Source organism: Apodemus sylvaticus, chromosome 23 (genome assembly GCF_947179515.1).
Source record: "Apodemus sylvaticus chromosome 23, mApoSyl1.1, whole genome shotgun sequence".
Taxonomy (NCBI): domain Eukaryota; kingdom Metazoa; phylum Chordata; class Mammalia; order Rodentia; family Muridae; genus Apodemus; species Apodemus sylvaticus.
This window is the reverse complement of record NC_067494.1, coordinates 2,477,937-2,724,048: the sequence shown is the minus strand read 5'-3', so window position 1 is coordinate 2,724,048 and position 246,112 is coordinate 2,477,937. Positions and strand designations below refer to the sequence as shown.

At 40.1% G+C, this 246,112-nt stretch overlaps 2 protein-coding genes and 1 non-coding gene across 4 annotated transcripts; 2 read left to right on the top strand and 1 right to left on the bottom strand.

Moving 5' to 3' along the window:
- The first annotated feature begins 11,087 nt into the window (after positions 1-11,087).
- On the top strand, positions 11,088-11,229 carry LOC127674306 (small nucleolar RNA SNORA48). Its single transcript, XR_007975350.1, has one exon. It is a non-coding gene; the product is annotated as a small nucleolar RNA SNORA48 (small nucleolar RNA).
- Positions 11,230-82,521: 71,292 nt separating this feature from the next.
- Positions 82,522-102,606, top strand: Hddc2 (HD domain containing 2). The gene is made up of 6 exons (XM_052169829.1): positions 82,522-82,662; positions 83,716-83,837; positions 85,951-86,053; positions 89,940-90,008; positions 98,844-98,982; positions 102,292-102,606. Exons 1-6 carry the CDS (start codon positions 82,594-82,596, stop codon positions 102,387-102,389), a joined length of 600 nt encoding a protein of 199 aa, XP_052025789.1. The 5' UTR covers positions 82,522-82,593; the 3' UTR covers positions 102,390-102,606.
- A 5,682-nt stretch (positions 102,607-108,288) lies between these two features.
- On the bottom strand, positions 108,289-215,822 carry Tpd52l1 (TPD52 like 1). Of its 2 annotated transcripts, XM_052169863.1 has the most exons (7): positions 215,720-215,822; positions 148,305-148,420; positions 135,886-136,034; positions 123,310-123,411; positions 117,909-117,947; positions 115,054-115,114; positions 108,289-108,553 (listed from the first exon to the last, which is right to left on the bottom strand). In XM_052169863.1, the coding sequence occupies exons 1-7, from the start codon at positions 215,736-215,738 to the stop codon at positions 108,425-108,427; spliced, it is 615 nt and encodes a 204-aa protein (XP_052025823.1). In that variant the 5' UTR covers positions 215,739-215,822; the 3' UTR covers positions 108,289-108,424. The 2 variants fall into 2 exon arrangements, with proteins under 2 accessions (XP_052025823.1, XP_052025824.1); XM_052169864.1 differs by lacking the exon at positions 117,909-117,947.
- Positions 215,823-246,112: the final 30,290 nt, after the last annotated feature.

The following is a 246,112-nucleotide window of genomic DNA, read 5'->3' as shown; positions in this document are numbered from 1 at the left end:
CTAATTCAAGTTTACTGCCAAATGATGCATGATGCAGCAAGATAGTAGATGCCTTCAAGGCTCTCGAAGGACAGAGCTTATTCCCCACACAGTGATGCCAACCAGAGGATACTTAGACGCTTCAAGTTTCCAAAGTAAAAGGCTGAATTATATGGCCATCTCTAATCTTGGGTCATAAAATCACATCACCTGGTCTCCCAAATTCTACATGGTTTAACATTTATATTTCAAAGATGGATTTTCTCAGATCATCACCAACTAAAATAACAGGAAGAAGGCAAGAGGTGAAAGATAAGCGACATTTCTGGGATTTGTGTCTTCAGAATTAAACCATCACCGGGGGCCTTTCCTTTTTTTTTTTTTTTATGGATTTTCTGCCATCTTTGCATTCATCTAATAACCTTTTGTCATTTCTTTCTTTCTTTTTTTATCGCATATATTCTTTATTTACATTTGGAATGTCATTCCCTTTTCCGGTTTCCCCTTCTGCCAGAAAACCCCTAGCCCATCCTTCCTCCCCCTGCTTCTATGAGGATGTTCTTCCACCCAACCAACTCCGACCTACCCTCCCTCAATTTCCCTACAGTGGGGCATCTATGAGACTTCATAGGCCCAAGGACCGCTCCTCCCATTGACGCCTGACAAGGCATTCCCCTGCTACAAATGCAGATGGAGCCATGTATACTCGTTGGCTAATGGCTTAGTCCCTGGGAGCTCTTGGGGGGGGGGGCTGGTTGGTTGATATTGTTGTTCTTCCTATGTTCTTCCTATGAAGTTGCGCAACCCTTCAGCTCCTTTAGTCCTTTCTCTAATTTCCACATTGGGGACCCTGTGCTCAGTCCAATGGTTGGCTGCTAGCATCTGCCTCTGTATTTGCAAGGCTCTGGCAGAGCCTCTCAGGAGACAACCATATCAGGCTCTTTTCAGCATGTATTTCTTGGCATCTACAATAGTGTTGGGGTTTGGGGACTGTTTATAGGATGAATCCCCAGGTAGGACAGTCTCTGAATGGCCTTTCCTTCAGTCTCTGCTCTACACTTGATGTCCATAATTGGTCATGTCTACAATGAAAAAATAAATGTAAAACTTAAAAATGTTACCATAGAGATCATTTTCATATTGTGATTGTCTGCTGTTTTATGGCCGGTGTCCTTTAATAATCAAACTAGCACAGAAAGTAGTCCTGGGAAATGTCTATTACAATGCCAGTTGGAAATATCTTTTAGTTCTGCGTTTCCATCTTTAAGAATTGACCCTAAGTATATTTATTTGTTAGCAAAATGTGAGACCCTTACCTTTACTTATACTTGAGTACTAGTTACTGCGCATGTTCTGCTGTATCTATTCAGAGCAACCACATACAGCAGTGAAGACAGCTCCTTAAGATATATTGGCAATTAAAACAATCAGAGGACTGAGCAATAGATACAATAATTTTTAAAATATTAAATTAAAAACTTAAATACTGAATTTAAAATATTTCAGGTGGCACACACCTTTAATCCCAGCACTTGGGAAGCGAGGCAGGTGGATTTCTGAGTTCGAGGCCAGTCTGGTCCACAGAGTGAGTTCCAGGAGAGCCAGGGCTACACAGAGAAACCCTGTCTCAAAAAAAAAAACCAAAAGAAAAAAATATTTCAAATACTAAATACTAAATTTAAACTGCCAGTTTTAAAATAAAAGGAAGAGAGAGAAGAAAAACAGAAAGATAAAGGAAGGAAAAGGAAGTTAAACAAAGAGAGGAAGACCAGTCAAATGAAGAAAAAAAGAATCAAGGAAGCCTGATGCTTTCAGTAAAATATGGTTTGTTCCTTCCCCCTCCTCATCTTGCTCCTCCTCCTTCTCTTCCTTCTTCTCCCTCAACTTTTATTTAGGTCTGATACTTAAATACCCCTAATGGTGATGGTAATGAAGGTCTAAAAGTCTCTACAGAGACTCTTGAAGCCAAGGCATGAATGTAGTTTGAAGATCTTTTACTCTCTGGTAGGTTTTGCAGCTTTGGAAGATGTTTAGGTAAAGCTACTGAGGCCTAGGCAGTTGACTGTAGGGAGCATCGCCTGCACTCAGATCCATGTACAAGTGACTGCATAAAATCAGTGCTGTGCTGTGTTAGCTGTCCACATGATTTCCTGCACTGTGAATCCCAGAGGACAGGACCTCCACTCTAGGCACTTGTGGATATCAGCATCTAGCTCAGTGCCTGATGCATGCTGGGTGATGGAGTAGCAAGTATTAGCTGCACGTTTATTTTCAAAAAAGGATGTCATGGCTTGTAAAATGGAGACAACATAGTAAGTGGCCAACTAAATCCCTTTTACCAAGTCAGCCACACATTTCTTGGAAATAAAAATGTTATCTAAATCTATAGGTTTATTTTTGGTTATTTATAGGTTGTCTAAACCTGTAGGTTATTTATAGGTTAAATATATAGCAAGGTTTATTTATGCACTTGGAAGGCAAGTGCATTATGTAATGCAGTTTCTGTGTAAATGGCTTTAACATGAACAAGTAGAAAAACAGTAAATTTTCTTGATTCCCCCTGCTCTAAATTCCAGGAATATTAACATGAATACACTACCACTGATTTGTCGAATATGCTACCATTGATTTGTTGCTAACACTACTATATACGTTACCTGACACGCATCAAGTGATTGAATGACAGGAGACTGACACAGGATTGCAAGTAATAATACTCTTTGCTCAATGGAGTCCATGTTTTAGATATTATTAATCTAAATTTAACTCGAAACAACTGAATATTCTTTCTGATCAGCTTAAATTTAGATCTAAAAGAAGAAAACATGAAAAATAAACTATAAAAATAATCCAAACTTTCGTTTTGCTTATTTGGTTAATCTAAAAGATAAATTAGCACTTGGAGCTTAATTAAATAAACAAATATCTTTCTTCTTGGGCTGGTGAGATGGTGCAGAGGTTAAGAGCACAACCTGCTCTTCCAGAGGTCATGAGTTCAATTCCCAGCAACAACATGGTGGCTCCCAACCATCTATAGGGGGATATGATGCCCTCTTCAGACAAGTGTATGTATATACAGCAGGCTCATACGTAGTAAAGTTTTTAAAAAATGTCTTTCTTGATTAGCAAAGGTTACTCAGTCTAAAAGTTTTGGGTTTCAAATTAAAATTTTTAACTGATTTAGAAATGCAAAACAAAAATAAAACCTTAAAATCAGGAGCACTTGTTTGACCATGGACCCCTCTACCATTTTTTTTCTCTTTCTTTTTTAAATGAAGTAGTTTTAATGGTCCTTTATTAGATTTTTATAGCTATTGATTTACACATAATCAGTGTACTTGAATACAGATTGATGAACTCAACTACAGGCAGAGGACTTACAATTAAGTCAGAAACTTAAATGTATGTCCTAGAAGGATCTATAGACTGACAGAGATCAAGAATGTGGCAGGCGGGAATGGTTTCCAGCTTGTGTTTCACAGCTGCTCTATGTAGGTCCCTCTGGACAAATTTCTCAACCTATATAATCTTAGTTTGGAAGTATTAAATAAAAGAAACACTGTATATCTTCGATTCTAAGGCAGTCTCCTTTATAAAATATACCACTAATTTATATCCAACTTAAAGGCATAATTTGATGACATGGCATGGTCTGTTAGATGCCTCCTAATTTTGGGAAGATTTAGGATGAGCGTGAGGAGGGGCATCATACCTGAAACACAGTATAGATCCATGCATTATTAAGGTTACAAAGACTAATAACTGAGTAACTGTAAACGACTAACATGTTGTGGAATGCAAGTACTTGATGACGATGAGCTATTTTTTGTTTGTTGGTTGGTTGGTTGGCTGGCTGGTTGGTTGGTTGGTTGGTTGGTTCGTTCGTTCGTTGGTTTTTGAGACAGAGTAGCCCTGGCTATCCTGAACCTCATTATGGGCAGATTGGCTTCAGACTCACAAAGATTTATTTGCATCTGCCTCAAAAATGCTGGGTTTAAAGGTAGCACCATCGTACCTGGCTTACTATAAACTATTTTGTTCTTATGAACATTACTTGAGGAAAGACTACCACTTGAAATGGAGTTGAAATGCACTAAAAGTAATTTGTCCTGTTGACCAAGGGCGGAGTATAAGTCTGAGCAAGTCACAGCGAATAGAGACTGGCTATCTCTGGTCTCTGAGTTTCTCTGCAGCCACACACACATCTAGTTATTGATGGTTATAGCAAAAATAATAGGTTAACTGTAAGGTAGTCCTTACACTAAAGGCACACCAGTGTGGATGCTTTTCTCCCTCCTCCTTTTCCTCTTCCTCCTTCTCTTCTTTCTTCTCCCCCCTCCTCTTCCTCTTCCTCCTTCTCTTCTTTTTTCTCCCTCCTCCTCTTCCTCTTCCTCTTTCTCTTCTTTCTTCTCCCTCCTCCTCTTCCTCTTCCTCTTTCTCTTCTTTCTTCTCCCTCCTCCTCTTCCTCTTCCTCCTTCTCTTCTTTCTTCTCCCTCCTCCTCTTCCTCTTCCTCCTTCTCTTCTTTCTTCTCCCTCAACTTTTATTTAAGTCTGATATTTAAATACCCCTAATGATTAGAGTAATCAAGTTCTAAAAGTTTCTGTGACATCTACATAGACTCAAATTTATTCAGGAGTAAAACCATGAATAAAATATTAAAATTAGGGCTACTCAGAGAAACTTTGTCTCGGAAAAAACCACAAATTTTGAAATTAATCTAGGTAAAAGAATTATAACTGGATAATCACAAGAGAAAATAAAACAAACTCCATATTCCCACCCCTCCACAATTATATATTTAGATAAAATAGAATTAGACTCTGAATGAATATAGCTAGTTTTCTTGCATAATCTGCTCTTATTCATTAAAAAGAAAACACTATAGCATCCAAGGTATATATTAATAAGTAGGAATGCACTATAGTTTTTTCATTTTAACTAAAGATAAAATACTAGATATTACCTTGTATGGAGCAATTAAAAAAAACATATATCCATAACATCCTGAGTTTGACTGCTTGGTTGCATTATTTAATTCTTTTGAGTTTTGTTTCTTACACAGAGTCTCTAATGTACTGAAAATTCACAAGAGTATAAAATGAGAAAGAATTTATTTATCTGAATAACTGACTCAAGGCCACATTTATAGAAGTGCTCCTGTCATGGTTATACCCCAAAACATTCTCACACTTTAAAATTCTGTTTTATCAGGAAAGTGTATTCCAAAGAAGAGGGGTCTCCTTAGCGTATTCAGTGTTGAGGGTGGTGTGTATCTAGGACTGTGAGAGACCTAGCTCCAGTAGGGAGATCACACAGCGTTCTTTACATTGGGATTTTTGAAATGGCATTTCTATTAGAGAATACCATCAAAGGCCACACAGGGCCATTTTATTCTTAAGGTCACAGAGGATTCAGGCAGGGAAGACTTTTGGAAAGCCCCTGGGACTTACCTGTACCACCAGAGTGAAACATCTATACTCATTACTCCTGCTTCTGCAAGTGGGCTCTTGCAACTGCAGACAGTGTCTGCTCCACTGGCCCTCACAACAATCTCTGGCACCCACCACATCTGACATGGGCCTTTCCACACGTACCAGAGAGGGTCTGGCCTAGAGAGCCCTTATCATTCTGCAGATTGCTGGAGAGTGCTACAAGCTGTGGTGTGATCCTGTCATGCACAGAGGCTGGCCATGCTTCTCCAGCAGCAGGAGTCAGGCACACCTGGATGCTCACACTCACCAAATTAAAAAAAAAATCTGGGTTGTGCCATGAAAACTAGATACAAATACACTGATCTGTGAGGTAAACATTCTGACAGGAGCACACAGATGGTGTGTTCTAGGCCAAATAAAAAACACGTATGGAGTTTTTGATTCACCATAAGTTCTGTGGGTAATTTAGCTAAGTGTAGAAACTTAGTACAAAGTTTCATAAAACTGTTTTTAGTCTGTTTTAGTTCTTTCCATATCTTATAAAACTTCAATGTTCAACAACCTAAATATTCATTTTGACAGAAAAGAAATTGTTTAAGTAGAAACACAATAAAATAACCTTTTTTTTAAATTTGTTGTGGTACAGATTCTTAAAGCCAGTACCATACATACAGAAGACATAGCCCTGCCACTGACCTATATATTTCCAGATCTAAAATAGAAATTTTAAATGGCCTTTTTCTGTTCTAATTTTTTTCTTTTTTCTTTTCTTATTTTTTTTTAAGTTCTTTGGAGCAGAGATGCACTTAACATGTGGTAAAAATTAGATATTCAAACTGTCACTCACAAATTTGCTTGGGGCTTCCTCCTTTTATATCCTGGTCGTTTTGAAAACTTATAGATTATGGTCATCTGAATCTCCTTAGATTTAAATGAGGAAAATACCATCGCTTCATGCAAAGCAGACACGCTCCTCCCTTCCACAGTGCATATGGATTTAGAAAGAAAGCATGCATGCAGGTCTTCTAAGAACTCTTGGATATTATTTGGATACACTTTCAAAAATTCTTTGAAATATTTCTATTTTTGAACTGACTTTCCCTCTTACTGCCACACAATGAACTATCTACTACTTACAAGTACACAGAATGTCAAACCTGCGAATGTTGCCCGACGAGCTGAGCCGCACTCCAGGACGCCTGGGTTTTCTTTTTGGACCCTCAGTCATCTCTGTATTCTCTGATTTGTATGACTTCCTTGTTTACATGGTGCTTTTCTGACTCTACCATTTGTCACTAGGAATGCTAATGGTGTCGGTCTACCTCCTAGGCCTTTGTGATGAGCGCTCTTTACACACTAGTACAGTAGCTCTCAATTAAATGTAAAGAAATCCCATAGGCTTGGTGCAATCCTGGCACTTCTGAACCCTTCCTTATCCGTGCTGTCTTTCTATTTACCATCACTCGGTAGTTTTAAGTTTTATATTTTCTCAGAATTCCTGTTTACCTTCGGTCTTCTTAATATTTACTAAGCTTCACTCTCTCTGAAATACAAGCTTATTTATATATCAGTTCCTTCAAGGTAAATTTCTGGGTGTCTTTCTATGTCTAAACTGCCTCCTGGGCTGCTCCACTCCTTTCCCCTTAATTTTAAGAAGAATCTTGGTCACTCTCTTATCCAGTGGAGGCGAATCACCCATCTCATCCTGTGCTTGCTCCTGATTCAGATGGGAGCAGCTACAACTCTAAACTTCCTGTAAACTGGAGCTCTGAACTATGATCTTCCCGTTATCTGTGAGGAAAAGGTGTTAAGATGCTTTGCAAACTTGTCTACCTTAAGTCTCCCAATAAATCAAACTCTTATCAATGTCATATACCTCACTATGTAAAACTAAAAATGAACTCGTGTTTATGACCACATACGTGCAGGTAAGAGTGACAAAGGAATAGAAAAAGAAAGAAACATGTAAGCAAGACCTTCCTGTTCTTGGTAGGCATACTTCCTGCCTGCAGTATTTTTGTAAATGAATGTGTGGTAGATGGATGTCTTTTATCACCTGAGCTTAGTAACTGCTATCTGTAACAATGTCTCTGTGTTCTGATGCAGTTTTTTAGGACAATAAAGTCTTGTTATAGCATTGAAGATGCTTTTGTCCAAAAACCAAACGACACTGCAAACAATTTACTTGGCTGTTTTTAAAGGTTATTCAATGCCCTGAAATGCCAGCTGACAGGACTGTTATTATTATATTATTATTAATCCTTTTAGATTCTCATATAATGTGTTTTAGTCATATTCACCCACCACTCCAATAACATCTTCCAGATCTGCTTCTATCTTCCCAACCCTTCCCAACCTCATGTCTTCTCCTTTTCCTCCTCCTGCCCCTTCCCCTTCTCTGCCTCCTCCTTCTCTTCCTTATTTTCCTCCTGTTCCTTCTTCTTCATAACCATTTCAGTCCAGTTTGGATTGTCTACATGCCCATCAATACGGGGCTATCCACTGGAACATCCACCTACCAGACACCTTATCCCTAATGAAAACTGCCCCCGGCCCCCAGAAGCCATTGACTGCAATAGTTCTTCAGTAATAGTTAGGGTTTGTGAGAGTCCCCCCTCACATGTTTTCCCAGTCACCTGGTGTTGGTGTGGAGATTGTCACCATGATTCTTAAAACACTTCAGGTAATTAAGAGCACAAACACTCCATGACACGTCCAATGTTAAAGGAGTTGGCAAAACTGACTGAACAAATTCTACTGCAATTCAAACCACCACGCTCTTCCCTCTGAGCACAGAGGTTATAGTAGATTCTAAATCAGGATTTCTATTATTATTTTTACTTGAAATTTTTATTTCATATAATATATTCTTATCCTATTTATCCCCTCCCTCGACTCTTCCCAGATCTTTCCCATCTCCATACCCATACATCTTTAAGTTCTCACTCTCTTTCCAAAATAAAAGCATAAAAACAAAAATTAAAACAAATAGGCAAGGGCTAGAGAGATAGCTCAGTGGTTAAGAGCACTGACTGCTCTTCAGAAGGACCTGAGTTCAAATCCCAGCAACCACATGGTGCCTCACAACCATCTGTAATGAGATCTGACGCCCTCTTCTGGTGTCTGAAGACAGCTACAATGTACTTACATATAATAAATAAATAAATAAATAAATAAATAAATAAATAAATAAATAAATAAATAAATCTTTAAAAAAAAAAACCAAAAAGTTAAAAAGAAAGAAGCCAAAACACATTAAAATTAAAAAAAAAAGTTCACACACAAACAACAAAAGCATAGAGTTCATTTTGTGTTGCTACACCAGCCACTTCCAGCATGGAGCCTTTCCTGGGTATGGTTAATATACACCATGACACGCCATTGCAGCAAATGGATTTTCCCTTTGCCAGCAGGTATCAATCACAAACAGCTTCTTGCTTAGGAACGGACTTTGTGTCCACTCTGTTTAACTAACTAGTTATTCTCCCTTTGGAGGAACTTGCAACTCTGTTTCCTTCACTTTTCTGTTTATAGACTTAGTAAGAGTTTCTCATGAGATCTCTGGTCTCTTTGGCCTTAAACATCTCAGGTCTAATTTCATCAGTGATCTAGATACAAAACAATAACATTTGTCACCTGGCCCCAGTGATTCTTTGCCCATTTGTGACTCAGAGTTAACTCATATCACAGGCTCCGTTTCATTCTGCCAAGAATGTGTGATGAGGTTTACTTACACACAGACTCAATGAATACCTGCTACCTGAGAGGATGTGTCAGTCACTAAGACTAAATGTCTGGAGCACAATTCTTCCCTCAAATAGAGACAATTTTGCAGGTATGCAGGTATGCATCACCACAGCCTGTCTACCTGAATGACCTCCCCCCCCTCACCCACACACCCTGATTTGATGAATTTTGCATTTCTTAATTCTGCCCTCCTGTCCTGCAGCTTGACAGAGTCCTTCCACTTTACCCTAAAGCACAGCCCTTCTTGGCACCACAGACTCTCCACTAATGCTTCTCTTTATTCTCGCCCCTCCTTCACATTCTCTTATCACCCCTACATCAGGATGCCCTCTTTATTCATTTGGTACCTCACAGTTTTTAAGATTCTGAGCTTGCTTTGCCAAGCAGTTTTCTATGCCTATGCAATAAGTATCTGTCCTGAGCCCTAACTAAATAGAGAGTTTCCAGACATGGCTGAGAAAAAGAGCATCTATGCCACCATAATCCAGTCCCTCTTTGTCATCTGTCTGCTTTGGCAGTATGAAGAATGACAAGTTTCAAGTCAGAATGAGCACTCCCCCACAGAAAATGTACCACAGAGATTCAAGTTCTGAGAAGTTGAACTCATGTCTCTTTGTTCCATCCTGAATAGTGGGGGGATAACTTTATACCCTTCACATAATGTTTGAGCATCCTCAATGTGATTTAGCTCAAATAAACTACTATGTGTAGAAAGGTATTGTGAGACAAAACTATAAACGTCAGTTTCTGAGAGCAGCATGGAGTGCTAGATGCCTAGAAGATGGGGAAATAAAAATGTGGGGAGCTAGAATCAAAAAGGAAGGAAGCAGAGCCTTTTCTGTATCCTCTAAAGTCTTTTTTTCACACACACACACACACACCCCCACCTGATGTTGCCGATAGAGCTTCTAAAAGCCTGGGTTAAGAAAGCCTAACCCACTGAAAGGTCTCAAAGCTCCAAGTTCAGGTAGAGCTCTACAGGGGGAGTTGTGGCAGAAGCCGCTTATTCAGGCTCACCAGAGTACCATGCCCTCTGCACCTGTGCCTAGGTTCTAATTCCAGCTTTTCTCTAGTAAAAGCAAAATAGGGGGAAGAGGAAATAGCTCTACATCATATGTTCTGTCATGTTGCTCCTTAACACATCATCCAGAGGAAATGCCAACGTGGATCATTCTGCCCACAGTTTCCTTCCTCCCCACTGTCCTCCTTCGATTCCCATCGCTCATGTTTCCAGTGGTCATCCTGGAGAATTTTCTGTGTTCTTTCTTTTATCACAATCATTATTTCTAGTTCTCCACACTGACTTTTCCACTCCTAACAAAATGATATGAACTTTAGTAACTATTCTTTTCTTAACAAAGTCCTTCTTTTGTGTCTGTGGAAATTTGATAGGTTTACAATCTCCACTCCAAAAACAGTTTTGACAAAACACATTTTCTCATTCTTTGTTTCCATAATTTCACTTGAGCTTTGATCCTTTGACTATCAAATCCCCTTCCTCCTGATCCTCCTCTAGCTCCTGGAAATCCCCGTTCTATTCTTTGCAGTGGTGTATTTGTGTTCTTTCAAGTCCTTACATAAAAGACATCATATTGTGCTCATCTTTTTCTGGCTGGGTTTTTTCACTTAACATAGTACATCACAGTTCATCTACAAAATCTCCTCTGATACATGTCTCATTCATGGTTATCCTGTCCTGACCAAATCCACCCAAAATCCACTAGTCTGATTGAAATTTTGTAACATTCGTTTAGCCTTCTCTGACTCTAATGTCTAACTAGTCTGTGAACTCAGAACATTTTTATCTATGACCCATTTATAATAATAGAAATATGAAATCAAACCAGAAGTTCTCATTCTTTTCCAGAATTTTTCCCTGAACCTATCTCTATCATGCTTTTCTTGAAAGTTGCCTTGACCCCTCCCCATGCCCGAAAATGGGCAAAGAGGCAGCTTGTTGGTGGTATTATTCTTATATCTGTCAGAGGCAGAGTAGATGGCATTCCTTTGCTTATCTTAGCTTGATACCTGGCCTGGCGGCCAAAGCTGTTTTATGCCTAGGACTCCTAAAAATCAAATTAAATCAAATCTAGACAGTGCAGCATAGAAGGAGTAAAAGAGATCCACAGAATCCCATGTCACTGCAGACCTGCCCTCCAGTTCATGGCACAGGCAGGCCATAGACACACTCGCCTATACACCACACTGTAAAAGTAACTTCTATTCACTTGAGGTAACTGTTGTCTCTGAGGCTTACTGTTTCCATCTGTTGAGGTTGACCTAGTCCTGGAAGCTTCTAGCCTCTGAACAATCAACTTCTGAGACTTGCTGCTGAATAAGCTCACCCTGTTTTGTTCTTTTTGCTCTCTGGCTGCCTGGTTCAACTCAGCTCTTCTGACTCAAACTCCTCTCCAAGTTTACTAATTCAATCTGACTTCTCTCAGTTTCATACTGAATTGTTCTGTATTCCAGCCTTGACAATTTGTCCTAAATTTTTGGCTCCTTTTCATCCTCTGGCATGTTCTATTTTCTCCTGTGTCTAGCTTGTTCTCTCTTCACCCTGTCTCTGTAAAACTCTCTCAGTAAAACTGTCTCCTTTTCCCCCCTCAGCACTGCTCTCTTAAGTAGCTTCCCTTTCCTCTCTCTCTCTGCTTATCAGAGTTGGGCATATCCTATTCTGTCAAATCTTTCTCTAATTCATCACTCTGTCTGCCATTCAATTAGACATCATTTCTAATGAGTACTTCCTTCTACAAACTAAATTTACCACCTTTGTCTGGGATTAAAGGAATGAACTAAGGGCCTAAGGGTGTGTCTGTACTCTAGCCAGGATTAAAGCTGAGCTAAAGCTGAACCACACCACAACTAGAAATAGATTTTCCAGGAAATAACACAATCTTAGGGTTCACACTCTGATCAAATATCCTGCAACCCCATACAGTTTGGATGGAGGGTATCACCCAGGAGACAGCCAGCCACGTGGCCAGACTGTAGCTGGAGACACTACAATGTGTGAGTGTGTAGTGGACAGATGGGAGAGAAGTGGAGCTTCATGAACATCGTGAAGAGAGATGGCACTGGAGACTTGAGGGTAGAGGGGAATAGCCTTTTATGAGTGGCCAGCCCTACCACCTGGAGAAATGGTAAGGCCCCAGCCTAACTGTTGCTGAATTCCATGTCTGACTCTGTAACTACACAATGGCAGAGGTCAGTGTCGATGTCCATGCCTCATATTACCGCCAGAGGACACAAAGAGGTCCCGAGTTGGAGCAGCTTCTAGGGCTGTCCAGAACTGTCCCAGCTCCTCACTGGATGCAGCACTTTGGGAGACCTGGCCCCATCTCTCACTGCTGGAAGCACACCTGAGAGAGAAGGTCCTGTACCTCACCCGGGCACTACAATGATGGATGAAGATTTTTATGTGCTCTTGGATTTGGTTTTCAAGAATTTTATTGAATATTTTTGCATCGATATTCATAAGTGAAATTGGTCTGAAGTTCTTTTTTTTTTTTTGTTGTGTTCTTGTGTGGTTTAGGTATCAAAGTAATTGTGGCTTTATAGAATGAATTAGGTAATGTTCCTTTTGTTTCTACTTTATGGAATAGTTTGAGGAATATTGGTATTAGCTCTTCTTTGAAGGTCTGGTCAAATTCTGCACTAAATCCATCTGGCCCTTAGCTTTTTTGGTTGGGTTTTTTTTAATGACTCCTTCTATTTCCTTAAAGGATATGGGCCTCTTTAGATAGTTTACCTGCTCTTGATTTAATTTTGGTACCTGGTATCTGTCTAGAAAATCACCCATTTCATCTAGATTTTCCAGTGTTGTTGAGTATAGGCTTTTGTAGGTAGATATGATGATTTTTTAAAATTTCCTCAGTTTCTTTTGTTATGTCTCCCTTTTCACTTCTGATTTTGTTGATTTGGATACTGTCTCTGGTCTCTTTAGTTAGTTTCACTAGAGGTTTATCTATCTTACTGATTTTCTCAAACAAACAGCTTTATTACTTTCCTGACAAATAACCAAGTTATTGAGTAGAGAGTTGCTCAGTTTCCATGGCTATGTGGGTTTTCTGTTTTGTTTTGTTTTGTTTTGTTGTTATTGAAGACCAACCTTAATCTGTGGTGATCTGATAGGATGCATGATATTATGCCAATCTTCTTATACTGGTTGAAGCTTGTTTTGTGACCGATTCATAAGGTGATGAGAAGAAGGTACAGTCTTTTGATTTACGATGAAATGTTCTATAGACATTAAATCTGTTAAATCCATTTGATTCATAACTTCTGTTTCATTGTGTCTCTATTTAGTTTCTGTTTCCATGATCTGTCCATTGCTGAAAGTGGGGTTTTAAAGTTTCCCATTTATTGTGTGGGGTTCAATATGTGCTTTGAGCTTTAGTAAATATTCTTTTATGAATGGGGGGCATTTGCATTTGGGCCATAGATGTTCAGAATTGAGACTTTCTTTTGGTGTATTTTTCCTTTTATTAATATTAAGTGTCCTTCTTCATCTCCCTTGATAACTTTTGGTTGAAAGTTCATTTTAGTGAATATTAGGATGGCAACTTCAGCTTGTGACCATTTGCTTGACAGATTTTTTTCCAGCCTTTTACTCTGAGATAGTGTTTGTCTTTTTTATTGAGGTGTGTTTTTTATATATATAGCAAACTGCTGGATCCTGTTCATGTAACCAGTCTGTTACCTTATTTTTTATAGGAGAATTGAGCCCATTGATATTGAGAGATATTAAAAACAGATGATTATTAGTTCCTGTTATGCTTGTTGTTGTAGGTGCCATTATGTGCTTGTGATTTTCTCCTTGTGGCTTTGTTGTTAGATGGTTAATATCTTGTTTTTTCTTTGGTGTCGGTAACCTCTTTGTGTTGGAGTTTTTCTTCTAGAATCCTCTGTAGGGCTGGATTGGTAGATAGATACTACTTGAATTTGGTTTTGTCCTGGAACATTTTGGTTTCTTCATCTATGTTCATTAAGAGTTTTGTTGGATAGAGTACCTTGGGTTGGCATTTGTGTTCTCTTAGGGTCTGCATGACCTCTGTTCAGGTTCTTCTGCCTTTTAGTGTCTCTTTTGAGAAGTTTGATGTAATTCTGATAGGTCTACCTTTATATGTGACTTGACCTTTTTCCCTTGCAGTTTTTAATATTCTCTTTGTTCTGCACATTTAGTGTTTTGATTATTATGTGATGAGAGGATTTTTTTCTGGTCCAATCTATTTGGTGTTCTATAGGATTCTTATATGTTTTTGGCCATCTCTTTCTTTAGTTTGGGAAATTTTTCTTCTATAATTTTGTTGAAGACATTTTTGGGTCCTTTGAGCTGGGAATCTTCTCTCTATTCCTATTATTTTTAGATTTGGTCTTTTCATTGTATCCTGGATTCCCTGGATATTTTGAGTTAGGACTTTTCTATATCTTGAATTTTCTTTGACAGTTGTGTCAATATCTTCTAATGTATCTTCTATACCTGAGATTCTCTCTTTTATCTCTTTTATTCTGTTGGTGATGATTAAATCTGTAATTCCTGACCTCTCTCCTATGTTTTCCATTTCAAGGGTTGCCTCCATTTGTATTTTCTTTATTGTTTCTACTTCCACTTTTAGTTCTTAGACCACATTGTTCATTTCCTTCACCTGTTTGCATTTTCCTGTACTTCTTTAAGGGACTCTTTTCTTTCCTCTTTAAGGGCTTCTACTTGTTTACCCATGTTTTCCTGTATTTCTTTCAGTGATTCATTTATATCCTATTTGAAGAACTCTATTATCTTCATGAGATAGGATTTTAGGTCAAATTCCTGATTTTCAGGTGTTTTGTTATATCCAGGTCTTGTTGTGCTGAGAGAACCAGGTTCTGTTCTTATGGTCTTGCGTTTGCCTCTCACCATCTGGTTATCCCTGGTGTTAACTAGTCTGGTTGTCTATGTCCAGTGCCTGCCTCTTGTGTCCCTGAGTTGCTGCCAGTATACTGGTAGGGCTGTGGGCCTGACTGTAGCAGACCTCCTGTGAGACCTTCAGACTGTGGGGCTCTTCAGATGGACAGACAAGCTGCTGATTTGTTGCCCTGGCTGCAGCAGATCTCCTGAGATACCTTCCAACTGTTAGGTCTTCAGAGGCAGTCAAGCAGTTGCCCTACATGTAGCTGTTCTCCTTGGAGACCTTCAGACTGTAGGGTCTGTTGACCAACTGGAGGCCTTGGGACTGTGGTGTCTTCAAGGGAGCAGACAAGCTGGTGCTCTGCCCTGTCAGAAGGCACCTGCCGGAAGGGGTATATTACTTAATTTTTATTCTAGCCTCACTTCGCTTTATGAGTAATGGGGTTTCTTTTACCCTTTGGAACACTACATATGTATTTTCAGCTCTTTATTCATGTCACTTCCTCAGTCTTAGAGCAATCAACTTACTCAGCTGCAGCAGTGACTCAAACCCCATTGTGTGCACACACAATTCCCAGTGCCCTATTGCACACTCAGTTCCAGTGTCCAGACTGTGTAGGAATGAAAGATAAAAGGGGGTTTTCCTTTCAGAATATGTTATAACCAAGGTCTGGGAAGATAGTGATTTCCTCAAAGTGCCAATTTCACAGGCAGGATGTCCTGAGTTTACATCTCCAGAACTCAATTTAAAAAAAAGGACAGAGATAACAATGTGTTCCAGCAACCCCAGTGGAAGGAAAAATGGGTAGGTGGATCTCTGAATCACATTGGTTACCTTGTTCAACAAAATCTATGAACTTCAGGTTCAATGAGAGATAAGGTCTTTAAAATTATACAGCTGGAGAGAGATGGAGAAAAGACTGTCAGTGTTGACCTTGGGCCTCCACATGCACCTGTATGTGTGTGCATAGCACCACCATATATACTACCACATGAACACACACAAGAAAAAGAAATGTGTGCCTGAGCTGCGGCTTTGGATCAAGAATAAGTTGATAATGTCCTGAGTTCTGAGCTGCAAAAGCAGACTGCAGGAAATAATTCACTCCACCTCTAGATTGATTTTAAGAGGTCCTGGAAGCTTTGCTTCCAAGTAACCAAATCGCTACCACCCCAGGAACAGAGGATTTTTTGAGACTAACTTGGATTCAAGAGAATTGAACTGTACCCTGGGTGTTGTAAACCAAATAAAGAGGAATCTGGGTCAGACAGACAAGATTTTAAAGACCAGTTAATCTTAAAACTACCACTACAAGAATTGTCCATGATTGATTTAAGTATGGGTTTTATTTATTAATTTTACCAGATCCTGAAGGAACGTCTACTGTTTAATCAGGGGTTGATACATGAATTGTGAAATAACTAACCAAATATATTCTTAAGTGCACATGTATTTGCTGAAAGCAATTATCAAGATTTTTTCCTTTAAAATGGATTGTTCAGTAACATGGGCAGGAGAAGAGCAGTCGTTAAAAATGTTTGCTACATGGTCCTGACTTGTGTCCCAGAGACCAATACAGTATTAATGAAAGGGGAACATTGAGGGCCATCAAAGGGGAATGTCTGAAGCTGGAGAAGAAAGTAGGACTCAAGCCAGAAATAGCCTACAGCAGGATTCCTGAGTGATAATCCCTCTGGGTGACCTCCAGGCAGGATTTCTACAGCCTGGAAAGGTCATCAGCACCCCTGAGGTCCATCCTTCCTTTTGAAAGAGGTTCTACAGACATCAGGATAAACATAGGGCTACCAAGGCCTGGAGGCTGCCACTGCACCATCTGGCTACCCATATAAGGGTGCTCTTGGTGGCTGGCTTTCTTCCAAATGCAGTGGAAGGTCCACTGGAAGCAAGGCTGGGTAGTTGCAACAAACATGTGCCTCCCTTTCAGCCCTTACAGCCCTTACAATTCACTGGCTGGCAGCAGAATTGTTGCCACAAACTGGGTCACAACCGGAAGGAGTGTCTTACCCAGCAACCTTCTCCATACACACTTTTTTAATGCTGCACCCCAAACTGAGTGTCTCAGCAGAGGCACAACAAGGAGAGGCTCAGTTTGACTTTTTAACAACTCCTAGAAGAGTGTGGGGTGTCAACCATACATGCATGAATGTATGAAGTGGCTGGTCACCTATGCACTAGGCTTTGATAGATAATGCTTTGGGGTGAGGGAGGGAGCCTGGACGGGTCCCTTGGGACAGCAATACTACTACAATTATTGCTGGAGTGAGAAGCAGCAGCAAATGCATTGCATATAAGGCAGAGTGTAGGTAATTATCAAACTTGGAGGTGCTGGGCTTGCCCTTTTTCTCAAACCTTAGCATTATGCAAAGACAACTGCATAATGCTGCTAAGTGCCTGCTAAAATGTCCCCTTCCTCTGCTCAAGTAAAATAAGACATGGCAAAACCTAAAGTTAATATGTCCTCTTTTCCCACTGGGTTTGTTGTTCAGTTTGTCTCCTGGTTCTCTACTCCCAGTACTGAAACTCCCTTACCTTTGCCCTCCACACTGCCTGGCACAGTAGACAGAGATTGTCAAGCTACAGCTTGACAAGAAAGATAGGGTAGGCTGACTTGGCTGTTTCAAGAATCTCAGGAATCAGTCACCTGTGCCTGCCTCCTCAGAGCTGAGATACACTTGTTACTATCTCTAGCTTTTAAACATGGGTTTGGGGATTTAACATAGGTCTTCATGCTTCCTTACTGAGCTATGTCTCTGGCCTCTAAAACAACTGTTTTAATATGAAGTTGGCTGTGCACCTTCACATCACTTTATCTAGAAAGAGTTAAATGATGTGGAGAAGAAATAACCATGGTAGCCCAGTGAGTAAAGTTTATGACTGTGTATCATCTGCTGCGTAAATGTTCTTTGTAGAGGTGGGGCTATCAGCCAGCTTTGCAGGTAAGTTTTGAGCAAAAGAAATTGAGATCTCTGCTTAGAAGTTGTATCAGATAGGTTTTTATGGCTAAAAAAGAGTGCACAGCCTTAGGTGTAGGAAGAGTTAAAGAAATTGGATAGAATCAATAAAAGTCATTGTATATACATTTTGGGTAACAGACAGTACTAAAGATTGAAGCAATGATTACCTAATTGTTATAATTTCACTGAAACTATAAGGAACATTGCTTTCTTATGCAGTTGTAATTAGGCAGTAATATCTTCTGAGAAAAGACATTACTGCCTAATCTTGTTCAACCATAGCTCAGAACCCATTCATTGACAATCATTAACAAAAGTATCTGAAGAAATTGATTAATTAAATTGATTTGCCAAGGTCTGGATGATCCCACAGGTAAAAGAAAAATTAGGCATAGGGAATTTTAGGGAATTTTTCCTTTAATTTATAGACCACTGTTTACGATGAGTTAGATCTTTACTTGGAAGCCATTTTTTATCATTTTCTAGATGATATTTAGGCCATGTTCAGGTGCAGAAAAAGATCAAAACTCTCTTCCTAAGTGCCTAACTTGTTCCAATTGTTCAGGATACAAATCAGTAGAGGACATAAAGAATTTTGTCTCCATCTTTAAGCTAAAAACAAGACTTAGAAGACCAATGGAGAATCTTACTCAGGTCTCAGCCCAGTATTTAGAGAATGACTCATAGCCAATCGAAGGGGTGGACAGATTAATCCAAACCTCTGGGACTGGTTAACAGTGTGAGACTTTAAAATAGATTTTATGAATATGTTCAAGTACCTCTAATAAGAAATTAATGGCTCCATTAACAAAATCTATGAAGACAAAACAAACTAGAATGAAATGAAGGAAACAGTTCAAGATATAAAAGAAGAGATAGAATCACTAAAGAAAACCCAAACTAAGAGTAAACTGGTGAAGTCAGACAAAAACATCAGGGTTAAGCTGCTTCAACAACAAAGCAAAAGTGATGAAAAAGAGAATCTCAAACATTGAAGAAAACAGACAAAGTGGATACCTCAGTCAAAGAAAATGTTAAATCTAAAGTAATGCAGACACAAAACATTCAGGATATATAGGATATATAGGCCAAATCTACAAATAATAGGAATAAATGAAAAAATAGAATTGATGTCAAAAACCCTGAAAATATTTTCAACAAAACCGTAGAAGAAAAATTTTCTATAAAAGGAGAAGCCAAACAAGGTACAAAAAAATACACAGAACACCAAATAGACTGAACCAGAAAAGAAATTCCCCATGACACCTAATAATAAAAACACTAAATATACAGGACAAAGAAAAAGTAATAAGGTTTCAGGGGAAAAAAGATTAAGTGAAATGAAAGCAGAGATATTAGAATAACACCTGACTTCTTAATAGAGACTCAAAAATCTAGAAGGGTCTGAATGAACTACAAACTTTAAGAGATGACAGATGTCTGTCCTGACTATTATACTCAGAAAAACTGCCAACCATAATAAATGGAGAAGAATAACATCCTATGATAAAACCAAATTTAAGCAGCATCTATCTACAAATCTAGTTCTACAAAAGGCATGGGAAGAAAACTGACCTGAAGAAGTTAACCATGAGCACAAATATCAAAGAATTAAGTAATTTCAGATCAGCAAATAAAGGGGTGGAATCCTACCCCACAAAAACAAAGTGCCAGAACAACAAACACTGCTTTCTGATAGCAATCTCAATAGCCTGAATTCCCCAATAAAAAGAAACAGACAAATTAGATTTAAAACAGGATCAATCCTTCTGCCACACCTAAAAAACACATCTTAACATCAACGATAGATACCATCAGAGGGTAAAAGAAGGAATTTCAATTGTACAGCAAACAAAAGAGCACCCAAGTTCATTAAAAAACAAAACAATATTATAGCTAACATCACATACTGACCCTCATAGAGTAATAGTGGGTAACTTCAGTGCCATACTTTTGCCAATAGACAAAAAAGAAAAAGAAAACACTAGAGCTAAATGGTGTCATAAAACAAATGGAATTGATATTTATAGAACATTTCAGCCAAGACAAAAAGGATAAACTTTCTTCTTAGAAGCTCAAGAAACTTTCTCCAAAATTGACTACATATTAGACATAGACTAAGTCTCAATAGATATAAGAAAATTTAAATAATTCCTTGCATCCTATGTGACTACTATGGATTAAAAAGGATTTCAACAACAGAGAGTGTACAAACACATGGAAACTGGACAGCTCACTAGTGAATGAAAAATGAGTCAAGACAGAAATTCAGGAAAAAACTTTTAGAACTGAATTAAATAAAAACACAACGTAACCAAACTTATGGGACACACTGAAGGTGATTCTAAGAGGCAAGTTAATAGCACTAAGTACCTACATAAAAAAAAAATCAAAGAGAGCTCATATTAGTAACTTAACAGGACACCTAAACACTCTAGAACAAAAAGAAGATATCACATACAAAATTATATGGCCCAAAATAATCAAACTTATGACTAAAACATCATAATTAAAAGAGGAAATCAATAAAACATAGTTAGTTCTTAAACATTTATTTCAATTAATTAATGTTCAGCCAACCACATCCAAATTAGTAAAGTTAAATAAAGGGAGTAGTGCATAACAACAGACATTGAAGAAATCCAAAGTATCCATAGTCTAAATTATCCAGAGATATCTATAAGAACATACTTTAAAAAAATTAGAAAAGTCTAAAAGAAATGGATAATTTTTTTCAGTAATTTCATGGGCTTATCCACAACGGACTGTACATACCACTTCAAAGACATTTGCTCAAACATCTTCACTGCTACTCTACTTATAAGAGCCAGAAACTGGAAACAACCTAGATGGATCCATCAAATTGCTGGATAAATTGATGAAGAAAATGTGGTATGTTTATACAATGGAATATTACTCAGCTAGAAAAAAAAAAACAATTGACATCATGAAAGTTGCAAGCAAATGGATGGAACTAGAAAAGATCATCCTAAATGAGGTAGCTGAGACCCAGAAAGACAAATATGGTATATACTAAAAAACTACAGCCCTGGCAGGCCCTGTGCCTAAGTGTTAACTGCTAAGTAAAGAACAATCTTGGAACAGACCACTGACCCAGAAAGGCTAGTAACAAGGAGGACTCAAGAGGTGATGTGTGGATCTTCCTGGGAAAGGGAAAAATGAATAGATTTTGCAGGCAAACTGGAGGTGGGTAGAAATGGGGACAGGAGGGATCAGACAGGGAGTGGAAGAGATAGGGAACTGAGAAAGTCGATTGGAATTTGGGGACATTTGGGGAGTGATATGGAAACCAATGCAGTGGAAACTCCCTGGAATCTATGACAGTGACCCTAGAGAAGACTCCTAGCCTGGGGGTGGGACGGTGGGTGGAGGGTGGGGGTGGAGGATACAGAGCTCAAATTGAGCATCTTCTTTTCTTCTCAAGGCAAAACCCCTTTTATTGAGGCTAATCAAGGAAACCCAGTAGGAGGAAACAGTCCCAAGAGCAGACAAAGGGGTCAGAGAGGTGCCTGCCCCTGTTGAGGAAAATGATCAGGAAGGTGATTCTCCCAGGTGAAGTTTATCCACTGCACTCTTTCTTGCTAAGGCACACAGGCTCCTTTCACCACGACCCTGCCTATCTCAGCATGTGGCTTTCTTCCCATAGTTCAGCGTGGCTGCTAAGGCTGTGGGCACTGTGTGGGCACCTCAACCAATATGTGCAAGCAGGGGAAAAAAGAGCACAGTACCTCTCCTAAATTCATATGCAATACTCCTATTTGTATCCAGTTATCCAAGTCTCAATCTGTAGGATGTAATTAACTGCAAAAACCCAGAAAGCAAACATTTAATTTAGGCAACTAGAATTGCATCTGGAGATGGTGAGTCCTGGTGAACATAAAAAAAAAAAAAGAGAGAGAGAGAGAGAGAGAGAGAATATGGGGAATATTGATGTTTTGTCACATCCAGTAGCTACAATTGCGGCATTTTGCACATGATGTTTAGGCTTCTACTTTTCTAGAACTTTCCAAAAAAGGCCGAACTTGCTCTGCCATATGTTCTCCAGTATAACGCTGCCAAGAATCATTCTGTACCTGTATATTGTCAACATCAGCTTGTGCCAATGGAATCCTGAATTCATAACCAGAGGAACTCCAATTATGTCTTCTCTAGAAAATTATGATGTGACTTATCTGGAGTCATTTTAATCTCACTGTCATCAATATATTTGGAAAAGGAAATGAAAGCACGGAATTTAATACACATAAAACAGAATTCTCCTTGATAATCCTCATTCTCTCTGTATTTGTTTTCTTTTTTGTATATGCTCCTTTCTTTTTTTATTTTTTTATTATATTCAACACAATATATATTTTATACCAATCATAGAAATGATGGACATGTTATTAAAGAACATAAAAAGATAAAGTCTTTTTGTTTGTTTGTTTTGTTTTTAGTAGAGCTTAAAATCTTGGCTCTTACTGTGGTACAAACCCAAAATAAGAACAATTTTTAGACATTGGAGTTCATTGTAATAAGGGTGCACTTCAGTGTCCCTCACAAGTAGCTAAGCTAAGAGTTGACAGTTCTGCTACACCAAGAAATGAATTGTAGGCACAATTATTTGGATACAGATTTCCTGTTATGATCAAAGCTATTTGTCTTGAGTGATTGTCATCGTTCTCAGCTCACAAGATCAGGGTATATTCATTTAAGAAATGGTGCATATATTAAGATGCTCTATCCAGGAAGTCATTCATCAACTGTTTCAATGAACAATGGTTTTGCTTGGAAGGTGGCACAGACATTACGTGAGGATAAGATTCTGGTTCATTGGCTGTGATGATTTTGAAAAGCATTCATCTCAGAAAAAGAGTACCTTATAAGGTCATCTTCTCTAAAATTATAAATATCAAGCAAAACATTTTCTCACTCTTTGTTATTCTCTTATGAGCCACCTCCCAAATTAATGGTCTACATTTCTTTTGGCTGTATAAATAATTTTGAAATATGTAAGCTGTTCTGAATGCCGTAGTATAGGACAAAAAATCAAATAATCTGAATTATAGAGAGGCTGAGATAGGAGAAGCATGATTTCACGAACATTATGTAGTATACAGCAACACACTGTCATGTACAAACAAGCAGAAAGTGTGTATGGATTGTACAATATTGGACATGTTTTCCAATTACCAAATTAGAGAGACCACTGTATAATAGACAATAAATTTCTAATTCCTCATATTTTTGATTTCAATCGATTAGGATATGTTGGTAATATTAATTTTCATATTAAGACATATTAAGGAAAAGTGAATGTTACTGTTATTTTTGTTCTTAGAGGTGGAATTTTGTTTTTGTGGGTTTGTTGAAAGATTACCTTTTTGCTTTTTCTGGGGTGTAGTTTGCCTCCCTGTGTTGGTGTTTTCCATCTATTATCCTTTGTAGAGCTAGATTTGTGGAAGGATATTGTATAAATTTGCTTTTGTCATGGAATATCTTCTTTTCTCTGTCTATGGTAATTCAGAGTTTTTGCTGGCTATAGTAGCCTGGGCTGGCATGTGTGTTCTTTTAGGGTCTGTATGACATATGCCCAGGATCTTCTATCTTTCATAGTCTCTTTTGAGAAGTCTGGTATAATTCTGATAGGCCTGCCTTTATATGTTACCTGACTCTTTTCCCTTACTGCTTTTAATATTCTTTCTTTGTTTAATGTATTTGGTGTTTTGATTATTATGTGACAGGAGGAATTTCTTTTCTGGTCCAGTCTATTTAGAGTTCTATAGATGTCTTGTACATTCATGGGCATCTCTTTCTTTGGATTAGGGAAGTTTTCTTCTATAATTTTGTTGAAGATATTTACTGGTCCTTTAAGTTGGGAACCTTCACTCTTCTATACCTATTATGCTTAGGTTTGGTCTTCTCGTTGTGTCCTGGAATTCCTGGATGTTTTGGGTTAGGAGCGTTTTGCTTTTTGCATTTTCTTTGACTGTTGTGTCAATGTTTTCTATGATATCTTCTGTACCTTAGATTCTCTCTTCTATCTCTTGTAGTCTGTTGTTGATGCTTGTATCTATGACTCCTGATCTCTTTCTGAGGTTTTCTATCTCCAGGGTTGTCTCCCTTTGTGATTTCTTTATTGTTTCTAGTTCCATTTTTAGATCGTGGATGGTTTTGTTCATTTCCTTCACCCTGTTTGATGTGCTTTCCTATTGTTGTTTAATGAATTTTTGTGTTTTCTTTTTAAGGGCTTCTAGCTGTTTACCTGTTCTCCTGTATTTCTTTAAGGGAGTCCTTCTTAAAGTCCTCCATCATCATCATTAGAAATGATTTTAAATCCGAATCTTGCTTTTACCGTGTGATGGTGTATCCAGGACTTACTACAGTGGAAGAATGGGGTTCTAATAATGCCAAGTTACCTTGGTTTCTGTTGCTTATGTTCGTATGCTTGCCTCTCAACATATGGTTATCTCTAATGCTACCTGCCCTTGCTATATCTAAGAGAAACCTCTCCTTTCTGTGATCCTGGTTGTGTCAGATCTTCTCAAAGTCAACCAGTCTCTGTGAACCTGGGATTCTGGGATTCTATGATCCTGAGATCCTGGGTATGTCTCAGCTCCTGGGAGTCAAGCTGCCTCTGTGATCCTGTTGTGCCCAAGCTCCTGGAGTCCTGGGATCCTGGGATCCTCTGATCCTGGTCTTGTAAAAGTGCCTGGGAGTAGATCTTCCTTTCAGTGTTGTGAGACTGGCTGTGGAGTTTGAGCTCAAGGTTTGTCCAGGGTACTGGCCCAGACAGCAAACTGAGCATGTTCTATAACCAGCCAAGGGTCCTAGCAGTAGGACTGAGAAACCATACTCAGAAACCATAATACTAAGGAAAAAACCTGTAGGGTACGGAGGAAAAAAAGAAAGGTAAAGTTAAAAAAAAAAATCCAGACAAAGCATTATAAGACAAAAACAAACAAACAAAGAAAACAAACAACCTCCAAAAAATGCCATTGATCTTGCTTTGTGTTGGCCTTCTGCTGGGTGTGGGGTCTGGCCTTAAGAGTGGTTTGTGTATGCAATGATAATCCATTAGAGAAAACTAAATTTTTATTTCTGAGTACTTATCAAATAAAGATAGCTTCTGCTGGATGGTGGTGGCGCATGCCTTTAATTCCAGCACTTGGGAGGCAGAGGCAGGCAGATTTCTGAGTTCAAGGCCAGTCTGATCTACAGAGTGAGTTCCAGGACTGCCAGGGCTACACAGAAAAACCCTGTCTTGAAAAACCAAAAGAATAAAAAAGAAAGATAGCTTCTGAGTTAGGGGAGGAGACTTGTGCCCACCTTTCCTTTAGCTTCAGGACAGAATCTGGCTTAGAGCTGTGTCAGGCTCTGTACATGCTGCCACCATTTCTGTGAGTTCACGTGTATTGGTTCTACTGTATTTGGAAAGCCTTGTTTCCTAGGTGTCCTCTGTCCTCTGTGGCCCTTACCATCTTTCTCCCTTCTCATCTACAGTTCCCTGAGCCGTGATGGCAGAGAATTGATGGAGAAATCTCATTTAAGTTCCAAGGTCTCTCTCACTCTCTGCACCTTATCCAGCTATGCTCTCTGTATCTATTTCAATCTTCTCCAAGAACAAGCTTCTCCAAACAAGGCACTGATGTGTTTGTCTAGCAGAACAACTTTAGAAATCATTTACTGCTGTGCTTCTTCAGCAGAACAGTAGTGTTTCATTTTCCCCTAGGTCTGCAGCCCAGCTAGTCTCAGGTTCTTAGCAACCAGGGCAGTATCAGAAAAGAAACTGGGGAAGACCCTTGAGGACATGGGCACAGGGGAAAAGTTCCTGAACAGATCACCAATAGCTTATGCTCTAAGATCAAGAATTGACAAATGGGACCTCATAAAATTACAAAGTTTCTGCAAAGCAAAGGACACTGTTAAAAGGACAAAATGGCAACCATCAAATTGGGAAAGGATATTCACCAACCCCACATCTGATAGAGGGCTAATATCCAATATATACAAAGAACTCAAGAAGTTAGACCCCAGGGAAACAAATAACCCTATTAAAAAATGGGGTACAGATCTAAACAAAGAATTTTCACCTGAAGAAATTCGGATGGCTGAGAGGCACCTTAAGAAGTACTCAACATCATTAGTCATTAGGGAAATGCAAATCAAAACAACCCTGAGATTTCACCTTACACCAGTCAGAATGGCTAAGGTCAAAAACTCAGGAGACAGCAGGTGTTGGCAAGGATGTGGAGAAAGAGGAACACTCCTCCACTGCTGGTGGGGCTGTAAGATGGTACAACCACTGTGGAAATCCATCTGGAGGTTCCTCAGAAAACTGGACATGAGACTTCCAGAGGACCCTGCTATACCTCTCCTGGGCATATACCCAAAGGATTCCCGGGCATGCAATAAAGACACATGTTCCATTATGTTCATAGCAGCCTTATTTATAATAGCCAGAAGCTGGAAAGAACCCAGATGCCCCTCAAAGGAGGAATGGATACAGAAAATGTGGTATATTTACACAATGGAATACTACTCAGCAATTAGAAACAATGAATTCACAAAATTTTTAGGCAAATGGTTTGATCTGGAAAATATCATCCTAAGTGAGGTAACCCAATCACAAAAGATTACACATGGAATGCAATCTCTGATAAGTGGATATTAATTAGCCCAGAAGCCCTGAATACCCAAGGCACAAACTGCATAACAAATGACTCCCATGAAGAAGTATGGAGAGGGTCCTGATCCTGGAAAGGATTGATCTAGCATTGGAAAGGAATATAAGGGCAGAGAAAAAGGAGGGAGGTAATTGGAGAAGGGATGGAGAGAAGAAGGTTTATGGAACATATGGGGAGGGGGAATCCGGGGAAGGGGAAATCATTTGGAATGTAAACAATGTAAATAAAAAATATATCGAATAAAAAAATAAAAAAAAGAATATAGAAAATAAAAATATTAAAAAAAAACAAAAAAAACCAAGCAAAACCAAAAAAAATGTTCTACTATGTTCATAGCAGCCCTATTTATAATTGCCAGATGCTGGAAAGAACCCAGGTATCCCTCAACAGAAGAGTGGATGCAAAAAATGTGGTATATCTACACAATGGAGTACTATTCAGCCATTAGAAACAATGAATTCATGAAATTCTTAGGCAAATGGATGGAGCTAGAGAACATCATACTAAGTGAGGTAACCCAGACTCAAAAGGTGAATCATGGTATGCACTCACTAATAAGTGGTTATTAACCTAGAAAACTGGAATACCCAAAACATAATCCACACATCAAATGAGATACAAGAAGAAAGGAGGAGTGGCCCCTGGTTCTGGAAAGACTCAGTGAAACAGTATTCGGCAAAACCAGAACGGGGAAGTGGGAAGGGGTGGGAGGGAGGACAGGGGAAGAGAAGGGGGCTTATGGGACTTTCGGGGAGTGGGGGGACTAGAAAAGGGGAAATCATGTGAAATGTAAATAAATTATATCGAATAAAAAAATTTAAAAAAAAACCAAGCAAAACCAAAAAAAAGAAAATAAAAGAAAAAAGTGGGTGGGGAGGGGAGAAATAGTCACATAAAGACTTGTGTACAGTAGCTGATACCTATCCTATTCAAACTAGTGGAAAAGTAGACTTAATTCAAATGTCAGTTAATTGAAGACTGCATCAACAAAACATTTTAAGTCCCTTCAAAGGAACACTATTCGACAATAAATATAAATATAATCACAACCTGGAAGAAACTTAAAAAAAATATATACTAAGCAAAAGAAGCCAAAACACACACAAATCCAAAAAAAAAGTAAAAAAGAAAAATCCATTCCTATGGAATGCCCAGTGAAGGCAAATTCATAGAAATGAGAATATATTCACATTTACCTGGCATTGGTAAAGAGCAGTGATAAATATCAGGACTTCTTTAGAGGTGAGAAAAAGTGTTCCTAGACACAAATGTGCTGACAGTTGTACAATGCTCTAAACATTAAGATGATTGAAGTGTCTGTGTAAGACAACTGAACCCATATGCAAATTATGACAGAGATAGATAGGAGGGAGGAAAAGGAGAAGGGACTGAATAAGAAAAAGAAAAAAAAGAAAGAAAAGGAAGACTATAAAGTGGCTTCCGGGAAACAGTTCTGAAGACACAGGGCTTAGCCAGGAATCACTGTGCATAATCCAATGCACTCCACAACAACACAGACCACACCACTAGACTCTCCTATTTTTGGAAAAATGAACAAGTTATGCACCAAGCTAAGGAAGTTCACAAGCTGCAAAGGGTGGAAAAAACAATCCTTCCTTTCATCTATTTTTGTAAAAGTAGCAGAAGCTATAAACATCTCCTTTTTCCTGGATTCGTAATTTTATCCCTCATGACCTGTCTTTAGCCCCAGAGAAGGAAGTCATTTAGTTTGAGCTGTGGAGACTGAGTAGTACTCTCATATTCTCCCTTTCACCAAGCACCCTCCTCTGTTCTCACATCTTCTCTCACCTGCCCCTAGCATTTATCTTGCCTAACACTGGCAAGAGAGGACAGGAGAATTAGTTGTTGGAGCAATGACCTGACACAGTCGGCTGACCTAGAGGTCTGGAAGCCCGTTTATTCGTTTGGTAACACTTCCTCAGAGCTGACAGCCCTTCATTCTGAAATTGTTCTCAGGCCACCAGTGTACTCTAACACAGCATGGACACTGCTGGGATGAGGCCAGACTTGTCCCACACACACATATGCATGCTGTCCCAGGGACAAACCAAGGGCTGTGTGGGTGCTTTGCTTCCTGGGAGGGCGAAACTTGCAGATTGCTGCCAAGATGCTCCTGTGTCTGCAGCACACAATGCAAACAAGAGGTCAGGACAAGCCCATTCTGGTGCTAATAAACCAGTAAGAAATGATGTGCAAATAACATTGTTGTCTGTGAAGTTAAAAATGCACACACTACTTAACATCAGATGCATTATAGGAAAACAATAGAGGAGTTCCTTTTCTACTATGGAACTTGTATAGTTAGACATGTTTGTAGATGACATTGTCTGTAGATGCACAGTGAGAAGGTAATAGTGATGCCACCATTTATAGAAGTAATGTCATTACCAAGTATCTTTACATTATCCAAAGCAAGGTATGGATAACATACCATTATGAAAAAAGAAGGGAAATTGATGGCTACTCTTAGCTGTTAGCTTGACCACATATGAAATGATTTAAAACCCAAGTGGCTAGTTACATCTGTGTGATTTTTTTTGATTGAATCATTTGAGGCGGGAAATCTGGGTCACAACCTTTCATGAGAGCCTGTATATAGGATATAGAAGAAGGAAGTGCTTGCTCTTTGCCTGCTTGCCTTACTTCTTCAGGATTCTAGCATATACTGAAGACCAGGTGATACATCTAGACTCAGGACTGAACAGCTATTGGGTTTTGAGACTTTCTGTTGGCCAAAATTGCCATTGTTAGAATATTCAGAGCATAACTTCTAAGCCACTATAATAAATCCCATTTTTGTATATACATAGATTCATTATATCCCTTCTGTTTCTCTAGAGAACACTGACTAATCTAGTGGTAAATATGGGTATTTGCTTCTGTTGGTATAGAACACCTCTATAAAATACAGAAGGAATAAATGGTCTCCATGGTGGGGACCTGGATATTGCAGACTGGAGAAAGGAGTTCACATTATGTCTTCTCATCCTCCATCTCTGCCTTTGTGGACACTAACAGCTATTTCTCAAGTCCCTAGCTGTTTTCAGTGGCCCCTAACCTGTTTCTCAAAACTGATTTCTGCTTCATAGAAAATAAAGAAACCACCTCGAGACACAGTTCTTTTGCCTTATGGCTGCTTCATTCTGAATCATTTGACTTGGAACTGGGTTTTACATTCTTTTCTGCTATCTGAGAGAAAAACACATCTGCCCCTTTTTTTCTGGGAAATGTTGAAATATCCTTCTATTTTCCATGTCCCTAAAAGAAACCTCACCTCATCCTAGATGTCTTTGGCTGTCATTTCTCTTCTCTTTATCCTTTATAGTCACTTATTCAAGTGACCTCCATTTTCCCTCTCTGATTCATTATTCACTATTAATATTCTACCCTGTTGAACTCTATTCTCTTTAACAGTACCTAATTTCCACCAGTAGATCCTTTATTAATAAACATCAATGAGCATTTTTCCATAATTACCTTATTTGACCTCCATCTAATATATCAGGAGAGGTACCCTTTTCAACGCCTTTTCTTTCATCTTCCTGAAGCCTTCCTCACACCCATTCTGTCTGAGTGGCAGTTTAGGCTAGCTGTTATTATAGAAATGTATGTGTGCCTCTGTTACATAATCATTTATATAGGCATGAGCAAGACAATTTTTCCATTCAACATTAATAGGGTACTAACTCAGACACTGTAGTATTCAGTGAGAGAGATAAAGTTTTGACCAATAAACTTTGGATAACTGAATGATCAATGAGACAAAAATTTATAATCTTGGGTTTCAATACCATCCATGCAGGAAGTGTGCATGTCTCTATTACCCCATTATTTCCTTTCCCCTTGCAACAGAACTTGAAATTAGTTAGAAAACTGCATTTCCCAGTCTCAATGGTGTGGCCATGCAATGATGCTCAGGGCAACTTGACAAAGGGAAACTATCATGTGGAACTGACAGAATACTTTTGGGGATGGTGGATACAACACCATCCTGTTGTCCCCTCTACTATAAAGTAAATAGCTGCAGTAGCAGCAACCCATCGTGACTATGTCATCATCCCCTCATGACTGTGACATTACTCTCTCGTGACTGTGAGGACAGACAACAGGACAGGGAGGAAGGTGGGGCATTTGTAGGGTTCTGTAGCTATAATTCTTGTACCTCCCAGATTCACATTGAAATGACCTTGTCATCCTAACAGAACTAACAAGTAGGGCCTTCAGTCTCTCACCTATAGCACGTGGGAGAACAGGTTGTATACCTCTCTGGGCAGCACAGTAGAGATAGCTCTGCTGGTATGGGTGTGGTTGGCTGGCTGACTACCTCAGATACTTCCCAGGCCCAGACCCAGGACTTTGATTTTTCCAACCCTATCCAATGACCACATGATGGGCCTGGTCCTACAATGCCAAAACTACAAGATCTCCATGACAAGGGGGAAACAAAAGGATATTGGAGAGAAGTCCCAGAGAGAATCCAGTATTGATAGTATAGCAGAAACCAGAGGCCTCAAATCAGACCCAATGACACTTCAATGACTATTTGCCAGCAAAGGAGTGTGGACAAAAATGTTTACCGTAGGACACACTGTGACCCACTACAGCTTCCATAAATAATGATTTTTTTCTTTTGTGAAGGTTATAAGGGCAGAGGTCTGGTATGAGGGAACAGAGAGATGAGTGGGATTGAGGTGCATGATGTAAAATTCAAAAAGAACCAATAAAAAGTTAAGAAAAGAAGGAGGAGGAGGAGGAGAAGGAGGAAGACAAAGAAGAGGAGGAAAAGAAGAGGAGGAGGGGGAAGAGGAAGAAGAAGAAGGGCCTTTAAGAGGGGATCAGTTATCAGTCCTGAGGGCTCTCTCTGTTCTCTTAAGTGAACTTGTGCTATTATGAAGGATGATAACTCATCAGAAAAACGGGTTCCCAGTCAAAAAGTGAGTTCATCCATCTTTGTACCCTCTCTTTGCTGTTCTGACTAGGATAGTCCAACAAGAAGACCCTGGCCAGATGCCACCTCTTCAATCCTGGACTCCCGAACTTCCATAATGAGAGCCTACACATTTCTTCTGATCATTATAAATTACCCACTCTGTGGTATTCTGTTATAGGAGCATAAAGCATATGACTGTTTAAGGTTACCACACCAGCCTACAGCAAATCTTTCTGGCTTCCTAAAATGTGAAGCTGTGGCCCCTGAAGCAGCTTATGTCACTTTGAATGGATATCTCTCACTAATGCTGAGCTTTATCCTAACTTACAGACATCTTAATTCAGAGACAACATAGCTTGGATGAAGTAAGTGAAACTTCAGTTCTTCAATTCCTTTATACCACAGAGATGATGGATATCTGTCTAAATTGGGGGAAATAACAGAGGCAGAATGATTAATAGCATGTCTCACACTCATGGCCTGCTTTCTGACTTTTATTGTTAGAAATGTGAGACTTTAAAGGATAAAGACATATGACTATTTTCAGGAGCTTCCAGCCCCCCCTTTTTTTTGAGAAAGAAATCTATTTAAGCTTACTTAAACATGATGGGATTAATCAGTTCAGGCTTTTAAATTAGATCATAAATTGAAATTTTTGCAAACTGTTAATTCTAGGAGCAAATGGAATTTAATCATATAACCAGATATTTCAACACCATCGGAGCCTGTTTCTAGCAAGTTAGCTCTCATTTCAGAAGCTGGGAGAAAGCATCCGGGCTCTAACAGGCACACCCTAATAGGGAAGTACAAGTTTGAGTAGTAATGATTATTTTAATTTCTTTGAAAAGCCTGAGATTGATTTATCTTCAGCAGCATGCAAACTACTTTGCAGCCATAATCTTAACTGATGTTTTGAGTTTGAGGACCTGATGCTTGCGAAGGAGACCAGACTCCTGTCTTCACACTGCAATGTTTGAGGAGCCACGGTTTTTCCCATATAGGCATGCAATTGATTTAACTATTAGCTTGACCCACAGAGTTCCCCTGCAAACTGACAACCCTGAGAAAGCCCACGCCTGGAGTGAGGCACTCCTCCTGTAAAGGGAGCAGGCGCCTTGCCCTTTCTCACAGCCCTCTTGGCTGCTGGAAAACAAGAATGCTCTTTGTCAGGGTGAAGCCAGGAAGAGCACTTTGGAGCTCATTTTTTCTCATGGTGAATTCAAATCACAAGGAATGAAGATAATTTAATTTGAAATATGCCCTTGTGTTTCTTGTACTACCCCTGTGCTCCAGCATGTTTCTGAAGCAAATGAGATGGTAAGAAACCAAATGTAAAGAAACTCATCTGGATGCCTTACTTTTTAAAAATGTCCATTTATGGAGCTTACATTGGCTTTCCTTTTATTCCTTCTTTCTAAAATAAAGTGGCTCATAACTTGGTCTCCTACGTTAAACACAAAGACAATGTAGTTCAGTGTATAAGGGAGTAGTTACTTTTGTGTATGTGTGTGTGTGTGTGTGTGTGTGTGTGAGTGTGTGTGTGCGTGTGTTTTCCTCTGGGTGCTATTGTATGTGGAGAGAAGAAACCAAGGTCAGGGGTCTTCCTCAGTTGCCATCTACTCTGCTCTTTTGAGACAAGGATTCTCTCTGATCCTGGAGATCACTGATTCAGCTAGACTGGCCACCAGGCCCTGGGGATTCTCTGTCTTTACCTGCCTATGTAGGGATTACAGCCCTACCATGTTCAGATTTTATGCTGAAGTTCAAATTTAGACCCTCATATTACATGGTAAACACTCACCAATGCTTTTCCCCAAACTCTCAAATAGCAGGATATGTACATGCCATGGTGTATGTGAGGGTGGAGGTGGGTGTAGATCAACTTGGTTCTCTCCTTTTACCACATAGATCTTAGGGAACAAATTCAGCTCTTTATGTGTAATAGTAAGTACCTTCACCAAATGCACCAACTCCCTGGTCCTTAGTTCCTTCTTAATTAAACATTTAATAGTAAGTAATCTAAAATGAAGTAGATTTTTGGTTCATTTTTACTTTGTGTTTGAATAATCTGTTCACACATTCACTGGTTAGGGCTGTGCAACCATCATTAGCTTACTACTAATGACTAGATACTTATATTGATTGAACCAAATTAATGAATTTGTGTGTGGTAAAGTTACCATACTAGAACTCAAATTAGTTCTGTGCATGCTAAGGAAGCACTCCACTGCTGAGCTGTATCCTAGACCTAAATACTAACTTTAAATGCACACAGGAAGTATTTTAAAGTTCTACAATTTTCACACGTTGTGGGGAGAATTGAAGGAACAGGCCCAAGCCTAGATTCTCATAACTTGTATGATCAGGGAAATTTTCTCTGGGGCAGGATAGAAGGACATGGAGTCAAGGGGACATGGGAAGAGAAGGAAGCTCTTCATCCTGGGACCTGGTTTACATTTTGTGTTGGCTGCCAGTCAAGAACTTCAGTAAAACTGAGAAAACCACAATAGCTGTAACACTGCCAGCACCGAATCTATATTTTTTCTTTCTTCTGAGGGAAGGGATATCTCAAGCAAGAGTTAGAATAGCAGTCTGTCCACAGTAACACTCTCCTCTCACCATAAACCAGTAACCATGTTGCAATTTCATTTACAAAAGGGACATTTTATAAGAAAAGAAGTAAGTAAGCCCACTCATTTGAAACTTAATTTTTAAGCTTTACATACTCTTTAAATCTGGCTGTATATAACTATAGATGACTTCAAAAGCCACAGTCATACATATAGCTATTGTTAACACACTCATGCTGAAATCTGAAGTGTTTACTATTATTGGCTTACATACAATTCAGTTAGGCTCCACCCAGCAGCTACCTAGAAATAGCTTTTGTCATCACCCACCACCATTAATCCATGCTGCTCAGCTTGCGGACCCCAGTCTCTTCCTCTCTTCCTCTTCCTCTCTTCCTCTTCCTCTTCTCTTCTTTTTCTCTTCTTTCCTTCTGTTCTTCTTCCTCTTCTTCCTCTTCCTTTTACTTATTACTTCCTCCTCCTTTCTTCCTCCTGCTCCTCCCTTCTTCCTCTGATTCTTCCTCCTTCCTCCCTTCCTCCTCCTCCTCCTCTCTCTGTCCCCACATGTTCACACCAGCCTCTGTTCCTCTCTTATTGTCCTTCTCTGTCCTCCCATCACTGCCTCTACCCCTTTTCTAGATCCATGATTCCCTCCCTTTACACAATAAACTTTCTCTATACTCAGCCTGACTCATGACATTCTGCAAGGGGACACCTTGGCATGGCCCAGTCAGGTTCTCCCTTATTCTTGCGTCATTTTACTGCCGATATATGTTTCATAGCAACTATCTCTTAAATCCTAACAAGTCCTAGCTCTATTCCATACTGACTTGGGTCAAAATTGTTTCCTGTGGCCTATGTCAAGATCCCAGCATCATCTGAGTGAGTGGAGATGTGACAGGGGAGAACTCAGTCCAAAACTGGAACATGTTTCATCTCCCACTGTTTGTGACTTTATCTCATGGGACTCTTTCCCTTTTTGTGATAAATGGGATGAAAGCAATTGTAACTCTTCTGAGAAGCATCAAGTACTGAATAACTTGGATTGTGTACAGTGGAAGGCATCAGATACAGAGCAGAAATGCAATTGAAGATCCCAATATCCTTGAGGAAAGGAAGGGGAGAGCTTCTGTACCTCACACACTGTACACACCACTGTGTTCACAGTGAGCTGCAAGAAAGATAAGCTAATTTTTTACTTCTTCCCATTCCCCACTCCACATCACACAAAAAATCTGTCTCTCCCTGTCACTGGGAAGGATAAACTGTGCTAATTTCACTGGAGACAAAATAAAGAAGGAACCATGGCTCACAGGCATGCAGCTGCCTGAGAGGACTCTCTGCTGGGTTTACAAGAAATACAATTTTGTTGACACTCTGAAAAAAAAACAACAAAAATGACAAAACAGCCTAACACCATCTGGTCCTATGTAAATAGTGTTGACTATACTATGTAAATTGCAATAGAAAAAAAACAAGTTGAAACTGAAAGGGTCAGCTCAGGAACTTTGGAAAGGCCATGGAACACTGGCCCCTCCCAGAAGGGAGAGACTAAATTACATTCCTCAGACCATAGGGGCTAGGGGAGGCCCAGAGTCATTCTGAGACCCTGGGCTACCTACTTCATTCCCTAAAAACCAATTAGTTTAAAGGTAACACTGTTCTGCCAATCACATTGTGCCTAATGGCCACTGCCCTGAGGACTGTATAAAGGCCCACTGTGTGGACTGCATGTGGTCGTTCATTCCCCATGTGTGGGGCGACCCCAGCATGATGGATTAAATAAAATTCCTCTTATTTTTTGCATTGGTTCCTGTCTCCATGTTATTCACTCAGGGGTCTCCAGTAAGTTAAGGGGTCCACAGAGTCTTACAAAACTTTAACCCCCTACCTTCTAAATGAATTTCTACAGATAAACCATAAAGTCATCTTGGGAATCAAACAAACAAAATAAACAAACAAAACAAACACACAAACAAAGCACTTCAGTAACATTTAACTATAACAACAATTCAAATGCTAAATTCAACTCTGCAGAGTGAATGACTACACCAAAAACTCCATGACACAAGACTTGGACAACTAGCTGCCCTCAGTGTTCTCTGATAAATGACAGTCAGTGCTGACTTTGCCTGCCCTCTTTGTTCTAACTGTAATTTTCCCACTTGTAAATATAAAAGCTCTTCCCCTTGCTTAATTCCATTTTCAAATATAATTTTACTTTTTTGAAGAAAACGCTTGAATATAAACATTTCTCAAACATAAAAAGACATTTTTCTATTCCAAGACATTTCCACACAATCACTGGAAACACAAACATTGGAGAAAGCTACATTTATAAAATAGCTGGGTAATATGCATGAACAGAATAAAGGGGAAAATAGAGGGCAGCAACAATGGTGACTTCCACGGTGAATAAGTTGCCTAGAATACTAGAATATTTGGAGACCATTCTCCTATGTTTGTGTCCTAGCCAGGGGTCCAGGCTGCAAGCTTCCTTTGGTCGTCTGTGGTCCACACTTGAGCAACAGACAGGTCTGATAGCCCCCTTGTATATTCTCTGGTCACTCTCAGATTTTGCTTCTTCCCAAGTCTTTAAGATGTGAAATGAAACCCCATGGGACACATTAACGGGGGCCAAAAGCATGCACAACCGAAGCCAGCAGCCATCTCCCAGTGCCCTGGATTCCCATGAGAAATTCTGCAACCAGTTTATCTACGTCACCGAGTCTGCAAACAGGCGGCTGTAAGAGTTTAAAAATACTCAGACTGTTTTGAGATTTCCCTAGCCATATTTAGTTCCCTGTCTGAGAGTCATAGGAGAGACACTAAGACAGAGAAAGGAGGCTGTGCATGTGCTTAGGTTTCCCCCCACACCACTGCCCTTCACAGCCCACCTGCAGCTTGTCCCTGCTCTAGGAAAGCTGCAGCCCCAGGTACTGCTCTGCCATCCCTGGACATCTGCTCAGTTTGTCTATTTTCTGCTACAGGCAGAGGACAGGAAGGAAGGGTTTGTTTCCTGTAAACAGAGGGAGAGAAAATTACAGCTATTATTGTTTTGACAACGGAAGTCCTAGCTGAAACTGGTAGCAAGGTTCATTCCTGACAGGCAGCCGGTCTGAGTATAGCTCTTGGCAAAAATTCCTCCCAAGGGGTTTTAGAGGAAAGCAGGATACCTTGATAGTTTTGCATCAGATGTCTAATGGCTGGGGGTGGAGGAGGTGGAGGGGGCGAGGGGGGTATCATTCTGAGCCATCCTGATCCTAGGCTGCTGAAATGGAATGTAGCCTGTATTTTGATGAGTGTTTTCATACAAATCTTTGCAACCCCAAATGAACATGACAGATGTTGACCTTCACACACATGCTCAGTTTTACACAAACATATACAACATATACTTCACAATGGCGTTGATATAGCAATTCGATTATATCTATCTGTTAACAATTCCCTGTTGTTCCCAGTACTATCAAACAAACTTTGTTTTATACTCTCCCTTACTTTTTAGACTAGCGAGAGAGAGAGAGACAGACAGACAGACAGAGACAGACAGAGGCTGTATATTCAATGGAAAACTGTGAAATTATCAACTACATGGTAGGATCCTGCATCTTATTTTCAATTTCATGCACACGAACCACTGTACATGTAAGCAGGTGTATAACAAGATAAGATTCACTTTCAAAAAAAAGTCTTCAACACTGCAACATGATGAAGAGGCTGGGGTAGTGCAAAAGGACCACCATCCATCTTGCTGTTGGGGAGCTGGAGAAATAAAAATAAACAAAAAACAACAAAAAAACCAGATCCTACTACAAAAGACTACTCAACAAAACAGGAAAATCTGAATGAAATGGGACAATTTTCTAGACAGATACCAGGTACTAAATTAAATCAGGATCAGATAAACCATCTAAACATATATTAACATATATTCAGTGTGTCTACATATTGCTAGGACTCTTTTGATTCCTTAGATCTGTTTTTGTTATTTGAAGATGTTTTTAATTCATTTTTTATCTGGTCAGTCTTTGACATCTTCGAAAAAAATGGAGTCTAGGAGATTCTAGATTGGGCTGGGCATCAGGAGAAAGTCAAGTATATTCACCTACTAATGGCAATGGAATTTGTTATTCAAAGAGAGTTATGGGAACAATAAACTTTATTTTTGTATTTGAGCAGGGTGTATGCTCTGTCAAGCACTTGTAAAACATTGCTTAGATTTCTTTGATGATTTTGCAACACCAGTAGATGAGTGTGGGCAGAAGTTAGTCTGTGGGATTATTTCCATTCTTGTCTGTCTTACCATCACACTTGACTGTCTTTCTGACTCTCGCTATGCTTCCAAATGACAAGGTATCTAATAGCTCAGTCTTGGTCTCCATCCTATTCTATCAAGGCTTATGGTTTCAATTTCTTTTTTTTTATTTCTTTTTTTTTCTTTTTTTGGATTTGGTTTTTTTCAAGACAGGGTTTCTCTGTGTAGCCCTGGCCATCCTGGAACTCACTCTGTAGACCAGACTGGCCTTGAACTCAGAAATCCACCTGCCTCTGCCTCCCAGAGTGCAGGGATTACAGGCGTGCACCACCACCGCCCGGCATGGTTTCAATTATATCTATGTGTTTGCCTACTTGGGACTCCAGCCACCAACAATACGGCATGCCAGATTCTTAGAAGTCACAGTCTACCTGACACAGCCACTTGGGTATCTGAAATACTTCTTGCACGCCCCTCAGATAGGAAACACACCCATCTGAAACCTGCTGTCTCTCTGCTCTCCATCTCAGTCACTGCTGCCATCATTAACTTGGCTGTTTAATTGGAAAGTTACTCCTTATTTTGTTTTGTATTCCACTGTGGATCTTGCAGCAATCTCTTTTATTTTTACTTATCTCCTACCTCTATCATCTCTCTGCATTCCTGGACACAGCATATGACTTCAAACCACCTTCTCTTTCACCCAGTCTTCTGCAGTAGCACTCACTTGAAAACTGTATTCAGATGTTTATCCTTGAACTTGTGAAATTCTAAATCATTTAAGCCCATCACTTCACAATTAAACTTCTCTAGGAAATGCCTATTGTATTCAATAATAAAATCTATACATCTTATCTTGAAATGTTCAGTTATCTCTTCTACACACTCTCAAACCCCCCCCCCCCACACACACACACACACTACTTCTGCACTGTAATCACCTTTGTCTTTCTTGGAGAACTCCCTTCCTCACTAAAGTTTCCAAGTGAATTCCCTTACCATATGTTGTATTTCCTACCCCACGCTCCATATTGATTCTCAGGTCTGAGAGTAGCTGTAACCTTTCACAGACACCAGAGCTCTCTCTTGAGTCTTTCTGTCATTGGAATTATTGGCAACTAGTGATTACTTGTTTGCTTATTTATATGTTATATTGCCCCTCCAAAGAAGCTATTTATTCTTTCAGAAAGCTATGTAGGCAGAGGCCTTATCTTCAAGTCCAGTAATTCATTCAAATGTTCCTGACAGAAAGTGATGCTCAAAAGTTGCAAAATGCATTAGGGAATTATGCAAGCAAGGAGCCCCATCTATTCCTGCATATCAGGAAACTTTTTCTTAATCAAATATTGGATAAGCAATTAAGGGGCTCATCCCTGAGAAATAATAATTCCTTATGTGATACCAAGTGGTTAGTTCTGAAATTATATACACAAAAGCAAACCTAAATGGGCTCAGCACATAGTATTTATATATTTATGTAGTGTGTGTGTGTGTGTGTGTGTGTGTGTGTGTGTGTAAAACAATTTTATCCAAAGAAAAAGAGGCTATTGATATGGGAGACAATGATATGGCAATGGAAGGAGTTGGAGGGAAGAGATATCTGTGGGATTTGAGAGGAAAAGGAAGGGAGAAATAATGTAATTATATTTTAATTAAAATAAAAAACATTGTGCTGAGAAAAATAATTGTTTTGGAATAGGATACTGAATTGTGGATCTTAATTAAGTAAAAAAAGTAGGTGAAATGGAAGAGGGGGGAGAGAAGTCAGGAGAAAGTAGAGGAAGAGAAAGAAGAGAGAGAGAGGGAGAAGTGGACAGAGGAAAGGAAAGAGGGAAGGGAGGGAGGGAAGGGAAGCTGACTTGCAGAACGATGTACAAGTTTTGGAGTACAAGAGAAGAAGATGTACAGTCTTTTGGAGCTCAAGAGAAGAAGAAGGGAGGGGAAGAAAGGAAGGAAGAAAAGGAAGAGGAGGAGTTGAAGGAGGTAGTTGAGAGAGAATCTAAAGCTTAGAGAAGTTATAAGGGCTTTCAGACTAAGTTAAGAACCACTGTACAGTCAGAACTGTATATGCTATGAGCCCTGTTATGACTCAGGGTTGACTCAGACTGTGAGAATTCAGCTGCAAGGGTTTTGTTACTATGGTTAAGAATCCTCTCTCTATTTAAATACTCTAGTTTTATTCATATATATATATGTGTCTACCTGTATGGGTGTATGCCATCAATATTCAAGTGTCTATGAAGAGGGCATTGGATTCCCTAGAACTACTGTGTTGTGAAATGACTTACCAGGGTACTAGGCACTGAACTTAGGTACTCGGGAAAAGCACCAAGTGGTGATCACGACATTGATTGTCTTTGTTTTTTACTAGTGGAGAAGAATATTAAGCAGCTCAGGAACTAATAAAAATCAAAGATTAGACTTCAAGTTTAAATAACTCTACATATTTTATTCTAAAGAAAATCTTGTTAGGAAATGCAAATTGTTTGAAAGCAGTGTTTACATTCTTCTTAACAATAGATATGTATACATTGTCTTGAATGCTGCTGAAAGTGTCAAAGAATGGTAATTAAAATAGAATAGAACTGCATCCACCCAATATTATAGGAAAGGAACAATTTGTATATGGTAGCATTTTATTTTCACCTTGATTGAAGGATAGGTAGTGCAAATATTGGTTATTTAAAACACATACAGAGAGAGAGAGAGGGAGAGGGAGAGAGAGAGAGAGAGAGAGAGAGAGAGAGAGAGAGAGAGAGAGAGAGAGAGAGAGAAATATGCTATCATTTTAATCCCAGCTGTGAGATATGGGGCTGCTTCAGATTGTCCACAGCAACTAACTAGAATTTGCCTCTTTATATAGCAGGGCCATGATTTTTACAGTGGCAGATAATTTCTGCAATTTTTTGACATTTATAATTCTGGGGACTTTTCAGAGGGTATATAAATCCTAGGGACACAAGAAGCAGGGTACATTATCTTTGGAGATAGCTGTTGGTAGCTGTTGGTCATAGTTTGTTAAGTAGTCATGCTCAAAAAAAAAAAAAAACAAGAAGAATAACATATTCTGAAGGTAAAGATCAAACTTGCCCCAAGGAACTCAACACTCCTGATCAGCGGGGAGTAGTCTAACAGTAACATTTCTCCCTTTTCCTTTTCTTTCCTATGTAGAGTTAGAAGTTTGAAAGGGTGGAGAAGAGTGGAAGGAAGAAGAGTCTACAAAGTATCCAACATCTGGCTTCAATACAGAAATATGGTTAGTTAGATGCATAGGGAGTTCCTTTAGTAGGATGTATAAAAGTATCTAAATAGCTCAGAAAAAAATATGTCATTTTGGTTCTCACTTTGTTGCTCTTGTATTGTGTACCTTCTTCAAGGATGATGTCAAGTATAATTTCATGTTCGATGTTCCTACAGTGTTCAGTACAAAGATCACGAGCTAGAAGAAATAGTTATAACTTCTTTAATTTTTGTTTACAACACTTGATTACACTTAGAATATAACCCTGGACATTTCTGAATTGCATTGTGTGTTTTCTGTATAAAAAATAATGAAAATGACAAGAAAAAAAAGAACCACTGTACCTGTAAGCAGGTACATGACAAGATAAGATTCACTTTCAAATGCAGCCTTCAACACTGCAATATGATGAAGAGGCTGGGGTAGGGCAAAAGTACAACCAGCCATCTTGCTGTTGGGGAGCTGAAGAAATTAAAAAAGAAAACAGAACCTACTACAAAATACTGTACTCAACAAAACAGGAAAATCTGAATAAAATGGACAGTTTTTTAGACAGATACCAGGTACTAAATTAAATCAGGATCAGATAAACCATCTAAACAGTCCCAAAACTCTAAAGAAATAAAAATCATTAAAAATCTCCAAATCAAAAACATAAATACATAAAAAAGCCCAGGACCAGATAGATTTAGTGCAGAATTCTACCAGATGTTCAAAGAAGACCAATACTCTTCAAACTATTCCACAAAATAGAAACAGAAGGAACACTACGAAGCCATACATGAGCTGATATCAAAGTCACACAAAGACCCAACAAAAAAAGAGAACTTCAAGTTCCCTTATGAATATCAATGCAAAAGCACTCAATAAAATTCTCACAAACAAGATCCAAGAACACATCAAAATGACCATACACCATGATCAAGTAGGCTTTCATCTCAGGAATGCAGGAATGGTTCAATATACAGAAATTCATCAACATGATCCACTACATAAACTCAAAGAAAAAACACATGATCATTTCATTAGATGCCGAAAAGACATTTGACAAAATTCAACACCCCTTCCTGGTAAAAGTCTTGGAAAGATCAGGAATTCAAGGCCCATAAATAAACACAGTAAAAGCAATATACAGCAAACCAGTAGCCAATATTAAACTAAATGAAGAGAAACTTGAAGCAATCCCACTAAAATCAGGAACTAGATAAGACTGTCTTCTCTCTCTCTCTCTCTCTCTCTCTCTCTCTCTCTCTCTCTCTCTCTCTCTCTCTCTCTCTCTCTTCAATATAGTACTTCTAGCTAGAAAAATTAGACAACAAAAGGAGGTCAAAGGGATACAAATTAGAAAGGAAGAAGTCAAACTATCATTATTTGTGGATGATATGATAGTATATGTAAATAACTCCAAAAATTCCACCAGATAACTCCTTAACCTGATAAGCAACTTCAGCAAAGTGGTTGTATATGAAATGAACTCAAACAATCAGTAGCCTTCCTATACTCAAAGGATAAATGGACTGAGAAAAATTAGGGAAACAACACCCTTCACATTAGTCACAAACAATATATAATATCTTGGTGTGATGACTCTAACCAAATAAGTGAAAGACCTGTATGACAAGAACTTCAAGTCTCTGAAGAAAGAAACTGAAGAAGATCTCAGAAGATGGAAATATTTCCTATGCGCATGGATTGGTAGGATTAATATAGCAAAAATGGCCATCTTGCCAAAAGCAATCTACAGATTCAATGCACTCCCCATCAAATTTCCAACTCTACTCTTCATAGAGTTAGAAAGAGCAATTCTCAAATTTATTTGGAATAACAAAAAAAAAACCCAGGATAGAAAAAAAAAAACACAAAAACAAAAAACAAAAAAAAAAAAAAAAACAAAAAAAAAAAAAACAAAACAAAAGACCAAAAAAAAAAAAAAAAACCAAAAAACAAAAACAAAAACAAACAAAAAAAAAACTATTCTCAGCAATAAAAGAACATCTAGGGGAATCACTATACCTGACAGAGCAATAGTGATAAAAAGTGTATGGTACTGGTACAGCGACAGGCAGATAAATCAGTGGAATAGAATTGAAGAACCAGAAATGAACCTACACTCCTATGGTCACTTGATCTTTGACCAAGAAGCTAAAACCATCCAGTGGAAAAAAGACAGCATTTTCAACAAATGGTGTTGGTTCCACTAGAAGTCCACATAAAGAAGAATGAAAACTGATCCATTCTTATCTCCCTGTACAACCATATGAAAGAGTGAACTCTGAGCTGATGAGATGGATTACTCAGTTAATTGCCTTCCAGACAAGAATGAAAAGTTGCTCATGAACTGGCAGAATTAATATAGGAAAGATGGCCATCATGCCAGTATTCCCTTCCCCAGTTTCCCCTCTGCAAAGCCCCTATTCTATTCCCCCTTACTCTGCGTCTGAAGGTCCTCCCCCATCCACCTACCCACTCCCACCTCACTGCCTTAGCATTCCTCTACACTTGGGCATCAAGCCTTCATAGGACCAAGGGCCTCCTCTTCCAATGATGACATATAAGACCCCTTCAGCTCCTTTAGTCCTTCCCCTAACTCCTCCATTGAGGTTCCTCTGCTCAGTCTGATGGTTGCCTGCAAGTGTCCACATCTATATTGGTCAGGATCTGGCAGAGCCTCTCAGGAGACAGCCATCAGCAAGCACTTCTTGGAGCAATAGTGTCTGGGTTTGATGTCTGCATATGGGATGGTTCTGCAGGTGGGGGTAGTCTCTGAATGGCCTTTCCTTCAGTCTCTAATCCACTTGTTGTCCCTGTATTTCCTTTAGACAGGAACAATTCTGGGTTAAAATTTTGGAGATGGTTAGGTGGCCCTATCCCTCAAACAGGGGACCATGCCTAACCTCTGGATATGGTTTTAACAGGTTCTCCCTACCCTTTGTGGGTTATATCAGCAAATGTCATCCCTGTGGGTTCCTGGGAGGCTCCTGCTTTCCTGTCATCTGGGACTTTCTGTTTGCTACACTCAGTTCCCCATCCCACAATGCTACACACCTCCACTCAATTTCCTGACCCTCTGTACATCTCCTCCTATACCTGATTCTTCCCCTATTTTCTTCTCTCCCTCTTCTTTTCTTTCCAAGTCACCCCACCCTCTACTTTCCTTGATTATTTCGTTCTGTTCCTTCTTCTAAGTAGGACTGAAGCATCCACTCTTTAGTTTTCCTCTTGAGATTTCATGTGGCCCATGAGTTGTATCATGGGTATTCCATGCTCTTTGCCTAATACCCATCTATCAGTGAGTACATACCATGTGTGATCTTTTATGACTGAATCACCTCACTCAGGATGATATTTTCTAATTCCTCCCATTTGCCTGAAAATTTCATGAAGTGATTGTTTTTAATAGTTGATTAGTATTCCATTGTGTAAATGTATCACATCTTCTGCATCCCTTCCTCTGTTGAGGAACATCTGGGTTCTTTCCAGGTTGTGGCTATTATAAACATGGCTGCTATGAGCATAGTGGAACATGTGTCCTTATTACATGTTGGAGCGTCTTCTGGGTATATGACCAGGAGTGGTATAGCTGAGTCCTCGGGTAATTATATGTCCAATTTTCTGAGGAACCACCAGACTAATTTCCAGAGTAATTGTACCAACTTGCAATTCTACCAGCAATGGAGGATTGTTCCTCTTTCTCCGCATCCTTGCCAGTAACTGCTCTTACCTGAGTTTTTTATTTTAGCCATTCTGACTGGTGTGAGGTGGAATTTCAGAGTTGTTTTGATTTGCATTTCCCTGATAACTAAGGATGTTGAACATTTCTCTAGGTGCTTCTCGACTATTTGATATTTCACACTTGAAAATTCTTTGTTTAGCTCTGTGCCCCATTTTTAATAGAGTTATTTGACTCTCCGGAGTCTAACTTCTTGAGTTTTTTATATATATTGAATATTATCCATATATCAGATGTAAGATTGGTAAATATCTTTTCCCAATCTGTTGGTTGCTGTTTTGTCCTATTGACAGTGTCCTTTGCCTTACAGAAGGCAGTTTTATGAGGTCCCATTTGTCGATTCTTGATCCTAGAGCATAAGCCATTGGTGTTCTGTTCAAGAAATTTTCCACTGTATCCATGTGTTGGAGGCTTTCCCCAAGTTTCTCTTCTATTAGATTCAATATATCTGGTTTTATGTGGAGGCTCTTGATCCACTTGGACTTGCGCTTTGTACAAGGAGGTAAGAATGGATCGATTTTTATTCTTCTATATGTTGACTTCTGCCAGCACCATTTGTTGAAAATGCTGTCTTTTTTCCACTGGATGGTTTTAGCTTCTTTGTCAAAGATCAAGTGACCATAGGAGTGTGGGTTCATTTCTGGGTCTTCAATTCTATTCCACTGATTTATCTGCCTGTGCAGTTTTTATCACTATTGCTCTGTAGTACTGCTTGAGGTCATGGATGGTGATTCCCCTAGATGTTCTTTTATTGCTGAGAATAGTTTTTTGCTATCCTGGGTTTTTTGTTATTCCAAATGAATTTGAGAATTGCTCTATGAAGAGTAGAGTTGGAAATTTGATGGGGATTGCATTGAATCTGCAGATTGCTTTTGGAAAGATGGCCATTTTTACTATATTAATCCTAACAATCCATGAGCACGTCCTCATTCTTGCCTGGCAGTCACTTAAATGACTGAGCCATCTCCTCAGCTCAGGATATCTCTCTTTCATACAGCTGAACAGTATTTCTGTGCATGCACCATGGTTTTTTCATTCAAAATATCCAAAACAAAGACCAGTGCTATAGTTCTAATATAATAGTTTTGTAGGTCAAAGAATTACACACACACATGAGCACATGCACAGGTGCACACACACATACATACACACACACACACACACACACACACACAAATGCACACACATGCTCGTGAACGGACATACACAGGCATGCACCAATGGGTTCACTTCCTCTGCTTCCAAAACAGTGCATGCAATATTAGTCCCTCATCTCACGATTCTTCATCTTTTTTTTTAATCCCACTCACAATGACAGACATTAAACTGTTTGATTTAAGATGCATCAGCTCCTGTGTTGATCTTTTAATTGTTTGAAGCAATGTATCACCTTGAATATAGGACAGGAGAAGTTCATTTGAAAGAGTGAAGTGTCCACTCACCCGATGTGAGCTCTATTCAGTTCCATGGGCTGCCATATAAAATGCTAAAATCTGAGTGGGTTAAAGTTTCATAAGCTTTTTATGTCACAGTGAAGGGGCTAGAAATCCAAAATCAAGATATTAGCAGGGTTATATTCTCTTCAAAATGCTCTAGGAGAGTATCAATTTTTTTGTCTCTGAGTCCTTTGATTCCTAGAGTCGCATCTCTAGCTTCCCTCAGTATATAGATATCTCTTTCATGATGGGACACTTTCCTCCTTTTGTCTCCATTTTCCTTAAAGGAAATCAGTCACATTAGATTAGAGTCTACCTTAATGAAGGATAATCTCATCTACCTCACTTTCAATGACCCATTTTAAAAACCACTTTGAATCCACAAGTACTGAAAACTCAAACTTCAACATCTCTTTCCTTGTAGTGTGTACAATTCAACCTATCACACAAACCATGAATGCTACTAGAAATTTGTGTGCACTTACAAGTGCAGCCACAGGACAATAAGGGGTGTGTGTGTGTGTGTGTGTATGTATGTGTGTGTGTGTGTGTGTGTGTGTGTGTGTGTGTGTATGTGTAAGTTTTCCTGTATGTGTATATGTAATGAAGAACGCCAACTAAGTACCATTCCTTGATCTCTATTCTGCTACCTAGTTTACATTCTCAGTGGTTGTTTGGACAGCCTTTAAGCTGTACCATAAGTCCAAACACAATGAGTAACGGACCATTTCTTGCCTCTCACTCCCACTTTTAATGAACACCAACACTAATTAACCAACAGTAACATGTAGCTGTTCTTGGTTATACTCATCCCTCACTGAGGTTATAGGGGTGTCAGTAATGTAATTTATTACCAAGTAAGGCATGTTCTAAGACTCTCATGTTGAGGACCGCTTTTGCAAGTGCCAAAGCCCTGCAAGGCAGGCTTCTGTTGGTAAGGTAACATGCTCCATAATTCCCAGTCTTGGCTTAATGACACATCAAAGTCACAATGATTCCATTGGAATGTTGCAAAGATTTCCCAAACACACTACCATCTGCTGGGAGGGACAGAGGGCCACTGTCTGAAGAACTACTGCTTCAAGCTAAGAAGCCACATTGAGACCCCCTGAGAGATCAGAACAGCATAGCATGCTGATGTTCAGTATTTGCCATAAATTCTTTCTTCAACTGGCAAACCATACCTCAAGATGAAAAAAAAAAACCCACTAAAAAGGGCAGTATCAAAGATCTCTGTTTAGGAGAATGGCAGGCACCCAAGCCATTGTGTGCCCTGCAGTGAGGTCCACCCAGGCAGCCTGCTTTAAGACACAACTCTGCACTCCCTGTGAACTCTACCAAATTAGCTTTACATGATGAAGCCGTCTTGCTTCTCTAGAGGATCAAAGTAGCTGGACTGAGTCCCAGTGCTCTGTAGATAACCAGTCACAGGATATGTTTGCACCCTGCTGTGCCCCAGTACATCATGCTGCGGATTCCTCTGTATTTCTCAGTTTATTTCCATAGAGGGAACTTGGGTTCACATATTTCCCTGTATTATCTGCACTAATCTGTACACTCCACTCCCCTTACAGTGCCTCTGGAACTGTGTAACATTGTTTTTCTCATGTATGGAGCTACTGTTCCCGACGGAGTCCTTTTATCCTTCCTATAATAACCTTTGTAATAGTAACAGCACCTCCTTGTAACACTTAAAATGCTTTCCTCACAAGGACAGCGTGACAAGGGAATGTATGTCAATATATTCTTAAATGACATTGGAATTGTGAGAAGTCACAAGACTGCTTAAGCAAAATAAGTAACAGAGTGAAATGATGTATTAACATAGAAATGAAAGAGAATAATGCAAACTAGAATGAATTTGAACTCTGTAGTCATGAGACACATTATTGATATTTCTTTTCCCCCCCTTTTCAATTCATATAAAGCCACTAGAATGTCTCTCTCCACACATTACCATAAGTACAAATACATAGTAAATATGACCATAAAAGATAGAAATCGACTATATACATACACATGCATATATATGCTGAATATGTGAGTGTGAGAGAGAATTGTGTATATGTGTATGTGTGCGCATGTGTGTGTGTGTGTGTGTGTGTGTGTGTGTGTGTGCCTGAGTGTAACTATGTGTACCACATGAGTTCAGAAGCCTGCAATAGGCAGATTAGGTTATTAGACCCTCTTAGACCTGGTGAATGGGTATGAGCTCCCATGAGGGTGTTAACTCTTGGACCTGGGTCCTGTGAAAGAGCAGAAAGCCATCTCTCTACCCCCTGACTCTAAACTAGTACCTTCAATTCTGTAAGAGTGTACTTATTACTTAGTAAATGCTGTTACTAGTCTTTAAAAGCCTTGTGAAATTGCTTCCTTGGATATCTTTGACTTTCATTTGTGAGAGTTAAAACACAAACAAAACAGGCTAATTGCTTTGTACTTGAACCTTAAATTTGTCATCCAAGTGTTTAATCACCTCAGGTGCTCATTGTATTCAATTTATACCAAATGAAGTAATTTTGTTTCTACAAATTGAGGCAGCTCTCTCTGATCATGCACTATCATATTTTAAAATTTTATTAGATATTCCTAGTTATAAAAATGGTATGTGTTTATTACAAATAAAATTAAGAGTTCTACAAGGAAGAAATAATATCCATCTAGTTGCATCCTTCCAATCTCATCTCATGAGTAAATGAAAGGCCTACACTGAAGAACAGTAAATAGCCATATAAACTAGTTGGAGGACTACCCATGATGTGTTTTAAAGCAGAAGGGCAAATACAACATTTTATCTTTACATACATGCATATATAATATAGCTATACTGAATTTTGTCTGACCGCTGCCCTATACATGCACATCAAAAATATTTGCAGTTTGTTGATATTATAAGAAATGTTTAAAGAGCTTTTTCTATTAACCAGACATGGTATCTAAGTGTCTTTATTTCTGTTCAAGATATTCCCCAAAGTAGAAGTGTATCATCTCTCATCTATCATCTATCATACTTATCATTACTAATAAGAAAATTAAAGGCCATAAAATTAGTAAAGTTTTATATTAAATTAATAGAATAACTACAACCCCATTTCTGTGTTACCCTGTTTTCATGACCAAGGAATGCTAGCCAGAATTTCCTATTGTGAGACTGTGTTCACATTGTATAAGGATTCCCCAGTAGTCATGATTAGCTGTGCTCTTCAAGTTGTGGCTGCATTACTTATCACTCCTTAAGTGTTTACACCATCTTGCAAAAGGAAAATAACAATACAGGCAAAAGAAGAGCTACTACCAGTTCAATATTAGGTACATCCCAACAAAAATTATGCAGAAGATCATATGGGAACCTGACCATCCTGCTTAAAGATTACAGTGTTTACAACACTCAAGGTCTCCTTTAATTATCACTATAAATGTTGCCAATAAAAATAAATGGTTTCATATATTTTTTGATTTTCTTTATAATCATTCAACAAACAACAGAGCAATTTCTGTCTTTCTTTGTTGTGTTATTGTTGCTATCACCTTCCTAATGTCGGCACAAGAACTTGAACATGCTGCCTGTCAGTTTTTAAAGAGTATTTTGTATAAAGACCATTAAATGAATCCACAAATCATCATGGAATCTTTCCTTTTGTCTCAGTACTCTTATTATAACATTGTGTTTCCAAATTTTCAGAAGAGAAGGAATATTCATCACACTTAATAATGAGAAACAAGCCAGACGGTGGTCGTGAACGCCTTTAATCCCAGCAACTTGGGAGGCAGAGGCCGGCGGATTTCTGAGTTCGAGGCCAGCCTGGTCTACAGAGTGAGATCCGGGACAGCCAGGGCTACACAGAGAAACCCTGTCTCGAAAAAAATATAATATAATATAATATAATATAATATAATATAATATAATATAATATAATATAATATAATATAATAATAATAATGAGAAACAAAGTCATTATTACAGAAAAATTCAATTTTCTCTGAATTGTAAATTTTACTTCATTTGATCCATATTTATTATTTCTTCCCCACTGGATCAATCTTAGGTGTGAGAGGAGCCATAATGCATATGTGTCAGTAACTGAAAAATGGCTATTGGAGCAATGCTCAGCAGTTACTTTCCCAAATAATATATAACAAATAGAAACAAATAATTTAAGAACCTAACTGAACTGGGATATATCAACCAAAAGAAACACTCAGGGTATTATAAAAGACTCACAGATGTGTCTGCAGGTTTTTATGTTTAGATGATTATGTCTATTAAAAATGCTGGCAAACAGCATTGTCATGACCCAAACCAGCCATTTCCAGCATCCAGTGAAGGTGTCCTCAAGGTTTTCACAGCTGGAAGAAACAGCTAAGAAATGTTTGCAACAAACTGCATATGGTGGATTATTTCTGTAGTCTCAGTCCTGGAGAAGTAGAAGGGGGATTATCTGAAGTTCAAGGTCATTTTGACCACATATCAGGGTTAACACAAGGTTAGGATGGGGGTGACAGAGGAGAACCTGTGTCAAAAATATTAAAATAAATAAAGAGGGGGAGGGGAAATGAGAAAGAAGAGGAGGGAGGAGGAAGAGAAAGAAGGAGAAAGAGGATGACAAAAGAGGGGAGGAAGAAGAGGAGGAAGAGTAGGGAAAAGAGGAAAAAGAGGAGGGGGAAGAAGAGGAGGAAGAGGGAGAAGAGGAGGGAGAGGAGGAGGGAGAGAAGAAAGAAATAGATGAATTTGTTTATAGCTTGGTCCTTCCCTGAACTTAGGAAGGAGTAAATTTCACAATACTAACTTCAAACAAGTAATAATCAAGTAACAACTTCAAAGTTTTATTTCTCCTCTTTTTAACTGAATAACTGAATTGTGAGTTTGTAATAAATGAGTTATGAATATGTAATAAACAGATTTATAACATGTATACAAGAGGACTTCGTGTTTTGTGTATCTGCTTATTTTATTACCCGATTCCCAACATAAAGGATTCAAAGTGGTTTACAAGGATTATGGGAATATGACAGCTCATCCCTAAATGAGTACCACAATCTTCCTTTCAAGGTGCAGAGATCCACAGGGAGGAGGGAACAGAACGGCTGCAAGAGCTGGAGGTAGTAGATGAGTTCAAAAAACCATCATTTTCTCGACAGAACAGAGTAGCTGTATACATGAATCAACAGTCTGTGGCAGCATGTACAAGACCTGCACAAGCTCAAGCCAGACGAAATCCCAGCACAGAGGAAGGGGAGTAGGCAAAAGGTGCCCCCTCTACCCAGGATTATGTTCAAAACTTATAGCTACTAGGAGAGGGAAATCAGTTTTCTTCACTGGAGTGACACTCAGTTTGCCAACCATACTCCAGGAAAACCCTACGCTCAGGAGTAGTTGGGTAGCACAAAATGAACTCTATGTTATTGTTTTCTGGATGAATTTTTGGGGGAGAGAGGAGCAGGGTAGTGTCTTGCTTGTATGTTTTGTTTATTATTTGATTACTTTCAAGAGTAAAGAAAGAACAGGAAGTCAGAGGGGAAGGATCTGGGAAGAGCTGAGGGAGGGGAGACAATCAATGATCAAAATATATTGTTCTGACAGTCTCAAAAGCTAAATAAAAGCAGTAAGCTTATAACCTGGGAATGGTGATACAAACTTGGGGGATCGAAGTGGAAGTGTTTTGAGTTGGAGACTAGACCTGGAAACCTTGTCTTATAAACAATCAGAGCTGGGTGAGTCAAAAGGAGTGCACATCCTTAAACTGGCAAGCGTAAGCAGAAGAGAGCAAGCACACATGCATCCCAAAGCTGATGATTTCATTAGGATAAGAAGTATTTTCTCAAACAGCTCCTATTTTAAACATTTGGTCTCTAGCCAGCAGCATTCCTTTGAGAGATACTTTAGGAGGTGGGGTCTTACTTGAAGTGGTCATAAGGGATAAGTTCTTGCAGTGCTCTCTGATTAGCTCCTCTTTGACCCCCAGGAGATGAAGAAAGTCCTCTGCCATGTGCTGCTGCCTCTATGATATCCTGCCAAGCACACCCACTCTGGGCCAAGCAACTACACAATGAACCCTCAGAAATCTTAAGTTGTCTGTGTCTGGTATTGTATTCACAGTGACAAAAAAAAAATGGTAACCAATACACCCAATCGAGGATATTTATGAGAAAAACTCAGCACAATGTAACCTAAGTTTCTCATGAAACGGGAGAGCTTATTTTCTCTCATTACTTCTCTCCAGCATTGTAGTAAAAGACATAACTAAGGCAATTAGGTGGGGAAATAAGTTTAAAAGCATCCATCTTGCCCATGAATAGGTAAAATAATTTGCAGAAAATCCCTAATAACTAGATCATGAGCACAGGTAGGTGGTGGACAACTGTAACAGGCAGGAAAAAGAAGAAATTAAGAGTTCAAAGGAAATGTAAACTATCTTTTAAGCAATCCATATGTATTTTGAATCAAGCTGTTAAATACACACACAAACACACAAGCACACACACAAACACACACAAACACATACACACACACACAAATATACACATACTCACTCACAGACACACCATATAGCAGTTTACAAATTGTAAACAATGAAGTTTTGGGAATAAGAGATTGTTAGTTACTCATAGACACAAGAACATTATAGTCACATGTTTGAAAAGAGCCCTATCTTTTGGAGACATCCTGAAATATTTACAACTCATACAATGTCTGAAATTTGTTTCACAGTAATGAAGGGAGGAATGGAAGGATCAAGGGTAGATTTGGGTTGAAATCACTGAAGCTTGGCACATGCAGGGTGCTTATCATATTCTCTCTACACTTGTGCCTGTTTTCAATTTGGAATAATAACGGTTTTGTAAACAAAAAGACTATGAAAACAAAGAAATGTGTTAAATAATAAAAATGTTTGCAGAGATATATAAAATGACGGGGTAGCAGAATAAAAAATTAGACAAGTGAGAATAAAACAAATAAACAAACAAAAAACTAAAATTAACATCTCCTAACGATCTACAACAGACTATTGGTGAGTTGTGAATTTGCCAAGAGCATCCTCTCATTTAATATAAAAAGTGCAGTGTTTCACTCATAGGAGTTATGATGAAATCATTTCACAAAAGATGTCTATGTGGTATTTTACCTACTTTTATTCCTGGGACTCTTCTGGGACTTCTCTGCATGAAGTGGTTGCTGTGTAGTCACCCACTCATGCATTCATTCATTCATTCATTCATTGATTCTGCTCTTGTAGCAATACATTTAAGCACATCTCATCAGCAGGCTCTCAGTCAGAGAGTTGAGGGAAAACAATGGAGTTCAATGCAGTTCAATAGCAGAAAAAGATGATCCCAGAGTAATTAAGATAGAGTCATAATGGAGAATAGTCAGCGATGATACCCAGTCCAGGCTCAGAATGAAGGAAGGCTTGCCTGATGAAAAAAAAGATGGGTTTCCTTGATATGCGAGTTGAGAGTGTAGAAACTAGCCTGAGAGTGGAGTCAATGGGAAGCAGTTCTTTGACAGCAGAGGAAGCTGACTACAAGGACAGAATCATCAAGGAGAACATGGGTGACAGAGAAGTCTGTATCAAGTCTAGTGTATCTAAAGCTCAACCTAAGTGCTGTCTTCAGAACCTGCTCTCTTCCCATCTTCTCCCTTCTGGAAAGACAACCCCTTCCTGTTAGTTGGCTGCTAGAGCTATCCATCATGAGGCTGTTTGGTAGCTGTTTTTACTGTTTTGTTTTGATGGGTTGGTTGGTATTTGTTTCTTTTTTTCACCATCATCAAGTCCTGCAACAAAACATGGTTTAAAACACACACAGAATCCAACTCTTTATCATCCATTTCCGCTTCTGCTGTGATTATGTATCTGAGTTTTTTGTGTTAACCCCCTCTTTGCTTCTATTCTTTTTATTTATATTTATTGTTTTACTCTCTCTCTCTCTCTCTCTCTCTCTCTCTCTCTCTCTCTCTCTGTGTGTGTGTGTGTGTGTGTGTGTGTGACAGCAGGCATGTATATGTGTGGAGATCAGAGGACAGTTTGCTGGAGTCAATTCTGGCCTTCTACCATGTGTGTTCCACAGATCAAATCCATGTCATTACACTTGTTGACAAGCACTTTTATCCACTGAAACCATCTCTGCCACCTATCCTTGACATCTATCCTTGACTGTCTGTTCTGCTCTCCCAGCACCAGTGGCTAGAAGGATAAACATATATAACCAAATATGGAATGACACCATCATTTTAATCAAAGATCCACAGCTACCTCCCTCACCCTGGATAAAATCACAAGTGCTTATGCTGTCCTTGAATCCCTCATGCTGTCTGGCCCTCTCTGGTACCCTGTCCTCTCAATTCCCAAGCCTAATGGAAGTCTCCTTGTTCTTCCTTTCGAGTGTCCATGAATCCATTCATTAGTCATAGAATTTGCTGGTTATTCAGTGTGGAATGCTGTTCCTCCAGGTTTTCTTTTTGTTTCATCAGTTAATGTCCTACATGTTACTTTGTATTTTTCCAATTATTGCATATTCAGAAGTAATGGCTCTCTGCTTGAGAGATTGTTTGGTGGTTAACAAAATTGGCTACTCTTCTAGAGGACGAGGGCTCAAGTCCCGTCATTCACATGGCTGCTCATAGCCCACTGTAACTCCAATCCCAGGACATCTAGCACCCTATTCATGCATAGGCACTGCATGAACTTGGTACACAGGCATACATTCAGGCAAACACTCATAGACAAGAAATAAAAATAATAATCTCAAAAACATTCCTTTAGTAGCAATGGTTCTCTCCAGGATTTTTCCACATAAAACATACATTAAGTAAAGTTATTAACTTACTTCTAAAATAACTTTCAAATTTTAGTAGCTCAATGAAACAAAATGTATTTCTTATTCCTGCAAAAAAACCCAAAAGGGTCCTCTTGATTGGACAGCATTTCCTTAAACCATCTTTCATTAGCAATCCATCAGGGCTCTTCAGTTCACTTGAATCACTGGAGTTCATGGCTAGTCCCTACCGCACCTGCTGTCAGATAGAAGGGAGACAACAAAAAGCAATACTAGATTTGATTTTATGAGCCTAATTTAGGAGTGGTACACAGCCCTTCAGTTCATTATCTGCTACCTATAGCCACAGGGCTGTCCTTAACCAGAGGAAACCAGAACATATAGAACAGCTGTGTGTCCAAGGCAAAAGAAGAAACAATGTAATAAGCAGTGGACACCAAATACCTACCTCACTCACTCTCTGAAATTATGATAACAGTAACCATTCCCCAGTGAGAATTGCCCACGAATTAAAGCTCAGTATTTCTAAGTAATACAAAGGTCTCTGTGCCTGGCTATGTAGCCTATAATCTCAGTGACAATTATCTAATACTAACCAGTATTAAATATTAGGCAGGAATAGGATAGCTACAGTAAAGACTCCCATTTGGAAAAGGCAAAACCTGACCCTTCCAAGTTCCTGGTCAAACCTCTTCAATCATGCTGAGCGTATTATAAAGTCTGTCTTCTCCGACATCTCTGTTCCTCAGAGCAGTGGATGAGTTCTTTCTCTATTGCTCACTATAACACCTGGATCTTCCTCCTGATGTATTTATGTGTCTTTTGTTTTCACAGTCACATCTGGAAATGGAAACTATGGCCTCACTGGGAAAAGAGGAGTCAAAAACCACTTGCTAGTTGGGCACTATGGAGCTCAAAAGACATCTTGAGACCTAGACGGTGAAAGGTTTGGGTTTTTGATCTAGGATTAGCCTCCCTTTGGTTATTTAATTTTCACAAGAACTAAGGAAATTATTGGTCCATTTGCTGCTAATCAGTTCCATGTGCAAAGACACAAACTCATAGTTCCTTCCTAGCAGGGCTCTCAAGCTTGATTTACTACCAAGCTTTGTCCAGGTGACTCTGTCTTCCATAGACTCACTGTTCTTGAAGGTAATCCACAAGAGGGGAAACCATATTTTAATTTAATTTGACCTTTGCCCTAGTCCAGGTCATTTTGTTTAATCAAAACATTTTACTGGTTCTTTATCCCTCAGAGATGTTACTCCTATGTTTCAATGTTTATTTATTTAGCAGCAATTGAATTTTCTGATATTCTGATGCCTCAAAATTGGACCTAATAGTTTCCTTTTCAATTCTATTGTTGAACATGTCCCTTTCTGATTTCGTTTCTGTTGAGAGGAAGCCAGTGGTAAGTGGTACACCCCACCAAGTTTTTTCAAATTGGTTTAGCTAGACATGCCACTCTAACAGGCACGAGAATTGACTTGCAAGTTATCACAGGTGAGAGAGAGTCTGTTTACAAGGAAGAGATGATCAAAAGTTCTATCATTTCAACCCGCTCTTGTGGTTACTTTTCATTGTTAACATCATTGGATTTAACACTTCGGAAAGAAATCTCCAGTTATGTTTGTGAGAGTATTTCCATGAGTTTTACCTGAGGAAGGAAGACCTCCATCCTGAATGTGAGAAGCAACAGTGCAGGGGCAGAGTCCTGGAGTAGCACCTGGGGCACCTGCAGCCATGTCTCTGTTTCCTGACTGTGGTGTGATGTGACCAGATGCCTGACATTGCAGTAGCCGGAGCTGTTCTCACTGTAGTCCACCCCACAACCAGAAGCCAAAATAAGCCCTTCTTGCCATATGTTGCTCTTGTTGGGTATTTTGTAACAGTAATTAAACATATAAGAAGTACACCTTCAAATCTTACCACTATACTGAAGAGTGTTAAGTGATCTGAGTATCAAAGTTCAGAAACAGGAGAACAAGCAGGCTTGGAATGGACTTCAGAGTGTCTCCTATAGACTGCCATTCACAGTGTTTCTTATAGCCTGACATTACAGTGTCTCCTGTAGCCTGACATGCACAGTGTCTCTTATAGCCTGACACCCAAACACTGTCTCTTGTAGCCTGACACCCAGTGTCTTCTGTGGCCTGATATTACAGTGCCTCCTGTATCCTGACATACTGCTGTTTCTCAATTAGTTCAGTAAAGCAAAGTCCATAAATTTCAAGTAAAAATTAATCGTATCTCCAGATTAATTTTGGCTTCAATGAAGGTTAAATTCATCATGCAAATTTCCCTATATAATCAAACATACATCATAGATTGACTTACTTGTTTTAAGAAGAGTATATATTTAATCTTGTCCTGACTAGTCTTATGTCAACTTGACCCAAGCTAAAGTCATCTGAAAGGAGAGGAGAGAATCTGGATTAAGGAAATGTCTCCATAAGACCTGGCTGTAGAGCATTCTCTAATCAGTGATTGATGAAGGAGAGCTCAGTCCATTGTAGGTGGTGTAGTCCTAGGTTTATAAGAAAGAAGCCTGAGTGCTAGGCACTGGTGGTGTGGCTTTAATCCAAGCACTTGGGAAGCAGAGGTAGGTGGACCTCTGAGTTCAAGGTCAGCTTAGTCTATAGGTCAAGTTTCAGGGCAACAAAGGCTAAACTGAGATAACCAGTCTCAGAGAGAGGAAGAGGGAAGGAGGAGGGGGAGGGGGGAATGGAGGAGAGGAGGAGGGGGGGAGGGAAAGGGGAAAGAGTGAGGGAGAAGGGGGAGGGAGAGGGAGAGATTGGGCAAATCCATGACAAGCAAGCCAATAGCACCACTCCATGGTCTCTGCATCATCTCTTGCCTCCAGATTCCTGCCCTCGCTTCCTTCAGTGATGGACTACAATGGAGAAATATAAACCAAATAAATCCTTTCCTGCCCATCATGGTGTTTTATCGCAGCTTTTCATGGATATAAAAGCAAATTACATGGCTTTCTTAATTTAAAAATAATAGTTTATATTCATTAAGTATTTTTGTTCTAAGGCATGTTAAATATTTTACTCACTTTACAGTAATCAGCATAGTAGCAGCAAATGTAATGGTAATGAGAAGCCATTATTACCTTCAGTTTGCTGATGAGAAAATTTAGGCATTAATGTGTTTCAAATTTTAAGAATCTGGGCCCACAACACAGAGCTAGTAAACAAACCTTCCATGTTCAGATGTTGGACTGATTCTAGTGTGTGTTTTTCCTCATAGCAAATCTCTCTTCTGTGCTGGACTTTTCTTGCTGTGACAAAATACCCAACAGAAATTAAAGATGAAGAATTTCTTTGGGTTCCTGGTTTCAGTTTGACTCCATTGCTTCTGGGTTCATGCATAGTAAGATAGAATATCATGGTGGGCCCATATGACTTGTCTCATGGCAGATAAGAGAAGACACAGAGACAAAGGATCTGGGGATAGTATGTGCCTTCAAAGGCCCACCCTCAGTGATTAACGTTCTCCAACCAGGCTCCAACTCTTTATAAACCATTCAGCTATTCACTCACCAGTGGATATAAACCATTGATGAGATTAGCACCACCATGATTCAATCGCCTTTCAGCAATCAGCTGTGGAACAGGTCTAACATGAGGGCTTCAGGGGTACATTTCACATCCAAACCTCAGCAACTTTGGGATTCACTTTTCTGATGTTTGTGTAAGTCTCACTTAGGCACAGTTTTGCTCAGGTTTTCTCCATCAAATTATCTTTTGGTAGTTTTAACTAGATCATAATCCACTGGTTATTTAACTGAACAAATAATGAACTAATTTAGTTGGAATCCTCCATTCTTGTTGTTTAAGTGCAAAGCCAATTGAACATTTAGTGTGTGAAATGGTTCAGTCTGCTGGAGGAATTAGAAGCAGGGATTTCATTTCATGTCCCTAATTCATGGAAAGCAAAGCATCCCAAACCATATGGGATCATCATGCAGAAGACCACGAGACTCTCATCACATCAGGGGCTTAATTCTGCAATCTCTGCATCCAGTTTGTAGAAAGGGCTATGCCTATCACATAATGATGGCAGTAACTGCATGGAAATTTAATGTCCCATATCCCCTCTATTCTCTCAAAGGCAGTAAATAATGGACAAAGCTATGGCTGAATAGACACAAACCAAGAATTAAATGTTTTTGGTGCTTTCCTAGACTGAATCAAATAAACTCTCAATTTGTCATAAAATTTTTCAAGTACTTCCATTCCCAAACAATTATTTGGCCCCAGACAACCCACATAATTGTCCTTCTAACTTGTCTTTAGCTGTTGATATTTAGAATTATATGACATTTCTAGACAAAAAGATTTTTTTTATTTTGTTTTGTCAGACAGGGTGCTGGACAGGTAGAGCTTAAGGAATGTAGCAGTACACAATGACAGATCCTTCTAATCATGCACAATGTGACAGCGGTGGTCCTTCACAATGCTTCTTACATTAAATTCTGGTGGCTTTTATACAGGCAGGCAATGGCATTGTAAATATATTCACCCTGTTACCCTCTCTTATTCCCTTCAGTCTTGTAGAAGCCCTTCTTCATCTCAAATACCTCCATCCTACTTTCTTGTCTTTTGTAGGGTTGGGGCATAGCTGCTGTGTGCCGATGACTACATCAACCATGTCACATCCAGAAGGCATAGGACTCTTCTCTATTGTCTAGCTCTTACAATCTTTACACCTTAGTTTTTGCACTATTCCCTGGATCTTAGATTGATATAGATATCTCAATAGGACTGAATCTTCAAAAGTCATTCATTCTCAGCATTTTGACCAGTTATAAATATCTATATTAACTGGTATTCGCTGCAAAAATAACTTACTCTAGTCAACGCTAACAGAGGCACAAGTGAAAAAGTATAAATATAAGTATTTAAAAGACAGTTTGATAACATGCTTATTTTATAAGTAGTAAGCTCTACCCCAGAATCTATGACTTTCCCAACCACAGGTTTTATTGGTTTTTGTTTATTTGTTTGGGATTTCTTTTTTTGGTTCACAGAGGATTGTTTGTTTTGCCAAAGTTTATGTTACCAGATTTGTATTGGTTTCCTTGGAGCAGGCCTCAGATTTAATCAAAGTGGAGGTTGGTTACCTCCAAAACAAAGATTTTATTACATTTTTCTATTACACTAATAGGGATATCTTATCTAGAAAGTGAACATTGTATACTCACAATTCACAGCTGAATAGAACCGTTGATACTTTCCTTCCCTTACATCCTACACTGCACCTTCTGACACTATGAACGCTAATCATCCCAAGTGCATGATGTCATTGGAAATAGAACCTTATCATCTAGTTTTGATGGACAACCTAGAGCAATGACAATAGCCTCCATTGTTTTGGGAGTTTCCTAGGACTCCCTGGCCCACAACTTACAAAGAAATATCCCATATTCAATGCTGAGGTTTTGTTTAAAGGACTATAGCTTACAGGGATACCATTGTCCTTTCATGAAGAGTACCTCAATTCAAACCTTTCCTTACTTAAATCTTTTGGTTACCTTTGTAGGTTTTTGTATGTTTTTCCACACATCTTAAGTTTTGTTTGACCCACCACCCCCATCCACATCTTTCACACCCCAAAGCTCTTTAAACCTTTCCAGACTTAGCATCTACTTTCATATCATATGTGTCCTTCTTCCCAAGTCCTTCTCCCTCTCCCAGCCACTTCTGTTTTCTTTCCTGGCTTCTGTAGATACTTTGCTCCAACTTAAACATAAGGCTCAAAGCTATGATCTACATCTAAGAGAGAAAGTGTATTGTTTGTCTTTCTATACCTAGGTCACTTCACCTTTGTTTCCCAATTCTAACCATTGTCCTGCAAATTTCATTTTCTCTAGTATGGAATAGAGTTTCATCTGTATTTACCATACTTCCATTACCTATTCATCAGTTGACAAACATCTTCCTTCCATATTGTGACTAAAACAGCCATGAGCTTAGATATGTGTGTATCTCTGTTACAGGGTTTAGGGTCCTCTGGGTATATGCCAAGGAGTGGCTTACCTGTATTCTGTATCCTAAATCTAGCTTTGTGTGAAATCTCTGCAATGATTTCCACACTGGCTGGACCAGTCTGTATCCCACCAACAGTGAGTGACCATTCCCTTTCCCCACATCCATATCAGTCTTTGTTATTTATTTTCTTGATGATAGTTCTTCTGACTGGCCTGAGATGGAATTTTAGTAGTTTCTATTGGCATTTGCAAAACTAGTTTGGATTTTTGAGAAGAGACAAAGAATTTGAAAGTAAGGTTTTAGGTCAGTAGCACTTTCCCTTGCTACCACCCCCACCCCACAGGATGCCTTTCCCAATGCTCCAGAACTTCTCTAATAGGGGCCAGCTATTCCTCCAACCATGCTGTAACATTAATATCAGTTCCCTTCTAAGCATTTACCAGCATCATTTAGCTACTTCCACAATTCCAAGGGATGCAGACACAAGAAAATAAATGTAAACTCACAAACAATACAAAAAATGGGGTTTCAGACCCCAATAGAGCTGAACCCAGAAAAACAGAAATAATGAATTCTCAGTTCCCTGAATGTTCATCTACCCTGATTTATCATAAAAATCAATCACATCTCTAAAGTTTTCCAGATGAGCATGAAGTACTTGGTAACCCACTTCACAAAGCCTCAGGTCTGATGGCTTTTAAAAAGTCAAGAGGCTGAAGGGAGTGACTTGTTTGGGAAGCAAGGACTGTCAGCCCAAGCAATTATTTTTAAAATGCTTCTTAAGAAGTTTCCAGGACAATGTATTATGTGCTATTGCTCCAGTTAATAGGGAGTCCATCATTATTCAAATGCATCACTGGATTAAATCTTCCTCTAACAGTTCCTAAAGTAGCCCTCAAATCCCTCACACAGAGAAGTTTACTATGGATTAAAATGCAACTTTTTTTGCATGTGCAGTAGAACACAAAAGCTATTTTGTCTCACAAGTATAACATGTTGATTTTTTATGGGGGAAGTGAAGAATAATGTATCCAGTGGGGGAGGAATATAATTAGCTTGAATACAGAGCACTGGAATTTGGCCAGGACAACAGCACAGTCTTGGGGTGGGGGGGTGGGAGAAAGGACTCCATTATAAATTATCCTGAAAATTAAAATAAAAGTAGTTTGCCCTAGAAGCTTGAATTCTCATGGTTATTGTTTTTCTTTCTCAAGTAGAAAAATGCCATGTAATAACATACAGAGAGAATGGACTAGCAGGAGCTTTGGACCAGCACTCACTGTGTGTTAGGTACTACGCTGAGCCCATAATACTTCCCTGTTGAGCTGTACAAGCAAGCCCCTTCTGAATCCCTAATAAGATACCTTCTCTGAACCCTTCCTGCCCCTCCTGAGCCTGTTGTGCAATGCAATTTCAGAGAGACCCTGGAAGTCAGGAATAACACTGGACCATTTGGGAGAGAACTCCATGATCTCAGGTACCTGGACTACAATATAAAAGGCAAGTATGCATTGAGAACATAGCTCCAGGTGCCTATATATAATTTGATTCTAGGCCTAGAAGTCATATGGGGATCTCTAAAATGTGAAGACTTGTAAGGGTCCCCAGGCTCCTCAGCTAATGCTACTACTATATGTCAAAATCCATAGTTCTTGCTCTTATCTCTATCCTAGATGAGTTCTATTGAGAGCTGAAGAGAGTCGGGAGAGGCACCAGTGAGTAAGGGAGACAGAAATGAAGCAGCTCCTCCTTCAAAGTTCAGAAGGAAAACTCTTGTAAGTTAGGTTAATTAAAACTGGAAACTATTTTGAGCCAAAGGAAGAAGAGGGCTGACGGTACCAGTTCCCACACCTGTGCCTGATGGGCGGCTTGTCCATGAAGAACACCCGTAGCTTAGCTATTCAATAGCATGGGTCACAGTGCAAGGCTCCAGATGCTGAGTGAACTCTGTCTCCATCTCTCACCCACTCAGTCCTGCTGCAGCCCCAGAGACACAGGACACACAAAAGCAGCAGCAGGCCGGCCGGGTGGGTGGATGGAGAAGAAAGGAAGGGAACTAAAGTCAGTTAGTGACTGACCCAGACTCAGTAAGAGAGCTAGTCCTCCAGAAAAAAGTAGAGGTCTCCAATAGTCAAAGTCAGCTTATGTCCTCCAAATACTCACAAACAGATCACACACACACACACACACACACACACACACACACCATAAAGCTTTTAAGCGAAAGTTCAATTTTTCTTTGATAATTATAAAAGTGGCACATTCTCTTTGGGAATAAGTTTGGGAATCACCCAAAATTTTATGTCGTCAAATCTCCTTGAGTCCTACACGATGTAAAGTTAGCTTTAATTCCCCTGACTGACTATTGCTTTCATACACCAAACTCACTCATTACTTCCCACCTGAGTATAACCTCTCCTTCCACCTAATGCTTGATCACATTATTAAGAATCTTTGGGAAACTTCTACATGATATCCCTTCATGGAGATTTGCAATGAGAGTGTGATTGACAAGTCTCTTAACTATTGTCCCATTCTACTGGGTCTTTGTGGTTTTGTGATATTGCGCTATGTTGTTATCATACTATTATGCTAATCTTATTTCTAATGAAACATTACATATAAAACATGTATATGCATAAACTGTACTTTAAGAATTAGAGTAACTCAGTCTAAGAGACAGATTATTGAGATTTTTGTCGAGTTGCTTTTTAAAACACTGGATCTAATTTAAACATCACATTCCCACATTAGCCCTCTCCAGCCACATGGAATACTATTACGTGGCAACTCCCTTTTAATAAATAGGTAAGTCTGATATCCTGTCCATGTGATTTGTATGAAAAGCAGTGAATGCATGAATTATCACCTCATGCTCCTCAATTGAATGTGTTAAGCGTTGCCTGACTTACCAGCAATGATGAATACCTCAGACTTTATGCCTGACATTTTGCCAGCTTATTGCTATTTTTAAATTAGCATTTGAGATGTCACTGTCTCCTTCCAGAAAGGAAACCTTCAAGTCACATGTGGAAATTTTTAAATTGTGTTTAAGCAACCCCACTTAATGACAAAGGAGTCTGTATTTAGAAGTTAAGGTTCAAACTCTTCATCCTTGCAGCTAGCTGGAATGACTGTATCATCTCTTCAGACCTTAACTTTACAGATTCACTGCAACTCATTTTTATGAAACCTCCACTTTCCCAAAGTACTGCTTGCCATATGCTTATTTTTAAAGGACAAATCTAACCTGGTAGCTTTCGATGAGAAGTACTACCTAAGGTAATTGTACTTGAGAGAGAGAGAAAGAGAGAGAGAGACAGACAGACAGAGACAGAGACAGAGACAGACAGAGACAGACAGAGACAGACAGAGAGGTATCAGCTTTACCAGTCTGAGGGAACCCGCTTACAAGGAGAGCACCCAGACAGAGTTCATCAGGATATGGGATTCGTGCCATTGATGTGTTTCCATTCATAGTCTCACTTGTGAACAACAGACGTGCAGCGCTCTGGTTGGTGGTCTGCCCCTGTCCAGTCATTGCTGGGAAAACCGTCAAGATTACAATCGCCCTTTGTTAGCTCACTTGGCAGTGATGCAGGAGCTGAATGGATCACAGAGACTCAACCAGTTAGGGGCATGTTTGGTTCTCGGAAACAGACAGAAACCCTCCCCACCTCAGAGCCTGCCCACCCTGACATAAAAACATGAAGGTAGAGCTTCTTCAACTCTCTGAACCATATGCTGCACCAAACTGGGTGATGGAGAATTTGGCCTGTCAAAGACCACTCAAGTTCAGAGAAAGCATCAGTTGCAACATAATTTGAATAAGAGCCCAGAAGAAAGATAGAAAGTGTGGCATATGGGTGTGCTAACCCATCTCACAGACATTTTGCTTATTTATTGGCTAAATAGCAGAGAGAAGTGAGGAAAATATTTTATAGGTAAAAATCGGAAATAAAATAGAAGACACTCCCAAGTAATGATATTCATGGATAAGCAGTCCAAACTCTGCCAGGGCCAAGGCAGGTCAGAAAGCATTTATGTGTTAATCACATCAAATCTTGCAGAGTCCAAATTCGAGAACTTCGATGCAGACACTACTGGCAGAGAGCAAGCAGGGTACTGAGCACACCGAAACAGGTAGAACCAAAAAGGAAACAAAGAAAAGAATAAAAATAAGAATCAGTAACCAAAAAAAACTGAGTTGCTGTCTCTTCTAGCATTCTCTTCTAACCCAGACTCCTGGTTTTATTTAAAAAAGCCCACTGCCTTTGAAAGTATACTGGGTCTTTTCAATAGCAGAAGATCAAATGATGCTAATCAGGCCGTGGGGCCTAATCCTTTAATGCAACTGTCTCTTTGCATTATAAGCATTCCAGTTCTTGCCCTCCCCCCCCCAATGATTTTTATCTCAGCTTTTCTTTTCTTCTTCCTTTCTCTGCCTTTCTTTAAATCTTGAGTTTCCACAATCAGTACAGAAAGTCCTCTTTTCTATGTTCTTAGCGACTTCCTCAATGAACAACTTATTGCCCTGTCTTGTAGTGAAAAAAAAAAAAATGACAGGAAGGGCAGTCTACCCTCTCTCCCCTCTCTTTTCCACCTACCTCATGCTTTTGCTCGATCATCTTAGCCCATGTTTTAATGGGGAAACCACACCCTTTTTTAGCTTAGGGTTCTTGGGGCTCTCTCCTCTGGCTGTCTCAGCAATGGGTTCTACTTGACAGACTCAATTCCACTAAACCACAAATGCTTTTCCAGGTGCCATCAATAGCTCTTCAGGAGGCCATCTTTTATTCAGGAATAGAGAAGTCCAAGTTTGCATTCTGTGGCACATTTATAAAATCCAAAGAGGCATAGATTGTGGTGGGAAGGTTTTTCCAAATGGGTCTTCAGATATTTGCCGTGCATCCTGCTGAAACCATACTTGGCTTCTCTTGGAATTTAGAGACATGAGGGACATGTCGATTAAATACATGGTGGTTAAGTTGTCAGTGAACGTCTTGTCAGGGTTGCAGTTCCTCTCTCTGCTGAAGTGCTAATAGGCCCGCAGTAGAACACCAGTGGTTGGTAGAGAAAAGCTTATTTCTTAGAGAAGGATGGAAATAACTGAGCAGTCTATAGAATTAGATTGTAAGTTCCACAAAGTTGGCCAAACTCCATATAATTTCTTGACCTTCTTATTCCTAGCATGTGAGCAGGTTTACCAAATGGCAAATGCTCCAAAGTTCTTGAAGTCCTGTTTTGTTCACAAGTTTTTTGTTGTTGTTGATTTGCTTTTTAATTCAGGAAAAAGATGTAGGGAAACAAATTTTATTTCACCATAATTAGAACAATGTAATAAGAACATAGTCAGGTGCAGGCCTGGGCTGACATGACAGATGTAAGCACTAGGATGCTGTGTCAACCCCTGGAGAGAAGTCCAGACTCTGAGTCTATGGAAAATTGCAGTGCTGTCTAGTTCATTACCGTGAAGAGGCTCCTTTCCTTTTTTGTTTTGTTTTTTTATTTTAAAGATTTATTTATTTATTTATTTTGTAAGTATACTATAGCTGTTTTCAGACACCAGAAGAGGGCATCAGATCTTTAGGGATGGTTGTGAGCTACCATGTGGGTGCTGGGATTTGAACTTGAGACCTTTGGCAAAGCATCTCTCCAGTCCCTGAGGCTCCTTTCCTTAGCTCATGGTCTCCACTGATGCATTCCACTGCATCACTTTCGGGAAAAGAATCCTCATACTCTGCTCTCTTCCAGAGTATCAAAGTTGAACTATAGCTCCCGAGGGCCCAAAGTTGCATTTTGTACTCTGCTTTGGGTTTTGTTATTGAGATTGGTTCCTGTGCCTTGGAAGCTCTCTGAGAGCATGAAGCACTACAGGAATGCAGGTATTTACTGCCCCAGGGCTGTGGTTCTTAGGCCCTTGAGAGTGAGTTCCTTCTGCCTAAAGACACCACCTTGCTTTAATCCTTACTTGACAACAATTTAGAATCTAAATTACAAAGTCCACTAAACTAAGGTACATAAGAGAATTACAGAATTTCTCAAAACTGCTGGGAATCTTTCTTTTTAATATTTTTATTTTCTATATTCTTTGTTTACATTCCAAATGATTTCCCCTTTCCCGGATCCCCCCTCCCCATATGTCCCATAAACCTTCTTCTCTCCATCCCTTCTCCAATCACCTCCCTCCTTTTTCTCTTTTAAGAGTCCTCGGTCTCCTCCATTTTATTTCTAAATTGACTTTGTCACCCAAATGGATATTTTGTGGCTTAATTTATTTACATTCATGAACATGTATGTATGTAAGCCACCTCTTAAAAAGAAGTAATAAAATAGTGCAGGAAGAATCCAGGGCCCACCAGAAAGTTGGTCACTCAGCTTGGGTATAATGATCTTTTGGTCAAGGGTGCCATCTCCTGGCAAGACATTGATGTTGCCTCCCGGAGCCAGTGAGGGCAGAAACCACCTACAAATACTTCCTTCCCTGTAGCATACTAGAGACACTCCTGAGGCTCTACAGCATAGATTTTAATGAAGTCCCCCAAATGTGGCTATCTCTTGGAATTGAAAAACATAAGCCTGAGTTTTCTATATTTTCACCTTTGATGAAAACCAACTTTAAAAACAATAATTGACAAGGCTACTTTTTAGTCTGGATCAATAATGACTTTTTTGTTTTGTTTTTTTTGTTGTTGTTGTTTGGGTTTTTGTTTTGTTTTGTTTTGTTTTTAGATGCTATAGAACAAGTTTCCAAACTTGATTCAGGCTATGAAGAATTACTGGTTGTTTTAAAGATTTTAGAATTCTGCTAGGCCTCGCTTATTTAGAGCAAGGAATCTGGGCTTCACAGTTGACATCACAGTCACTTCACAGTGACTCCATGTAGCTCCCCCACTCACATCCCAGCAATTGACTTCCACCATGGGGCCACTGGGTGAATGAAATTTCTTCCCAACATGGGTTTTCTGTGTTTTACAACTTAGAGGTTACCAGAATAAAAGTGTGGCTATTTGAAGACTTAATTGTGATGTCTTTGTCTGTATCCAAATAGGATTTTTATCTTTATTATATGCAGTATCATATAGGTACCGATTTCTTGTAAACATAAATCACCATGAAAGCCTCTTCAGCCCTGTAAGCTTCTTGAAAGGACCATTTGTAAGGATGTTAAGATGATGTAGAATACACTTCCTGGCATGCTAGGCACTCATATACTTTTTCTAAATATAATCACATGAGAGTGTTGTTACTATTACAGGTGAAAGGTAAGAAGAATGATGGGAAGGTGACGAAGGAAAAACGACAGAAGCAGAAATAGTGAGAGTATAAATATTTACTCAATCCAGTTGGGAAACAGGACACTTAATGTAATCCATGCTCAGAACTGAGAGGCAATGGTGATGACATAGCGCCACCTGGTGGTTAACTCTCAAACCTACAGGTGGTTTCTTAGTGATGCCCTGAAAATTGTCAGACTCCTAGTTCCTCCAGTACATGACTTCTTCCCAATCCTTCTCCTTCTCCCCAGCTTGAGGGGAACCGTGGACAGCAATCACAATACATTCATCAACATTGGTTCACAACCTTCCTAATGCTGCGAGCCTTTACAAAACAGTTCTTTATGTTGTGGTGAGCCCAAACCATAAAATTATTTTGTTCCTACTTCATAACTGTAATTTTGCTACTGTTATGAATCATAATATAAATAATATAAATCATAATATAAATCTCTAATATGCAGGATATCTGATATGTGACCCATCTTGGGGGTGTGCCTAGGACCCACAGGATGAAAACTGCTGACCTATAGCTTTCCTATTACCTTTATTGGTAGATCATCTCTATGCATACTTGTTGGTGACTAGTCAGCAATTGATTAATGTATTAATCAACCTCAATGTAACAAAATAATGATATTCTTTTGAAATTTTGCAAATTTAAACAATCTGAAAGGAGAAGCATTGTTACAGAAGCTTAAGGAGGAACTATTAATCTAATGGTGAGTCTTTCTGCTACCTAAGGACAACTGTGACCTTTCAAGCTCAATGTTCTTATGGAAGGAACATATAAGTGGTTTACCAGTGGATGAGGAAGTGGGTAGATTCAGTTATCCCTATAGCATTCATTCACAGATCTGTAATGGAATCCATAAAGATAAACTGTGTATAGCAGGAGGAGGAAAAGCCTGTGGGGAGCAGTGTGGTCTTCCAATGTGAGGACATTCTCTTGCAAGGTTAGACTTCAAGAGTTGAAAGGTACTTTTCATATTAGATGGTCTGGCTCCTTTCACAGGTTAGAAATACCTCTATCTTTATCTCTCTTGTGTTTCTGTGACTTTGTGTTTTAACCTTTAATCCCTTTGTTTGGTTTTGTTGCAAGAGAGGTCTGGATCTATTAACAAGTCAGGTTGTAAAACACCTTCTACAATGTGTCATTTATTGGGGGGAGAGCAGGCCTGGGAGAGAATTAGAAACGGCTGAAAACATGTAAAGGCTCATTGACTCCTGTTTTAAAGGAAATGTTAAAGCCCCAGTGGAAAGAGAGAACTCAAGGCAATGCAAAAAGTTAAGAACAGATGTTGCTCAGCTGTGGTATTAGCTGAGATGGGGCGTGGCCTTGGATATAAGGGAGGGCCAATATGGAAGTCTGGCATGCTTTGTCTCATCCTCAGTATCACAATGGATAGGAAAAGAGAACTATAGTGTCGGCATCCTGCGTAACTATGACACGCAGAAACCCAGCACCTCTATTTTTAGAGAAAGGGTCGGTTTTATTCATTACATTTGTGTCTTTGAGCTCCTTATTTGGGCCACTCTGAAAATGCTAATGGCTTGGCCTTTGGCCGAGATGATTCTCTCCCTCAAATGAATTTCCTTTCTACGTCTAACCCACCACTTTTTTTCTCAATGTTTGTAGAGGACTGTTCCCTTAAATTCTAGATCCTGGGAGTATAAGACAGCTCCAGCAATGTCTTCCACCAATACATTGTATGTGTCATATCAACATGATAAAACTTCTCAAGAAACACTTCAGGCATTTAGAAATACTCTTCCAGAAACATTGGAGAAATTTTCTGTGACTTCATAGTTAGACTTCATAGTTTCCTAAGTTTTGGGGATGATTCATACTTTGAAAGGTTAGGAGTTTCTGTCAAAGAGGGAACAGACTTGACTTGATAGCACTTACGAACTTAAAGATTTGTCTTTGTAACTATAATGGACCAAATATTCATGACACAGTTATGTCTTCATATTCCTAAGAAAGTTCAAGCCACAATCCTCCAACATAGCCTTTTCGTACAAGGGATTGATGCAGGAGGCTCTCTGGCAATTCATGGTATACATTTTGTGATAAACATTTTTTATTCATAGAAGAAACTTGAACGATAAAGCACACAGCAGTATGCTAAATCTACAATCCAGTAACATAGTGATTTGTTGGCCTCATCTAGTGGTCCAGGTCATACATCTTTACACTGAAATTCTTGCATGATTGCCTGTGCTGCAGATGTGTGTACACCAGCATTGCAACAAACATTTATGTAATGCATTACACAATGATCTACTGTGGTAGCCTTGATTGTAGAATTTCCATTTCTGGGAAGGGATTTTAATAAGGAATCTTCTATAAAGCTATCCTCTGGGCATGGCAGTGAGGGAATCTATCTATCTATCTATCCATCTATCTATCTATCTATCTATCTATCTATCTATCTATCTATCTATCTACAATTATATCATTTCCCCCATGCCTTTTCTCCCTCCAAACTCTCCCATATACCGCCCCCTTTGCTTTCTTTCAAAGTTATTATGCCCCCTTTTTCTTTAACTGCTGCTGCTGATATTGATGATGATGATGGGGATGGTGTGTGTGTGCGTGTGTGTGTGTGTGTGTGTGTGTGTGTGTATTCCTAAAAATATACATACAACCTGCTCAATCTGTATAATGTTACATGTATATATATATATATATATATATATATATATATATATATATATATATATATATATATATATACTTTCAAGGCTGACTATTTGGTGTTGAATGTCAAGTTGGAGTGCCCTTCCCTGGGGAAGACTGTTTCTCCAGATCTCAGCATTCCTTACTTGCCTGTAGTTCTTTGTCTAGGGTTGAGGTATATTTACACAATGGAATACTACTCAGCTATTAAAAACAATGAATTCATGAAATTCTCAGGCAAATGGATGGAAATTAGAAGATATCATCCTAAGTGAGGTAACCCAATCACAAAAGAACACTCATGGTATACGCCCGTTGATAAGTGGATATTAGCCCAGAACCTCAGAATACCCAAGATACAATTCACAGACCACATGAAGCTCAAGAAGAAGGAATACCAAAGTGTAAATACTTTGGTTCTTCTTAGAAGGGGAATCAAAATACCCATGGCTCAAAGTCAACCAATGAGCACAGGGTCCCCAATGGAGGAGCTAGAGAAAGAACCCAAGGAGCTGAAGAGGTTTGCAACCCCATAAGAGGAACAATACTATGTACCAACCAGTACTCCCAGAGCTCCCAGCGACTGAACCACCAACCAAAGAGTACACATGGGGCACCCATGGCTCCAGCTACATAGGTAGCAGAGGATGGCCTTTTCAGACATCAATAAGAGGAGGGGCCGTTGGTCCTGTGAAGGATTGATGCCCCAGTGTAGGGGAATGCCAGGCCAGGAAAGTGGGAGGAGGGTGATAAGTAGGGGGAGGGGGAGGGGATACATTTGAAATATAAATAGAGCAAATATCAAATAAAAAATAAAAACTGAAATAAAATAAAAATAAAAGATGTTAATGTGGACACCAAACCAGAAGAGCTGAAAGTGCCAAGTATCTTATCAGGCCAAATCCAATTAGCATTTTGCTTTGATGATTTTGCAAGCTGGAAGCTCCAAATTTATATTCCCCTTGGTTTTCCTGTCTTAAGCTTTTTCTACTTTTTAATACTGTAAGTTCCTCACCGTTCCAAATCCGTGAAGTCCCTGGGATTTTGGATTCTGATATAACTAAGGTTTGCTACAAAACTTTGCTCACAGATCTATTCTTTATCAAAGGTCTGCCCTTTAGTCCCTGAGAGATAACCAAAAATAGCAACAATCACTGCATCTCCTTTACTTGGAGGCAAGGCAGAAACACTACAAATTATTGAAGGGCAAATGTTATCCTGAAAGTTTTCTTATTTGATATAAAGTATTCTACATATGACAGTTGTCCCCCTACACCTGCAGGTTTGGCATCTACAGATTCACTCAACTGAGAATCAGACATACTTAAAAGGGGGGTAGGGAGATGGTTCAATGCATTGAGCCACGGGGTGCTCCCCATGAAAGCATGGGGAGAGGGTCTAGAGCCCATGTAAAAGCCAGATAGGCGTGGTGGTTATCTTTAATCCTAACACATGGAAGGAAAGGACAGAAGTGTAGACCGCCAGCGGCCACATGCGAACCGGGTTACCTGGAAGAAAATTCTGAGGTTAACGGGAAGGGGGCGAAAGAGAAGTGAGTCAAGAGGACAGTTGCCCATAGAGACCGACTTTACTATCAATAAGCCAATATTTATAATCTTAGGAAAAACCACCCTGCCCCCCAAAAGGCCGAGAGTTCATGGATCTTCTTCTCGGCGGATTGTCTGCTTAGTCACGCAGTTTTCTCTTGGTCTCCAGGTGGAGCTGCGCTGAGGTGAAATCGGCTGTATTGTTATCTTGAATAGGCTGGAGATAACGCCAGGGGAAGGGTGGAGGCTGTAGGCCAGGAATGCCACAGCTTGAATAGGCCGGAGGTAGCCCATCGGAAGAGTGGGGATTGCCAGCCAGCTTAATGTTGTGGGGGAAGAGACACAGAAGGACTCTTGGAAAATCTGGATAGCTAAACTAAACAGAGGGTGATCTCTGAGTTCAATTGAGAGAGCTCAGCTATCCAGAAAGACAGTCGAGACCACTGCACACTGAATATATATACACATTCATATATACCACACACTGTATAGCCCAGCTATACAGACATACCCTGTCCTGGGACTCACTATGTAGAACAGGCTAGTCTTGAACTCATGGAGATCTGTCTGTCTCTGCCTCCCAAATGCTGGGATTAAAGATATGAGTCACTATGCCTGGTATAGAATCTGTCTTATAAAAACAAAACAAAAAAGTCTAAACAGAAGCATTGCACCTTCATTAAACATGTTTAGAGTTTTTCTTGTTGAAAATCAGCTGTGATTAACAAGATACCAGAACTTAAACTTTTAAATTACTGGGACAATTGATGCTGGTTAGCTAGAACTAAAGAATTAATGACAATTAAGAAAAGACCAGCATCACTGAGGTGAGATTTTCTGGGAAGTGTTTTCTGGGAGCCCAGAGGCAGTCTGTGCTAGCAGCCAGACTTGGTAATGTATAAGAGTCACCCAGGTGGTATTGGTTCTGAACATGAAGGGGTAGCAGCTGATGCTTGGCGCTGTGAGAGGCCAGGAGAGGACATTGGTGAAGATGCAGCCTCAGTGGCAGTTAAAAGCTCAGGACTGAGGTCATGCAGAGAAGGTGGGGCTTAGCCTCATGGAGAGAGCCTAAGAGGGGCTATTGGTCAAAGTGCAAACCCGTGGCAACAGAAGACTGACCTCATCATTGTGTAGATGCCAGCACCATAGGACGATATCAAGAATAGCAGTAGCCGTGGAGTGGAGCCAGACAGAGCCAAGAAGAGTGATCCAAGCCCTTTGGAAGAGCCGAGAAGATCATGAGTGAATCCCAGATAATTAAACATGGCCTACTTATGTGCCTGGGGTTTGATTTTGCTTAGTTCAGATTGTGTCTGTGCCCTGATTCTTCTCTCTTGAAGGTATTTGATTTAATTTTGATTTTTTTCAGGTGCCCACAACTGAAAGAACTTGAAAGTAACCATTTGAATTATCTATATTTGTACCAAAAAAGACACAGGAGGTGTAAGCTGAGAGAAAAACCTGCTAGTTCAGTAAGGTAACTTTATTTTCTTAACTATATGAAAAAATACCTTTTCCCTATGGGTAGCTTGAAGCCACCAAGCTGACTTTGCCTCAGGTCATAGAACAAAGAACACAATACCTCTCTCAACCAACTTGCCTTAAAACAGGCTGAAACTTTTCATTCTTTAGCATCTTATCTATGGAGGCTGTGAGAGGCACACCCAAACTGCTTCTCTTCAGTACATCTGACAACTGCTTTGTCTACATAAGCTTTTATATTTGCCAACATTAGATTGTTTATGTAATTGTTTATGTAACTATCCTGTAACACTTGAGCTTTTTAAAGTGATTTTAGATATTTAGAGGGATTGGATATTTTAAAGAGATTAAAATTTTAATATGTTTTCATTTGTACAGATTGGGATTTTAAAATTATGTTTTTAATGTGAGACCTTGGGAATAAATAAGAAAGGAAGGGTTGTGGCCTAATAGTGATGTGTTTGTGTGTCAAGTTGTGAATGGGGTCAGTTGTACTTTCTAGTTTTGTGTGTCAACCTGACACAGCTAGAGTCATCAGAGAAGCAGGAGCCTTGGCTGAGGAAATGTCTCCATGAGGTCCAGCTGTAAGGCATTTTCTCACGTAAGACCCTGACCCTCGGTCAGTGGTACTTACTTCAAGATGCCCCCACCCCACCCCCACCCCCATCCCCACCCCCAGTGAAACACCAAGTGAAGACTGATGCAATGCAAGAGGTTTATTTCCTGGCTTTGGGGTCAACCTTCAATCAGTCCCTCTTAAGTGAGTGAGGAGAAAGTTACCCCAAATGGCTATCACATGAAGTTTTGGGGGCACAGGTTACATCAGCAAAGTTACAGTTCAAACTTATTGGCTAAGCATATTGACCTTTAAATCTATTGGCTAGCAAGCAGGACACACATTTGAACTCTACCTGGGACTTTCCAGAGGGTCAGGTGACTACCAGTACATTCTGAGAACTTCAGAAAGTTCCTGTGGATGGAGAATAGAACTTGGCCTAGCCTTGACCCCAGGTGGGAGGGGGAAGCTCTAAGGAGGGTGTAGGGCTGGAAAACTCCTTAGGGTCACGCACTCACTTAGTGATCAGTGTGGGAGGGCTCAGCTATCTCCAGATGGTGGTCCTGGGTCCTATAAGAAAGCAAGCTGAGCAAGGCATGGAAAGCAATCCAGTAAGCAGCCCCCCTCCAGGGTCTTTGCTTCAACTTTCACCTCCAGGGTCCAGCCTTGCCTGAGCTTCTATCCTGACTTCCTCCCATAGTGGATTATGATCTGAAAGTGTGAGCTGAATAAGCCCTTTTCTCCCTACTTTGCTCTTTGGTCATGGTGTTTCACCATAGCAATAGAAACCCTAAGACAAGGTCCAGCCGTCCCATGCTGAGTTTAAGGAATGAAGACAGTGTTCTCACCATGACCTGTTTCTTCCACCTACACTTTGTTCCCTGGCTGCTCCGTTTAGCAAGCAGCCAGCCTTGACACTTTCTTTTCTGAATTGCACAGGCTAGCCTGGAGCTCATCATGCAGTGGAAGATGACATTAACTCTGCCTCCTGAGTGCAGGGATTATAGGTACATGTTACCTTACCTGTGCTATCAATCCCAGGGCTCCCTGGGTGCCAGGCAAGCACTCTACCAACTGACCTACATGTTAGGATAGCCACTCCTGCCGTTGGTCTTTAGTTAATGGCTGGACTCATGGGGGAGATGCATGCATCCTTTGAGTTCTTATGCTGAATTGCAGTGCTTTACCACAAGCAAAAAAAGTCTAAAAACAGAAGCCAAATCTCTCTCATCTCTCTCCCTGGAACAAACACTGCTTTTGTAATGGTCCTTCCTTCCCAGGCTCCACTGGCCTACATCTATCCTCTTTATATGAGTTGTGTTTCTCTAACCTAGTTGCATAAATGATCAAAGTGGTCTTGTAACTCCCTTCATCTTCACAGAATCTCTGTCAGGGGAAAGAGCCTTTCCATACTACTTCAAAGGGCATTGTCACACAGAATTTGTTTATTTCTTTGTTCATTTGAAATATACACAGGACATCAGTTTTCTGCTGAGTGCCTCATCAACTATATAAAGGATGCAAATTCAAGAACTTTTTGAATATACAAAATGCAGTTTCTTCATCTCAGACCTCTTGGTATGTTATACCTAGTAATTCTTGTTATAGGAGGCATTTTTGTGCACTGGATCCCACTTTGTGAAAAACAAGAATGTCTTCAAGCATTGCCAGTTGTCTCTATGGGATAAAAATTACTTTAGGGTAAGGACAACTGATATATAACTGTATTATGGTTGATTTTAATACTTAACAGGACAAGACTCAGGGAGAAACACACCTTTGGGCATGTTTGTGTGGTTTGGGTTAATGGAGTCCAAAAGACCCACCTTAAATGTGGCTGAGTGACAGACGCCTTCAATGCCCTCTGCTTCCATTGAGTGTGACCAGTTCACAATCTTGCCACTCTGCCTTCCCTGCCATGAGGGGTTGGACCCTCAAACTAAGTAAAACAAACTCTTCCTTAAGTTGTCACTGATGGGCATTGCATCACGGCAAAGGCAAAACTCATAAATATAATCAGATATTATTTCTTTTATTTAGAAAAATCTTGCTCACAGGAGCAATATCTCTCTTGAATATATTGGAAGACAAGAATGAACCTGGTTTTCACTCTTTTCTCAGTTCCTAAATTATATTCAATGAATGTTTTCTGGGATAATTTTCTCAGAGTGATCTATTACTATGTAGCCTCTTGCCTGATTCTTCACATAAGCAACAGGAAAATCTCCAAAGGCAACAAAGTTTTGGCAGGATTTCAGTTTATTCCCACTCCCCAAGCTTACACCTGAGTTCAAGGAAATAATCCCTCTAACGAGGGCCTTCTCCTTTCAGACTCCCAGAAGTGCCATTGGCTAATGACTAAGTCTTTGCTTTGTGGGCCTTCAGGGCATATTTCTAATCCAAACCATAACAGGTGCAATTTCCGTGAAGTCTAGGTCAAGGCTGTGTGAATAAGGAAAGGATCAAAGGAAGTCAAATCTCTGTAAGCAGAAGAGAACACGGCTGCCAGGAAGGAGCATTACAAGGTTCACCGTGGTCTCAGCATACAGCTTGGCACCCCATGGCTTCACACTGCCCATCTCCAGACTGCTATTCCAATACCCTGCAAATCAAAAATCCTAATCTTTGTTACCCTCAACTTTCATTTGTCTTTTTTTTCCAGCAGACCCAACAACTCTGCCTCTGATTCTTGTTTTTGCTATGACTACAAGCCACATGATGGATCCTCACCTCCTAATCACATTCACTTTGGTACTTACTGGATTCTTAATCATATTTAATCTCATTACTGTAACACTCTCTAAAACAACCATTTCATGCCTTCTTTCCCCTTAATCCTCCAGTATCTCCTACCCCTCCTTGCACAAGATTTCTGACTTCCTGCCTGTGAGAAAATTGTATTTCATGGGACCTTTGGGAAATTAGTTGCAGCGGTACATATCTCACCAATCATGAGTGAGAAAAGTCATACAGTGTTCTAAAGAACAGTTTTAAAGACCCAGATGCACTCCTTCCCCTGAGTGTTGGCAAGAGAGAAAGGAAGCACAGAGTCCTTGAGATGAGATGAGATTCTAATGTGTATATTGCATGGACACACCATCCCCCATGCAAAATAGTGTTGCAGTAGGCGATATATCCCAAGAAATTCTATTCAAATTGTGGCAGTGGCAGTGGAGGTTCCTTGATACCCACCCCAATGTTCTGGGTCTGAATAAAAATGAAAGACACACACATAAACACACACACACACACACACACAGAGAGAGAGAGAGAGAGAGAGAGAGAGAGAGAGAGACTTATATTTTAATATGCCTTAAACAGCTCAATGGCTGGGCCACTCCCAAACCTCCATGTAGCTAACACTCTCCCCTCTGATACTCCCAACTCATCACTTACTAAAATCTATATTCCATCTCGCTTGACCTAGATCCAGTTGGGGCTCCCGGGGGCTACTCTTTCCTGGCTCTTACATGATTACTGTCTCTCTATCCTGTATTTCTCAGACTTGTTTTTTCTCCTTTCCTGACACGGTGATTCTAAATTCTTCTTCCTCCCCTCGTCCCCTTGCCCTCAAATCCTAAAGTCCCACCTCCATCTCCATGCCCAGCCACTGGCCACCAGCAACTTTATTTACTAATCAAAACCAACTGGGGGCAGGGACCCTCAGCATCTTACATTGCAATTTTGGGAACCCAATTAACATAAAAGTGTTACACCACATCCACAACAAAAGAGAAAAGAAAGGGGAGGAGAGGAAGCAGACTAGCAGGAGAGATATAAACCTTTGCTGTTACAGGAGATGAGGTTACATCCCACTACTACAGCACTTCTTGCCTTAAACTGGCCTGCCTACTTAGATAAGAAAATGGAAGTAGTTGCAAGTGGACAGTTACAACAGCCCATGACCACATCTGCCACCAATTAACCATTACCTCCTGTGTCTTCTCCTTTATCATGGGGGAATGCTCCCCCTCCGAAGGCCAGCCTTTCATTTGGTGCACTGTTGTTTGAGCAGAACCCCCTCCAGCTAACTGCTTATATTTAACTTCTGTTAAACTGCTTGTTTCTGCATGGCACCCCTGATTCTGAAGCTGCTGATCCATATCCCAGCATGTGCTTTTGCTTTCAATACCCTGTGCCCTGGACACTCTACGCAGGTTCCAGAATGTGAAGGAATAGTCCTAGACAGCTAGATTAAAGACGTCCAATTGGCTATAAACTGTGTCTGAGTGCTCATCTCTGGTGGACTCCTCATAATACTTTTTCCTGCTACTACCGAACATTAAACACGCCTCTGGCCCTAATAATTTCCCATCTTTCCTCAGTCACTCCCATCAGTTAATGAATACTCAGGAAAATCATCTATCTTCAAAACTATTCTTTTCTCCTTGTACCCACATACCCACTTCATTTTGAATCAGTTGTGCTACACACTGCCATTATCTCCAGACCCATCTCATTAGAGTTTCTGATTGCTGCTCTATCAAACTGAAAGCTTGCTTTTGTCAAAGTTGATGGAACACATGAAGTCTGGTAGTTAAAGCTGGATTTTTATCTGATACAACATTGACTTGGTTGATCATATTCCTTCCTATTTGAAATATTCTGACACCCTGTTGTCTTTGGATCCTCTTTCTATCTCACTGTATACTCCTTTGGTCTCCAAAGGTCTAAATATTGGGCTGATCCATGGCTCAGTTATTGGATATCTCCTCAACCATCAAGAGGTCTCATCTAGTTTTGTGGTTTTATTGATGTGCCTTGTTCTATCTGATCTTTGTTCTGGCTCTTACCTCTCCCTTGACTTTCAAATTCACCTCTGTGTTAGAACCTCTGACTGAAGTCTCAACCTCAACAAAAGGAAATGTCTAGTTTCCACCCACCCCACAAGCTATGCTTGCAGATTCTTTCCCTTACTCAGCAAATATTCTGTTCTAGTTATCAAGCAAAACATATTAGAATCATGCTTATTCCTCCCTTTCTTTTATACCTCATGCTTCTTGTGTCACAGATCCTATTAGCCTTCTTCAAATCCCAAATCCTGACTCAGTTGTTTACATGGATATTGGAAATAAGCAAGACAAACTTATTCTAAGTACTACAATTTCATTTTCAGACTCCGATTTAGTTCTCCATAGGGAGAAACTAAATTCAATGTTTCAGGCAAGCTGGGACCTTCCCTATAGCTGAAAAGCTTGTTTTAATCAAACAGTTGCCTGAATCCAGACATCTCAGGGACAACTTGTAACAAGACAGTTGTCTGAGTCCAGACAGTTCAAGGACAACTTCTTAATCTTCCTAGCAGAGTCAAACTAAGTTCATGTTCCCAGACCCAGAAACCTGGTGAAAACGGCTTTGCCGCTTTTCAACCCCTTATGTAAAAATATGATTTGATAGTGCTAGAGCCCATCCTGTTCCCCTTTGCTTTATGGTTTCATTCTTTAAATCTGCTGCAGACCTGATAGATCAGTACCAGCATGATTACAATAAACTTTTGTCATCTGCATTGACCTATCGTCTAATTTATGTTAGATTTAAGTGGACCCCACAACAATACTATTCCAGTATCACTTTAGAATAAGAATTTGTCAGAGTGCCTCATATACTTTACAATTCATACTTTAGCTATTTTATTCTGTTTGCTCCTTGGTCAGTCATCACCATCTGTGTTAGTCAGCTTTCTTGTCATTGGGCCAAAATGACTAATAACACAATTTAAGGAAGGCAAGGTTTATTTTGGCTCACACTGAAAGGGTTTCTAATTCACCATGGTGGAAAGTGTATATCACAGCAGTGTGGGCCCACTATCAGAAAATAGAGGGAGGAAGGAAGGAAGAAAGGGGGAAGAAAATGAGAAAGGGAGCTTCTCAATCCAGAATTGTTCTCGGAATGTGTTTTTGTGCTCTTCCCAGGGAGAGTGGATAGGAGTTGAATTTATTTCAGCTGATATTATTCATGCACATCCATGGAAAAACAAGTCTCTGCCACATGTAGCCTGTCTTTGTCATTAAATACTTTGTTCTCTGGGGGTTAAGAAGATTCACCTGTGAGTAAATTGCCTGAAGATCTGAAGTTCATGCTGTCAAACTAGGGCGGTAAGCAAGGTGCTACTTAAGATAATCTACTTCCATAAAATCCTATTTATGATGTCCAGAATGTTTTACGCTCTAAAGAGGCATTTTCACGGGCGTTTTTACTGCAATAACATCTGATTCAAACACTCTAGATTGTCTAACAGTATGAATTATAGGGAGAAAACAGATACAGAATATAAATAAAAACAGGAATAGGGCCCTCTACACTTGGGAAATTAGCAAGGCTGCCTGGTGGTGCTGGTTTTAGACGCTTGTGTTTTTATTTTATAGATAACACAAAGTGATAAATTACTCACCTACCCTCAGTGCTGGAGATCACTTGGGACCTCATGCATACAAATGCTCCATTATTATGCCATACCGCCAACTTTTAATTTCTTCTGTAGAGCTGACTTTATAATCCTGGATACTGCTCCTTGGATGTTGCCTCAGGGTTCTGTAGATCACTGAGCCACATTCTATATCAACTTTACGCTATGATTACTATACATTTTCTAGTATAGCTTCTGGTACAGTATTCTGGCTCATATGGAAAACGTGATAGGTGTATTAAGTAATAAGAAATAAGAACAATGGTTCATCAGAACCACTAGCAAAAGCTGGTGGTTTAGGGCCTGATATATAAATAAGCCTGCTTTGTTACAAATAAAATTGGAATTCCTTTTTATTTCCCTATCTTCTTGAATCTTATCCATATCCTTGAGTCTCTTTCCTTGAATTTTGTCCATATCCATTAACTGCCTTTAAAAGTTTGTACCATTACATTGTCAATGGACGATGCTGATCAGTTTCTAGCAGAATGGATGCTCCTGGTTTCACCATGGGCTTGCTCTTACTAGCCCATTTCCTGCTTCCTCCAAAGTTTTCTGGTATGTCTGCCAAGCATTTCCTCCCTTCACAGGCTAGCCTGGTGCCTTTGTTAAACTGGTTATGGATATTTGACCTTTAAGTGGAGCTCCTTATAGCTAGCTCCTCCTGCCAATCAGACACTGGGCTTCTAAGAGGCAAGATTTGCAGGCATTATCCGGCTTCATCCTCCTCGGGCCTTTCAAGCTGCAATCCATGTGAAAGCTGATAATGGTGACTTGAACAGAGACCATCCAAAGTCTGAGCACAGATCTTAGGTAGAGAGAAGGTGGTCCACCGAAGCAGGAAGTGGGGAGGAGCCAAAGGGCGGGGTCGTCTGTAGGACGATGGGGAGGAGCTGACGGATTGCGGGGAGGAGCTGAAGGAGAGTGTGGCGGGGCTTGAGGGTGACACCAGCGGGCGCTTGTGCACTTCCACATGGCTTCGGCCTCATCCGGCTGCGGGGCCGGGTTGTTGCGCTTTCTGCGTCTAGTCGGGCAGCTCAAGGTGAGCAAGTGGGCTCGGCCTGACCAGGAGGTGGTGCGGCCCAGCTCAGGCTCCGACCTCACACAGCCTCCCATGCTCAGCCCCGCCTTGCGCGGCCTGGATAGAAGGAGCCATGGGTTTGCAGCCGAGGCTGCACCGGGACCTGCTTGCGCACGCTCGGTGCCCGGCACGGCCACAGCCCAGGCCCTGGGCGATGCTACGGAGCTGCAGTGGAAGGCAGGAGTTGGGGCCCCTGCACGTGAGCAGTGGAGACCTTCCTCTGCTGCTGTGACTTCCGGAAGTGACGGTTTCAGTAATTCGGTTTCAGCTTGCACCAGCTCTTGCTTGGCAGAGCTGTGTTCCAAGATGAGCTGTTCCCTGACTCTGTGACTACTGTCTGTGAAATTCTTTCGAAGCATAGAAAATGCAGGGAAAAATGCAGACTTATATCATCACATCATGGTCTGAATAAAAGGCTCGACTGCGGCGGAAACTCCTCCAAGCTTTCTGAGTTAGAACTGGGGAGTCTGACATATGTTATAGGTATAAAATATTCTATTATTGTATGAAGTGAGTTTTTGGACGGCAAAAACCTACTACTCTCATAGTTAGGAAAAATACTAGGGCTTTGCTTAGCATTTTTCCTAACTACAACACAGTTCTGAGACGAGATAAACAACATAGATTGGCAGCCTGGAACTCTGATCTTCACCTGCTGAGTTCTCAGATTCCGGGCATGCACCACCAGGCTTACCACCGGTTTTGCTTTTATATCTAAAAACTTCTTGTGTATTTATCCCATAGTTATACTTCACTAGCACAGAGAAAAGACTATTGGACTTTTGTATACTTGTATATTTTTGTATATTTGTGAATCGCCCACTAGTTATTTTGGAGTTTGATCGCTATGATTAGTTTAAATAAAACATTTTTTAAAACTAGGTTTGAAACCATGACTCAGCTGACATGTGGTTCTGTGGCCATTCTCTGGCATTTTCTTGAACAGCACCTGTTGTTTTTGTTGTTTCCAGTGATGGATATTGTGTTTGTTTAATTCCTTATTTTATTTGTTAGAGAGTCCCACGGACCGGTTGGGTATACAGAAATGTCGAAAAGCCAGAAAGCGTGTCAGATCACATGTACCGGATGGCAATTATGGCTATGGTGACCAAAGATGACAGTCTTAACAAGGATAGGTAAGTTATTTGAACATTGGTGCGAGTGAAGTTTTCTGGACTCTGTGTGAGGATTACTTCAGTTGTGAGGATTACCTCACTGAGTTTTCTGTTACAGTGTGTGTTGGTCTCAGTGGAGACAAGTGTGAAGTTACTGCCTTGAAGGGCGAATATGTGTGAATTGCATCTTTGCATTAGTATTTATTTTGCTTTTAACTAGCTGCTTTTCTGAATAGCGATAACCATTTGTGAGGCCACATTGTTGAAGTAGTGTTTTAATAACTAAATAGAAACAATAAAGAGGTAGCATCTCTTTAAATAATCAAGTTTTGGGTTTTTTGTTTTTTTTTTTTTAATGCTAGGGAACCATAAGACAAGAGTTTACATGGAAGGCAGCAAATGAATTAATTGCACAGGCCTGATGTGGCTTCAGTAAAAATCACAAAATAAGTTAGGGTACAAAATTATCCAGTTATTCCAGTAGCGGGGATGATCTCATGTTCTTGGTTGGACTTCACGGGTCAGATGACATCTGAGCTGAGTGACACAGGTTGAGAAGTAGTGAAAGGCTTTGCATCCAGAAACAAAACCTTTGTGGTGGGAAGGCAATGGAGTAATTTTGGGGGACAAAAGGAAGTAAGGTTGACTACAGCAAAGTTCTTGGGGAGCCCAGTGAGTCCTACTGCTCTTCAGGTAGTGTGGAACGTAGGGGATTTTTGGAAAACAAAGAAACAAAAAACACAAGACAAGAAAGAAAATCAGTTGGAAATATGAATGAACTTGGTCAGAGGTTTTGAGCTGGACCAGGAAAAACAAAAACCAAAACAACAACAACAAAAACAAAACAAAAAACTGGAGGCAGGAAATCTAGGAGGCTTTGAGACCTTTTGTTGAATATTAAGACAAGAAATGCCAGGCCCTCTGGGACACCTGCCTCATTATTTGCACCTGCTTCATTATTCTGATTATTATTCTCATAGCCATGAGTTAAATGATCAGTATGGAATGAGAACATTATTTAATGTAATTTTCATGTCTCCCCTATGAAGTACTTCCCCCAATCCCCTTTTAGTGGTTCTGGGCATCACACTCAGGGCCTTGTGCATGGTAGGCCAAAACACTACAAGCTGTAACTCCCCAGTCCCATCTTATATGGACACAATGTAGGGTGATAAAAGGAAGCATTTGAGTTAACTAATTTGGTGATCTTCTGTAGCTAGTAAGGTCAGTAGCCTTACTTTATAAATTTAAAGCCCTAGCAGTTCTGCCTCATCTATTACCCTATATATTGATCATTTTGGCAATAGGACATTGGAGGTTCTAATTTTTCTTTAAACTTTTAAGATTTATTTACTTATTTTATGTATATGAGTACATTGTAGTTGTACAGATGGTTGTGAGCCATCATGTGGTTGCTGGGAATTGAACTCAGGACCTCTGTTCGCTCCTGCACAAAGATTTATTTATTATTATACAGTGTAATGTAAGTACATTGTAGCTGTCTTAAAACACACCAGAAGAGGGTGTCAGATCTCATTATGGATGATTGTAAACCACCATGTGGTTGCTGGGATTTGAACTCAGGACATTTGGAAGAGCAGTCAGTGCTTTTAACAACTGATCCTTCTCTCCAGCCCTAAATTTTGTATAAGTAAAACATCTCCTGACTTTGTGGAACCTTCTAAAATAAGTATTTGTAAAATCAACCATTTTTTTAAAAGTCAGTTTATCCTACACTCTCCGTTAGTCCATATAGATAGATAGTATTGTGTTAAGTTTTTATAAGCAATTCTGATTCAGTACTAATACAGGCTGGAAGAGTATAACTAGTTTTAAAAGTATTGTATTAAAATAGTCTATGGGGGAGAAAGAAAAATATATTATTAAGCTTAAAAATAGTATAGAGGGCTGGAGAGATGGCTTAGTATTTAAAAGCACTGACTGCTCTTCCTGAGGTCTGAGTTCAATTCCTAGTACTCACATAGTGGCTCACAACCATCTGTAATGGGAACAGATAGCCTCTTACGGTGTCTGAAGACAGTGGCAGTTTGTTCACATACATATAAAAACACAATGTAGAAATAACACTTGAATGTAATTTTATGTAATTATTCAACGTTTCTATCTTGATCAGATGTATACGCCTAGCCCTGGTTCACGATATGGCAGAATGCATCGTTGGGGACATAGCACCCGCAGATAACATCCCTAAAGAAGAAAAGCACAGAAGAGAGGAGGTCAGTGCTAGTAATTGACTCTGCAAAAGATCTCAAGGAGAACCTGTCACCTAATCGAATGAATTCACTAGCCCTGTTGCAGTGAAGGAGGACACTACCTAGCCAGTCTCAGGAGGGGAAGGCTGGAGAGGATGTGCTTAGAGTTTTAGGGCCTAAGTGTTCAGATGGAGCTCAACTGATGACAGTCAACTAGCTGAGTCTGTATCGAGTTCAGTAGACAAGTAGCTAAGTCTGTATAGAGTTTGTAAACAACTAGTTGAGTTTGTATAGTTTGTAGATAACTAGTTGAGTTTGTGTAGTTTGTAGACAACTAGCTGAGTCTGTATAGAGTTTATAGACAACAATCTGAGTCTATATAGAATTTGTAGACAACAAGCTGAGTCTATATAGAATTTGTAGACAACTGAGTATGTATAGAGTTTAGTAGGCAACTAGTTGAGTCTGTATAGAGTTTGTAGACAATTAACTGAGTATGTATAGAGTTTAGTACTTAATAGCTTAGACTTTGTGGAAATAATGACCAAAGGTTTTCAAGAAAGTCTTGGAGTAGGTTGTCCATATTGACTGGTTTTTGAAAGTTTATGGTCTTCTCTAAGCAAGGGTTTCTTGACCAGAGAATTGGTTTTGGCTTAACCCACACCCATTGTTTAATATAAGAATAGGATTACATGCCTGTTCCTGCCCTGTTTGACTCAGGAACAGATAGTCATGTTGGTTTTCTTTTTTCTTTTGGTTCTTTAAGACACACTTTCTCTGTGTAACCCCAGCTGTCCTGAAACTCACTCTGTAGACCAGTCTGGCCCTCAACTCAGAATTTCTGCTCTCTCTGTCTCCCAAGTGCTCAGATTAAAGGTGTGTACCACCAACACCTGGCTTTTAAGTCTACAGCACCTCATATTTCCAGGCAGTCTCCCATCCAAGTACTAGCCAGGCCTACCTGGGTTCAGAAAACAGACAAAATTGGGTGCGTTCAGGATCATATGATAGTAGACCCTGTCTACCTCAGTCTTGTTAGTATGTATAGATAAATGGCATAGCTTTCATTAGAATAGAAGAAATAGCTGGAACTTAACTCAACTTGTGGAAATTATCTTCCCCCATCACATGTAATCTATTTGGAGAGAAATTCTTTAAATTGTAAATATATTCATTATTATAATTACTATTTAGTAAATTTTAAGTTAGTCCTGTAGAGGCCAGAAACTTAAAAAGTACAAAAAAAAATTACATTCACAGAAATAAATGGCTTTCATAAGATACTAAATTAGGGTCCTTGGAAGCTACAAACTCTGAGGCCAGGCCTGAAAAGAGACATTTTTGAGAGAGAGGCAGAAAAACACAGAAAGAAAGCTCCCTTTATTCCTTCTTCCTCCACCTCTTATCTTTCATCCTTAAGCTGAAGAAGGGCTGGAATCCTGTGTAGCCATTATTGCAAATGACTTGTCTCATGGGCCTTTGAGGTTTGTCTTAAGTCATTTAGTAAGGAAGCTATTATTGAGATGGTTTAATAGAGAAGGTAGGTTTAAGAAGCTATTGTCAGAGCTGATGGAGACTAGAGCTGAAGTCCCCAAGAAGAAAGAAGATCCCATAAAGAATTTAGGTTCAATCTACCCTAAGCTACCTTGGGAAAGTTTTAAAACTGGGTTGTCTGTCCATCTTCCTTCCAAAGGACAGGTTAAAACTATAGCCTATGCATCATGAGAGAAGGAAATATTTCTCAGTATAGGTCTAGACTGTTGTGAAAAAGAATTCTTTGGTTGTTTGACAGAATTCATAAAGAAAGAAAGCAATCTGTTGTAGTTCTCAGTTATAGAAAGGAATTGGCACTTGAACCAGAGGATGATGGGTAAGGAAGTGTGATCTAGAGAAGAGAATGGAGAAGAAACTCCTGGCTGGTGAAGCTCATTGGAGAACATTGGTTTCATTTCTGTATAAATTCGAACATTAGAGTGAAAAGTCGTGCTGAAGATTGCTGTGGACAGAAGAGCTGGCATGGGGAAATGTGCCAGGAAAGTCCCTCTGGAAGGACATGAGGGTTTTCTCCACAGGAGAGCATGTCAAAAACTTCTTAAGAGGAATTGCAGACATGGAAGCACTGCTACCAGAGGTGGAAAAAACCAATGACTCCTCACAGGATGGGTCCTGGTTAGTGTCGCCTAATCAAGGATCCCAAGGTTCTGAACAGCCATGGTGTTTGCTGCTCTCTTCTGGAGTGCCACATTCTGGGTAGGAGAAAACCCTTTCTGGTCCCCATCATTCTTGCTGCTGCCTACTCCTGCTGATTCACAGAGGAATGGCTGTCATAGGCAGAAGAACCAAGCAAGCCTCTTAGAGAACATCAAGTTCTTGGCTGAGAAACCCAGGGTCTGGAGAGTGCTGGCGAGTCATTATCTCTTCAGGCTACTGGTCTAGGTTCAAGAATAGGAAGGTTGGGATTCTTTTTACAGATGGTGTTTATGCACAAGATTTGGCTTTCTGAGACATGCATTAAGATAATTAAATGAAGGCTCCTTGCCCTCAGGAGAGATGTGCATAATGTGAACCACAAGCATCATTTGCCCAGAAATTTCTTGCCTGGCTAGGCAGGATTTTTCAAAGAGCATAATAATTTTTATCAGTAAGAAGCTTTTTAATAGGTCAGTATTTGAATGGTGTGGTCTTCAAAATGCTGATTTAGGCTTTGGGATGTGCTCATAAGAATAAAGTTTCTGGCATGAGGGAGTCAGGGCTACATTTTTTTTCTGCCATGTTCAGTGCTGGGCCAGTGAGCTAAGAAGAGGCAAACTAATAATTTCCTGTTCAAAGCAAAATGTTTAAGCATATTCCAAGTAGATTGGACTTTAATATACCTATACTCCAATGTCTTTTGAGGACTTCTGAAAAATAAAACAAGAAATAATGTATGGCTGGAATAGTATGGTAAAATGCAATGCTTATGGAGACAATATATAAAAATATATTTTCTCAAGTTCATTGCAGAGAGTTGCAATAAAGAAACAAGAAGAATGAAAGTATAAAATACAATTCCTGCCACTCAAGGTGGTGTGATCCTGTAATTATGTGACTGAGCAAGCCACTCAGAACGGTGCAGCCACCCATAAGAGCAGATTGCTGGTACTGGTAATGCTGCTTGCTCTAGATGCAGTTGTAAGCTACAGGGCACTTTTCCTTCCATTGTTTTATAAATATGCATACAAATATCCATTCTTATCCTCCAATTCATAGTTTTATTTTATATGAGACCTTGCTCTTATTGAAGTTGATGTTTGACAGCTTATTCTTTTCCAAGAGTTTAGCCTCTGGTTAACATCAGGATAGAGTAAGAGATAAACAGGATGAGATGTTGAAAGAATTTAAGGCTATTTGAAGCCAGTTGCCCTTTAAAAGATGTGATGTTTCGGTGAATGGTAGAATGGTCAGAGGGAAGGAAGAGGCTGGACTGTGGATACTACGTGGGACATCCTGGGAAGGCCCCAGAGTGGCCAGCATTGAGTTGCAAGAGCATCCCCTCAAGCAGTTGCTGGGGACACAGTCATTCAACCCCGCTGGTTATAGTCCTGCTGTTTGACACTGTGGACCACCAGATTATAGGAGAGTGCTTTCAGATGGGCAGCCACTTGAGATGGTAAGTTCCTTTGGTGCAGTGCATTCTGGGAAACAGTGTAACTTCTGTCAATGAAGATAACTGCCTCTCTGTGTGACGCTTTTAGGTTCTGCAATAATGGAAGTAATAGAAAATGAATATAATTATTTTTAAATGGAACCAGTAAAGGCCAGTTTACTAGGAGTTATTCAAAAGAATCTAAGTCCCTCGTTTGACTTTTGTATACTAGATACTGACTTAGATGAAGGTGAATGTAATGGATGTAATGGTTTCCTATTTCAGGAGGCTATGAAACAGATAACCCAGCTGCTGCCAGAGGACCTCAGGAAGGAGCTATATGAACTCTGGGAAGTGAGTATACATTCTGGGCTCATTTTATATTTATTGTTATTGAATTTTATATGGCTTGCCTGTGTTTTAGTTGCTCAGATTATATTACTAGTGTCTAGTCTGCTGTGGTTTTGAAATTTCTCTGTGCTTATAGAAGTTTTTCTTTTTTTTCTTTTTTCTCTTTTCTTTTCTTTTTCTTTTTCTTTTTCTTTTTCTTTTCTTTTCCTTTTCCTTTTCCTTTCCTTTTCCTTTCCTTTCCGTTCCTTTTCTTTCCTTTCCTTGCTTTGCTTTGCTTTGCTTTGCTTTGCGTTTCTTTTCTTTTCTTTTCTTTTTCCAGTTTTTAGAGACAGGGTTTCTCTATGTAGCCCTGGCTGTCCTGGAACTCACTCTGGAGACCAGGCTGGCCTCAAACTCAGAAATCTGCCTGCCTCTGCCTCCCAAGTGCTGGGATTAAAGGCATGCACCACCACTGCCAGCTTCGAAGTTTCTCTTTGTCATTGTTTGTACTTCTCTTCATGCACAGTGCTTGTATTTCTGGCTGCTTTATCCACACCCATGTACCCATACCTGATTCTTTTATTTGTGTGTATAGGTGAGTGTGCAGACCAGAGGTCAACTTCAGCTGTTGTTCCTTTGGTATCATTTACCTAATGACAAGGTCTCTCACTGCCACAGAACCTTCAGGATTACAGCATGCTAGTTTCCACTTTGGTTCTGGGGATTGAGTTTAAGCCCTCTTGTTTGCAAGATAAGCTCTTTTACTGACTGAGCCATCCACCCAGCCCCCATTTCTAATTCTTAAAACATGGGAATGACACACTTAAAACAAGGTGGGAGACACCGGAGGAGTGGCAGCTGAAACTGTCCTCTGGGCTCCACATGGTGTTGGGGTAGTTCAGAACTGACCTTTAATCCCACCTTGCCAAGACATTGTCCTGTGATCTTGGGCGCTACCCTTGTACTGAGTCTGTTATCCATCTATAAATGAGCGGGGTGAAAGGCATAGAATGGGCCATGAAATGCAGGGCGTTCCTGTGCTTGCTCCTCGCAGTGGGAGATGAGGCTGAAAGGACTGGGCAGGAAGAGCAGAAAGGCAAGAGTCAATGTTTTCTGTCAGTCTTTCTTTTTCCTAGTGTTTTCTTGTCCAGAGCACAAAGGTTGTCCTTGATTGAGCCTCGACCTGCTCTCTTTCCTGCTTTTGGACAGCTCAATCAACCCCCTAAACATACACCCCCCCATCGATCTCACACTCCCTTCTAATACCTTCATTCCCATCCAATAGCTCTCCCATGCCCTCTGGCCTCTGTATTCTATTCCCCTTATCCAGGCTCCTACCCTGATCCTCTCTCCTGTAAGGCCCCCTTCCCATTACCTCCTATGCTGGGTCAGTTTGTCCCATGAAAAGAAAATGGGACATGCCTAGAGCTGCAACTGTCACCACATTTCTTCCTAGAAGCTCCATGTTCTCTGCAGTATCAGATTTGGTAGTGACCTGGCATTGCTGTGGCTTAGTCCAAATATGGGATGAAGTAGGCCTTTCAAGACACTGGGGATGAAGCAGAGACCATGAAGCCAGAGACTTGAGCCTACTCACTCACAAGCGACTTACTTCAGTCTAGTTAGCCTGTCTTTCTTTTAGGAAGTGAGAGACTTATAGGCCTACCTGCTCCTCTACACTTAAGAAACCTAACTTACTTAGGATTAAGTCTCCACCTGTCCACTGCATGGTGTCCTCTCTGTGCTTATATCTGTGTCCAAACATCCTGGATTGGACCTACATTATAACTCGGTCACTTTTGTAGAGGCCCTATTTCCATGTAAGATAGTTCTAGGTCACAGGCAGAAAGGAAAGGTAGCAATGGATGTGCAGACAATGTTCGTATATGGATTTTAGTAACAGACTGCCAGTGTTCATGTGCTTGTTTTCTTGTTTATTAGCTTCATAACTTAGGGCAATTTAATTTCTCCATGTCTCCATTTATTCATCTGGGATACAGCAGTATATAGACATGGGGATTAAAATAATTAATATATGTAAAACACTTAGAACGTAGCGAATTTGAGCCTGTCTCTATTCCATACATGTTGTTTGGTCTGCTTTCAGTGCCTATGTCCTGATATTGTTACCTGTAGAACTTAAGGTAATACTAGCTACATAGAAAATCCCAGCTGGTGGATATTTTTATTTTTAGTGTGGTCACCACAGCTGTTCAGCTTTATAAACACCTGCCAGCCTAGAGGTTTAAGGGGTTAGACATTCTGGATTATAATTTAATTTGTCTTTCACCATAAAAGTGAAATTATGTTTTAATAAACCAGGAGAAAGTATGCTCATTTTGTGTACTGGCTCTTCTTGTGTGTCAACTTGACACAGCCTGGAGTTATCACAGAAAAACGAGCTTCAGTTGGGGAAGTGCCTCCATGAGATCCAGCTGTGGGGCATTTTCTCAATTAGTGATCAAGGGGGGAGGGCCCCTTGTGGGTGGTGTCATCCCTGGGCTGGTATTCTTGGGTTCTCTAAGAGAGAAGGCTGAGCAAGCCAGGGGAAGCAAGCCAGTAAGAAACATCCCTCCATGGCCTCTGCATCAGCTCCTGCTTTCTGACTTGCTTGAGTTCCAGTCCTGACTTCCTTTAGTGATGAACAGCAGCATGGAAGTGTAAGCTCAATAAACCCTTTCTTCCTCAACTTGCTTCTTGGTCATATTTGTGCAGAAATAGAAACCCCGACTAAGACATTTTGTTTCTGAAAGTACTACTGGAAACTATGATTATGGTTATACTCTGTGTTGTGAGAACATCACAGAAAAGTTACAGTTTTTACTTTGTTTTGTTGGTTTTCTTTGAGTAGCCCTGAAATCCTGGAACTTGCTTTGTAGACTAGGCTGGCCTTGAACTCATCATAGAGATGTGCCTGTCTCCCACCAAGTTCTGGGACTATATCCTTCTGATCCCCAATGCACACATGAGCCAGTGCTCCATACTAAATGTCTAACCGTCCATCTGGGGATTCTCTTTACCCTGAAATTTTTTTTCTCAGTACTGTCAGATGCCCATCAATTAGAGATGTAGTTGGGTTAACAAGTTCCCATGTTACAAATGTCCTCTCATCTGTCCTCAGCGTAGAGCAATGTGAGACTCCTGAGTCTTGGGAGCAAATGCCACCAGGAGGTCAGAGGAAGGAAGGCTTGAAAGAGGAACATCACAGATAGTAGCCCTCCCTCAAAAGCCAACATTTCCCACTCTTCTTCCCTTTCTCTTCATTTCTATCCTAGGACCACCTTCTAGTCCTGCCACTAACCCTAGCCTGAGTTATTTGGTGGCTTGTCACACCTGCAGGTGACAGAGTGCTGTACTGTTCCTGTGCAGTCTCAGGCACTTCCCTGGAGTCTCTGCACATCCACTGCTCTCTTCAAGCATCTGCCTTGCTGCTTACTCTTTTCTAACTTTATAGTAGATCACCTTTTATGTTTGTTTCTAATTAGGAAAGTAGAGGCTATATAGGTGGACATTTTTCTAGCTTGTTTTAGCTTGTAACCACTACCCTGATTTTCATTGAAAACATTTGGATGCTATCTTTATCTTATCATTCATTCTTAGATGTTGTACTTCAATCTCCTGTATATTTTTTAAACTCAATCTGTCCTTTGGATCTCTGTTAACCTATAGTATCTCCTTTCATTCATTTCTTTTGTTTTCAAGTTGTCTGTTGAAGATTTTAGACTAGTGGCCAATACTGGAGTCCCCAAAGCCTGCATTTACCAGTTGCATTCTCATTGTTGAAGTTTTGTGTTCTTTGACACAGGTTGGCAGCTAATCAGATTTAGGTCGGATCTCTGTGACGTAAATGTAGGTAGATGTTGTATTCATTCATCTTGAGCTATATTGTTGGAACACAGCCCACGAATGGAGTCGTGGGCAGAGAACTCTGAGTGCATGGGAGAAAATGCCAAGAAAAAGACAAGAGTCTTGTGACCTCAGTTTCTCCAAAACACAAAATTGTATTTGGAATGTGTTTTCAAGGTCCTCCCAGGTGTAGAGGATAGGAATGAATTTACCTCAGATAATTCATCACAACTGGCTATTGTTTGTTTATATGCCTTCATTAAAAAAAAAAAACCATGTTTTTGCTACATGAGGTTTGTCCTTGTGATCATATATAGCTTGAAGTCAATGAGAACTTTGTTCAGGTGTCATCTTAAACCTCAGAGTATAAATTATCTGATGCTCTTTATAGAGTTGGCTATTGTATGAGACTTCAGATCTACCTCACTTATGGGCTCTAGTCTCCCAGGCCCCACCACCTGTCTACATAATTCCTTTTTCTTTAGGTTTCTAGCTTCTAAACCTTGGATGTTCCAGGAAGGTAACACTCTGTTTTTATTTTGTAGCTTACATATTTTTGTGTTTCCCCCTAGCCTACGCTTTGGTTGCAGTAATTACAGGAAAAGTGAGAAAATGATTGACTTTGTTGACAGCAGGAATGGCCTTGCACCAGCTTCATCCCAACACACCCAGTCAGACTGGTCACTTTTAGGCCTGCCCACTCCTGAACAGTTCAGTGTTTGAGACTTGTCTGTGCTTCATTCTTCAGAAGGGTTCCTAGAGCATTGCTCCCTAATTATCTTGCATTTGACTCAGTTTCTTTGTAAATTTTTTTAGTCCATAAATTAAGTTTCTCTGGATATAAAATATCTAGCTCATAGTTTCTTTTTCTTGAGTATATTAAGTCCATTTCTCTCATTTTCTTCCAACCTATAACATTGCTGTCAACGTCTAGCTGTCAATTTATTCTCATTGTACGCCATATTTTATTCTTATATAGGAGTCCAAAGAATTTCTTTTCTGTCTGTTGATTTTCATTAGAATGTATCTTTGTATTGATCATTCTGAGTTAATTTCCTTGGGTATTTAGTCTGTGCGTTTAGTATACTTAAGAAAAATGTAATTGCAAGGAAGTTTTATTGACATCTAGTTTTTGTTTTTCTTTTCTATTTTTTTTTTATTAAAGATTTATTTATTTATTTATTATATGTAAGTACACTGTAGCTGTTTTTAGATGCACCAGAAGAGGGCATCAGATCTCATTACATATGCTTGTGAGCCACTGTGTGGTTGCTGGGATTTGAACTTAGGACCTTCAGAAGAGCGATCAGTGCTCTTAACTGCTGAGCCATCTCTCTAGCCTTGTTTTTTTTTTTTTTTTCCTCTTTTTCTTTATTTTTTTTTTTTTATTTTCTACTCCTCTTATATGCTTTTATTCTTTTTTTTTTTTTTTTTAACTGCCAGCGTTTTCCAGTTTCTTGGAAACCCTTTGTATCTTACTTTTAAGAACTGTTAAAGGTATGCTCTGTTTCAGTTTTTATTTCTTAGGCATATTTATTGTGCTCAGTTGTCCTTTGGGTTCTTTTGGGTTCTAGTAATTTGTGGTAGGTTTGATCTATTTTTAGATCTGAGAATGTCTTTCTGGTGTGAATGGGGAGTTTGTGTGGGATCTGACCAGTGGGATTATTTTTTGCTCATCTTGGTTTGAAATTATATTTCCTGAACTGACAGAAAACTTAATTCAGGTCTCCTTCCTAGGGTAGTAGTAGTTGTTGTTGTTGCTCTGGTGTGTGTGTCTGGGTTTGTTGACTTTAATAATGTACTATCCAGGAAAGATGGAGACTTTTTAAGGGACATTCTAAATTTGTTTTTCTTTCTTAATCTTGATAATCTTTACTCCACTCAGTTTTGATTCTCTTGCCAGCATGGGTCCCTGTCCTGGTAAAAGATGACCCAGGGGTCAGACAGGGAGTGTCTTAGGATTGGACTGCCTTTGTGTAAGCTCCTAGTGCTCAGCTACTGTTGGGTGCACAGAATCTTGCCCACTCTCTGTCTGCATACTTGAGGCTTATAGTGAGCACGTACTGCCTGCTAAGTGTCTCTTGTACCCCAGTGCTTTCTTCACACAGGTGCCGCCGGTCTTAAGCAGGCTTCTGGAAGTCAGGGGCTGTCTAACTGGCATATAGTTTATTTATTTATTCATTTCACTTCATAATAATATTTCTCAAATTCTTCCACATTTTCCTATCCTTGCTGCCATGATTTTAGACCAGACTATAATGTTGGAACCTGATTTTCGTGCTTCTAGTTTTACCTGCTGCCCCACACTGCAAACTAGAGTAATCTTTATGAACACCAAATCTGAATATGCCTCTTCCTGTTGGGACTGACCCTCCATGATGTCCACGCTGCACAGTCAGCTGAGATTCCATACAGGAAGCCTGGACCCTGCAAGCATCGACACTTGCATCCATCTTTAGCCCTTTCCTTTTCTGCTTCTGTCCTATGACTCTCGGGTCTGATGTTAGAAATAGTTCTCAGTAATTCTTTAACTGTCAGAATACTTCTTACCCCAAGAGCTTGGTCTACAGTGTTCCTTGCCCAACCCTGACTTTAAATTTACTTATTTTCCATGTACATATGTACACACGCATGTATGGCACAGCTCATGTGAAGGTCAAAGAACAACTTATTGGTTCTTTTTATCATTTGTGGTTCAGCGATCAGACTTGGGTCTTCAGGCTTGGTGGCAAGCACATTTACTGCTGACTGAAGAAGCATGACACCAATACCATGGCTTTTTATTGAAAGATACAATTACAGAATGCCTTTACGGTTAATTTTAAGGGACAAATTCAAAAAAATTTCATGTCTTTTAAAGTATTCTGTAAATTCGTTAGCATTCTCTCTACAGTCGACTGTATTAGGTTGCTTTCTGTTGCTGAGATAAACAGCATGAACGATAGCAGCTTGGGGAGGAAAGGGCTTATTTGGCTAACATGTCCTGGTAATAGTTCATCATCGAGGGAAGGTAAGATAATAACTGAAGTAACTGGAGAGCTCGGAATTACAGAGGAGCACTGCTTCTTGGCATGCTCAGTCTGCTTTCTCAGACACCCCAAGGGCATCTGCCCATGCGATGGCACCACCCACAATAGGCCTGAGACTTCTCGCACCAATCACTAATTAAGAAAATTCCCCACAGGCATGCCTACAGGCCATTCCAATAGAAGCCGTTCAGTCCAGATTCCCTCTTCCCGGGTGACCCAAGTTTGGTGTCAAGCTGACAAAAAACTGACCAGCACAAAAATATACTGTATTTCTAAACACTCTTAACATGAATGTATTTAGTTATAACTATATGACTATGAATGTGAATGAACACTTAAGTAAAATGTAATTTTTTAAAAGTGCTTTTGAGATAAAGCAAAATATATTAGGCTTCATGTTTAAATGATTCTCCAGTGTAGGATTCAGCTCTTACCAAATTCAAATGACTGCCTTTATAAGGATAAGGCTTCAAATGCAACTAGGAAGCCTTTGAGTAATTTATCATGTCTCCATGCCAAGAAAGCAAAATTATTATCTGAACACATCTGGGGTAGAATTACAAATGAGAATTCTGTGGGAAACCACTTAGGAATGCTTTGGTCTCGATAGAAGAATGATTCTGTGTAGCATTAATTGGAACTTGTGGCAGGTGATGTGTTCTGCTCTGAGAATGCCCCCTGAAACTGCATTTCACTCAAAAGGGACAGTGGGAAAGAAAAGGTAGAAATGCTCCTGCCCTCCTACAAGATTCACCACCCCTTGCCACCAACATGCATATACAATAGTGTCTATAAAACTCATAGATTCTCTCTAATGTCCCCAGTAGTTATAACCCAAAGGGTCTTAACTATTCTAGATGGACAGGAAGGAAGGAAGGAAGGAAGGAAGGAAGGAAGGAAGGAAGGAAGGAAGGAAGGAAGGAAGGAGGGAGGGAGGGAGGGAGGGAGGGAGGGAGGGAGGGAGGAAGGGAGGAAGGGAAGGAAGAAAGGAAGGAAGGAAGGAGGGAAGGAAGAACGGAAGGAAGGAAGGAAGGAAGGAAGGAAGGAAGGAAGGAAGGAAGGAAGGAAGGAAGGGAGGGAGGGAGGGAGGGAGGGAGGGAGGGAGGGAGGGAGATTAAAACCAAATATGATGAAATATGCCTGCACTCTTAAGTCCATGGAGGCAGAGATGGGCAGATCCCTGGGATTTACTGGCCTCCTAGCCTGTGATGGTTTGTACATGCTCGGCCCAGGGAGTGGCACTATTAGAAGGTGTGGCCTTGTTGGGGGAAGTGTGTTACTGTGGGGATGGGCTTGGAGATCTTCCTCCTAGATGCCTGAGGATGCCCAGTCTGTTCCTGACTTCCTTTGGATAAAGATGTAGAACCCTCAGCTCCTCCTACATCATGCCTGTCTGGATGCTGCCATGCTTCTGCCTTGATGACAATGGACTGAACCTTGGAACCTATAAGCCAGCCCCAATTAATGTTGTCATTTATAAGACTTGCCTTGATTATGGTGTCTGTTCACAGCAGTAAAACCATAACAAAGACATAGCCAATGCAGCAAACCACAGGCTGATGAGAGATCCTATCTCTGTCTCAAACAAGATGGACAGCAATTACAAGCATGTTCATCGGCACATACACATGGGCACACATACATATAATTAAAATTCTTTAAAGAAAAAAAAAAAGAACGTTGATCTTGAAACCAAGACAGAAAGAGGAGAAGTTGGAAGTGTCTGAGATAAACATATGACTTCTCCCAGAGCACCCCATGGCCTTTGTGGAGTGATGATGAACATCCTTGCATGGAGTCCTAGTGCTAATCTGTGCTTGCAAGACAGGTGACTGTGATTATTGGTACACTGTAGAGAAGTACATTTGGTATTGAATATTCATTCCCTAAGCAATGATTCTGATTCCAGGTACCCAAATAGGAAATTCCCTAGGACTCCCTGTCCGGCAGCCTAATCGTAACCCTTAAATGTCTCTTTCCTTAGGAGTATGAGACCCAGTCTAGTGAAGAAGCCAGATTCGTGAAGCAGCTGGACCAGTGTGAAATGATCCTTCAGGCATCAGAATATGAAGACATGGAGAATAAGCCCGGGAGGCTTCAAGACTTCTATGATTCCACAGCAGGTACTCATCATACACATAGGCATTTTGGATTGGTTGGTTTGACTTGGCTTACTCTTAGTGTGAGGACTGGTGGATGTTATTGATCCCACATCGGTTCCCTCTTCTGATCTTTCAAGTATAGCATTTGGAAAGAAAATGGGAATGGTGGGATGTTTGAGATGTCAGCGGCACTCGGGAGCACTGTGACGTTGATGGCTGAGCACCATTTTCACATTCTGCCCTGTCACCTGCCAGATGCTGGTCTCTTGATGTCTCATAACCCATGCCTCATCTGAAAACCAGGAACCAAAATTCCTTTTCAAAGTGATAATGAGTATGGAAAGGCTCTTGTCTGTTAGTGCTTTAGACTTGTAAAGTACGGGTAAGTGATTTAAGTCAGGTCTTCCACCTCCTTGTACCAGGTGGTCATCATTGTAGTACCTCATAGCACAGCCCTGGCCTCCAAAAGCTTGGGTTTGAATCTTCCTTATGCCACATATAACTGTAAATCTCCATAAACCACCTAGGCTCTCTGAGCCTTTGTTTCCTTTTCTTTACAGTGGAGATAGCTGAGCCTGGTGTGGTACATGCTCACACTCAGGAAGTAGATCCAAAAGGGTTGAATTTGAGGACAGGCTCAGTTAAATAGTAGGGCTCTGTCTTCAAAAGCAAGAGGTAGGGATAAAGTTCCGTAGTGGAGCACTTGCCTGGCATGTGCAAGGTCTCAGACACGACCAACCATTATAACCTGGAGACACTAGTAGAGCTTACATTATAGGACTGTGTCTAGATATAGGAGGATAATTCCTATGATCTGCTCAGAGCAGCAGCTGGCACTGTTAGCTGTCTTTGTTTGGATAGTTTACAAAGCAAGGAGTTACACATACTGTGTTACAGATGGTCATTCTTATAGCTTCTTCAAATATGACTTCTTGTTCATTTCCTGGGAGTCCTTTATGGTCAGCTCCATGTCTAGTTCCTCTGAGAGGTTTGTAAGGACAGGCCTTTCTCTGATCTGTCACGACCCTTGTGTGGCCTCACCAAAACAAAGTCCTGACTCACAGACTAATCTCCAAAATACTATTTGCATGAAAATGAAACCAATTCAGTTTTCTTTTTCCAGCTCCATTTCCTCTGATCTAGACAGGGCTGTCATTATTTTATACTGTTGCTATGACCTCCCTTGTAGATAATAGGTATCATCTATTCTTTTGCAGTGACAGGGAAGAATTGAGTGGGGATCAAACTTGGGACCTTGGGTATCCCAGATAAGCATTCTACTTCAGATCTATCTGATAGACCCCTAGGCTGATATCTTTATTTTTAAAACTCATGGCTTATGTTTTTCTAAAACATAAACTCCTGATACATTTGAGTGACCTAAAAAGTCCTGGGGCCTGCAGCTACCTGTCTTTCTGCTCTTCCTTATCCTCCCTGTGAGAATTCATTGTTCCCATTTTGCTCAGTTTGCACTTGTTCTGAGCTTGCTACAACCTTGCAGTCTCCCTCTGCTTCTCTCCTTTTGTTTGCTTCAGTTACTGCAACAAATCACCTGAAATAACCAACTTACTTACTAGGAAGGTTATTGTGGCTCATAGTTTTAGACATGTTGTGATTGCTTGGCCCATTGCTTTTTGTGGTGGTGATACGTCATGGTTATGCTCTTCCCTCATGGCCAGAACTTGAAAAGCAGAAGAGACTAAGCCCTAACTTCTACAAGGGCACAAACTTGTAGCTTCATGTTTTTATAGGGTCCAGCCCTTTTTTATTTATTGTCTGAGTTTCTTTTCACAATATAGCAGCAGTAGAGAGTGGTTATAATAGAAACCACAGAGTATAGAATATTTCCTTTCTGGACATTTATGATTATGGTATGCTGACTCATGTTTTAAGTGGCAAGTGGGTTCCAAATAGCATATTTCACCAACAACTTAGAGTGTAGGCCCATGCTTGTGTCATCTTTGTACTTTATGGGTAGTTATCTCCCAATCTAATGCATTCACAGTGGAAAAGGAGAAAGTAAAACATAAATCAAATATGCATGCAGATTGTCTAGTGCAAAGCCTGCTTGCTGAGAAAGAAAATAAGCCCAGAACGACAGCCGAGAGCTCAAGATTCACCTTGCTTGCAATTCAGTGCATTGCTTCCATTAAAAAGTTAGTAAATAAATATGATGCAGCCAACTGAAGAAATGACTTCTCATTTCCTCAGTGACAAATGCTTAAGGAGAGGACTCATTCCTAAATACACGTATGTAAGAACAAAGGTAAAGAGGCCAGGTACCTGGAAAGGGTTGGAGGAAGGAAATGGAAGAAGAAAACAATATAGTTATATTTTTCTTTAAAAAAATAAAAATTATTAGTTAAAAAGGAAAGGTTCCATTAAAGAAGCATGAAGATACGTATAAACTACAACTATTACAATTTAAATGTTTCTTCTATTACATTTAATTATTTGATAGCAGGTCGGGGCATGACAGCACATGTATAGAAGGGAAGACACCACATAGAAACAGGTTCTCCCCTTCCCCTGTGTGGGTTCAGAAGTAGATCTCAGGTTGTCTGACTTGGTGTCGAGCTCCTTGACCCGATGAGTCATTGTGCCAGCCCTATGCCAACGGATTTGAAGAGGACCTCGGGCGTTAGCTTTGCTTTTCTCTCTAATGCGCAGAACAGCTTTGTGCTCTTTTCCTGCCCTTGCTTTCTGAACCCTCTTGCTTGCTTTGGGGAGCAGCAGAGTTCAGGGCTTCTGGGATTGGGTGATAAGTGGAGGGCATGAGATGAAATTTGAGAAATGGCTTTGGGGCAAAGGCTCTGAGGGCCTCATGGCTAAGTGTAAGATACTGACTGACTTATGAGGTGGGTATCCATAGTGATTGATAATAGATGAGGGTGTGGTTACTGCTGAGAGTAAAAGCCTGGGGAGGGCTGAGGAGCACAGACAACAGCAGGCCATTGTCTATATAGGTATTGGATCCCATTCATTCATTCATTCATTCATTCATTCATTCATTTCAGTTTTGGGAGAAACAAATGGGTCTCTGCCCTCCCAACTCTCACCCAAGCTTCCCCTACAGTTCCTGATAGAGACGCTCAGGGACTACAGGATAGTGTTCCTCCAGTTCTTCCTAACTGATGACTCTTTGTCTGATTCTCATCTTTGCGCCATTATAAGTTCTCTATCCTTTTTCTTCAACCTTTTCTTGTACCCAGAATCTCTTGCTTGGGATATGGTCTAGCTCATAGAACAGAGCCCCTGATAGCCATGGGGTCACACTGAAGAAGTAGTTGTCTTCTCTCATCAATATGGAAATGTCTTTTTCCTCCCCAGGAAAATTCAGTCACCCTGAAATAGTCCAGCTGGTTTCTGAGCTGGAGGCAGAAAGAAATGCCAGCATAGCCACAGCCTCGGCAGAGCCGGGCTCCTGAGCTCGCCCGGCTGATCCACTGTGCCGCTTTCTTTGTTTCCTGGGGATTCCCCAACATGAGATTCTCTTGTCTGGACTCGAACAAGAAATGTGATATAATCCAGTCCCTCAAAGAAGCCACCAAACCGGAAATGGTCAGGAAGATACCATGGATGAAGACTGAGGAGGAGAATGTCTTTCTGCGTGAATTATAAAACTATTAAACACTCCAAACTTTGGCTTCTGTTTCGCATTTCTTTAATTCCTTTACACAGGCTTACTAGGCTATATCCTTGAAGGGCAGAATCATTCGAAGTTAGGATTTTCTACTGGCTGGTTTTGTGTGTCAACTTGACACAGGCTGGAGTTATCACAGAGGAAGGAGCTTCAGTTGGGGAAGTGCCTCCATGAGATCCAGCTGTGGGGCATTTTCTCAATTAGTGATCAAGGTGGGAGGACCCACTGTGGGTGGTACCATCTCTGGGCTGGTACTCTTGGGTTCTCTTAAGAGACAGTCCATAGTGTCAAAGCTTTATTATAGAGAAGTAGGATAAGAAAAAGAGAGAAGTAAAGAAAGAAAAGAGACGGATGAGAGCTGGCCATGACCACAAGGAAGGGAGAAGAATGGAGAGAGAGGAGGAACAGGGGGACAAGAGCTTAAGGGCAAGAAAGCTAGGAGGGGCCTAGCAGTCCCTTTTATAGTGGGCTAGGTTGCTTGGCTGTTGCCAGGTAACCGTGGGGCTGGGAAAACCTGCCTGTAGCCAGGTGACTGTGGGGTGGAGTCTAGAACACTAGGGGGCCTAGCTCTATGTGTGACTGATGGCCACAGGATTATGGAGTTGAGGAGTCAGGCGGATGGAGCTGGTGTCAGGATCCTGGGTATCTGGGAGCACGGCTCACTGGTTCCGTTCCTTGTAGAATATTCTACTGGGTGTCCCGAGTAAGCCTTGCTCAACCAGGCCACCGACTGCCTTTCACGGGCCCACACCTTTTCAGTTGGTTTGAAATTTTACACAAACTAATCTCAGACACAGTTCAAGTGTTTGTAACCAGAAGCGTCTCCATGGCCCTGGGTTTTGGTTTTTCATGACCAGTTAGGACCATTTGGCGGCATTTCTAGCCTCTGCTGGCTTAGACCCTGGACTCTGAGGTTTATTGTTCCTTTGGGTTTTCACTTTCCTCCCCAGTAGCAGTTCACAGGGAGACTTTAACTAAACTTTATTTCTGAGCAAGAAATAGATGTGATAGTACTGTGAGTAAAAACATAATAAAAAACACTAACTCAATAAGAAAAGATAACTGTTAAATCCGTCAGCATTGTCTACAAATATTGGAACATTTTTGCTTAAAATACTTTTTGCTTTGGGGGAGGGGCTGTTCTTGCTGCTTTGCCAGACTGGTCTTCTGAATAATAAGTCCTATAATTATGATATATAGTAAATAATTATCCTGGGGTTGAATTTAACAAAAAATAATTATTTCATCGCTGTTTGCCCCAGTGGCTTGGCATTTCTCCAGCTGTGACAATTCTCTGTGGCCTTGTGCTTGGAAGTCAGTTTGTCTCAAAGCCTTGTGGATGATATGTGTTCTGAGGTGACTGCTGAAGGGCAGCATTGTGAGGAGATGGTCCTTTGGAATGAATACACACACACACACAGTTTAAAAGTGGGGAGCAATGATCTTTATGGGGGACTTCCTGCTGCTGGGTATATGTGTGCTAGGTTAAAGTGCTGAGAGCCCAGGTTCAGTATGAGTGTCCAGGTTCAAATGATGGGAACCTGGGTAAGATGTGCGTGTGTGTGTGTGTGTGTGTGTGTGTGTGTGTGTGTGTGTGTGTATGCATGCATGCATGCATGCATGCATAAGTTCAAGTGCCTGGGCTTGACATAGTGTATATATCAAGACTCAGGATCTAGAAAGCTGGGTTTAATAAGGTGTGTGTCCAAGTTTCAATGCTGAAAGCCTGGTTCTCAATGTGAAATCTTTAGATTTCGAATTTAATGCAAGGCACGTATGTCATGAGAACATCTCTCTCTCTAATAGTATTAATGCTACTCTTAGTGGAATGAGTTGTTTTTGCCAGAAGTTATGAAAGAGGCTGGCCCCTGATTCTCTCATTTTGTGGCTCACTGTGTGACAGTTTCGCCTTTTTTTTTTGTTTGTTTGTTTGTTTTTGTTTTTTGGATTTGGTTTTTTCGAGACAGGGTTTCTCTGTATAGCCCTGGCTGTCCTGGAACTCACTCTGTAGACCAGGCTGGTCCCGAACTCAGAAATCTGCCTGCCTCTGCCTCTGCCTCCCAGAGTGCTAGGGTTACAGGCATGAGCCACCACCGCCTGGCTGTGACAGCTTCTCTTATCAGCCACAAGGCCATCTCCAGATATTCCTGAACCTCCAAAATTGGAAGATAAAATACACCTATTTTTTTTCCTGATAAAGAATTCAGCCTCAGGTATTTGTTTCATCAACAACAGAGGACAGGCTAAGACATTTGTGGTTAGTTTTGGTTTGCCTTGATATGAGCTAAACCCTCTACCATATGAATCAAAAGTAGTGATAAAGGACAGCAGGATAGGTCATTGGGTAAAGGAGCCAGCTGCCAATCCTGATGACAGTCCCTCTGGCCCTACATTGTGGAAAGAGAGAGCCAACTCCAATAAGTGCCTCTGACCACGCTAGCATATGTGCTGTCTCACCTCCCCTAAGCCCTTTGCAAAGAACTTGTGGTGACGGAACTACATTATTGGTTTAGGTATTCTTCCTGTGTGTCATGTTGACACGGGGTCATTTTGACTTGTTAGTAAAAGGTGCTGTCATTATGTACAAACCTTCTTTTGTACTTGTCAAAAGATTTTAATGCATGTGAGTGAGCCCAGCTGGGCATTACTGAAAGACTCAGCAGGCTTTCAGATCAGGATGATCTTGTACATGCTAAGCCAGATAGAAACAGGCCAGTCCTACTTGAGAATGCTCATGGGGAAGAATGGAGATCTGGAGGCTGAATTGCCCATCTCATTTTATTAAGACAGCCCACCTACAAATGTCAAGTATGGCATTTTGATCCAAGTGCTATGGGCATGGTAGTGTGCAAGGATGCTTACACAGCCCATTGGAAAATGTCACTCTGGGTCACAAGGAATAATAAGCAGCCTTAGCTTAATAGAGCTGTGCAGATATGAGCATAGAGGAGTGTGTTTCGTTTCGTTTCGCTTTGCTTTGCTTTTTGTTTTGAAACTGGGTCTCATGTATCCCTGGCTAGCTTCAAGCTCACAATTAGGGCAAGGATGACCTTGAACTCCCCCTTTTCCTACCTCCACTTCCTGAGTTCTGCAGTGAATATGGTTTATTAATAATACATTAAGTGCTGTGGTTGCTCTATTAGAAACTTTGAGTTAGTAATATTAAGTTTTTGAACATTTTTCTATGCAGTTTAAAATACTGTTTTCAGATTGTAAGGGTGAGGCAGTTATAATACAGAAGTTGGTAGATGAAGGTACTTGCTTGTGATATGAGAATGCTTTGTTAAGAGTTTAGCATGCCAAATGTAGTTTTAAAAAGAAAACAGAGTCACAGAAGTTGAACACTTGGAATTCACTAGCAGCCAGAAATTGAGTGTGGAAGACTGTGCCCATCATTCTGTGGCTAGAGAGCTGGCACTGCCTTCATGCCAACTAGACAGAGTTGACTTCCTGCCAGAGAATGTGGGTACCACAGCTAGAAGTGATGGGTGTCTAATCTGCCCACTGTGGATCAAGTATACAGCCCAGTTCCCTATACCAATGTTCTCAGCAGGTCATATGACTTTGAACCATCTTCATTTTCAATTGTATCGGTGGTCTGAACAGATTGTTGTGCTATATCAACTGGAAGAGAAGACTTTCAGGTTAGCCTTGAACTCACTATGTAGCTGAAGTTGGCTTGGAACTTCTGGTTTTCCTGTCTTCACTTCCTGGGGATTAGGATTGCAGGTGTGGACCACAATCCCTGGTTTATTCAGTGCTGAGGGATGAAAGCCAGCACTTGGTGCATAGTAGATATGTACCCTACCAACTCCTGGAATTGCATCTCCAGTCCATTGCATTTTTTATTATTATTTTTCATAGTTTTTCATGTTCTCTGTGTTTGGTATGATCACAGACAGATTGCCCTTTTGACTGTCATTTATAAAATGTGTGTGCCTCTGCAAGGCAGCTGAAGTCAGAGGTTGGACACCGGCCAAAGTGTCCATCAGCACACGTGGTATAAGGTGAGGCCACGAGTACAATGAAGACGTCACAAGCAGAGATTCATGAAGCAATCGGAGGAGAGGGCAGGAACCTGGCATTTTTCTTCCCCTCCTGACAGGAACATCCATCCTGCCTGCCATTCTCTCAGGCCCTTCTGTGTCTGCACTGTCTGTACACTGTCAGACAGTGTAGTCTGTAAAGCCTTCAACTTTGGGTGGGAGGATACATTACATCAGTTTTGATGTCACGGTTTAAGTTTGGGAATGGTGATAAATAAGGGATGTTTATGGTCTGAAAGAAAAGAAGTTATCTGTTTATTTTTAACCACAAGTATCTATTTCCAGATTGTCCTTTGACCAACATTCAGTTTCCCTTTATAATTTTCCTTCCTCTTCCTTTCTCGTTTGTCTCATATGTGAAGTTCAGATAAAGCTGTCAGGGCGGTGGCTGGTTTTATGTCATGCTTTCCCTCTGGCGTGCTTACTTAGGTCATCACTAGGATTGTTACTATTGTTCTCATATCATTTTTTCCTTTTTTTAAATTGAATATAATCTTCATTTACATTTCAAATGGTAAAACCTTTCCCAGTTTCCCACCTCCCCCCCACCCCTATTTCCCTTTCTTGGGGCATCTATTGAGCCTTCACCTGACCAAGGATCTCTCCTCCCACTGATGCCCAACATGGTATTCCTCTGCCACATTTTTGGCTGGAACCATGTGTACCCCTTGTAACCAAGGGGTTACAAGGCCGACATTGTTGTTTTTCCCATGCGGCTGTAAACCCCTTCAGCTCCTCGGGACAACCCTCCAACTCCCCCACTGGGGACCCAAGCCCAGACCAATGGTTGGCTGCTAGCAACTGCCTCTGTATGTGTAAGGCTCTGGCAGGGCCCTTCTGGAGACAACCATGGCATGCTCCTTTTGGTATGCACTTCTATTATTGTAAATTGTTATAGTTAATAGGTCTATCGGTATATTTAAAAAATATGCCATAGGTTTTATCCCTGCTATCAAATAACAATCAGGTTACCATTGTGAAGAGAAGTATATAATGTAAAGGATAAAAGTGGCTGCCGGAAACTCATCCTAGTTTTATACGCGTAAACAACGTATAAATTGGGAAGTTATTGTAACCCAGCTTCTCCTGTGGTTCTCTTCTCAGATACTCCTTACCTGAGTATTTACTGTCCTAGGCAGTCCGGAAGGAATTTTAGACTCTGGCTATTTCAGTATCCTTAGATGATAATTGGCCTTATAACTTCTATCCTGTTCATTGGGTTAAAAGTTAATTTAAAAGTACCAACATTAAGTTATCAATAGGTAGCCCAGATTAACCAAAGAAATAAAAGATCTAGTCATCGTTAAAATGAATTATTTAATGACTTAAATAAATGTACATAATTGATGTAGGTGGAGAGATCATAAGCAATTTGGTGAAGTTTGTAGAACTTGGCCCACTGCTGGAGACAGTCATGAAAAGTGCCACCTGTCCATCTTCAGACTGACAGGATGTCACTCGGCACTCTGAGACATGCACATTGGTATGGAGAACAAGCCAAAGCTAATAATCAAATACCTGCATGTATACATTGAGTTACACAGACAAGAATTCGGACCAATTATGACCCTGCTCCAGGTTGTCTATTTTTAAAGATGACATTTGTAAATACTCCAGAGTAATGGTCATCAACACAAATGCAAATAGAAATCATTTTATTAAATTTTTTGGAGACCCCATTTAAATATGTCAAAACTTGGGGTTCCCAGTGGGATTTTAATCTTCATATCAAGGGATGAGCAGGCAGATTGACCGGCAGCAGCCCAGGCTGGACCTAGCACTGCAGCTCCTCATCCTTGGTCTGTCGAGGACCTGCTGAAGCATTCTGTGAGCTGGCGTGTGCTGTGGAGTTCAGGACCTCCTCAAAACTGCCACCGCTGTGGTTTGTCCCACCTACTTTCGTCTGGAATGGGCAGGTAGATAAAAATCCAGTTAGTTTTTCATTATTATTTTTATAACATTTTTTAAAATAAAAGTGCCAAAAGTTTAATTTCTTTTGAGTTTAGACATAACTAATTTTCCTCAGAGGCATGTGAAGTTATCGAAGTTAGTTTCCTTTATGTTTCAGGAGAGTATTCATCTCGGTTCTGGGACAAGATTCTGAACTTTAATTTCACACATGCTTAGCATTCTTCTCTTTATCTCTTTTACTTGTAAAATTCTAATCCCTGTAGGAATATAATCAGATCTGCAGATGTGCAACATCTGTCCCTAGCAGACTTAGTCAAATTGGAATTGGATCTTAGATTAATTCTTTGAGTTTTACAAATGTATAAACATCCTATGTGACTAGAAGTCAATCCGAACTTCTGTAAATGTCTCTCATTTGTGTGTGTGTGTATGCATCTTCATGTTGTCATGAATACATGTTGTGTGCATGTACACATTGTGTGTATGCATGTGGAGGCCACAGGATAACCTCAGGTGGTATGCCTCAGGTACCATGTCCCTATCCCCATCCCCCCTCTTTTTTTTTTTCAGACAGTGTTTCTTTGGCCTCGAATTCTCCAGAGGCAAGGCAGGGTATCCAGAAAGCCTTGGGGATCTACCTGTCTCCACCTTCCCTGAGTTAGGATTACAATTGTACATCACTGTGCCCTGCATTTTTAACAGGAGTTCTTGAAACTGAAATCTGGTCATGGTGCCTGCAAGTCAAGAAGTACTTTACCTACTGACTTACCTCTTTGGCCTACCCCTGACGCCACCATTTTTTTTGGGGGGGGGGGTCCTGAGTTTTTGTTGTTGCTTTGTTTTGTCCTGAGCAATAGGAATTTTATCAAAATCCCTGAGAATACTATATGTAGTGATTTGAAAGAAAATGGCCCCAGTAGGCCCATAAAGAGTAGCACTATTAGAAGGTGTGGCCTTGTTGGAGTAGGTGTGGAGGAAGTATCTCAGTGGGGCAGGCTCTGAGGGCTCAGTCTCCTGCTGCCTGTGGATAAGATGTAGATCTCTCAGCTCCCTCTCTGCATGCTGCCATGCCTCTGAAGCCATGATGTTAACTGACTAAACCTCTGAAACTGAAACTAAACCCCCAATTAAACAGCTTATAAGATCCTTTATAAGAGTTGTCTCGGTCAGGGTGTCTCTTAACAATAGAATCCTAACTCAATATATGATGGGTCTTTCTCTCTCTCTCTCTCTCTCTCTCTCTCTCTCTCTCTCTCTCTCTCTCTCTCTCTCCTTTTGAAAAGCATGTTGTTATTGAAAAAGGAAGTAAAAACATTTTATGATAAAATTGAAAATTTACATGGAAAATATTTCTGATAAAATAGAAGAGCTATATAGAAAAACACGTTAAACTTGACAATTTTCATGGAAAATCGAAGAGTAAAGTGGTAGACATAAAAAACATTGCTAAATTAATTGAAAAAGGAAGTAGAAACATTTTATGATAGAATTGATGATTTATGTGAAAAATATTTCTGATAAAATAAAAGAGCTATATAGAAAAACACGTTAAACTTGACAATTTTCATGGAAAATCGAAGAGTAAAGTGGCAGACATAAAAAACATTGCTAAATTAATTGAAAAAGGAAGTAGAAACATTTTATGATAGAATTGATGATTTATGTGGAAAATATTTCTGATAAAATTGTAGAAAAATATAGAAAAACATGTTAAAATTGAAGATTATCGTGGAAATTTTTATATAAATATAATAATGGTAGGCATAAAAGTATTCCTAAGTTGATTGAAAGTGGAATTATAAACATTTTCTGATAAAGTTGAAGATTTATATGAAAAATATTTCTAATAAAATTGAAGAAATAATCTGCATTATTTTTCATTATAATCTTCAATTTTAACATGTTTTTCTATATATTCTATTTTATCAGAAATGTTTTCCATGTAAATCTCTGATTTTATCACAAAATATATATCTTCATATATATTACAAATGCTAAAACTTTTCCTAGCCTCCCCCTTCCCTGAAAACCCCCAACCCCTTCTCACACCTCCTGCCTCCAAGAATATGCCTGTCCACCTGACCCACTCCCCCTGCCCATTTCCCTTTCCCTTTGTTAGGGAATCTATTGAGCCTTCACCTGACCAAGGACCACTCTTCCCACTGATGCCGGACAAGGCATTCCTCTGCCACTTTTTTGGCTGGAACCATGATAAAAATCTCTGATTTTAATTTAGAAAGGTTTTCTTTTTAAAAGATTTATTTATTTATTATATGTAAGTACATGTAGCTGTCTTCAGACAACCCCAGAAGAGGGCATTATGGATCTCAAAATCAGATCTCATTATGGATGGTTGTGAGCCACCATGTGGTTGCTGGGATTTGATCTCAGGACCTCCAGAAGAGCAGTCAGTGCCCTTAACCACTAAGCCATCTCTCCAGCCCTAGAAAGGTTTTTTATGTCTACCATTTTATCTGTATAATTTTCCATGTAATTGTCAATTTTAACGTGTTTTTCTTGAACATGTTCTATTTCTTAAATTTTATCATCAGAAAGTGTTCTATTTCTTGAATTTTATCAGAAATATTTTCCATGATAATCTTCAATTTTAACATGATGGGTCTCTTTCGTGTCCTTTTTTATTGACTCAGTAGAAACAAGTCAATTTACCTCCTAAATTTGTGCTTATGTATTCTGAATGACTGTTCATTAAAAAGCTCTTTAGATCAATGTTTTATATTCTAAAATATGTAATGCAAGTTTGAGTACTCACACTGGCCCCTCTGTAAGCATCCACATGTGTAAAAACACCAAGGAAAGGGAAAGTAGAGAATAGATAACACTGCTATTGCTGAGCCATTGTCTACACCAAAGTAATAGAGACATGTGCACAGCATGGGAAGGCATACATGCTGTCTGCCTGTGCTTGCAGAGAGATTGCTCCATGGTTAGGAGCACGTTACTCTTGCAAAGGTCCCAGGTTTGGAGCACATCACCCACATGGCAGCCTATAACCATCAGTAACTTCAAAGGATCTTCCTGAGCAGCAGGAATACCCAACATGGGCACCAAGCATACTTGTGGTGCACAGACATACATACAGGCAAAACAGCCACACATATAGAAGAAAATAAAATTAAAAAGACATTTATGAAAACTTAACCAGGGTTTAAAAACAGTTCATTCATAAAAGAAAAAAAAAAACCCTCTTAATTCAACAGCCATAAAAATCATTTTGCCTTTTAAATTCAGTTATTAAATTGACTTTTCTACATTGCTTAGATTATATATGTATTTATGTATTTATTTTCCCCATAGTCTTCCCTATGTATCCCACACTGGCCTGTCACTCTACATAGGCCAAGCTGATAGTACTGTTTCTTTCCTAAGAAGAATAAGTAGGATTAATTTAATATAGCCTACTATGTTGAGTACTAGTTGCTGAGGGGTTTTAAAATTTTGAATTCTCATCAGATCTAGAAGCACATTCCTTTAGTCCCAGCACTCAGGAGGCAGAGGCAGGTGAAGCTCTGATTTTGAGACCAGGCTGGCTCATAAAGTGAATTCCAGGACAGTCAAGGCTGCATAAATAGATCCTGTCTTAACCTCCCACCCCCAATTTAAATTTTCTTCTAGCTTCTGTTTAATAATAGAAATTACATAGTATTAGATGAATATTGATATTTCCCCTTTAGACTTTTATTCATCTTTTTTTTTTCTCAAATCAACATAGTAAGATACAAAGGTGCTTTTTAAAAACTCACCCTGGCAAACAAGTGGAATGCGGGTTTCCTAACAAGGTGCCTGCACACTGCCAGGCTTTGGTGGCAGACTAATTCTTAGCTTGAACAAAGACACAAACAGTAAACCTCTTTTGTACTCTCTGATATTTTTATATCTAAGGATTTATCACTTTGTTCCCAGAATTATAATTGCTCTTTGTAGCCAATTTCATTTGAACCACAGGGTTGGGCTACTAATCTCTTTGAATAACTGTCTAAGAGAACACAAGGCATCAAAAAGTGTCATGTAATGAATCTGTCTGCAGTTTTTGAGGGTCTAATTCAGACTATCTAACTTATTCATTAAAGAGTAAGTGCACTAAAACTGCGGTCTGCATGACAGAGAGGAGGGATGGGCAGCTGGGTGTTGGGGTTTGTGATGAGACAGAACATGGTTGGATAAACAAAATGTGCTTTCGTAGGCACTGGCTCTGCATTGTCTTCTTGGGGTGGAATAGCACGAATGCTGGCTGGCTGGCCATGCAGGTGACGTCAGATCAGGTGTCCTCAAGTAATACACGGCTAGTATGTTGGCAGCACTAACTTCTGTAATGATTATAATGAACTGGAAAGTTCCCCATGGAATATCAAAGTGTTCACTGAACTGGAGATAAGAGAAAAACTGGCTTGGAACAATGCCCTATGGTGTGTGCCAGGCTGCTTGTGTCCTTCACAGTAGGACATTATTTTTTTCCTAGGCCATAAGCATGACCTTGATTCCCTGTCAGGGGTTTAAAATCCAAGCAAAAGGTGTAGTTTGTGCCTGGAAATTCATTCTTCTTTACTGAGCTAATCCCGCCAGAGAAAACAACCCCAAGGCTCATAAGTAGAGACAGATATGGAAGCTTAGGAGATTTTGAAGGCAGAAAGCTATAGAAAGTAAGTAAGCTATAGGAAAGGAGACTTTAATATATCTATTATTTGGCGTGAGCAGCAGGAAGCGAATGAGAACTTTGTTTTGATGAATGGGAGGCTTCATGCAACCCCTGATGATGAGCTCTCCTCCTTTGCCTGGTGGCCAAAGATCTGATTCATCTTTGGCTGGGAGAGAGTAGATACGTGGCTGTGAGTATTGGTAAAGCAGTGACCAGCTGCACAAGCACAGACTCTGTTTTCAGGAGATCTCAGCATAGCACAGCCTCTGACAGGCTGCGTGGTCATTTGGAGACTAGCAGTATGCCTTCTGGCTCCTTGAGGAGGAAATGGTAAAAGGCTGAGACTGTGACTACAACACTTACACTGCATGGGAACCATGAGCTTACCCGTTTCCTAAAAGCAAATGAAAGCAGGTTGTTCTTGATTTCTTCCTTGACTTCTTCATATCTCCTTCTGCTAAAGGAGATTGAAAACTAGAACTCCTCTCTAACAAGAAAGAGAACCTGTCCTTGTGAGCTGATGTGAAGCTTAAATGCAAGTGTCGAGAAACTGACTTGGGATTTCGGGGCCTTTTATTTTGATACATGATGTTCTAGTGAGATATGTACACAACAGGCTGTGTTGCTTTTCTTTTCTATTCTTTTGTTTTGTTTTTTCAAGACAGGGTTTCTCTGTATAGCCCTGGCTGTCCTGGAACTCACTCTGTAGACCAGGCTGGCCTCAAACCCAGAAATCCACCTGCCTCTGCCTCCCAAGTGCTGGGATTAAAGGCATGTGCCACCACTGCCCAGCTTTTCTTTTCTTTTCTTTTTTTTTTAAGGCCCTACTTTACAGGACACCTTAAAGGCTCCTAAGAATCCTTACACATGGCCCAGAAGAGAAAAAATTGGCAAGTGCTGGACAATGCTGATGGTGAAGAAGCCAATGGAGGCATAGTAATCACTGAATGATGATTTCATTCTGGAGCCTTCAACAGCTGATAACAGACCTAGGAAAGTAGACCTCGTGAAAGACCCTGGTTTAAGGAAGAGCCTTCAGGTCTAAATCACTGAAAATACCTGGGGCCTGGGGTTAGGAATAATGGACATCCTGGCAGCTAAATCACTACTATTTTGAACTATAGATATCAGTAATAGTAAAATATATGAATGGAGTGCCTACAAGATAACAATTATATAAGATGTTATAACATATGTAGGTAGCACTTCCAAAAGATTCTCATAATAATTGATTTTTCCTGTTTTACATTTATGCCTTTAAAGTCATAGTTTAATTCTTTTAGCCTTTCCCATACTTCTATAGATTAGCTGTGCTTGGACAATTTATGAAAGTTTCACACCCAGCATGGAATGGGCATAATTTCAGTTGCAGCCAAGGGAGCAAATACATTACACAATGCATTTTGTGGCATTGATAACCACAACTGTGCTGTGGTCAGTATGTAAGCTTAGTAAATAGTCTGGGAGGTTGGTGGTAAAAGATGGCATTATGGCACACGGCAAACAGTTTTATTTTGCTAATTTAAGCCCAAATCAGAAGATTTGTGAGCTATTATAGAAACTTCATTAAGTGGTGAGTGAAAACCCAACTCACTTTCATGAGTAATCTATCTCCGAGTGGTTTATAATCAACTGTAAGGATGCAGGAATACTCTTCACTGCTGATTTTTCCGTAGGTCTTTTTGGGAAGAAATGGCCCGTCCTTAAGCACATCTATCTTCCTAGCCACACAGAAGGGTGATGTCCCTGCCTTGCCTGCAGCACTAATGACTGTAATGACTAGGCTGTCCTGATGAAATGGACCCAATCATACACAAAATTCACTTCATCTGTACCTTGAGGCTTGTAACAGTTGTCTCAACCCTCTCCTCAAATGATTTGAAAGTAGGAGAATTCCTAAAATAAGAAAAGAGAGGTCAGCTCTTAAGGCTCAGTGCCTTAGCAACCATGTTGTTTGGTTTTCAGTTCTTGTTTGTAAATAGTACTTCTGCACCAGCAGTACTTCTGGCTGTCAGCTTGTGATTTGGACCAACAGTGTCTTAAAGTGTGTTTTATTCCTCCTCAGGTAGGTCCAGAAGCAGCATAGCATATTTTTATGTAGAATTGTCAGATACCTGCCTGTGCAATAAATAACATAGCACATGGCAATGATCCAATGGTAACAAGTCCATATATCGGGGGATAGTGTTTGGAAATTAAGTGGTAAATGAAAACCCAGTTCACTTTCATAGAGGACTCCATAGTCCTCCATGAAAATACCAAGTCAATGGACTGACATCTAATTTTATATTTGTTAAGGTATTATTTTCTGCCACAACAGTCCATTTCCTAACTATTTTTGTTTGTGTTAGTGAACAGTGGATGATCTGTTTAAATGTCATGCATAAGATTTCCAACTTGGAAAGTTAAAGGTTTGTTTGTTTGTTTGTTTGTTTGCTTGCTTGCTTGTTTGTTTTTTCAGTAACTATGAGACAAGAAATAGCTCAAGGTGAAAAAAAATGTTCCTGGCTTTTCTGTGCCTCAAAAAATAATGATGTTGACAAAATGCAGGAAGTGGCATTTCTAAAAGTTGATGTTCTCCCTGTTTTATGGTGGATGCCCTTCCCCTCTCCCCCCTAGAACAGTTCTTTGTTAGCTGCATATATTATTTTCCCGTGCTCTTAGGCGATGGAGCCTACCTTATAGGTATTTTATTTATGACTCAAATATTGTATCACCCATCTTCCATCTTCTGGTCTTCATTTGGTGCTTTCTTTGTTGAAAAGTGATACAAACGTTTTACTGCACTACAGTGATTACACTGATATTACTAAATATAATCAAAGAAATAGAAGAAAAACTAAAAGATGTATCTTAAATTTTGCATGCCACACTTCAATAACAATTGGCATTATATTCAAGTCAAATATTTCAATTAGATTTTGTTATATTTGATAAGCTGCTTGTTTGTTCTTGTGTACAGAGGAATGGCTGACAGAACCTTGATAAGGGAGGGTGGCTAGGACCTTTGGGTTTTGCTATAAGGTATGTGATGAGCCAAGAGGCAACCACTGTACAAAATATATTCTCCGGGTCTTTGGCTTTGTTGAGAATTGTTCTTGTACCTTTGTCAGTCCCCATGGCTAGAAATGTTTCCCCATTCCAGCTGCAGGGCATAGCTTTGTACCTTGCTCATGACTCAAATATTAGTCAAGTCCCTGTGAATAATAATCCTGTTTCATGGTGAAATTATATAGTGTGGCCCTTCATTTTCTCTTCAAGCTTTATTTGGCTGAGCCTGCCTACATGGCATCCGTCAGCTATGTGGGTCTACAGTGGGTAGGCAGGTAAGATGGATGTTTTGTAGATCTTTTAGATTAGATTTCCTCTCAAACCTGACTTTAGGAAGTTCAAGAGGTTGGATTTGCCCTTTAGGCCACAAGATGGATTTCTGATTCACAGAATGGGACTTTGTTTTCTCCAACCCTTCTTTGGACACCGAGATGTAAACTTAGCCAGTCCAATAGCTACATGCCTTGTTGGACTAATCAGCCTGGGTACCTTATGGGAGCTGCTAACAATTTGCTTGAAGGTAAATTAAGCTATCTTATTTCTATCAAATATGGAAAACCAAGCTCAGTGGTTAAAATTTCCCAACCAACTAACTGAGCAAATATCCCCAGTACAGAAGAGACTTCATTAAAGAATAAACATTTCTCTAAATAAATTATACCAGAATGCACGCTGAAGGACAGGAAGAGCTGGTTAATCAAATTTAATTACACCATGGACAACTATAAACTTTTGGTGCTACAAATGACCCTAGGAAGAATTTGGTTCCCAGGGTCTCAGAAACTGAATCCTCTCTGCGATGGCTCTAAGTACACTATGAAGCAAAGGGTGTCCAAATTCAGACTGAAGTGTGGGAAGGGCCTAGAGGCTTGATGTGCTCCTTTATTCCACAATGACAGGAGTGCAGGCTGCTGGAGCATCCCTCGGAAGCATCCTGGGAAGAGTAGCAAATCTTTTCCCATACAGTACAATCAGTGTCAGTAAAATGGTTTTAGCATGGCTGTAACATTGATTGTTTGCAGAACTATGCTACAACCTGACTCTTTTCATTCTCATGTGAACGTCCATGTCTCCAGACTATTTCCACTAGGAATTTTGTTTTAATCATATTGTATCACTAAGTCATGTTTCTCACCAGTAATCTATCCAGGATTGTAGTGGCAGACAACTGATCTCAAATCTTAATGATGTCTTTAACAGGGATGCCACCCTATGAGTCTCCCATTCTCTCTCTCTTCTCCTATGTTTACATTTAATTATGCAAATGTATTTCAAATGTTCCAGATCTCTTTTTAAGTGCTTCATATAGGTAACTATGTTTTGGCCTCACAAATCCATTAAGAGCAAAGCAGCTCTTAATTCTTTATAGCGTGTGGTAAAGAAATGGTGGTTGATATAGGTGAAGCCCTTGTCTCTGGTCTCAGGAAGAGATGGATTTAAGGCCAAGTGTTTGTCAAAAACCCAAGTCCAGAGCAAGTGGCTACCTTCCCTCCTGAAGATATTCAGAAAGAAACATGAAGAAAGTCAGACACAACTCCTTTAACATAAAGCAATTTGGGGAAGGAATCCACAAGTAAAAATAAAAAAATGCTTCAGTACATTCTGCATTAAAATGATGTGAACATTTTGTACACATTACCTCATAGCAGGCATACTTATGGAATGGCGGATGGAGTACCTTCAGGACAAAGCACATTAAGGAGAGGGGAGAGAAGAAGATAGCATAATTTAGGTTTGTGGAAAAGTCCTTGTTTGACAGTTCTAAAACAGTAATGTTAAATATCCAAAGTATTCCTTGCCCACCCAACCAGGATAGTATTTGTTTTCCCTTGGCATCAGTGCCACAGTCAGCTTCTGAGGGTATAAAGAAAAATCAATGAGTAATGGCCAAAGCCTCCTCTCTTTCCTAGGGGCCCTGCAGGAAATCTGGAAGGGGTGGAATCCTTCAGTCTGACCCTGGTCTCCACTACCTTCTCATGCTGGGGAAGCGTGAAGAGCAGCAGCCAGGTGGGTAGATGCTAATGATCCATTGTACAGAAACTGTCCAGAGGAATGCAGATGGTTAAGAAAAGGCATCCTAGGAAGCACATGCCAGCCAGGCTAACACAGTTCACCCCCACAACCAACACACACACCAACTGATAGGAGAAGACTTCTACATCCATTCTAGACAAATTGTCAGGAACAACTGGTACAAATATAACCACACATGAGTTTCAGGATCTTAATCTTAGAGTAGCTGACTTGTCTCCCCTCTCTTTGTGTGGTATTATCTACTGAATTTTCTCCAAAACTGGGGTGAAGGTAGTGGGAGGAAGCAAACTGGGCTCCATTGTCCTGGGCTAGGCCTTGCTCTCCAGCCACATTTTAAACAGACCCTGCATTCTCTTCTCTCTAGAACAGTGGTACTCAACTTGTTAGGTTCAAACCCTTGCTGGGGTCCAACAACCTTCTTTCGGGGTTACCTATGAATATCTAGAAACATTTATATTATGATTCAAAACAGCAGCAAAATTACAGTTATGAAGTATCACCAAAAATTATTTTATGGCTTAGGGTTACAACAACATGAGGGTTGAAAACCACTGTTTGGGATATGTGATCCAAAACCTGTTCTTCTAGGGAGAAGCGAACAGGTTTTGGATCACATATCCCAGAAACTATCACCTAAGGCCATTGGGATGGGCAGCCTTCTACTGAAATGTCAAAAGTCATTCAGGCAGTATTTGTAATCTTCCAAAGACCATATATAGAAATTGCATTTAAACCACACTGCTACAGGAAATTCGGTATTACCGATCTACTCATCTCATTAAATACAATCTGGGGTGAGGTGGGGGTGGATCAAGTTCATCCTGTGACTCCAGAAAAAAAAATGGCTTAAGTTGAAGTCCTCAGTGATAGTTTTTCTCCACTGTTGAAATAAGCCAAACTCAAGCTGAATTTAAAAGTATATAAAGGCAGGTTTACTGGGGGTACCTTGTCACGCAGGCTAAAAGCCACTAACTTATATTAACATAATTATTGTCTAGTAAAAATATGGAAATGGAAGTTCAGACATCAGTGTGTCTAAGTTTGAAACCGGAAGAATAGTGATGGGGGAGATGATCCTTTGTTTCTCAACTCCACATTCTGCAAGTTTTCTTCAAAACAAACAAACTCAATTTCTTTATTCTAAGGACCAAGTCAATGTTGGAAGAAATGGTGCTTACAGAAGAGAGCTCAAGTAAGAGACTGTCTAGCCAATAAAACCAGTAGGAAAGATTCACAAGTGAGATGAATGTGCAGCTAAATGAACACCAATGGACTTAGGGCTGTATAACTGGCATTTCCTGTGTTAACATGCATGCTCCAGGAAATGGTCTTGTTTCTCTGGTCATGGCACAGTGTGAAGGGGATGGACAGGGGAGGAGAAATCACACAGGCTCTACATAGTGTGCTTACCCAAAAGAGTGAGACCTGCAGCCGGGCGGCATGGGAGAAAAGAATGGGGCAGAGTTAGCACAGACTGTGAAGAAATGTCCCTCCCCTGTGGCTTTCGTTCCTTTGTAAAAGCCCAAAAGAAAGGTTTAAGCAACTCCATTCCATTTGCTGTTGTTTTGAGTACACAGTCTGCTTTCTCTGTGCATGCTGAGGGAAAAGGGTCCCAGGACCCTGAGTAAATATGGAAATCCCAGATTTGAATAGAGTCCCTCAGTATTTGCACATGGCTTTTATATGTATTACTTGTGTTACATGTGACACCTAGCACAGGGTAAAAGTCATAAAGCATTTGCCATTCCTTGTTACTTAAAGAACCTTAGTACAAAAGTTTGTACATGTTCAATAAAGATGAATTAAAAATTTTTCAACCTGTGGTTGGTGGGACCCACAAATGTAGAAGCAACAGCTAATGGTGCTGGCTTTTTAATGTGTCTTAAAGATTTTTGTTTAACACCCTGTTAAAATTTTTCAAGTTGCTTTTTGCCACAGCAATATATTGATGACAAGTCTCTATCATATGCTTCCTCTGAACATTTGGTCTCCACTGGATCATGGTTTGGACAGATTCGGAAAGAATCCCAATGTTGTTATAAGAACCATCCAAACAGTTGATACTTCCTCAGATTTCACCTCATGGATATCACATGACTTTAACATACATGGTGGGGCAAGTACTACTAATGGTTTTCACAAATGGAGAAAAAGACTGACCATGGTCATGAATTTGATCCTGGAACATATAGAGGAATTTTATAGTATAATGAGTATAAATAATAGGGTAACAGCACACTTTAAAACAACAGAAAGTAAGTGCATTTTAACATCTCTTACTATTCTTTTATAAATTTACACATTAATTTAAACAAAATGTAAAGACACTTTTTCTCATTTGAGGGTATTAACCTAGAGAAAATTTTAAATGGCATTTATACATTACTTGTTTTAGTAAACCTTAAAAGTAAAGTCTTTCTAAAATTTGATCAAACCTAGAACTATGTCTCTGACTTTTTCTAACTTCATAAAAATTTTCAGAACTATATATGAATCTCTAGAAACATATACTACATGTCCCAGGATTTTTAGTCACTATTTGTTTGAAAGCAATGGGGCTAGAGTCCAAGAGCTTATAAATGCCAGGCAATTGCTTTACTATTGATATAACTCTAGCATATGAACAGCCATTTTACAATGAAAACTGTACCTTTATATGAAGTTGTAATTAATGGAACTCCTAGGTCATGAGTTAGGCACTGCACTACAACAAAGCACTTTAAAATAGGAAAGACAGTTGACAATTGGTTATCATACCCTGCTACGATACGAACCAGAGTATACCAGCATACTCTTGCAACAGTCCTTGTTCTCACTATTTAGAGAAACAAGACAATAGATAAATCCTGATTTCTTTCATGTAGGACCCCCTTGAGATAAACTAACATTTAAATGCATAGTACATGTCATGCTCTGTAATACCCCAATGATGCCTCTACTTAGGTTTCCCTCACTTTGATTTCATTGGATAAAACCCAGGAACTCCCTCATGTATGTAAATTAAGCCCTCCACTACTGAGTACAGCCTTAGCCCGTGCTCCTCCTCTCCACCGCTCATAAGGAAACGCATCCAGGCAGAAGACTGCATTCTGAAGCAGTCACTTTCCCACGTGCCTGATACCAAGGCAGATTCTTAGCCTCCACCTCAGCCCCTCTTAGCACAATCTTGGAGAAGTGCAATTTGGAAAAAAATGGTTTTAAAATGCTTCAGAGATGTTTATATGGACTCATAAAGATGAAGGAACACTACTTAGCAGTAAGGTTCTAGTGTTCAAGAGAAAGATTTCAAGTGCACATGTAAAGATCAAATTTCATAAACATGGCCAAATACATTTTCTCATATACAATGGGCGGAAGGGTCTTTCTTGTATAAGAGATCTTTGTTCAGGTAAATAGTTTGACACCACTGATACAACTTCAAACTTAATAAAATTAGAAGTAATTAATAATACAAAATCATGTGCTGCCTCTGCAGGCTTCCAGTGTCTTTTGATAATGTGGTATTCATAAAAATGAAGATAAAACAATGGAGAGTCCACACAGTTAAAATGGTTCGTGACTATGAGGCATAATCCAACAACCTTTGATGTAAAAAACTAAGTACAAAGACATGAATATTTGTTTCTAGGTATCAAAGCTTCAAAGAAATAATAGCTTAACAAATTTATGACATGGGCAATGGTAGCGCATGCCTTTAATCCCAGCAAATGGGAGGCAGGCAGATTTGTGAGTTCGAGGCCAGCCTGGTCTACAGAGTAAGTTCCAGGACAGCCAGGGCTACGCAGAGAAACCCGGTCTTAAAAAAAAAAAAAAAATTATGACACTAAAAGGAGAAACTTTAAACTTTACAACTTAAAAAATAATTTGGGGTGGACGTTGGTGGTGCATGCCTTTAACCCCGGCACTTAGGAGTCAGAGGCAGGTGGATCTCTAAGCTTGAGACCAGCCTGGTCTACAGAGTGAATTCTAGAACATCCAGGCCTATACAGAGCAAACTTTTCTCTGGGAAAAAAAATGGTCTAAAAGAAAAATAAAATTGATTTCTAAAGAAGGATCTCCTAAGCCGTATTAGTCAAATTCAAAATAAATCAACAGGCATTTAACAATACAAATATGACAGTAATAATATTGTGAAACCTTTCCCATACATATAATATAAAAAATAAAAATAGCTTATACAACACTGTTTTCCCTGTTTCTACAGTAAGGATGTGAGGTGTAGTTCAAAATCTATCTTCATGTCCTCCTTACTGCTCTGTAAACTGACAAATGTCCCATGGAGGGTAGTTACTTAAAGCTTTTACTGCTGTTGTGAACTATATGATGATTCCGTTATTAAACATGAAGGTGTAAAAATGATTAATGTATCTTGATATAATGGTAAAGAAAGAAAACTACCAGAAGTATAAGACAAATAGTATCAGTTTATAATATATAATAGACCAGATGGTTGAATACAAAAATGTAACCTACAATAATTTATCAGAACAGAGCCCACAGAATATTTTCCTGTATCATTTAAATGAAGAGATATGTTGATTAATATGCATTGTCAATTGGATTAGATTTAGAATTACTATGGAATGTGTTTGGATTACTGTGTCTCTGGTTGCATCTAGAAGGTTGTTTCTATTCACTAGTCCATAGGCTCCAGAACTGAAAGGAGAGCTTCTGCATTCACAGCCCTCCCCTTCCTGACTAGGAGCACCTTGCTACCAGCTGCCTCAAACCTCTGCGGCCACGGCCACGAGGACTTCCTGATGGGGATGGACTACACCTTCAAACTATGAAACAAAAATGAATTCTTCCTGGTGTTGTCTTTAAACCCCTCCTCATTCCCTCTACCTTCTGCTTTTATTGGTAGAAAGAGTATGGTTGGAGCCAGGCTTTTAAATCAACCTTTAAACAGAAAATATCCCAACATAAAAATGTATTTCTGTCATCAATGTCGTTTTATCCATTAAAGTGCTTTTTGTTAGCATTCTCATGTTTTTGTGCCGACTTACCTCATATCTCCAAACTTCTTGCTGATGGCAGTTCCCACATTATTGAAAGCTGCTGTTGCCTTCTGCCCTGCATGGCTCAAGGTTTCGTGTGTTTTCTTATACCTACAATTAAAAGAGCATCATGGTAAGTGACCTCAAAAATTCTACCAGAGAACTTCTCCAGCTGACAACTTCAGCATAGTGCCTGGATATAAAATTAACTCAAATAAATCAGTAGCCTTCCTTTATATAAATGACAAACAGGCTGAGAAAGAAATTAGGGAAACAATTCCCTTCACTAGATACCCTTTACTAGAGCCACAAATTTGGTATGACTCTAACCAAACAAGTGAAAGATCTGTAAGACAATAACTTCAAGTCTCTCAAGAAATCAAAGAAGATCTCAGAAAATGGAGAGATCTCCCTTGTTCATGGATTGGCAGAATTAACACAGTAAAAATGGCCATCCTACTAAAGGCAATCTATAGATTCAGTGCAATCTCCATCAAAATCCCAAAACAATTCTTCAAAGACATGAAAAGAGCAATTCTCAAATTCATCTGGAAAGGCAAAAAACCCAGAATAGCAAAAACAATTCTCAACAATAAAAGAACTACTGGGGGAATAACCATTCCTGACCTCAAGCTTTTCTACAGAGCAATAGTGATAAAAACTGCACTGCATGATATTGGTACAGAAACAGACACGTTGATCAATGGAATAGAACTGAAGACCCAGAAATAAAACCACTTACAGACACTTGATCTTTGACAAAGAAGCCAAAAATATACAATAGAAAAAGAAAGCATCATCAATAAATGGTGCTGGTCTAACTGGCTGTATGTAGAAAAAAATGAAAAGAGATACATATTTGTTGCCTTGGATAAAGCTCAAGTCCAAGTGGATCAAGGACCTCAACATAAAACCAGATACACTCAATCTAATGGAAGAGAAAGTGGGAAAGAGCTTTGAACTCATTGGCACAGGGGGAAACTTCCTAAACAGAACTCTAATGGCTTATGCTCTACGATCAAGAATTGATAAATTCTCATGCAACTGAAAAGCTTCTGTAAGGCACAGGACATAGTCAATAAGACAAATCAGCAACCCACAGAATGGGAAAAAATCTTCACTAACCCCACATCAGATAAAGGGCTAATGTCCAAAATTTAAAAAGAACTCAAGAAGCTAATCATCAGAAAATCCAAACAACCCAATCAAAAAATGGAGTATAGAACTAAACCAAGATTTTGCAACTGAGGACATCTCAAATGGCTGAGAAGCACCTAAAAAAATGTTCAAAGCCCTTAGTAATCAGAGAAATGCAAATCAAAATGACCCCGAGATTCTACCTTACACCAATCAGAATGGCTAAGATCAGAACCTCAGGTGACCGACCACATGTTGGAGAGGATGTGGAAAAAGAGGAACATTCCTCCATTGCTGGTGGGATTGCCAACTGGTACTACCACTGTGCAAATCAATCTGGAGGTTCCTCAGAAAATTGGAAATAGATGTTCCTGAAGACCCAGCTATTCTACTCTTGGACTTATCTGTAATAGCCAGAAGCTGGAAACAACCTAGATGTCCCATGACAGAAGAATGGATACAGAAAATGTGGTTCATTTACACAATAGAATACTACTCAGCTATTAAGAACGAGGACATCCTGAGTTTTGCAGGCAAATGGCTGGAACTAGAAAATATAATCCTGAGTGAGGTAACTCAGACCCAAAAGGGCATGCATGGTACAGTATACTCACTAATAAGTGGATATTAGAATAATAATAATAATAATAATAATAATAATAATAATAATACAGAATACCTGAGATACAGTCCACAAAACTTAAAAAGGTCAACAAGCTGAAGTGCCAAAGTGAGGACACCTCAGTCCCACCTGGGAGGGAGAAGAAAGCAATCACAGCTAGGGAGGGAGGCATCTGGGAAGGAAAGTAGATAGGGTATGGAGGAGAGGGGAGAGGGGAAACTGACCTGACATTGGGGAATGGAAAAGGACTGAAGCCCCAAGGGCCAGCAGAAAGAATGGAAACAGGCAACCTCAGGAGATAGGAGTTTGGGGGGAACCTCAAGAATGCACCAGAGACCTGGGAAGTGAGAAACTCACAGGACTAAAAGGAACGTCAGATGAAATGTAGGGAGAAGGAACTTATAGAGCCTACCTCCATCAGGAAGACAGGGCTTCAAATGAGAGAGTGGGGCATCCCACAGCCAAAACTCTGACCCGTAATTGTTCCTGTCTAAAAGAATTATAAGGATGGAAATGGAGAGGAGCCCAAGGAAAAGAAGGTCCAGCAACAAGCTCAAAGTGGGATCCAGTGCAAGGGGATATCCCAGGGTCTGACACTATCACTGAGGCTATGGAACACTCACAAAAAGGGACCTAGCATGATAGCTTCCTGGAAGACCCAACAAGCAGCTGAAAAAGTCAGATGCAGATATTTGCATCCAAACCAATAGACAGAAGCAACTGATCCCTGCTGTTGAATTAGGGAAGTCTGAATGAAGCTGAGGGTGGAATGAGGAGGACTAGCAGTCTCAATTAATCTGGAACTCCAGGATCTCTCACACTAGACCAGCAAACAGGCAGCATACACCAGCTGATATGAGGCCCCCAACACACATACAGTAGAGGACTGCCAGGTCTGTGGTCATCCAGAGATGATGCAACCAACCCCCAAGAGACTTGAGGCCCCAGGGAGTTTAGAGGTCAGGTGGGGTGGTGGGTGGGGACATCCAGGTGGAGACAGGGGGAGGGGAAGAGATATGGGATATGGAACAGGAACAGTTGGAGGGTGGACATGGATTGGCGGGGTGGGAAATAAAATATGGAGTATATAAAAATAATTTTTATAAAAGATTATACATAAAAAAAAGAGCATCATGGTAAGAGTCAGAACACAATCCAAGAATGGAGTTATGTGAGAATTCTGAGTACCTATGAGAAAACTCCAAGAAAGAAACACTAGAGTCTTGTGTGGTGGTTTGAAAGAAAATGGCCCCCAAGGGCCCATAGGGAGTGTCACCATGTGGGTCTCCCAGCTCTTGTGGATCATTGGCTGATACATTCTGTAGGGGGCAGAGGGAGCAGAAATGGGGTGGATGGGTGTTCAGAAACTCAAGGTAAATAAACCACACCTTGGCCTATCAGGAGGCAGATCAACTTTACTTTGGGTGATTCAAAGCTTTTAAAGTTTTGGGGAAGGAGGGTAGGAACTTTGAGGATGGGCTAAGGTTATTGGCTGGGGGCTTAGAGTACCTGGAAAGTCTCATTAGCATAGGGAAGCATTTCAGGAATCTCAGGTGCTGGCTGAACAGGTTTTGTCAGGAGAAAGGAAATTGTTCTGTAATCTAATTGAGGCTAAGTGACATAGTGACCTTCTTCTGGTAGAGGCAACTGTATGGGCTTAGAATTCCCTAGGCAAGGTCAGAGAAGAAAAAGCTCTGCTCAGGAAGGGCTCTCCTAATTGCACTGAGCCCTGAGGCAATCCGGCCATTAAAACATCAAGCCAAGTCTCAATTTTCTTCACACTGTTCACCAGCTTTTCATTCCATGAATAGAGAAATCCAAAGTCCATACCCACCAAGCTCCCTGGTCTCTCAGCCTAACCACCCTCACTCTGCCTCTTTCTTGTCACCCAGCTTCAGCTACCCTAGCTCCCTCACTGCTCCCAATGATTCTAAGCTCTATCAAACCTGGGGTACTCTGCTCTGATTTTTCCACTTCATGATACCAGTAAATTTGACAAGGAAGAGGTCAGGTTGGTAGCAATGTTCTACTTGGAAGGATTAAAAAGCCTGTACTCCATGGAAGACTAGAAGTCACCTTTCTCTATCCAGTAGGGCCATAGCTCGTTGGAGCCTTGGCCATGTGAGTGGCAGCATAAAAGGATTAAGCCCTAGCCAGGAAGGCAGGAATAGGGAAGGAAAAAAAAAAAAGGCAGTTGTGGAAGGCTGAGTAGAAGTCTCTCAGCACTGACTCAAGTGGCCTGAAAGGTAGGTACTTCAAAGGACATAGAAGAAAAAAGGGTGACCATCACAAGGGGATGAGTTAGCCTAGAAAATTCCTTCTGCAGTGTCAGTTCTGCATGCTTTAACAGCTTCTTGCAATTAGCCAGCATATTTACTTCTTCTCTGGGCTGGTCTATGTAGTTTAATCCTGTGTGTTTGAGTGTCTTAGCCAGGGTTTCTATTCCTGCACAAACATCATGACCAAGAAGCACGTTGGGGAGGAAAAGGTTTATTGAGCTTATACTTCCACGTTGCAGTTCATCACTAAAGGAAGTCAGGACTGGAACTCAAGCAGGATTGGAAGCAGGAGCTGATGCAGGGGCCATGGAGGGATGTTGCTTACTGGCTTGCTTCCCCTGTCTTGCTCAGCCTGCTCTCTTATAGAACCCAAGAGCACCAGCCCAGGGATGGCACCACCCACAAGGGGCCCTCCCCACTGGATCACTAATTGAGAAAATGCCCCACAGCTGGATCTCATGGAGACACTTCCCCCAACTGAAGCTCCTTTCTCTGTGATAACTCCAAACTATGTCAAGTTGACACACGAAACTAGCCAGTACATTGAGAGACCTTTGAATTTTGATATAGATTTTTTTTTGTTTATGTTTTTGCTTTTGCTTTTGTTTTCGTGGTTTCTCTGTGTAGCCCTGGCTGTCCTCGAACTCAGAAATTCACCTACGTCTGCCTCTCAAGTGCTGGGACTAAAGGCATGTGCCACCACTGCCTGGTGAGATAGATTTTTTGAACACATGTGACTCTGAATTTGATGGCTTAATCTAAAACTGGGTAGAGGTAAGGTCATATTATAAGCAGTAAGTATTACATTGGTTTAAAGTCATTCCCAATAACGAGAGTTAGGTAAACACAAAGATCTGTGGACTTCTGTGTTAGTGACATTTATGTATCAACAATGAAAAAATGCATATTATTTATTTCCACTTTTAATTTCAAAGTCGCAGTGCAGCCTATCCTTGGCTCAAGGCAGTATTAAAGATTCCAGGACTCGTTATTTCTCAGAAATAACTGGTAACTACATTTTGTTCTTTTTTATTGTTTGTTTTTCTTTCCTTGTGCACATGTATGGTGCTGAGAATTGAATTTTGGGCCTTGAGCCCTTAATGTTAAATCTGAAGGCCATTAGAACTGAGTCCTTCAGATTACACATGATGAATGGTGGGATGGAAGAGTGTGGCGGATCCATGGTGACAGAGCTGGTGCCTCCCCTCCGCCATAATGTCCTGTTGCCCTGGAGATGACACCGAGATTGGTTGGGTCAGCTTTTTATAGCCAGTTTCATGAAGAGAAAATAAGACCAGAGTTTAAGAATTTTAAGATGTGCAGGAGATTCTGTCTCAAAATAAAGGTGAACAAGGCCTGAAGAATACCACCTGTGGTCTTCTGGCATCACATGCAAGTGTAAACATGTGCACAAGCAACTATGCACACACATGCACATATACAGAATTCTAAGGTGTGTGTTTGTGTATATGAATATGTGTGTTTCATTTTCTACCTCTTCATTACGCAAATTGTTTCTTAAGAATAGTTAGTAGTCATTTTGCATGGTGCCTAGAATCAATAACCTAAAAGGATCTCCAGGGGTAGGCAGTGAGAAGGAGTTATACGTGGGAAGTGATTACCAACACCATAGCAACCAAGGGCCTATGAGAAATAGGTCATTGAATTCAAGAGTACTTAGAAGCTCTAAGGAGCACCACTTACAGCAGAGCCTACATGAAGGGCACCTCAGGGGTTGTACATTGTCCACACCCTGTAATTTTATGTGAAGCCCTGGTTGAACTTGCTCTTAAACTGAGTGAGCTTGTCTGAAATGTTAAGCACTTAACAGCCAGGTGAGCTATTTGGCCAGTACACAGGGCATCTTCTGTAGATCTCTTTGGAGATGATCTTCTCCAAGATAAATGCAAAGAATTCTAATGGCTTTTTACATAGATTTCCTTGATAGTTCACACAGATCACATGGCTTACAATTTTAAAAGACAGTACTAATAATCAAAAGGACAAAACAGTATGTGATTTGTACTTTAGCCTTTTTGACATATAGCTAGAAGGACTATAATATCAACTGTTTTCTTACAAGATATTTCACAGCATGAACATATGTCCCCTAAGAAGAGATTTAAAAGACTGCATTCCCTCAATGACTGTCTTTTTAACATCTCACCAAGTATATACAAAACTATTTAGAATAATTTTCTTCTGAGGCATCCTAGGTATGTTATTAAAATATAAATTTATCACTTCTTTCTGAAAAAAAAAATCTACTTCCAGGTTTGTGTAATAAATAGAACCCTGAAGGTGAGGAGAACTAACTCCAAGGGAGATTGGGCATGCACAACTTTTAAAATTAGGTTTTTAATCTTCATTGATACTTCTGAATGCAGCAAAGCTACAAAGCATTCCTCACAAAGAGATATTATCATTCAGACAATGGTGACCCAAAAAAAATCAAACTCTCTAGGAAAGAGTAAATAAATCATAAACTGAACTTCACTTTTTAAGCTCTGTGAGTCTCTGAAATGCTGCAGGTTAGGCCAAATTCTTTCTGTTTAGCTTAGTTCCTGTGCTTAAAAAAAAAAAAAAAAGGAGGAGGAGTTAAAATTCCTTTTTAAAACCTCCTACCCGCTATGGACCTACCATTAGGCCTGTGGTACAATGCACAGAGGTCTGTCAGTGGGAGAATTTCATGGGTTCACAAAGCAGAACATTGAATAAATAAACAGGCATACTGGCTCTAAGCCTCCCACCTGTACCCTGCCTCCTTGAAGCCCAAAAGTCAATAAAAGAAGCTTAGGTATGAAAAAAGGGACAAGAATGAGAACAACTACCCTCTCCCCGCCCCCACCTACACACATACACACAGATAACCCCTTGTCCTGCTTCTTTATTCTTGAACTATTTCTATAAAGGAGACAATCTGAGTCCATTATGTAATTATTCCTACTCACTTGGGTCCTATGGCAATTTGAATCCTATTGCTGAAGAAAACATGCCAAGGTCTTTCATTAGCATACCATAGATTTTCTTTTCATTATAAATCAAGCTAAATAGGTCATGATTGCCTAATCATTATGCAAAGTATCGCCTCTGGGAATCACACATGTTCTCTGAGAGCTGAAATTCTTTTCAGTGCTTTGAAGTCTAATTTTTCCCAGCTAACTTGCCTCCGCTCATCAGTCTCTCATCACCACATTTTTATCCTATAGAACGTGTGCTAGAATGCGAGTCATGAATACTAAAGGAGTGGTATTTAATTAATTCAGAGAGAAATATTTTTGTTATCACTCTTTTCAACATACTAATAAGCTCCCTCCTCCACTATATCTCAGCAGCCAAGGAAATAGGGTTAGTCGAAGAGTTTCTCCTAAAATTATACAGTTGATAAACGTATAATTCCCTGGTAAGGAGAGGCTCTGATAAGGTTGGTTTTTCTCTACTAAGAAGCGTTCATCTTCATTCTTTTTTTTTTCTTTTCTAAATTCTTTATTTACATTCTAAAATGCTTTCCCCTTTCCCAGTTCCCCCCTCCCCATATGTCCCATAAGCCTTCTCTACACCCATACTCTAATCACCTCCCTCCTTTTTCTCTGTCCTGGTACTCCCCTATAATGCTGGATCAGGCCTTTCCAGGATCAGGGACCTCTCCTTACTTCTTCATGGGAGTCATTTGATATGCTACTTGTGTCTTGGGAATTCAGAGCTTCTGGGCTAGTTAATATCCACTTATCAGTGACTGCAATCCATGTGTATTCTTTTGTGATTGGGTTACCTCACTTAGGATGATATTTTCCAATTCCAACCATTTGCCTATAAATTTCATGAATTAATTGTTTTTAATTGCTGAGTAGTATTCCATTGTGTATATATACCACATTTTCTGTATCCATTCCTCCATTGAGGGACATCTGGGTTCTTTCGTTCATCTTCATTCTTAAAGGTTAGTGAGACCACAGACATTGGACTTATTAAATAATCTCCAAGGCCAGTTCGACAATGATACCTATGACTAAACACACACACACACACACGTGCGCGCACACATCTCTGGCTTTAACTTTTGTCAAGTTATCCTCTCTGTCTGAAGTTTTCTTATGAGGTAGTTCAAACAGGATCAAAATGGCTCATTCATTGAGTATCAGATCTACCTCTGTGTCTCAGTTTTCCTAATGATAGCATAGAGTCACCAGAGGCCAACAAAGCATTGGACACCATCTCCCTACAATATTTAACTCATTAAACCCTCACTCTGTATCACTCTGGTACTGACACGGTCTCATTCCCGGTATACACAGAATCCAGGCTGGCATATCATGGCAGCCCATGTGAACAATGCTCTCCTGACATCGAGGCAAGTGGAATGGGTATAATGTAATCCAAGCAGACAAGCGGGTCTCATTCAATCACTGCTTCCCTCAGCATTTACCTCCAATCCATTGGGATTTCCTGTCAGACTGGCCTCCAGATCCTGCCCCTGCTCTCCATGCCTCTCTCTCAGAATAGTCTCAGAAATGATTTTCCAACTCCCACCCACGGTTGTAAATTACATGCTCTGCCAACCTGCCCTGCAGTGGCTCAGCAGCTTGTGTCTATCACCTGCCACTGCCAGGCAAGGCACATAAAAGGCCTGGGTCACCCCAGGTAGCTCTCAGTCTTGCTCACCTGTTCCCTCCCTCCCTGACCCTCCTCCTTTCTTTGTCTTGTTTGCTCTCTGTCTGTCCCTCTAACTACTCCAAGACACCCTTTAATCCCCCCCCCATAAGCCTCTTGCTCTAGGTCTGTTGCACGGTGTGACCGCCAAAGGTACCTTTCCATCACCTTTTCCTAATGCCTGTACCCCTCCACAATCTATTACATAATCCAATGGAAATGATTCATACATGTACGTCAACCCAGGTCATTTATCTTCCAGTAACATCTAAAGCCCTTGGCATTAAATTCTCACTCTCATCTCAACACATCGCATTTTTAAGAGACATTTTTTAAAAGGCATTTTTTTGACTCACCCGAACTGAAAAGCTAGTTCCTGCCTCAGTCTTTGTATCAAAATATTCTCATCCTGAAAGTTCTTCTCTAGATCATTTACAACTGGGCATATCAGTCTTTCAAGTCTCAGCTGAAATCAGGGTCTAGAGCAAGATTTTCCTGTCTGGGATTCCATCCCAGCAGCTTCCACTCTCCCCTCCGAGTCTCCTACAGGCAAATCACCCCATGCTGGCTTCCTCACCACCCATCCTGGTAATTCCTCCCTGGCAGCTCCTTACTTGCTTATTTCATTACTTGTTCCTTGCTCAATTTTTTTCCCTTTCAACACTGAATGAAAGGCAGGCACCATGTCAATCCTATTATCCTGGGGTCTAGATTAACCTGTAGGTAATATATGCCTAATAGTAGGCGTTTATTAGCACTTGTTAGATAAATGACTAGTTAGGACCCTTTCAACTAGCTCTCCATTCCTTGCAGAAGAAAGGTAACTCTACTAACTAAGCAAGCACATTAACTAGATGCTCTCCCTACTGGTAGAGCCTTCTCTCCTGCTGAACTATCACCAGTGTGTGTCACTCTCAAGAGCTGCCACCTGTCTCTCTCAGACTGATGACATTCTGAGGACTCCTTGGAAACCCTGTGTTGTCCTTAGAGGGACATTATCACAAAAGCTCCTATCCAGATTCACATCCCCACAGTATTTATCATTCACAAAAAAACAAACAAAACTCTTATCTTTCTGATTATATTGTAAACTCCATAACCCTAGGCCCTGAATCTGTGCTAGTCATCTTTTACACTAAGTAGACTGCTTGGCTACACCAATTTCTTCTTCAAACTTGAGAAAACAGAGACTACCCATTCTTTCCCATATGACTAGGCTAGAACACTTCCTGGAACCTCCCTGCTGAAATTCCACATTCAGGATACATATGCCTCTCCCTCTTCCTGCCCCCATCATAGCTTGGCACTATGGACACACCCTACACCCCACCTTCAGCCACAAAAGTACTTTGGCCACATTTTGTTATCTAATCCCAGAAATGATTAGTGAGGCCAGATGAAACAATCCTTCCTCTTCCCCAGAGGTAAGTTCAGATCAGTATGACTTGAAGCCACGAGACCTAAATTAAATACAGAGGTAACCAGACCCAGGGATCTGGAGGGTGTTCAGCCATATACTATCAGGGCAACTCAGTGGTATTGGTCACCAAAAGGCAAAATCAGAAGCTCAGATTACTGATAGATAAGCTTATTTATTCTAGTACCTAACATTCCATTGTCCTTTTCTGGAGGTTGTTCATATTTTCATTGTTGAAGTTAGGTCTGGTTCTGCCTGCCTCCCAGGCCCATGCTCCCAGAAATAAGATACAGATTCAAAACATATTTACAAATACCTTGGCCATATACCTAGGGTCTTCTCTGATTTACTCATAACTTAACCCATTTATTCTAATCTACATTCTACCATGTGGTTGGTTACCTGTGCTTAGGTACCATGCATCTGCCTTGTCACATCTTCTCAGAGAATCTCTTGCCTGACACTATCCCAGCATCCTTTCTGTTCCACTTCCTATTTCCCGCCTAAGCTATAGGCAATCAAATTTATTATTGGCAGGTACCATATCCATACAAACACAAGACATTTTCTCTATAGATATTATTCTAGTACTTATTTTAAATTAATGCACACAGGCATGTGGTTTATAGTCTCTTTTTTACATCTGTCATCATCTGATGAGGGAAGGTTAGTTAGCTAGTCTCTGGAGATGAACTTCAAAGACCCCTGGCTCCTCCCTACCCTCCATTATCCCAGCTAGATAAAGTTTTAGAAGCACACACACTTAGAAACCTGGAAGGCAGATAGGCCACACTGCAGGTGAAGAGAAACAACTGTTCCCATGGAAACCAAGCCACCTACTCTGGGGAGCCCCTTACAAAGGGCATCAAGGTCTTCCGCATTAGTGCTTAAGAAATTCGGCAAGTGAAATTAGTGTCTCACAAAAAATTGAAATAATTGCTGTCAATCATTGGTATTTTTTGCTACCAGGCACTGAGCCCAGGAGCAAAGAACTACCAAGAGAGCCGATTCCCACAGGTATCAAACATAGGTGATTTTTATATTCCACTAAATGAAGCAGGAAAGAAATGTATAACTCAAAGACAAGGAGTCTTAGTGTCTGAACTTGGGGCTAAAGTTAAGGATTTGGACAGAAAGTCCCTCTGATTGTCTATCATTTACAAATAATACACAAAAAGAAGAAAAATCCCTTATGTAAAAACCTTTTTCATATAAGATCACCTAACAAGAAAAACAGTTTAAATATCAAGAAGTCCCATCCCAATGCCAACTCACCTGGCCTTACCATCCCATGATAATTAGCATTCACCCAAGGTTACAGGATCAGAAAGAACTATAACAAGTATGCAGAGGCAGCTCCTGATTTCTTGGGAAACCTCTGCCCATTCCCAGAAGATATGAGCTACCGACTCCCTCCAGTCAGAATGGCTAACATCAATAAATCTGACAACAAAGGTTGGAAAGGATGTGGAAAGGTAAGACTATTTATCCACTATTGGTTTGCTCCAAAGAAAATGTAATCAGAAAAATTTCAGGAAAATGGATGGACTTAGAGTGTGTAATATTAAGTGAGGTCACACAATGTCTGAAATAAAAATATTTCATATTCCTCTCTTATACAAAAATCTACCCCAAAATAAATATGTGTTTGTGTGTGTATGGGGCGGGGTACAACATGTAGAAAGATGAACAAAAATGGCTGAATGTTAGGGGATACGGAGGGACTGAATTTGGATAATGAACAGAATTATGAAAAAGGATATAAAGCTACTTGTCTTGGTAGTTCTAACTCTGTCATAGACTTTTTGAGTTTGGTGGTAGGTAAGTGTATAAAAATATATTTGGTAGTGAAAGAATAAAATTCAGTGTACATAGCATCTTTTTCAAATGACTATTCTAACTGGATCAAAGGTCACTGTGATAGACTTTGTATCAGGTTAATTTCTGTATGATTTTCTTTTGCAAAATGTTTATAATAAAATAAAAAAATGAAACAACAACAAAAATAGTCTAAATTGAGTTATTCCGTTGGTTTTTGAGGCAAGGTCTGTGTCTCTTGGGCTGGTGTCTAACTTAGTTTGTAGCTGAGGATGACCTTGAACTTCTGATCCTCCCACTTCTACCTCTCCAGTGTTAGAAGGGAAAGAATGCCCATCACACCTTCATGTAACATTAACGACTCAGCCCAGAATTTCCTGTATCTAGGCAAGCATTCAACCAGCTGAGCTACAAACATCCTTAGCTCCTGGAATTATGAGTTTTAATCAACAATGCTTTATTGCAGGAAGTTCTTTTATAATTTACTTTATATACAATATATTTAATAATCACTCATGTCTCTTTAACTTGCTTCTAAAGAAAATATCTTCTTCATGCTACAAGCACCAAGTCAACCTTGTAGAAGACACCAAAGAGGAAACCTAGAAGCACGGTGGGACTGCAGACGCCCTAACTTAACTCAAGTTCTACAAGATACTCACGCGGTCGTGGTCTGCATGTCGTGCCAGCTCCTGCTGAAGTTCTGCTTTAACTCGTTCATCAGATTCATGCCGAGTTTCTGTTTGATCTCAACCAGATGTCTTTCTTTTGCTGACAAAACTTGTCGTAATGTTGTGATTTCGTCTTCTAGCTAGAAGTAAGAGGGAAAAAAAAATGGTGGGTGAAAATACCAGAGCAGCCGGGCGGTGGTGGCACACACTTTTAATCCCAGCACTTGGGAGGCAGAGTCAGGCGGATTTCTGAGTTTGAAGCCAGCCTGGTCTAAAGAGTGAGTTCCAGACAGCCAGGGCTATACAGGGAAACCCTGTCTAGAAAAACCGAAAGAATAAGAAAAGACAATACCAGAGCAGGTGAAAAGCACATTTCCAAAAATTAGAATACCTCCTCGGCTAAGGGACCTCAGCGAGCAACCTCTCGGAGTGACCTCTCGAAGTGACCTCACTCACCACGGAGCAACTTTGAAGAGTGACCTCAGCGGACTGCCTGAATCCTGTTAGGAACCTCATGCTGACAGCTCCAAACCCCACCATGTAAACAGTCTGCTCTCTGAAACTGAAACTGGATATAGGATGCTTAGGTTTAACATTCCCAGAGTACTCAGTGTACCTTCTGAATGGTTTAGATTGGGCACAAGGAAATAAAAATCACCAAGAAGCCTACTAGAAAATAGTCATTTTGTTAGATTTATTAATGTGCATTTGTGGAGAACTGAGCTGTATCCTGTGGGTGTAAACATGCTAAGGCTTGGGTGTAGACGTCAGAGGACCACTCACGGAAGTTGGGTCTCTCCTTCTAATGTGTGGTTCCTGGAACTCAAAAGTCTGGTTGACACCTTGCAGCTGGCATCTTTACCGCCCTTACTGCCGGGACTACCTCACTGCCCTAATACCCTGTTTTGTTGTATCTCCCATCCTATTTAACAAAATAACTCCGTTTCATGTGTTACTAGTTAATGTGTGCTTATTTTTGCCAGCTGAACATTACTGTACTGGTAATCTAAATAAATCCAGCCGACACTGTGCTTTTTCCAAGCCAGTGCCATGAAAACCGAGGAACAAGGAAGATAATGCATGCAAGAACACGATTCAGGCTATGTTCTCTTTAATGATTTATTGACATGGAGCTGACACACAGTAAGCTACATGTATCTTAAAAATGCAATTTGTAAGTCTATGTATAAGCATATATATCCATGTAATATATGTTTAGTATATAATTGTATATATATATATATAAACACACATATACATATATGTCTGTCTGTATGTGTGTGTGTATATATATATATATATATATATATGTAGGTATCCACACAGCCATCCCTACTTCTGGCCTCTGAAAAATATTTGTTACCTCCTAGCCATTCTTTGTAGCTTCTTTTCTCCAGTTCTTCCCAATCCCCCAAACTCTTGGCCTCACTAGGCAACTGCTAATATTCCTTTTTTCACTAGAGTTGAATTTGCAGTTTCAAGAATGCTATAGAATCACGGTATGATGCTGTGCATATTCATTTTGTTTGGCTTCTTTCGCTTAGCACAGTTATTTGTTACTGGCCCGTGTTGCTGCATTAGCCATGGTTCCTTCACTTGACCCCGCAGAGTGCTTTTCAGTTGTGTGGCCCTGCCAGCATGCTGTTAAGGGGCACTTCGATTTAGCTAATACAAATAAAACCACTACAAAAGCTACCTACACCCAAAACACAATTCACATATCAAATGATTTCCAAGAAGGAAGGAGAGGCCCCTGGTCCTGGAAAGGCTTGATGCAGAAGTGTAGGGGAATACCAGGACAGGGAAGCAGGAGGGGATTGATTGGGGAATGGGGAGGGAAGAGGGCTTATGGGACTTTTGAGGAGGGGGAACCAGAAAAGGTGAAATCATTTGAAATGTAAATAAAGAATATATCTAATAAAAAATTACAATTTTTTTTAAAAAGCTACCTACATACAGCTTTGTGTGGAGAACATATTTCTTCTCTCCCTTCTGTTGTGCACAAGTAGATCATTATAAAGCTGTCTTTGCAAGTTATTTTCTAGCAACAAAATCATATAAAATACTCAAGAGTTTGGGTTTTGTAATATCCTGTGACATAAATTTGAGCTCCCCAGAGTCTGACTGAGCTACATGCCATACTCTGTGTTACAACCACAGGGAGAGCTCTGATATTTGTGATTATTCTCCCATCTCTGCTTCTGGGGAGCACAAAACCGTCTGTGCTTTCCTTCAGCAAGGTCTGAGGACATCCTCAAGGAGGAGGTACCTCTGTGTGTACAGAGGTAACAGGAGTCTGCCAGATCCTTAGAGTTCAGAGTTTCTAAAATGGGAAACTTTGCATCTCATTTACATTCAAACTATCGCTGTAGCTCTGACCACAACTTGTGGTGAGCCCTGCCAGGCACCCTGCAAGTACATCCCTTGCATCACTGGTGAACAATCTGCTGAAGAATGGTGACTGCACTTGAAAAAAACAAAAGCTTTTCTCTGGCACAGGAAGCCTTTTTCCCATTGCTAAACAGTGGGAATCATGTTGTGATTTTCTTCTTCTTCTGTTTTTGCCATGGTGAGGATTGAACCTGAAGTGTCATGCATGATAAACAGGTCCCATTGAATTGCTCCCTGAGATGGGAAGCCTCCCAACACAGATAATCACTTTAGGAAAAATGCACAAGTACAGATTAGAAGTATCTTAAATAGCACAGTATGAGATAGCAATAGCTTGGGGCTTTTACTATCAGGAAAATATTCTTGAAGGTTTCAAGAAAATATCCAATTTGCATATTCATTAAATGTTTCTGTAAGTTCTTGGAAACCTTTCCAGAAAAGAGTCTGAATCACACATTTCATATGTGTTCATAATCAGTAGAAGCATGTCTTTTTCTTGATGATTGGGTCTTCTGTATGTATGCATGCTTAGGCAGATAGCTGCAGAAGGAGGATGCTCAGACCCTCCCCTGGGGGCACCTGCTTTAGTCTACCTGTTACTTAGAATATGGTACTATTTCAAAACCACATTTCTCTATTCTTGATTATCATATCATATTCTACGTCTTCATCTTTGTTAAGTGCCTTCCTGTATGTCATCTGCTGCCTAAGAATCTAAGAGAAAATGCTTGAGTGTCATGTCTTCCCTGACTCTTTGATACCTACAGGAGTCCAGCTTTTTAATTTTGAGTTAAACTACTGATTCTTTCTTGGGGTGGGATGATGCACACAATGTTTCTGTAGTATCTATTGTGTGATAAAAAATCTTGGGGAAAATTTTAACTTGCAGAAATAAATTACCAGTGTGGGGAAGGAGAAAGGACTAACCCATCTTGCTATTTCAGCCTCATGCATATGGAGCTGCACAAACGAGTGAATTACATAGGGAAAGAAAAGGGTAAAAGGAAATTTGCATTGGAGTTTTTAATAAAATTTTGACTCTCCTCACTGGTTATTGCTCACAATTTCTATAGTTTGGATCTCAAACTATAGAATGACCTCAAAGGCCCATGTGTGAGAGGCATGATTTCCAGCCTGGGAGATAGAAACTTTGGGAAGTGGATCCTGTCGGGAGGGAGTCTGTGTATGCCCTCAAGAATGATGGAATGCTAGCTTCTTCTACCAGCTTCTAGTCCACTGTGATGTGTGCAATCTTCTCTTCCACATTATATACATGAATATCACCATATACTATCATAGGCCTACAGCAATATGGCCAAACCACCATGGATCAAAACTTCTGAAACTATAAACCCAAATAGCACAGCTCTGAGGTTTGGAGGTTCAATGACAGTAGTGATTTAACCACAATTCAAAAAATTACCCTGAGGGCATATATAAAATGCAGAATCCCCATGTATGTGGCCCACTTTCATTATCCCAAATATCTTGAAGTAAATCAAACAAGGTCAGACATCTCATAATATCTAATAAGTACCCCCAGATATTCTGCTGCCCGCAACATGTGAAGTCTATATTGTGAACATTTCTGTTTGTCAAATCAAATCGAGATAAAGTGCAGGAAAATCACATTGACCAAAGCATTTAGATTATTCTTTCCCTCAGTTTAAAATTATTTCTTCATTATAAATGAATAATTGGTTCTTTGATTTCTTTTGAAACATTTATTCGTTTGAGATAGGGTCTCACTATATAACATTGGCTGGCCTGGAACTCACAATTTAGGGTTAATATATATATTATATATGAATCTCCATGTGAGAAGCATGTATAACTAATGTGAGTCATTTTCACTTATTAAAATGGTTGGCAAGAAAACCATAAGTGCTAGTGAATGAACAAATGAACGAATGAATGGAAACTTTACATGTTGCTGATAAAATACTAAGATGGTTTCAGCAGAGAGCTGATCCTATGTCATAGCACTCCATACCCAAATATCACTGAAAGAGAGCTGGTCTCTCAGGTGCGCGGACTAGCCTATGAGTGTAGGTAAGACATCCCCTGCTGCTCAGAGGGACCCACTAGGAACCCTCAAGACACAGGAACCAAGGAACAACCTAGGACAGGACCCTTCCTCTGCACCGGGAACTGATCCTGTGCACAGTGATTCATACCCAAATACCACCAGGAGAAAGCAGGTCTCCCGGAGTGCTGACACACCTGTGAGAACAGGTAAGACCACCATTTCTGTTCAAATTCCTGGCTCAAGAGGGACCCTCCCAAAGCCATCACAACACAGGAACCAAAGAACAGCCAGTGAAAAGGATCCTTCTGGTTTCTGTCTGTACCCTGGAGTAGACCCTATGCCACAGCTCTCCATACCCAAATTCCTCCTGGAGAGAACTGGTCTCCCAGGAATACTGATACACCAGCTTGCAGGAGGGACAAGCCACAGTCAGAACAGCAAGATCAGCTAACACCAGAGAAAACCAGTTGGCGAAAGGCAAGGGCAAGAACAAAAGCAACAGAAACCAAGGCTACTCGGCATCATTAGAACCCAGTTCTCCTACAACAGCAAGTACCAACACACCAGAAAAGCAAGACTTTGATTTAAAATCACATCTTATGAAGATGATAGAGGACTTTAAGAAAGACATAAATTACTCCCTTAAAAAAATACAGGAGAACATAGGTAAACAGGTAGAAGCTCTTAAAGAGGAAACATAAAAATCCCTTAAAGAATTACAGGAAAACACAATCAAACAAGTGAGGGAATTGAACAAAACCACCCAGGATCTAAAAATGGAAATAGAAACAATAAAGAAATCACAAAGGGAGACAACCCTGAAGATAGAAAACCTAGGAAAGAGATCAGGAGTCATAGATGCAAATATCAACAGCAGAATACAAGAGACAGAAGAAAGAATCTTAGGTGCAAAAGATACCATATAAAACATTGACACAACATTCAAAGAAAATGCAAATGAAAAAAGTTCCTAACCCAAAACATCTAAGAAATGCAGGACACAAGAAGACCAAACCTAAGAATAATAAGTATAGAAGAGAGTGAAGATTCTCAACTTAAAAGACCAGTAAATATTGTCAACAAAATTGTAGAAGAAAACTTCCCTAATCTAAAGAAAGAGATGTACATAAACCTACAAGAGACCTACAAAACTCCAAAAATATTGGACCAGAAAAGAAATTCCTCCAGTCATATAATAGTCAAAACACCAAATGCACAAAACAAAGAATATTAAAATCAGTAAGGGGAAAAGGTCAAATAACATATAAAGGCAGACCTATCAGAATTATACCAGACTTCTCACAAGAGACTATGAAAGCTAGAAGATTGGCAAGATTAATATAGTAAAAGTGGCCATCTTGACAAAAGCAGTCTGCAGATTCAATGCAATTCCCATCAAAATTCTAACTCAATTGTTCATAGAGCTAGAAAGAGCATTTCTCAAATTCATTTGGAATAACAAAAACCCCAGGATAGTGAAAACTATTCTCAATAATAAAAGAACTCTTAGGGAATAACTATCCCTGACCTCAAGCTGTACTACATAACAATAGTGACAAAACTTGGTACAAGGACAGGCAGGGAGATCAATGGAATAAAATTGAAGACCCAGAAATGAAGCCACATACCTATGGCCACTTGATCTTTGGCAAAGGAGCTAAAACCATCCAGTGGAAAAAAAGACAGCATTTTCAACAAATGGTGCTGGTTCAACTGGCAGTCAACATGTAGAGGAATGAAAATTGACCTATTCTTACCTCCTTGTACAAAGCTCAAGTCCAAGTGGACCAAGGACCTCCACATAAGACCAGATACACTGAAGCTTATAGAGGAGAAAGTGGTGAAGAACTTTGAACACATGAGCACAGGAGAAATTTTCCTGAATAGAACACCAATGGCTTATGCTCTAAGAACAATAGACAAATGGGACCTCATAAAACTGCAAAGCTTCTGCAAGGCAAAGGACACTGTCAATAGAACAAAACGACAACCAACAGATTGGGAAAAGATCTTTACCAATTCTGCATCTGATAGAGGGCTAATATCCAATGTATACAAAGAACTCAAGAAGTTAGAATCCAGAGTGTCAAATAACCCTATTAAAAAATGGGGTTCAGAGCTAAACAGGGAATTTTCAACTGAGGAAACCTGAATGTCTCTGAAGCACCTAAAGAAATGTTCAGCATCCTTAGTTATCAGGGAAATGCAAATCAAAACAACTCTGAGATTTCACCTCACACCAGTCAGAATGGCTAAGATGAAAAACTCAGAGGACAGCAGATGCTGGAGAGGATGTGGAGAAAGAAGAACACTTCTCCATTGCTGGTAGGATTGCAAGTTGGTAAAACCACTCTGGAAATCAGTTTGGCAGTTACTCAGAAAATTGGACCTAGTACTACCTGAGGATCCAGCTACACCAGTCCTAGGCATATACCCAGAAGATGCTCCAACATGTTATAAGGACACATGCTCCACTATGTTCAAAGCAGCCTTATTTATAATAGCCAGAAGCTAGAAAGAACCCAGATGTCCTTCAACAGAGGAATGGATACAGAAATTGTGATATATATATATATATATATATTATATATATATATATATATAATATATATATATATACACACACACACACACACACAATGGAATACTATTCAACTATTTAAAACAATGAATTCATGAAATTCTTAGGCAAATAGATGGAACTAGAAAGTGTCATCCTGAGTGAGGTAAACCAATCACAAAAGAACACACATGGTATGTACTCACTGATAAATGGATATTAGCCCAAAAGCTAAAAATAAACATGTTAGAATTCACAGACCACAGGAAGCTCAAGAAGAAGGAAGACCAAAGTGGGGGTGCTTTGGTTCCTTGGAGAAAGGGAACAAAATATTCACAGGACCAACTATGGAGACAAAGTGTGGAGCAGAAACTGAAGTAAAGGCCACCCAGAGACCTGGGTGATTCATCCTATTAACAGTCACCAAACTCCAGAACTACTATGGATGACAAGAGGTGTGTTCCAAAAGGAGCCTGTTATGGTTGTCTTTTGGAGGGACCCTGCCAGAGCTTTAAAGATACAAAGGCGAATACTAGTAGCCAACCATTGGACTGAGCACAGGGTTCACAATGGAGGAGTTGGAGGGCAGACTGGAGGAGCTGGGGGTGGGGGTGGGTTGCAGCCCTATGGGAAGAACGATGATGTTGGTCACCCAGATACCCCAGGCTCCCAGGGACTAAGTCATCAATCAAGGAGCACACATGGTTCCAGCCAAAAGAGTGGCAGAGGAAGGCCTTGTCGGGCATCAGTGGGAGGAGAGGTCCTTGGTCAGATGAAGGCTCAATAGAGGCCCCAGTGTGGGAAAATGGAGTAGGGGTTGTGGGAGTGGTTTGGGTAGAGGAGCATATTCTTGGATGCAGGGGGTGGGAGGATGGGTTGAGGGTTTTCAGGGAGGGGGGAAACAAGGACGGGGTTTAACATTTGAAATGTAAATGAAGAATATATTCAATAAAAAAGAAATAAAATATTAGGCTTAGGAAAATGAAATTAGACACCAAATATGAGTCCACATATATGATGAGGCAGTCAAATATCTGGAATGAAATAGTGTTTTGTGATATAGTGATAAGATCCATAAAAACATATATTCCATTTTGGGCATTACAAATGTAGATTTTTTTTTATTAAATTCCAAAATAACTCAAGCTAATTATAAATAGTCAGTGGACAAACCACTGCACCAGGACAGGGATGATACTGATTTTGTGGGACTTTTAAGAATATAAGTATAATTATTTAAAAGTAAAAAAAAAAATCTACAGTTCAAATTGTGCTCAAAATGTGTGGGTAGCTATTAAAAAATGGGGTACAGAGTTAAACAAAGAATTCTCACCTGAAGAACTTCGGATGGCGGAGAAGCATCTTAAAAAATGTTCAACTTCATTAGTCATTAGGGAAATGCAAATCAAAACAATCCTGAGATTTCATCTTACACCAGTCAGAATGGCCAAGATTAAAAATTCAGGAGACAGCAGGTGTTGGAGAGGGTGTGGAGAAAGAGGAACACTCCTCCACTGCTGGTGGGGTTGCACATTGGTACAACCACTCTGGAAATCAGTCTGGCGGTTCCTCCGAAAACTGGGCACCTCACTTTCAGAAGATCCTGCTATACCACTCATGGGCATATACCCAGAGGATTCCCCAGCAGGTAATAAGGATACATGCTCTACTATGTTCATAACAGCCCTATTTATAATTGCCAGATGCTGGAAAGAACCCAGGTATCCCTCAACAGAAGAGTGGATGCAAAAAATGTGGTATATCTACACAATGGAGTACTATTCAGCCATTAGAAACAATGAATTCATGAAATTCTTAGGCAAATGGATGGAGCTAGAGAACATCATACTAAGTGAGGTAACCCAGACTCAAAAGGTGAATCATGGTATGCACTCACTAATAAGTAGTTATTAACCTAGAAAACTGGAATACCCAAAACATAATCCACACATCAAATGAGGTACAAGAAGAAAGGAGGAGTGGCCCCTGGTTCTGGAAAGACTCAGTGAAACAGTATTCGGCAAAACCAGAACGGGGAAGTGGGAAGGGGTGGGTGGGAGGACAGGGGAAGAGAAGGGGGCTTACGGGACTTTCGGGGAGTGGGGGGGCTAGAAAAGGGGAAATCATTTGAAATGTAAATAAATTATATCGAATAAAAAAATTAAAAAAAATGTGTGGGTAGATAGACTTAGAAGACTGTGTAATGACATTCTCATCCCAGACTTTAATAACATAACAGGGTCCCAGAGGGCAATGGGAAACTGAGGGAACTGAGGAGCGAACCAGACTCTGGCTGTCAGACCCAAGACTGCTTTGGGCAAACAGAAAGAAGTATTCCTTATATAAAAAGTTCTTGCTTTGACACAGGACTGTACTTTGCCTCAAGAGAGTGCTCTCTGAAGAATCTTTAAAAGATTTAAAATTATTTATTTATTTTTGAATGGAGAGGGCATGCACATATCATGGTGCACGTGTGGAGGCCACAGGACAGCCTGTGGGACTTGATCTCTCCCTCCACTATGTGGATCTCAGGGATCTAATTCAAGTCATTAGGCTTGGCCACAGGCACCTTTACCTGCTGAGCTATGTACTGGCCTCTGAGGACTCTTTATACCCCATGCCTAAAATCTCAACAGAACATTCCAGCTAATTTTGACCACCTGCAGAGGGTGGAGATCCAAGCTGAGCTTTCTTAAAGTGCTAAGGCTGCTGAGAGTTCTCTCTGTGTTCTTATGCTAACTGGATCCTAGCCCTGCAAGTAAGGTCTGAATGTATGTAAGATATACAGGACCCATAGTGCTGTCTGTGCATTAGCAAGACACTCTGTGCAAGAGCAGAGAAAGGGGTAGGTGTGTGTGTGTGTGTGTGTGTGTGTGTGTGTGTGTGTAAGTGTGAAAGATTTGGGAAAAGGGCAAGCACAAGGTGGAAATAGTGAAGCAGAAGTGGAAATTGGTGACAGAAAATAACAAAAATACACTTGCATGTCTTTCACTGTCTTGGGAACAGACACTGCACAAGAGTCCTTGGATGTCCTGATGCTAACTTAGACTCTGGGTGATTATCTCTGAAGTACAACCGAAAACATTAAAGGCCAGTGCACTGTGAAGGATGGAACCCTGAGACCCAGTAACATGACAGCACAATTACAAAGGACCTGGTGTTACCATCAGGATTCGGAAACCCAAAGTCTCAGAAATGAAACTTGCTAGAAGCTTACTGCTGTGATCAAGAAGACAGGGAATTCTGAGAATGTTGTTGCTGGCAGTTTGCATTCAGGGAATATCCAGCTAAAATCAATGCTATGGTTCCCTTGCTAATAAGAATAATAAGAGCAGGGCGTCAAGTGGCGCACGCCTGTAATCCCAGCACTCTGGGAGGCAGAGGCAGGCAGATTTCTGAGTTCGAGGCCAGCCTGGTCTACAGAGTGAGTTCCAGGACAGCCAGGGCTATACAGAGAAACCTTGTCTCAAAAAAATCAAATAAAAAAAGAATAAGAATGCCCACTGTCAGATTCATAGAACACAGTGAATTGATTGATTTATGTATGCACAGCCCAATAATCCCAGAATCCAGACAAACCAAGGCACTTTACAGTGGTCACTCTGGTACAGAAGCCTTGAACTGATACTGAGAGCTCTTGTAGTGAAGGAGTTTCATATATAAGAAGCTTCAAATCAATTAGCAGTTTACAGAATGTGATTTGTTGGTATTATACTTGACACGCACAGATTGTGAAACAGACTCTTGAGTCATGAAACCATGTAAACTTAGCCTATTATCCATTAAGGCCACCTTTGTTCTGCACTCTTAACATGTGTGACCACTCAGTGGCCATACACAGACCAAGCAAAAACAGCCAGAATATTCCGTTTGATGAGGTATAGCATGTATTTGCTGAAATGCTTGGCAGTTCTGTTAGAGGACCAAATTGCTCTTCTATTTTAAAATGAAATTATGTGGATGGTGGGCACACAGAAGCAAATACTACATGACTTCATCTGTATTTGATCCAAAAAAGCATAGAGGCAGAATAAAATAGAGGTTGGAGAGGGAGATGAAGAAAAAATGGTCAAAGGGTACAAAATTATTTTAAATAGGAGTAAGTTATGATGTCCCACTGTACGGCGATAATACTGAAAGAGGAGACTAAATGGTCTTACCACAAAGAAAAGCTAGGTGTTTGAGGTAGTACATATATAATACATCCCTAGTGACAGCTATTCACTATTTACATGGATGCATACATTGTATTGTGCTCCATAGATATGATCATGTGTCAATAAAAATGGAAACTTATAGCAGGGTGTATTGGTAAACATCTACATACCCAACCAGAAAGCTGGCCAGAAGGATTATTAATTCCAGGTCAGCCTGGGTTATATAGCAAGACTCAGCTTCAACAAAACAAAATGTAAATAATGCGAGAATAAAACTGAAAGCAATGCATTGCAATTAATAAGATCTTACTAGGACACTGAGTTACCAGAATACTCTAAGGCAGTGAGCTGAGAGCCGGAAGGCAAAGCCTTGCTTTTTGGGAGATTAAAGGCTTCTTGCTCTGTGAAGCGGATATGGAAGGAATGGAGGGTTGAACTTCTCCTATCCTCCTGCCTTACTCTGCTCTAGAAACCCTTCTCTAGCCCTCTTCCAGAGGAGGCACCTCTAAGCAGTGAGTCAGTGGCTGAGAAGATACCACCAACAACAGGCCTGCCGGGCCAGTGTAGGATGAGCCTGGCATTTTCTCTGGATGGGTTCCTACAACAGCTCCAAAAGCTCTAATTGAGCCCTAATTAATTGTAGCTTTCCTTTCCACCACCAGAGCCTTATTCTTCTGCAAAAGAGCTAAGTTAGCTGCTCTCATGATTGAAATTTTCAGTAAAATAATAAAAATTTTGAAGAATTAATTCCTCTTAAGGAGATTACACCTAGTCACTTTGGTTTTGTTTTTGAGACAAGGTCTGATTATGTAGCTCAAGCTAGCCTGGAACTGACCTCCAGCTTGTCATCTTCTTACCCCAGACTCCTGAAGGCAAGAATAACAAGGGTGGGGAGGGAGGAAGAGAGGGAGGAGGGACGGAGGGAGGTAGGGAGGGTGGGAAAAAAAAACAAAGAAGAATAACAAGCATGTGCAACCATGCCTGATTTGTGCCATGGTTTCAACATGTTCTGTCAGGTTCATAAGTGATTAACATTCACACAACATTTCCATCCTAAGGAAAACAAGAAGCGCATACTTAATGCCAGCTGTTACTGTGGATTAAGCAGTATAGCCACCCACTTTACCACTACAAACACAAGCAGCATTACCTTGGGAAAATGAATCATTCTGCAGTGTATCCATTTGTTACATTTTATTACAGGAAGACAACATAATTGCAAAATGGGTCCTGTAGTGAACTAAAGATAGAAAGAGAAGATTGCTAAACCTACCTGAACTAATTCTGCCTTTAGCTCTTCCTTCTCCTCCTCAGAGAGCATGCTAGAAATGTCAGCACTGCCTATTGCGTCCCCATCTCTTCCTTGTAGTGGTTCCGTCTCCAACAAGCCTTCAGGCAAAAGTGACAACACATAAAGTAAGGATTATTCATTCAGCCATTGTCCAATTCTGCAACCTGAAAGACTCCATATACCCTCACACTGAAAACCAACCAAAATTCTGACCTCCCCCCCCCAAAAAAAAACAACCAAAAAAAAAAATCCAAGAACAAAGCCCTTGTCCTAAACTTGTGATGATCTCCAAGAAAGGAGTCTAAAAAAACGAATTAATTAAAAACATGTGAAAGGGACAGGGTACCCAGATGTAAACAGGGGGCTGGAGAGCCTGCCCAGTGGTTAATAATGTGTACCACTCGTATGGAGGGCCCGAGTTCAGTCCCTGAGTCAGGTAGCTCGCAACTCCCTCAAGCTGTAGACTGCAGCTTGAGGGCATACCTCAATCCCAGTGTGCACCTGCACTCACATGTACACACCCTTCTCCAATGCACAATTATACATGTAATTTTGAAAATAAAACACACAATTTTAAAAATGTGAACGAAGAAAACTGTCACAGAATTTGCCTGTGTCATGTAAGTTCACCTTGCACTGTCTCATGAGTTCAGGGGGCAGAGAATGTAGCCCAGGGAGAGACACGCCATGAGACTTCGAATAAGCCTTCCTTCCCCGCAGCAGTCAGTCTTCAAGGCAACCTAACTGTTTTTCAAACTCAGAGCTGGATGACAGACTACATAAATATGAATGGAAGAATGGATGAATGGATAGATGGATGCATGCATGAAATAAAAACAAACCCTTCCACTGAGAACTTAAAACCTTTCGTGGGCTGCATGTGACCTGGCTGCTTAGATGCACTTTGTTTACAAACAACCTGAGGCCAGAAAAGTACTTTCTATTTTTGATGTGGCAACATGCTAGAACAGCCATGCTTCAAGGAAACACAGGGATAAATGGTTCTCCAGAGAGGAAAAGGCGGGAAGCACTTGGGGTTCTGATTCCATCCTTGTAATGCAGACTAACCCCACGATAACTCAATCTGTAACTTGTCATGGGCTAAAGAGGATGCCTGACACCTGGGAGGACCCTGGGCCATCTGGCTGACACTCTCACGGGCCTGTGGTGTCTGGAGAACCGAGAGCATGCCCACAAACATGTTCAGAAACTTTACTTATTGTTGAAATGGTATATGGCAGAGCTGCCATTTAACCATCTGTAGTAATAGGAGGGTCTTGTAGAAACCATCCTGCCGATAACATTATCCCTGTGGAAACAATAATATACACATCCTACACGATGCACAGGACAAAACTGAAAATCCCAGAAGACAATCATTTCATACATAACAACCTTTGGGAAATACAAGATTTCTCTAACAAGACACAGAGCAAAATATGTAAGAAAGATTAACAATGACTCTCTCCTAAATACTACCAGAGCCAGAGAGGCAAGTCACACATCAGAATATATCTGCTCTGTAAATGATTAATGAAAGACCAGGTCCTAGAATCTGTAAAATTTCTACAAACCAGTTTTTTCTATTTTTTTTCTTTAGAAAAAAAAAGGGGGGGCTCAGCAGTCTTCACTGTCTTTTCTGTCCTACATTTAAAATTCTCCAGTCTCATCCCCAGCCCTATAGCAAACTCCTTGCAGGGACCTGTACTTCCTGTTTGACTGCAGTCTCTGGGGACTCTCTAGACCTCATGGTAGACCCAGCTTTCCTCCTTCCTGTGGACCATTTCACACAACCCCTTCTGGCCCAGTCCTAGATAGTCTGTTATGTAAGCATCTAATGCCTAGAAATACATTCTTTCCAGGACCCCCAGGAACCACACCTGCAGGATCTTAGAAGTACTCCTTACCAGACAAGCCACAGTCAGTACAAGTTTCTAAAATCCAGAAAGGGAAACAGAAAACAAGGGGCAAAAGACTCATTCAACATAGACAAGACCATAAACCAACACACAGAATCACAATCACCCCAAACTCAGATACCTAGACAGTACCCCCAAAAAACATAATCATTTATACTCACAACATGTCTCAAGCAACCCCACTAGAGTAGGGCCTGAGAAATGCAGTATAGTTGAAAGACAAGAGAAGAACTTCAAAATATCTATTAAGGATATGTTCACTTGCCATATCCCTATCAATTACTGTAATAGACCAGAGCCTACTTACTGTATATAATTAGACTGGGGGAGGGGATAATAAATTCCAGCTGTAGGCTTGGTTTGGCTTTAACATGCTGTCGGCCCAAACTGGCTGTTAGCATACCAAGGGTGTGGATCTCTCCATCTCCCAGAGCTGAGATTACAGGTGTGCCACAGGTGTGCCAGTAGTGGGCTTGCATTTTCATTAACACTAAGGTTCATGTTTGCTTAGACCCCAGTTGAGGAGGAAACACTTCTAGCATCATGCCTGTGTGCTGTAGTTAATTCTGAGTAGAAATGGATTAGCCTTCAATTGTAAACAATTGTTAGCTAGATGCTCTTGGGCTTCTTTGGTTGTGGTATCTAAGTAGAGCAAACATGGTCAGGTTAGTTTCCATGTTGGGCTGGCATACAGGAACGTGCCCAGGGCAGAAATGTCTATCTAGGGTCTCCAGGCACCAGTGCTGGTTTGTCAAGCAGAGTTGACTTCATTTTTCCTTCATATATGTGCAGTATGTACCAGTGCCTTCAGAATCCAGGTAAAGGCATCAGATACTCTGGAACTGGACAACGTGAACTGCCATGTGGATGCTATTGAACCAAGGTGCTATGGGAGAGCAACCAGTACTCTTAACCACTAAGCCATCTCATCTTCCCAGTCCCCATACTTTTAAAACTAATGTTTCAAGAAAGTCTTGTTCTCTTGAAAAGCAAAAAGGATATGCTCAAAGTTATGTTAGAAAGTATGAATAATCCTTTAATGAAGTCTGTAAAAACATGACCAGTGGATTAAAATGATGAGAGAGACAAGATATTAAAGTAGGAATAGAATCACAAAACAAAACGAAAAACATGAGGAAAACTTAGAAATGAAAACTTGAAGAAGTCAAACAAAAAACTCAGAGGTAAGACTCACCAAAAGAATACAAGAGATAGAAGATTCAATATACTGCAATCCATCAATGTAGTCCACTATATAAATAAACTCAAAGGAAAAAAACTACATGATCAAATCATTACATGCTGAAAAAGCCTCTGGCAAAATACAACACCCCCTCAGGTTAATTCAAGATCAGGAATTCAAGGTCAATACCTCAACACAGTAAAGGCAACATACAACAAACCAGTAGCCAACATCAAAATAAATGGAGAGAAACTTGAAGCAATCCCACTAAATTCAAGAACAAGACAAGGCTGCCCACTCTCCCCCTATCTATTCAAATAGTACTTGAAGTTCTAGCCATAGAATTAGACAACAAAAGGAGGTCAAAGGGATACAAATTGGAAAGGAGGAAGTCAAGATATCACTATTTGCAGATGATATGATAGTATACATAAGTGACATGAAAAATTCTACCACAGAACACCTACAGCTGCTAAACAATTTCAGCAAAGTGGCTGCTGGATATTATTAAGTAAATAAACTAAATTGGTTTATTAGTTAATTTATTTAACTAATTTGGTTAAATAAATTAACTAAAACAAATCAGTAGCCTTCCTCTACTCAAAGGATAAAAGGGCTAAAAAAGAAATTAGGGAAACAACATCCTTCAGAATAGTTGCAAACAATATAAAATATCTTGGTGTGACTTTAACTAAGCAAGTGAAAGAGCTGTATAACAAGATTTTTTTAAGTCTCTGAAGAAAGAAGAAATGGTAGAAGACCTCAGAAGATGGAAAGATCTCTCATGCTCGTGGATTGGCAACATTAATATAGTAAAAATGGCCATCTTGAAGAAAGCAATTTACAGATTCAATGCAATCCCTATCAAAATTCCAACTCAATTTTTCATAGAGTTAGAGAACAATTTTCAAAATCATTTGAAAGAACACAAAGCCCAGAACAGCAAAAACTATTCTCAACAATAAATGAACTGGAGGAATCACCACCCCTGACCTCAAGCTGTACTACAGAACAATAGTGATAAAAACTGCATAGTAATGGTTTAGTGACATGTTGGGAACACTCCCAGCTGAGCTGTTTGCACAGGTTTCTTGAGAGCAAAACATCCCGTGGTTCCTTAGCTTGATTCCTGCCTTCCTGCCGGTGTGGTGTGGCAGGGACTTCCCAGGTGCCTGACCTATGACTATAATTGTTTTCTCCTGTTCCCTTCCCTAGCCTCTAGTATATATATTGCTGGTTTCTCAGTAAGGTATGGGAGGCATTCTCCTTGCAGAATGACCCGTGTCTGTGTTTTTTAATCCCCCTGGGAATAAACTGCTTGAAGATCTTCCTGCGTTGCGTCATTCCTTGCTGGTAAGGGGGTAGTCGCGACAGTGACAGGCAGGTAGATCAATGAAATAGAATTGAAAACCCAGAAATGAACCCACACACCTACAGTCACTTGATCTTTGACAAAGAATCTCGTAGAATAAAACCATCCAGTAGAATAAAAGATAGCCTTTTCAACAAATGGTGCTGGTTCAACTGGCAGTTAGCATGCAGAATGCAAATCAATCCATTCTATTTTTATTTTAATTAGATATTTTCTTTATTTACATTTCAAATGTTATCCCTTTTCTGGTTTCCCCTTTGAAAACCCCCTATCCCCGCCCCCACACACTCACTAACCCACCTACTCCTAGCATTCCCCTATCCTGGGCAATGATCCTTCAGGGGCCCAAGGGCCTCTCCTCTCATTGATGTCTGACCAGAATATCCTCTGCTATTCATGTGGCTGGAGCCATGGGTCCCTCCATGTATACTCTTTGGTTGGTGGTTAAGTACCTGGCAGCTCTGGGAATACTGGTTGGTTCATATTGTTGTTCCTCCTATGGGACTATAAACCCCTACGGCTCCTTGGATCCTTTCTCACCCCCCCCCTTTGGGGACCCTGTGCTCAGTTCAATGGTTGGCTGGGAGCATTCCCCTCTGTATTTGTCAGGCACTAGCAGAGCATCTCTGGAAACAGCTATATCAGGCTCCTGTCAGCAAGCCCTTGTTGGCATCCACAATAGTGTCTGGGTTTGGTAACTGTATATGGGATGGATCTCCAGGTGGGGCAGTTTCTGGATGGTCTTTCCATCAATCTCTGTTCTACACTTTCTCTCTGTATTTCCTCCCACGGGTATTTTGTACCCTATCCAAGAAGGACCAACGTATCCACACTTTGATTTCCTTCTTAAGCTTCATGTGGTCTGTGAATTATATCTTGGGTATTCCAAGCTTCTGGGCTAATATCCACTTACTAGACAGTACATACCATGTGTGTACTTTTGTGATTGGGTATCCTCACTAAGGATATTTTCTAGTTCCATCTATTTGTTTGAGTAGAGTATTGTTCAGCTTCCACATATATGTGGGCTTTCTATTGTTTTTGATGTCATTGAAGATCAGCCTTAATCTGTGATGATCTGATAGGATGCATGAGATTATTTCAATCTTCTTTGTCTGTTGAAGCCTGTTTTGTGACCAATTATATGGTCAATTTTGGAGAAGGTTCCATAAGGTGCTGAGAAGGTATATTCTTTTGTTTTAGGGAAAAAAATGTGTATGTATGTATGTATATATATATATATATATATATATATATATATATATATATATATATATTATATCCATTTGGTTCACAGCTTCTGTTAGTTTCACTGTTTCTCTGTTTAGATTCTGTTTCTAAGATCTGTTCATTGATGAGAGTGGAGTGTTGAAGTTTCCCACTATTATTGTATGAGGTGCAATGTGTGCTTTGAGCTTTAGTAAAGTTTCTTTGATGAATGTGGCTACCCTTGCATTTGGAGCATAGATATTCAGGATTGAGAGTTCTTCTTGGTAGATTTTTCCTTTGATGAGTATGAAGTGTCCTTCCTTATCCTTTTTGATAACTTTAGGTTGAAAGTCGATTTTATTTGATAATACAATGACTACTCCATCTTGTTTCTTGAAACCATTTGCTTGGAAAATTGTTTTCCAGTCTTGTACTTTGAGGTAGTGTCTGCCTTTGTCACTTAGGTGGGTTTCTTGTATACAGCAAAATGTTGGGTCCTGTTTACATATCCAGTCTGTTAGCCTATGTTTTTTAATTGGGGAATTGAGTCCATTGCTATTAAGAGATATTAAGGAAAAGTGATTGTTGCTTCCTGGTATTATTGTTGATAAAGGTGGAGTTATGCTTATTTGGCTGTCTTCTGGAAAGTTTCTTAACGGAAGATTACTTTCTTGCTTTTTCTAGGGTGTACCTTCACTCCTTATGTTGGAGTTTTCCATATTTTATCCCTTGAAGGGCTGGATTTGTGAAAAGATATTGTGTAAATTTGGTTTTGTCACAGAATATCTTGGTTTTTCCATCTATGGTAATTGAGAGTTTTGCTGAGTATAGTAGCCTGGGCTGGCATTTGTGTTCATTTAGGGTCTGTATGACATCTGACCAGGATCTTCTAGCTTTCATAGATCAATCCTTTCCCACTACTCCCTTACTCTATAACTAATCACTGATGTGATAGGGATGAAAACCTGCTTATCAATGACTTAACAGCTAACATAAATATAAGCAAATGCATACCATATCTGTGTCTGGGGGGGTCTGTGTTACCTCATTCAGATTATTCTTCCTAGTTCTACCAATTTACCTGCAATTTTATAATTTTCTTTTTTCGCCTCTAAGCTGTATACCTTTATGTAATTGTAGCACATTTTCTTTATCCATTCTTCAGTTGATGGACATCTTGGTTGTTTTGAGTTTCTGGCTATTATGAATAAAGCCGAATTGAATTTTCTGGTGAACTTGGGGTGGGAATGGGAACAAGAGAGATCAGATGAAGGAGGAGAGATGATATCTAGGTTGTTTCAAATGTCTAACTATTATAAATAGAGACATGATGAACACAGATGAACAAGTGTCTCTGTTGTTGGATGAAAAATTCTATGGGTATATGTTCAAGAGTGGTATTCCTGCCTCTTGAGATAGATCTATTTTCAGCTTCATACAGAACTGCCATACTGATTGTCATACTGACTGTACAAGTTTGCCCTCTTAAGACATTAAAAAAAAAAACAAGTCAGAGAAGACATCAGATGATGGAAAGGTCATGGCCATGCTTGTGGATCAGTAGGATTAATATAGTAAAAATTTCCCATCTTACCCAAAGTAATCTACATCCCCACCCAAATTCCAATACAGTTCTTTACATAAATTAAAAGACAATTTTCAGCTTCATTTGGACACACACACACATACACACACACACACTGTACAGTATAGCTAAAAAAAAATTCAGAATAATGAAGAACTGTTGGAAATATCACCAATCCTGACCTCAAACTGTACTATAGAGCTATAGTATTGGCACAATAACAGACATGTTGGTCAAATGAATAGAACTGAAGACCCAGTCATAAGTCCACACACCTATAAACTCCAGATTTTTTATAAGGAAGTCAGAATACATACTTGAAAAAAGATAATATATTCAACAAATGATGCTGGTCAAATAGATGTCTGCATCTAGAAGAATGCAAACAGATCAAAATCTACCACCCTGTTCAAAACTAAACTCCAAGTGAACCAAGGCCTCAACAGAAGGCCAGATACACTGAATCTGATAGAAGAGAAACTAAGGAATTACTTTTAACTCATTGCCACAGGAATACACTTTCTGAACAAAGCATTAAAATCAAAAATTAATAAATGGGACATTATTAAACTGAAAAGTTTCTGTATGGCAAAGGATACTATCATTTGTAGAAAGCAACATGTTACAGAATGGGAAAAGGTATTTACTAACTACACATATGATAGAGATCTAATATTCAAATTATATAAAGAAGTAAGTAACAAGTGAACAAATATAAACTGGACATCAGAAAACCAAATAACTAAATTAAAACATGGGTACATATCTAAACAGCGAGTTTTCACAAGATGAAACACAAACAACTGGCACTTTAAAAAATGTTCAGCATCCTTAGTCATCAGGGAAATGCAAATCAAAGTTACTTTGAGATTCATCTTAAGCCAGTCACAGTGGCCAAGATCAAATAACAGCTCATGCTGGAGAAGATAAGGTAGGATGGGAACATTCATCAATTGCTGGTAGGGCTTCAGTCTTGAGATAAAAACAAACAAAAACAGCCATACTTATATGTTACATGTATGTGGTTACACACAAGCTAGATGTGTATAGTTACATACATGCTACATGTATGTGGTTACATATATGCTACATTTATGAAGTAACATACATAGAGTACTGTTGGTCATGTGAGAACTTTGGAATCCAAATAGACTGCAAAGCAGCAGTCAAATGGCCATATGCCTGCTTTTGACATATCAAAAACTGACCTGAGATATTACATTTAAGTCACATATATAATGGATCCTGATCCAACTGAAGAGTTATTGTTTTGGTCCCACAGTGCCAAGTTAATGCCTCAAACTAAGGTTAGTCTACCTACACAGCCTATGTTCTTGTCTGTATTTTACACTTGTTTGTGTTCCAGCAGATCATAGATGTAGCAGGTGTTGGAGTGGGCCAACTCAAAGCCCTGGACTAGGGTCTGGGAGGTAGCTGGGTTAGTCAGTCCACTACCTGCACCAGTCCTACACCTGCACCACAGGGTGAGCTCTCCAGCACTGCTCTGGCTAGCTCACCCAGTGACACAGGATCTGCTCTCCTGAGTGCTACAGCTAGTCATGGGTAGGGCCAGCTCTCCAGCTCTCCTACCTGCTGCAGGCAGCAAGGGACGAGAGGAGGGAAGTAACTAAATTAATTTATAAAGACAGAGGTTTATGTCTTACAGTTCTTGAGGCTGAGAAATCAAAAGCCAAGGGGGCTCACATCTGGAAAGCTGCTTCTGGCAGCATTATCCCATGAGATAGTGAGGGCAGGAAAGAGCTGGATTCAGTAACATATGTAATAATATGTTACAGCAATAGCTGTGTATGACAGAGCCCTTGTGCCCTCACCACTTCTTGGTCCTATGGTACTAGAATTAGTACCATTACTACTATGTCAACCTCAGGAGACCAGTGTTCCATGTATCTGCTAGAATAGGAGCCATCAATGGTACCTTTAAATCAAAAGATGAGCTCTAGGTTAAAGTGTCACCTTCAACACTATGAGGAAATTGCTTATTGGCATTTTTATATTCTCAGAGTATCTTTCCAACCACCCCTGGGCATTTGGTACTGACCTTGTGGCCCTCACTGAAGCTCTACAGACAGTAGATTCTATGATATTTTGAGATGATCATAAGCTGTTTTTGAATCAGTGATACACTGTTAGCAAACATTATAGAATTGCAGACTTTTTTGAAATACAAAATAAACGTATACTATACTAGTGACGTGAATACGTACAGCTATATAACCAAGCAAGGGAAGAAAGGTGTATTCTTTCAGAAAGAGCACAAAATCATCCCAAGACTTAATAAAAGAAGGAATGCAATAAGACAGCTTAAATGAAAACTTACCGTGTCTTAAATAATAGATTTCAGACTGTAATATTTATTACTTAATTATATTTTCTTCATAACAGTGGTAAAAAAATAACCTCAAAATATCTGTTTATTATCAAAGGGATAAACTATCGAGCTAATCTCATTACTATGGGATTTATGGTTGCCTTTAAATGTGCAAAGAATCTAATACAAAGTGATGATGGAAATTAAAGATATAAAGCATGTTTATTTATTAGTACTCTACACTCTGAACATTTACTTAATTTGCCCTTCAGACTGAAGTGTTATTTTTTATGGACCTCTATCACTCAACTGCTTTTTTTTTTATCTGTTCATAGTGCTTATCTAATCTGCTACTGATTATGTTTCCTATTGCCCTGGAGTTTTGGCAGAGGCTTCAAATGCCAGGAGAGGCACAATGGTTACCTTATATCCTCACATCCTGAATTCAAGGCTTGAAACCTGATGCAGAAAAAGCCAAGAGATTTTAAAACTTGTACTTCTGAAGCTGAGAATCACTCACTCTGGCCTGAGACCTGGGTCAGAGTCGCGCAGGGAGACAGGGTCATACGGGGAATTTCCACACACACATAAATAGCCAGAATAAATAAACCAGAGCCTTACTTCTCAGAAACCTTCAATAATATCACATCTTTTCCACATACTATACAGTGTGCACACTCTTCCTTCACATTCAGATATCAGAATGCCTCTTAATTGGCAGTGTCCTAATTGACAACATTTTAGTCTTTCTTATTGTGTATAAAGTGATGGGTGACCTAACATCTTTGACATTTTAGGTCTTAAAAATCATGTAGCAATAATTGGGTACTCTTTGTGGAGTTATATGTTCCAGTGACTTAGTATTTGCATGTAACCAATGCACTTCTCCCTGATATGTCAAACAATCTCTGAATGACCTATAAAATATAACACAATAAGCCGAGCGTGGTGGCGCACGCCTGTAATCCCAGCACTTGAGAGGCAGAGGCAGGCGGGTTTCTGAGTTTGAGGCCAGCCTGGTCTACAGAGTGAGCTCCAGGACAGCCAGGACCACATAGAGAAACCCTGTCTCGAAAAACCAATTTATATATATATAATATTGCATCATTGAGGGTATAATAAAGGGTATGGTTTTACGTGTTCAGTACAATTAAAAATATTTTAAATACAGTTTGTATCATTTACTTTTTTTCTTTCATTTACATTCTTTCATTTACTTTTTTCCAATGTGACATATAAGATGATTTATTTAGGCTTATGGTTCTAGAGAGATTAGAGTCCATCAGCATCATAGCAAGCAAGCATGGTGGGTGGAATGCAAGGTGAAAATTCACATCTTGAGCCCCAAGCATGAGGCAGAAAAAGCAAACTAGAATAAGGAGAACCTTTAAACTCTGAAAGCTAGACTCCACTGACTTCTTCCTCCAGCAAAGCCACACCTCCTAACCCTCACCAAACCGTTCCAAGACATGGGGACTGAGTGTTCAAATACAGGAGCCCATGCAAAATATTCTCATTTAAACTACCACCCAGTTGGTTGAATCTGTAAGAAACAAGCAGACATAGAGGGCAAACTATCTAAACCCACACCTGTATTATAAAATGAAAGCACACTTTTTTTTATAATTTGATCTTTCTTTCCATATAACTTTCTCCTTTCATTCTTAATCATCTTGCTTAAAAACTGACCATATTAATGGTGCTCAACTGGCCCTACAATTTAAGGTTGACCCTTTTCAAACTTATCATTGAGCTCACAGCAATATATTCATCCGTTTGCTATGACTTCTATTTTTTTAGGTGTCTCTTTGGACCTCTAATAAGTCCTGAATGAGAATTGGCTCCATTCTGCAGATCTCATCATAACATTTTAATTAATGGTTTATTGAGTGACTATAAGTCAGCAGAGTGACTGAGAAAGAGTCTATGTCCAGTGAACACACTGCTGCAAAACAAACCCCTTTTCAACTCTGTACCACAATGGTTGAAAGCTGCCTTTTCATCTGGAACATAGGGATGATAATGTTATAAATGAGAGTAGCTTATGAGGGATTACAGTTTTGCCAAAGGCCCAGTGCTGTGCCTGGCACATGGTAACCAGTAAATACATTGTTTCCATTTTGATTATAATAGAAAAATATATTATTTTCATTGGAATCATTGTAAAAAGTTCAGGTGTTATAAGAATAAAAATGGATTATTACTGTAACCTCAAGTTACTAAAAAAAAAAAATTCTCTCTGGAGATAAGCTACTAACATATAATTCCTAAGTAAAATCCTTACATAGTAGGGTCAATGAATTAATCCACTAAACCAGTGCTCTAAACCATCACATCGTGCTTCATCATCCGATCTGTAAAAGGGTGCTGCTCTTTGTTCATTGGGCACTACCCTTCCTGGTTATTCATTAGTTCCAGAACTAGATGGACACTGAAGTAGCCTGTGAGATCCATGAGAGTTCTGAACTGAGGTGGAAGGGCTAGGCAAACAAGGTCGACTCTGGTACCAGCACAATGCTAGAACTCTCCCACTGTGGAAATCTCCTGCAGAGCTGCCATGTATCCTGTCCTTTGAACAAAACATTAGGGAAAACTAAGTTCACAGGCTGCTCCTTTCACTGCGTGTACTTATTACTCTTCCTGTTGTGAGACCTGATTGTCTAACTTCTAAACGTCTGAGGTTTTTTTCTTTATCTTTAAAATAAACTTCACAGTTTTCATTTGAGCTGGTCACAAAGACTTAAAAAGAAAAGAAAAGCAATATTGAGTTAAACAGAGGCAGTGTCACAGAATCTAGGAAAGAGAAAAGAAACACAATCCTGAACTCCTTTTTGTACTTAGCTCTTTAATACCAATGCCTAGCTATGACCTCAAGTTAAATTAATTAAAGATGCAATAAATTGGCTTTTCTACAAGTCCTGAGAAATCATTTAGTTATTGTTATAGACTTTAAGATTTTTTCTAATATAATGGCCTACTAGCCTAAACTATTCATGAACAATAATAATTTCCTTCTTTACTCTCCGAGCCCGTCCATCCCCCTCGACTTTGCATGGGGTCAGCAGTCAGTCACTGCCCTGTCCCACAGTCCCTAAAGAAGCAACATTCCAGGCATTTTAATTTGCAAAGACAAAAGGGGGCTACAGTTGCCAGTCATTGGTCAGTGGTCACCATGTGAATTCTGAAGGACGATCTTACCATTAAGGATTTCAGCGGTATATTTGGAAACATCTAATTCATGCATAGGAGAGAAATCCCAGTGTGGTAGATGGAATGCCAATGGTCCCCCATAAGCTCATATCTTTGAATGCTTAGGTCACAGTTAGTGGAACTGTTTGGAAAGGATTAGAAAGTGTGGCCTTATGAAGGAGATAAATTATTGGGTTGGGCTTTGAGTTTTAAAAGCCTGTACCATTCCTAGTTTGTTTCTGTCTCTCTCTAACTCTGCCTCTAAATTGTAGATCAGATGTAAGCTTTAATCTACTGCTCCAGTAACTTGCTTACTACTGCCATCATCATGATGGTCATGGACTCACTCTCTGAAGCTTTACACAAGCCCCCAGTTAAATGCCATCTCTTATAAGTTAAGACAACTTATGGTGTTGCTTCACAGCAGTAGAAAAATAACTAAGACATCCAGCATCCTGACTAACTCAAAATGAAAGCAAATACTTTTGCAACCATTTTGACTGCTTGAGAGCCCAACCAGGAAGTTACAGGGCAGATTTCTTGGGTGTTTCTCCGGGGAGTCTGTATTTGAGAAAACTGGTACAGACTTCACAAATGGGGACTTTTCTTTAGGAACTGATGTTCTTCTTTTCTTGTTCTAAAACACAACATGTGAACATTCTCTATACCATATTTGAGGCCTCAGCTTATCATGCAGCCCATTGATAGTGGGGGCCACTTGATAGCACGGGCCAAGTCAAAGAACAAGGCTCCAACTTTGGTTATCTTACTATAAGTGACAGCTAATAGTAACATGTTCAAGTTGTTGCCAGGAGTCATTCAGGATTAAACCTTGAACCTCATGTCCTAAACCAACTTGGGTTCTCGTTCTAAGAAACTAACTAGCTGGAAGCAGATAATATCTGGTAGTAGTAGCCTAAAATTGTTTGTAGTAAATCCATAAATACAGCGTCCTGAGCAATGTCATTATCACACAGAACCTGTACCTCTCTTGAGCCACGGATACTTTCTTCCTTATGCTGTATGTATTTGATTTCACATCTAGTACCCCTCTCTGGATTATAAACACCTTATAAAAGAGCAGAAACCTGCTTTCCTGCTCAGGCACCACAACACATTAGTGATCTGTCCTAAAGCTCCCAGCAGCAGGTCCATCCACTGATGGTAAAAGGTCTCCAAACACAGTAACACAAGATTCACACCTAGATGACACATGGAGACAACAGATGCCTGTAGAATCTCAAGATACCCACGAAGGTGAACTTCCTCTTCCACCAATCCTTTCTGTGACCTTTTAGACTCTCTCATGAGGATAGTTTCTCCCATCTTACTGAGAGTGTTAGGAGATGGTCACTTTCTTCTCTTCCCTATATCTCCCCTTCTTTTATTATAAAGACATAGATGGCTATCACAGTGCTATCAGATTGCACTCCATGGCTCTCTAATGATAATGCACTGGCTGTTAACTGCAAAAAAAGCAGCATGGCAATTTTTGTTCTTAAACTTTAGGGGGAAAGTGTTCTTTCTCTGAACCATACCCAATTATACATATACATATACATATACATATACATATACATACACATACACATATGTGTGTTTGTGTGTGTGTGTGTGTATTCTAAACTTAGGTGAAGAATGTTTGCTAGTTGAAACTACTTGAAAAGTACATACATTAACTGGAACTAATGCTAGAAGTAGCTCAATTACTTTCAAAAGAATAAGTGAATAAAACATTTTGTTTTTAACCACACGCTAGATACCAAGCATACACCATATCTTGTCTTATCCTCCTCAGAAACACATTAGGCAGGAGGCACAATGACTAACCAAAGTTCTGAGATTTTACCAAGTCTGCATGGTTATAGGTTTCAGGCTGATGGTAGGAATTCTAGCACTCATTGGCCTGAGGCTCATAGCTGAGCGAAAATCATGAACATCACATTCAGGTTGGTTTCCTTTATCACCAAAGTCCTGTGGAGGGTGATACCAGGACACTGTGGCTAAAGGTAGAAGTGACAAGCTATTACAAATTGACATCAGCAAATATATGGAGTTATTTCCTTTAACATCTCACTATTGCACATATATAAGGACAAAGACTCTCTTTTGACTGCAAGGGGAAATGTACCACTGAAGCAAAGTTCTCCCATTAACTGTACTAACTAGTACCATTTGACATACCAAATCAACAAACTTCAAAGAAATACCAAAGATGGTAATATATATATATATATATATATATATATGCTTCCAAATTATATTTGTGAGATGCTCTGGAAAGCATCGAAACAGATGACAATTCGGAGTGGTAGCTGGAACCTGCTCACCATGGGTGGGGGTAGGGTATTAAAATTCTGTCCAGGTTCCTGAGACTGGCCTGCCACAGATTATTATCTGGTTGGGCTAAGGACAGAACATGTCACTGTATTAAAACTCAGTTTTTATTATTCTATAATAACAACTGGCCCACTAGGTCAGAATTCCCCAGGGTAACTGCATACTAGAGAGAACCCATTTTCTGTTATAAGCTGTCATCTGTGGTTGCCTAAGGTTACAAATTTTATTTCACAAGTTGAAAGCTATATTTCATTCTCTCTCCCTGTCTCCTTTCCTCCCTTCCTCTCTCCCTCCCTCCCTTCTTAACTCCCTTGAAACCCTATCCTCTCCCTCCCTCTCTTTTGATGACACCTGGAACCACACCTAGGGCCTCCTTATGCCTGTGATCAGTCTACTGACTGATCACAGACCCCACAGCATACTCTCAGATAAAACAAATCCTAAATACCCACTTCCTTGTAAAAGATAGGGGATTAAGATGATTGAACATGAAGGTAAATTCCAATTTAAGTTACAATTGGCAACTGAAAACATGCATAGAGGAGGAGATCAGCTTATGGGTGGCAATTTCCATTAACAAATCTCCCTGGAAACTGCTTTGCCTAGCTGACTAAATATCACATGATAAATTCTGCATGGGTCACTTACAACAAAACACAGGGAAGTGAAGGGACAAATGTAGAGTTAGTTTTCTAAAAGAGCTGTGGATGATAAAGGGAGTTGGACAGTGTTACAATATTCTCACATGTAATATTTGTATTTCACCTATATAACTCACTATATTTTTCTTTCCATTACAAAGGGCCTTATTTGTTGTAACTCATAGTGAGTACTTATTAAATATTTGTAGAATATTTAATTAGCCAACCACTGCTTTGCACATGTACTTTTCAAATTCAAACAATACCTAGCATGGGTATTGATGTCTTGCTTCTGTAATTTTGATGATGCAATGGTGGAGGCTGAGGTTTGTTTCGACCTGGATGGTCACTGACAACAAGTCATGACAGATAATAAGTGGTAAAGAAAGGCCAGGCAGTGCACATCAACAGGCAGTGAACACCAGACTATCATCTCTGCCACTGCCTTCACTCTCTTTGAGCATCTTGCCTATCTAGGGTCACATGGTTTTCATTCTATCAGTATTCTATAAAGAATATTGTGTCTTCATTTATATATGTATATATTTGACTATATAATATACATAATGTTAATATATTATAAATAAATATGTAATGTTTATATATAATATATAAAACCAAAGTCCTCCATCACCCTTGGGAAAGCTTAAGGTAATTAAGAGGAGAAATATTAAACTTTACAAGGTTGTACACAACATGATGATCCTGGAATTTTAATTCCATTCAGTAACAGGAGACAGGTACTGCAAGGTCTTATCCAAGAACCTGACAAGTTGCATCGTAGTATTTATCTGGAGCCATTTGCATTAGAATCATTGTATATCTTAGGGCCACAGCTTTTAACCCTTATTTATCATTTATGTCGATGATAATTTATCCATTTCTTTTAAAATCTGTACTTGACTGTGAAAACTGCTGGCATAAAAAAATAAAGTTTTACAATGAGGTCAAGGGAACAAGTATAGAAGAATCAAGTTTTCTAAAAATGAGAAAACAAAAGTCAGAACAGACGGTTTTCAGTTTCTTACAGGCAGTGTGGTGGTGTGTTCTTCCAGGAATTGCTTCTGAACTTCACTCTGGTGGGACCGACTTGACTCACAACCAGTGTGAGCTCCTGAACTCTAGCTTTTATTCCTGATGTGAGGTCACATGACCTTGTCTGCTGATGTTAGTATTTCAACAACCACACTCAAAACCAGGAAGACACACTGAATCAGTTTTCATTAAAAGGTATTATAAAATATTTATCAAAATCCCCAGCTTCTCTAGCCTCCCAGATTTCAAAAAGAATATTAAGGCATTTTAGACACTGTTGTTTGATTTTAAAGTGTTATTTGCTATTCTAGAAAGAAATCTTTGACATCCATAAAAATAGAAGCACACTGGATTAAATTACAAGTCAGACCAAAACAACCCAAAAATAATGTCATAAGAAAACAACAGCCACAAGTTGATGACTAAAAATGTAAATACACAACTATAGAAAAAATACCTAATGATCCTGACGGATAGACTCCAGGAACTTCCTTCCTTCACATTGCCTGGGGAAAGGTTATAAACCATTGCAGGAATGAGTACTGAGGAATGCAGAACAGATGACCCAGGGAAGCCTGTACATCATCTTCCTCCTCTCTACACCCCACCCTCATTTCACAAGACCCACCCTCCATAGTCAAAGTCAGCTCTTGGGGCTGGAGGGGTGGCTCTGTAGTAAGAGTGCTTGCTACGTGAGCTTGGGAGCCCAAGCTCAAATCTCTAGCAGCCATGTGACAGTTTGAGTTTGGCTGCCTCTGTGCCTCTTACCTCTCCACTGCAGGAGTGGAGCCAGGAGGCTCATTCACAACTGCTGGCTGCCAGTCCAGCTCTAGGTTCAACAAGACACCATGTCTCAAGGTGAGGGGTCTAAACTCCTATCATCCTTATTTGGCCTCTGCATACACACATTTGAGCCTGCACCTACATACCTGCAATTACATACAAGCATATGCCACACACACACACACACACACACACACACAAAAGCACTTGCCCCCACACATACCTCTCTACCAGCGAATCAATTCCCATCAAAGCTGGAAAGGGAAGTCAAGCCTGAGAGAAGATAAACCTCTGATTCAACAAGTCTTAAAGTCTCCAAGGCAATAAAATTTTTTTAAAAAAATTCAAACTCACTAATAAAAGCTAGCACCTATTCTATTAAAAAAGAAATCCCTTCTTGTCTTCTGAATTTCTTCCTTTTCAAATTACCAAAAGTAGACTTCAGAACTGGTCTTCCCATTTACATTTTTGATGATATGCATTCTCCCAAGATACCCAGTTAACAGATTTGGGCTCTGAGCATCTTTTTATCAACTACATCCCCTGAGGGAGCGAGGCAGAGAGAAGCCTATGTATGGACAGCCCTGCAGGACAGGCTACATTCCACCGTAGGCCATTCCTAGAATGCTCTCTCACCTTTTCAATTGTGGGGTCAACCCAGTTCAGGAAGAATAACAACATCATTCCATTGCCAATGGAAGATAGCCACTGGAAGCATAAAGCAGGGTACAATTGTAACTTTCTTCCATGGTCTAATTAAGGAAGGGGATAGGTAGTAAGTGAGACATTCTTAGATGGGCCAGGCTCTGTAAAACTAGATCATAAGCAATGACATGGCTGGGGCAAGGGTTAGGGAGCACAGCATTCCCTGATGAGAGCTGCTATTGAGACGTCCATGTGATAATCCTTTTCACCCTTTTTAATCTGCACAGGAAAACCAATGTGAAAGGACTGAGAATATACATTTCTACACTGTGAAATGTTTTGCAAGAATTAGAAAGGTTGAAGGCAAGTCTTAGATATGAGAACGCAATGGACAAGAGACAAAAGACAATCAACTGCCTGGAATGTTAATATCAAGATATGCGAATTTACATCTAAGCTATTATCAAATGTCCAAAGCAAGACAATAGGTTGTACTGAGAAGGCTCTGTGCATCATCTGCTTCTATACTGTGACAGGGCTCACAGAGTCTTTGACCTAACATTCCTCCTTTTGAAAAATGAATCTGTAAGAAAAAAAGGCAATAGACCTAAGAAGATAGGTATAAAATACTGAAGTACTGCCCATAACTGTGAGAGAAGTACAAAATTAAACCAAGCACAGTATACCTGCATTGGTTATTATTTTTTCAGTTATTGAAAATAATGTATTGAGGGGCTGGAAGAACGGCTCAATGGTTGTTCTTTCAGAGGACCCTGGTTGAATTCCCAGCACCCACATGGCAGCTCACAATTGTCTGTAATTCTAGTTCCATAGGATCTGGAGTCTACATACAGAAAACATACAGGCAAGGAAGGCATCAATGCATATGTACCATCAATATATTTGTGTGTATATTGACCATTAGGGGTGTCCACAGTATATATAACTTACTGGATGCAAAAGGGGGAGTTAGTGGGTTGTTTGCATATGACCTATTTCTGGGAGGAATGAAAATACCTTTGATGTGTAAACACTATTCCCTATAATTACTAATCTGCATGAAAACTAGGAAGGTTAGAAAAAATGCACAGTAAATAACTAAATCTTGGCAACAGCAAAAGGTAATGCTGGAAGGAAGAAGAAAACCCTAACCCTATTATGACTGACTACAATAGGCACACAATTATTAACATTTTGTGTGTATTTTAAGCGAAAGTTTTAATATAAATGAATAAATAAGAAAGGTTTTTAGGTTACAGTTTCAGAGGTAGACATGAGATGCTGTAATTAATTATGATGAAAGATTGTGCTTAAATTCTGGCTGCTTAATTTTAAGTTTCCAGATAATGAGACCTTTAGTATGGTCTCATGAATTAGTACAGAAAGGAAGTCTTTTCAAACTGTTAGCAGAAAATCACTGTCATACCACAGAAGCAAAGGCATCGTTTCCATTCATCTCCAGCAGTGACTTGTTACTTCACCTTTTCAGTGGTATCAAAGAGCATGTGAACTCACAAGAGCGCAGATGTGGTATTCTTATAGTCAACAATATCAATGAGAAGCATTTGTTAAAGACCAATGGAAATGAAGAATGTGTTAATCCTTTGAAATAGATTACATATATACAGGACAGTAAATCCATGTATCATAAAATATACTAATCCACAAAAGCATCAAATGATAATACAAAACCCAAAATACCATGTGTATTTAAAATGTTTATATCAAGCAAATTCCTCTACATAGAAAAAAAAAACTGCAGAACAAAATTCACAGGAAATATCACTGGGAAGCAAAGCCCTAAGTGAGTTTTCTTATATTTTTCAGATTGTCTATAATAAATATGTATTAGGAATGAACAGGGGGCTGGGGAGATGGCTCAGCGGTTAACAACAGTGACTGCTCTTCCAGGGGTCTTGAGGTCAAATCCCAACAATCACATGGTGGCTCACAACCATCTGTAATGAGATCTGACGCCCTCTTCTGGTGTGTCTGAAGACAGCTACAGGGTGCTTACAGAACAGATCTCGATGGAGCTGGCATCCTTGGCTGCTCAGCCTTACCTTCTCACCTAGTAGCCATGTGCCCTGCAGCATCCCATAGGACCCCTATGGCATTTCACTGAGAGTAAATTAAGATGCAGTCTTCTTGAGAGCATGTGAGCCAGGGGTGCCTCTGCACTGGTGCCTGCAAACATTCTCCATCAGGAGCCTACTGCCAGCCACAGCTTCATCCTTCCCACACCTCTCCTCCCAAGTAGCAGCTTGTGCACTTCCCTGCAATTTTATTTGTTTAACTTCACTTCATATCTAAAGCATAAGCTAATAGTTTCCAAACTGTGACATTTCCTCCCATGCACCCCACCCTTTAGTCTACCCCAGCACTTATCACATGACTAATGGTTATCATCAGGAATTTCTTGTAGTCTCTGCCAGAATAGATACATAGCCTTAATCATCTCTCATAGCTGGAGTATAACTGAGGTGTGGAAAAGTATTTGAGCCATGAAAACATAGACATACCAGTAACATTATAAAGAATGAAAAGGTTGTACTAATGTATTTAGGAATATTCATGTTATATATATAAAACATGTCAAATATATTTATACATATAATTATACATTATATATTATAATTATATTATATTATATATAACATGAATACATATATGTGTGTGTGTATATGCGTGTACATGTGCATGTATATACATACATCAATACATGCATACATACAAAGAGTTAAAGAAAAAGAGGCCACACATTTGAAAGAGAGGAAGGTGGGATAAATGGGAAGGGGCTGAGAGAGGAGAGAGAAGGGGTGAACAATAGATTTATATTATAATCCCAAAAGTATTTATAAAAAGTATTTGGTGAATAGTCAGTGTATAGCTGAGTAAAAATAAAAGACAAATTTAGTCCTCTGAAATCATGAATATTCATGATAGTCTTTATCCTCAAGTCAACAAATAAAGAGAAAAACCAAGAAGGTATATGGAGTTCCTCCTGAATGGGAGTGTCCTAGAAGCCTAAGCAAGAGAGACTTCTAGATTTGACATCAGAATCAAACGTCATTTTCCCCCAGGAAGGGTCAGTTAAAGCAAGCCCAGGTTTTATAGGGTGGCTGAGAAGACATCGTCTTCAGAAACTACATGCACATCCATTCCTACTGTCATTAGGCTCTGCTGCCTGGTCAGTCCCGGGCTTCCAGACAGTCTTCACTTATGCTAGAAGTAAATGACTACGGAGGTGCATTTTAAAACTAGGACATGTTTAGTTATTGAGAAACAACATCTATTTTGTGTGTGTGTGTGTGTGTCTATTTTCTGAAAACACTTTCTGCATTGCAAATGGGTTTTTTTCTCAAGAAAAAACATCAGTGAATCTGTTGTTAATACAGCTACAATCAATTTTGAATGTTTTTTAACTTTTTTTTATTAGACATACCAGTAACATTATAAAGAATGAAAAGGTTGTACTAATGTATTTAGGAATATTCATGTATATATATAAAACATGAATATTCCTATAATATTATATAATATATAATAATATACATGATTTTTATATATTATATTATGTATAATTCATATTATATTATACATTATATATTTTCTTTATTTACATTTCAAGTGTTATCCCTTTTCCTGGTTTCCCCTCCAAAACATCCTATCCCATACCCCCTCCCCCTGCTCACCAATCCAGCCACTCCTGCTTCCCTGTCCTGGTATTCCCCTATACTGGGGCACCAAGCCTTCTCAGGACCAAGGCCATCCTCTGCTACATATGCAGCTGGAGCCATGGGTCTCTCCATGTGTACTCATTGGTTGGTGTTTTAGTCTCTGGGAGCTCTGGGGGTACTGGTTGGTTCATATTGTTGTTCCTCCTATGGGACTGCAGCTCCTTCAGCTCCTTGGGTCCTTTCTAAAGCTCCTCCACTGGAGACCTTGTGCTCAGTCCAATGGCTGGCTGAGAGCACCCACCTCTGTATTTATCAGGTACTGACAGAGCCTCTCAGGAGACAGCTATATCAGGCTCCTATCAGCAATCACTTCTTGGCATCCACAATAGTGTCTGGGTTTGGTGACTGTATGTGGGATAGATCCTCCAGTGGGGCAGTCTCTGGATGATCTTTCCTTCAGTCTCTCTCCACACTTTGTCTCTGTATCCAATTTTGAATGTATTTTTGACTCACTAAATCCTGAAGCACTTTTTTAAAAAGAGAAGCTTAAGCGTTCTTTAGAACTTACTGATAGAATTTACGACAGCCAAAGCATAGAAGCAGGAAGAGGTCTAAGTGTTCTTTCTATATCCATCCCTGACATCAAACATAACTCAACAATGGATGTCTGACACGCTGAATGAAAGCAGGACTTTATAGTTGGGGGCTACGAACACGCCACACACACAAACATACACATACACACACACACACAAATGTGCATGCACTCTCCTACAAAGGCACCACCTCAAAAGAGGAGAAGCTTAGAAACTGCTAACTCTGTAACAACCACAGGTCTTTCCCTGAGTTCTGGGACCTAGCAAGGGCAGTGAATCAGGAATTCGCTAGGAGACTTCATCCTAAGTAATGGACCTCACCTGAAACATGATGGAGGTAAAGCCTGGAATAGCAGGCTCAGATGCTATTGAGAGCTCTGCGTTTTAATTTACTCTCAGTGAAACGCCATAGGAGTCCAACGGAGTTGCTGTGAGCCTGCAGAGGCCTGGGCCTACCAATCATCCGTCAAGGATCAGAGACAGATTCACAGGCGCTTACCCCTCTCTGCTGAACTAGTGGCTACTCATCAGTTCTGGGAGACTGACAGTTATGGTCTTTCATCAAGTACTCCCTGTACCCTGGACCACCTGCTGCCTGACCCCACTTGCCCCTGGGGTTGGAGGTGAGGTGGGGCAGAATCAATGACAAACACTCAGAGCAGGTGAGAAACACAGCAGCAAGCTCGTCTGAACACTGCTGCAAGCTCCTTTAGTAGACTCCACCAGGGCTCCATTGGTCCCAAGAAAACATCTCTTCTAAACAGCAGTTGCTGATTGTCAGGAGCTGTCATAGGACAAGCTAATAACTTGCAGGTGATCTTCCTGAGATGGTCTACTTTGGACTATAATCGGCGACAGATTTGCTCCATAGGCAAGGACCAGGAGAAATTCATTTTAGGAAATATTCCTGCTATTAATATGCTTTTCCTGTTATTATTAAACATATATAACAATCACTAGGTATTAGCCCACCTTTTTGAGCAGATCTCTGCATATCTATGACGATGTACTGTCTTGCAGTGATGCTATATAAACAAATGGATGACTACTTAATTCTTAATACTTTTCCTATAAGAATTCCTAAAATTATATCAGTGATTATTAAGCTCTTTTATAGTGAGACTGCTGTTAGATCCTTTTCTGATAGTCAAAACTGCAATGAAAACTCTGTCAGTCTATGTGTCACCAGTTAATTGCCCATAGATGGTAACCAGACTTTCTCCTACTCAGAGCATGTTTGAAGAGGTTGTAAAACAATTAACCAACGGTCATAAAAAGGGAACAAATTATTTACTTTAGGTGCTAGGACAGAAGAAAAAATATTGACTAGGTTTATCTATACAAAACTTCATTAATAACTTAGTTATGGGTTTTTAAACTTTAAGTGAACCTGTGGAGTGGTGACTTGTGATATATGTTTATCCCAATAATTATTTCTACTTTCTTTTCCTTTTTTCTTTTTCTTTTTTTTTTTTAATATTTGAAATTTAAACCCATAAGTCCTCTTCCCTCCACTCATTCCCCAATCAACCCCCTCCCACTTCTCTGTCCTGGTAATCCCTTACACTGCTGCATCAAGCCTTTCCAGGACCAGGGCCCTCTCCTTCATTCTTCTTGGCATGCAATAAGGACACATGCTCCACTATATTTGTAGCAGCTTTATTTATAATAGCCATAAGCTGGAAAGAACCCAGATGTCCCTCAATGGAGGAATGGATACAGAAAACGTGGTATATTTACACAATGGAATACTACTCAGCAATTAAATAAAATATATGGAAAAACAATGAATTCATGAAATTCTTAGGCAAATGGTTGGAACTGGAAAATATCATCCTAAGTGAGGTAACCCATTCACAAAAGAACACACATGGAATGCCGTCACTGATAAGTGGATATTAGCCCAGAAGCTCTGAATACCCAAGTCACAATTCACATATCAAATCATTCCAATAATTACTTCTAATAAATATGCATATAAACATTCTCTGTTGTAAACTTCTATTTCTAGTTTTGTTTTGAATTTTATGTGTGAACTTGTGGTGCACTTTTTACCATGTGATCATGTATTCTGAAAAAAAAAATGTATAAGCACAGAGGTCAAGCAGTCAAGGGAAATAAGCTGAGGAGAACTTTTTAGACAAAACTGAATTCAAGAAGAACTTAGAAGTATAGGCATTGGGAGAAAAGGCATTGAGAGTAAGAGCATTATTGTGATATCAGAGCAGGAGGAGAGAGCAAGATTAGAAGGAGAATGCAGAGTGGAATAACTCTGGAACTATAGGTAACATAAAAAACTAAGAGATCAATGTGCATGATGCAGAGGGAAAGAGGAAAGAAGAAGCCCCTGAAGAGAGCAGAAGGAGCAGGCAGATTTCTTCTTACCATGGGACAGAACATGTCTCTTAATAACCAGGCAGGCTTAGTCTTATTAAAGGAACAAAGCTTTCTTCTTACAAACTTGAGTTTAATTAATTTAGCATTAAAAGGGTAGAAGCTTTTTCTTTCTCTATGCAATAAAGACTGGAGTTCATTTTTCATCCAGAATGAGTGAGTTCTTTCTGCACTGGTGCTTGGTGTTTTCCTCCATATGCCTATGTAAGAATGGATGTGTGTATGTAAGTATGTAATTGCAACAATGTATGCATGTGTGTTTGTAAGTATGTAATTGTGAGAATGCATGTTAGCTGGACCCAAGTCATTTGAATGGCAATGTATAAATATGCATGTATGAATCTATATATGAATGTATGTGTTTGTGAATATTTGCTTATGTAAAACTTTTTTCTTCTGCAAGGGTTTTTCTCTTCTGGTTTAATAGAAGTTTATTGCTCCAAACTTCCCCATAACCTGACAAGTAAGAGGCATCTGGACAAAAGGGAATAGGCTTTAGCAATTAATCCTTTACTTAATCTACTGCTGTTTTAGGATGAGGTGTTTAGTGCCAGAGATTGCAGTTTCTGTCCTCAGAGAAACATAGAAGGCAGGTCTGTTACAGTAGCAAAGTAACTTAGAATTAGATAAGTAAACTTTTATTATTATACAGCAACCTTAAATATCTCATAAAACAAAGCCTTACCTTCCAGCTCTTCCCCCTCCACTGCCTCAAGAAGAACTGACAGGAAAGCTGGCCCCTGGTACCTGATTGGCTGGCACTGTCTGCATCAGCCATCCTTGGTCTCTCAAGCAGTCCTATTGGGTCCTCCTGCAGGAGATGCCTTTGTGGTTGCTCAGCCCTAGAGTTTATACAGAGGCAACAGATGCCATTCCTCGTACACTTCCACCCTTTTGTTTTTAGATTTTGACAACCTAGTGGGAGCCGGGGTGCCATTGCCTCAACATTGCTGACCCTATCTAGGATTCCCAGTATTCACAGTAAGACTGTGCTTGTCTTAGCTTGTCCTGTCATCCAGGACCTTACCAGTCATTGACTATCAGCCCTCAAAGAGACATCATTCTGGAGGCATGTCATACAAGAGGGAGATGAGGAAAAGCCAACATGGTGGTCTCACGGATCTCTGCCATCCAGGTTTTGATCAGTTCCTTAGTGAGACTGCAATCAGGACATTCGAGAGCCATCAGCATTTGGAGAGTTGTCTTATTTATGGAACACTGCATGGAAATATGCTATGTGAGACACTTAAAATAATTATTAGTATGACAATTCCTCCCATCATAGTGTAAGTGGCTATCCATGAGGAGGTCAGAAAGCTTCTTGATATTTTCCCAAACAACATCTAGGGAGAGCACAGATACCCTGGTCACACTGACCTTGGCTATATTTTCCCTTAACAACACAAAGTAGTTAAGGAATTTCTCTGACCAGGTACCTTCAAGATATTGAGCCAACTGTTGTCACGCTTCAGTTGTAATTTGTACCTGGTAAGGGGCTAGACAGATTAAGTAAAACTTGGGGTTGCATGCCAATAGAGGCATGTCCCTAACAAGGCCAATTCTTCTGCCAGTAAGTCAATCTGTTGTTGTAAAATGTGGATAGCTTGATAAAGATGTTGATTTAGCATCTTCTGCACCTATATTGCCTCAGCTGACTTAGAGACTACAGCATTGACAATCTCTGCCGTAGTAGCTGTCTGGGTCAAAGCAACAGCATCTGTTCATGCCCTAGAAGTGCCTGAATGATGGCTGCAATGATGACAGCTATAATACAAAGATCCTTCTTTCCCCTAAGAAAGGCACAGTCCAGTATACTGGGAATCCTCTGAGGTGGGATCAACAATGTCAAAGCAATGAATGGCACGCCAGCTCTCACTAGGCTGTCAAAATCTAAAGGCAAAATAGTAGAAATGTAGGAGGAACAGTAGCAGCCACCAGACCTAACTGAAGACTGTCCAAGAGACCAAGGATTGTTGAGGCAGACAATGTCAGCCAATCAGGAACTGCTGTTTGGAAGAGATACTTTCTTGGGACCAACGGGGCATGGGCGGAGGGTATTAAAGGAGCTTGCAGCAGCATTTAGACAAACTTGCTGCTGTGTCATTATCTTCAATTTGTACATAAAAGAATTGATGTGCACAGAGAGAAAATGACAGTCAAGTTCTGCTTTTTCTACAAGCAGGTGACCTGGCCTCCCTGGCTTTGGGTCACACATTTCCCTTACACTCTGCATCCAATTTGAGTGTGTGCAAGGATGACTGGGGTAGTAATTGTACTCAATGTATAGAGGGGAAAATGAAGGATGGGGGCTTTTCAATTATTCTATCTACAGCAGAGAGCTAAAACCACCTGTCAGCCCTAGCCACTAGAGGCTTCAGCCTTCATACAAGTCACTGGTGAAGACAGAAGGCACAGAAGATTCAAATGTCTGTAAGCACCTTCCCACAATACTGTGATTGTCCTGGCAACCAACTGAAGACCTCTGTCTCCAAAACTAAATTAGCCAAAGGCTCATTCTTCCAGAGAGCAAAGCAGAAATCAAGGTCACAAGCAGTTTAGGCAGAGAACTTTGGTCTTGTTGGTCTTGGCTTGAAGTTCAGCATGCAATCTCCTTTCTATGAAAGTTTTGATTGTATTAACCTCCCTAATCTTGACCCCATGAGCCAAGGGATCACTCAGAGGCTCCAGGGCTAATCTCTTCTGTAGCTTACCCAATGCATATGATCTGAAACTGTGGTGTCTTGCCCCACCAAGTATACCATATCAATGAATCCAGTTACCCTGTTGTGTGGGACATCTTGTACCTCCTATCTTAGATTTCTTGCTCTGGAGATACCGGAAGCTCTACTATTTCAGGTAGTAGGCACTCACATGCCTAGTCTAATTCTCTGAACTGAAGGGGCAACTGCTAATCTCCAAGGTTTGGTGTGCTTTGCATTCCCTTTGACTGTAACCACAGTTTTCTTAGTCATGCATACTCTCTTCAGTTCTTACCATCTGCCATATCTGACCTTTTAGCATTGACATGTCAGAGAAAGCAACTACACAAATGGTTAAAATCTTATGGGGAGATCACTTTGACAATCATTGGCAAGGGGGCCTTGTTTATGGAATGTGGACTAACTAAGGACTATTAAATTATATGCTATTTTATACACTCATCAGCACCCATTATATTCTACCTCTTATAGGCAAATGAATTTGCCCTTTTACTCATTCTGACACTTAAGAGTTCTGCACTTATACTTTGTAAGAGTTTTTACTCTTGAGTGTGGCAAACGAGAAGAAAGCAATGTCTCTTGATTTGGAGGCAAAGATTTTCTGAAACTCTTTCTGATAGGAAAATGAGTCAGCAATAAAAATTAGCTGCAGTGGGGAGAGGAGGAGAAGGAGAAGGAAGGAGGGTGACATTTCTTATATTTTGGGGCTTCCAGACATGATTCAGTCCTGCTCCATGTTGAGCTGGATGGCAAAGAAGATGTGGGGTTTATAACTATTAAGTGTTAGGAGGAGAATGGACCACATTAGAAGAACTGATAGATTTCAAATGATTTCCCCTTTTCAGGCCTCCCCACTCCCCGAAAGTCACATAAGCCCCCTTCCCTCCCCCTGTCCTCCCACCCACCTCTTCCCACTTCCCTATTCTGGTTTTGCCCTATACTGCTACACTGAGTCTTTCCAGAACAAGGGGCCACTCCTCCATTCTTCTTGTACCTCATTTGATGTGTGGATTATGTTTTGGGTATTCCAATTTTCTAGGCTAATATCCACTTATTAGTGAGTGCATACCATGATTGATCTTTTGAGACTAGGTTACCCCACTTAGTATGATGTTCTCCAACTCCATCCATTTGTCTAAGAATTTCATGAATTCACTGTTTCTAATGGCTGAATAGTACTCCATTGTGTATATATACCACATTTTTTGCATCCATTCTTCCGTTGAGGGATACCTGGGTTCTTTCCAGCTTCTGGCTAGTATAAATAGGGCTGCTATGAACATAGTGGAACATGTGTCCTTATTACATGCTGGGGAATCCTCTGGGTATATGACCAGGAGTGGTAATAGCAGGATCTTCTGGAAGTGAGGTGCCCAGGTTTCTGAGGAACCGCCAGACTGATTTCCAGAGTGGTTGTACCAATTTGCAACCCCACCAGCAGTGGAGGAGTGTTCCTCTTTCTCCACATCCTTGCCAACACCTGCTGTCTCCCGAATTTTTAATCTTAGCCATTCTGACTGGTGTAAGGTGAAATCTCAGGGTTGTTTTGATTTGCATTTCCCTAATGACTAATGAAGTTGAGCATTTTTAAGATGCTTCTCAGCCATCTGAAGTTCTTCAGGTGAAAATTCTTTGTTTAGCTTTGTACCCCAAAAAATATATCGAATAAAAATGAAGAAGAAGAAGGAGGAGGAAGAAGAGGAGGAGGAGGAGAACTGATAGAAAGCCTGGGAGGCCAAAGTGATAGGACAGAAAAGGGAAGATGTGAGGGACTCTGTGAGGAAGGCTTACTTAAAGAAAAGGTCCCAGCTCTTTTCTCACCAAGGAATGAGGAAAGTAGACTAAAACTTTCAGTGAGAATAATTATGAGTCTATTTCAGGAAACATTTCCAGATTATAAATTAAACATAGCTCCTTGTGGCACAGAAAAGATTGAGAACATCTTTTTCTGCCACCAGTGAGAGACTGCAAGTTCATGAAAGCTCAGACCTGGTCAGCTATTTCTGAGGCATATTTCTTTTCTGTTTGCTGTTTCTTCCTGCTCGTCTTTTTGGGACATGGCATTGCCTATGATGCTAAGGGGGAGGGGCAAGAAGGCTACACCTGATCCTAATTGGATAGATAAATGGTCCTGAGCATGATTAGTACCTCTGTGCCTTAGGTGTCAAATCAGGTTGACAGCAATGTCATAGCTCTAAGTCTGCTTCGATACCATGGTGACGAGAGATGTGCAGAGCCTAAGAATAGTCTGATACCAATGAAAAAAGTGCAGGGAAGAGGAAAGTTCTCTTTCGAGGCAAATGTGCTATATAGTTTAACAGAATCAAACAATCCTGAAGTATATCTTATGAAAAAAACAAGCAGCTATTTCAAGTTGTTAAGCATCAGAAACTTTTAAAATTCAACATACAAAATAATCCCTTAACATTTTCCAATAGATACACAATTGCACTTTGCTCTAATTCATCCATATGCTTTGTCCCAGCCCATTGGTCCCTTTTCTCTCTCCCAGAGGCCTCTTCCTGCTTTCATGCAAACAAATCCATATTTAAATATATGTTCCACATATAAGAACGTGACATATTTATCTTTCCTTTCCTCCTCGTTTATCCTCTTCCATTCTTCCTGCATCACTTCCTTAAGACTTCTTCCTCCGCCTAGCTTCCCATTTTATTTCTATTTTGACAACCCATGTGTGTATTAAATCTGGATTCTGTACACGAGAGGATTCTATACAAAGACAAAAAAATTATCTTTCTGAATCTTGCTTATTTGCATAGTAGGATGATTTTCAGTTCCATCTACTTTCCAGGAAATATTGTATATTTATATAAGCTTTATATAAGCCCACAGAAAATATAACTTTATTACCATTCATCATGCTGTATATTTCCTAAGTAACTAGTCTACGGTTGGGATGGAGAGTCTCCATGGGTAAAGGGTTTGTTCTGTCAGTATCAGTACCCGAGTTTGGATCCCAGTGGCTTGCTGGTTGAGATCTAGTCAAAGTAGTGAGTTCCAGGTTCAGTGAGAGAATCTGTCTCAAAAATGATACAGAATGGCACCTCTCTCTCTCTCCCTCTCCCTCTCTCACTATATATATATATATATATATATATATATATATATATATATATATATATATATACACACACACACACACACACACACACACACACACACACACACACACCTCTCTATATAATATTATTTTAGACACAATACACACAAACTGAACCTCTAGTGTTTTTACTTACATGCACAGGCAACCTTCCTGAGCCATACATGTGTGTATACACACACACACACACACACACACACACATTCAAACACACACACACATAAAAGCAATAGACTATTATCAATTTTACATAGAGAAATAAGTCCAGATATTAATTATTTGCATTTCCTTTATTGGTAAGGAATATGCCAAACCATTTTGGGGGTTCACAGCTTTTTAAAAACTGAAATATAATTACATAAACCCCTTCCTCTCCTCCTTCCTACTCCTTGCCCCCCCCCCCCCACACACACACCACATTACATCTCAAATTCATGGTCTCTTTTTTTCCTTAATTATTATTGATATGTACACACACAAATATGCAACTGGATGAATCCATTTAGTGTTGCTTATATGTATACAATTTCAGGGATGAGCATTTGGTATTGGATAACCAATTAGTGGGCTCATCCCAGGGAAGACTATTATTTATTCATTCTTTCTCTCCCCTTCCCTCCCTCCTTCCCTCCCTCCCTCCCTCCCTCCCTCTCTCAGCAGTAGCTATTCATCTAGGGGTAGAGCCCCATGGTAGTTTGAATGAGAATGGACTCTATAGACTCATGTATTGCATTAGAATACTTTGGTCCCCAGCAGGTAGAACTATTGGAAAAGGATTAGAAGGTGTGTCCTTGGGGATTGGTTTTAAAAGATTCCCAGTGTGATTCCCAGGCAGGCCTCTCTGCATGGAGGACTTGCATCAATTGTGAACTCTCAGCTATTTCTTTGCTGTTATTTCATGAACTCTAAGCCTCTCAAAAACCACAAGACAAATTAACTGCTTTTTTTTTTTTGTTATAGGTTGCTTTGGTGTTTTACCACAACATAAGACAGGTCCTATGAGCTCCCCCATCTACAGTAGCATGTCTGTTGGTATGCCATTGTCCAGACAGCCACCAAAAGTTTTTCCTGCATAAAACACAAGCTATCCCCTATGTTAATGAAGCAGTAATTGAAAAATTTAGATCTGCCCTAGAAATTTCTGAGGTCATTGCAAGTTCATCCTTCATTTATTTTCTCTCTTTAACAGTCACAAGTAATATGAGATGAAAACATAAAACACAGAACCTTCAAAACAACCTCAGCGCCGGGCAGTGGTGGTGCACACCTGTAATCCCAGCACTTGGGAGGCAGAGGCAGGAGGATTTCTGAGTTCGAGGCCAGCCTGGTCTACAGAGTGAGTTCCAGTACAGTCAGGGCTATTCAGAGAAACCACCCATCTTGAAAACACAAAAGAAAAAACAAAAACAACAACAAAAAAACAACCTCAGCTTTGGAAGCTACAGAAAGCTTAGCTTGCATTGCTGTCATGAGTCTTTAATGACTCATCCACATAAAGCCAATTTTAAGAGCATCATTGCTGACCTACTGGATTGGAACCTTGGAAGTCAATCTTTAAAATGTATATGTTTTAATCTCTGTGTGTAACGCTGATGGTCAGCTAATGTTCAAGATCACTGATTTTATATAAAATGTTATGGTGCACCTCTTTGGGCTCAGCATTACTTTAGGTCTCAGAGGCACAGTTCATATTATATCAGACAGGACCCAAGTGCTCTTGAAGCTAGAGAGATGTGAAAAGCAGAGAGACCTCAACTTGCTTAGCTGCCACACTGCCATTGGGACACGGGGGTAGGGTGACAGTAGAGAGGCTTCTCTGTACCATCTCAGGGCCATGAATGGCTTAAGAAATCCTGCAGAGCTCTTTGAGTTGAGCCAGTTGCTCTGCCCTTGTGAAATCCCAGTAAAAAACAGCTTCCTAGGGAGAGATCACAACCAGTTCAACTGCCCTGCTTCAGACATATATAGAGATTTGTTTATTTTGTCATTGTTGATTGTGATAGTGTCTCTCTACGTTGCTCAGAACTCTTGGGTCTAAGGGTCTCTGGCCTCAGCTCCCTGGGTAGTTGTGACTACATTTTCACTAACATGCCCAGCAGCCTCCAGAGTTGTAAAGAGACTCCCCCACATACACATTTTCTTATATGGCATACTGAAGAAATGCCAAGACTATAACATTGCCACTTGATCTTCCCCTGCTTTCAGCTACTATTTCAAACTGATCATGAGGTTGAAATTTTCAAGCAAAAAAGAAATGCCACACTTAATATTAATCTTATAATGGAGTATAAAACCTAGTCCATAAAAGGTCTCAGACTGATTTAATTTGCTACTAGCGGCTTGTTTTTCTTTCCCCTAATATTTAAAATAGTCTTTGAATTCTCTGTTTGAGTTGTGATATCTAAAGTACCAACCTCTAAACTGCACTGACAGTGTTCTTCAGAAAAGCAGAAGACCTGGCAGGCTCTGTCAGAGCTGGAGCAAATCCTCCAACACCACGAACCCCTCAGTTCCCCCAGAAAAGTGCCTTGCAGCTGCACAAAAAGAAGGTGGTGTTTTACCAGTGCACATCTCTTTCTGCTATTCCAATACTCATGCTGCACTCAGAAGACAGAGAAGGCCATCTATGCCTAGATGTACAGTTTTACATATATATTTTAATAACTACATACACCTTATACCTTCATGTGCTTTACTTGTATTTATATACTCATTTTTACATGTAGGTGTTCTACACACACGCACAAGTGCACAGTGAATGAAAACAGGACTTTATAGTTGGGTCTACACAACACACACACACACACACACAAATACACAGACAACAGATCCAAGTACCAAATGGGAATTTCTATAAATCCATGCAGTAGGAAATACAACTCAGAATATTAATGAGAATCAAAATTTGCAACTGAACAAAATAATAATGGTACAAAAACCACCACCAACAAAATCTGAAGCCTGCAAAGAATAACCTAAAGGGGTTTTGAATTTAAGATCATAGAAAATTCCACATGACGTACTGAATCCAGCGCATAGAGGGAATCAAGCTTCATATTGATTCCTTAACAAGAAAATGCTAGACTTGAGCAACTGATACTTTCAGCCACTTTCAGTTGATATACACTGTGTTGGTTTCATAGTTTCCTACTAACAACTTCTGGGGATGACTTCCATGTACCATTTTAACTCAATATTGTTTTCAAATAGTATAACCAAGGAAATCAACTGAAAAAAAAAATGAACTACAGAAATGGTAAAATTGCAACAATAGTTTACTTCACTCAGAACTGGTCAACTTTAACAAGTTTAATATGTTACATTTGGAGTGTCCTACACACCAAACCAACCAGCCAATCAACCAACCAAATAAAGCACATTGATTCCTGCCACCCACAAAGACACAGCTGGCAGAAAGTTCAAATTATGACCAGAGTGCAGTGCACAGTGGGAGGCTATTGCTAGTCTGGTACTTTAAGTGACACAGAGGCTAAATGTTCAGTTACAGAGAGAAATGGCAAGTGACTTGGGAGCAGAGAGCTTTCTCTGTTTTATTTGTTCTAATACACAATACTTCAACGATGTAGAGAATTCTAGAAAGGGACCAACAGTGGGAGGCTCCCTGTTAGGGCTAATCCCTTGCCTCCCTGCACCTTGCTGGGCCCTTTGTTCTACATTTTGCCCCTGCATATTATTGATGCTTTTTCTACTTTACATTCTTCTATGAAGGGTGCACAGTAAACAAATTCTTTTTTAAATGGCTTACTTTACTTCAAACACTCACAAAGTGAAGACATAAAATTACCTTGCCCCAGTATCAGATCTGGAAGGACTTCAGAGTGGAAAGGAAATAAGCATGAGGCCACTGAAAGGAAGCTTATGGAAAAATACAAAGCAGGGAGAGGCTCTCATCTCCACTCACCACGTGATGAATTAACTTTGGACAATGCCCACGAAATCAAAGACACTGATGTCACTCAGCGGGGAAAAAAAATGTTAGATTAAAAACTAAAATCCAAGGCAGTTTATAATAGACTTTGCATCCAAGTAAATATTCACAAATGTTTTTTAAATTTGAAATACATTAAAAGGTAGAGTAGTTGAGTCCACTGTCCCACCCGGACATTTTGAAAACCCTTGCTCCACATCTGGTTAAACATAAAACACATCACTTTCCTTTGAGGCCTGAGAGTGATTCAGGCTTTCTACTTTAAGGGCCTGAATATCAGTCATCTCTGAGTTTACGACCCACACAAATCCGGTATTTGGGACACAGTGTACAACTTGTCCCTAGTGGCCCCGAATGAATTATTGGGGCCATTTTGCCCAAGGAGAGAGTCATTAAAATAATATATATAATTGTCATTTAGTTCAAAACAATTTTTTCTTTGACAAATGAGAATGTTGGTTTGTTTTTGTTTTTGCTTTTAATTTTTTTCAACTTACCTACTTTATATCTTGCTTACTTCCCCCTCTCACCTCCATCATCCCCCCTTCCCCCTTCCCTTTTCCTTTGAATGGATGGGACCCCCTGAGTATCCCCCCACACTGGCACATCAAGCCTCTGAGGGACTAGGTGCATCTTTTCCCACTGAAACTAGACAAGGCAGCCCAGCTAGAAGAACATATCCTATGGACAGGCAATAGCTTTTGGGATAGCTCCTTAGAGCATGTGATTTTAAAGGCTGAGAGAGAACTATAACTAAAGAACACATATGTAGGGAGCTTGTTCTCTTGCTCTCTTGGGCTCTTCCCTTCTTGATCTCTGTCCCCTCGCCCCTTCCCCATTTCCTACCCCTGCCCCTCTCCACATGCTCATGGCCAGACTCTAGTCCTCTAGTCCTCTAGTCATTGTCTCCCCCTCCTCCTCCTACCCCATCCTCCTCCTTCTCCCCCTCAACCCATCTCTGCCCTTTTTCTGCCCTTACGACCCTCTTAACTGACTTTCCCATGCCCTGACTTCTATACTAAAACAAAACAAAACATCAAGTAGGGCAGAGGTAAAATCAACTGAGATGCCTTCTATTTATACTGCAATGACCAGCCTCCTCATGACTATCCCACCTAGTAAACAACTGTCATCATCACAGATATTGGCCACAAAGTTATTCATTTGCTTCTAGTCTAAGCTAATTTCCTAAATGTACTACAATGTTTGACCCTGGTAGAGACCTAAAACTATATCAAAGAATCTACAATGAGAAGTTGCTACATATATCTGGTCTTGCTAGTGCATACGAATGGAAGCAAAACATCCCTGGATGGAATTTGACTCCAGTGAGGAACTGTCAGGCTAGTCAAGTGGAAATCTATCTTGAGTGTAACTTTAGGTCATTATCACAAATAGTGAGTCACAAAGTTCACTCTATGAGGTAACCAGACTGACTTAATAAAATTAAATGTTAAAACAGAATAGGAATGATAATATTACACAGAGAAAGGTTAAGCAGTATTTAATGGGGTTCTGATTTACTTCAGTATAAACCCAGGTACAGACAAACAACATGAAACAATGTGATACTTATCATTCAAAAACACTAGGAAAAATCCCAGTGTTTCACACAGCTATACTTTCAGTATGTCCTTTTTAACAAGGTAGGTGTGTGTGAGAGGGTGAAGAAAGCCATTTTGGTCCCTATCAGCAAACAGCTGGGAAGAGAAGAATGAGTATTCTGTACAAAAGACAGAGCCACTAAGGATGAAAATATGCCTCTCCACTTGGATGACAAGTTGGTGATGTGGATATCTCACCCAATGAAAGAAGCCCTGAAAAGTTCCCATTTGAGTCTCATCTTCAGAGCCTACCATACCATGAAGGCACTAACAATACACAGTATACTATGATAATTATAGAAAGCTCTTCTTCAATAGGCAGTCATATGACTGTGTATAATCTCAATGGAACAAACCAGGATCTACATTAATTACTCTTCAATGTAAATAATCCACCCCCTACTTCTTCCAACCCCCAACAAAAACAAAAAACAAAATAACAACAAAACATTGCTCTTCAGTGTCACCAGAAAATTAAATTAATTTAAATTAAGTGTCACTTGCTTAATTTCAAGTGTTCAAGAGGGAAATTAAATGCATTATCTTTCTTCCAAGGACATATTAAAAATGTACCCAACAGTTATTGGGTTTAAACTAACATAGGATCTTATTATTATCAGCATGTCAATGTGTGCATGCACGCATATATAACCCTGTGTGTGAATATATATGCATGCACGCATATACACACATACATGTACTGTATATAATTATATTTACAGGCAGATTTTTTTTGGCAACTGTTTTTCACAAATACCACGTTTCTAAGTACCTTCTTCATCTTGCTACTCTTAACAACTTATACTGAACTAAGGAGTAAATCTCTCTCTTTTAAATAACCACTGACTGCTTCATGGTAAACAAATACCATATATATTCAAAGATTGGCATTTAAATATATTTTTAAAATTTAGCTTCTTCTTGTCTGAACCCTGAGGTGCTTACTATAACCAGTGCTACACTGGATAATCTCTGTACCTGTCATTAGGTAGATTCTGTTCTGGAAAGTTCCAAGAGCAGAATTTAAATCTTAACAGATGCTGACCAACTATCCCTTTCAAAGACCAAATTAATGCATACTCCTCTATCAGCCTGTGAAAGTAATCGCTCTCTATTTCTTTCAGTATTTATATGGCTATCCCATTTTTCTCTTTAATGTGTCCATTGTTTTGTACTATAGCTAAGACATTATTCTATATTAAATTGATTTTATACAATAGGGCATACAGTAGACTCATGTCCTCCTGTCCCCTTTGAAATGCAAAGTCTTACTATGCAGCCTGGGATGGCCTTGAACTCCTACACTCAGTACCTCCTGTTTCTTTCTCCTGAGGCCTGGGATGACAGACATGTACTGCTTTGCCAAACTTCAAAATGATTTTTTTTTCAGACAGTTATTATTAAGCTAGACTATTCTCCCACTGTATTACATATATTCTATTCCAAAAAATTCAGAGACCTGTTTGAACTGTTTGGGTGCTAGTGCCTAAGTTTTGATGACAATGACTATTGTGCTGGTATGTTTTTATTGCTAATTTGTCACAAGCTAGAGTCACCTGAAAAGAAGTAATCTCAGTGAGGAATGATCTAGATCATGAGGCTGGCCTATGGGCATGTCTCAGAGGCACTGTCTTGAGAGATAATTAAGGCAGGAAGACACGTCTTGAATGTTGGTGGTATGGTTTCCATAGATTAAGCCCTGGCATGCGTAAGAATTAGGACAGCTAGCTGAGCAGAAGCAAGAGTGTATATGTACTCGTTCTCTCTACTGTGGCCAACAGATGCACTGTGACTCAATGCTTGGTTTCCTGCCTTAACTTCCCTTCAATGATGAACTACAACCTATAAGGGTAAACCAAATAACCCTTTTGCCTGTCGGCGGTGGTGCTGCACTCCTTTAATCCCAGCACTTGGGAGGCAGAGGCAGGCGGATTTCTGAGTTTGAGGCCAGCCTGGTCTACAGAGTGATTTCCAGGACAACTAAGGCTACACAGAGAAACCCTGTCTCTGAAAAAGAATAAAAACCTTTTGCCGTCAGTTGCTTTTTCTCATAATGTTTTATTACAGTCTCAGAATGAAGCTAGAACAACACATATCAATAGCTCCTATGACAATCTCTACTAGTTGCTCTGTTCATAGTCACAATTTGTATTCCACAGTCTGAGCACACTTAATACAATTGCAAAAACACTTTTGTTGTAGTGTTAAGGAAAACTACACTAAATAAAGTTATTGATTAGTCTATTGGGGTTTAAGGTCCTCATTTTGGTGGTTTATATTTTTTTATTCTTACTCTAGCTCAAGGGTTGGCAATCTAAACTCTGCCATCAACTCCAATCTGTTGTCTGGATTTGTTTATTTTGGACATGCTAGAGACTGAATCCACAGCTTGTACATATTAGGCAATCACAGTAGCACTGAGCAATGTCCCTGACATGATAGTGTGTGTGTGTGCGCGCGCGTATGTGCATGTGTGTGTGTGTGTGTGTGTTGTTCATGTACATATGTGTGTAGGTGAATGTAGAGACCAGAGGTTAACATGTGAGCATGTGGTGTCCTTCCCATATTGTTCTTGTTGAGTCTTTCACTGAACCTGGGGTTTATCAACTGGACTAATCTAGCTAAGCAATTTACCTTAGCTTAGGAATCCTGTCTCTACTTCCAGAGTGCTGTGATTACAAGCAATCACTATTCCCACCTGGCTTTTATGTGGCTACTAGAGATTCAAACTCCTATGTTTTCCAAGCAAACACTTTCCCACTGAGAAATCTGTGGCCCTACCTGAACCACTTTTTACAAGTTATTTTGTATATATGAGTACATGTGCACATGTGTATAGGGGTGCACTTACCTGTGCATTCACATATGAAGGTTAGAGATCAACGGCAGGTATCTCTATAACCCCTACTTTACTTCTTGAGACATTGGCTTCATGGGCCTGGAAGTTGTCAACTAGGCTGGTTGCCTGGCTAGCTATACCCAGGGATCCCCCTGTCTCTACCTTTCCAGTCCTGGAATTATGTGTGTCAGGAAGCTCAGCTTCTTTTTATGTGGGCCCTGAAGATCAAATACACATCTTCAAAACACACTTTTATGAACCAAGCCATTTCTTTTATTCTTTTCTAGCTTCTTAAGTTTGGACTTTTCTAGTTTTTAGTATCAGGTTCCTGTGTTTTCTTGATTGAGGACTGTGTGTGGTGCTACCCTTGAGCAGGTGGTCCTGGGTTATACAAGAAAGCAGGCTGATGCATGGGTCTGACCTAGGCCCTCTGCATATATGTTACAGGTGTGTAGCTTGGTCTTTTTATGGGCTTCCTAACAGTGTGAGCAGGGGATATCTTCTGCCTGATTATGGAGCCCCTTTCCTCCTACTGGGTTGCCTTTTCCAGCCTTCATATGAGGGGAGCCTCCTAGTCTTATTGCAACCTACTATACCATGTTTGGTTGATAGCCCAGGAAGGCCTGCCCTTTTCTTAAGGGAAGCAGAGGAGAGAATTGTAGGAAGAGGAGAGGTTGGTGGGGGGAGAAAAAAAGGGGAAACTGTGGTCAGGATATAGACTATGAGAGAATAAATAAATTAATTGTAAAAAGAAAGAAAGAAACCAGGCTGAGCAAGCCATGGGGGGCAAGTCTATAAGAAGCCTTTCTCCATGGTCCCTGTTTCAGTCCTTGCCTTCAGGTTTGTGATTGAGTTCCTACCCTAACTTCCCTTCATTATGGAAGGGAAGTCCATCAACTATAAGATAAAATAAAGTTCTTCCTCCCCAAGTTGCTTTTGGTCATGGTGTTTATCACAGCATCAGAAAACAAACTAGGCTATAAGTAAATTAAAACCTCCTGAAATCTAAACACCAAATATTAGCACTAAAGTGAATCCTGATGGTTGTCATAGATAAATAAAATTCTAACTGTTCCAGGTACATTACTGCCAACCAGCTTTCCTATTAGCATCTTCAGAATTTCAGCTGAGACTCCTTCTCTGTGGACATGCCTATGGCTAGCCAAGTCCCGGTCTCCACAGACCCAAAGAGTGGACCATGACTTCATTTCCATCTATTATGTGGCTTCTAAATTGACTTGGTAGACCTCAGCCATGTGTGTTCTTCCTACAGCCAAGCACAACGATGTTGGCATCAATACTCTGTGGCTGGGTTTCCAGTGTCTTGACCCTAACATCTGATGTTAAAGATAAGGTGTGATCTATCAGTTTCTAGTACTGATATGCAGACACAGCATAGTTCTGGAGTCAGTGGCAGAAGTTACCGCTTGGGAACCAGGCAGATCCTGCAGACAATGGCTTGCTGATCCTCACAGCTTTGTAATAGCCATGGCAGCAGGCACATGGCGTCCTAGTTCTGTGGAATAGTACTGAGAACTGGTCATGGAAGTTTACTCTAAATCTTCAGTTTCCACTGGGCAATGATCCTAAAATCATTGAGCATGGCTTGGTTACACATTACTTCCCGTTTAAAACAGCTAGTTTGATTCCAGCCCCAGCAGTGAGACTGACTGATAGATGTTTCCTATTTTCTTTTCACAGACTTTTCTAATGCAGAGGTTCTCAACTTTCCCAATGCTGTGACCGTTTACAGTCCCTCATGTTGTGGTGACCCCCCCAGCCATAAAAATTATTCTGTTACTACTTCATAACTTTTATCAATTGTAATATAAATACATGATATGCAAGATATCTAATATGTGACCCCCAAAAGGGTTGCAACCCACAGGTTGAGAGCTGCTCCACTGCACTTAAGGTTTTACCAAAACAATAACTTAGTACTTGGAGTTGTAGACTCAAGAGTGCTTACTTAGCTTTATATTACACATTCTCTATCACTATCAGCATTCATTTAAATTTAATCAACACTTCAGAGCCAACCAAGTTGCTAGTTATTGAGTTTTGCGGAAGGTGGGGTTGTGATCCCTCTTTTATTGTTCCATATTAGTCACCTCACAGACTTTTTAAAAATATTATAATCTCGTACAACCCAGTGATACATCATTCATTGGTTTTATTCAAAGTCCTTCTCTGAAGGTCTTTCATTGACTCAGAGGAAAAGCAATCACTCTTTAAGGTACTTTACTGGCCACATTTCATCCATCTGGTTCAAATATTTACAGACGACCATTTCTCACTACAAACCCACCTCTGGAATCACCTTGTCAAGATTTCTCTTGTATATTCCTGACCCCAGCTGGCCATCCTGGAATCTTCTGGGCCCTGGATGCAATGTACTTTTTTTATATCCTGCCTACAGTAGGCTGGCCTGGAATTTTCTGGGCATCACAGCTGGCCTCCCTAGAATTTTCTAGATGCTGAGGTGTGCTTTATGCCCATAAAACATTACTATCCAAATGCCCTTTCTATTTTGACTTTACTTTCTAAGAACTGTATGTACTGGGAATTCTCCCAAAAAGGAGAGTTTGTTAGTCCATCCTAAGTTTCTAACACTGTTATTGGCATAAACTACTTAAAAAGAGCATCCAGGCATCCCATGTCTTCTTAATCTCTATCACATAAATGTGTGTGAAATCATGTGCTATATAAACATATACAGTAAACTTTTTTTTACATGTTACATCTTTGGTTTTTTTTAAGATTTATTTATTATTATATGTAAATACACTGTTGCTGTCTTCAGACACTCCAGAAGAGGACATCAGATCTTGTTATGGATGGTTGTGAGCCACCATGTGGTTGCTAGGATTTGAACTCAGGACCTTTGGAAGAGCAGTCTGTGCTCTTAAACGCTGAGCTATCTCTCCAGCCCTACAGTATGAGTGTTTCTCACACATGCAACTCACATTCTACAGGAATGTATAAAGTGGAAGTACCATTGCCTACCAGATAGCTGAGTCTTGGTGGTTACATAGAGTTCTAGATAACAATATTTACATAGCTCTTGCCCCAAACCACAGAACCAAAAGGGTTGAAGACCTCTGAGAGCCAGTCTTGGGCTCTTAGCAGCCTAACTCCCTAAGATTCCCCAATGAGGTTAATGTGTCTGCCATTATATCTACTCCAGAAGCAAAGGCAACTGTAAGAAGCTATACCCAGGGCTGGAGAGATAGCTCAGTGGTTAAGAGCACTAGCTGGACCCAAGTAAAATTCCGAAGGACCCAAGTTCAATTCCTGGTACCTTAAAGGAGCCCATAACTCCCTGTAATTCTAGTTCCGTGGAATCTGGTAACCTCACACTGAGATACATGCAGCTAAAACACCAATACACATAAGAATAAATAAAATATTTTTTTTTAAAAAGAAGTTGTATCCAGTGCCTGGAATACAGTCTCATATCCGGTTGGCAGGTCCCATCCCTTTCCACCTTTAACCAGCTCTCACAGCCACTGCCTCAACATTCCTCTGCTACTATTAGAGGGAGACTCACTCATCTTCACCCCACTCTCCCTGAAAATGAAACACCCACATGTGATTCAAGACTTCAGCTCACGACTCTGGAAAAAGGCAGCTTGTCCTTACATGTCATGAAAAGTGACAATGTGGTGTGCTTCCCTCAGGCCCCTCGGTGCTTTTGATTTCAGTACCCCACCTGCAAGAAGGTGATCTGATCTGAATGGATTTACACAGGTCCAGACAAGTAAACCACCCTGCAGAAGTCACCAAGTCTCCTGTCAAACATCCTGTCTACTTGCCCTTCTCATACTCTTGATTAATATTCATAACTGCTCTCTAGAAAGTACAGCTACACATAAGTTCATTAACACCTCCCTAGGACCAGAGGTCTCAGAGCCTTGTTAGTAAATTATACATCAGCACTCCAGTGATTTCTTTTGAGCTCTTAGACTCTAAGCCCACAACTGCTCCAGTGACTATCTGAATGTACTAACATCACAAGAGGAAGGGGGAGTCAGCCCAAAGAGTTTCCCAGAGACCACTATATCATCTCTTGTCCCAAGTTTCTCTTTTCAGTCCTAAGGCAGTTTGACCTTTTTCCTGTTTCTTTTTCTCCCACAAAGGCAAATTCTTTGCAGATTTTTCTCTCCCTGCTTCCTATATTTACCCCTTAACTTTTACATAGCTCCCTCACTGGTTTTTTGGATAGGAGTTATCCTAATAACCCAACTTCTAACTTTTACATTGTCTTCAAGATTTCACTATCAGGAACATGTAACAATAGCAGAGTACTGAAATTTTCTTTTCTTTTTCCTTCTTTCATCATTTTTCTTTTCTTTGTTGAGTACTGGAGATTGAACCAAGAGCCATGCAGCATCCTTGCAAGTTGTCCAAGCTGACTTTGAACTCACTGTATAGTCCATCCTCCCACCTCATCCTCTTCCCTGAGCCTACAAGCAGCTGAATTGAAAGTCTGCACCACTAGATACCTCCTGATAGTTCTTTTTCTAGAATGTTTACGTTCATTATTACATTATTTATTTATTTTGTGCATGCATGCGTGTGTTTTATGTGCATCTTTTTTTGTGGTGTTTAATTTTTATTGTTTATTTGTTTTTATTTAGTGTAGTGTAGTGTGTGTGTGTGTGTGTGTGTGTGTGTGTGTTGTACATGCCTGTGAACGTCAGAGGAAAACTTTTAAGAGTTTTCTCTCCTACCATTTGATTTCCATGGATCAAAATCAGGCTAGGTTGCAGGTGCCTTTACCCACTGAGCCATCTTTTTTTTTTCCCAGTGTTTTTTTTTTTAATATTTTTATTTTCTATATTCTTTGTTTACATTCCAAATGATTTCCCCTTTCCCGGATCCCCCCTCCCCATATGTCCCATAAACCTTCTTCTCCCCATCCCTTCTCCAATCACCTCCCTCCTTTTTCTCTGTCTTTATATTCCCTTCCCATGCTAGATCAATCCTTTCCAGGATCAGGACCCTCTCCATACTTCTTCATGGGAGTCATTTGTTATGCAATTTGTGCCTTGGGTATTCAAAGCTTCTAGGCTAATTAATATCCACTTATCAGAGATTGCATTCCATGTGTATTCTTTTGTGATTGGGTTACCTCACTTAGGATGATATTTTCCAGATCAAACCATTTGCCTAAAAATTTTGTGAATTCATTGTTTATAATTGGTGAGTATTATTCCATTGTGTAAATATACCATATTTTCTGAATCCATTCCTCCTTTGAGGGGCATCTGGGTTCTTTCCAGCGTCTGACTATTATAAATAAGGCTGCTATGAACATAATGGAGCATGTATCTTTATTGCATGCTGGGGAATCCTTTGGGTATATGCCCAGGAGAGGTATAGCACGGTCCCCCACTGAGCCATCTTAACAGCCCTTAAGACTCATTATCTTATATCACGTTAATAACATTTATTATCTTTAATTTTAGGAGCTCTTTGTATAAAAAGTTACAATAATGTCTTAAACAATCCATGTCTCATAAAAGTTGAAAGATCCTTATCCTGTTTCCATCTACTGTGATTATTCATGATTCTGTCCTTTAAGGGCCATTCATTCATTTTTCATTTCATCCTTTTGTTTTCTTAGATGCACTTAAGAAGTACATTCTATGAGTCAATCATTATTCTAGCTAAATTGGGGAAATATCAATAAAGAAAAACTGCCAAATTATCTATACTTATTGACCCTAGTTTCTATACAAGAGGAAAAGCAAACATATAGTTGTATATAATGTAAAAAACTACCAACTAATGAAAGAAAAAGTTAGAGCAAAGGCTTGATAATGTATATGTGTATGTGATATACTGCATATACATATACCTATGTATGCAAACATACATATTAAAAGGTTTGTGTTACCATAATTAGATTTGAAATATCTGACATAGCCAGAACTGCCTTCCCAATCTGTCATTAGATATTCTCAGAACACTCAGAGGCCTCAGCACGCTGCTAAGCAACAGATATCAGGAAGTCTGATGCCCTACCATGCAGAGCATGCACCTTTCTCAGTAGGCAGCACACTGATTGGGTGAGCCTGAGCCAGGAGAGAGTAGAAATGGGAACTGTGGAGGAAGGCAACGAGCATCTCTGGCTGTTCCACTCCTGCTTTATTAAATTTTTATAAGATAAGCAATAAAATGTGAGTAAAACATCCAACCTGCTCATTCTTCCACAAAATGTATCTAAAGGATGAATATTGATTTGTATGTCTACCGTATATCTTTAGCATCTTAGAAAATAAAAGACCCAAACTAGTAACCATGTAATAAATATATGATCTTATGAGAAAATTATGGGCTTAATAAGTAAAATTAATGCTGTAGAAAAAGAAATCTTGCATAAAGGCCAAATGTCTGAACTTCATTAGCATTTCGATTTATTTCTACCTTCAATCTATTCTTTTCTTCAACTCAGAAGGTTAATTTTAACATTGGGGAGGGTAGTGTATGACAATCCAAGGGACTTTTCTGATTCAAGAATATTTTTAAAACAGGAGCTTAATATATAATGTGTACAACAAAAATGGAGGAGGTGAAGCTGGGGAGGTGAAGCTGGAGAGATGGTTCAGAGGTAAAGAACACTCGCTGCTCTTCCAAAGGTCCTGAGTTCAATTCCCAGCACCTACATGGCAGCTCACAACTGTCTACTGCCATCTTCTGATGTAGAGGTAATCATACAAAATATAGACAGACAGACAGATAGATAGATAGATGATAGATGTAGATAGGTAAATACACATACACCCACACATATAAATAAATTAATCTTTTTAAAAAATAGGAGGGGCAAGGCTTAACATCATCAAGGAAGGGCTTTGGTTCATCCATATATACCTCACACTTACTTTAGGATCCAGCACAGAAGTTGTTCAATGAATACTGCATGGGGAATTAATAAGAGATCATCGTCCTTTCATTGCTGTAACAGTGTCCAGCCCATGAAAAATACTTCTCTTGGGTTCTTGTGAATTCCGCACAGAACCCACTAGGAAACCTGCCATGTTTGCTGTTTTGTAGATGAGCAAACTGAGACATGGTAAATTAAAACATACTGAGGAAATGGCTGAATTGGAGGGGAAAATTCAAACTACAACAATGCCTATGCTCCTTGCTTTAAAGAGTGCCTTGAAGCGGGAGAACCTTTATTTTGCTTTCGTCAGTTTCCTTCTTCCTGATTCCCTCACTAGATCACAGCCATGCGAGACAATGCAGTCATTCATTATATGAGAGATATCAGCACCCAGGATAATGTTCTACATTAGATAGAAAAAACATCTCATGTGTTTGAAATTTTCCACATAGAAAATAGGAGTAATATCATCTCCACCCCCACCATCCCCAGAAACAGACGTACGCACATATACATCTAAAACAGGGCTTGTGTTGAAGGAATTGAGCAACATGTTAAGGACGGACTAGGTGGGACCTTGAAGGGCTTTCAATCCAACCTTTTCAGGCTAGAGAAACATGATAGGTGTGCAAACAAAGGATGAGTGATGGCAAAGCTCAGGACAACGCCCAACACTGGCTCCCAGTCCCTCCTCCCCACATCCTGCAGCCTCCCTAGAAGACTACAATCATTAAATAAATGACCAGGACAATAAGAAGTGACTACTCGGAGGAAAATTTAGATGACTGGAAGATAATAAGGGCTTCAGTAACCCAGTCCTTTTGGACCACACACCTGAGTCAAAGCAAAGTTGGCCCAGATTGGTGCTAGATGGTGGGACTTTTGACCATGGAAACATTAAAATGCCAAACTGTAGAGTTAAATATTATAAGAAAATCAAAATGTTCTCTGATTTGACTTCAGCCTGAGGTAGCTGATGCCACCTTGAAAAAGAAAGGGGTCAGTAGTGATTGAGTGGGGGCTCAGACTGCTGCTCTTTAAATAGAAGATACTAGAGGTCAGATTTTATCAATTTTTCTGGAATGGGAATCAGTTTGGTACTTGGCCAGTCATCATCCACATGAGCTTTTTTTAACATTCACAAAGGTGCTTTTCCTTTCTGGTTTGCAGGCCAACAGGAGGATGACTTGCCCCAAGTGTTAAAACAGCAACAAGGACAGAGTCACCATGGAGACAAAATGACAAGCTTTTCAATACCCCTTAGACTACAAGGGAGAATCAAAGAATTTAGCAAAAGTGGTCTTCAAGTTTCTACAACAATCAAAGCAGCAGTTACCATAATCATCGCATCGGGTGTGTTGTCTCCAGTAAAGCGAGGGCAAACTAACAGTGTATGAGGCCCACTAAATCAGTGGTGTTTAAGTTCACGAAAGCAAGCAAAGCAAGAGGAAGTTGGGATTTGGCATATTGCTTTTTAATGTTGTTAGAATATTTTGTTTTATTAATTTTTGTTTGGTGTTTTGTTTTGCTAGGACAGGAGAGACAGATGACAGACAGAGAAACAGAAACAGAGAGACAGACAGACAGATGAAGAGACAGACAGAGACAGAAGGGTTGTTAGGAAGCGCTATAATTCTGCTCTGGAAGATGATCTCACATCTGAATTGATTCTAGGATCTTCCAATGGCATTTTATGGTATGAGGGTTTTTCTTTGGTAACATTTCCCCCCTTTGTCACTTGCAACCATCTGAAATCTTACTAGTTTTAGCTTAGTCTAATCATAAGGGATATATTACTATAGTCTGCCAACATGTTGGCCTTACACACTAATCTGTCATGCTAAAACAAGGCTGCTGAAGGAGCACATGGTTATGGGAAGCAGAACACACACATCAGGCTTTAACAGGTATCCAGTTAAGGGCCAGGAGTTTGCCTTCTCTTCTCTTGGCAGTGGTCCCTACCATTCTAAAAAGGACTGAGCACACTCTTATCTTTAAAGGAAGAAAGAAAAGAAAACTGGGCACAGATTAACTGGAGACTAGACTTTCTTCCTTTTGGATTCTGTCTATGAGTGTGTTCTCACACTCACATACACACATGGGGCACCCAGGATACTGTGCAACATTAAGAGACGGACCCAGAGAAATGAAGTGTTGCATGCAATAAAACTTCTGGCAGATGAGCACTTGTCTCATAAGAATAGCAAACCAGGAATCTTTTTTTTTTAAATGGGAAGAGGTCAGAGAATGGAATCCAATGTTTCCATTTCCTTAAGTATTTTGCTTAAATTATTTCCCCCACATTTACTTTTCCATTCGTGCAATTAGCTGATACTGAGCAAAGACAGCAGTAAGAGCCAGCTGATTTTAGTGGAGCTTTTAGGAACTAGCTAACTTTCAAATGAAAACCATGGCTTCATCTGTTCTACAAATACTGCCTGAACCCCAATGAGATGCTCAAGTTGTGTTTTAGGAGCTAGAGCTTAGACAGCAGCCACCAAATCAAATTATCTTGGCCCTTCAGAACTTATCTGTGGGAGGTGTGGGAAGAAAAAAATGAACAAAATAAAAACACATAGCACATTAAATGCAGGGCAACTGCAAAGAACAGGGGAAGAAATATTGAGTGCGCCTGTGTGTAGGAAGAAAAGAATGTGTGGAGCCTAGAAATGCTAGGACACAACTGTCAATCATGCTTACAGGATGCAAGCCTGGGGAATTTCCCAGCCTGCTGCTCTTTCTACATGGACTCCTACATTATATTACTCATTGCTGCTTCTGCGTGAAGCAACACATATTCATTTTTTTTTTCATTTCTTTAGGTTAGAAATTGGGGAAGAGTTTAGCTAAGCTCTCTGTTCAAGGTCTCTGGAGGCAACAGCTGTCAGGGTTTGTGCAATCACCTAGCAGCTCAACTTGGGGAGACTATATCCAAGGCTCATATAGGCTGCTAGCAGATTAATTTTCCCAAAGCTACATGAGGGCCCAGGTTTAACATTGCCATAGTTTCCATAAGTTAACCTGCAGTTCCTTGGCAGGTAAATTTCTACAGTATAGCTGCTCATCTGCTCACAAGGAGGACCTCCAGTATGTGAAGCTGGTCTTACTACTTATTACTCTATGTAATAAAACCACATCTCAGGGGAACCACATCTCAGCATGCCTATTAGTTTTATTGGCTGGAAGGAAGTCACATTTTGCTTGTGCTCTACAGGATGGGATGTATGCAAATAAAACACAAGTCAAAAGACACTAGAACTCAGCAAGATTCTATCTGCTACAAGTATTGGTTGATACTCTATTCACATGCATGTGGACTGGTTCTGGATGAATGAATTTGCAAAGAGCATGCATTCAAACACCAGTGGCCTGTACCAAGAGTTTTTGATTCAGTCACCCTGAGGTAAGACCTTCATGATTGCACTTATGAGTTTCTTGGTGAAGTCCATGATACTGGTTAAGAGAACATACTTTGAAAACTAATTCCACCCCTTCCTCCACCACCACCTGCCCATTCTGCTGTGGTAGACACTTGCCAGGTCTGCCACAGTGAAGATTCCCATCTCCTAATACTTCCTAGAGAACCAGCAGCATGCTGGGCATTTGAGAGAATGGGAATCCCAGGAGTACAGATCCACAGGCTTGCAGGACAGAGAAGCCACAGTCAGAGACAGCAAGACCAGCTAACACCAGAGATAACTAGATAGCAAAAGGAAAATGCAAGATCATTGCCAACAGAAACCAAGGCAACACGGCACCATCAGAACCCAGTTCTCCCACAACAGCAAATCCTGGATACCCCAACACATTGGAAAAGCAAGAGCTGGATTTAAAATCACATCTCATGATGCTGATAGAGGACTTCACAAAGGACATAAATAACTCCCTTAAAGAAATACAGGAGAATATGAGTCAACAGGTAGAAGCTCTTAAAGAGGAAACACAAAAATACCATTGGGAATTAAGGAAGAACATGGATCAACAGGCAGAAGCCCTTAAAGAGGAAACACAAAAATCCCTTAAAGAAACACAGGAGAACATATGTCAACAGGTAGAAGCCCTTAAAGAGGAAACACAAAAATCCCTTAAAGAATTACAGGAAAACACAAACAAGTAAAGGAACTGAACAAAACTATCCAGGATCTAAAAATGGAAATAGAAACAATAAATAAATCACAAAGTGAGACATCTCTGGAGATAGAAAACCTTGAAAAGAATTCAGGAGTCTTAGATGCAAGGATCAACAACAGAATACAAGAGATAGAAGAATCTCAGATGCTGAAGATTCCATAAAAAACACTGACTCAACGGTCAAAGAAAATGCAAAATGCAGAATTTGTAACTGAAAACATCCAGGAAATCCAGGACACAATGAGAAGATCAAATCTAAGGAATATTGGTATAGAAGAGAGCAAGGATTTAAAACATAAAGGATCAAATAGATCATCTAAACAGTCCCTAAAGAAATAGAAGGGTCATAGAAAGTCTTCCAACCAAAAAAAGCACAGGACCAGATGGTTTCAGTGCTGAATTCTATCAGACCTTCAAAGAAGACCTAACACCAATACTCTTCAAACTATTCCACAAAATAGAAACAGAAGGAACACTACCCAACTCAGTCTATGAAGCCACAATTACGCTGATACTAAAACCACACAAAGATCCAACAAAGAAAGAGAACTTCAGACCAATTTACCTTATGAACATTGATGCAAAAATACTCAATAAAAAGAACGTCTTGGGTAATCAGTATCCCGGACCTCAAGCAATACTACAGAGCAATTGTGTAAAAAACTGCATGGTATTGGTACAGTGACAGGTTGGAAGATCAATGGAATAGGATTGAAGACCCAGAAATGAACCCACATACCTATGGTCACTATGCTCTTCGACAAAGCAGCTGAAAACATCCAGTGGAAAAAAGATAGCCTTTTCAATAAATGGTTCAACTGGTTCAACTGGAGGTCAGCATGCAGAAGAATTGATCCATTCTTATATTCTTGTACTAAGCTCAACTCCAAGCAGATCAAGGACCTCCACATAAAACCAGACACACTGAAACTAATAGAAAAGAAACTGGGGAAGACCCTTTAGGACATGGGCACAGGGGAAAAGTTCCTGAACAGAATGCCAGTAGCTTTTGCTCTAAGAACAAGAATTGACAAATGGAACCTCATAAAATTACAAAGTTTCTGTAAAGCAAAGGACACTGTCAATCGGACAAAACGGCAACCAACAAATTGGGAAAAGATCTACACCAACCCTACATTCGACAGAGGACTAATATCCAATATATACAAAGAACTCAAGAAGTTAGACCCCAGAGAGCCAAATAACCCTATTAAAAATGGGGTACAGAGCTAAACAAAGACTTTTCACCTGAAGAACTTTGAATAGCTGAGAAGTACCTTAAGAAATGTTCAACATCATTAGTCATTAGGGAAATGCAAATCAAAACAAGCCTGAGATTTCACCTCATACCAGTCAGAATAGCTAAGATTAAAAACTCAGGAGACAGCAAGTGTTGGCGAGAATGTGGAAAAAGAGGAACACTCCTCCACTGCTGGTGGGATTGCAAGCTGGTATAACCACTCTGGAAATCAGACTGGCGGTTCCTCAGAAAACTGGGCATGACACTTCCGGAGGATCCTGCTATATCACTCCTGAGCATATACCCAGAGGATTCCCTGGCATGCAATAAGGACACATGTTCTGCTATGTTCATACCAGCCTTATTTATAATAGCCAGAAGCTGGAAAGAACCCAGATGTCCCTCAGTGGAGGCATGGATACAGAAAATGTGGTATATTTACACAATGGAATACTACTTAGCAATTAAAAACAATGAATTCATGAAATTCTTAAGCAAATGGTTGGAACTGGAAAATACCATACTAAGTGAGGTAACTCATTCACAAAAGAACACACATGGAATGCAGTCACTGATAAGAGGATATTAGCCCAGAAGCTCTGAATACCCAAGACACAACTCACATATCAAATCATTCCCAAGAAGAAGGAAGGAGAGGGCCCTGGTCATGGAAAGGCTTGATCCAGCATTTTAGGGGAGTACCAGGTCAGAGAAATGGGAGGGGGTGATTGGGGAATGGGCAGAGGGAAGAGGGCTTATGGAAATTATGGGGAGGGGGGAACCAGGAAAGGGAAAATCATTTGGAATGTAAACAAAGAATATAGAAAATAAAATAAAAATAAAACTTAAAGGGCTAATAAATACCTTTATTAATATTATAGAAGAAAACTTCCCTAACATAAAGAGATGCCCATGAACATATAAGAAGCCTACAGAACTTCAAACAGACTGGACCATAACAGAAATTCCTCCCATCACATAATAATCAAAATGCAAAATTCACTAAAGAAAGAAAGAATGTTAAAAGCAGTAAGGGAAAAAGGTCAAGTAACTTATGAAGACAGACCTATCAGAATTATACCAGACTTCTCACCAGAAACTATGAAATCTAGAAGATGCTGGGCAGATGTCATACAGACCCTAAGAGAACATAAATGTCAGCCCAGACTAATATACCCAGCAAAACTTTCAATTACCACAGAGAAAATAAGACATTCCATGACAAAACCAAATTTACACAATATCTTTCCACAAATCCAGCTTTACTGGGATAATGGGTGGAAAATAACAACACAAGGTGGGAAACTGCACCCTAGAAAAAGCAATAACGTAATCTTTCAACAAACCCAAAAGATAGCCATGCAAGCAGAATTCCACCTTTAACAATGAAAATTACAGTAAGCAACAATCACTTTTCCTTAATATCTCTTAGCATCAACGGACTCAATTCCCCAATAAATAGACTAACAGACTGGATACATAAACAGGACCCAACATTTTGCTGAGAAACCAACCCATTACAAGAAACCCACCTCAAAGACAAAGACAGTCACCATTTCAGAGTCAAAGGTTGTAAAAAAATTTTCCAAGCAAATGGTCCCAAGAAACAAGCTGGAGTGGTCATTCTTATACCAAATAAAATCGACTTTCAACCAAAAGTTTCAAAAGAAGGAGGGACACTTCATTCTGGTCAAAGGAAAAGTCTACCAAGATGAAATCTCAATTCTGAACATCTATGCTCCAAATGCAAGGGCACCCACATTCATAAAAGAAACTTTACTAAAGCTCAAATCACACATTGCACCCCATACAATAATAGAGGGAGACTTCAGCACTCAACATTGGAAAAATCATGGAAACAGAAACTAAAAAGAGACACAGTGAAACTAACTAAAGTTATGGACCAAATGGATCTAACAGATATTTATAGAACATTCCATCCTAAAGCAAAAGAATATGCTTTCTTCTTAGCACCTCATGGTTCCTTCTCCAAAATTGATCATATAATTGGTCACAAAACAGGCCTCATAAGATACAGAAATATTGAAATAATTCCATGCATCTTATCAGATCACCACAACCTAAGGATGGTCTTAAGTTCAAACAAAACAACAGAAAACACACATACCCATGGACGCTAAACAATGTTCTTCTCAATGATAGCTTGGTCAAGGAAGAAATAAAGAAAGAAATTAAAGAAATTAAATTAACTTTTTAGAATTTAATGAAAATGAAGACTCATCATACCAAAACTTATGGGACACAATGAAAGCAGTGCTAAGAGGAAAACTCTTAGCTCTAAGTGCCTGCAAAAAGAAAATGGAGAGAGCTTACACTAGCAGCTTGTGCACATGAAAGCTCTAGCACAAAAAGAAGCAAATACACCCAAGAGGAGTAGACAGCAGGAAATAAACTCAGGGCCAAAATCAACCAAATAGAAACAAAAAGAACTATACAAAGAAACAACAAAACCAAGAGCTAGTTCTTTGAGAAAATCAACAAGATAGATAAGCCCTTAGCCAGACTAACCAGAGGGCACAGAGACAATATCCAAATTAATAAAATCAGAAATGAAAAGGGAGATATAACAACAGAAACTGTGGAAATTCAAAAAATCATCAGATCCTACTACAAGAGCTTATACTTAACAAAATCTGAAAATCTGGATGAAATGAAGAACAGTTTTCTAGATACATACCAGGTGCCAATATTAAAACAGGTGAAGAAAAACCATCTAAATAGTCCCATAAGTCCTAAGGAAATAGAAGCAGTTATTAAATAGTCTCCCATAAAAATAAAAAAAAAAGTGGGGAATTCTATCAGATCTTCAAATAAGAGCTAATACAATACTCTTTAAACTATTCCACAAAATAGAAACTCAAGGAAATATTGCCCAACTCATTCTATGAAGCCACAATGACGCTTATACCTAAACCAAACAAGGAAAGAGAACTTCAAACCAATCTCCCTTATAAACACTGACACAAAAATACTCAACAAAATTCTGGCCAACCAAATCCAAGAACACATCTGTCTTAATCAGGGTTTCTATTCCTGTACAAACATCATGACCAAGAACCAAGTTGGGGAGAAAAGGGTTTATTGAGCTTACACTTCCATGCTGCTGTTCACCACTAAAGGAAGTCAGGACTGCAACTCAAGCAGGTCAGGAAGCAGGAACTGATACAGAGGCCACACAGGAATGTTTCTTACTGGCTTGCTTCCCCTGGCTTGCTCAGCCTGCTCTCTTATAGAATCCAAGAATACCAACCCAGAGATAGTAAGTAGTACCACCTACAAGGGGCCTTACCCACCTTGATCAGTAATTGAGAAAATGCCCCACAGCTGGATCTATGGAGACACTTCCCCAACTGAAGCTCCTTTCTCTGTGATAACTCCAACCTGTGTCAAGTTAACACACAATACCAGCCAGTACAATTGAACCCTTGTCAACTTGATACACAAACACATCACTATTAAGCCTCAACCCTTTCTTATTCATTCCCAAGATCTAAATAACTTTAAAAGTCCCACAGTCTTTACATATTAAAAGTTCAATCCCTTTAAAATGTCCAATATCTTTAAAAATTCAAAGACTTTTAAAAATTCAAAGTCTCTTAAATGTGGGCTCCACTAAAATGCTTTCTTCCTTCAAGAGGGAAAATTATCAGGGCACAGTCACAATCAAAAGCAAAACTCAAACTCCAATGGTTCAATGTCTAGGATCCAACTCACGTTCTTCAGGGTTCCTCCAAGGGCTTGGGTCACTTCTCCAGCTCTGCTCTTTGTAGCACACAGCTTGTCTTCTAGGCTCCAGCTGCCTGTACTTCACTGCTGCTGCTGTTCTTGGTGGTCATCTCATGGCACTGGCTGCATTCCACTGTAACTAGGCTTCACCAATAGCCTCTCATAGGCTCTTTTCATGGTGCCAAGCCTCAACTCCTATGTATAACCCCTTCAGTACTGGGCCATCAATTGCAACTGAGGTTACATCTTCACCAATGACCTTCCTCGGCCTCTCACAGTGCCTCAGCTGCTCTTCGTGAGCCCTTCATGCTTTCAAAACTAGTACCACCTGGGTGACTCTTACACAGTACCAAGTCCAGCCACAACACAAAGTACAACCATGGCTATCTCTGGAACACAGCCTCTGTGCTCTCAGAAAAGCTTCCCAGAAGATTTCACCTCAGTGATGCTGGTCTCTTCTTAATCACTGTTAATTTCTTAACTCCAGCTAACTAGCATCAATAGTCCCAGTAACACAAAGGTTTGCTTTAGTAGTTCTGGTATCTTGTTAATTACAGCTGATTCTTCAGGCCTAGCTAATCAAAAGCACAGCATCTTCACAATCAAAACATTGCCCTGATAAGAGTCTTTAATCTTTCCTCTGAAATTTCACAAGCCAGGCCTCCATCTTCGACGCTGTTCTCAACATTATCTTCCAAGCTCCTACACAACATCCCACAGAGCTCTTAACACCAAATGGATCATGGCGCCCAAAGTTCCAAAGTCCTTCCACAGTCCTCCCCAAAACATGCTCAGGTTGTCACAGGACTACCCCAGGATGCTGGTACCAATTTGTCTTAGTCAGGGTGTCTATTCCTGCACAAACATCATGACCAAGAAGCAAGATAGGGAGGAAAGGGTTTATTGAGCTTACACTTACATGCTGCTGTTTCATTACAAAAGGAAGTCAGGACTGTAACTCAAGCAGGTCAGGAAGCAGGAGCTGATACAGAGGCCACACAGGGATGTTTCTTACTGGCTTGTTTCCCCTGGGTTGCTCAGCCTGCTCTCTTATAGAACCCCAAAATACCAGCCCAGAGATGGTACCACCCACAAGGGGCCCTACCCTTGATCAGTACTTGAGAAAATGTCCCACAGCTGGATCTCATGGAGGCACTTCCCCAACTGAAGCTCCTTTCTCTGTGATAACTCCAACCTGTGTCAAGTTGACACACAAAACCAGCCAGTACAACATCAAAATGATCATTCACCATGATCAAGTTGGCTTCATTCTGGTGGGATTGCAAGCTGGTAAAACCACTCTGGAAATCAGTTTGGCAGTTACTCAGAAAATTAGACATAGTGCTACCTGAGGACCCACCTATACCACTCCTGGGCATATACTCAGAAGATGCTCCAACAGGTAATAAGGACCCATGCTCCACTATGTTCATAGTAGCCTTATTTATAATAGCCAGAAGTTGGAAAGAACCCAGATCTCCTTCAACAGAGAAATGGATACAGAAATTGTGGTATATCTACACATTGGAGTACTATTGAGCTATTAAAAATAATGAATTCATGAAATTCTCAGGCAAATGGATGGAACTAGAAAGTGTCATCCTGAGTGAGGTAACCCAATCACAAAAGAACACACATGGTATGCACTCACTGATAAGTGGATATTAGCCTAAAAGCTCAAAATAAACAAGTTACAATTCACAGACCACAGGAAGCTCAAGAAGAAGGAAGATTGAAGTAGGGTGCTTTGGTTCCTCTGAGAAAGGGAACAAAATACTCACAGCAGCAAATATGGAAACAAAGTGTTGAGCAAAGATTGAAGGAAAAGCCACCCAGAGACTGCCCTACTTGGGAATTCATCCTATAAACAGTCACCAAACCCTGACACTATTATGGATGACAAGAAGTGCATACAGAAAGGAGCCTGTTGTGGTTGCTTCCATAGGGTCCCTGCCAGAGCCTTACACATACAGAGGCAGATGCTTGCAGGCAACCATTGGACTGAGAGTGGGGTTGGGGGGTGGGTTACAGCCCCATGGAAAGAACAACGATGTCGGCCACTCAGACCCCCAGGACTCCCAGGGACTAAACCATCAACAAAGGGGTACACATGGTTCCAGTCAAAAGTGTGGCAGAGGAATTCCTTGTTGGGCATTAGTGACAGGAGAGGTCCTTGGTCCCGTGAAGGCTCAATAGATGCCTCAGCATAGGGAAATCAAGGAGGGGAGTGGGTTGGGTGGAGGGGCATATATACTTGGAGGCAGGGGGTGGGAAGAGAGGTTGGGCATTTTTGTGGAGGTGGAAAACTGAGAAATGTTTTGGCATTTGAAATGTATATGAAGAATATATTCAATAAAAAATTATTTAAATAAAAGAAAGAAAACTAATTCCTCGATTATATGTTCAGTCTACTCCTTCTAGAACCCCATATCAACCAGTTCTTCATCTCCTCTCAAACCTACGAATGGGTCATTCACCAGCAGGCTCTGCCTATAGAAGCACTTGTAAGCCTGAAGCCTGACAACACATCAAAGCCATTTAACCAGGAAAATGGATTCTCAAGAACCCAGAGCATGATCTAGAAGAGAGAACAGAGACTAAAGGTCAACAAATAAAGTTCTCATCTTAAACAAAGATTCATCCAGAAGTACATGGATATGGAACTAACAAAAAAGGTTCTTTATGGGGGTCAGGGATTCTGAAAGGCCAAATTTACTGTACTTGCAAGTTGAAAATTAGCTGTCTATATTTGTGGATGCCAATAAAAACAACACAATGTCTTGGTTAGCTAATGCCAAAAGATCCTTCACTACACCTAGAAATAGCAGTTGTCAAAATAACATCACTGCACTAGTTCCCTGAGCTATGACTCCAAAAGGCTGATGTAATCAATTGATGAAGGCCAGGCCTGTTTGTTTATACAGTGGTATGTGTTACTGGAGAGTAACACTGAAATTGGAAAGTCTTAATTTATGTAAGGGATACAAATATGTGCCATCTCTGCAAATAAGCCAGCCCTTAAGGAAAACAGTTCATTCACGTGTAAAAGAAAAACTAATACAATAACAAAAACGCCCAACACCCAGACTCTAAAACAGAGCTATCTTCAACACTCCCTCTCTCTCCCTTCATCTCAAAATTTCCTTTCCATTCAAATAAATTGATTCTGTTTCCTAGATCTCCATGACAAGGTGTCCTTGCTATCAAATCCACAGGGGAAAAAAATTCTAACTGAGAGAAGAAAACCCTATTTTGCAATTTCCCAGGAGTTGAAGAGGATCCCACATTTTAAATCTATGTCAGAGAAAATGCAGTTTGTCTAGGGTATAAATAACTATCAGCAACTTTGGAGACAGGTCTGACGCTCTCACACATTTTCAGTACATGTTCTGGTTACAGTAAAGTACCAGTTTTGTCACTTGCAAAAAACCAAGCAGTTTGTTGATGACTAAGGGTATTGTTGATTTGTAGTTTTATTCTGGGAATTTTACTTCTTATATATCAAAGTAGAACATTTATATACCAAACACACCGCAAGAACCTCTCTACAATGTATTATTATTGAAGGACAGGAAGCTTCCTTTTAACTTCAGTTTTATTCAAATACATCATTTGTTGCTTTCCCCAGTATATCTGTAATAATTCTTTTTTTTTTAAATTTTTTTTTATTTATATGAGTACAGTATAGCTGTTTTCAGACACACCAGAAGAGGGCATCAGATCCTATTACAGATGGATGTGAGCCACCATGTGGTTGCTGGGAATTGAACTCAGGACCTCTGGAAGAACAGTCACTGCTTTTAACTGCTGAGCCATCTCTCTAGCCCTGGATTCTGTAGACATTTGATAGAATACAGCATGATATGGCAAGCTTGGAACTTCTACCTTGTACCTTCAGTTTTCTTGTGTTCTTTACTGTATCATAACTCAGTAAGTTTAACAAGTGGCTTCCAAGATTCATTTTGAGAATTCCAGAACAGCCGTATGGTGACCATCTGTATACACTGAGAGCAGGCCAAGTGTATGGTTGAGGCAGACAATTCTGTCTTCATTTAACACTTTAGACCCTGGACAAAAGCACTGCTAGTAGCTTAAGTAACACATCCTCTGTTTTGTTTTGGCTTTGGTTTAAGTTACATTAGGGACTCTATAGGGCATGTATTTTGCGAATATGCATATTGGTGATAGTTAAATCAGTAAACCATTTTCATCTAAACAATTATGTTTTATAATATTCACAAGGCAAAACAAAATTTTGGTGAGGGGTACTTTCTACAATTAGCCTTTTTAGTCAGTGTCTGAGGGATACAGTTCCCGTTTTCCAGAAATAAACACAGATATCCCATAACTTTTAGTTTCCTTTAAAAGTAATGAGATTGGGGATCCAGAGATGGGGCAGAAGGTGAAGTACCTATTTTTATATAGACTTGGACTCAGGCCCTGAGTATCCAGGTGAAGCCTTAGCCATCTGTAACCCCAGTGGCAGGGAGTATCAATCCTAAGTGGACAGTCAATCTAGCCTAAATGGTGAGTCCTAGATTTAGTGAGAGATCCTATCTTTGAAAATACAGTGAATAGAGGAAGACTGCTGGGCTACAAACACAAACACAAACACACACACACACGAGAGAGAGAGAGAGAGAGAGAGAGAGAGAGAGAGAGACAGAGACAGAGACACAGAGACATAAAATTAGAAAACACTTACATTCCTAGATATGGACAAAGAAATGGCACATTTAAACTATTTAAACTGGCTATTCCTAGATCTGGTGGTAAAAATTCTGTACTATTTCTGTGAAGCACATGCTGGGTAATTTAACAGAATTCATCACGTCCTGTAAGGCAGTAAGCTGCTAACCTGAGCCATATTAGGAAGAATAGTCTCAGAGGTCTCAGGGATACCAGGTTACCTTCAGATTCTATGACCTACCCAGACACAGAACGAAGAGTGCAGTTAACTTCTGCCCTTCAAAAGCTCTCTGAGTGTACAGACTTACAGCAAGTTCACTATTGCAATTTGGTGTGCCGACTGCTCTGCATGCCAACATGAGGGGTTGGTTCAGAAAGCTACTAAAACCTCAGGTACGGAGTCAAGCTGATTTCAAATCCAGGCTCTGACTTTTTTTTTATTTAAATTTTAAAATATTTTTAGAATTTCATACATTATGACTGTATCTAAATAATTTCTACATCTCCCCTTTCCACTCCTTCACTGAGAGTTTTTTACACCCTTTCAAAATTTTTGATATATTCCTACTGAGCACTCATCCTTAGAGAAGAAGTGATGAACTGATTCTCAGTCTCTCAGCATTCATTGATTTCCTGTAGTTCTTCAGCTAGGAGTGGAGACCTGTGAAATTTTTCCATCCACACTGACACACTCCAACATTTCTAAGTTTCCTGAGATGAGGACAGTTATGTAACCATCCTGTAATTCTATATCCTTACCTAGAAAACGAAAGCAGTATTACCATCCTTGTAAGTTGGGTATGCTTTTTTGTTGAGGTTTGATCTGTTGCTATACATTGTAATACTAAATGCAGGCCCCCAAGACCAAGTTGCCCCAGAGATGAGACAGTCTGCCACATAGACTCAAGTGATGCTATGTGACCTGGCCCCCAAGTTATTTCTGATTGGTGAATAAAGATGCCTACAGCCTGTTGCTGGGCAGAATTGAGATAGGCTTGGTGTTCCAGGACTTGAGTTCAGAGGAGACCATGAGGAAAAAAAGAATGCGGAAAGGAGAAAGATACCATGGGTTAGGAGTCAAGAAAGCATGGCCAAAGAGTGCTGTCCAGTTGGAGTTAAGAGCAGCTCAGATGAGACATAGTAAGTAAAACTCAGGGTTATTGATAGGAACATAGATTCTAATAGCATAGAGGGTAGATATCTATCCAGCATTAGTGCTAATTAAGGTTTATTGTAAATAATAAAAGTTGTGTGTCCCAGTACTGAACTATCAAAGGATAGAAACCTCAAGTTGAGATTAAATATCTTCTATAACTTTTTAATAACACAATGGTTCATCTTTCATGTGTACATTGCAAAACTGGGCATAACAAGTCTAAAATAATTAGCTTCGGTGTGAATTAGTTCTAAAAATCCCATTGGGGTGGGTGGAAATAAGCCATCTTTTTGTTCTACGAATTATTATTCATGGTGACAAATTCTTAAGTCTGCTACCTCACATTTCTACACCCTTAGAGTATGCTTGAGTCTACACTGAGAGACAGTGGAGCACCTCAGGAAAACTCATGTACCTTTCTCTCCTGAACCCAGACAAACCACTGCATGAAGGAAAACACAACACAAACTTAGTTCAGAAACAGTGGTAACTCAATCTCTGGGTGCAACAACTAAAACCTACTCTTGTAAACCTTATTAAAATCTGATCCCTCTGGTGGCTAATCCTTGCAGATCCACCATGATACCAGGAAACTCTAGCAGCTACAACTTACTCCTCTGCTGTCCCAGTTCTAACTCTCTCCTGCTTCCTCTCTTCCTCCATCCAACCCAGAAGTCCCACCTACTTGCCCAGTGATTGGCTCCTTTATTCATTAAGGGATTGGTTCACAAGAACAGCACCAGGCCCAGCCACAACATCTATTAGCCGCTATAAAGTGTTAAGTAGCAAATCTGCCAAACTGGACTCTCTGTTTATAAGTTTTTTGAAGAAATTTGTAATTCTGTTCATTTAGAATATTAAGAAACTAAGTATATGTTAGGGAGGGGAATTTAAGATGGGCTCCAACTGTCTACAGCATCTATATTATCATGTTCTGATGAATTGTGTTTGAATTGCAACAAGAATATTATTCAAAATTACCAAATACATATATGAGATGGTTTAGTATGTAAAAGGTCTTGCTACCAGGTCTGATGAACTGAATTTGATACCCAGAATCTACATAGCAGGAGGACCAATTCCCAGACCTATACAGGAATGCTGTAGAGTATATGCATCCCCCAACACTAAATAAATAAATAAATGTATTATTTTTTATAAAAAAATTAACAGTTAAATTCCATTGTTCTTAACTTATGATTTGATTGCCTGAAATGAAATGAAATTTTTGAATAAAAAGTGAATTTTCTCCTAATGTAATCTAATCATATAGAAGCCTGTTGCTATTTAGCAGGGAAGGAAGAAATTACTCTGTAATAAAATGGCACAGTTGTTTACAAGGCAAGTCTTCACTCTTTGGGGAACTAGATAGTTGATTACTGGATAAAGGTTCTTACCAGCAAGCCTGATGACCTGAATTCAGCCCCTGGGGATAACATGGTCAAAGGAGCAAATCAGTTCCTAAAAGCTGACCTCTGACTGATACATGTGTTCCCACAACCATAAAATAAATTTTTTTTACTCAAGTTCTATAGAGTGAAAATTACAACTGTGTATATTTCACAGATCATCCTCATTCCTGGCCTCATTTTCTGTTCATAGCCTTCTTTATTTTTCTTTTGTTTCTGATTTACACTGACCCATTATGTTTTATCTATATATCCACATAAACTGTTGTTGTAAGTCCTTCCTGGCACAAGAGTCTTGAGCAAAGTATAATGTAAGTCAATAAGACACTGCCATCTTAATAGGATTTGGGAAGAGGTAGGAATAACCCAGTATTTATTATTTCATGTCATTCATGGGTTTTTAGCATTCTCCTTGGTGAAGTGTCCAATCTAAAAAAAAAAAAGGCATTACTGTAGTAGACTGAATAATCCTAAACTCAAAAACCTTTAAATATTAATATGAAAAAATTACCATTACCATGTGGCTAATTTGAGGCTGTTGAACTGTGCAGTTTAGACAGATTTAACCAGGTGAGCCAGCGCAAATTTTTATAAGAGACGGGCAGAGACTCACCACAGTTAGAATGGGGATGTGCTGCAGCTGTGACCTCAGAAACAGAGAACAGTACCTCTACTAGACAAGACTTTGGGCACCTGAAGTCAGTAGAGGTAAGGCACTGATTCACAGACATGCCCTGGTGACTCTGTCTCTATGTCTCTCTGGTCTAAAGAATTGTATTGGTTTCAGCTGCAAAGTTTGCACCACTTTGTAAGCCACAGGAAGCTAAAGCCATTAGTAATTTGGTATGCAAAGGTTAAACAACAACAAAGTTTTCCTTTTAGCAAAACCAAAAACACTCAAAACAAACAAAAAACAACAGTAAATAACAAAAGACAAAAGCAAACATAAAATACCCTGGGAAACATAACAACGAGGTCATTTCAATTGAGAGAAATAAGACATCAAGAAACACTTAGAAGGGATTGGGAACTTTTATTTTTAAATGGCTAATGCATGTTTCAGCAGCATGTTACATTCCTAACCAAATTCACATAATGCAGGTGTTTCTCAATTTAAGTAAAAAGTTATGCCCCAATCTACACATCAGAAATTAAGAATGTTATAGCATGAGAAGAGTCTGAAGCAATTTAAACTTCTAAACATCAGGGCTTAGCAGCATTGCTCACTGTAGCTAGCTCATTGCTCAGCTGTTTCATACATCACCAAGTGTTTGAATAGAAACTGTAGCTGGCTACCATAATCTAGCTACCATCAGGATACTTTGGGCTAGTTAGCACTCCTTTCTATGATAAAATACTTGAGGAAACAACTTGTTGCATGAAAATATTATTCAGGTTGGTGGTTTCTGTAACTTTGGTCCATGGCCAGCTTGCCCTGTTGCTGTTGGACTGTAATGGGCAGTTTCAGCAGTGAAGCACACAGTTGCTTCCTTCATTGCAAGCAGGAAGCAGAGCAGGATCCCATTCAATGGAAAATTCTCAGGGACCTTATCTGGGTCCCACTTCCCACCAACTCCTAGTACTATCATCAAATTACAAAACCATCAACAGATTAGCACTTTGATTAGGGTCCAGTCCTCATGACTGAACCACCTCTCAAATGATTGCAATCACCATAGAGAAATCAAGCATTCTATATACAAGACTACAGGGAGATAATTCATAACAAAACCATAATAAATACTGTACTGAATCACAAGTCTGAGATAACAATTAAACTTGTGATACAGTACTGAATGCCCATCTCCTTCACACTATTGTAAAGTTGAAACCCCTTTATCAGGAACATGTGAAGGACAGTTTCTCTGGGCCAATGAAAAGCAGCTAGCAGTGCTGGTCTCTGGTGGGTTGCCCACTCCGTGCTGCCCCTTCTCACAAAATCACCCAGTCATAATGCCCCTGTCCCCATCGTGCCAAACTCCTTAGGGTGTCTTCTTGTTTCACTTCCAGGAGGTCTTTCAAAGACCTGCACCTGCATTTCTGAGCTACTTGAATAACCCATATCTAAGCCCCGTCGTGCAACAAGGGCCTCTAGTCACCAGATACAGGCCTAATCTCATACGCATTTGCTTTCCTTTAGATTTAAAGGCAGAAAGAGAGGAGACAGAGAACCATCTCCAGTTCAGAAAACTGTAAAGTAAACCACAGGTAGAAGCTTATACCTTGTACATCACAGGGCAATTTTAGAATCTAAGAGCAAATGCCCATTCAGGGTTCAATCCAGTTCCACCCAGCCATGAGGACAGCTGGAGAGGCAGTTAAGATTTGAGTTTGAGTGAGATGGGCACACACAATATCAACTTTGCTACTCAATACCAGTTTATCCATCAACAAGGAATCTAGCTACTATCTCATCTCCTCTGCAAAATGGAAATGACAGCTCAACCTACCTCCTTGGGCACTACCATGGTGTCAATCAATACATATACAGCATTGAGCATTGAGACAGAAAATAAACAGACTAAGCTACTTTGACTATTGGTAACTGGTCCTAAAGTCTATGACTGTAGACACATTGTAGTATGTGGCCCACTCTCCTGTCAGTAACATGTGGTGGATTTACATCTGAGTTTATGAAGTGCCATCATCCTCTGCTTTGAGTTTCAGGAAGTAGAAATCTTGTCTGAAAGTACTCAAAATATTTGCTCACAGATAAAGCAAGCTAGCAGCATGGGTTCTTAGTCTTCAGCTTCAGGGGCCTTTAGAATTCAGGTGGGTGTGCTTTACTATTATAATTCTTTTCCTACCTCATTGAATAATAGAATTATGTAGATAGCTTTCAAGTATTCTCAAGCTCAAGCCCGAGGGATTCCAAAGTGACTGCTGTGGGATCAGGTCAGTACACTTCATCCCATATCCATGGGGTCTTCAAACTTGAACATAATTAAGTACAGAGAAATAATACTTGAAAAAATTATCTGAATGTGTACAGACTTTTCTCCATTGTCATTATTTTTTAAAAAACACAATATAATTATTTTCATGACAGTTTAATAAATGATGTGGAGACAATTGAAAGTGTACTGGAGATGTATAAGAGGCCCTAGGCAGTTATACAACACAATTGAGTTCCTTGGGTTTTGACATATTTTTTCAAGTAAGTGTGTGTGTGTGTGTGTGTGTGTGTGTGTGTGTGTAACCCACAGAGACCAGAAGAGGGGATCCAGTCCCCTAGAGCTGGAAACTGACAGTTGTGTAAACAACCGAACTTAGGTCTTTTGTAAGAGCAGTACAGGGCTCTGAAGCACTGAGGTATCTCTCCAGCATAGATTTTGGTGTTTTTTAAGGGACCTGGAGTCAATTCCTTATCAATACTTAGAAATAACTGCATCTAGTCTGAAAATCAGGTCGGAAAGCTCCAGTATGGTCAGTATCTGCTTCAGTTCAGACACAAAGGCATCTGCTGGGCCTCTGCTTTTGAAATCTGACCAGCAACCAAGGCTGTAAGCTTTTGTTACATGCAAGTTTTCTCAAAGAACTCTGCTCTATCAGTTCAGCCATACACACTCCTCAGCCCCAGATCATCTTCGGTATCTGGGCAGTTTCCTCATCCTCCACAGACTCCCTCCCACCCACAACCCACATCTGATCTCGTGGCCTGCCTCAATGAAGAATCTTCTTAGTCCAGAAGGGTTTGGCAGAATCCCTCTTACTCCTTCCAGATGCTTCTCCGATTAACCCTGCATCCACTGACCCCCACACACTACCCACACATATGGACTTGTTCACCCTTTTGGGTTTTGGGGGTTGAGCCCAACTCCAGAATCTGGAACTACCGTTAATTGCACTCTCCTCTCCTATGAAGATAATAGGGGTGGAGGGTGTCTGGAAGCTGCAGCTTCTGGGCAGGACCTTGGCTGATGTGACCAAAGAGGAGTATATGGTTTATGTTGTTCAGACTATTGTGAGCCTGGCAGCAGACCAACTGAGTGACTCTAGACCTACACAGTGCCAAAACTGCCCTCATTCGAGCCACTTTTGCCCCTAGAACACGTGAGGTTGTGAATCTCTACCTCATTTTAAAAAAAAATAAAAAAAGCTTTATGTATTTAAAAAAGCACCACAAAATTCCTCAGTGCGATGAAAGGTGGGTGGTCCTGACGGCATTAATGTAACCCGTTCCTTCTGAGTGTTGCTTCCAAAGCTGGATTTCCGAGCGCTTTCGTCCTCCCTGTCCCTGGCTCCACATAAGACCACCTCTGATCCTTTCTAAGATCTTGAAGGATCCTAGAGTTCTCTGGACTCCTCCAGCGGACACCCTGAGCACCGAGCACTAAGAGCAGGCGGCCAGCCCTCAATTAAGGCGAGCGCCGCGTGCGGCTAGGGGGGTGAGGTGGGGTGGGGTAGGGGAGCGACTGGACTCGTCCCTGAACACGGAAAAACCAGGACAGGGTTATCAATCTGGAAGTCGGGGGCGAGCGGTGGGGGATATGAAGCTCTCTTGCCTTTGAAGGCCAATCCTCCCGCGCAGCCCGGACAGAGTTTCCACAAAACCACCACCCCTCGCGTCACCCCCGCCCGCACTTGTGAACAGCAGGACGTGAGCCCCAAGGCCGGAGTCCTGAGGATCCCTCTCTCCCCCCCCGCCCCCCGGGGAGAACCCAGCAGGGATCCAGAGCCTGCACAACAGGTCCTTTGAGCACCTTCCAGAACAAGGAAGTGTGGCCCGCTGACTGCTGGAAGGGATAGTGCAGACAAGGACACAATCCCTGCGGACCCGCTACTCGGTTTTCGGGTCCCCAGCCCTTCCCGGGTTCCCAGCCCCACGGCAAAAGCTGAGTTAGGCAAAGGATGCAAGCGTGAACCCGAAGGCGCCCGTAGGCGCGCAGTTCCGTCCGCATAGGGGTGTCCTTGTCTGTCCCGGAGTAAAGTTAGGCACTGAAGGAAGAGAGTCTCTCTGTGCATCCGAGGACCAGACCTCGAGGGCGACCACCCACCTTGTGCCTGTGCCTCCATGGTGGCCGGCGTGGAGCTGAGCGCGGCGGGGAACACGCGGACTCCTCGGCAGAGCAGCAGACCACAGTGGTGCCCGAGCTCGGAAGACAGCTAGCCCCACCGCCCGTGCCCTCTCCAGGCGCGCGTGTCGCGAGCGTTGCGTGGAGGGGGCGTGGGACTGCGGACGGCCTCCACTGGCCGCGACTGGTTACCTCCGCCCCTTCCAGTCCACCTGGTCCACACGGCGCAACCGAGAACGCCAGGTCGGGCGCCGCCTGCCGGCCGCTCTGCGCACCCAGCGGGAGGCATCCCCTCCAGCACAGGAATGCCCAGACAACCAACAACGTGGCTCCAAAGCCTCAAGACAAATGCCTTGGCAGCAAGGAGATAGGGAGTACAGGGGTACAGTGCTGAGCCACTGGTCCTGGTGGAGACCTGTTAGGTTCCTGGGCGCCCCAGGACCATATTTTTGTTAACTGACCATTACATAACTTTTAGATGCCCGTTTAAAGAACCCCTACTTAATGTAATTGGTTCATTTAACATTGAGCATACAGTGCTGTAACTCGGTCCAAAGCACAGTTTATTAGGTTATGCAATGTGTATACTTCCTCTATAAAGTTTATCACACTCTATTGCATTTAGAGTGTTGGGCCTGATTCCAGCTTCAGGTGAAAATCTGAAAGGAAATGAGGCAGTGCTGGAGTGGAGGTAGGGGCTGCAATATTTGGAGATTTTTTGTTTACTCCAAAAGACAGGGGAAAAGCTGAATTTGGTGTCACAAGCAAATCCGAGTGAAAAGTAACATAGGAACATGGAGCCTACGGCACATTAATAGGACATGTGCCTTGCTTATCCAGAGCCTGTAGGCTGAGTCACTGGGTTGGTGAAGTCCTTTTCAAAGAAGTCTTAAACTTCGTTCCTGTGTCAAGGCTTGTCTGGTGGTATAACCGGAAAGCCAACAGTGAGTATGAATGGGTGATCACATGTCACCTCCACCAGGCTTTATCTCCACCAGTCCTTTTCCTCAGCACCTCACAAACTTCACGAAACACAGTCTAGCATTTTCTTTTCTTTCTTTTTTTTTTTTTATTATTTTCTACATTCTTTGTTTACATTCCAAATGATTTCCCCTTTCCAGGTTCCCCCCTCCCCATAAGTCCCATAAGCCCTCTTCCCTCCGTCCATTCCCCACCAAACCCCTCCCACTTCTCTGTCCTGGTACTCCCCTACATTGCTGCATCAAGCCTTTCCAGGACCAGGGCCATCTCCTTCCTTCCTCTTGGGAATGATTTGATATGTGAATTGTGTCTTGGGTATTCAGAACTTCTGGGCTAATATCCACTTATCAGTGATTGCATTCCATGTGTGTTCTTTTGTGATTGATACCTCACTTAGGATGATATTTTCCAGTTCCAACCAAGTCTAGCATTTTCTTAACCGCTTGTTGTTACTAAGTTTGCAGTTTTGCTTGAAAGGGTGTCTTTCTCTTACAAAATAGATGAGGGAGTCTGGTAAGACTGAAGGTGGTTATTATATTAAATCTCCTGTAATTTCTGCCAAACAGCCTCAAGCTTATTTACGGCTCAGGAAAGATAGTGATTAATCCATCAAAAAGGTCATGTTTTCACCACATCCAAGCTACTCTCAAAGTTACAGGTGAAATATACAAATGGGTGTCCTTTCCCTGGAAAGGAAGAATACTGGTGGTTTGGTGGCGTGTGCACGAATGTCAGTGGCTTTGGGTGGTTGGTTTGTCTGTTTGCTTTTCTCAGTTCCGTGTTGAAGATCTCATAGCTTGTAATCACTCTCATGACATCTACCCTAAATAGTACTACCCTAAAAGTAATGGCTTTTAGTGAAAGTGACCAGGCAGGTACAAAGTGGCAACTGGATGATTAAATCACTTTTAGAGTCTATTCAGGGTTTCTGGTCTTCTTAATCCTAGGAATTAAACATCATCGGGTCACAGCAGTTGACTCCCAGCTGCAGCTGAGCTAGAAGTACTTGCTGACTTTTCTTCTTAAACCACGTAACTTTCATCCAGCTCATTCCTGATTGCTAAAACTTTAAGCTACTGCCCCTTTAACATTTTGATCATTTTTTTTTAATGATCATAAGACTTGGACATTCATTCTTTGTGCTAGGGATTTGGTTAGATTCCAAGGCTCTAAATGAAGGACACAATTCTCCCTTTCAAGGGGTTCATGATCTATTGATAAGGAAGGATAAATAGATCCTTCCTGAATCAGTGAAAGTACTGAGAACTGTGCAAGGCAAGGCCAGAATTCCTGAGTTCACCACTAAAGACCTCTCAAGTCAGACCCTGGTGAGGAAATTTGTTTTAAGTCATCTGAATGTTTAAGGATGACAAAGTAGCCAAGTAAGTATCTGTTACTTTTTATTGTCACCATAGTCAGATACCAGACATGAAGCAACTTAGGGGAGAACCCAATTTTGTCTCAAGGTATGAGGGGACACGGTGGGTGGTGGCAGAGACAGTACGCCAGCGGGTGTGTATATGGCTGTATCATGGAAGCTTGAGGTTGCGTGCTTACATTTCAGCAGACCAGGAAGGGAGGAGAGGGAGTGGGTGAAAGGAGGGAGAGAGAAGAAGAGAGAGCGGGGGAGAGTCAGATGTGGTTTGGCTGTGCTCCACAAGACCTCCCTTCCTCACTCCTTTCCTGCAGTGTGAGCTTGTCCTCTCAAAGTTTCCACTGTCTTACAAATCAGCAATATTAGCTGGAGTCTAAGAGTTTTGACACATGAACTTCTCTTTATTTTTTTTAAGATTTATTTATTTTATGAATATGAGTACAGTGTTGCTGTCTTCAGACACACCAGAAGAGGGCATCAGATCCCATTACAGATGGTTGGTGAGCCACCACATAGTTACTGGAAATTGAACTCAGGACATCTGGAAGAGTGGTCAGTGCTCTTAACCACTGAGTTTTATCTTCAGACCACAACACAACCACACTGCGGCTTAGCTGAGAGAATGTGATTCCAGTCAATGCGTAAGAGGCTTACAGATGGGATCCTTTCTTTTCCTTTTCACTTACAATCATGGAGTTCTTCAGCCTCTTGAAAGCTTAAGCAAAAAAGTCATTTTAGTGGCTTTACCTGGAACACAACACACAGGTGTGAGATTGAGTCAATGAATTCTGGACCTCTCTGAGAGGCTCATTCTGAAGTGTTGATTGTGTAGTGGATAGCATCTGTGGTCAAGGATAGCATTGTGGTCAAGAGCTGGCCTGAAGCAGCTCTAGGCCATTGATAATGCACAGTGCTGAGCGTGCTAATGAGATGTGGGCAGGGCATAAAAATAAGAAGAAAGATTGGAAAGGACTGGCAAACAAAACAAAACAAAAAACAAAAACTGTTGCTCTTCCTCAAGATCCTAGCTAGATGCAGAATCTAAGGTTTGGGGTACCATTAGAGTCCCACTCTGAAAACTGCCAGCTGTACAGCTAAGATAAGTTCCTTAGCCTGGTAGTTCCTGGCTTTCTGCATTTTGTGGTATTCATTGATGTGTTTGTTCTCATTCTCCCCCACTCCATTGGCATTGACCCCAGAGTACTGAACATGAGGACCAAATGAGGGGCTTTGCATCATTTCTGTCCCTGGGCTCATATTCCAGGTAATCTAATTTAATTTATATTTTGAAAGCTCTCTAGGTAATATTGATATTCTCCTAAGATTGAGAATGGATGTTAGATATTTCATCACAGCAAAGATGAAAGGCACTGATTCTCCAGTTTAAATTAAAAAGTTGTTGCTCAGATAAATAGATGTATTTATTTATCTGAGAGGAATGTGAGAAGAAAGAGCACAGGTTTTTACCCCTAAATGCAGAAGACTTGCAGAGGGCATAGAAACTGGAGGAGGCAGAGATTCAAGAAGAGGCAGACATGCATCCTTCTGTGTGTCCCAGTCTGTCCATTGTCAACCTGTGCCAAAAAGAGAAGGCCTGGACCTGACTGTTCTATTGCAAGCTTTCACTTCTACGTTTAGTCATGAACAGAGTGTTTCAGATGTGTGTGTGTGTGTGTGTGTGTGTGTGTGTGTGTGTGATGTATATGTTTGTCTATAAATTTCCAAACCTTTTAAGCAGTGGGAACAAAACAACTAGAACTTTCCTTGAGCACCATGCAGGGTGTGAAGTTAGAGGAAGAGAGACACAGCTAGAAACCAAGGGCACCCTGAGGGAGGCTGGTGAAAGAGTAGCTGTGGAGCCACAGAATAGCTCAGGGAGAGGAGAGGCAGCACAAAGGGGAAGATAATTAGTGTCTAGCTTGGAACTTTACCTTCCAAGGACTTGCTGACATCCCTGCCTTGTGCTGTACTGAGAAGGGCAAAAGGAATTGGGGAAAGAGCACATGAATTCCTGAGAAGGGACCATTATCTTTTTTTTTTTCTATCCCTGCAAATCTTCCAGTTGTGGGAAAGATAAAAAATGGAAGTTGATTGACAGTGTTATTTGTGGAGGCCAGGAAATATGTGGTTTTGGCTCTGCCTGGACCACCAAAATAGAAAACCAAGAGGTGAAGTAAACACCAGATGAGTAGGTTGAAGGCTATGAGCTTAGGGCCCACCAGGGTGACTAAATAGGCTTTATCAGCATCATCAAACTAGATGTGGATCTGCTTGGAGCTTTCCTTCTGCCATGCCCACCCTGTCCATGTGGCCAATAAGAACTATTGTTACCTAGAAGAAAGAAGGACTATAGGACCTGAAAATCAAGTTAGCTTTTACTTCATGACCCTCTAACAAACACACACAGACACACAGACACACACAGAGAATATTTTCTGTGAGAAACGAGAGAGATTCACTTTGAGATAAAGATACCTAAATCATGTAAAAAACATTCCAACATAAACATAATTGCCCCAAACTACGATAGATTGTACAATGAATCCGGACCAACTAACTGAAGGACAAACATTACTGAGCAATTAAGAGAATAATTATCACAGAAACACAACCATTTCAACATATCTATCCCTCACAAGATTGAGTCCATAGCAGACTGAGTACTTCATGTAAAATGCTTTACCCAACACTCAGTTAGTGAATGAATCAATTTTGTTTTTTTTCTAAGCCATACCAGTATCTCTAGACATATTCACTAATCCATAAAGTATATATAGATGTCCAGACAATTTAGAGGATAAACTACTTCCATGCTCAGTAAAACAAGAGGATTTAGTTATGCTCTCAGAATCATAAATACCAATATTTAAACCACTAAGACATTACACAATATAATCACTTTTAAACTGATGTCTTAGATAGGGTTTTACTGCTGTGAACAGATACCATGACCGAGGCAACTCTTAAAAGAATCAACAAGAATTACTGCTTCAGTGCTTCAGTCCATTATCATCAAGGCAGGAACATGGCAGCATCCAGGCAGGCATGGTTCAGGAGGAGCTGAGAGTTCTACATCTTCATCTGAAGGCTGATAGCAAAATACTGGCTTCTAGGCAGTATTAAAGCTCACACTCACAATGACACAGCTACTCCAACAGGGCTGCACCTTCGAACAGTGCCACTCCCTGGGCTGAGTATATGCAAACTCTCACAGTTGAAGTCTGTAAAAAAAATGCAGTCTGCAAAATACATTGTCTTTTAAAAGTTTTCATATGGTGTTTCCTGACCTTGGCCTTTTTGTTTTTCGTTTTTTGTTTTTTGTTTGTTTGTTTGTTTGTTTGTTTTTTGTTTTTTGCTTCCTTTGTCGTGTTGTGGGATGTTTTAGAGGCACCATGGACATCTAGACAATAGCAGCCATAAGACTGTGACAATCAAAGGTGAAAGGCAGGCCTTCTTCACTTCTTTCTTGAGAACTCTCAATCATTATGGATAGAAATTATGACCATGCTGAAGAGACACCTACGGAAAACGATGTCCTACCATCTTAGTGGGGGTGGGGAAGAGGCAGCATTACCTTCTTTCCCACAGGGGATGTTAGAATTCTGTCTCCTATATAACCTGCTTGTTACACAGATGATCTGTCAAAAAGACCTGAAAGGAGCTTTGCTTCTTCATTAATTTTTAAGGTTTATTTTATTATTTTAACCGTGTGTGTGTGTGTGTGTGTGTGTGTGTGTGTGTGTGTGAGCCTGTGGGTGCCATTCTCATTCATACCACCACAGGAAAGAATGTCAAGAAACATTAGCATCATTAAAGGCCAGGAGAAGAAAGGAAATATACCCTCCTATACTTGAGTTTTATCTAACATCATAGTTTCAGACTTATAAGTCTCAGAACTACAACTTTGATGCATTTCGTAGCACTTCATGTTCATTACTATCATGAGAGCTCTAGGAAGACGTGTTAGAATGCAGAGGTGGTAGCTTGGTCTTGGTCAGAAGGCATAGACAGCATACACAAATTTGTCAGGTTAGGAACTAGAAAAATGACACTCCACTCCACCACCACCCCGCCAGCCCTCTCCTCACCTGTCAGTCATTTCCCTTAGAAGAATTGGAAGACAAAAGGAAAGGGACGTTTCTGACCTGTGGTGCTATGGCCCAGTATCTAGAAAAACAGAGAAGAAATGGGATCTAGAACAGCCAATAGAACTATATTCACTAAAGTCTCCAGATACCTCTGGGTCATCTGTGTGCTGTACAAAAAAACACTCAGTACCTAGGGCCACTGTGGTATCTTATCTTATTCTCCAAGTGAGAGAGTAAACAGATGGCTATTGGCAGTATCAGGTAATGAAAGGCATGGCCTGCTTGGGTTTAAAGTATGCACAGAATCAACTATGACGCATGGCTGTGCAAGGAGGAGCTAACATCTTCCAAGGGTCTTGCATTATGTGGAAAGAGGGTAAGGTGGTTTTGATGAGAGTGGAAGCATCAGATCCTATGTTCAAATGCTTGGCTCTTACTTGGCCTATACCAGGCTCTCTCTCTCTCTCTCTCTCTCTCTCTCTCTCTCTCTCTCTCTCTCTCTCTCTCTCTTGCTCCCTCTCTCTCTCCCTTCCTCTCCCCCTCTCTCTATCACTCTATATCTGCTCTGTCCCTCTCTGTCTCTCTCTGTCTGTCTTTGTCTCTTCTGTCTCTCTGTCTCTATATATTCTGTCCCTCTCTGCGTCTCTGTCTTTGTCTCTTCTGTCTCTGTCTGCTCTGTCCCTATCTCTGTCTCTCTTTGTGTCTCTGTCTCTCTGTCTTTGTCTCTTCTGTCTCTGTCTCTCTCTGTCTCTGTTTCTCTCTTTCTGTTTCTGCTGCTGTCTGTGCCATGATGGTAATAAACTAACCCTCTGAAAATATAAGCAACTCCCCAATTAAACATTTTCTTCTATCAGAGTCGCCTTGATCATGGTGTCTTGTCCCAGCAACAGAAGAACAACAGACAGAGGGAGAAAATTCACCATTTGATAATAGAAAATTTTAAGTCAATGAATGGGTTAATCACTTACACATCAAGCCACCTACTCATTGGGCAATAGGGATTGGAATGAAAAGGTGTTGGATCAAAAATGGCCCATGAGCCCCCAAACAAAACAAAACAAAACAAACCAGAACCACCAACAACAAAAACAAAAAAGCAAAATCACCTGCCCAGAGCCACTAATAATCCAATAACTATAAATCCATATCTCATCAAGATAATACTGCACATTTACAGACCTAAAGGCAGGGACTGGCCAAACAGCAGTGTCCATAGGAGGAAAAGTCATGCTGTTTTCACTCATGGTTGAGGTAAATTTGCACAGAAGCATCAAAGGACAGTAGAACAGCATACAACAACGTTAAAGTATTGGAACTTCAATCCATCAAGCTCATGCCTGGGTCGCCATACCTCATGAGAGCCAGAAGAACTGTCCTTAACCCTGTGTATTAGTCTGGGTTCTCTAGAGTCACAGAATGTATGGACAGTCTCTATATAGTTAAGGAATTTGTTATAGTCTAACTCCCCAACAATGGTTAGCAGCAGCTGTGGATGGAAATCCAAGGATCTAGCAGTTGCTCAGTCCCACAAGGCAAGCAGGCAAGGAAGGGTGAGTAAGTCTTCCTTCTTCCAATGTCCTTATATAGATCTCCAGCAGAGGGTGTAGCCCAGATTAAAGGCTGTAGGTCTCTAGCAGAGGGTGTGGCCCAGATCAAAGGCATGTTCTTCCATGCCTATAATCCCATATGATCTTGAACTTGGAGATCTCCTTGTCTTAACCTTCTGGAATTCATAGCCCTATGCTTTAAGATCTCCATGCTAAGATCCAGGTCAGAAACTTAGATCTCTGAGCCTCCAGATTAGGATCATAGGTGAGCCTTCCAATTCTATATTGTATTCATTCCAGTTGACAACCAGGAATAGCCACTACACCATGTCTGTGTAGAAGGACACATGTACTGCCTATAATAACCAAAATTTGCAAACACATAAATGCCCATCAACATGAATTGCATAAATGAACTGGATAAACAAGAGTTCTATATTTATGTGAAATATTATAAGCACCAGGAAAAAAAGCTAGTTATACTTTCAAATATTCCTATGGTTAAATCTGGAAAACAGAAGGAATTCAAAATCACTAGCTTTCAATGCATTGGCTATACTTAATTTCCATAAAGTTTGAAAATATGCAAAACAATGTGTGCTGCTTGGATAACTATGAATGGAGTGTATGCAAAATTGTAAACGTGTTTGAACCTTCAGGAGATTTCTTGTTTTAACTCAATTGTAGGATTCCCAAGTGTGAACTTTGTAAGTAGCATTGTATTGCAGTGTTCAAAGGCTGGCCTGGTCTAGAAAGGTGTGTACCTCAACAGTATAAATTATATCCAGGAAGGAGGGGTGGACATTTCAGGATGGTGTGAAGGAAGGAGCACACTAACGGGAGCAGACCATGGACTTGGATCATTGCTGTAGAGTTTTATTTTTAAAAATTCTGATACCACCTGGGTAAAAAATGCAATGTTTTGACAGAACTGGGTGGGGCACCCTGCTGAGAATTTCTCCCTGGGAAATCATGAATAATGTCTACAGCCTTATAAGGGTTCAGTGGGATTCTATCAAATTCACTCTGAACAACCAATGAGTTAATTGTGCTTACTTATAAGAGCTGAGGCAGACAGGAGGGGGAGACCTGGGGGACCCCAGGGAGAACCTGGGGGAGGGGAAGGAGGAGAAATTGCAGTTGGGATGTGATATATGAGAGAATAATTATTTTATTTTTTAAGAAATTTTAAAAACTAATTATAAGAGCATATGCGAAGGACTACTTTTAAAGAGTATGGAGGACCCCAGAGAGCTGGCACTGGAAAGTCTTCACTGGCCTAGAAGATGGCTTCTTCAAGGCTGCATAGATGTATTTCCAGCCTACATTCTCTAGCACCTCCTGAGGCATAGAAGCCAAATCCAATTAGGGCAGAACTTCCTAGAGGGAATAATGCCATTCCACTGGCCTGGTCCTGAGGGTGTAAGCATTCACCCATAAAGCCATGAGATCAATATCTAGAATCAAATAAGTAAAAGTAAATAGATAAATAAATAAAGAAAGAAATAAAAGTGAAAAGTAGAGAATAAAAATAAGATAGCATCCTGGGAAAGTTGATTCTCAAATAATAAAACTGGGGGAAAGTTGCCGGGCGTGGTGGCACACGCCTGTAATCCCAGCACTTGGGAGGCAGAGGCAGGCAGATTTCTAAGTTCGAGGCCAGCCTGGTCTACAGAGTGAGTTCCAGGACAGCCAGGACTACACAGAGAAACCCTGTCTTGAAAAAAACAAAAAAAAAAAAAACAAAAAAAACAAAAACAAAAAAAACCCCAAAACCAAAACCAAAACCAAAAACTGGGGGAAAGATTATGAAGGAAAAGAATTTCACACATTTTAAAGAGATTGACTGCTTACAATAGCTGTTTGAATTATTAAACTACAAAAGACTTGGCCTGCGACCCTTTGGTGAACACATGACTCTCCAATGAAAAAAGTAAACATTGGACAAGTTTTAGTTGCACAAGGAAAAGGACTTGTGATGGTTTGTATATGCTTGGCCCAGGGAGTGGTGTTATTTGGAGATGTGGCCCTTTTGGAGTAGCTGTGGCTTTGTTGGAGTAGGTGTGTCACTGTGGGGTTGGGCTTTAAGACCTTACTCCTAGCTTCCCAGATGCGAGTCTTCCACTAGCAGCCTTCAGATGAAGATGCAGAACTCTCAGCTCTGCCTGTATCATGCCTGCCTAGATGCTGCTCTGCTCCCACCTTGTTGATGATGAACTGGACCTCTGAACCTGTAAGCCAGCCCCAATTAAGTGCTGTCCTTTATAAGACTTGTCTCAGTCATGGTATCTGTTCATAGCAGTAAAACCAGTAGGACAGGATTACACATGACATTATGGATGAGATAAATAAGTAAGACTATTTGTGTGTTCATAAGTAATAAAATTTGTCTGCCCATTCTCAAATGTCATTTTAGTTGTTTCCCATTTGCTGCTATCACAATGAAAGGTTACAAAAAACATTCTCATTCATACAAAAAAAGTACACATTTTCTTTAAGCAGTAATATACTAAGTAATTTAAGTATGCATTATCAATTTTCACAACGTTAAAACAAAATAACTACACATATACATATAGACACACATATATATGTACAGATGTTTATGAATATGAGTATAAAACGTTCCTTAGACACTGGTTATTTTTCTTCCTTAGACACTGGTTATATGTTTTTCTTGGCAAAGAAAAAGTTTGAATCTGATTCAACTGTTTTGGGTAAGACATTTATACAACAGCTAGAATGTGAGACCCAGTCAAATTTCTCTGCCTTTGTTCTTATCCACCCTGCCAAATTGTCTCAGATTTATAACTTTCCTTATTTCTAGAACAGTTAAAAATTAACACCACAGTTCACTCTGAGATGCAACAATCAGGGAAAATAAAAATTAGCAAAAGTTAATAAATTAAGTTTCCTAAAAGTATGCATGATATTGCTAGAATAATTTATAAAAGAAAACATGCTGACTTTCTCTTACATACATTGTTCATACCCATTGCGAGGATGCTTCACTTTCTGCATATTTATTCTTTTTATTAGTCCATCTATTTTGCCACTAGAGTAAGAAAAGAAAAGCTTTTCTGTTCATGAGCTGGGTCAAGAGTTTAAAGTATTCACTTAAAACTGAAGGAAGCTAACAGGACAGGACAGGCTGCAGGAGTTCTCTGGCAGTGTGACATCCTGACCAGCTCAGAATGGGAAATTCACAATTACCCACAACTGTCTGTCAAATGAGCACAGAAGCTGCTCCTGAAGATCAATGAAGTCAATCTAAAAGCAAGCATGATCCAACAGGATGGCTGCAAAATTCAATATCCTGCAAGGAAAAACAATCACTTTTTGTTCCTGTTATATAGTCAGAATTTTACTTTCTATTTTATTATTTTTATTTCACCTCCCCTGATCTCCAACCTACTTATCCAAACATCAAATACTAACACATGTGTGGGTGTGTGCACTCACACATGAACACACACATATGCACACCACAAGCCTCAAGCGTTGAGTTTTGAGGGGAAATTGTGAATATACAGTGGCCTCATTTACAGACTAAATAATGACTTCCTATCAAGCGAGTCCACAGTCCTCTGTTTTCCCAATGACCATTGCAAGTTCTGCCTCAGGTCCAGTCAGTATGTGCATACAAGGTCAGTCATTTGCAGCAGCTTGCAGTTTTTGTGGTAAGGCAAGGGACTCTGTAACTTGCTGTGTTCATACATTTGATATCTGTTGGAGAAATGCTATTACCCCTGTCCTCCAAAGTAGCTTTTCATAAATCTTGCAGATCCAGTTCTGGTTTGTTTTGTTTTGTTTTTTTTCGAGACAGGGTTTCTCTGTATAGCCCTGGCTGTCCTGGAACTCACTTTGTAGACAGGCTGGCCTCGAACTCAGAAATCCGCCTGCCTCTGCCTCCCAAGTGCTGGGATTAAAGGCGTGCACAACCACCACCTGGCTTGCAGATTCAGTTCTAAACATTTGCTTTTCTGTGTGAAGTTTCCTGAACTCTTTATACCATGAAATCCACCAATATGGAATTAAGTTTTCCAAAGTGTTATAGGAGGTATTAATCTAATTAATACTTAAATTGGGATTTTTTTTTCTGTTTATTATTAGGCTATTGTGTACTGTGTACTAAATCTATACTCATTTTTCATGATAGAAAGTTGGTGTATGAAATACTTTACTTTAAAAATAAATCAATTTCAATAGAAATATTTAAAACTAACAGCTCATCTGGACGTGGCAAAATAGTTTGTGAATTAGCAATTCAAAATAGATTCAAAAATGTGTTGTCCAAAATGAACACCAGGGGACGCCAAATCATAAGGATGCTAAAATAAGCCTGTGAATGAAGTACTTGTTTCAATGGAAATCCCAATAAGAGCCAGCATTTCTTGATTACGCATTCCATTCTAAGCATTTTTTCCTAGTCAATTTTCTTATATAAGCTCATTTTCCCTCACAATACCCTTAAAATGAGAGGTTATTATCTCTATTTTGTAGATAGTATATGTCAGATGATAAAAATGTTTTTCTTGTTTTGCTTCAATTTGTGGTTAACATTGCATCTAGCCCTATTCCACACACTTTCCTAAGGTCTGATATGGATTAGCTCAGCTATAATTTTCAATAATCACATGATTTATGTTGTATTACACCCTTTGTTCTCAATGCCTTGATTGAAACCTAGGGAGATTCTTGAATTTCCTCCAAACACATGTACAGCCTAACTGGTGCAAACAAAGTCTGTCTGAAGCTGAAGCTTCTGTTTCACTGAGTTGAATAAACTATGACAGATGCACAATAAAATCATTCTGCTTATCTTACCCTGCTTTTTCTCATTGGACCCAAGTATACATCTCAAATACTCATGACGCGTGCCATTTCCCCTTCTGGTATTAAGTTAGGGTTTCAGCGGCAGCAACAGAAAACCAGCAGTGTGGCTACAAACACTTGACACTTGTTTATTTTATGGTTCATGTGTTTACATTCCTATGTACATTATGGAAACAAGAGAATGAGTTCATAGGACTAATTCACTGCTACAGAAGACACCAGATGCTATGCTAGAGAGACAGCCACAAAGGAAGATACGCAACAAAGAAAATGGCTTTGTAGGATTCTCAGCCACTCTTGACATGAAATACATTTAACTGTATTGGATCAAGAAAGCATACTAAGTGAGGTAACCCAGACTCAAAAGGTGACTCATGGTATGCACTCACTAATAAGTAGATATTAACCTAGAAAACTGGAATACCCCAAACATAATTCATACATCAAATGAGGTACAAGAAGAAAGGAGGAGTGGCCCCTTGTTCCTGAAAGACTCAGTGAAGCAGTATTCAGCAAAACCAGAACGGGGAAGTGGGAAGGGGTGGGTGGGAGGACAGGGGGAGAGAAGGGGGCTTATGGGACTTTCGGGGAGTGGGGGGCTATAAAAGGGGAAATCATTTGAAATGTAAATAAAAATATATCGAATAAAAAATTAAAAAAAAAGAAATCTGAAACACTAAAAAAAAAAAAAAAAGAAAAAGGATGGAGGAAGAGGAGGAGGAAGGAGAGGGGTGAGAAGGGGAAAGAAAAGGAGGGAGAATAGAGAGTCTAGGCCATTGGTAAAAACAGTGGCTTTAATTTCTTGATTTTTCACAAAAACTTACGTGTGTTCACTCAAATAGACTTGCGTTAAAAAATGTGGGAGGTTAGAAATGCCATGAACAAAACTTAAAGTTATGAAAAGTTAAACATGATAGTAGCCCTTCCTTAGAATATATTATATATTTATCCACTTCACTAGTTTGAGGTTCAAGGCTTTAAGCATGGTAAACAGTGCGATACCATAACCCTGGCCTTCAGAATGTTTATTTTGCTAGTAAGTGACCTGGGAAGAGTCAGCAGACAGGAATGTTTTCCGGTGAGGAAGATAAACACAGGGCACAGCACGTCCCTTCCTAGATTGCTCTGTTGTTTTTTTCTGCTCTGTGCTCCTGGGAGGAGCTCCGCCTCTAGACCAGGATTTCTACCTTCCTTTGGCAGGGCAGTGCCAGCCTGCACTGGTTGAAAGCTTGCTTGGGCTGCTCATGCAGTGAATAAGATTCCATAGGTTTCAGAAAGTTATAAGCAATATGCTGGGTTCAGTAGCTGAAATTTTAGCCATAAAAATGACTTATGAATTCTAAAAGCACAGTTGTTAGTGCGGGTTTGTTTTTCAAGATTTATTTTATTTTTATTTTATGTATATGTGTATATAGGCCACCTGTGTGTGGCAGTGCTCACGGAAGCCAGAGGAGGCCACTGGACTCCCCTCAAGCAGGAATTACAGGCTGTTGTGAGTTGCCCCAGGAAACCAAACTCAGAGCAGAAAGCCTTGCTAAGGTCTGAGCCATTTCTTCATCCCTACCACAATTTTTAGTAGAGAACAAGGATGGGGAGCTACTTTTGCACTGTGCTGTCTTTCCTGGTTGTCAAGTGTGTCCTAACAGTACACTCAGCTCTCAACATAATTTTGACCTTCCATTTGAGGCAGCTGAGAGTTCAAGGTAGACTGCCCAGCCTTTCCTGTGCTGTCCTTTTCATTGGCAAAGAAAGGCTGGTTCCTCAAAACCCCTCCTGCCATACGGTTGACTCTTGCCTTTGCCCAGTGTCCCTGTCTGGAGTGGATATCTGTTTTCAAGAATACCACTACAAAGTACTGCTACATGTCCTAAACAATGGAAAGAAAACTTAGCTTTTCATGGATCTGTAGAGCTCAGGATCGAGAGGAGAGGGCTGGTGTCCCCTCAGGTCTCTTTCTGTGAGTTGTGCTTACTCCAACCCCCAACCCCATCCCAGTTTTCACATTATCTTTCTTCTCTGAGCTCCTCATCTCTCTCTTGTGAAGATAGTGGGTCAGACTGAGTTAAGATCTTCCCCAGTGATGTCATCAGAACTTAACTGTCTCCTTAAAATAGTGATTCTCAGCCTACCTAATGATACAACTATATATATGACAACACAACCATAAAATTATTTGTTTCTGTAATTTTGCAACTGTTACAAATCATAATGTAACAAAAAGCAGAATATTTGATATTAGACACCTGTGAAAAGGCATTTTGTTCTACCAAAAGGTAGAACAACAGACTGGTCAATACTGCCTTAAAGACTTCATGTATAAATGTGGTCCCATTCTGGGACAGTAGCCATTAGGGTATTGTTTGGAAATGGAGGGAACAAATGCATCCAGTGATGGGTCATTGTTATAATGTAAATTTTTTGCCAGTTAGTTTTGTTTCCTTCCTAATTAACATGTGGGCTGGCAGGAATAGACAGTAACATTTACTCGTGTTTTAGATCTCTTACTTCACTCTGGGCTTCTGTGGAGAGTGCCATTTTGGAGGTATAAAATACAAGGCCAGGTGGTGGTAGCATTTTATCCCAGCTCCTGAAAGATCACTGAGGGTCCCGATCCCCTGGTCTCTTCCTCTGAAAGAGGTTGGACAGGGCAGTAGCTGACACTTGGCACCTTAACTCGAAGCCCCAAGACCTGACTCTTATGGGCTGCATGCTAACCACCAGTTGAACCAGCACCATTTGTTAAAAATTCTGTCTTTTTTCCACTGATTTTAGCTCCTTTGTCAAATAACAAGTGACCATAGGTGTGTGGGTTCATTTCTGGGTCTTCAATTCTATTCCATTCATCTATCTGCCTGTCACTGTACCAATGCCATGCAGTTTTTAACACTATTGCTCTGTAGTACTGTTTGAGGTACAGAATACTGGTTTCCCCAGAAGTTCTTTTATTGTTGAGAATAATTTTTTAGCTCTGCTGGTTTTTTTGTTATTCCAGATGAAATTGCAAATTGCTCTTTTGAACTCTATGAAGAATTGAGTTGGAATTTTGATGGGGATCGCATTGACTTTATAGATTGCTTTTGGAAAGATGGCCATTTTTACTATATTAATCCTGCCAATACATGAGCATGGGAAATCTTTCCTTCTGAGATCTTCTTTGCTTTCTTTCTTCAGAGACTTGAGGTTCTTATCTTACAGACCTTTCCCTTGCTTAGGAAAAGTCACACCAAGGTATTTTGTATTATGAGTGACTATGGTGAAGAATGTTGTTTCCCTAATTTCTTTCTCATCCTGTTTATCCTTTGAGTAGAGGAAGGCCACTGATTTGTGTGAGTTAATTTTATATCCAGCGACTTTGCTGAAGTTGTTTATCAGGTTTAGGAGTTCTCTGGTAGAATTTTTGGGGTCACTTAAGTATACTATCATATCATCTGCAAATAGTGATAATTTGACTTCTTGCTTTCCAATTTGTATCCCTTTGACCTCCTTTTGTTGTCTAATTGCTCTGGCTAGGACTTCAAGTACTATAATGAATAGGTAGGAAGAGAGTGGGCAGCCTAGTCTAGTCCCTGATTTTAGTAGGACTGCTTCATGTTTCTCTCCATTTAGTTTAATGTTGGTTACTGGTTTGCTATATATTGTTTTTACTGTGTTTAGGTATGGGCCTTGAATTCCTTATCTTTCTAAGACTTTTATCATGAAGGGTGGTTGGATATTGCCAAATGCTTTCTCAGAATTTAATGAAATGGTCATTTTTTTTTTTTAGTTTGTTTATATAGTGGATTACGTTGATGGAACCATTCCTGCATCCCTGGGATGAAGCCTATTTGACCATGATGGATGATCATTTTGATATGTTCTTGGATTCAGTTGGCAAGAATTTTATTGAGTATTTTGGTATCAATATTCATAAAAGAAATTGATCTGAAGTTCTCTTTCTTTGTTGGGTCTTTGTGTGGTTTAGGTATCAGAGTAATTGTGGCTTCATAGAAAAAAATTGGGTAGTGCTTCTTCTGTTTCTATTTTGTAGAATAGTTTGAAGAGTATTGGTATTACGTCTTCACTAAAGGTCTGATAGAACTCTGCATGAAACCTATCTGGTCCTAGGCTTTTTTTAGTTGGGAGACTATTAATGACTGCTTTTATTTCTTTAGGGGTTATGGGACTGTTTAGATCATTTATCTGATCCTGATTTAACTTTGGTACCTGGTATCTGTCTAGAAAGTTGTCCATTTCATCCAGATTTTCCAGTTGTGTTGAGTATAGGCTTTTGTAATAGGATCTGAAGATTATTTGGATTTCCTCAGTTTCTGTTGTTATGTCTCCCTTTTCATTTCCGATTTTGTTGATTTGGATACTGTCTCTGTGTCCTCTGGTTAGTCTGGCTAAGGATTTATATATCTTGTTGATTTTCTCAAAGAAGTAGCTCCTAGATTGGTTTATTCTTTGTATAGTATTTTTGTTTATTTGTTTTTTGTTTCTACTTGGTTGATTTCAGCCCCAAGTTTGATTATTTCCTGCCATCTACTCCTCTTGAGTGTATTTGCTTCTTTTTGCTCTAGAACTTTCAGGTGTGCTGTCAAGCTGCTAGTGTATGCTCTCTCCAGCTTCTTTTTGGAGGCACTCAGAGCTATGAGTTTTCCTCTTAGCAGTGCTCTCATTGTACCCCATATGTTTTGGTATGATGTGCCTTCATTTCTATTAAGTTCTAAAATGTCTCCAATTTCATTCTTTATTTTTTTCCTTTACCAGTTTATCATTGAGTAGAGCATTTCAGCTCCATGTGAATGTAAACTTTCCCTTGATTTTGTTGTTATTGAAGACTAGCCTTAGTCACTGGTGATTTGATAGCTTGCATGGGATTATTTCAATCTTCTTGTATTTGTTGAGACCTGTTTTGGGACCAAGTATATGGTCAGTTTTGGAGAAGGTACCATGAGGTGCTGAGAAGAAGGTATATTCTTTTTATTTAGGATGAAATTTTCTATAGATATCCATTAAATCCATTTGGTCTATAAGTTCTGTTAGTTTCACTGTGTCTCTGTTTAGTTTGTGTTTCCCTGATCTGTCCATTGAGGAGAGTGTGTTGTTGAAATCCCCCACAATTATTGTGTGAGGTGCAATGTATGCTTTTAGCTTTAGTAAAGTTTCTTTTAGAAATGTGGGTGCCCTTGCATTTGGAGCATAGATGTTCAGAATTGAGAGTTCATCTTGGTAGATTTTTCCTTTGATAAGTATGAAGTGTCCTTCCTTATCATTTTTGATGACCTTTGGTTGAAAGTCTATTTTATCCCATATTAGAATGGCTAGTCCAGCTTGTTTCCTCTGTCCATTTGCTTGGAAAATTGTTTTCCAGCCTTTTACTTTGACACTGAGGTGTGTTTGTCTTTGACACTGAGGTGCATTTCCTGTATGCTGGGTCCTAAGTATCTAGTCTGTTAGTCTATTTCTTTTTATTGGGGAATTGAGTTCATTGATGTTAAGAGATATTAAGGAAAAGTGATTGTTACTTCCTGGTATTTTTGTTGTTAGAGGTGGAATTATGTTTGTATGGCTAACTTCGCTTGGGTTTGTTAAAAGAAGACTACTTTCTTGCTTTTTCTAGGGTGTAGTTTCCCTCCTTGTTTTGGAGTTTTCCACATATTATCATTTGTAATGCTTGATTTGTGCAAAGATATTATATAAATTTGTTTTTGTCATGGAGTATCTTGGTTTCTCCATCTATGGTAATTGAGAGTTTTGCTGTTATGTTCTTTCCCTTGTCTCTTGCCATCTGGTTACCTCTCATGCTACCTGCTCTTGCTGTCTCTGACTGGAGTCTGTCCCTCCTGTGATTCTGGTTGGGTTAGAACTCCTCAGAGTCCAGCTGTCTCTGTGATCCTATGATTCTGCGATCCTGTGATCATGAGATCCTGGGTGTGTCAGATCTCATGGGAGTCAAGCTGCCTCTGGGATCCTGAAATCCTGGTGTGTCCAAGCTCCTGAGATCCTGTGATCCAATATCCTGGGCATGTTATAGCACCTGAGAGCCGAGCTTTCTCTGGGTGTTGTGGAACTGGGTGCCAGTGCCCAAGTCTGTTTAGGGCACTGGCTCAGATCAAAAGAAATCCAAGCTACTGGCTGGGGTTGGGAGTTGGAGGGTAGGCTGGGGAGGTGGGTAGTATTCCTGGATCATGCTGGTCCCAGTTACTCCTGGTGTTAGGGCTGATGTTGTGTTCTCCTCACCTATGATCCTGGGCATGTTAGAGCTCCCGAGAGTCGAGCTTCCTCTGGGTGTTGTGAGACTGGGTACCAGTTCTCTCTCTCTCTCTCTTTTCTTTTCTTTTCTTTCTTTCTTTCTCTCTTTTCTTTCATTCTTTCCTTTCTTTCTTTCCTTTCTTTCTTTCTTTTCTTTCTTTCTTTCTTTCTTTCTTTCTTTCTTTCTTTCTTTCTTTCTCTCTTCTTTCTCTCTCTCTTCTTTCTCTTTCTTTCTTTTTCTTTCTTTCTTTCTTTCTTTCTTTCTTTCTTTCTTTCTTTCTTTCTTTCTTTCTTTCTTTCTTTCTTTCTTTCTTTCTTTCTTTCTTTCTTTCTTTCTTGTAGTTTGTGTCCCTCACCTTTCCTTGACCCATCTTTTCATTTTAACCCCACAGAAGCAGTGTTTCTACAAGTGTGATCTGACAGGGATGTTCCTGGGATTCTCCTTGGGATTCTTTGCTTCTCCTGTGTAGTGGGTCTTGTAGTAAAGTCCTTGAGTCTTTTATAGAGATGCAGAAGTGTAGTGGTGCTTCTACATACCAAGAATCTTATTCTAATGAAAACTTGAACTGTTAAATCAGTATCTTTGCTGTGTGAGGGGTGGGCTATCCCAAGGCACACTCTATGACTCTGCTAGGGGTCCTGTGGGATTGTCACAGTGCTACAGCTGGAGGCAACCATCTTGACAACTTGCCCTTGATGAGCCTTTCCTTCTTTCCTGTGGCATTTTTTAAGGCTCCATCATTCAGTTTTACATCTCAAAATAAATTATTTCCTCTGTGCAAGATCTGATCTTGGACTCTGCCTTTCTGTGGAAAACAGTTTTAGATTAGACTTGTTTCTGTGGCCATGTGATGATGTCATCTTAGGGAGGTGTAATTACAAGCTGTAGCACTGACCAGGGTTATAATTAAACTTTCTTTACAGACACTTAAACTGCTTGCTCTTTGGTTGGATTCCAGATGAAGGCAAATTGGCTAATTGGCAATTTTCTGCCTTTTTGGTTTTTGGTTTTTTTTTTTTTTTTTTTTTTTGGTTTTTCAAGACAGGGTTTCTCTGGGTAGCCCTGGCTGTCCTGGAACTCACTCTGTAGACCAGGCTGCACTGGAACTCAGAGATCTGCCTGCCTCTGTCTCCAAAATGCTGGGATTAAAGCCGTACACCACCACTGCCCAGCAGTTTAGCAACTTCTAAGAAATCCAGTCTGTATGATAAAATCCAGACAGACAATTAAAAAAACAACACTGAGAGAAAATGGTATGTAAAAATCAGTGATCTTGGCCTCCCATTTAAGGTTTCTATGCTTACAAATAATCAATGACAAATTCAAACACATCTTTCAAGTAATGCGTTTCTTTTGCCCATGTTGTGAGGTCTCACTGTCACTTGATCGAAATAACATATATAAGAACACACACACACACACACACACACACACACACACACGATTCCCATGTCATAGCAAAGAGACTATGGAAACAATGGTCATCACAGAAGCAAAATATTGTGATTAGGTTCATTTTTACAACTGTAAGTACACTAAAGATCCCAGAAGTTGTTTAAATATTATTATTGTTGTTGCTGTTGTATTGTGGTGTGTGTGTGTGTGTGTTATGGCAGTCAGGACATTTCAGTGTACCCACAGGCTTTTTTCCACCAGTGTCCCAGTTTCTGAATAATGGCTTGAAGGCTTATTTATGAATAAGGCTTAGGCCATAAGCTATGGCTCATTCCCCCAACTAACCCATAACATATAGATCCCATTTAAGCTATTCTATGCCTTTCACAAGGCTTATTATCTCTCCTCAGTATCTCGCATCCAACTCCCTCAGAATCAGGGAAATGAATCTTCCCACCTCAGACTATCTCCCAGAGTTCCAGTCTCCTACCTGAATTTCCACCCACTACTTCCTGCCTTTTGCTAATAGGCCACCAGCTTGTTACTGACAGGTGACAAGAGATTCTCCTTACATTGCAGAACAGAGTCCACTTTCTCCTGCAGCAGGTTGAGCTCATGTCAACAGGCTTGTGGTGGCAGGCACCTTTATCTGCTGAGCCACCTCACTGGCACATAAGGAATTGCAATCCTTATTCTAATACATATTTGTTCCAAGAATTAGATAGGTTTGTTATTTGGGGCTTGAGGTCGAACTATACCAGTATGCCAAGACAGCTATCTTGATGAGTATATTTCTGTTTTTCTCAAATTTCATGCTTATTACCAAAAGCACTTTTAAAACACATTTCTTTAAAAAAAAAAAATCAATGAATATAAAAAACACAAAATTTAAATACTCTTTAAAACTTTGATGGGGGAAAAACCCAAAGTATATAATCAAATGGATTATACTATACTTCAAGTAGGAGATTATGTATTTAGAAAAAAAAATTTAAAAAGTTCCTAACCTTAAAAAAAATGTACACACAAAAGAGACATGCATAATATAAATTCTAAAAACATACAAAATAAGAAAATAAAAATAACTCTTTATTTATATGGTGTAAAAGAATTTACTTTATTTTGTAAATTTTTGTAGATTTTAAATAATTTAATTGGACTCTAGTTGAAATCAAGTTCATATTTAATGTGTACCACTGGGCCAATAATTACTAAAATTAATAACTTTATAGAAATTTCTATTTTAATTCTATTTTCTGTTGCAAATAACACACCAATGCAGACTAGGTTAGGGATAACAAAAAGAGATCTAATGTTGAGGTTTAGCCTTTGTTTGTATTATAATGTTAAATACTGACCCCCAAGGCCTGGTTACCCCCAGGGACTAGAGATTCCCTAGTACCCAAGTGATGCTAAGTGACCTTGTCCCCCAAATTATCCCTGATTTATGAATAGAGATGTCTACAGATGATAGCTAGGGAAAACAGATATAGGCATTCTTGGGTTCCTGGGCTTGGGGTTGTAGGAGACTATGAGAGCAAGAGAAGGTGGAGAGAAGGAAGACTCCATGGGTTAGGTGAGTCATAAAAATATGACCATGAGGGCTAGCCAATTGAAGTTAAGAGCAGCCTAGATAGAATGTAACAAATTATAAAATGGGATTAATGATAGGGAAATAGATTCTAATAGTGTAGAGGGTAGATATCTGCCCAGCTATAATGCTGATTAAGACATAGTAATAAAGTTGCATGCCTTTAATCTGGAAACTGAATGATCAAAGGTGGGGTAGAAACCCCGTTTGAGATGGAACAATTTATGCAGTAGTCTAATTCCGCTGTACCTGTAGATCAGTCTCAGCAGCCACCTGAAACCAACAGTTTCTTCCTGAAGTAGACGGGAACTCATACAGAGAGATACATAGCTGGACAATGTGCATAGTCAGACCTTGGGACACTCAGTCCTAAATTGGATGTCTCCATTTAACTCCTCCCCTCAGGGCTCAAGGAATTCTGCAGAAGAAGGGAGACGAGTATCAGAATGAGGGGGGATGGATGATACCAGGAAACACTATCCTCCAAAATACACCAGGGAAGATGTGCCTTCACCCATCACAATTTCTCTATGCCCTTTGATTCTCCACCCATTGACTTCCTACTGTGTGGGGGGTATAAAGCACCTACATACTCGAACTTTGGGGGCTGTAGAGATGGCTCAATGGTTAAGAGCACTGGCTCTTCCAGAGGGCCGGGGTTCAATTCCCAGCATTCACAGGGCAGCTCACAACTATCTGTAACTTTCCAATTTCAGGAGATCCAACATTCTCATACCAGTGCACATGAAATAAATTATTTTTGAAACACCTGACTGTGCAGAGTTTCAATAGAAATCTACAGATCCCTAAAGGCCTGTTTATTTTGCCTTCATCTTCATTTTTTTCTTCTTTCTATTTTTAAATTTTTAAAATTTTTTCCAAGTGCTATATTATAGGCAGTTTCCATCAAGCCCAATTCAGGCAATGCGTTCTATTAATCAATCATGTCTGCTGTATCACTGAGTCCATCCCATAAAAATATCATTTCTGTTACTGCATTTTTTTTTTCAGTTTTCAAACCTGTATTTGACTCATTTTAAGCAGAGGTTTCTAGTCCCTGATGAGATGTCCTCCTTTGTTTCTTTCTTTTCTCTTACTCACTAGTCTGGGACTCCAACTTCACAGCTCACATATTTTACATAAAGGAATTAAAAACTATTATGAAGGGATCTGGACGTTTACTAGAAAAAAGACTTCATTTGCAAACTTAAATGCATTTATTTAATCTTAAAGAGCGTGGGGATCTGGGATAATTTGGGTATTAAGAGCACAGCACCAGGAGGGTTTAGTACATAGACCTATGATCACTGTGCTAGGAGACTGATGTAGAAGGATCTCAAGTTCAAGGCAGCCTGGACTACCTAGTAAGTTGGGAGACCATAGAGCAAGACTCTGTCTAAAAACAAAAACCCAAACCCGAGCATACAGAGAAGTATCATCACCAAGTTGAGTTAAAACCCACTCAAAAGGCCATTAAGTCACCCATGGTACTACTCAATTCTGTTCCTAGAAACTTGTTTAATGACTCCTATTATTGGCATTCATAAATCTTTATTATTTCATCTGTAAAAAAGATAACAATAGGAATAATGTTCTTAAAGGGCTCTCAGCAAATATATAAGTGATGCTTGATGCTGCTTCTTAACAACATGGCCATTGCATAAAACAGGGTGTGAAGTGTCCCCAAAGGAACCTCATTGTTTCTAGTGACTATAGGAACTCAGATCCCACCTTTTTGTTTTCATCAACATTGTTAGACCTACCCTGAGCTAAATGCAAAGTAAAAGAAGATGAGAACAATTTGGTCATCATTAAATAATGCTTCTTTATTTAACCAAACAGCCTCCACAACCATGTGATAGATATTTAATAAATAGTCACTAGGAAGCAAGTATGAGAAGAGGAGGATTCCGGGTGCCTCCTGTAGTCACAGGAAGCTTTTACAGTGTTGTGTGTGGTGTTTAGGTCACAGATTTTGTCCTTGAAAACTGAATGGTTCCAACAAGGCGCTAAAGACATGGCTCCAGAAGCTGTTTGAGTAGCCTTTATTCGAGCTGCTTGGGATTCCAGCTTCTGGACTCCTGGAGCTAATTGGTGTTGCCAGCCTTTCCTGCAGAGCCAGCTGCCTTTCTTTTTAATGGTCAGCGGGGAGATAAACAGAGGCTCAATGGGAGATCTATTTCTGGGTATAGAAAGGGCCTCTGTGCTGCTGGTTGAGGGAGGAAATCACTCAACCTCCCTCCACGGGATGCCTGGACTGTTTCTTATGGCTCTCCTTACTCTGGCACGTCCTGTCCCCAGTTTAAGATAGGCTAAGAAAAATGGAGTTAAATCATAACAAGCCCTAAAGTATGAAATCAGGTCTAATTGGCAAACAGACATTTTAACTTGTCAGAACAGTGTGTGTTCACTCTGTGTTCAATGTGTGGCTGGTGTAAAATCCATTATTAATTTGGGGTCACAATTACATTCCAGAGGTGGTCAATAGCGTTCTCGATTCTATAGTAATTTTCTTGAGGGAAGGGACATGGCGCTTCTGTGTACAGAGTAGTGCCCTGGGCTATTTTTTTGTGTGAGCAAGAACCCACGGTATATGGTATATTTATTCACATTGCACAGTTGCCAAAGCAAAGCTTAATGTCGGACAATTATGATGGAGGTTGATTTATAATTGCTGCCATTTGAGTTTATTATATACTACTAATCAGATAGAATGTTATGGCGGGTCCGAGAGTTGGTTCTCCTCTGGACAAGGGAAAGAATACTGCCACAGAGGACTGACTTGGTGTGCGGGAACTTGCAGAGGTCAGAGGTCTATTTCCTGGACTTAGTTCCCTCCTTCTACTGTGTGTGCTCAGGCTATGAGGCTTGGGGCAAGGCCCTCTCTTAAGGAGCCATTGTGAGGAATACAAATCTTATCTTTTATAATGATGTTTCTGTATGAAATGACTATGTCAGTTGATACTTTAAGATAATTGTCACCATTACCAATTGAGTAGATCACAAAATGTAGTACATGGGACCGGGGAAATGTCTCAACAGTAAGAAAGAGTACTTGTTCAGCAAAGACAAGGACCTAACTTTGAATCCCCAGCACACATTTCTTAGAAAAAAGTCAGGCACAGCTGTGCTTACCTGGAACTGCAGCACTGGGAGGTGGAGACAGAGTTTGCTGGCCAGCCAGCCAAACTGAAAACTCAAACTGCAGGTTCATCAGGAGACATTGTTTTAGGGCAAAAGGGTGGAGAGGGATAAAGGAGGAGCTTCGATGCCTTGTCCTAGCCTTTGTTTGTGTATGCAAGAGCATTCGTGCACGAGTACTATAGGAAATCGAAATAAAAACTGTTTCTAGCACTAAGAAAATAAATGTGCTGCTCAAATCACTGTCTAAACAGAATTGCCTGTGTTACTTGGATAAGAACGTATATGGCTTTCTGTGGTGGTCACCATCTGTTGCAAAGAGAAGTTCCCTTGTCAAGGGTTAAGAGCTATATTTATCTAAGGGTATGGCAAAAATGTAAAGTATGGTTAGGGATTATGTTTAAGAAAGTGGTGGCTATAGGTTTCCCACTGAAAAAAAGATGCAACCAGTTTAAATGCTGAGTTGTAGAGCTCAGTCCCGATGGATACATCTACAAAGTAATTCCTGTACTGAAGACTCAGGGAGCATTGTAGGAGAAGGGAATGAATGATTGTAAAAGCCAGAGGATAAAAGAATCTCCCTTTTCTCCCTCTCCTTCTCTGGTTTTTCAAGACAGAGCCTTGGCTTGCCTGAACTCACTCTGTAGATGAGACTGGCATTGAACTCACAGAGATCCACCTGTCTCTGCCTGTGCCTCCCAAGTGCTGGGATTAAACAGATGTGCCACCATACCCAGAGTCTCAATAATATCAAAAGACACACCCATGAATTCTCACCAATATGACTGTCTAAGCATGAGATTAACAAGGACAACAATACACATGCCCAAGTGGATGGGCAGCGGGGAAGCAGAAGCTCAACAGTACGTAAAGAACTATAGGCAATTAAGGAATGCTGAAATCTAGGGAAATAGTCTTCCATAGGGAACAATACACCAATTGATTATCTAATACAGATACTCAGCCCTGAAAACATATACAAGTAACACTGTACATATTGGTCAGATTATATTTAGGAATATATTATGTATATACATATACATATACATTTGTGCATGTTAATGATTAATGAATAGAGACCATGAATTTGAAGAAGAGTGGAGAGGGTTATATGGAAGGGTTTGAAGCAAGGAAAGGGAAGGGAGAAATGAGAGTTATAGTATAATCTCAAAAAAAAAAGAAAAATGTATATGTGCCTTTTGTCTGCATGTATATGTATATACTGTGCCTGGTACCTGTGGAAGCTAGAAGTCACTGTATTTCATAAAACCAGAGTTACAGATAGTTGTGAACCACCATGTGGGTGCTGGGAATCAAGTCTAAGTTTTCTGAAATTGCAGCTAGTGACCTTTACTGCTGAGCCATTCTTCCAGACCCCTACACTGCTTTAATAAGTACTAGAGTCATTTATATAAGGTAGAATCATCTTCACAAATAGAGTATTTTGAGTCCAATGCAATTCATGTAGCAGTAGGCTCCATGCAGTTGATTCAAATTTTATTGTAAAATTTAATTGGCTTTGGACTGCAACAGGCTGTCATAGTTCTTAGAAGCAAGAGTGCTTCTATATGCAATTGGTTGTATCCTCCAGCATCCTCAAAATAGAATATTCTGGGAAAGAGAGAATATTGAGGGAAATTTTCCACATGAAAACCTAAGTTTCTCTGAGATTTTGCTCTGGCCTTTCTTGGGTCCTTTAGTGTTAATGGGAATGACTGAACACCATGCCAGTTTTCCTAGAGAACTTTATATAGGGATCACCAGACAGTCTTATGGAGGTCTTCCAAAAATGAACTATAGGTTACTGTGCATTAGATGTTGTTTTAGTCACTGAAGAATCATATAGCCACATTTTGAACTCATAGTTTCTCCCTAGGATTCTACCAACATGTTACAGATGAAGATTCTAGAACAGAGATTAGTCACTTTTGCCCTTGTATGTGAAACTAGAAAACAAAGCACATGTTTGGTATATGAAATGTCTTTGTTCTTTCTATCATGCCCAAGTCTCTTTCATTAATTCTGTCTTTAAATACCTTACCTCCATATGTAGTCAAACTCTGATGTAACATAGAATTTCAGCCAATAGCAAGACACATTCATTGAGTTTGGGTCATACATCCAATGATACCACCAGTATCATTGTGAAGGTGCTACCACTAAATCAAATGGATTGGCTGTGCTGGAAGTACCAGAAGCTAATAGGGGAATGGGGGCAAACTGCACTCTGCAGTCTCAGATGGAGCCCACCCTGTGGAGACATTGACTTTAGAAATGTGAGAGAATACATGTCTGTTGTTTTTAAGCCACCTAGTTTGTGGTACTTGGTTTTGGCAGTCCTGTGACACCAACAGAAGGACCTTGCTCAGTAGTGACTTGTGCAGAGTGTTTAACTGAGAGCTATGGTCATTGTGGTCTGTGTGGGTACAGGCAAATACTGGATCTGAAGAGGAGAGAGAGGTTACAGGAAGCAGAGAGCTACACTCTGCCAGGGTAAGGTGACTTGATAGGGCATGTCAGGGGTTGAAAAATGCTGGAACTGAATGGTTTGGATTAATTTGATTGATCTTGGGTTGTATGAATCCAATTAAGAAGCTGAATGTTTTCCTTTATGTCTTTGAGACAAAAGTGTGGCAAGTTGTGCCTCTAACCTGAGATTAGAAAGAAAAATGGGCATTAACTTGCCTAACCTTTTCCTCCTAGTCTTTGGGACCCAGGTTATAGTCTGGTGTCTTTTAAAAGAGAAGCCACATGTTCAACAAAAAACAGATAACAGAATAAGTAAGAGTGAATACATTTTTAATGAATCAACATCAGATAGTATACCTAGTGCAATACATGATGCCATTTGATGAAAACAATTCTGTTTTTGTTCTGTAATTCAAATTATAGGACTTTGGTGTTGTGATGATTAATATCATCAACTCTATAGGCTCAACAATCACCTAGGACAAGCCTCAGACAATGCTTGCATGGGATCATTTAGATCCTTGATTCTCAACCTTTCTAATGCCCTTTTTAATATAGTTCTTCATGTTGTGGTAACCCCCACCCGCAAAATTATTTGTTGCTATGTAATAATTTTACTACTGTTATGAGTCATAATGTAAATATCTGATATGCAGGATATTTGATATGTGACTCCCCCATACACACACACACACACACACACACAAAACATCATGACCCATAGATTGAGAACCATTGATCTAAATCAGTTAAGACAGGAAGACCCATCTTGACTGTAGTTGGCACCATTGTCTAGGCTGGGATCTTGGAGTCTCCGAGTAAAAAGAAAAAAATACACCAACCCTGAGCTTGAGTATGAGCAAGCATGAGTCTGAGCCTGAGTCTGTGCCTGAGCATGAGTGAGCATGAGTGAGCATGAACAAGCATGAGTAGAAGCATGAGCATGATCAGGCATGAGCATAAGCAAGCATGAGCCTGAGCATGAGTGAACATGAACGAGCATGAGTGAGCATGAACAAGCATGAGTGTAAGCATGAGCATGATCGAGCACTGCATGAGCATGAGCAAGCATGAGCCTGAGCATGAGTGAACATGAACGAGCATGAGTGAGCATGAACAAGCATGAGTGTAAGCATGAGCATGATCGAGCACTGCATGAGCATGAGCAAGCATGAGCCTGAGCATGAGTGAACATGAATGAGCATGAGTGAGCATGAACAAGCATGAGTGTAAGCATGAGCATGATCGAGCACTGCATGAGCAAGCATGAGCCTGAGCATGAGTGAACATGAACGAGCCTGAGCATGAGTGAGCATGAGTGTAAGCATGAGCATGATCGAGCACAGCATGAGCAAGCATGAGCCTGAGCATGAGTGAGCATGTGCAAGCCCAAGCTTTTGTCTGAGGATGCATTGGGACCCGCTGCCTTAAGCTTATGCCACTTCTGTGATGGGCTGTACCCTGGAACTGTGGCCCCAAACCAAACTTTTCTGAAGTTGCTTCTGCCAGGTGTTTGATTTCAATGACAAGATGACTAACGTCTCTGTATGTGTAACGTCTCTGTCCTTGCTCTGTACAGCTGGGATTAGCTCTCTGCCCCATCCTTTCCAAACTGTGTGAGAAGCAAGTTATTCAGTGTTTATAAATGTTGATGAATAATGCAACAAGGCTAATTCCAGACCATTAAACTAACAAACAAACAAATGTAAAACTAACCTTTTGTGGGTGATTACTGAATGTGGTAGAGAGAATTCTGTTTACTATTGGGATGAGAACATCTCATGTCCTGGGGACTGAACAAAAACATCCTGTAATGCGCTGCCCAGTTTTGATCCTACCCTGTCTTTACCTTCATCTTGCCTGTTTCACCCACCCGACTCATCCTGCCTACCTCATTTCAGGAGGTGTTTGCCTTTCAGTCGAGAGTGCTGACAAGGAACAGCTTTTAGTAATCCTCTAGTGATCTCAACTCAAGACAGCTGCCTCTTCTAAGAGCCACACTATATTCCCAGGAGCAACATACACCCAGTGTCTGGTCTCTGTAGAGCCTGAAGTTCCTCTTGTTGTAATGCAGAACACTCTCTGCTGGGCTTCTTTGGCCTGGTGGCTTCTTGCTTACAGGCTCATAGAGAGACTCCATAGCAGCCTTTCTTTCCTTTTCTGATCGAGCTTCCTGTATTCTTTCACAGCCATGGATGATGGTGACTCTAAGCAATAGCCATCCTAAATGCAAATCTCCATTTCCACACCCACCCTGGAAAGTAATAACACCAGACTGTGGTTTGTGTAGCATCATTCTGCAAACAGTTCACTGTAAAGGACTGTCATTCACCAAAGACAGTGGATAGTTCTTATGGGCCAGCCACTACCATAGGTATGGGGTCGGTGGAGAGAAAGGCAGGGGATACATCCATCACTGGGATGCATTGCTCTGAAGCAGAACTAGGCATCTACATACAGAAAAACTTATGACTAGGGGAGTGTTTAGGTGTTGAGATAGACAGGGCCAAGTGACAGGCTGGAGGCTAGCTCAGTGAAAGATAGCATTTGAGATAAATACCAGATATCTTCTCTGGGCAACTAGGATCCTTCTGAAAAGAGACCACACTTCACACTTCTCAGGTTTCCTTTGAATACAAAAACAAAACAAAACAAACAAATAAAACAGCCAAATGGCCAATCAAAATATTTTGTCCCAAACAAAAGAGCCATGAAAC

What these genes read in the sequence shown, in the direction of transcription:
- Hddc2 (XM_052169829.1), top strand. Translation starts at nt 82,594, where the DNA reads ATGGCTTCGGCCTCATCCGGCTGCGGGGCCGGGTTGTTGCGCTTTCTG. An exon ending in GACAGTCTTAACAAGGATAG is followed by an intron (nt 83,838 to 85,950) that starts GTAAGTTATTTG and finishes TATCTTGATCAG; the next exon opens with ATGTATACGCCTAGCCCTGG. An exon ending in AAAAGCACAGAAGAGAGGAG is followed by an intron (nt 86,054 to 89,939) that starts GTCAGTGCTAGT and finishes TTCCTATTTCAG; the next exon opens with GAGGCTATGAAACAGATAAC.
- Tpd52l1 (XM_052169863.1), bottom strand. An exon ending in GACATGCAGACCACGACCGC is followed by an intron (nt 123,412 to 135,885) that starts GTGAGTATCTTG and finishes TTTTAATTGTAG; the next exon opens with GTATAAGAAAACACACGAAA. An exon ending in CAACTGTTACAAGCCTCAAG is followed by an intron (nt 108,554 to 115,053) that starts GTACAGATGAAG and finishes TGCCCATTCCAG; the next exon opens with ACGAAAGTAGGTGGGACAAA.